This window comes from Podarcis gaigeae, assembly GCF_964106915.1.
Source record: "Podarcis gaigeae genome assembly, chromosome: 15".
Lineage (NCBI taxonomy): Eukaryota > Metazoa > Chordata > Lepidosauria > Squamata > Lacertidae > Podarcis > Podarcis gaigeae.
In genome coordinates this window covers 292,382-536,174 of record NC_139692.1, presented here as the reverse complement: position 1 = coordinate 536,174, position 243,793 = coordinate 292,382, and the positions used below count along the sequence as shown (strand labels likewise).

The 243,793-nt window shown below is 47.0% G+C and overlaps 2 protein-coding genes and 3 long non-coding RNA genes across 11 annotated transcripts; 3 read left to right on the top strand and 2 right to left on the bottom strand.

Annotated features, from left to right (window-relative positions):
• The first annotated feature begins 779 nt into the window (after positions 1–779).
• Positions 780–75,349, top strand: LOC310832075 (disintegrin and metalloproteinase domain-containing protein 2-like). 3 transcript variants are annotated; one of them, XM_083713565.1, is made up of 21 exons: positions 780–962; positions 1,533–1,600; positions 2,510–2,571; positions 3,495–3,573; positions 4,509–4,585; positions 5,725–5,902; positions 7,339–7,395; positions 12,280–12,351; positions 13,238–13,404; positions 14,751–14,832; positions 16,106–16,239; positions 33,490–33,670; positions 35,437–35,532; positions 37,069–37,267; positions 38,046–38,151; positions 39,234–39,417; positions 40,968–41,048; positions 69,997–70,108; positions 71,540–71,747; positions 74,268–74,300; positions 75,229–75,349. In XM_083713565.1, the coding sequence occupies exons 1-21, from the start codon at positions 905–907 to the stop codon at positions 75,233–75,235; spliced, it is 2,241 nt and encodes a 746-aa protein (XP_083569691.1). In that variant the 5' UTR covers positions 780–904; the 3' UTR covers positions 75,236–75,349. The 3 variants fall into 3 exon arrangements, with proteins under 3 accessions (XP_083569691.1, XP_083569692.1, XP_083569693.1); XM_083713567.1 differs by lacking the exon at positions 780–962 and adding an exon at positions 1,247–1,437; XM_083713566.1 differs by lacking the exons at positions 16,106–16,239; positions 33,490–33,670 and having other exon boundaries at positions 826–962.
• Positions 75,350–76,411: 1,062 nt separating this feature from the next.
• LOC310832138 (indoleamine 2,3-dioxygenase 2-like) lies at positions 76,412–145,455 on the top strand. Of its 5 annotated transcripts, none has more exons than XM_083713713.1 (10): positions 76,412–76,846; positions 81,323–81,418; positions 83,369–83,488; positions 84,473–84,591; positions 85,239–85,253; positions 86,814–86,913; positions 118,400–118,517; positions 126,920–126,971; positions 142,890–143,038; positions 144,118–145,455. In XM_083713713.1, the coding sequence occupies exons 2-10, from the start codon at positions 81,353–81,355 to the stop codon at positions 144,468–144,470; spliced, it is 1,092 nt and encodes a 363-aa protein (XP_083569839.1). In that variant the 5' UTR covers positions 76,412–76,846; positions 81,323–81,352; the 3' UTR covers positions 144,471–145,455. The 5 variants fall into 5 exon arrangements, with proteins under 5 accessions (XP_083569839.1, XP_083569836.1, XP_083569837.1 ...); XM_083713710.1 differs by lacking the exon at positions 76,412–76,846 and adding an exon at positions 78,535–79,038 and having other exon boundaries at positions 81,323–81,409; XM_083713711.1 differs by lacking the exon at positions 76,412–76,846 and adding an exon at positions 78,536–79,038 and having other exon boundaries at positions 81,346–81,418.
• On the bottom strand, positions 126,856–142,965 carry LOC310832243. The gene is made up of 3 exons (XR_014558192.1): positions 142,900–142,965; positions 127,888–127,928; positions 126,856–127,129 (listed from the first exon to the last, which is right to left on the bottom strand). It is a non-coding gene; the product is annotated as an uncharacterized lncRNA (long non-coding RNA).
• Positions 145,456–156,606: 11,151 nt separating the features above from the next.
• Positions 156,607–168,072, bottom strand: LOC310832221. The gene is made up of 3 exons (XR_014558165.1): positions 167,604–168,072; positions 157,217–157,731; positions 156,607–156,961 (listed from the first exon to the last, which is right to left on the bottom strand). It is a non-coding gene; the product is annotated as an uncharacterized lncRNA (long non-coding RNA).
• Positions 161,174–167,675, top strand: LOC310832237. Its single transcript, XR_014558186.1, has 3 exons — positions 161,174–162,439; positions 166,306–167,368; positions 167,474–167,675. It is a non-coding gene; the product is annotated as an uncharacterized lncRNA (long non-coding RNA).
• Positions 168,073–243,793: the final 75,721 nt, after the last annotated feature.

The window sequence follows — 243,793 nt, the reverse complement described above, 5'->3', positions numbered from 1 at the left end:
TACAGTGAATGAGGGGCCCCTATGGGCTGGTGGCTGTAATACCGGCGTCTCAGGTGGCTCCTTCTCGAAGCGAGCAAAGAAGAAGTTAAGCTCCTCCGCCAGCAAAGGGTCACCGTCGACAGCACCAAGGTTAGGTTTGTAGTTGGTAATATGCTGAATCCCCTGCCACATCTGTCTTGTGTTGTTACTCCTTAAATTATCCTCAATCCTCTGCCTATAGACCAGTTTTGCCCGTCGAATACCCCTCTTCAAGTTTGCTCTTGCCACACTGTAAAGCTGCACCTCGCCCGACCTAAAAGCCCTGTTCCTTTCCCGCAACAGGCCAAACTCATGGTCAAACTCATGCTGGGTAGCTTCGAGAACACTGTCCAGCCAACTTTGTAACCAGAGGTTCAACTGGCCAGCAGGAAGGGAGGGAGGAGCTGCTTCATTTGAAACCGGGGAAATTTAAGGGACATCCTCAATAAGGGACAGCAGCGGGACAAGGTGCTGGGATAAGGGACTGTCCCTTCAAATAAGGGACACTTGACAGCTATAGCCCAATGTGGGGCTTGAGCCCACGACCCTGAGATTAAGAGCCTCATGCTCTACCAACTGGGAGACTGCACCACGCTCATATATTAGAAATCATGGCTTTTTGAAACTTGTTTACAGATATTTTGATGAATCCAAACGCCGGCTCAGGATGCGCGGTTCTTGCCCAATCCGCAAAAGCACGCGCGCCCCACCCGCCTGCAGCTCTGCCTCTCCCAGCCCCGGCGCCTGGCCAAGGCAGCCCGCAACGTGGCCCCTCGCGCGTCTCCGCCCCGCCCGGCAGCCGTTGGCCCTTCTCCCGGGCCCCGCCTTCGAGTTCCTCGGCGCCCGTTACTGGTCGCCGGCGGCTGCGGGTCGAGCGAGGGGCGCCATGGCGCTGCTTGGCCTGCTGCTGGCGCTGCGCAGCGTGTGCCTGCTTTCTGCGCTGGGTGAGCCTGCTGCGCCCGCGTGGCCCCGCTCCTCCTCTGGCCTTTCTTCCTGGCTCCTCGGAGGGGCCGCCGCCGTTTTTCTCGGTATCCAGGCGCCACCGTGCGCATTGCCCGTCCCGCGGAGCCCGGGAGGGGACGAGAGGGCCGGGAAGCGCTGCGGGGGTGCGGCCGCGCTGCTGCCCCCTCTCCTGCTCTGCTCCCCGGGCCAGGCCTGACCCGGCGGCGGCGGCGGCGGAGCTGCGGCCCCGCACGAGCGCAGCAGCCCAGGAGGAAGCTGCTCCGGGGGCGGCGCCTCTCTGCTGCAGAATGAGGCTGAGGGGCACGAAGGCCGCCTTCCTTGGCCCCTAAACTCCTGCCCTTGAAAAAGTCACAGCTACACTGCAAATGTGTAGTTACATACATACGGACGGACGGACATACATTCAAATCTGCCACCTTAGCTGTCATGGCTCCATGCCATATATGCTGAAAAATTCTTGCAAAATGATTTCCCTGTAGTGCCCACCCAGAGCTTATCTAAGTGCACTGTATTCACGGATAAATGGCTATAGAAGGGTCTCTTCTGTCTAGGGTCTCAGCGAACATTCCTCCAAGTGACTGTTCCTCAGAGGATCCCATCTTACGTCACTGGAAATACGGTATTGTGTTCTACCTGACCTTTCATTCCAGACTGCCCTGTCAAGGCTGTTTACTTTTAGGGTTGCCATATTTCAAAAAGTAAAAACCGGGACATCCTGAAAGTTGTTGACTCCAAAATTGTTGACCATGATTTTTCATTTGACCTGCCTAAGATCCAGGACAAAGCACCACCTTTCGGAAATTCCCCCTGGATGACAATTTCGCCTTTGAAATCTTGGTAATGTCTGGGAAATTCTGGATGTATGGCAGCCCTAAATTAAAAGTTTTTTTTTAAAAAAATGCTAACTTTTAAAACCAACAATGTTAATTTGAGCAGCAGCAGACAAGTTGGTTTGCACGAGGCAGTTAGTGAAGCTATGGCTTACTGAGACTGTGCAAACATGTAGAGTTCCTGGAGAACTTTGCCCCATCCTGGTCCTTTTTACTGCCACATTGTGCAGAACTAAGCCAACTCCCACATCATCCCATAAAGATAAATGCTTCTGTTTGGGGAAGCAGGGGAGGGCAAGAAAAAAGTTCCCCCACTAATGTGAACAAGGTTCCTCTTGCAGGTAGCCTAGAGACAGGAACAGGAGCACTCCTCTTAGGGGGTGGACATATGCTGCAACATTTTGCTGTGGATCCCATTTGTAGCATTGTAAAGGGCTGCATGGGAACCACTGTTCTAATCCCACTTCCAGCTAAAGCCATTATTACTATTATTAATTTAAATTTCTGTACTGAGCTTCATGATTGAAATGACTCTGGCTTGCAGTGGCTGCAAGCCATTTGTTAAAATCTGTTCTTCATCTGTACTACTTTTTACCATCTGTACCATGTGGAGTGTGCACAAATTCTTTGCATAGGCTGGAGTTTAATGTGTAAACAAAATAAAAACTATAGCATGATTAACCCTTTGGCTATTGCAGGAAAGGATGACCTTTGATATTGATATAAATGGAAAGCCATATATCATTCATCTGAAGCAACAGTGAGTAGAATAAATAACTGGGATTTGCCCCCCCCCCATTCTATAAGACATTGCAATCTTGTTTATTAAATCCTGGTAGTGTCTAGAAAGATTTCCTGGAAAGCTTTTCTGAGGAAGAGAGGGGACAAAGCACTCAGCTCTCCTCTGTAAAGAAAACAAGCTTACTTTCAGAAGTAAATCTTAATTGCCTCCTAGGCTGCCAATTTGAATAAAATATGGGGTGCAGGTAAGCCCCGCCCTGAATAATTGATCACATGATACAGCACACACAGACCATTTGAATGACAATGCCTATCAACTTGTCGGACCTTGGCCCCTAGGAGTTGGCTCCTTTGTAGCCTCCTGGGAAAACCTTCTTGCATTTAAAATGTGCCCACAAAGGTACCTCTGCCAGCCAGTGCACGGAATTGCTGAGAAGGTAAAATATTGTAATAGAAGGGGAGAGGCACCCCTTATAAAGGCCAAAGGACCTCATTCCCTAGAGGGCAGCATTTCTGGAGCTGCATGCCAGTGGGGTGGGGGTGGCAGGTCCAGCGACAAATAATGGGTGCACACTTGTGTGGCAGATGTGCCAGCCATGCAAAATTCAAAGGTTTATACACCTGCCCCCGCCCCATCACCTTCATCCAGGCAAGCAAGAGATATGATAACAGTTCCATAACACATTCCAGCCATGCAGAAGCACTTTGGGAGGCTAAGATCCCTTTTCTTAAATGTTGCCAAGAGCCGCCACCCAAAAAGGCCTTGCAGGCTCCATGTGCACATCATGGAACTCCTTGCGCTGATGGTACGCATTAGTTGGATACTGCTCTGAGTCACTGTCACATGTCAGGACATGACAGCAGGCACTATTGTAACTTTCTGGACCATTTCTCCCCTCTTTTCTGTGCCACCTTTGTGTATTTTTTATGCTTTGTTTTTAGATCCTTTTTAACCAATGATTTCAGAGTTTATACGTATAGCCATGGAGGGTCAGCAGTGTCTTTTGTTCCTCCCATTCAGGTAAGATTCTCTCAGGTGTAGGAAACAGGTTTCTCTTTGAGTGGCTATCGTTCGAGCTACATTAGATCTGCCAACCAATTTTTTAAAATAGATTAACTACAGTAGTTTTAACTGATTAGTTGAAATATATATGTTGATAATAATTAAGAAGGCAGGGAATTTTCGAAGCACGCATCAAACAAAAACTGACATCCTTACACCGAGTGTGCCACACATTAGCGTAGCTGGGGGTGGGAAGGATCACGGCAGTTGTTGGTCATTTCAGGTGCTGCAGGGTGGCACCTGAAATTGGCGGCTGGTTGCCCTAAACAAAGCTAAACACCTTTGGCCTGCTCCTGCACTGGTGGGGGGTGTTAGGCCGCTGGTGCCACATGTGCACCTTGTTTCACCACCACCACCAGCAGCAGAGGATTGGCCCATCACACGTATTCATATGCGGGTTCCAGTGCATCCATGGTTAGGCAATATGCAGCGGAGAAGCAATGGATAGCTGCATCTGTGTCTAGTTTGGGGGTACTAACCGCAAATGCCCTGCTTCAACTCTCCTTTTGTCATGACCCCTTCCTTTCTGAGGTTTTGTCTTCTATCCTCAACATGACTGTGGCATTGGGCCCCTGCTGCAGACAGGGAAACTTGCAGCTTATTGCATTACTTTGCTGTGTTATAAAAAGGTCTGAAGGAGATGGGATACTAGAATAGCCTTGTTATACCGAAGACTCGAGGAAAACTCTGCAAGTTCAAGTAAAAACTGAGTTCTAGCCAAGACCCACAGAAGGGAGTGAACTACAAATGGTTCTAGTCACAGTTTTGTTTGTAGAAAACTGAGGTGCTTAAATTCCACAAATATACCAAATGTACCAAATATAGCAGTGTATGTATTTCACTTTTGAGTTGCCCCCTGGTAGTAGGTAAAGTGTTCTGATTACTCTTTCTAGCGCAATTGCTACTATCAAGGCTACATTGAAGGCTATACTGATTCCATTGTGATGCTCAGCACCTGCCTTGGGCTTAGGTGAGACCTATGTGTTATTCTTGAACAGAACCCTTTGTTCCTCAGTCCCAAGTTCAGCTGCCTGCAGAGCACTCCAGGGCTTTGAGCAAGGATAACCCCACTGAAATTTGACATCCTGCTTAATAAGCCAGAGTGGCAAAGTATAACTAGGCATGGATGAATCAGCCTCTTCACAAACACACACATGGTAAAAGTCAAGGTATAAATTGAACTCCCTTTTATAAATGACATTTAACTAACATATATCAACATTTTCTACTCACCAGTTACATGCAGTCTCAAGTATACATTTCCCAAATAGCTCCTCTGAACACACACTGAGGATCTGTTCATTTTATATGGATTGCCATAACATGCACACCTGATACAACAGAATAGTCGGGTGTTCTAGTCAGTAAAGGTAAAGGGAACCCTGACCGTTAAGTCCAGTTGCAAATGACTCGGGGGTTGCGGTGCTCATCTCACTTTACTGGCCGAGGGAGCTGGCGTTTTGTCCGTGGACAGCTTCTGGGTCATGTGGCCAGCATGACTAAGCTGCTTCTGGCGAAACCAGGGCAGCGAACGGAAACACTGTTTACCTTCCTGCCGGAGCGGTAACTATTTATCTACTTGCACTTTTACATGCTTTTGAACTGCTAGGTTGGCAGGAGCTGGGACTGAACAACGGGAGCTCACCCTGTCGCAGGGATTCAAACTGCCAACCTTCTGATTGGCAAGCCCTGGGCTCTGTGGTTTTTGTTTAGTACTCAGGGAAAAGGCTGTCTTTTTCAGTTTTCTTTCAAATGGGATTATTTCCATCCCATGTCAGCTTCTATATTAAGGATGGGCTAACCTCAGACTGTGTACCAGATTTGGCCCACTAGGTCTTACTGTTTGGCCTAAACGCCTTTCCCCATGAACCATGCCTATGTGCTCCACGCTGATGCCACATGTGGTAGGTCATATGTAGAAACACAGTTGGATCGGCTGCTCACACAGCCAGTCCCTGCAGAAAGTAGGATTGAACTCCCTGCCCACCAGCTGAAGCATTGCATTGGACTGAAATGGGAATTTAGCTTTTGGCTACCAAGTCACGGTTTGCACCATCAACATTTTTTTGGGGTGTGGGGCTTCTTTTCCACCTTATCTCCTCCTACCAGTGGGCTGTTGCAGTTTGAGAACAGCAGCTACGGAATTGAGCCAGTTGAATCTGCTTCTGGATTTCAGCATCTTGTTTATCAGATTGAATATGAAGATGCAGAGCGTCCACTTTCTGAACAGAATTATTCCATTAGATGGAGTTCAGGAATAACACCAAGGGTAGAATCAGGAATACCAGTGAGTGCTTTTTTTTCTTTAAAGAAAATTGTGTGTGTAGATCCAAAACAAAATAGTAATAATAATAATAATAATAATAATAATAATATTTTTTTATTTATACCCCGCCCTCCCCAGCCAAGGCCAGGCTCAGAGCGGCTTACAAGCAATAATAAAAACAAGATGAATGATTACAACTTAAAAACAAAAATAAAATACAACATTAAAATAATGGAACAATGTATGTATGTACATGCTCCTTCCCTCCCTCCCGCCCCCCTCCCCTAAGCAGTAGGAGTTCCTGGGAGAAGCCTTTTCAAGGCCAGCTTTCTTTCGATGAGAACTGTGCCCGCCCCAAGACTTCAGTGCTTGTAAATGTTTGTCCATATACATGTGGATGCAGAACAGAGGTGAGCCCACAGTCAACAGAGAAAGCAATATGGGCCTTAAGTAGCACCCTAAAAGCAACTGCAGGTCCCACAAGCCTGTTGCTTGATTTCCAGGAGCAAAACCTTGCCGCCACCCCCGTCAATAGAGCTGTTCCTTTTCTGACCACCTAGAAAGCATATACTCTCTGGCAGAACACTGCTTTTCTTCTTCTCAGCTTTCACACTGACAGTTATGATGTCCTGCTGGCTCTCTGAGCAGCAGCTTCATAGCTTAGTGTCTCCAGCAAGCTGTGTGTGATGCTCACCTCTGCAGCCTAATTCTGTGCATGTTTCATCAGAAGTAGGTACCACTGTTTTGACTGAGATTAGTGTGCACAGGATTGCAACCTTAAAGGGAGACTCCAAAATCAAGAAATAAAAAGGTGAAAATGCTGTCCACATCTAAGGAAGCCAGCAGAGTCCAGTGAAAAACAGCTCCAAAGGGCCTTGCTGAAGCAACAGATGTTGTCTCTGCAGGGAGGTGGAGCCAACTAAAACCTTATGAAAGCTGGCCCAAGTGCAGTTGGCTCTGCCTTGCTGGAGGAGCTGGTTGCCTGGCTGCTTAATGGGCCCTTGGCTTAATTATGTGTCTGGCTCTGGCAGGTTGCATAGAAAGGAATGTGGCCTCGGTTTGAAAAACATTCCCCATCCTTGTCTTAGGCCACATTCACACCATACATTTAAAATACTATGATACCAGTTTAAACAGTAATGCCTTCTCTCAAATAATTCTTTTGAATGAACATGTTGAGAATAGAGAATCAGGCTATTGGCCTTCCTAGCTGAGCCGTGAGAAAGCTGTGCTCCCCCACCAAATGTTGGACTACAGTTCCTACTGGCCCCAGCCAGTATGACTAATGCCTGGGAACCCACCCCACATTTCTCCAGGCTTTGATGCAACCCCAATCTGCCAGATACTTCACCTACATTTTGAATTCTGATGCAGCAGCATTTAGAGTTCTACCTGTGAATTTTTCATGATGTTAGTATGAGTGCAGTAATGGTATGTTCTTTCTTGAATTACAATAGGTTAACTTCAGCACCACGAGATATGTGGAAATGCACATAGTTGTGGCCAAGGGATTGGTAGGTTTATTTGAAGAACTCCCTGTTGCCCCCTCCCACTACGTGCATCACTTCAAGCTTTCATTACAAGGTTTTCAGAAGTATGTTCTTCATATACAAACATAAGAAGAGAAGATTCATTGGGTCCAGCATCCTGTTCCCATGGTCGCCAACGAGATGCCCATGGGAAGCCTTCAAGCAGGATTTTAGTGTGACAAAACGTTCTTCCTAATGTTTAGGTGGAATCTTCTTTCTTGTAGTTTGGATCCATTGCTCCGTGTCTGCTTCTCTGGAGCAGCAGAAAACAACCCTCCTCTATGTGACATCCTTTTATATATTTGAACATGGCTATCATATCACCCCTTAACCTCCTCTTCTCCAGGCTAAACATGCCCAGCTCCCTTAGCCGTTCCTCATAAGGCATTGTTTCCAGGCCTTTGACCATTTTGGTTGCCCTCCTCTGGACACATTCCAGTTTGTCAGTGTCCTTCTTGAACTGTGGTGCCCAGAACTGGACACAGTACTCCAGGTGAGGTCTGACCAGAGCAGAATACAGTGGCACTATTACTTCCCTTGATCTAGATGCTATACTCCTATTGATGCAGCGCAGAATTGCATTGGCTTTTTTAGCTGCCGCGTCACACTGTTGGCTCATGTCAAGTTTGTGGTCAACCAAGACTCCTAGATCCTTTTCACATGTACTGCTCTCAAGCCAGGTGTCACCCATCTTGTATTTGTGCCTCTCCTTTTTTTGCCCATGTGCAATACTTTACATTTCTCCCTGTTAAAATTAATCTTGTTTGTTTTGGCCCAGTTCTCTAATCTGTCAAGGTCGTTTTGAAGTGTGATCCTGTCCTCTGGGGTGTTAGCCACCCCTCCCAGTTTGGTGTCATCTGCAAATTTGATCAGGATGCCCTTGAGTCCAACATCCAAGTCGTTGATAAAGATGTTGAATAAGACCGGGCCCAGGATGCAGAGGAACCATTGATGAGCACCCTTTGGGTTCGGTCAGTCAGCCAGTTACAAATCCACTGAGTGGTAGCATAGTCAAGACCACATTTTACCAGCTTCTTTACAAGAATATCATGGGGCACCTTGTCAAATGCCTTGCTGAAATCAAGGTAGGCTACATCCACTGCGTTCCCTTCATCTTGAGTTCTAGGATAATGAGAGTAGGAGGAAACGCTCTCTGCCCACTTTCTCCACACATTAATAATAATAATAATAATAATAATAATAATAATAATTACTACTACTACTACTATTTATACCCTGCCCATCCGGCTGGATTTCCAAAATGACTCCCAGGCTGCTCACCTGGTCTTTTAGAAGCACAGTCACCCCATTCAGGACCAGGGAGTCCTCCACACCTGCCTGCCCCCTGTCCTCCAAGAACAGTACAGTGGTACCTCGGGTTACATACACTTCGGGCTACAGACTCCACTAACCCAGAAATAGTGCTTCAGGTTAAGAACTTTGCTTCAGAATGAGAACAGAAATTGTGCTCTGGCAGTTCGGCAGCAGCAGGAGGCCCCATTAGCTAAAGTGGTGCTTCAGGTTAAGAACAGTTTCAGGTTAAGAACAGACCTGAGGAACGAATTAAGTACTTAACCCGAGGTACCACTGTACTTCTGTGTTGTCAGGATTCAACCTCAATCTGTTAGCCGCCATCCATCCTCCAACCGCCTCTAGGCACTCACACAGAACCTTAACCACCTTCACCGGTTCTGATTTAAAGGAGAGGTAGAGCTGGGTATCATCCGCATACTGATGAACACCCAGCCCAAACCCCCTGATGATCTCTCACAACAGCTTCATATAGATATTAAAAAGCATGGGGGAGAACCCTGAGGCACCCCACAACTGAGAGCCCAGGAGTCTGAATACTCATCCCCCAATACCACTTTCTGAACACAGCCCAGGAGGAAGGAGTGGAACCACTGTATAACAGTGCCCCCAGCTCCCAGCCCCTCAAGACGGTCCAGAAGGATGTTATGGTTGATGTTTTCAAAGGTTGCTGAGAGATCTAGCAGAACTAGGAAGCAGCTTTCACCTTTGTCCCTAGCCCACCGGAGATCATCAACCAGTGTGACCAAGCCAGTTTCAGTCCCATGATGAGGCCTGAATCTCGACTGGAAGGGATCCAAATGGTCCACATCCCCCAACCATGCCTGGAGTTATTGAGCAACCACCTTGCTTAATCACCTTGCCCAAGAATGGAAGATTTGATACTGGGCAATAGTTGGCCATATTGGCCAGGTCTAAAGATGTTTTTTTAAGAAGCGGTTTAATGACTGCCTCTTTCAGTGGATCTGGGAAGGCTCCCTTACAGAAAAGCATTCACCACCCCACGGAACCCATCGCCCAGCCTTTCCTGGCTTGCTTTTGTAAGCCAGGAAGGGCAGGGATCAAGGAGACAGGTGGTCGGTTTCAGTTGTCCAAGCAGCCTGTTCACATCCACGGCGGTAACAGATTGGAATTGATCTCATGCAACTTGACTAGACAGGACTCTTAACAATCTCCCGTCCCGGCCCTGCTCCCAAGGTAGAGTCTACCTCTTTCTGAATCTGAGCGACTATCTGCAAAAAAAAACTTTGCAAAATCATTGCAGGAGATCTTGGGGCCCTTCCCGGGCCTCAGTGGTGAAAGTGGTTCCATTAGATTATGAACCACCTGAAGGAGTCGCCTCCTGCTGTTTTCTGCAGATGCAATAGAGGCGGTGAAGAAGGTCCTTTTCGCCGTCACTATCACCACTTGGTAGGCTCGACATTGAGCTCTAACCTGTTTGTTTGCGGTTTTTTTTTTGAAAATAACTTATTAACAGGCCAATCAAATCACATTAATTCCAAATCACATCAATTCCAAATTACATAGCCAAATTTTAAAATTTTTGTTGGGGGTACCCATATTTCAAGCTTCGAACGGGATCCAAATATCTCTCTTGCTGCTGCTTTGATGACATAAAAGGTAAAGGTAAAGGTACCCCTGCCCATACGGGCCAGTCTTGACAGACTCTGGGGTTGTGCGCCCATCTCACTTAAGAGGCCAGGGGCCAGCGCTGTCCGGAGACTCTTCCGGGTCACGTGGCCAGAGTGACATCGCTGCTCTGGCGAGCCAGAGCCGCACACGGAAACGCCGTTTACCTTCCCGCTGGTAAGCGGTCCCTATTTATCTACTTGCACCCGGAGGTGCTTTCGAACTGCTAGGTTGGCAGGCGCTGGGACCGAGCAGCGGGAGCGCACCCCGCCGCAGGGATTCGAACCACCGACCTTTCGATCGGCAAGTCCTAGGCACTGAGGCTTTAACCCACAGCGCCACCTGCGTCCCTCCCTTTGATGACATAGTTCTGACCAAATAATAGTCCCAGTTCTATTCAATCTTCTCTTTGTTGTTTTCCTCATCTTCTTGTTGTTATCATATATTCCTTTCTTTGTGATCTCTGATAGTTTCTACAAGCGGGTTGAAAACAAACGTTATCCTGTGTGGCTTTTACGTTCGTCCAAGAGCCATATCAAAATAAACAGACATCATTTCAACACTCCGTACAAAACAATTCCCACAGTCTGTTCTGTTTTCCACAGACCTGCCGCTCTCATAAATTTTTTTCAGGGGGCCCTGCCATGCCGAACTCACATTCCAATATAGTTACGAGCCATAGTCCTCCTCCCCCTCCTTCTATGGACAGATCTGCCATAACAGCCTCTATTTCTAACTGCGTCACAGAGAACCTTCTTTCTTTTCTCAATGTTCCACAAGCCATATCTTTGATTAGTAATTAATTTCCACACAGTTCTTAATCCTCCTGCTTGTAATCAGTAATTTGCAACTATTCTTTCTTAGGAGGGAGCCCCCCCCTTTTCAGTCTCACTCCGACATACCGATCCTTTGATGAGACTTCTTCTTGATTTATTATTGAATCCAGCCCGTCGCTCCACATCACAGAGATCCCTTTAATTAGCAGTCTTTACTCCCGATCTTCACTTGAAATATGTGCATTTGCTTCTTATCCAATTATATATTTCAAGCTGTTGCAAACCAGTGCGCGATCAGAGACAGCGTCCAGGAGAGCCGACCCACCCTAGGGCTTTGTGCCTAGTGCCCTCACCCCGTTCTTTCGAATCCGGGGGTGAATTATGGACACAGCAGGCAAGGCAGTGCCCCCCATTCCCTTGGGGGGCCAGGGAGGCTGCATACTCCCATATCAGCCTCTTAATTACCTCGTGTGGGTCAGAGAGATGTTATTGTCGGCCATCTTCCAATTCGCCCCCTGGTGGCCCCCCGAGCTCTAACCTGTTTCCGGTCAGATTCAGAATGAGTTTTCTGCCACCAGCGTTCTAGCCATCTCAGCGATTGTTTCATCCCCCTCAGCTCCGGGGAAAACCAAGGGGCTATCCGGGTTCTGTGCAATCAGAGAGGGCACTTCGAAGCCAGACAATCAATAGCCCTGGTTAACTCCGCATTCCAGTGGGCCACCAGGAAATCAGTTGAGAGACCATCAACATGGGATAAAACATCCCCTGCCACTCTCTGGAAACCATTTGGATCCCACCTCCCTGCAGAGGGGAAGAAGTCCATAATCTTACTCACCTTTGTTGTCATAGAAAGGGCCTCAAAGGTCATGTAATCCAACCCCCTGTAATGCAGGAACCACAGCTAAAGAATCCAACCTCTGTTTAAAAACTTCCCAGAAAAGGAGATTCTTCCACCTCCCAAGCTAGTCTGTCCCAGTGTCAAACAGCTCTTGCTTGCTCTGTGTTAGATGTGGCACCAGCAGCCATCCTGAGCCTGACAGCCACAGCACATTGAAATGTGTATCCTGGCCCAGAAAATGTGGTGGCTTCTGGCTTAGAGCATCTTCAGTGAACCTGATGCAATGGCTAATGAGAGAATCTTTTTCTTTCCCAGTATGACTATATGGGTTCAGATGAAGATGTTGTGATGAAGAAAATCACTCAGCTCATCAGCTTTATCAACACGGTAAGTCAATGGCAACAAACAGCCTAAGTCAAAGTTGTGCTGGGCACAACAGCCCAGATCTATTTAAATATATTTATAAATAGTCCAGAATCTGGTAGAACAGTTGCTGCTACATCTAGAATGGTTTGGTCTTTTAAGGGAAAATAAGAAGGGAAGAAGGTTACTCAAAATTAAGATAATGAAATGTGGAGCCTTGGTTTTGTAGGTCTAAAAACAATGAATGCTGTAAAGGAAAAATAGTATTATCTAACATGGCAGATTGAATATTATGTTAAGCAGAAGGTTATTCTATTTGTTTACTATCTTTTGCTTTAAAGAAATGTCATGCAAATCCTGAAATACTGTTCAAAGGTAGAGGGGTGTGTGCCAGTATATATTTATACTTTAATCAATCTTATTTTTGTAATGTTGTTTGGAATGGATATTTTAAAAAAATATTACAAAATAAAATAAAACTGAGAAAAGTCAGTTTTAAAAAATGTCACCCCTCATATGAATGAATGAATGAACCCATCCCAGATTCATGATATCTCCTGGCTCTGTCCCCAAAAGCTTGTCCAAGCCGCACAGCCCCCTCAACAAAAAAACACTATGTTCTGTATAACATTGTGTGGATGTTACTCAAAAAAGCAGCATATACGGTAAATAATTCCATAGGAAATTAGGGTTTAGGGAAGTTTAGGGAAGCTTTTAATGTTTAACAGACTATTGTATTTTAATATTTTGTTGGAAGCCGCCCAGAGTGGCTGGGGAAACCCAGCCAGATCGGCATATAGATGATGATGATGATGATGATGATGAATAATTCCTCCAGCTGGGGACTGAAGTCTGAACATGTAAAGCCTGTGGCCTCTATTGAACTTACCCATATTGCTCCTATTTTCAGATGTTTTACAAACTCAACATGAAGATTATACTGTCCTCTATGGAGTTTTGGAAAGACAGGGATAAAATCTCCACCACAGGGACAGCCAATGAGTTACTGGAAAAGTTTGTGGACTGGAAACTGGTCCACCTTGCTCTACGACCCCACGATGTGGCATTCTTGTTTGTGTAAGGAGTGTGTTCCCCCCGTTATTAAAGAATGCCTGTATTAAAGCCTTTGGTGTTGCCTGAGTGGACAACATGGCCAAAGTGCTGGGCAGGCAGGAGAGAGGGAGAGGGCTGTGAAGAGCAGTCCAAACAGTTGGGGGCTCCATGCATGTGAGGGAGGGACATGGTTGGTAGCAAAGAGGCATGTGAGGGAAGCAAGTATCCAAGGACTTCTGGGAAGCAGTCTTATATGGACTTGCACTGGTCCATGTAGATCAGTGTTGTCTATATTGATGGGCAGCGTCTCTCCAGGACATGAGGCAAAGAAGGGGGTTCTTTCCCATCACCTGCTTGCTACCTGGAGATGCTTCCAGTGATTGAACTTTGGTGCTCTGCCACTGACCTGTGGTCCTTGAGCTCTGGATGCAGGTAAGAAGCTAAGTCCACTGAGCCCAGTATTGTACACCCCTGGTTGCCAGTGCCTCTCTGGGAATCTCCGAAGAAGGATCCTGAGTGGTACATGTAAATGGATATGTTGAGGGCTGAACCTGGGACCTGCTGTGGGCAAAGCACATAGTAGTTTTAAATGTATAAGCCACCCAAGCTTTCTTCATCTCAGCAATCTCAGGCTACATTCACACAATTAAAGCATCACTTTAAACAGTCATGGCTTCCACCAAAGAATTATGGGAACTGTAGTTGGTTAAGTGTGCTGAGAGTTATTTGGAGAACCATATGGAGAACAGAGTCAATCTCGTGTCACAGGGAACCCTAGGACATGTAGCTCTGTGAGGGGATTAGGCATCTCCTAATAACTCTCAGCACCCTTAACAAACTACAGCTCCCAGGATTATTTGGTGGAAGCACTGACTGTTTAAAGTGGTACCTTTAAATGCATGATGTGAAAGTGGCCTGTTAGAAGGTGGCAAACCCCCATTGTTGCTGCTGCTGTTAAACATTTGAGAGGCAGAATCCTTGCTGATCTACTCTAGAGCCCGATGCTTACAGATCTGTCAGGAAATCCTGTTCTATCTTTTGTCAATCCCTCTGATAATGAGGTCCACACAGTGAGCAGGCTGGCAGAGAAGAGACAGGTCACTCCTTCCCTCCTCTGCTATATAGAATCAGAATTGTAGAGCTGAAAGGATCCCTGAAGATCATCTAGTTCAACCTCCTGCAATGCAGAAATGCGCAGCTGTCCCATGTGGGTTTTTGGGTGGTGTTGAAGAGGCATCCCAGGAAAGCACACAGATGCCTGCCCCTGCTCCCCCCAAAAGAGCTGTTATGTAAGGAAGTGTTCCTTTTTTATGCTTTTTGCTAAGGTGCTAATTGCAACAAAAGCATAATTCCTTTCTTCCTCACCCCAGCTACAGGAACAGGGGGGATTCTGTGGGGTCAACATTTGCAAGAAAGATGTGCCACAGACCTTCTTCTGCAGCAATTGCCATGGTAAGACTGCATGTACTGTGCTCATTCACTTGATGAACTGTTCTTGATTTCTTAAAAGTTGTGATGTCTGAAAACTTTGGGCCAAACTAGACCTGAGGTTAAACACATGTCTACAGCTGAAGTGGATGTTTCTGCTCTGTAAATAATTGCTGGGTACTCTGAGCACCCTTGAGACCATGGGGTGGGGGTGGGGAGTAGAAATGTCCTCTCATTCCTTGACTGTTAAGCTTACTCAGAAGTCTTTGGTGAAGTACCGGGACTTTGTTGAAAGCTTTTTGAAAGTCCAAGTACACTGCGTCAACTGGATCACTTTTATCTGTATGTTTGTTGACGCTCTCCAAGAACTCGCAATAGGTCTGTAAGAAAGGACTTGCTTAAGCCTTGCTGCTGTGCTTCAGTAAAGTTTGTTGGTTTTTTAATATTTAACAAAACTTTTCACCAGTTTTCCCAGGACAGGCATTAAGATAACTGGCCTGTAATTTCTAGGATCCCCCCTGGATCCCTTTTAAAAATGGGTGTTACATTGGATACTTTCCAGTCCTCAGGTACACAGACTGATCTGAGGGATAAGTTATGCGTGTGGTTGTTTTTTTAGAAGAGCGGCAATTTCACTTTTGAGTTCTTTGAGAACACCTTCCAGAACTGGTGATTTGTTGGTTTTTATTTGTCTATTACTCCTAGAAGTGTTGCTTTAGTGCAGCAAATCCAGTTTATAAAAGAAGCAGACCAGCAGTTAGGAAAGTGAGGGTCAGATACATTGAATAGCATGGGAAGAACAAATTATTAACATCTCACCAAAGCTCAGGCCAAATACTTAATAATACACCTGAGATAGGTCCATGGGTTTTACCTGTGAAGGGGATATCTTTGTGCATGTGAATGCTATCACGCCTCTCCCTAGGTCCCACCCCCCATCTTCCTACAAGGTCAATTGTTAGGCCACACACAGTTCTGGTCCTCAGAGTTTTTTCTTCTTGCTTTTGCCATTTTTTGTGTTCTTCCTGTCCCTGACGTCTCAGCTTGCAAGCAAACTGAAGGCTCCTGGGAGAGGTTGACAAGAAGGTTTTGAGTAGCGATTTTGCCCAAAGCACCAAGCAGAGTTCTAAACCCAGGCTCCTTGGGGCAAAGGCCTGTACTCTTGTACCCTTTAAAGCCCCCTTGCACAATAAAGATGTAGTAGCAGTAGTAGTAGTAGTAGTAGTAGTAGTAGTAGTAATAGTAATGGTAGTAATTCATAGCTATCGACCATTAATGTTCATGTGCTCTTACTTAGTATGAAAATGGGATCACGCTGGAGACCTTCTCTGTGATCGTGGCACAGCTGCTGGGATTCAGCCTAGGACTGTTCTTCGACAACTCAAGACAATGCCACTGCCCAGGCACTTGCTTAATGAGTACCGATGCTGTGTAAGAGCCTTTGTTGCTTCGTTCATCATTAGCATGGTGCTAAGCTGAAACCTGGTTATTTTATCAGTATCAGCCTTCCCCAACCTGGTGCCCTCCCAATGTTTTGGACTACAGCTCCCACTAGTCCCAGGATAGGACAGCCATGCTGGTCTTGGCTGGTGGGAGTTGTGGTCCAAAACCTCTGGAGGGCTCAAGATTGGGGAAGGTCCATATAGCTGTCTGTTAGATAAACTATCTAATCTATCCTAGCCACTTCCCAGCCTTCTAAGAGGCAATAGAGACTGAAACCATCTCCCGATGGTACACCATTACTGCCTTCAGAAGTGAACAGCTGCCATTCTCCCCTAGGGTGGGGTGGAAAGGTTGAGAGGGCGAAGGGCAGCACCATAGAAGGGTCCTGAAGCAGGCAAGCTCTCCCCACACTTCTGCCACCTGTTTTAATGGCAGGCATTCTGCTAGAGAGCCCCGGGTCCTGCCGACCCCCCTCTCCCCTCAAAAAGGTGCCAAGCAATTAGTAGCAGCTCATCAGGAGTGCTCACTAGTTTCCTGACTGGTGGGTTGCTGCTGCTTACTGGTCAGAGTGGGGTGAGGTGGTCATCGTTGTGCAACCACATACCCTTTCCCCCTCAGTGGCCTTGTTCTGTACCTTACGTGTTTTTACAGGTCTGGAATGTGCCCTTGATTTCTGAGGTGCCTCTTGTTTGCCCAGAGAGAGGGAAAAGAGGCATAGGCATAGAAACCTGCCCTGCCATACCAAGACATAATTCTCATTTTTGCTCCACCAAGTCCTGGCCTCCACTGGCCTATGGCCCCTGGGAAGGTTGTCCAGAAGGGTATGTGGTCCTTGGGCTCAAAAATATTCCCTACCTCAGGTTAACTGAGACAAATAAACTTAAAGCAGTGTTTCAGGGTGAAGGGCCTTAGCCAAACTTTCTCCCTGTCCCGCCGGTTTCCCACACATAAGGATGTGGGGTGGGGGGGGGGTATTTCTCCTTCTCCTTCTCCTTCTCCTCCTTCTTCTTCTTTTCAAAGTTTCAAAAAGAAAAAAAAACAATTTTTTACACACACACAGTCCATATCAGTACCTTTATGGGGTTCCCTGAACCTCTCTCCACCCCTCCCTTGGCTTCCAAAATGTAGCTTCCTTTTTTAACTGCATCTAATTGCATTTATCCAAATTATTTTACTTTATTTTAAATTACAAATGCTATGTCAATCCTACTAACATTTTTAGATTTTTACAGTGTTCTTTAATATATTCTATAAAGTTATGCCATTCTCTATTAAATTTGTTATCTTCTTGGTGCCTGAGCTTCCTGGTCAGTCTTGCCATCTCTGCATAGTCCATCATCTTAATTATCCATTCTTCTTTCGATGGGGCTCTTTCTTCTTTCCGTCTCTGGGCAAATAGTATTCTTGCCGCTGCTGTCGCATACATAAACAGTACTTTCTTATCCTTCGGTAATTCTCCTATTATACCTAGTAAAAAGGCCTCTGGTTTTTTAACAAAAGTTATTTTAAACATTTTTTTCAGTTCATTATAAATCATTTCCCAGAAGGCTTTAGCTATTTTACAGGTCCACTACATATGATGAAATGTACTCTCTTTAACTTTACGCTTCCAACATATGTTCTTATACATTTTTGCTAGTCTTGTAGGAGTCAAACAGACCATTTTCATATAATTCTCTTTTAACGTACAGCAGGCTGTAAATTTTAAATCCTCATTCCATAACTTCTCCCATGAAGCAAATTGTTTATTACAGGGATGTCCAACAGGTCAATCTTTAAGTTTTGGTATTGAAAAGTTATTCTCAACTTGTAAAATTGTAAACTTGTAATCCAGTCAAGCTTGGTGCTTATTGTAATCCCAATTTGGTCTTTGCTGACTAGAAACAAAAAAGAATAATAGCAAGAATAATCCAAATATCATTATAGTCCACATATCATTATAATCCAAATGAGCAACAAAGATAATCAAAGAGAAATGCTGCACCCTGGTCTCCACCAATTGATTAAAGTTCCACTTTTAAAACTCCAGCTATTCCAGGCACTCTGCCCCCCTTGGGGTACCCCCATGTTTGGCTGAGTGTTCTCCTGCTTGGCTTCGGCTCCAATTGTGGAATTCCAAGGTGATTTTTTTACTTTCAAAAACTCAAACTATCCTTAATATAGCTGTGCACTTCCCCTTCTCAAAAGTTCAATAATTCAAGTTCAGTTAAATTAATCAAGTTCCAGCAGAAGGGAGATCTTTAAAATATCTCTAAGTTACAGTTTGAAAGGGTTAAAATTCCTCCCGGAGGCTCTTCTCATTCACAAATTTCCGCTGCAGAGACTGACCTTCAGAGAACAGAAGCTGACTTCCTTTTTAGTTTTTGTTTTCACCCAAATTGTTAATTGCATCCCAGATCTTCTTTTATAATTTCTTGTTGTAATGTTACCTTGTTTGGAAGATCTGTTTATCTTTGGTGGTGGCTTGAGACTTTGGCTGCCAAGCGCGATTGTCAGGACTGCCGCTAGGTCCCAGCTCACAGAGGACCAACGCCCAGTGGATATTATATACAAAAGTCTTTATTGAAGTTTAGTTTCCATTTCCAAGCTCTGGGCGCGCAGGCCCACGTCTTAACGCTAGACCGGCTAAGTCCCCTCTGACTCACTGCTCCACCCACACCAGTTTAAGATTCTAGCCCGGCTCCACCTCTTGCGCTGCTCTTTCCTGCGTTGGGTCCTTCTGCCCTCTGGGGTTCCCTCCTTCCTGGACTCCTCTGACGCGGAGCCTCCTGAGTCTTGCCCCTCCCTCCGGCGGGCTTTAGGACCTGGCTCCCTTCCCGGGCTCCCCGCTGTGCCGCGCTCCTGTACATTTGAACTTGGCGCGCGCGCCCAGCCGGTGACTTTCCTTCTGACCGTTTCCCCGCTTCCTGATGTGGGTGTTGCCAAACCTGACTCCTCTCCTCCCTCTGGTGGTGAGGACACTGGTCCCGACTCCTGGGACTCCCCCTCCCCACTGCGCTCTGGTGGAGACGCTGGCCCTGATCTCCAGCTGCTGTTCAGGGACTCCCCGCTGGCCCCTCCCTCTTGAGGTTTCTCCCTTGGAATCTCCCTTGCTCTGGCCACCGGCGCTCCCTTCTGTGAGTCCTCCGATTCGCTAGAGAGGCTTGTGGAATAACTCTGGCCACTGTCACTGCCTGCGCCCCCCTCGTACTCCTCCTCCTCACTCTCCATTTGCTCCCCCTCCTGTGTCTCTCCTTCTGAACCCCTGACATCCATCCCCCCCTCGAAGCCCCCCCTTCCCCCCTCCCCCTCTTCCGGTGCGGGTTCCGGGTGCTCCATTGTTGTAGGGGTGAGTCCAGGATACAGCTCGTCCCCTGAGGCTTGCAACCATCGAGATAAGTCCGGGAAGTCCCCCATGGGCTCGTCGACGACGACCTCCTCCGCTTCCATCTCCTGCGCGGTGTGCTCGAAATCTGCGCTCGACCCCAAATCACCCAAGAGCCCTCCTCCCCCTGTTGTTTGATGGGGGTCCACCTCCCAGGGCCCCTTCGGCATGTCTCTGCGCCAGCCCACTTCGGGTTGGTCCTCCCACCAATAAGATCCCCCCGTGCCAAAACCTGAAAGTGATCCCTCCGGAGAGCTGCCTCCCGGAGCCGAGTCCTCAGCTGACGAGAAACCCCGGAAAGTGCTGGCCGAGAGTGTGGGTGTGAACAAACAATCCTCGAAAAAGCCCGCCGGCATAGGCTTGTGCGGGAAAAGTGTGTGGAATTCTTCCTTGAGCAACTGCTCTTCCACTGCGTAATCCGGCACCCACCTGTTGGCGCTGGCCGGGGTGTCCTCCGTGGCGAGAAGATATTCAATCCCGTCCTCCCCCCACCTTGAGTCTAAAATCTCAGTGGCTTCATTAAGTGGCTCCCCTTTCGGCGACCCCCCTTTCTTGGGCGCTTCTCTGAGCGGGTCTGGCGCCTTCCCCGGTGCTTGAAACCTGTGGGGCTCTCTGTAGGGCGTGAGCACTGATCTATGAAAGACCGGGTGCATTCTGGAACCCTCCGGGAGTGTCAACCGGAAGGCCACTGGGTTGATCTGCGCCTCTACTTGGTAAGGCCCTAGCTGCTTGTGCCCTAGTTTCTTCTTGGCTAACGATCTGGCTGGAACTGCTTGTGCTGCCAACCAGACCCAGTCTCCCACCTGGATGTCCTCCCCAACCCTCCTGTGTCGATCTGCCTGCACTTTGTAAGCCTGTTTTGCCAACTCTAACTGCCTCCTGAGCTGCTCGTGGATCTCCTGCAACTCCGCTGCCACTTCCTCTGCTCCCTGTGGCTCCCCCTCCCGCACTGTGTCCAGACCCGGGAAGGTTCTGGGATGCCTCCCGTAGTTGGCAAAAAATGGGGTCACCCCCGTGGACCCGTGCTTCGTGTTGTTGTAGGCAAACTCGGCCAACGGTAGATAGTCCACCCAGGTCGATGGCTGCTGGTTCGCGTAGCATCTCAGGTACTGCTGCATGATGACGTTGACCCTTTCCGCCTGCCCGTTAGTTTGCGGGTGTCTCGCCGACGCCAGGCTGACCTTGACGTTCAGGAATCCCATCAGCTTTTGCCAGAAGTTGGAGATGAACTGGCGCCCCCGGTCGGACAAAATAGACCGTGGTAGGCCGTGCACCTTGAACACGTGGTCTATGAACATCTTAGCGGTCTGCTCGGCCGTGGCCACCTTAGCGCACGGAATGAAGTGGGCCATCTTGGTGAACAGGTCCACTACCACGAGCACTGCCGTCTTGCCCCTTGAGCTGGGTAGATCTGTGACAAAGTCCAGGGCTACCCTCTCCCACGGTACGAACGGTGTCTGTAGCGGTTCCAACAGGCCCGCCGGCGGCTGGTGCACAGGCTTAGCCCTTTGGCAGGTGTCGCACCTATTGACATAGTCCGCGACATCCCCCCGCATCTTAGGCCACCAAAAGTCTCTGGCTACTAAGTCCACCGTCTTCTCCTTGCCGAAGTGCCCCGCGCTGGGCGCGTCGTGCAGCTGTTGCAGGACCTTCGCGCGGAGGCTGTCTCCTGGTACGTAGAGGACTCCCTTGCGTAGGAGCAGGCCGTCTCGCACTTGGAATTCGTCGCCCCTCGCCTTGCCACTGCACACCTCCTCCATCTTGGCTCGGGCGAACGAGTCCGTTTGCAGCGCGCGGCGCACCGCGTCCAGGTCCACCGTGGCTGACGCGCATGCCCACGCCTGTGGTGTGAAAATGTGCTTGGCCGCCGCCGGTGCCTCCGCCTCCAGATACTGCGGTTTTCTGGACAGCGCGTCCGCCAAGACGTTGCTGTTTCCTGGGATGTACTCAATTCTGAAGTCGAAATCTGCAAAGAACTCCGCCCAGCGGATGTGTCGCTGGTTCAGGAACCTCGCCGTGCGCCAGTACTCCAAGTTCTTATGGTCTGTGCGGACCTGCACCGTGTGCTTGGCTCCGACGAGGAAGTGCCGCCACGCCTTGAAGGCTGCATGTATGGCCAGCAACTCCCTGTCCCAAATGGTGTAGTTCTGCTCCGCTTTGCTGAGTTTTCTGGAGTAGAAAGCGCACGGCCTCCAGTCCCCCTGGTGGTCTTGCTGCAACAGAACGGCTCCCACGGCCCTGTCTGAGGCGTCCGTCTCCACTCTCATGGGCCTGCTGGGATTTACGTGCAGTAGGTTCTCTTCGGAAGCGAAGAGCTGCTTGAGCTTCTGAAAGGACTGCTCTGCCTGCTCCGTCCAGATGAACCTCTTCTTCTTGGAACTGAGGGTGTCGGTGATGGCCGCTGTCTGCATGGCGAAACCCTTGATGAACTTGCGATAAAAGTTGGCAAAACCGACAAACCTCTGTACTTCCTTCCTATTGCGTGGGCTCTTCCAATCCAGTACTGCACGTACCTTGGCACCGTCCATAGCCAGTCCCTTGTCGGACAGTTTGTAGCCCAAGAAATCCACCTCCGTCTTGTCGAACTGGCACTTCTCCAGCTTGGCGTACAGCCTGTGCTCCCGCAGCCTCTGCAGAACTTCCCTAACATCTCTCTCGTGAGCCTCCGGCGATTCCGAGAAGATTAGGATGTCATCCAGGAAGCAGACGCACTTCTTGTAGAGGAGACCCGCCAAGACATGATGCATGAAGGCTTGAAAGCAGTGGGAACCATTTTTTAATCCAAAAGGCATAACTCTGTATTCATAAGTGCCCAGCGGCGTAAACATGGTTGTTTTCCACTCGTCGCCTTCCCGTACGCGAATGAGATTGTACGCTCCGCGCAGATCCAACTTGGTAAAGATGCGACCCTTCCTCACTGTCGCCAGCAGGTCATCGATCTTGGGCATAGGGAATGCTGAGGGCTTGGTCTTGAGGTTCAAGAAGCGGAAATCAACGACCAGCCTCTTTTGGGGCGTGTCCCGCTTCTTTACAAAGAACACGGGACTGCCTCCTGCCGCCTTGGACTCCCGGATGAATCCCCGCTTTAGGTTGTGATCTATGAACTCCCTGAGCTCTTGCAATTCATCCTCAGACATGGAGTACAGTTTCCCCGTCGGGAGCGTCGCCCCGGGCAGGAGGTCGATCTTGCAGTCGTAAGGTCTGTGGGGTGGCAGCTTATCCGCCTCTTTCTCGCAGAAGACCTCCAAAAACTCCTTGTATTTGTTAGGCACCGCGTGCAACATGCCCAAGTTCAACTGTGGTCCATCCTCGTGCCCCTCATCTTCCAAGTCCGCCAGGATGCAGTGTTCTGCGCAGTAAGAGGAGCCGAAGGTCAGTTGCCGCTGGTACCAAGCTAATGCCGGGCTGTGCCTATCCAGCCAACTCATTCCCAACACTATGGGCGTGTCTGACAGGCGGGTGACGTTGAAGCTGATGACCTCACGGTGGTTTCCAATGCGCATCACCATTGGCGGCGTCTGCTGTAGCACTTGCCCTCCCAGTAGCTCCCTGCCGTCCACTGTGACGACTTTCAGAGGTACCGCCGCTGGCAGAAGGGCTATGCCATGTTGCTGGAGGAACTGCATGTCTATAAAATCTGCATTGCTCCCCGAGTCGACGGTGATGGGAATTTCCACAAGTAGCCCATTGGGGAGCTGAAGGGATGCGGTGAGCTGCACTACTGGTTTGGGTGGGAGGGGGTCGGTGGGCTGTAAGATCCCTGGGGATTGCTTCACTGACTTGTCTGGCTGGTCCCCAGAGACGCCATCTCCAGCCAGACAGTGGAGTTTTCCTGCTGCGACTCCCTCTGCTGAATTGCGTCTGTTACTGTCGCTGCGGCTGCAGTATGCTTGTGAAACCGCTGGGGACACTCTTTTGCCATATGCTGAGCACTGTCGCAGATGTAGCACTTCCTGGTTCCTCTAGGAGGCTTCATCTTGACTGCTCCCGGAGTTAGGGCTCCGACTGTGGAGTGAGCCTTAGCACCACCTATCTCCATCGGCTCCTCTCCCCCTCCCAGCGGAGGCATGGATCGAGCGCGCGCCGCCTCCTTGGGGAAGGGAGGCAGTCCTCTCGCTGGCGTGCGTCCCAAATGCCCTTCCTCCCTGCCCCAAGGGCGTCCTTCCAACCGAACCCCAATGGAGAGTGCCCGTTCCACCACTTCCTTGGTGGTTTGGGGTCTTCCCCCCCTTGCGATCTCATCTTTCACAGCTCCGCTCAACCCCTCCCAGAACAGGTCTCTGACGACAGGCCATTCTTTCTCCCAGGCTAGTACATTCACCAATCCGAAAAAACGTGAATGATATTGCCTCACAGTGGCTTTACCTTGTCTTAGTCCGTGAATCTCCCTCCTAGCGATATCCACATCAATCTCAGATAAAAAACACGCATCCATCACTTTAATGAAGGCAGCCGCATTTTGGAGGGCTGGATCCTTGTCTCTCCATAGATTGCGCAGCCACGATTTTGCCTCCCCCCGCAAATGCGAAATAATAAATCCCACTTTCTCTCCCTCATTTTTAAAGTCTTTGTCAAGCAGCTGCAATGCATAAATCACATCTGCTCTGAAGTTAGGATACTCCTGCAGGTCCCCATTGAAGTGAGATACCAGGCTCCCTCCTCTGTTTCCCAGCCCAATCCCTTCTGGTCTGGTGGCTGGTAGCCTCTGTGTACTTAGCACTTCTAACCTGGTTCGCAGATCCTGGCAGGCAGCAGCTGCTTCCTGTTCTTTCTTTCTGGAAGCCGCAATTTCTGCAGTCAACTGCGTCACTGCGTTTTGCAAACTCGCTATCCTCTCTTCGGTAGTCATTTCCCTGTTTTTCGTGAGCTCGCGAAGCACCAATCTTCACCCCTCGCTGCTTTCCCGCACTCCACGAGGTTGCAAAATTGGTGAAAATGGCGAGAGGGGACTTACTGTCAGGACTGCCGCTAGGTCCCAGCTCACAGAGGACCAACGCCCAGTGGATATTATATACAAAAGTCTTTATTGAAGTTTAGTTTCCATTTCCAAGCTCTGGGCGCGCAGGCCCACGTCTTAACGCTAGACCGGCTAAGTCCCCTCTGACTCACTGCTCCACCCACACCAGTTTAAGATTCTAGCCCGGCTCCACCTCTTGCGCTGCTCTTTCCTGCGTTGGGTCCTTCTGCCCTCTGGGGTTCCCTCCTTCCTGGACTCCTCTGACGCGGAGCCTCCTGAGTCTTGCCCCTCCCTCCGGCGGGCTTTAGGACCTGGCTCCCTTCCCGGGCTCCCCGCTGTGCCGCGCTCCTGTACATTTGAACTTGGCGCGCGCGCCCAGCCGGTGACTTTCCTTCTGACCGTTTCCCCGCTTCCTGATGTGGGTGTTGCCAAACCTGACTCCTCTCCTCCCTCTGGTGGTGAGGACACTGGTCCCGACTCCTGGGACTCCCCCTCCCCACTGCGCTCTGGTGGAGACGCTGGCCCTGATCTCCAGCTGCTGTTCAGAGACTCCCCGCTGGCCCCTCCCTCTTGAGGTTTCTCCCTTGGAATCTCCCTTGCTCTGGCCACCGGCGCTCCCTTCTGTGAGTCCTCCGATTCGCTAGAGAGGCTTGTGGAATAACTCTGGCCACTGTCACTGCCTGCGCCCCCCTCGTACTCCTCCTCCTCACTCTCCATTTGCTCCCCCTCCTGTGTCTCTCCTTCTGAACCCCTGACAGCGATGTTTCCTTGAGCGGACTCAAGCCGTGCCCCCCCCCGCCGCCCGCCCGCTCGCTGCCGGAGACAGCTGCAGGTTGTAGGGAGGTTGTTACCTCACTCCGCGGATCCCCTCAAAGTCCCACTCTTCTGTGGGATTTTTTTTGGGGGGTGTTGAGTCCAAAACACTCTCCCCCACAGCCCAGAGCAGCCCCGAACCAGTTGCCTTTATGAGGACAACTCATATGGCGCTGCCATTCTGAGTGGAAAACAGACCAGAAGCTGTTTTTGGCCAGTATACCATTACAGATTTTACTTCCTCATCTTTTGTTTCCCATTCCAGCAACAAATTATACATTTTTGACAGAACTTTTTCATTATTTTCCAACAATTTTTTCTGCAATCTCAAAAATTCTTTAACAAAATCCATTCCTTTATTCAACCTAAAAATGTCATTTAATTGATGGTATTGGAGTCAATCAGTTAACAGATGTCTTATGTCTTCAAACTTTTTTTTACTTTCAACTGATTTTCCTCCTCAGTTAACAACTCTCTAAATGTTGCCTATTATTTTTCCTTTTTTTTTAACTGACAACACTTCTAATGGCGACAGCCACCATGGGGTTTTGTTCTCTAATAAATTATTATATTTTCCCCAAACTACATAAATTGATTTTCTAATAATATGGTTTAGAAATCTCCTGTGAACTTTAGCTTTTCCATACCAAAGATATGCATGCCACCCAAATCTATTATCATGACCTTTCAGATCTAAGATATCTGGATTCCTCAATGTCATCTATTCTCATAGCCAACAAAGGTGGAACACCTCACAATATAATTTTAAATCCAGTAGGGCGAATCCACCTCTTTCTTTAGCATCTGTTAATAATTTATAATTTATACTTAATCCTAAGTTTCTTCCCCTGCCAAATAAATTTGGATATATTGCCATTGTTTGAAGAGTCTGTTCCATTGATTTTCGGTATAGATTGAAATAGAAATAACATTCTTGGCAATATTCTTCCCCATGATGATAATTTCTTTCTTCCCCATATTTCCATATTTCTTTTTATGTCATTCCAAACTTTTATATAGTTATCTTTAAAAATGTTTATATTCTTTGTTGTCAACCACACCCCTAAATATTTCACCTTAATATCCATCCCCAACTCTGTTAGCTTTCTCAGTTCGTTTTCTTCTGTTCCGTCATATTTTTTACCAGAAATTTAGTTTTATTTTTATTAAATTTGAAACCTGTGACTTAGCCAAATTGGTTAATCTTATCCAATACCCCTGGTATATTTCCCAAGGGGTTTTCTACCATTACCAGGTCATCCGCAAACGCCTTAAGTTTGTATGATCTGTGTCTCACTGTAATACCTTTAATATTTTTGTCTGCTTTTATGTTCCTCACCAATGTCTCCAGTACCCGAATAAACAACAATGGGGACAGGGAACAACTCTGCCTTGTTCCTTTCATATTTCTGTTACATATTTCTGTTACTACATTATTTACTATTAACTTTGCCTGTTGGTCTGAATAAATTGCTTCTATTTAGCTTCTAAGAAAGGATTGCCCAAAATTCATCATTTAAAAAAAATAATTTTAAACATCCACAAAATCTTATCTGTCAGGGTGATTGGTGGGTGCTAGCAGAGATAACAGCCTGGAACTGGAGGCCCCTCAACTGTCCTCAGGTCCAGTAATGGACCACTTTGACCGGATATCCCCAGCTGATGTGGACAGACTCCTCCGATCTGGAAAGCCCACCACCTGTCCTCTTGACCCGTGCCCGTCTTGGCTGATTAGAGCATGCCCAGACGAGGTGCAGGCCCCCCTAGGGGATATAATCAATTTGTCCCTTGGCACCAGGACATTCCCAGGGAAACTGAAGGAGGCAGTGGTGCGCCCGCTCTTAAAGAAAACATCATTAGATCCCTTAAATCTATGAAATTACCGCCCAGTTTCAAATCTTCCATTCCTGAGTAAGGTGATTGAAAGAGCGGTTGCTGAACAGCTTGGTGGGTTTCTGGATGAAACATCGGCTCTGGATCCATTCCAGTCCGGCTTCCGCGCTGGTCATGGGACCAAGATGGCGCTGGTTGCCTTAACAGATGATCTCTGCAGGCAGCTGGATCGTGGCGGGTCGGGGCTGCTGATTCTTCTAGACCTGTCAGCAGCCTTCGACATGGTCGATCACGAACTCCTGGACCACTGCCTTGCCGACGTGGGGATCCAGGGCACAGTCCTTCAATGGCTGCGCTTGTTTCTCTCTGGTCGGGGACAGAGGATGGCGCTTGGGGGGTAACTGTCATCGTGTCACTCCTTGGTGTGTGGAGTGCCTCAGGGTGCGATACTCTCCCCAATGTTTTTCAACAACTTTATGCGCCCCCTCGCCCAGCTTGGGCTGGGTTGCCATCAGTATGCTGATGACACCCAACTCTATCTGTTGATGGATGGCCATCCTGACTCGGCCCCAGACACACTGATCAGATGTTTGGAAGCTGTGGCTGGATGGTTACGTAGAATCATAGAATCATAGAGTTGGAAGAGACCACAAGGGCCATCGAGTCCAACCCCCTGCCAAGCAGGAAACACCATCAGAGCAGTCCTGACATATGGTTGTCAAGCCTCTGCTTAAAGACCTCCAAAGAAGGAGACTCAACCATACTCCTTGGCAGCAAATTCCACTGTCGAACAGCTCTTACTGTCAGGAAGTTCTTCCTAATGTTTAGATGGAATCTTCTTTCTTGTAGTTTGGATCCATTGCTCCGTGTCCGCTTCTCTGGAGCAGCAGAAAACAACCTTTCTCCCTCCTCTATGTGACATCCTTTTATATATTTGAACATGGCTATCATATCACCCCTTAACCTCCTCTTCTCCAGGCTAAACATGCCCAGCTCCCTTAGCCGTTCCTCATAAGGCATCGTTTCCAGGCCTTTGCCCATTTTGGTTGCCCTCCTCTGGACACGTTCCAGTTTGTCAGTGTCCTTCTTGAACTGTGGTGCCCAGAACTGGACACAGTACTCCAGGTGAGGTCTGACCAGAGCAGAATACAGTGACACTATTACTTCCCCCTGTTAAAATTCATCTTGTTTGTTTTGGCCCAGTTCTCTAATCTGTCAAGGTCATTTTGAAATGTGAGCCTGTCCTCTGGGGTGTTAGCCACCCCTCCCAGTTTGGTGTCATCTGCAAATTTGATCAGGATGCCCTTGAGTCCATCATCCAAGTCGTTGATAAAGATGTTGAATAAGACCGGGCCCAAGACAGAACCCTGTGGCACCCCACTAGTCACTCTTCTCAAGGATGCAGAGGAACCATTGATGAGCACCCTTTGGGTTCGGTCAGTCAGCCAGTTACAAATCCACTGAGTGGTAGCATAGTCAAGACCGCATTTTACCAGCTTCTTTACAAGAATATTATGGGGCACCTTGTCAGATGCCTTGCTGAAATCAAGGTAGGCTACATCCACTGCGTTCCCTTCATCTACCAGGCTTGTAATTCTGTCAAAAAACGAGATCAGGTTCGTCTGAAATGACTTATTTTTCAGAAATCCATGCTGACTATTGGTGATCACAGCAGTCCTTTCTAGGTGCTCACAGACTGTTTGCTTAATGATCTGCTCCAGAATCTTCCCTGGTAATGATGTCAGACTGACTGGGCGGTAATTATTTGGGTCCTCTCTTTTCCCCTTTTTCAAAATAGGGACAACATTTGCCCTCCTCCAGTCTGCCGGGACTTTGCCTGTTCTCCAGGAATTCTCAAAGATGACTGCCAGTGGTTCTGAGATCACATCTGCCAGTTCTTTTAATACTCTTTGGATGCAGTTCATCTGGCCCTGGAGACTTGAATACATCTAAGCTAGCCAAGTATTCTTGTACTATCTCCTTAGTTATTCTGGGCTGTGTTTCCTCTGTTGAATCATTTGCTCCAAATTCTTCAGGTCGGGCATTGTTTTCTTTATCGGAGAAACAAAAAAAAAATCCTTCCAGTAGCACCTTAAAGACCAACTAAGTCAGTTCTTGGTATGAGCTTTCGTGTGCATGCACACTTCTTCAGATACACTGTTTATCGGAGAAGACTGAGGCAAAAAAGGCATTGAGGAGTTCAGCCCTTTCTGTGTCCCCTGTTTGCATTTCACCATCTTCTCCTCTGAGTGACCCCACTGTTTCTTTGTTCTTCCTTTTGCTACGAACATACCCATAAAGCCTTTTTTGTTGCTTTTAACCTCTCTAGCAAGCCTGAGTTCATTCTGTGCTTTAGCTTTTCTGACTTTGTGTCTACACGTGCTGGCTATTTGTTTGAATTCCTCTTTGGTGGTTTCCCCCCCCTTTCCATTTTTTGTACACATCCTTTTTTAATCTTAACTCAGTTAAAAGTTCTTTAGATAGCCACCCTGGCTTCTTTAGGCACCTTCCATGTTTCTGTCTCATTGGTATTGCCAATCTTCACAGAACTCTAGCCCAATGGTTGCCATCAATTTGATTTGAATTAATTTTATAATGAAATGATTTTAGAATGTTGTACTATTTTATTGTTGTTAGCCGCCCCGAGCCCTGCTTCAGCTGGGGAGGGCGGGATATAAATAAAATTTATTATTATTATTATTTATTTGTTCTTTAACAGAAGGTCATTTACTGTCTGAATCGAGTCGATATGGCCTGCAGATTAATTGGGTTTTAAGAAATTTGTATACTCGCTGCCTAATGGATGTTTGAATCTCCAAACACCTGTCAATTAAAATTCTCAACCTTGGTTAGTTAGAAGAAAGTAACAGGTAGTTCCTTAGAATTAATTTTCTTTTTTATTCTGTCCATATATGGTGAGACCACCCCATTCAAATTTCCCAGCAAAATCATTTTTTGGTCCATAAACTCATTTTCTCTTCTATAAAATTCTAATTTTCTCTCATTTGGTGCATAGATTCCCACAATCACCATTTTTCCTCCTTGGGACATCACCTGAACAACTATCACTCTTCCCTGAACAACTATCACTCTTATTCGCCACATCTCTTGCATACATATTATATCCAATTTTTTTTATTTAACATATATTCTGTGTTTTTTTTTCTTTTTATCATTTAGTCCGTTTCCATTCCACATTAAAATTTTCAGCTCCATCTTCCTTTAATTTTTTAATTTATAAAAAAATTAAATACAAATTAAATCTTCTTGTACATTATTTTCATCTTTATTTCCTCCACTACAGCCTCCAACCACTCCTTCAATTCTTCCCCTGGTTGAGGTCTCTTCCCTCCTCATTCTTTTTGATATCTTCTCCAAAACTTATCTGCTTCTGCCGGGTCTCTGCATCTGTACTTTTTCCCTTTATATTTTAAGACGTATCCTCAAGACTTGTGTTTTTTTTGTTTAAGTCCTGTACTGATTTTTCCAAAACTGTTGTTTTTGTTGACAGTTCTTTTATCTGTACAGATATGTCCTCCATATTTCCATCCATTTTAGTCTTAAGAGCCTTAGTTTGTTTCCTAATGTCCTTCTTCAGATCTAAAATTAAACCTGCAATTTCAGTCTTACAACCTGTATCCTGAGCAGATCCTCTTCTTCCTTGAGTTAATAATAATAATAATAATAATAATAATAATAATAATAATTTATTTATACCCCGCCCTCTCTGGCCAGAGTCAGCCTCAGGGCAGCTAACACCAGTAAAATTACAATAAAAACATAATAGGGAAAATACAATTTAAAATAGAGGTTAAAAATACAATTTAAAATGCAGCCTCATTTTAATAATAACCCATAGATCAAAACCATAAGGGGAGGGAAACATAAGTGTCAGACTGAGTCCAAACCAAAGGCCAGGCGGATCAGCTCTGTCTTGCAGGCCCTGCAGAAAGATGTCAAGTCCCGTAGGGCCCTAGTCTTTTGTGACAGAGCATTCCACTGAGTCGGGGCCAGTACTGAAAAGGCCCTGGCCCTAGTTGAGACCAATCTAACCACCTTGCGACTTGGGACCTCCAAAATGTTGTCATTTGTGGACCTTAAGGTCCTCCGCAGGGCATACCAGGAGAGGCGGTCCCGTAGGTACGTAGGTCCTAGGCCGCATAGGCCTTTAAAGGTCAAAACCAGCGCCTTAAACCTGACCCTGTACTCCACCAGGAGCCAGTGCAGTTGGTAAAGCACTGGATGAATGTGATCCCATGGCAAGGACCCCTTAAGGAGCCTCGCCGCGGCATTCTGCACCCGCTGGAGTTTCTGGGTCAGCTTCAAGGGCAGCCCTGCATAGAGCGAGTTACAATAATCAAGCCTGGAGGTTACCGTCGCATGGATCACTGTGGCCAGATCAGGGCAAGAAAGGTAAGGGACCAACTGCTTAATACGGCGAAGATGAAAAAATGCCACCTTTGCTGTGGCTGCAACCTGCGCCTCCATGGAAAGGGAGGTGTCGAAGGTTACACCCAAGCTCTTGACAGAAGGCGCTGGCACTGATTGAGCCCCTGCAAGAGATGGGAGTTGGCCCCTCAACCCCATGCCGTCCCGACCCAGGCAGAGGAGCTCTGTCTTTGAAGGATTTAATTTCAACCGGTTCCCACGCAGCCATCCAGCCACAGCTTCCAAGCATCTGGTCAGTGTGTCCGGGGCCGAGTCAGGGCGGCCGTCCATCAACAGATAAAGCTGGGTGTCATCAGCATATTGATGACAACCCAGCCCAAAGCTCTGGACAATCTGGGCAAAGGGGGCACATAAAGATATTGAAAAGCATCGGGGAAAGGATTGCGCCCTGCGGGACTCCACACACCAAGGAGTGCCGCGGCAACAACTCCCTCCCTAGAGCCACCCTCTGTCCCCAACCTGAGATAAAGGAGCACAGTCATTGTCTGACTGTGCCCTGAATCCCCACGTCGGCAAGGTGGTGGTCCAAAAGTTCATGATCGACAATGTTGAAGGCTGCTGACAGGTCTAAAGGAATCAGCAGTTCTGACCCACCTCAATCCAGCTGCCTGTGGAGATCATCTCTTAGGGCGACCCAAGCCGTTTTGGTCTCATAACCAGGGCGAAAGCTGGACTGAAATGGATCCAGAGTTGGTGTAGTTGTTGAGCTTCCTGCTCCAGACAGTGGTTTATTTGCTGCCATATTTTTTTATTCTTATTTCCTTTATTATTATTGTCCTGTGTCATTTCTTCCAACCTCAATACTTCACCTCCTATCTCCCCTCCCTATGTCTAATGGATGAGGTAGCTAGGTATAGAGGAGGTATTCCAAAAATAGAATCAGGTCTGTGTAATAGCTCCTTCTAACTACTAGGTGGCTTCCCTATTCTTTCTCTTCTTCCCCTTCCCCCTCATCTGCTCTTTTTAACTTCTCAGTCTGCCTGCAGTAGATAAGGAAGCCTGTTCTCAAAACAATTTTGTTTTCCTGACCAAAGTCCTGGATGTTAATTGTAATCCACAAGGGGGGTAGATTCAGTTGAACAATACTGGTAAATATAAGGAAAATGTAAAAACGGCAAAAGCAATCCAATCTATCAAACAGGAAATATACAAAATATTATCTTCAGTTCTTCTACGCCTAATCCAATTTTCACCCCAATCGCTGGGAAATGGGGGAAGTGGAGTTACCTCCACCAAACAGGGCAATGTATTACCAGAAACAAAGCAAAAAGAAAAATAGTATTTCAACTCCCAGTTGAGTCTAATCCACTTTTTGCTGATTTTCCTTACACACAGTTCTACAGGAAAAAGGAAACTGTTTTACACTGACACATAGAGACTATAGCTTCGCCCATGGTTTCAACCTTATATCCATTGTTTTAAAAGTCACTTTCTGCTGGGTATTCTAATAAAAGACACTGTTCATTTCGCTGCACAAACTTTTTAATAGATAAGGCACCCTTGAGGCAAGGTGAGGCAACTGCCTCAGGTGGCAGGATCCCCAGGAGCAACTGGTTGTGATGTAGATATTTATTCACACTTATTCCTGATGCAAATCTTCACTCTCACTTTCTTCCCTGGCGGGGAGCGGAGCACCAGTTTGTGGTTCACCTCAGGTGCCAAAATGTATTGGACCAGCTCAAGGGGTTCCTCATTGGGCAAATCAGCCTGGAGGTAGAAAATGCATAAATCTGGGTGTCTTTGTCTTCCCCACAACATCATACCACCTTTGGCATGATTTTCTGTGCTATGGAAGCTTTTCTCTACTGCCTATTGCCCACAGGCAGGCCAGCGGCATCAAGTCCTTCAGCAGCTGCAGTATAAAAGATTTCCGGAATTTTCTGGAGTCTGGAGCATCGCAGTGCCTCTTGAACAAGCCACGCATGGATCTCATGTACAGAGCCCCCTACTGTGGAAACAAAGTGGTGGAAGACGGGGAGCAGTGTGACTGTGGCACAGCAAAGGTTTGTTAGAAAAAGAAGCCAGAAAGAAGAGCAAATAAAGGAGAGCGAGCTAACGGTGACTTAAATAAGCCACATCTGTGCCTTCTCAGTGGTGTTCCCCTGTTTGCGGAATGCACTCTTAGTGAGGGCCTCAATCTCCCTCGTTATTAACTTTTAGGAGAAATTTTAAAACATTCCTCCTGTTCACCCAGACATTTGATCGCTGAAATATCTGTCCTTAGCAGCCTAGAAGTCATTAGTTTTGAGAATTGCTTGTTGCTTTTAAGAGTTTTAAAGGTTTTTTAAAAAAGTTCTAATAGTATTGTTTTAGCATTGACATGTTTGCCATGCTGGAATCCTTTGGTGGAAGGTTGAGAAAACAAATGTAATAAATAAATGAAACATGAAAAATAAATGTTTTAAATACAGTTAACTTGTCACTCAGTTTATTTATACCCTGCCTTTCTTTCATCATGAAAACCAAGACAGTTCCTAGGCTGTTTCCCATCCAGACCCACATGGGCATAGCCCCCCCCCCCCCGCAACTACACCCATGCAGACACAGTTCCCCTTCAGTGGGAGAAGGAAAAAAATAACTGGTCCCACACTGACACATTGACAGCCACGACATAGGATGCTGTGCAGTTTAGCACTTAATTGCAATGCAACACAGTCGATAGATAAACCCAACCCAGGGAGAACATAGCTCAGATGCTAAGAAAGGGCAGCAAAAGACCATGTACACTTTTAGGTCACAAGGGGAATGCTGGTGAGAGAGGCAATTTGCACAAAACAACTTGGCCTTCCTAACTTCCACACTTTTCCAGCTGCCTGAAAAGGTCTCTGCCTTAGGTGTTCAGTTTGTATTACTTTAAAACCTATGTATGACTGTTTTTTGTACTGTTCAAAAAACTATTTTAGCTGTTTTTATATGTCTGTTACCACCTCAAGACATGTATGTAAAAGGTGATTTCTGAATGATAATAATAAAGTCTATCTGAACTTTGCCTTGGAACTCCAAACATTCTGGTGGGGCTCAAGCTACCTCCTCTGTCCCTTTCCTGGGATTGGAAGCCTCTGGAAGCTGCTGCTGCCTACTAGTGTTTGTGGAACCCATTGGCAAAAGGAATGTTCCCTTCCTGGATGGATCTTGAAATCTCACCCCAGGGAAGGCTGTGTGTGTGGTTTGCACAGTCCCCCGTGTCCAGGAAGTATTGTGTGCTGTGTGTCTTTCTCTTCTTCCTCCCTTTTCAGATGTTATGCAAGCCAGAAGGAAGGCCTGGGGACTGTCAGTGTTATTTATATTTATTTTGGCGTTTTTTGTACCACTTAATCAGATTGCCAGATACAGTGGATAAAACAGAAAGCTTACTTAAAATGCCTGCTGATAATTGCTGAAAATTTTGGGGTTGCCAGGGACAGGTCTTTCAGCCATCAAATGCCCAAATTGAAACAGGAGTATTTTAAAAAAATTCCTAAAAGCTGATGATGAAGGAGATTGACACCCCATTAGGGAGGACGTTACACAAATGGGGAGCCGCCACCAATAAGGCCCTGTCACAGGTCACCACCAGCTGGGATGCTTCCTTTGTGTGAGTTGAGTTTGCATAGTGGGGTGAGGTAGAGTAATGGAGTTGATCACCTGGCCCTTCCAAGTACTGGAGTTGATCACCTGGCCCTTCCAAGTACTGGAGTTGATCACCTGGCCCTTCCAACATTTCTCTCAAAGTGGACTGCAATGTGTCTATAGGTTCCTGACTCCTGCTATCCCATTTTCCCCCTTCCAGGAATGTGAAAGCAATCCATGCTGTGAGCCAAATTGTCTGTTGAAAAGAGGGAAAGCCTGTGCCCATGGTGATTGTTGCTGGTCGAGGTATTGCAGGGTAAGCTAGCCTCAAGCCTCATGCCCTCTTAGAGATGCCAGAGAATTCTGACAGAATCATCCATGTTCACTTGTTTGTCCCGTGTCCAGAATGGAAATCAGTCCAATGTTCACTGTTACTGTTGCTTTTGATTCACAAAACTGTTTACACCTCCTCCCCACTGTTTGTGTTTTGTTTCTTTTGCATTGGAATGAAAGACAGCAAAGTTTATGTAATTATTGGCCCATTTAGCTCAATCTTGTCTTCAGTGACCGGCAGGCACTCTCCAGGGTTTCAGACAGGGGACAGCCTCAGCCCTACCTGGAGATACTGAGGATTGAACCTGAGACCTTTTGTGTTCAAGCTATTCCCCAAAGCAGGATTGTAGGATGGTGAGGGATGCAGAGCAAATTTTGAATATGGAGGCAAGTTCAAGAAATCTGAAGGAAACCAATGAGATATATAAAGCCCACAAGCAGCCTCCAGAGGGCCTTTGCTGAGGAATAGGATCCATGGTTAAGATGCAGAATATATGGAGACAGTGGATAGAGAGTTTCTCTTTCATAATGCTAGAACGTGGAATCACCCAGGTGGATTGTTTCTTTGATGGAGTTGTAATACAGCGAGATGGTCATACTATTGATGTATGGAAGGGATCAGATTTCTTGTTTTATGTAATTTCAGTCTATTCAGTGGGTATTGTTATTCATACAAATCTGTGTTATGTATTTTAAGGGTGTGAACAAAACATGTTTGAAAGAACAGTAGGCTTAAACAGTCCATCATTAGGGAGCAGGCTGGACTCCCTTCTCCTTGGTCACATGAATGTGAAGCTGGGATGTGACACTATTTCATTAGCCAAATATAAAGGTAAAGGACCCCTGACAATTAAGTCCAGTCACGAACGACTCTGGGGATGCAGCGCTCATCTCGCTTTACTGGCTGAGGGAGCCGGTGTTTGTCCACAGACAGTTTTTCTGGGTCATGTGGCCAGCATGACTAAGCTGCTTCTGGTGCAATGGAACACCAAAACCAGATCAGCACACGGAAACACCATTTACTTTCCTGCCGGAGCGGTACCTATTTATCTACTTGCACTGCATGCTTTTGAACTGCTTGCTGCTATTTCTAGGGATTGTTTTGTGGATTTTACAAAATTGCATGCTTTTGTTTTAATGTGTTCCTTTACCTGTGCTTATGCTCTTGAGAACTGTTCTAAGTTGCAAGGAAACGTTTTGTGTGCTTTCACTGAGCAGCTGACAATTACTATTGTCTATTACATGTCTATTGCATAAATACTATTGCAATTACAATTATTAGCAGAAACAACAAAAACAACCCTGTTTCCCACCCCTGCACCACTTCACAGAGTGCTGGAAACAATGCTGATGTGATGGCAGGATCCCCCCCCCCCCCAGTCTTGGCCACACATTATCAAGGAGAAGGTAGCATCCACATACTTGAGATCTAAGTATGTGCCAAATTGCCTGCAAAAATGAATGTCTCAGAGGCCTGAAATGCAACTCAGAGCTTTCCTTTCTCTTTTCTTCCTGCCAGTTGAAAGCAAAAGGCACATTATGCAGAGGCACTAAAGATGAATACTGTGATCTGAAGGAGTACTGCAATGGTACCTCTGCTGAGTGCACAGAGAATTTTTATGTCCAGGATGGACAGAATTGTGAGGGGGAGACAGGGATTTGCATGGAAGGAACATGCCAAAGTGCAGATTTGTGGTGCCGCAAAGTATTTGGAAAAGGTAACTAAAAGCAGTTCTTTCTCTCATCTCTCCTTTCTGAACAGCCCTTCTCTCTTTCCTTCTCTGTCCTTCATTCCCCACACCTCACCCAGTATTCAGACTAGAAGATTTTGATTTTTAATCTGGCAGATTTCAAGAGATGCAGCAGTCTCCTTGAAGTGGCTGTGTACATTACTCATGCATCCCTTTTCAGGGACTGGCAGGGGTAGCAAAGAGTGTTCTGAGGTGTCTGACAGGCCATTACAGAGCATTATGTCCCCAATCTGCAGCCTCAGGAAAGAGAGCAATGGGATTGTGGGGCCTCTCTGTCTGCTTATCTGAAAGACCCAACAGGTTTGGTTCCTCCCCACTGAATCATTCCATTCTAGCTACCGTATTTTTCCATCTATAAGACGGCGCCATGTATAAGACGCCCCCATGTATATTTTTGGGGACTCAGATTTAAGAAAATGGGGGGAGATGGCCCAGAGTATAAGATGCCCCCTAATTTTTGACATTTTTTAAAAGGGGAAAAACCTAGTCTTATACACGGAAAAATACGGTAATCATTAGAAGAATGTCGTAAGTTCCAAGAACTAGTACCTGAGCTTTCTTCCCCTCCACTTCCCTCACAATCCCTTTTGTCTTTTAGTTTGTAAGCCTGAGAGCAGGAACCATCTTATCAATGATATTTCTGTGCCATTCTGGAAACCTTTCGTTGTTGCTGCTGCCACTGCTGCTAAAGAATAGGATGGAAATGCTTCATATCAATAAATAATAACTCTGATCTATATTGCAGATTCAAAAAGTGGATCATCTCAGTGTTATGAGGAAATCAACAGTCAAAAGGACAGGATGGGACATTGTGGTTCCTCTGCCAAAGGATATGAGAACTGCCAGTGGCAGTACGTTCTGAACAAAAATTGAAATTGTGTGATGAGAAGGTCACACCACTAAGAGCATTTATGGAATACTGCCCAAAGCAGCGGTGTTTGTGCAGCAGGAAGTTTTGCAGGGTGGATATACAGGGTACAACTTATTCTGTCACACACCTGCACCTGATGTGTGCTAAAACTCATTTGAATCAGCATCACTTGACAGCATGATACAGAGGTCATAGTCCAGGCAAATGAGATGTGGTAAAACTACTAGAAATATGGCTCCCTCTTTCATGCAAAAGTCACAAATTTGGTTAAACTACTGTTATAACTGTTATATAGTGCCTGAGTTCTGTTCGACATAACTGGCAATCTGGTGTGTTCCAGTCCAGGACCAAAATAGCCTTCTCCTCAGCAGTTTTATGAGGAGCAAATTAGAACAGGTGCGAAAAAACTTTGGCCTTCCAGGTGCTGCTGCAGTACAATGCAGCAGCACTGGCCATTAACCATGTAGGCTGGAGCTGATTGGTGCTGTAGTTCATATTTCCAGGTCAATTCTAATAGAATCGTAGGGTCATGGAATTGTGGAGTTGGAAGCGTCCCAAGGTTAATCTAGTCCAGCCTCCTGCAATGCAAGAATCTCAGCTAAAGCATCTGTACAGATGGCCATCCAACCTCTGCTTAAAAACCTCCAAGTTCACAACCTCCCAAAGGAACTCCCAAAGTTCCACTGTGAGTTCTCACTGTAAGAAGGTTTTCCCTGGTGTTTTGTTGGAATCTCCTCTCTTGTAACTTGAATCTTATCCTCCAGAGCAGGAGAAAACAAGCTTGTTCCCTCTTCCATGTGACAGCCCTTGAGATGTTTGAAGATGGCTATCATATCTCCTCTCAGTCTCCTCTGTTCCAGGCTAAACATACACAGCTCCTTCAGCCATTCCTAATAAGGCTTGTTTTGAGCTATGCTCATGCAATTCCCTTTTTCAGGAATTCTGGCAATGAACCAACACTTTACCTGTAGGTTCTCCAATAGCTGTGTTATGGGAGATTCATTATTCTAGGCATCTGATATCACCTGTGAGTCCTCCCACACACCCATGCTTCTTTTGCAGGGACCTCAAGTGTGGCAAGCTGGTGTGTGAATATCCAGGTAAAAAGCCTTATGCTATCGAAAATGCAGCGATAATTTATGCAAAGGTGCAGAATCGCTTGTGTGTCACTTTGGACTACATGAAAGGGCCGGGAGTGAAGGACCCATTCTTGGTTCGTGATGGCTCCATCTGTGGGGATAATAAGGTAAGCGTCTGAAGCATGGATTCTGAAGCAGTCCCAACAGGTTTGATTTCTGGTCGGGATAGTGCAGTTCTGTTGGTGTGGACAAATTGCCAGGAATGTTGGGGTCTCTATCCTGCAAAAGTGAACTGGAGCAAACAACTGCTCTGGGATGTGGTGCAGCAAGGCAATGGGATGTGCATTTGCAAGGGTCTGGTATATTCAGTGGCGTGCTGTCTCTCCATGTTGCCGCTGGCTAGATCTGTCCATGAATTTGTTCAGTCCCTTTTAAAGTCATCAAAGCTACACACACACACACACATTTTCAAGTTTTCTATTTACACAACATACTTTTTTATCATGCATTGTACAGACTTCCCAACCTGTCACTATATGATATACCCCTGTACCCCTCATGAGGTTACAATTCCCAATTTTCTGGAAAGAGAGATTGACTGTTACATTGTTCTGGGAATTATAGCTCTGGAGTGGGAGGAGTAGGGATCTCTTAACTCTCAGCACCCTTAACAAAACTACAGCTCCCAGAATTCTTTGGGGAAGCCATAATTGTTTAAAGTGGTAGGTTCACGAACAACTCAGAACCCGAATGCTGCAAAGCCGGAAGTAGATGTTCCGGTTTGTAAACTTTGCCCCGGAAGCCGAACGTGCTCCCGAGCTTCCGTTTTTCCTGTTGCGCAGCAAATCTGAGTCCCCTGCATAGTAATTAAGCCTTTCCCTTCCCACTTCTGCCCTTGCACGGCTCGTTTGCATCCCCCCATTTTAATTTAAGCCATTCCCCTCCCACTTCTCCCCTTGCGCTGCTCATCTGAGTCCCCGCCCCCCCCGTCGTAATTAAAGCCTTCTGTTTCTGATTGCAGTGTTCTGAGGTAATACTTGATGCTTTTGTTTTTGCTATTTTTTGCGTTTTTGTTTGCATAACTTTTTCATGTTAGTGACTGTGGCTTGTTTTTCGTTTTATGACTACCATCAGTGCAGGTAAGGAAAAAATAATTATTTTAATTTTTATCATCTACAATACTGTCTTATTTATAGTACAGAACATTGATTATTGCTTTCATTTTATGGATCAGTGGTCTTGTTAGATAGTAAAATTCATGTTAAATTGCTGTTTTAGAGGTTGCTTTTCATAGTCTGGAACGGATTAATCCATTTTCCATTACTTTCTATGGGAAAGCATGCCTTGGTTTAAGAACGCTTTGGTTTAAGAACGGACTTCCAGAATGGATTAAGTTTGTAAAGCGAGGTACCGCTGTATTGATATGCATTTATGCTGTTCTGTTCTGAGTCACTTTGGGCACATTTATGTAGGAAAGCAGCATACAAATAGAAATAATAAATGCATATTACCTGTTAAAATGGAAATGATAGGGGTATATGGAAAAGGTGTACAATCCCCCTCTTTCCCTCTGCATGCAATCTGTCTCCCCTCCAGTCTCCTCTGTCAGTTACTTAGGTATGTATGTGTGTCCAGCCTCAAAGGGCCAAGGTCTCTCATGGCTATTATTCCATCTGGCTGCGTCTTTGCCTGAAGTGGTCCCAATTTTATTTTTTAGGTTTGCATGACCCAGAAATGTGTGGATAGGTCTGTATTAAAAACAACTTGTGATCCAGTGAAAAAGTGCAACAGGAAAGGAGTGAGTAAAAGCAACATTATTTTCCTAATAGTATCAGAAGTGTGGCATATTGCTTTGCAAATATGTTTAGCAGTCATCCCCTCTCCAGGGCTACGTGGGAAAAGCAGTTTTTCAAGGAGCAGCTTAGGAGGAGCTCCTTTTATTCAATTTATGCATCTCTTTACTCAGCCAGAATGAGACAAGTTACAGGGATAGCAACATACAAAATAATATAAAGATAGAATAAGAATCCTGATACCAATGCTGGTGTGCAGATACCTATAACATTTTTTTTTATTTATAATAATTTTTATTAAGGTTTTCCAAATTAAAACAAATTAAAACAAATTAAATCCAATTTATAAACTTTTTGCCAATAACCAGGACTTCCCCTCCCTACCCCCTCTTGTGTTCCAAATCTTCCAAATAAGCAATTAAATTCAACAAGTTCTTATCCCCAAATTACACTCATCATCAATAACCCAATTTATCCAAATTCCCATCCCCTAAGATCGATCTATTCCCTTCCACGAGTTCCCCCCTTTCAAGCATGGTACAGATGGAAATAATATAAATATGAATAGTGATTTTACAACCTTTGGATTCCAACTTTCCCTCCCCTCTTTCCCCTTTGCGTTTCACCTATCCCTCTACTTCTAATATCTTCCTGGAGTTCCCACATTACACTATGACCCTCAGGTTCTTTGCCAGTCTTTAATTACGAATGTCCAATCATAGAAGGAGTCTATCAAACGAGGGGCCCATTTCTTCTATCCAGGTTTTTATATCCAGGAGTAAAAACTCCAATTTTGTATCCATAAGCTTGTCAAACCTGGATATCCCAAATGTTCCCTCTCCCAGTTCTGTCCAGTTCTTGTTGTTTCCTTGTTCTTGTCAATCATTCTCCTCCTTTTTATTTCTCTGTTCTCCTACAGGAATGTTCTTTTTCCAAAAGTTTCTAGTGTCTCTGCAGGGGCTTGTTATTCAGAAGCAAAGCATTGCATCATGTTCCTTTCATTTTCCAACAAATAGTTCCATTGTTTCCTGTAGTGTAAAGACCTCTGTAGACAAAATAAAGTTCCATTCCTGCAGTTTCCCATGAGATTAAAAGTTCCATTCAACTGTTCAAGTTTCCTGTCAAAAACGCATGCAATATCCCTCAGCTCCTCTAGGTGGATTACAGTAGCAAAGTTCCCTTCCAGAATCACATCCACCAGTCCAAATAGCTTGTTAGCCCATATTTGAAACAGTTTATGTTCAATTTATAACAAATGTAACCGGCAAAGTCCTCATAACAAAGTCTCTATTTTAATCTTCCTTTTTGACAGCTCTTTGACAGCTGTCAAAACCTCCATTGCTCTTCTCCAGGCAGTTTCACGAATCGCTCCAGGGATTCCGGGGGGGGGGTTGCTTTTTTGAAACAATTCCACTTTTCTACTCCAGCTCAATCTTATAATTTTCCCTCGCGAAGTTGCTAATTCGGCGAGATAAGGTTACACTCGATCTTAGTTGTCCAGTCCTTTGTTTTGGCTCTTCTACAATTTAGGGGTGGGCTGACTTCCTTTTTTCCGCCTCCCCCGTTCGCTCCAAATTTTAAAAATTTATCCCTTTTTTTTTTTAGTCCATATTCCAATTACTCACGGGTTCTTCTTTAGATCCAAATTTTCAATAGAAGAAGTCAGCGCTCTCCGCCGAATGGCATGCGGCTGCGCTCGGCAGGGATAGCAGAGAACTCAAAGCACCACGCTTCTCCCCGGCACCCGATCCGTAGCCTTTAAAAAGGCTCCTTCACGAGTCGGGAGGGCGCTGACGGTGCCAGCCGAGTCTCCATGTCCACGGCCTCCTCTGGCCGTGGTTTTTAAGGGTCCCCGCATCGCCGGTGCGGTAGGACCCAGCCCCTGCCAAGCCGACTCCCTCCGGAGCTCGGAGGGAGTCCGCCATTCGGCGATTGCGCCGACCCGGAAGTCCCCTATAACATTTTTTTTAAAAAAGATTGATCTAGTATTTTCCCATCACACCTGCTGACCTTTGGCTTTCAAAATCCTGACATCTGGGTAGAATCAGTGGTGTAACCTAGGACAGGTCAAGGGGTGGAGCCGGGAGTCTAATGACCTCTAGTACGGTATTCTTGAACCTTGTTTCCCTAGGTTGCTATGTATTCAGTGGTCTGTGTTTGCCTTAGCTTGAGTGTGAGCTCCTGTGTTCTAATTCGATACATGATGTCCAATTACAGATATTTCAGGATTTGGGCCGCTGCCATTGCCCCTTGAATTCTGAGTCGCGATTCACAGCTTGGAAGTTTAGACAGCAAATCACGTTGGGAGTGGGAGTGGCCAAGGTTTCCAGAAATGTATATAAGCACTTACTTTGCTTCTGTTTCCCAGTTATGTAGTTCAATAAAGGTTCTTGCTGTTATCACTGTGTTTTGCCTCGTGGCAACCCACCTACACTTCACTGGCGATGGAGGTGGGATGCTAGGCTAGGTATACAGCCCTGGCTAGCTTCCACGAGCTGAAATCACTGCTGGGGAACCTTCGCCTCAGCTGAGCTGAAATCACTGACTGCAGCCACAAGGCAGATCACACAGAGCGAATATCATTGCCACCCATGGCCGCATTGAGGAATTTGACACCACGGTTACAGGGAAATGGGACTCCTATGCCACCTGGCTTGAGTTCTTCCTCATAGCCAGTAAGGTGACTGTCCCCGAAGTGAAGCGGGCTATGCTGTTCAGTGTGTGGGCCTGCTACATTTGAGATTGCCCAGGCTCTGGTGGCCCCAGCCAAGCTAAACAAGACAATGTTTGATGCAATAATGCTGAGGCTGAGGATGCACTTTGCCTGCCGGTATGCCTTCTACAAATGAGACCAGGCCTCAGGTGAATCTATTGTGGCCTTTGTTGCAGCTTTGCAGCAGGCCGCCTGCCACTGCAACATCAGTGACCTGGAGACAATGTTCTGTGACCGTATTGTGTCTGAAGCTACAGCGCCGTCTTCCAGGTTGCCTTAGATGAGGCCCTGACAGCAGAGACAGCTGACAAAACAACGAGAGAGACTCGCCAAGCGCACAGCCCACCCATGGCACGGAAGGCTGAGGCTGTGCATTCTGAGGAGATTGTGGACAGTGAGGAAGACGAGGAGGTCCTGAGACTGCTCCTTGACTCATCCAAGCGTTTTGGCCAACAGGGGTGCCTTGCACCAGTTGTGGGGGCCTACATGAACGCCAATCATGCTGTTTCCACGACGCCCAGTGTCGGCCATATTGCACACACCTGCCAAATGAAGGAGCAGCACATACCTCCAGCACACACCCGACAACCAATGTTAGGGATTGGGGAGGGTCGTCGTGGGATTTCACGTGTGGAAGAATGCCACACCATCACAAACTGTGCCTGCACAATGAGGCCAGCTACCATGTCTATTCAGAGTGTGCAGCAGCCTGACTTCTCAAGTCTCCAGGGGGTCCCATGCAAAATGGAGGTTGACTTTGGGTCAGTGCTCTCAATTATTTCTGCAGAGACGTACCGTTGCATCTGCCAGAAGGGGGAAAAACTGCAACCGTTTGAGGTGTGTGCCTGTTTGGGGCATCAGCACATTCGCAGTCAAGTTCAATCATTTTAGCAGACCCCTGCAGCTGGTGGTTGTTGATGGCCACCTCACCAGCCTCCTTAGCCTCAACTGGTTCGATGCACTGGGCATCCATGTCACTAGGGTGCAGCACACCAGCCAGTTCAGCTACGAGGCCATCTGTGATAGGTTCGCAGCTGTGTTTCATGGGGTGTTGGGGTGCAACAAGGGCCCACCAGTTGCACTGAGTCTCAACCTGGCTGTTGTACCGATTCACATGAAGGCTCGGTGGGTGCCATTTGCCCTGAGTTTCTTTCGTTTTGGCTGTTCAGCTGGAGAAGATGTCCGCTCGATCTCTGGGTTGATTTATGATGTTTTTCTACTAATTAAAGACTTCTTTAGATTAGCAAGAAGCCTGCATACAGTCTTTGATTTATCACTGACACAAGGCACCTTTCTGCTGCTGCAATACTCTGCTGAGAGCCAGGAAGAGAGCTTGATGCTCAGATCGGGACAGGGAAGTGTGCCGGGCTCCATTACATTCCTTACAGACCAGCATTCACCTGGTGACCTAAAAGTGAAACTAAAGAAGTGCCATGGACAGATCACTTCCTGGTGCAACTGGACTTCTCCGCGACCCTTCCCCTCTGCAGGGAGGTGGGACCGATTGGGATGGTCTGCCCCGCCACTTAATGGATCCAAATGGTTTCCAGAGAGTGGTAGGGGATGTTTTATCCCATGTTGATGGTCTTTCAGCTGATGGCCCATTGGAATGTGGAGTTAACAAGGGCTATTGACTGTTTGGCTCCGAAGCACCCTCTCCGATTGCATGGAGCCCGGACAGCCCTTTGGTTTTCCACGGATCTGAGGGCAATGAAACAATCGCTGAGATGGCTAGAGCACCAGTGGCGGATAACTCATTCTGAATCTGACCGGACACGGGTTGGCGCTCAATGTCAAGCCTACAAGTGGTGATAGTGACGGCGAAGAAGACCTTCTTCACTGCCTCTATTGCATCTGCAGAAAACAGCAGCAGGAGACTCTTTCAGGTGGTTAACAATTTAGCGGAACCACCTGCTCCATCGGGGCCCAGTACAGGCCACATGATCTCTTGCAATGGCTTTGCAAAGTTTTTTGCTCAGATTCAGGAAGAGGTAGACTCTACTGTGGGAGCAGGACTGGGGCGGGAGAGTGCTAGAGTCCTGTCTAGTCAAGTTGCGTGGGGTCAGTTCCAATCTGTTACCTCTGAGGATGTGGACAGGCTGCTTAGACGACTGAAACCAACCACCTATCTCCTTGATCCTTGCCCATCCTGGCTTATAAAAGCTAGCCGGGAAGGGCTGGGCGATGGGCTCTGCGGGGTAGTGAATGCTTCTCTCTGTGAGGGAGCCTTCCCAGACCCGCTGAAAGAGGCGGTTATCAAACTGCTTCTTAAAAAAACATCTTTAGATGCAGCCAATATGGCCAACTATTGCCCAGTCTCTAATCTTGTGTCCTGGATCTGAAGCCCGGATACATGGTGCGAGGCAGCGGTGCGGCAGGTGGCGGTGCTGCGGTGCTGTGTGGCAGTCAGCTCAGCAGGATCCCACCTTCGTCGCCAGTGAAATATACTCAGAGTCGCAAAGTGATTTCATGCTCTTTATTCAGCTCATAGTGGTGAGGAGGAATGGAAGTCCCCTCAAAGTATCTGCTTTATATACATTATTTACACAATGGGCTGCATGTGATTGGCTAATTCCGGTCTTCTCCTGTAGGCCAATCAGGTTGTGGATTGACTTCTATCTGGAGCTGGATTGGGTGGCTCCTGCCGACCAATCATACTGCTGCATTGTTCTAGGACCAATCAGACCACTGCATTCTGAATCCTATTGTTCCAGGACCAATCAGACTGCTGCATTTTGGATCCTATTGTTCTAGGACCAATCAGACTGCTGCAGTTTGGATCCTATTCAACTCAGTACATAACACCCCTCCCCTCTAAGTTCCAGTTCTGCCCGGGAGGTCGCATTCATAGTCCTCGAGGTACGCTGGCGGCCTACGTGTGCGTTGCGGCCTGGGGTGTTCCCTGCTCCGGGGTTCAGGTTCTGGCTCGTGTTCCAAGGATGCTGGCTGTGATGGAGCCGTTTGGTCTGGTGCAACCAGCTCACTCAATCGTGGTTCTCGTTCCGGTGTCCTTTCGGCCTTGCGTGTCCTTTCTGTATTTACTGATTCTGCCTCTCCTGCTGGCCCCTCTTGTTCTATGGGCCTCATTGCCCCACTGTTCCCTTGGGACTCCTCTGACCTGTCCTCCTCCTGGTTTTCTCCCGGGAATCGTCGCCATATCTGGTCGCAGTGGCGGCGCCAGCATTGCCCCCCATCCGTTAGCACCTCGTACGACACAGGGCCAGTGACCCTGGTGACTGTGGCGGGTACCCATGCAGGGCCTGCCCCAAAATTCTTTGCGTACACTGGGTCCTGGCCCATGAAGGTCCGGGGGTTCCTGCCTTCCCCCACCACTACCTCATCCTGAGCTCTATCGGGGTGAAGGCGGTCCAATCTGATTGCAAGGCGCCGACCCATTAGTAGTTCAGCGGGGCTCCGGCCAGTCGTTGGGCTGGGGGTGCTGTGCTAGAAGGAATGTGGCAAGGCTATACTCCCAATCCCCTTGCGTCATGCGGCGGAGGGTGTCCTTGGTGGTCCACACCATGCGTTCTGCTTGGCCATTGGTGGCAGAGTGGAATGGCGCCGAATGGATGTGGCGGATGGCGTTCTGCGCTGTGAAGGTTTGGGATTCTCCTGACGTAAATGCAGTCCCATTGTCTGAGACGAGAGTGTCAGGGAGCACGTGGGTTGCAAACAGCCTGCGTAGTACCCGGATGGCTGTGGACGTGGAAGTGGATGGTACCAGTGCGACTTCCAGCCATTTGCTGTAGGAGTCCACCACTATGAAGAATGTTTTCCCCTGAAAGGGGCCAGCGAAGTCCACATGCAGGCGTGACCATGGTGCTCGGGCAGACTCCCAGGACTGGACTGGGGCCCTTGGGGGATCTGGGTGGGATTCTTGGCAGGCCTGGCAGTGTTTGACCCAGGCCTCTAACTCCGTCGATCCCCGGCCACCACACATAACTCCTGGCCAGGGCCTTCATTCTTACTACCCCTGGGTGTGTCTCATGTAGGGCTGTGAGGACCCTTTTGCGGAGGGGCTGGGGAACAACGACCCTGCTTCCCCATAAAAGGCACCCCTTGTGGGCCGACAGTTCATGTTTGCGGGTTGTGTAGCCGGCGAATTCTGGCCCGGGGCTGCTGCTGGGCCATCCCCTCCACACCCAGTCCAGGACCCGGGAGATGACCCTATCTTTCTTGGAATTGTGTGCAACCTCTTGTGCCTGAATAGGGCGGTCGGGAAACAGCTCCAGGCTCATAACCTCTTGTGCAGGTGCTGGGTCAGGGCCTGTTTCCGGTAGTGGTAGCCTGCCGAGGGCGTGTGAATCAGTGCATACTGATTCCCAGGGCGGTGAATCAGTGCATACTGGTAGCTGGCAAGGAAAATTGACCACCTGAGGACGTGAGGAGACAGAACTTGGGGGGTCTGCTTTTCGGGGGCAAACAAGCCAAGCAACGGCTTGTGGTCAGTCACCACGGTAAAGGGCCGCCCGTACAAGAAACCATGGAATTTTTTTACTCCCTTCACGATTGCCAGACCCTCCTTGTCGATTTGCGAGTAGTTCCGCTCGGTTGCGTTGACTGTCTGGGAAAAGTATGCCACCGGTACCTCTCTTCCATCCAGGAATTGGTGTCCCAGGACAGCGCCGATGCCATAGGGCGAGGCATTGCATGCTAGCACCACCGGCAGCCTCTTGTCGAAGTGTGCCAAGACCGAGTTTGAGACAAGCAAGTTCTTGACTGCCTGGAATGCGGCCTCCTGGCGCTGGCCCCACACCCAAGGGGCCCACTTGTCCAGGAGTCTGTGTAGGGGCTCCGCTACCGCCACCTTGTGGGGAAGGAAGGAATGGTAAAAGTTCAATAGTCCCAAGAAGGCCTGAAGTTCAGTCTTGCTCTTGGGTGCTGGGGCATCACAAATGGCCCATACCTTGTCCCCAGTCGGGCGGACCCCTTCTGCGTCCATCATAAATCCCAGAAAGTCTACCTGAGGCACTCCTAGTAGACATTTTTCCCGCTTCACCTTGAGACCCGCTGTCTGGAAACAGTGCAGAACGGTGCGGAGGCGGTCCTCAAACTCCTCTGGTGTGGGCCCGGCAATCAACACATCATCGAAGAAGGGGGTGACGCCAGGAATCCCTTTAAGGAGCGAGTCCATTAGATTCTGGAATATGCCTGGTGCCACGCTGACACCGAATTGCAGCCACTTTACCCTGAACGCTCCTCTGTGCGTCACAATTGTCTGTGCCTCTGCTGTGGCCTCATCTACTGGCAGCTGTTGATATGCTTGAGCCAAGTCCAGCTTGCCAAATTTTTTTGACCCAGCCAGGGTGGCAAGGAATGGCTGACCACTGGCACTGGGTATGCGTTGGCCGTGAGGGCCTTGTTTATGGTACATTTGTAGTCAGTGCAGATGCGGACTGAACCATTAGGCTTGACGGGTGTGATGATAGGGGTTTCCCAGGGGGCATTAGGCACGGGCTCCAGCACTCCTTGCTCCACAAGCTGGTCAAATTCATCGTCTATGCGGGGTTTAAGGGCGAACGGGACCCGGCGGGCCTTGAGCCTGACAGGTCATACTGCGGGGTCAAGCTGTAGAGCAATGGGGCCCCCCATATACTGTCCCAATTTCCCATCAAAAACCCCTGGGAATTCCTTGCATATGGCGTCCACGTCCACTTGTAAACTAGTGTGGTTCACCCCGGTGACGGCTAGCCCCAGTGGTCCAAACCATGCCAATCCCAGCAAGTCCAGTTGCTGCATCCGCCCTCAATATTGCACCCTGAAGGTCCCCACCCCCACTGTGGGGACCTTACGTTTCTGGAAGTCCCGGAGGGTGAATGCGGCCGGCCTGAGTTTGGGAAACCCAGTAGGACACAGTTTCCTTAAGGTCCTTGCCGAGATTATGGATAGAGTTGAACCCGTGTCAAGCTCCATGCGGCACGGGGCCCCCTCTATCTGTACCTCTACCTAATTTTTTTCTACGTTGGGGTGGGGCAACTGGTATCCCTTGAAGTCTGTGAGCTCCGTTGAGTTGCCGGGCGATGTGTCCCGATTTTCTGCACTGCCTGCACTCTGTGTTGTGGAAATGGCAGGTCCTTCTCTCGTGACTTTCCCCGCAGCTTGCACAGTTCCCTCCTTCTCGTCGAGGCAGCTGTGGTGTGCTGCTTGAGTGCGCTGCTGTACTCGGTGCACCTCCTCCCTGTCAGATCCTGAGTCGTCGGTGAGGTCTTCGTGGTGAACCCTCGGTTGGGATGGCAAGCTCGGCCGTGCCTCTTGCGTTGACCTCTCGGCAGCTTCCGTTGCCAGGGCCTTCTCCAGAGCGACCTGGAACGTTAGGTCCTTCTTAGCGAAGAGGCGTCGTTGCAGCTTCTTATCCTTCAGGCCACCGACGAGGCGGTCACGAAGCATGTTCTCCAACTCTGAGAAGTTGCAGAACCGGGCGGCTTGGCGGAGAGAGGTCACAAACCCAGTTATGGTTTCCCCAGGGGCTTGCCACTTTGCGTAGAAGGCATTTCAACGAGCCACCACTGAGGGCTGCGGCGAAAAGTCCCCTCAAAGTATCTACTTTATATACATTATTTACACAATGGGCTGCACGTGATTGGCTAATTCCGGTCTTCTCCTGTAGGCCAATCAGGTTGTGGATTGACTTCTATCTGGAGCTGGATTGGGTGGCTCCTGCCGACCAATCATACTGCTGCATTGTTCTAGGACCAATCAGACTGCTGCATTTTGGATCCTATTGTTCTAGGACCAATCAGACTGCTGCAGTTTGGATCCTATTCAACTCAGTACATAACGCTTCCATTCTTGGGCAAGGTGAATGGCAAAGGTTCTTGCTGTTATCACTGTGTCTTGCCTTGTCAGAACCCACCTACATTTCACAGGTATTGCTGGACTGCAACTCCCTTAATACCCAGCTCTACCTCTCTTTTAAATCAGAACCAGCGAAGGCGGTGAAGGTCCTGTGCGAGTGTCTAGAAGCGGTTGGAGGATGGATGGCGGCTAACAGATTGAGGCTGAATCCTGACAAGACAGAAGTACTGTTTTGGGGGGACAGGAGGCGGGCAGGTGTGGAGGATTCCCTGGTCCTGAATGGGGTAACTGTGCCCCTGAAGGACCAGGTGCGCAGCCTGGGAGTCATTTTGGACTCACAGCTGTCCATGGAGGCACAGGTCAAATCTGTATCCAGGGCAGCTGTTTACCAGCTCCATCTGGTACGTAGGCTGAGACCCTATCTGCCTGCAGACTGTCTCGCTAGAGTGGTACATGCTCTGGTTATCTCCTGCTTGGACTACTGCAATGCGCTCTACGTGGGGCTACCTTTGAAGGTGACCTGGAAACTACAACTAATCCAGAATGCGGCAGCTAGACTGGTGACTGGGAGCGGCCGCCGAGACCATATAACACCGGTCTTGAAAGACCTACATTGACTCCCAGTATGTTTCCAAGCACAATTCAAAGTGTTGGTGCTGACCTTTAAAGCCCTAAACGGCCTCGGTCCAGTATATCTGAAGGAGAGTCTCCTCCCCCATCGTTCTGCCCGGACACTGAGGTCCAGCTCCGAGGGCCTTCTGGCGGCTCCCTCACTGCGAGAGGCCAAGTTACAGGGAACCAGGCAGAGGGCCTTCTCGGTAGTGGTGCCCGCCCTGTGGAACGCCCTCTCATCAGATGTCAAAGCGATAAACATCTACCTGACATTCAGAAGACATCTGAAGGCAGCCCTGTTTAGGGAAGTTTTTAATATGTGACATTTTAGTGTATCTTTCATTTTTGTTGGAAGCCGCCCAGAGTGGCTGGGGAAACCCAGCCAGATGGGTGGGGTACAAATAATAAATTATTATTATTATTATTATTATTATTATTATTATTATTATTACCCAGACAGATTAGACAATGAAAAACACTGTTCTAGCAGAAGCAAACTTAATTTGTTTATAGTCCCATGGGTGGTGTTGGCAGTTTAACTGGGCCGAACCTTTGCTTGTATCCAGTGTGCAGTGAAGATGTTGCTCAGTGAAGGAAGTGATTGTGGGAAATCAGTTCCCCATGGCTGCTACAACAAGGTGTTGTGTTGCTCTGCCTTCATACAGCTTGTATAACTAATTGTCGGGGCCAGAATTTAACTGTTGGTCAGGGCTTGCCTCACTCCGTGTGTGGCACTTTGCAAGCAAAGCCCCAACAACCAGCTGATTGTTGCCAAGAGAGCACCTGTCAGATTTGACCTGCTTGAAGTTGGGGGGATAAGGATCAGGCCCACTGGCTGGACCTAGTTCCCCATCCCTGATTGAACAGAGACAGCAACTGCAGACGAAGCACAGAAAAGCATCCTGGCATTTCCAGAACAATCCTGTAATGGCAGAAATATATGGAGTGAGTGGAGTAGTCAGGATGAAAGTTGGGCTTCATCAAACATTCTTTGGAAGCACTCATCTCAAATGCATTTACCCTTTGTTGGAAAAAAGTAACTGTCTGTCTTCCTGAGAGGTCACGGATAGTGGCTTGCCTGGTGTTAGGATAGTGAGCCACAGTTTTGGGAGGGCTCCTGTCACAGCTGCAATGGAGGTATAAAAGCAGGTCTTGTTGAATTGCCATCTGCTAGTCAAGTTGGTGGAGCCCTGCTTGAGGGAGGGGGCATATAACAACCAGATCTGAGAGATTACTATGTGTGAGATGGGAAAAGAACTGAAGATGGCAGCCTTCCCCATGCTAGTGTCTTCAAGATGTTGGATGATGAAGACTACTGGGGGATGGGTAGTCATGGCAGATCGATTGCCTCTCATCAGTGGCTGGCTGATGAGAGATAACTGCATGGCATATACAGCCAGATATATTTCCCTTTTTTCAATATTTTTTGGTCAAACATAGGAAGTTGTTTATTGACAAGGTAGACCATTGAACTGCCTACATAATGGCTCTCTAGTGTTTCAAGCAGAAGTCTAGCCTAGCTGTTAGATGCCAGAGCATTGAACAAAGCTTGCATTTTCCCATTGTGCTACAGTCCCTTCCTAAAGTGAAATTATGGTTGCAAAAGCCCTCAGAATGGCAGGTTGTATAAACCCTGGCAAAAAAGATAGTCAATTAAAGGAATTGCTCATGGATCATAAGTACCAAGTTGTTATGTGCTTATATATCATATATCTTCTGCAAACCTTCATAATGGCAAAACAGATTCAAAATATTGTTTTAGTCAAGTATGGCTTTAAAGTATGTCACTATTTGAACTGATGGGGATAACTCTGAGTGGATGCTAGTCCCCAATACTCATTCAAACTTATCCAAGTTGCATCCTAAATTCTTTGGGTCTTGCTAACACTTGAAAACACTTGAGGTATCTCAAGAAATATCAGAATCTCTCAAATATGAATTAATTCCACATATTAATAATTTTAACATATTTAAAATTGTCCAGGGCATTTTTTGGGGTGGGTGGACTCACTTTGGACAAGGAGCAGAATCAATGGATTAACCACTTGTGCTTTGCATAAAGCTTTTTCCCTCAGAGAGATAGATAAGATTCTTGAAGGATTTTCTTCCCAGGCTTGGGAGGTTAAAAGATGGGGGAAATAAAAACTGTTCTTGCTGGGTTGAATTTCTGTAATAAAGATGAATATATTGCCTGGAATTATGTTCCTGTTCCAAACTTTTAAAAATCTTTTACCTCTTGTTTTACCTTTTATCTCTTGTTCCAAACAATACTTGTTATAGTTAATAACAATGGAAAAACAATGGAAAAAATATATCCAGGTTTTTATGGCAAAGGAAAAAACCATGGGTTATAAGATGTAAAGGAAAGGGGAGGATTAAGTGTACCAAATCTCAAATTGTTTCATTTAATGTGGATGAAGGAGTGGTTGACATCAATGAGATTACAAAATCAAAGGAACAATTAATAATGAAAGGTTACAATCTTCATTCGTTCCCTTATATGCCATCAGTAGAGAGGTTTAAGATGGGTTTTAAAAAATGGTATAGAGAAAGAAAAGACAGACTTTGAAACTGACCTGTGTGCTGATGATGAACATGTTATTGCAAAAATGTATAAACTATTGTTGAAATTTGAAACTGAAGAGGAATAGGTTTAAAAAATGCATGACAGAAGAGAAACTAGTTTCAGTGGGGGTTAAAATTGATGAAAATGTTAAAATCACAACAGAGCTATCAACCCAGGTGAATAATTTGATACAAGGAGAAAAATTGCTTCGCTGAACTCATAGAATTATAGAATCATAGAGTTGGGAGAGACCACAAGGGCCATCGAGTCCAACCCCCTGCCAAGCAGGAAACACCATCAGAGCACTCCTGACATATGGTTGTCAAGCCTCTGCTTAAAGACCTCCAAAGAAGGAGACTCCACCACACTCCTTGGCAGCAAATTCCACTGTCGAACAGCTCTTACTGTCAGGAAGTTCTTCCTAATGTTTAGGTGGAATCTTCTTTCTTGTAGTTTGGATCCATTGCTCCGTGTCCGCTTCTCTGGAGCAGCAGAAAACAACCTTTCTCCCTCCTCTATGTGACATCCTTTTATATATTTGAACATGGCTATCATATCACCCCTTAACTGTCGCGTATTCCACGCGGCGCTTTCAGCGAAACACTAAGAGTTCCAGGTTTTTCCAGTGCAGTCTTTTTTTAATGTGAGCTATATACAGGCGTTTACAAAAGAAACAGTCCATACAGAGTACTTACAAACTCTCCACCACAGCACCACCACACTACAGCACAACCACACCCCCACTGTTAAACAGGCTTTCCTTTTAAAACAGGTGATAGCCAATCACATTAATCACACTCCTGCTGAGTCACTCTGACCCAGCAGAGTATTGCTTCATCCTGTTGAAGCCTGCAGACTTATCCAGTATCCTGCGAATCCCAACACTCCTCCTTAAGTCAAAGGCTTGAGACCTAATAATTCTCTTAAGTCTCGAAATTTAGGAGCATCCAAACATTTTGTATACAAATCTGCCACATTACCTTTTGTGTTACAGTGCTGTACCTTTAACACATTTCTTTCCAAAGCATTTTTAACATTTCCGTATCTTATAGCAATATGTTTACTCTTGCTTTTAAAGTTCTGTTGGTTGGCAAGCTGTTGTGCAGCCATGTTGTCACTTAGCACAGTGATTGGCATTTCAGAAGGTATTCCAAGCTCTTTTGTTAGGCAAGCAAACCATTCTATTTGTGATACACATTCGCTTATGGCTGAATACTCTGCTTCACAAGTACTTGTGGCAACAAATGTTTGTTTCTGGGATTTCCACTGAACCAGGGCGTTTCCAATATAGATGGCATAGCCAGTGGTAGACTTTCCATTTTCTCTGTCCCCCCAGCTGGCATTAGCGTATGCATACACTTGCTGATCATATCCTGTATCCAGCACCAGTTTGTAATCTTTTGTGCCTTTCAGATACCTTAGGATTCTTTTAAGTGCTACCCAATCTCTCTGAGCCCGGTCTGCACTTCTTTGGCTTAACATGTGCACTGCCAATGTTATGTCGGGTCTTGTCCAACAACTTAAATATAACAGAGAACCCAACAGAGAATGAAATGCTGTTGCATTTTCACATTTTTGCCCTTCTGGTTCATTTTTGTACTGGGTAGTTATGGGAGTGTCAACCTCATTTGCCCTCCATTCCATATGTCTTCAGTAACTTTTTTCCTTCTGACTCAGAGAGTAGACACCCTCTTCATTTCTCTGAACCTCTACTCCTAAGTAATTCTGAATGTCTCCCAAATACTTTAGTTTGTATTTGTTACCTAGGCTGTTTATAAACCAAGACACTTGCTTTTGCGCAGTTGTTATTAGACAGATATCATCAACGTACAAAAGTAAATAACAAACACTTCCTTGCACCATTGCTGAATATAAACAGGAATCAGCCAGGCTTTGTTTGAATCCCATCTTTTTCAAAGTTGTGTCTATGCATTCATGCCATAGACGTGCACTTTGGTGTAAACCGTATAGTGCCCTTTGCAGTTTTAACACCATGCTGTCTTTTCCAGCTCATAACCTGGTATTTGCTGTAAATACACCTCGGCGTCAATAGGAGCATTTAAATATGCTGAGGCAACATCAGAATGATTAACTTTTAACCCCCTCAGACTTGACATTGCTAGAACTGATTTTACTGTTTCAGCCTTTGCTGTTGGGGCAAACACTTCATCATAATGTATCATTTTTCTTTGTGTAAAGCCCCTTACAACCAACCTGGCTTTCCTCTGACAACTACCATCAGCCAGCTTTTTCACTTTAAAAACCCACTTACAGCTTATGGGCTTTTTACCTTCAGGCAATTCTGTAGGGACAAACACATTGTTGTTTAGCAGAGAGTTATACTCTCCTGCATTGCCTTTAACCACGCTCAGTTACACAAACCTGTTTTATGGTGGCTGGGAACCAATAACGGTCTGGAGGTTGACCTTTATTACTTCTTGTAGACCTCCTTGGTTCATTAATCTCACCCCCTGGGCTACCATCAGGACTGCCTTCAGGACTTCAGGACTACTGTCAGAGCTGCCTCTAGGTCCCAGCTCACAGAAGACCAACGCCAGGTTGATGTAATGTACAAAAGTCTTTATTGAAGTTTAGTTTCCATTTCAACGCCAGAGCGTGCAGCCCTACGTCTTAGACCTTAGATTGGCGAAGTCCCGTCTGAATCACCTCCCCTTCCGCACCAGTTTAAGATCCTAGCCCTGCTCCACCTTCTGCGCTGTTCTCTCCTCCTGCCCACTGGGATATTGCCCTTTCTGGACTCCTCCGACGCTGAGTCGCTTAGCTCCTCCCCCTGCCTCCGGCGGGCTTTAGGACCCGGTTCCCAATCCTCATTCTCTGCTGTCCCGCGCTCCTGTACATTTGAACTTGTTTCTCGCGCCAACCCAGTGACCTTTCTCCTAACCGTTACACTGCTTCTATCACTGCTTCCCTCTTCCGTGACACTGGCCAGATCTGACCTCCCCTCCGTTGCCTGACTCTCCGATGGAGGCGTGGTCAGCTCTGCCTCGTCTCCTCTCCCTGGTGGGGAAAGCACTGGCCCCGATACCTGGGACTCTTCCCCCCCACTCTGCTCTGGTGGGGAAGCTGGTCCTGATTTCCAACTACTGCTCTGGGAGTCCCTGCTGCCCCCTTGCTACTGGGGCGTTCCCCTTGGGAACCCCCTGCCCCTGGCCACTGGCGCCCCCTTTTGTGAATCTTCCGATTCGCTGGAGAGGCTCATGGAATCCCTCGGACCACTGTCCCCTCCTACGCTCCCCTCGGATTCCTCCCCCTCGCTCTCCATCTCCCCTCTTCCCTGTGCCTCTGCTCCTGAGCCCCTGACATCCATTCCCCCTCGAAGCCCCCCTTCCCCCTCCCCTTCTTCTGGTGTGGGTTCTGGGTGCTCCAGTGTTGTGGGGGTGAGTGCAGGATACAGTTCTTCCCCCGTGGCGTGCAGCCAGCCGGATAAGTCCGGGAAGTCCTCCATGGTCTCGTCGACGGCGATCTCCTCTGCTTCCATCTCTTGGGAGGTGTGTTCGAAACCTGGATCTACCCCCAACTCGCCCATGATCCCCTCTCCCCCTGTCGCCTGGGATGACACTGCGTGCAATGGTCCTCTCAGCAGTTCTCTGCACCAGCCCACCTCAGGTTGATCTTCCCACCAATAAGATCCGCCTGTGCCAAACCCTGAGAGTGATCCCTCTGGGGAGCTAGTCACCGGCGCCGTCTCCTCAGCTGAAGAGAAACCCTGGAAAGTGCTGGCTGAGAGTGTGGGTGTGAAAAGATATTCGTCGAAATAATCTGCCGGCATGGGCCTGTGTGGGAAAAGTGTGTGGAACTCGTCTTTGAGGTAGTGCTCCTCTACCGCATAGTACGGTACCCAGCTGTTGGCGCTGGCCGGGGTGTCCTCCCTGGCGAGTAGATATTCAATCCTTTCCTCCCCCCATCTCGAGTCCAAAATCGCTGTGGCCTCTTTGAGTGGCTCCACCCTCGGTGACCCCCTCTTTGTGGGTGCGCCCCTGAGCGGGCTAGGAGCTGTCCCTGATGCCTGGAACCTGTGAGGTGCCTTGTAGGGCGTGAGCACTGATCTATGAAAGACCGGGTGCATTCTGGATCCCTCCGGGAGTGTCAACCTGAAAGCCACGGGGTTGATCTGTGCCTCGACTTGGTAAGGCCCTAGCTGCTTGTGTCCGAGCTTCTTCTTCGCTAACGATCTGGCCGGGACTGCCTGGGCTGCCAACCAGACCCAGTCCCCCACCCGGATGTCCTCCCCAACTCTCCTGTGTCGGTCTGCCTGCATTTTGTAAGCGTGTTTAGCTAGCTCCAACTGCCTTCGGAGCTGTTCGTGGACCTCCTGCAACTCCGCTGCCAAGTCCTCAGCTCCCTGCGGTTCCCCCTCCCCCACTTTCTCTAAACCCGGGAAGGTTCTGGGATGCCGCCCATTGTTGGCGAAAAACGGTGTCACCCGTGTGGACACGTGTTTCGTGTTGTTGTAGGCAAACTCGGCCAGCGGTAGATAGTCTACCCAGGTTGAGGGCTGCTGGTTCGCATAGCATCTCAGGTACTGCTGCATGATGGCGTTGACCCTCTCCGCTTGTCCGTTGGTCTGCGGGTGTCTCGCCGACGATAGATTGACCTTGACGTTCAGGATGCCCATCAGCTTCTGCCAGAAACTCGAAATGAACTGGCGCCCCCGGTCGGACAGGATAGACCGTGGTAGGCCGTGCACCTTGAACACGTGGTCTATGAACAGTTTGGCTGTTTGTTCCGCTGTGGCCACCTTCGCGCAAGGAATGAAGTGGGCCATCTTGGTGAACAGGTCTACTACCACGAGTACCGCTGTCTTGCCTCGCGAGCTGGGCAGATCTGTGACAAAGTCCAGGGCCACTTTCTCCCACGGCTCGAGGGGCGTCTGTAGCGGTTCCAGCAATCCCGCCGGCGGCCTGTGTACTGGCTTGGCCCTTTGACATGTGTCGCACCTCGTGACGTAATCCGCTACTTCCCCCCTCATCTTGGGCCACCAAAAGTCTCTGGCTACTAATTCCACCGTCTTCTCTTTGCCGAATGCCCAGCGCTGGGCGCGTCGTGTAACTGCTGCAGTACCTTCGCGCGGAGGTCGTCTCCCGGCACGTAGAGGGCCCCTTTGCGGATGAGCAGTCCGTCGCGTATCTGAAACTCGTCGTCCTTCGCCGTGCCGCTTCGCACCTCCTCCATCTTGGATCGTGCGAGTCCGTCTGCAGCGCACGACGTACTGCGTCCAAGTCCACCGTGGCTGAGGCGCATGCCCACGCCTTCGGTGCGAAAATGTGCTTGGCTGCCGCCGGCGCCTCTGCCTCGAGATACTGCGGCTTCCTGGATAGCGCATCCGCCATGACGTTGCTGTCCCCTGGGATGTATTCTATCCTGAAGTCGAAATCTGCAAAGAACTCCGCCCAGCGGATGTGTCTCTGGTTCAGGAACCGCGCCGTGCGCCAGTACTCCAGGTTCTTATGATCAGTGCGAACTTGCACTGTGTGTTTGGCTCCGATGAGGAAGTGCCGCCACGCCTTGAATGCTGCATGAATGGCCAGCAACTCTCTGTCCCAGATGGTGTAGTTCTGCTCCGACTTGCTGAGTTTCCTGGAGTAGAAAGCGCACGGCCTCCAGTCCCCTTGCGGATCTTGCTGCAACAGGACTGCCCCCACGGCTCTGTCTGAGGCATCCGTCTCAACCCTCATGGGTTTGCTGGGGTTCACATGTAGCAGTTGTTCTTCGGACGCGAAGAGACGCTTGAGTTTCTGAAAGGACTGCTCCGCCTGCTCCGTCCAGATGAATTTCTTCTTCTTGGAGCTGAGGGTGTCCGTGATGGCCGCCGTTTGCATAGCGAAACCCTTGATGAACTTGCGATAAAAGTTGGCAAAGCCGACAAACTTCTGGACCTCCTTCCGATTGCGCGGGCTTTTCCAGTCCAGCAACGAGCGGACCTTGGCGCTGTCCATGGCGAATCCCTTGTCGGACAGCTTGTAGCCCAGGAAATCTACCTCTGTCATGTCGAACTGGCACTTCTCCAGTTTGGCATAAAGTCTGTGCTCTCGTAGTCTCTGCAGGACTTCCTTGACATCTCTCTCGTGGGCCTCCTGCAACTCCGAGAAGATCAGGATGTCGTCCAGGAAGCAGACGCACTTCTTGTAGAGGAGCCCCGCTAACACGTGATGCATGAAGGCTTGGAAGCAGTGGGAGCCATTTTGTAAGCCAAACGGCATAACTCTGTATTCATAGGTGCTCAAAGGCGTAAACATGGCTGTCTTCCACTCGTCGCCTTCCCTCATATGTATAAGGTTGTATGCCCCTCGCAGATCCAACTTGGTGAAGACGCGACCCTTCCTCACCGTCGCGAGCAAGCCGTCGATTTTGGGCATCGGGAACGCCGTGGGCTTGGTTTTCGAATTTAAAATTCTGAAATCAGCTACCAGCCTCTTTTGGGGCGTGTCCTTTTTCTTCACGAAGAACACAGGACTGCCCCCCACTGCTTTGGACTCCCGGATGAATCCTCGCTTCAAGTTGTGATCTATGAACTCCCTGAGCTCTTGCAGTTCGTCTTCAGACATGGAATACAGTTTTCCAGTCGGCAGCGTCGCCCCCGGCAGGAGGTCAATCTTGCAATTGTATGGTCTGTGGGGTGGTAGTTTGTCCGCCTCCTTCTCGCAGAAGACCTCCAAAAACTCTCTGTACTTGTCGGGTACCGCTTGCAGCATGCCCAAGTGCAACTGCGGTCCATCTTCTGGCCCCTCATCTTCCTGGGTAGGCAGTATGCAGTTCGCTGCGCAGTAGGAGGAGCCGAAGGTCAATTGGCGCTGGTACCATGCTAATGCCGGACTGTGCCTGTCCAGCCAACTCATGCCCAACACTATGGGGGTGTCCGACAGTTGGGTGACGTTGAAGCTGATGACTTCGCGGTGATTTCCAATTTGCATCACCATTGGCGGTGTTTGCTGTACCACTTGTCCTCCCAGCAGCTCTCTGCCATCGACTGTCACTACTTTCAGGGGCATCGTGGCAGGCAGGAGCGCTATGCTATGTTGCGTGATGAAATCCACTCCTATAAAGTCTGCAATGCTACCAGAGTCAATGGTAATAGGGACTTCCTTGGTGAGCCCATTGGGAAGCTGGAGCGCTGCGGTGAGCTGCACCACTGGTTTGGGTGGGAGGGGGTCTGTGGGCTGTAAGATCCCTGGGGACTGCTTCACTGACTCGTCTGGCTGGGCCCCAGTGCCTCTGATTCCAGCCAGACTCCGTCGTTTCCCTGCTGTGGTTCACTCTGCTGAATTACTTCTGTAACTGTCGCTGAGGCTGCAGTGTGCTTGTGCATCCTCTGGGGACACTCTTTCGCCATGTGCTGAGCACTGTCGCAGATGTAACACTTCCTGTTCCCTCTAGGAGGCTTCGGTTTGACTGCTCCCGGCGTTAGGGCTCTGGCTGCTGACTGAGCCTTGGCACCACCTAACTCCATCGGCTCCTCTCCCCCTCCCAGTGGAGGCGTGGATTGAGTGCGCGCTGTGTCCCTGGGAAAGAAAGGAGGTGCTCTTGCTGGTGTGCGTCCCCAACGCCCTTCGTCTTTGCTCCAGGAACGTTCTTCCAGACGCATCCCAATCATCAGCACCCTCTGGACAACTTCTTGAGTGTTCTGGGGTCTCTCCCCCCTTGCAATTTCGTCTTTCACAGCCCCGTTCAACCCCTCCCAGAACAGGTCTCTGACGGCAGCTGAATCTTTTTCCCATTTCAGCGCGTTGACCAATGCAAAAAAGCGGGAGTGATATTGCCTTACTGTGGCCCTGCCTTGTTTCAATCCATGTATCTCTTTCCTGGCGACATCTACATCTATCGCTGATAAAAAACAAGCATCCATCGCCTTAAGGAAAGCTTTTGCATTTTGGAGGGCTGGGTCTTTATCTCGCCACAGATTGCGCAGCCATGCTTTAGCGTCTCCGTGGAGATGCGTTAGTATGAAGCCTACTTTCTCCTGCTCATCTCTAAAGTCCTTCTCCAGCAACTCTAGGGCGAAAACCACGTCTGCTCTGAAGTTAGGATACTGCTGCAGATTCCCATCGAAATGCGACACAAGGCTGCCTCCTCTCTTTCCCAGCCCAATCCCCTCTGGTCTGGTTCCCGGCGCCCCCTGTTTAGTCAACATTTCCAACCTGATTCGCAGATCCTTGCAGGCAGCAGCTAATTCGTCTTCTCTCTTCCTGGATGCTAGTATTTCCGCGTTAAGTTGTGCCACTGCGTTTTGCAGGGCTGTTATTTGTTGTTCGGTATTCATCTTGTCCTGCCTTCGTGAGCTCGCGAAGCACCAATCTTCGCCCCTCGCGGCGTCCACTCACGTTGCGAGGTTCTTTAGAGACGGGACTTACTGTCAGAGCTGCCTCTAGGTCCCAGCTCACAGAAGACCGCCAGGTTGATGTAATGTACAAAAGTCTTTATTGAAGTTTAATTTCCATTTCAACGCCAGAGCGTGCAGCCCTACGTCTTAGACCTTAGATCGGCGAAGTCCCGTCTGAATCACCTCCCCTTCCGACCAGTTTAAGATCCTAGCCCTGCTCCACCTTCTGCGCTGTTCTCTACTCCTCTGGGTCCTCCTGCCCACCGGGACATTGCCCTTTCTGGACTCCTCCGACGCTGAGTCGCTTAGCTCCTCCTCCCTGCCTCCGGCGGGCTTTAGGACCCGGTTCCCAATCCTCATTCTCTGCTGTCCCGCGCTCCTGTACATTTGAACTTGTTTCTCGCGCCAACCCAGTGACCTTTCTCCTAACCGTTACACTACTTCTATCACTGCTTCCCTCTTCCGTGACACTGGCCGGATCTGACCTCCCCTCCGTTGCCTGACTCTCCGATGGAGGCATGGTCAGCTCTGCCTCGTCTCCTCTCCCTGGTGGGGAAAGCACTGGCCCCGATACCTGGGACTCTTCCCCCCCACTCTGCTCTGGTGGGGAAGCTGGTCCTGATTTCCAACTACTGCTCTGGGAGTCCCTGCTGCCCCCTTGCTCCTGGGGCATTCCCCTTGGGAACCCCCTGCCCCTGGCCACTGGCGCCCCCTTTTGTGAATCTTCCGATTCGCTGGAGAGGCTCATGGAATCCCTCGGACCACTGTCCCCTCCTACGCTCCCCTCGGATTCCTCCCCCTCGCTCTCCATCTCCCCTCTTCCCTGTGCCTCTGCTCCTGAGCCCCTAACAACTACCTTCATTTACTCTGTAGATCTACCTCCTCCTGTCCCTGTTGCACTTTCTTCTCTCCCCTGCTTTATGCTAGCAGCTGGAGAAAAATGCTCAATCTTTACCTCCTCCCTTTCAGTTTCTCTGGGAGAGCTGCCAGTTCTCAGCTTTGTTTCAACTGCCTTATCAGGTATGCTCGGCAGTAAAACTTTTTCTGGCAGCAGATTTGCATGTATCTTGGGCCAATTTCTTTGCTCATTAAAGCTGGCTGATCGACTATAACTCAAAAGATTTTTATCATCTTCAAACCTATAGGCTTTCGTACCACTTTCATGCCCAAGAAATAGCAACTGATGTGCCCTTTTCCCACCTTTTCTTCGGTTCTTTACAGGTATGTCAACCCACGCCTTTGTCCCAAAGATTCTCAAATGTTGCAAACTGGGACTTTTGTTATAGAGAATTTTATAGGGTACGTCATCTAGTACCCTTGACCACAAGCGATTCCCAATATAATTCGCGGTCTTAATACTCTCAGCCCAGTACTTAATTGGGAGATTTGCATCTGCTAACAATGCTTTCATTTGTGTCTGCAAGACACCTCCCCTACGCTCTGCTACTCCGTTCTCCTGAGGCGTCGCCACATTGGTAAGCCTATGTTTAATCCCTTGGGAATGCAACCAGTTTCTTAGGGAGCTTGCCATAAACTCTCCTCCCCTGTCTGTCTGAATAGAGCACACCTTTTCGCCAAGTTGCCTTTCTACCCTTCTTACCCAGAACTTCAAAGTTTGGGCAACGTCAGACTTTTGCTTTAATGGATAGACCCAGCCAAATCTAGAATAGTCATCCACTAGGATCAAACAGTACTTGTTGTGGGAGACACTAGGTGGAAAAGGACCAGTTACATCAGCATGAATCAACTCCAGTGGTTTTTTGGTTTCTCTCTGGCTTGCTCTTGCTACTGGGCAAGCCCTGCTTTTAACCTCCTTGCAGATATTACAGTCTAAGTAATTATCACAACTTTTTATGTTTTTCATCCCCCCACACAACTCCAATGTTTTGTTCAGCACCTTATAGCTTGCATGAGCCAGACGCCTGTGCAGGAGATGAATACACATATCATGGGTTGGGACATTTTGCACATTCGCAACCTTAGACTCACACTGCAGTACATACATATTAGTTCTAAGGTTAGCATTTGCCAACACTGCCCCATTTTGCTTTATCTGGCACTGATCTCCCACAAGGTTTACTTCAAAGCCTGCTTTTGCCAAGTCAGGAATGCTCAAGAGATTGTTTTGCAAAATAGGCACACACAACACATTCCTGAATGTGTCCCAGTTGTGGGAACACAACCTCCCCCTCACAAACCACATTAGCTTTCTGACCCGTAGCAAGATTTACATGTTTTTTGTTGAAGCCCTAGCATTAGTTAGCAATCCTTTTCTTTTACAAAAGGTTTCAGAAGCTCCACTGTCCAGAACCCACAGCTCTTCCTTTTCTTGACCATCTGCAGACACCCAAGCGGTAGACTCTCTCTGCTGCCTCCTGTGCTTCTGCTGTTTTTGTTGTTTTCTCGGGCAGTCCCGCAGCAGATGTCCACTGGACTTGCAGCAAAAACACCTTTTTACTTTGTTGACCACCGGCTGGTCTGCAGCAGCTCCTCCTGGCTGTTTCTCTGGCTCCCGACACCTCTGCTCTTCCCGGCTGTTGTTCACTCTGGGATGCTCCAACAGCTGGGCTGAGGTCATCTTTCACTCTGCACGCCTGTCCTCCTCTGCATACAACCGTCCGGTAACATATTCCACAGTCAGCTTATCAGTCTCTACCTTATCAGCTACGTAGACTAGCTGGCTGTCGTCCACTCCAAGGATGATCGTGGCCAAAGCTTTCTCATCCTTTTCATCCTCCTCAGGGGGCTGCGGTGGCTCTTCCACCACCTTCCACAGGCCCTCACGCTTGAGGAAGTGTTGCATGCGGACCGACCAGGTGCTGTAGTCCGTGGCCGTCAGCTTCTCCAGCAACACACCAGTTCTGGACTGCTCAATCCCTGCAGCTCACCTCCAGCACCCACGGCTAGATAACTGCCACCTGTACTCTTGCACAGCGGAAGCGTGCTGGGCCCATAACCCTGTCGCGTATTCCACGCGGCGCTTTCAGCGAAACACTAAGAGTTCCAGGTTTTTCCAGTGCAGTCTTTTTTTAATGTGAGCTATATACAGGCATTTACAAAAGAAACAGTCCATACAGAGTACTTACAAATGAATACTCACCACCACACTACAGCACAACCACCACCACCACTGTTAAACAGGCTTTCCTTTTAAAACAGGTGATAGCCAATCACACTAATCACACTCCTGCTGAGTCACTCTGACCCAGCAGAGTATTGCATCATCTTGTTGAAGCCTGCAGACTTATCCAGTATCCTGCGAATCCCAACATTAACCTCCTCTTCTCCAGGCTAAACATGCCCAGCTCCCTTAGCCGTTCCTCATAAGGCATCGTTTCCAGGCCTTTGACCATTTTGGTTGCCCTCCTCTGGACACGTTCCAGTTTGTCAGTGTCCTTCTTGAACTGTGGTGCCCAGAACTGGACACAGTACTCCAGGTGAGGTCTGACCAGAGCAGAATACAGTGGCACTATTACTTCCCTTGATCTAGATGCTATACTCCAATTGATGCAGCCCAGAATTGCATTGGCTTTTTTAGCTGCCGCGTCACACTGTTGGCTCATGTCAAGTTTGTGCTCAACCAAGACTCCTAGATCCTTTTCACATGCACTGCTCTCAAGCCAGGTGTCACCCATCTTGTATTTGTGCCTCTCCTTTTTTTTGCCCATGTGCAATACTTTACATTTCTCCCTGTTAAAATTCATCTTGTTTGTTTTGGCCCAGTTCTCTAATCTGTCAAGGTCGTTTTGAAGTGTGATCCTGTCCTCTGGGGTGTTAGCCACCCCTCCCAGTTTGGTGTAATCTGCAAATTTGATCAGGATGCCCTTGAGTCCATCATCCAAGTCGTTGATAAAGATGTTGAATAAGACTGGGCCCAAGACAGAACCCTGTGGCACCCCACTAGTCACTCTTCTCCAGGATGAAGAGGAACCATTGATGAGCACCCTTTGGGTTCGGTCAGTCAGCCAGTTACAAATCCACTGAGTGGTAGCATAGTCAACTCGACAATAACCGTTCTAGGGGTGCAGCAAGTAATCCAAAGATCCAAAATAGGGAAGACACCAGGCCCTGATCGGCTTCTGCCAACTTATTATAAAAAACTAGAGGAATCATTATTCTTACCTGTGAAAGATACAATGAACGATTTTACAAAACTGAAAGTTACCAAATTCATGGAATAAAAGTTTCATCACCCTGATTCATAAACAAGGAACAGATCCCTCAATTATTGCAAACTATAGACCCATCACCTTGTTAAATAATGAGTATAAGACCTTTACTGACATCATAGCAAACAGACTAAAAGCAGTCCTAAATGACTTAATTCATAAAGATCAAACTGGATTTCTTCTAGGACGTCATATGCAATCCAACCTTATATATGTAATTAATGTTTTAGAATACCTAGATTGTAAAATTGATAAACTGCAGCTTTAAATGTTGGTTGATGCTGAAAAGGCTTTTGACCACATTTCCTGGAAGTTTATGAAAAACTTAATACAAGAAATTGGACTTGGTGAAAATCTCTGTAAAGGAATAAATGCCATCTAATTGGAACAATCGGCTAAATTAATCTTCTTTGGAGAAGTAGCAGGCTTCAAAGTGAATACCATTAAAACAAAATCCTGGTGGAAAATGTATCAAATTTGGAAAAGGAGGAGTTAGAAAAAACATTGGGCCTAAAGATATGCAATAAAGTAAAATAGTTAAGTATTTGGAGTACCTCTAAAAATATAAATTTGTTTCAGGATAACTATAGGAAAATTTGGCTCGAGATTAAAAGAAATCTTGAGATATGGAGCAGGTTGAAATTGTCATTCCTAGGCAGGATCTCCATTATACAGATGAATGTGCTCCCAAAATTAATATTTCTATTTCAAATGATCCCTATACTGGGTGGAGCGGGCTGCCTCAAAAATTGGCAAAAAGAAATTTCCAAATTTTTATGGTTAGGGAAAAGACCTAGAATTAAACATTTATTTTTAATTGACATAAAAGACAGAGGAGGATTCTCTCTACCGGACCTGAAATTGTACTATGAAGCGGCCTGCCTCATCTGGTTAAAGGAATGGTGTTCGCTGCAGTACCCAGACCTCTTAGATTTGGAGGGTTATGATAACCGATGGGGATGGCACACATACTTAGCGGATGGGAAAGCAAAAGTTCATAGAAATTTTTCAAACGATATTATTAGAAAATCCTTAGTGACGGTTTGGGAGAAGTATGAAAACCTGCTCGAACCCAAGGTTCCCTGGTGGATCTCGCCAATAGAGGCGAGGGTGGTCAAGAGAAAAAATACCCAGGGACCCTGACCAATATATAAAGTACACCTAAAGGAGGATAATAACCAACTGAAATTAAAAAGCTTCGGGGAAATAAGAGAGTGCCTTTTTGATTGGTTTCAATATCACCAATTATTTGAGACATTCAAAATTGACAAACAAAAGGGTTTTTCCACTGAGACCTCTAGATTTGAATTGGATTTGGTGAACTCCAGAATTAAAACACTTTCTAAAGTATATTGATGCCTCCTTGACTGGGAAGTCGAGGAGGAGGAGGTTACAGCAGCTATGATTAAGTGGTCGCAGGATTTTGGGTACTCAATAACAATGAAGCAGTGGGAAAACCTGTGGAAAACAAACTGGAATTTTACAGCCTGTTACACTCTGAGAGACAATTTTCTTAAAATGCAGCATCAGTGGTATTTAACCCCCTGGAAATTGTCCAAGATGTTCAAAAATGCCTCAAATAACTGCTGGAGGTGAAAAGAAAAGCCAGGTAAAGAACTCAAGGTATTTTGGGAGGACATCCACATAGAATTGGAAAAAAATGTTAAAGATATCTTTCAATAGGAAACCAGAAGCTTTGCTTTTGGGGATCACAGATTCAGATATTCCTAAAAAGGCCAAAGAGATCTTCTTATATGCTACGGTAGCACAAGAGTTCTCATTGCGGCAAATTGGAAAAGTGATAAAGTCCCGTCAATATTATAATGGTCACAAATTGGCTGAATACTCGAAATTAGATATCATGTCAGAAAAAATAAAAAATAAACCAAAACAGGTATTTATCTCAAAATGGGAAGTTTTTAAAATATATTAGTCTAGTTAGTTAAAATATATTAGTCTAGTTAGTCTAAGGTCATTTGCTGCATTTGAATAATTTCAGTAGTAGTATTAAGAATGTGGTAAAACCTATGAAGGGACGCAGGTGGCGCTGTGGGTTAAAGCCTCAGCGCCTAGGACTTGCCGATCGAAAGGTCTGTGGTTCTAATCCCTGCGGCGGGGTGCGCTCCCGCTGCTCAGTCCCAGCGCCTGCCAACCTAGCAGTTCGAAAGCACCTCCGGGTGCAAGTAGATAAATAGGGACCGCTTACCAGCGGGAAGGTAAACGGCGTTTCCGTGTGCGGCTCTGGCTCGCCAGATGCAGCTTTGTCACGCTGGCCACGTGACCCGGAAGTGTCTCCGGACAGCGCTGGCCCCTGGCCTCTTAAGTGAGATGGGCGCACAACCCCAGAGTCTGTCAAGACTGGCCCGTACGGGCAGGGGTACCTTTACCTTTACCTTTAAAACCTATGAATGGATCAAAGGATATTAAATTTGAACAAATAATACAGAATCTGTAATAAGGAATAGACGGGAAGTATGGTCAATAGAAAAAGACCACTTTTATTTTATGTTTTGAAGGTTATTAGTTGATGTATTAATTCTCTTCTTTTTGCTTTGGCGGTGATGGAAATTTATTTCTTTTTCTGTATGTTGTGTTAATGTGAATGGTATGTGAATGGTATCAATAAAATTAATTTTAAAAATGCATGATTTAATGGGGAAGAAATTTTTGTTAGAATATACAGATGGAACAATGGGAACATATGTGGACTAAGGGTTTAAAATTTACATTGTGTTACGATCGTAAAGAGAATTTCCATAAAATGATGTATCATTGATATTTAACTACTAAGAAACTATTCCGAATGTATAAAGATGTTTTAAATGTTTGCTGGAAATGCCAAGAACATGAAGGGACTTTTTTTTCATGCTGTGTGGACATGTAAAAAGGCTAAAAAATATTGCATACAAATACATCCATTGATACAGCAGATTTTAAAGGTTAATATTCAGCTGAAGTCAGAATTCTTTTTTTAAGGTTAAATAGTTGCACAACTGGAAAAGGATTATGGAAGATTACTCCAATGGGATTATTGGAGATTGCTATATGCACAAAGATGGAAAGATGCAGAATGACTTGGTTCAGATGGGAAAGTTAACATGTAATTAGCGAAAACATTGGAAATTTCTTATGTAAATACTAGTTTACACAAGACAGAAAATAGAATAGTTTGATCTCAATGAGTAAATACTATATATAGCAGCAGGACAGAGAGCTGGAAGTCCTTTTATCTTTTAAAATTTTTCCTTAATCTTTTATTTCTCTTTCTCTTTCTTTAGGTTTTACTTTTCTTTTTGTTTTCTCCTTTGTTCTTTTTTTAGATTAAGTATCTGTTTATTTTAGCATATTATAAAAAGATACTTTGTAATGGGTTTGTATTTTTCTATATCTTTGAATAAGCAGGGGCAAAACTAGGCTTTATTTCATCCGGGTCAAAGACCCAGTTTGGCTCAAATCACCCACACACATTTGTGTACACACACAGTCTCAATAGTGCCCCACTGGAGGCTTCACACAAAGCAAAAAAACCCCTGGCTGGCGCTCCCCCCCCCCCGCTATGGCTCTGGAATAAGTATCTTTTTGTTTTGTTTTGATTTGTTTTGTTTTGATTCCAACTCCATTGAGCTCCATTCTGCATGGCCATGTTGACTTCAGCTGTTGGAAGCAGTAATCCAAAACATTGAAAGGGTTATCTTGGGAAGTCTGGACTCTGGTAAATAAATTATTGTGGCTTCCTTCCTCCCCTTCCCATGCAATCCAGGTATGCAACAATAAAGGAAATTGCCACTGCAATATGGGATGGGCCCCCCCTGACTGCACGATGGAAGATAGAGGCGGCTTGGGTGGAAGCATTGACAGCACATTTCGAAGTGGTGAGTTGGTTTCTTGGTTTGTTTTTAAAAATAACTTTATTAATTTTAGTTCATATTTGTCCATAAGCAGAATGAGTTTTAAACAATATATCATGTGGAGGATTGTTTGGCACGTAAAGGTAAAGGTAAAGGGACCCCTGACCATTAGGTCCAGTGATGACCGACTCGGGTTGCGGCGCTCATCTCGCTTTATTGGCCGAGGGAGCCGGCGTACAGTTTCCAGGTCATGTGGCCAGCATGACTAAGCCACTTCTGGCAAACCAAAGCAGCACATGGAAACGCCGTTTACCTTCCCGCCAGAGCGGTACTTATTTATCTACTTGCACTTGGACGTGCTTTCGACCTGCTAGGTGGGCAGGAGCAGGGACCGAGCAACAGGAGCTCACCCTGTCGCGGGGATTCAAACCGCCGACCTTCTGATCGGCAAGTCCTAGGCTCTGTGGTTTAACCCACAACAATCATGAGGGGTGTCTGTTGATGACTCAGTAAGGCCATCCCAAGCTCTCCAACACCCAACTGCTGATTGTCTTGGCTGATCATGAAATGATTTTCCCTGTCTGTTGCAGGAGTGGAAAACTGGATCTGGCCAGTTCTTCATCTTCTCCACCTCCTGGGCCAACTCTGACAGGTGGGCTTAACCACCCACCAGTCATTCACCTGATGTCATAATGGTATCAGTTGACATCAGTCCAAGTGCAAAGGAGGTTGATGAATCTGGTGATCAGGTGATCAGTGGTTTCAGCATCCTCTTTGGAAGACATGGTTTCAGTACCATACCATCAAAGAGGCTCCTTTTCATCATTATCATCATCATCATCACCATCATCATTTTATTTGTATGCTGCATTTCCACAGTTAAAACAATGCTCAAGGCGGCTTACTATATGAAAGATTTACATAGTTACAAATATAGCAAAGTAGTTATAAAAATAAATAAAACACATTAAAAGCTTCATAATCAAACTGAACAATTTCCACATAAAAATAAAGATACAAAAAGTTAATATCAGTTAATATCAGTAACAACAGCAAAACTTCCCCCAAAACACCCCAGTCCTTGCTGGGCAGCAGCCGCAGCAGCAGTCCTTATGAGGCCAGTCAGGGCCAGGTGGAGAGAGGCAGGAAAGGGGCCATCAACAATCATCTTCTGCAGAAAAAGTGCTTCTGTCAGCCCCCTTGGCTGCTTTAGTGCAGCCAATCCCAGCTGACTGTCAGGGCTTCACATTTTTCTTTCTTAAGATGGATGCTGTCTACGCCTGGTGAGTTCTTAATTTTAAGTTTGTTGGTCTGTCCAAAACTTAACATCAGTTGAACGCAGTTCTTTGGCCCCTGCCCCTGCAACTTTTGCAGGAAAGACAGATCCAAGTCTCTGACTCCTACTCTGGCAGGAGTGTATAACATTCTTATTTTTATTTTTATTTTCCTTGCTAGCTGCAACTGTAGACGAAACTCTCAACGTTGGTACAGCTACAAGAAACTGGCTCCTGATTAGCTTTTTCCTTTTCCTGCCTGTCCTGATTGGCTCGGTCATCTTGATCATAAAATTGAGGGACTTTTTCTCAAATGTGAAAGGGGAGGAGGAAGAGGAGGAAGATGCAGAAGAGGAAGAAGAGGAAGGAAAAGGTTATGATATGAAAAGGTAACTTGGCTCTGTTTGCCTAATGATCAAATTGGTGCGTCTGGTGCAAATGTGCTTCCCAACTTTTCCCGACCCCACACAGTTGTTCCTTTCTCTTTTTTATATACATAATAATTTTTATTGGTTTTACAATTTAGTTTTTCATTCACACAAAAAGAAAAATACAATCCAAAAACATAGACTTCTCCAAATTCTCTGACTTCTATCCTCCCTTTCGTGGGGTCCACTAATAATGATTTTCCCTGCATATTATCACTGCATATTATCTTACCTATTTTCTCCTCTAAATATAGTTTCTCAGTCTGCTGCCAGGGCAATAAACAGCTGTCCTCCTTGCAACTGCACAGTAGACCAGCTCACAGCATGTTGCCTCTCACCATCCCAACCAGTGGTGGAGTGAATGCTTTGTGCATGGGCACCCCTGAGGGGGGTGGGGGCGGAACGAGGGAGACCCCTGTGGCTTGGCTCACAATGCAGTGCAGGGGGTGCACTTGCACACCACAGTCCAGGAGCATGAGCAGCAGTGTTGCCGCCCACTCTCCTCTCTCTGCTGGAGCTTCCAAGCCGCCAGGTGCCTCACATGCCTCAGCCTCTCTCTGCCCCTAGGTCTGGCTTGACCCCTTGACTTGTTGGGCCATTGTGTGAGGAAGCTGTCTCTGCAACTCCTCCATTTGCTGTCGCATGGGTGTAGCCGGGGGGGGGGGGCAGCTGCCCCTCCAAATCAATAAAAATCAATAAAAAGACATAGCAAACTGAGGTTCTGCACCCTGTAACAAAAGACCTGCCCTCCCAACAAAAATCTTGGCTTCACCCATGCGCTGGAGCCAGACTCTGATGAGGGAGCCTGTTGTGGGGGCACCTAGTCACACTGTCTCAGACAAATGCATCCTGGGCCATGTCCTCCCCCCCTCCCCCCACACTATGCAACTGATTCCCCCTCCAGAGATAGCTTGCATGGTACCTCCCTGATGCTGCTACCCCTGGAACCGCCCTGGACTCTTTTGGGAAGAGGGGAAGGAATAAATAAAATAAACCAGTTGTGATTCAGGTATCAGACTGGGCTGAGTGATGCTTCTGAGATTCCCTAGGAGCACATTTCATACCATTGAACCCTGGTACATCCTTCCTTACTCTTCTGCCCACCTATTGGCAGGAGGGGACCAGTACTTTAGACATGACACTCCCCACCCCGACAGATTCAGTGTGGTGAGGTGAATGCATCCAGTCTGGTGCTTTAGTTTATCTCAAGACTCACAGGGAGAGAACTCACACTTTAGTCTATGATTAGGGGAAGAAGACAAGCCTTCCCTAACAAGCAATTTTCCTAAAGTTCAAACTCCCCCTCCCACACGCACACACACATGGGGGAACAAACATGCAATCCCACCATTACCTAAAGCAGGGGCGAGGGGCCATTTTGAAGCCAAGGGCCAGTTTCCAAGGGTCTAATGCTAGTGGAGGGCATAGCCAGAGGCAGAAAGTAGGTCGAACAACAGCTGTGACTCTTATCTTTGTACATCAGGTCACACATTCCTGACACACACAAAATCAGAGGTTTAAATGCAAGCACATGCATTCTTTCCATCCAGGGAAGCAAGATGTATTTTCACAGTTCAATGGGGGGAGGGGGAGGATCAAGCCAGACAAAAGCACTCAAGCAGAACCAATGAAGAGTGTGGCCCAAGGAGAGTCCTGAAGGCCAGATGGAGTGGTCCACAGCGCCACATCCAGCCCCTGGGCCTGAGGTTCTCCACCCCTGATGTAAAACCTGAAGTGGTACAAGTTACAGGTAGGTAGCCATGTTGGTCTGCTGTAGTCAAAACAAAATAAAAAAAATCCTTCTAGTATCACCTTAGAGACCAACTAAGTTTGTTATTGGTATGAGCTTTCGTGTGCATGCACACTTCTTCAGATACCAATAACAAACTTAGTTGGTCTCTAAGGTGCTACGGGACCCGGGTGGCGCTGTGGGTAAAACCTCAGTGCCTAGGACTTGCCGATCGTAAGGTCGGCGGTTCGAATCCCCGCGGCGGGGTGAGCTCCCGTCTTTCAGTCCCAGCTCCTGCCCACCTAGCAGTTCGAAAGCACACTTAAGTGCAAGTAGATAAATAGGTACCGCTTTATAGCGGGAAGGTAAACGGTGTTTCCGTGTGCTGCACTGGTGCAGGCTTGCCAGAGCAGATTCGTCACGCTGGCCACGTGACCCGGAAGTGTCTCCGGACAGCGCTGGCCCCCGGCCTCTTAAGCGAGATGGGTGCACAACCCTAGAGTCGGACACGACTGGCCCGTACAAACAGGGGTACCTTTACCTTTACCTTAAGGTGCTACTGGAAGGAATTTTTTTATTCTGAAGTGGTACAGCTTTGCCGTTAAATTCTGCCAAATGCATACACTTGGCTTCCTGATGACAACCCACAGTGACCTGGCTGCAGAACTGGGTAGTAAAGCTTTGGGATATGTCTTCATGTACCCTAAAATATTATTTTTGAACAGTGTGTTTTCCTCCCCTTTTCAATTTAGATCTCAACAAGCTCATCAGCCACAGACTGCAAGGTAGATTTCTTATACATAACCCTATATGTGTATTCTAATTTCTTGTTGTCTCTGTCTTAAAGGGGTTCTAGGGTGGAGCTTGTACTTTATAGCATTGAACACCACCCCAATCTCTGAGCAGTGCAAGATTCCAGGGATTCCAGGCCTTTATCCAGGGTTCAGTTTCCTCAGAATGAGGGACAGCACAGACTGTGGTGTTCTCAATGATATATGCTTTATATAAAACCATGGAGGAGATCACAGCATTAACACCCCAAGAGGGTCTTAGGAGGGTCTCTAGTATTGTAGAGTTAAAAGGGACCCAACCCCCTGCAATGCAGGAATCTCATCTAAAGCATCCGTACAGATGGCCATCCAACCTTTGCTTAAAAACCTCCAAGGAAGGAGAGTCCACAACCTCCTGAGGTTCTACAGTCGAACAGCTGTTGCTATCAGAAAGTTCTTCCTGATGTTCAGTAGTAATCTGCTTTCTTGTAACTTGAATCTATTGCACCTCCTGCCATCCTGCCCAAGATGGATTCCAGTCTTCCTTCTTCCCAGAACACCCTGCTAAAAACTCTCTTTTCCTGTCTCCTCACACCTGTTCCCTGGCAATCTTCCAAATCCTTTTCTCTGGTGGCAAGGTGGAGAGAAGGTGGGAAGGTTTCTTGTCTTGTCAATGGCTCTCAATGACCTTGAATTGTTTCTTAATGGACCTAGCTTGGCATAGGCTAGCTCAGGAATTCCTCTGCAGCTTGTATTTCTCAACATCCCAAATAATCAAAATCCTACCATTCATTAATTTCTAGGGTTTAGGCCCTTCCCCCAAAATCTATAACATAGTAATAGCAGCAGTAGTAACAAGAAGCAGGTACAGCAACTGAAGCAGTATATTTGATGTATATTCCTGGTAATTCTCTGCTCTGTTTTTTTATGCTCTGCACCACAGTGTATAGGTAAGGACAGCAGAAGCCCTGGCTTGCCAAAAGGTTACAGAAGTTCCTGTTCTTCTCTCCATGAAGTACAATGCATGAAAATATTTTAATTAGAATCTTTCTTTCTGCTGTGAATGTGACTGCTGCTTGCTTCTGTTTGTTTCTACGATAAAGTGTATTTGTTCTTAAAAAATTAGTTTGAAGTATGTGTTTGGGTGGAAGGCAGGGAGATCAACAACTGGGGGAGTCAGTGGCGTAGCATGGGAGGCAGAAGGGCGGGGGCCCAGGTGCAAAATTCTGAGAGGGGTGCAACCAGGTGACAGGCCATGTGGCTGAGCTCCTGCTGCCTTCCAGAGCCGCAGGGAGGCAACCCCCTCCCACTGGGGCTTCGGGGATGGGGCAGCCCATGCATGGGAGGGAAGAAGGTGCCAGAAGCGACTGCCAGCGGTGGAGCACAAGCCGCTCGCCCGGTCGCTGACTCAGCACCCACCTGCCAACGCTCCAAGCCAGATGCTCTCCTCTCTTCCCCAGGTTATGCCCTGCTGCCATGCGATGGCCATGCTCCACAGCAACAGTGGTTATGGGCCATGGCTAGTGGGCAATGTCAGGGTGTGCAAGAGCAGCCCTGAGCTCTCCCAGTGCAGGTGCCTGCCAGCTTGCCCCCCACCCCATTTTTCTACCTCCACCTACACTCTGCCTGTCCCGGCCGAGATGGAGGGAGTTGGGGCAGTGCAGCTGCTGCCCACTGAGGAGGGAGTGTGTCATGTGTGGAGAGTCCACTTCCCTCTTCAGTGACTTCACAGATAAGAATTAATGAGCAATTTGTATTTTATAGTCCTTTTTATTCAGGCATCAAGTTGCAAGCAAAAAGCCACCTCCCTCCACAAGGAGGGATTGTAGAGTTGTCTACTCTAATTCTTCCCCTTTCCATCTTCCGCAACATCCTAGGTGCCAACAGGAAGTCCCCCCTCCTCTCTGCATCCTTTGTGCTCTAATACATTCGGATCTCCTAGTTTGTGGGGAGGGAGGGTCCCCCACACTCTCTAATGACGTCTCTGCTATCTATTCCTTCCCTTCTGCTTCTCTTGTCTAATCTCCTGTCTAATCTGCTTTGTGTATGTGTCTCTTTCTGCTTCTGAGCCACTAGAAATGGGAGGGGGAATCTTCCCCCCTTTCTGAGAGAAGCTGCTCTGCCTCAGAATGCATTTTCCAATCCTTTGCTTCACACCATTCCCTGAGAGATGAAGAGGAAGGGGCCACCGCTCTCCAGGCCCCACGCTCTCCGCTGCCGCTGCCACATGTGGTGACGCCAGCCTACACAGTGGCCAAAGCTGTCCAACCGAGGCAGTGAGAGGACAGGAGGCAGCACCAAACTGAGAAGAAGTGCAGGCACCGCCACCAGCAGCAGCAGTGCTGACAGCCATGTGCCTCCTGGGCTCCCTCCACAGGCTCCTCACGCACCCTCAGCCCAGCTGCTCAGTCCACCAGATGGGCGCAACACCTGCACCGTCTTTGGGCACCATCAATGCATGCTATGCCACTGGGCGGAGCCAGAGGCAATGACAAGCAGAGCCATCCTTTGACTAGCTACAAGTGAAAAGGCTGGCAGCTACTGGGGTAAGCCAGGCCGAGGTTGGTGGGGCAGTTCCCTATTCACCCTTACAGACCAGTCTCCACTCTGGATGCATGGAGTGAGGGTGGTTGGGCTCAGCTTAGGGGGGGAAGGATACATTTTCTGGGAGCGACTGGACCTGGTCTTTGATCAGCCTGAGAATGGTGCTTCTTCTGGTAGAGGTGGGCCAGAAAGTTTTATAAGACCAGGGGAGTGGTGGTTATTACTAGGAGGACTGGGGATGGGGCTTTTGCTGCTGGTCTCTGCAGCAGCACCTTCTTTCCAAGGCCATGCATGGGCAGAGTGAGATGGGAGCAGCACATGGACTCAGTGGTGCACTGAATGAGGGACTTTGAATCCTAGCAAGACCGAGGTGCTGTGACTGAGTGGGTTGGTCACAAACTCTGGATAATGGGTGATTTTTTTTGCTTTGGATGGAGTTGCACACTCCCTGAAAGTGCAGGTTCGTAGTCTGGGACTGCTCCTGGCTCCATCTTCGTTACTTCGTTGCAGATGACCTCAGTGCCCAAGAGTGCCTTTTACCAGCTTCAGCTGGTGAATTAGCTACAGCTGTTTCTGGACTGAGATAGCCTGCCCTAGAAGTTGCAAGTGGCGCAAATTTTCACTCACTGGGGCAGGATTTCACCAACACATTACTCTGCTGTTGAAAAAATTACACTGGCTGACAAGTAGCTACAGGGCTAAGTTCAAGATGATGATTTTGGTGTATAAAGCCCTATATAACTTGTCTGACCCCTTATATTCGCAACCACTTGCTGTGCTCGGCAGATGATGGCCTGCAGATTCCATCTTATCAAGAGGTCCATTCTACATGGTGTAGGAATTGCACCTTTAATGTCGACACACCTACTTTTTGGAATATCTCTCATGGAATATTAGGTGCCATCTCTTCCAACAAGTCTTTTTACTGCAATATCTTTCCCAGTTTGCATCTATACTGGAATAGTTTTAAATACTATTTTTGAATGTTTTATTGCTTTATCACTTGTTTGCTGCCCTGGGCTCTTAAAAAAATTAAGTACAAGCATCCATAATTGAATTGTACAATAAAAACAAACCCGTTGAACAACATTGAAGTAATTAAAGCAGGAGGCTCTGGCCAAGAGACCAAGATAATATCTGTGTAAGCAGATGCATCCACAAAAGACAGTGAAATGCCCATACAGAGGGGGCTTCTCACATTACAGCCTTCTGGAATACTGGTGCCACGGGGGGGGGGGGGGGCGCTTCCATATAACCAGAAGCCAATAATCATTAGGCCATGGCAAGACCAACCCAGTTCTACTTGTTGATCTTACTACCCTTACCAGGCCAGTCTTTCAGGTGATCTGTTCTAGAATTCTTTAAAGCTTTGTATGTAAGTAACAAGACATTAAAAATTGCTCAGTGGCTAAGAGGCAGTCAGTGCAGATCCATTAGCATGGGTGTGAAAAGTGCCCTGTAAGCAGCACCACTAACCAGCTGGCCCATAGCATTCTGCACCATCAGCAGGCTTTGGATCAGCTGCAAGGGAGACCCTGCAAGGGAGACTACGCACATTGCAATAGTCTAAACATGAAGTTGCCTCTGGTGATACAAGCACCAGCAACTGAGGCTAGTATAAATTGAAAGATCTTCATGCAATTTATCTATTTTTTTTAAAAAAAAACACCCTAGCCAGTAAGCTACATCCCATCTTATTACAGTGGGTGCCTAAGCTAATTGTTGGTATTCTAAGTTTTGAACTGGATACCAGTCCATACAGTAGATGCTAAGCTGCTGCATTACTCCGTGCCATTTTCCTTACCAACTAAACTAACTTCCCTGTATGGTGATCCTATAACAGGCCACTGGCGGCCAGCCCTCCCCCCACCCTGTATCTAGATCTACTTAGCAGCAACCTTCAATGTTGTTTACTAGGCTTTACTGACCATTGGTCACTGAGGATGCTCCACCCAGTCCAAAGGTTCGATACCTAGAGTCACAAAGGAAAGGTTTTGCCTGCACAACACATACCGATTTGAATCCGTAGCCGATTTGAATCTAGCACCCAGTGCGGCAAAGGCCCTTCATTTCCAGATCAGCTCCTGACTCTGGCTGAACACTGTTAATGATGGAGGTGAACACTGAGTGCACGAAAGAGCAGCTGCCATTCATTTTGAGGAGATTCCATATTTCTGAAGATTATGGCTTCCTCCTTCCAAATCCACTGGTAGGAACATGGTGGCTGCATGAGATGCTTGGAGCAGGAGGGGGTTGCGGTGTGTGTGTAGCAGGTAGGGAGAGGAGATGATCAGAGACCTACAGGGGATTGACATGCATTTTACCAAATTCAATCACTAATGTCTCCTCACAGGATTGTGAGAAAAGGCAGACTGGGAGGTTGGCTGGAGTAAATGACCAAGGTTTTTAAGGGAGAAAGCAACACTTCAGGAGGAGCCTAAGCATGCTGACATTCTCAGTTGGAATTAACAGTGGAAACAAAATGCAGCAGAGAATGTAAATGTGTGGTTACCCTGTTCCCCTAACCCCAGATTTTATTTTTCATTTATTTATAAAAAATATGGATTTATATAGTTGGTAGAGCACGAAACTCTTAATCTCAGGGTCGTGGGTTCAAGACCCACATTAGGCAAATGATTCCAGCACTGCCGGGGTTTGGCCAACTCAATTATACATAAAACCAATACAATAAAAACAATATAAAAAGTTAAGAGCAGAAACCAAAGTACTATTGTTGAAATATATATTCTTCATAAGCGAGGTGGAATAGAAAAGTTTTCAGCAGGCATTATTATTATTATTTTATTTATTTATATCACAGGACTGTTTACAGTATAAAACACATAAATACATAACATAGGGCTTATCACACTTACCTTTCCTCCCCTCCTTCCAGGCACTTGTCCATACTTAAAAGCTCTGTTTGTGAGCATGGGTTTGCTTTTTTCCTCCCTGAAGCTTTCCACATGAAAACCCTCTCTATAGTGTTCAGTTGAAGCAAACATAAATTAAAGTGTGCCATTTGCTCTGATTGAGCTTTAAAGAGTGAGTTTTTGTGGGAAAAGCTCTGCAAATGTGTATTCTTTCCACATTTGTTCAACAATCAATTCTTCATGGAGAATTGTAGCTTTGGTAAAGGAAAAGGGGCTCCAAACTATTCTCAGCACCCTTAACCAACTACAACTCTCAGAATTCTTTGGGAGACCCACACCTGTTTAAAGTGGTGTCAGAATGATTTAAATGTATGGTGTGAATGTGGCCAAAGTACACAATGGAGTGCTTGCATATGTCTGGTGGCTGGTGATCTTTGCCTTAGAGGGTTAAAAAGCAGGTGTGCTGAGTAGTGTGGGCTGAGGGGTCTTCAGCTCCCCCCAAAAATTCAAGGAAGCCCAAATCCTGTGGCCACGTTTCTCCTCCTCTCCACCTGATGTTACACAGGCTGAAAGAGGCTGAGCGCAGAGCACAGCTCCTTGCTGCTCAGGGAGAAGGAGCCCAACTCTGCTCTCCCCCTTCCCTACAAACGCTGGCATCATGGCAGCAGGAGTGGGACGCCAGCCCAGCTCAGCGTGCCAGTGTTCACATGCTAGGCAGGGGCAGGACGCATCACGGGATGCACACACCCCCAATGTGGGGGGAAGTCGGCATCCCGTCACAAAGTATGCAGGTAGGGTAGGTATGTATGGTATTTTACTTCACAGTGAATGGTCCTCTGTTGGCTGGTCCCAGTCTGGTTTAAAGATTGAAAAGCCATAAGAAGGGAGTCAAAGGGCCTTGAAGTTCCCCATCAAGAGTGAGTACCTGGACAGCAGACTGAGCAGGTACACAAGTGACCTGGTCACTAGAATCATAGAATCATAGAGTTGGAAGAGACCACAAGGGCCATCGAGTCCAACCCCCTGCCAAGCAGGAAACACCATCAGAGCACTCCTGACATATGGTTGTCAAGCCTCTGCTTAAAGACCTCCAAAGAAGGAGACTCCACCACACTCCTTGGCAGCAAATCCCACTGTCGAACAGCTCTTACTGTCAGGAAGTTCTTCCTAATGTTTAGGTGGAATCTTCTTTCTTGTAGTTTGGATCCATTGCTCCGTGTCCGCTTCTCTGGAGCAGCAGAAAACAACCTTTCTCCCTCCTCTATGTAGGGGGAGATGAAATGTATTTCTATTTCTATTTTAGCAAAAACAAAAAAAATTCCTTCCAGTAGCACCTTAAAGACCAACTAAGTTAGTTCTTGGTATGAGCTTTTGTGTGCATGCACACTTCTTCAGATACAGTTATTTCTAAATGTGTATCTACATACAGTTATTTCTAAATGTGTATCTACATACATAATTTAGCATATGCAAATTTTGTGTGAGTCTACCTCCTGTTTTTTTAGCAATGCATAAGTTCTTGACCTATGCACAGCTCTGTTTTCATCTTTCTGGCCTATATCAAAATCCACAATGAACTAGTTTTCCTGATTGATGATAATTGGTTCTTCTTCTTATCAGAAAGATCTTCCTCCTTTCTATAGCCCTTGGATGGAGATCGCTCACAGCCTGCCTCACCTTATTGAGAACCATCAACTTCGCTCACAGGTGAACAAGGTATTGCATTTCCCATCCCATAGAGGGTTGTGAGGATAAAATAGTGAGGAGGGGAACCCCATGCCACCTTGAGTTCCTTGGTGGAAGTAGTAGGGATATAAATGAAATGCTAGAGGAACATGCCAGCTAATCAAACTCTGGTTAGCTTCACTCTTCCTTCTACGTTTTAGGTCAAAGTGTCACTTTTCATTATTAGCCTCAAAGCAATGCATAGACATTTGTGTGCTAATCCTTGTTGTTGTTGTTTTAAAAAATAAGTATAGATGCAGGTGTGCTTCTTAAAGGTAAAGGTACCCCTGCCCGTATGGGCCAGTCTTGACAGACTCTGGGGTTGTGCGCCCATCTCACTTAAGAGGCCAGGGGCCAGCGCTGTCCGAAGACACTTCCGGGTCACGTGGCCAGCGTGACATCGGTGCTCTGGCGAGCCAGAGCCGCACACGGAAACGCCGTTTACCTTCCCACTGGTAAGCGGTCCCTATTTATCTACTTGCACCCGGAGGTCCTTTCGAACTGCTAGGTTGGCAGGCGCTGGGACCGAGCAGCGGGAGCGCACCCCGCCGCAGGGATTCGAACCACCGACCTTTCAATCGGCAAGTCCTAGGTGCTGAGGCTTTAACCCACAGCGCCACCTGCGTCCCGGTGTGCTTCTTAGTCTGATGCAAATTAAAAGAACCAATTGCTGCCATATCTGCAATGCAGGGTGAAATCCTCTAGAGGTCACTAGTGCTGTAGCAGAGAAACAACCTGCAGACCATGCTCTTAGGCAGGCTTCCTCAAACTCAGCCTTCCAGATGTTTTGAGACTACAACTTCCATCATCCCTGACCACTGGTCCTGCTAGCTAGGGATCATGGGAGTTGTATGCCAAAAACATCTGGAGGGCTGAGTTTGAGGAAGCCTGCTCTTAGGAATGGGGTGTTAAAATATCATGATACAGGTATTTAAGGCTGCTGCATCAGGTGGTCAGCTGAAAATGAGAACAGATCTCCTGCATTCTTCATAGTGGTATAGAAGGGGACATTTCAGCCAGAGGCAAAGCTACCTGCGCGGGTACCCGGAGTGACGTGTGTCCCAGTGGGCATGGTGTGCACCCCAGGGGATGCCACCGATCGGGGGTGGGCATTTTGTCATCCCCCCTTTGGAATGGTACCCAGGGTGGCCTGCCCCCCCGCCAGAACACCCCTGATTTCAGCAGGTCTAGCTGCTCTTGCACAAGCTGCACCTGCTGAAACGACCTTTTCTACACAATTATTAGGGATGTGGGACTTGCCTAGGACTTGCTGATCAGAAGGTCAGCAGTTCGAATCCCTGCGACGGGGTGAGCTCCCGTTGCTCGGTCCCTGCTCCTGCCAACCTAGCAGTTGAAAAGTATGTCAAAGTGAAAGTAGATAAATAGGTACTGCTCCGGTGGGAAGGTAAATGGCGTTTCCGTGTGCTGCTCTGGTTTGCCAGAAGTGGCTTAGTCATGCTGGCCACATGACCCGAAAGCTGTATACCAGCTCTCTCACACAATTATTAAAGGTGCAGGAATCTAGTCCTCTTTCCCCCACCAAGTCAATCTACTTTTAAGCAACCTTCTACATGGTTGATAGAATTTAATGTCTGGTTCTAATATGTCCATATATTGCTTCATCTCTTTCAACTTTGTTATTCATTCTTAGATGAATGTGTGGTTTTACTCTATTGAAAATTGTGCAAGAGGACTGACGAGCAGGTTCTGTCAGTAGTTGGGGATCTGTGGTGTTCAGTAGTTGGGGACTAAGTTAGGACTACAGTAATTTACACATGCAAAACACCGCTCAGTGTTGCAGACATCAAGTGATGAATGTGTACATGAATTCTGAGCTAATGGCTTATGGCACTTACGATGGAAAGAAGCAGCAGTTTCACCAACTACATAACAATATGTTTTTAAAAAAAAGCTTTCTGTAACCTGTAACTGTCTTAACAGATGCCTCTGCTAAGCAGCCAGTATCTCAAAGGACACAGAGAACTGTATCTAGCCCACTTGGTCCTTAGCTACATCACAATGGGCTACGTTTGGCAGGATGGTGAAAAAGGGACTGCAAAGGTACTGTCCATGCCCATTTAGGGATGTTGAAGAATTTGATCTTCCATACATCCCAAACTCATCTGTGGATTGGAAGTTAGGACTAATTCACATCATGCATTTAAAAGGCTATGATGTCACTTTAAACAGTTATGGTTTTCGCCAAAGAATTATGGGAGCTGTAGTTTGTTAAGGGTGGAGAAAATTGTTCAGAGACCCCTGTTCCCTTTCCAATTCCCAAGGTGGTTTAATAATGAATCCCTCTTCATAGTGAACTCTGTGACTCCAGGACCTGGGGAAGAGCTCAAAGGAGCACGGTGTCCTCACCAACACTCTCTTTTACCTGGAAGTGGTCAGGTGGGCAATGCAAACTGGGAAATTTTTGAGGCTCCACCTGATCTTCTCTGATATTTTGTACAAAGTGAAAAATAGGGTTGATGTTAGATGTTAGAGAGTTGGGTCTTGGAGTCCAGGCAAATGCCCAGGTTTGTCTCCACAAGGAGCTGGCACTGTCCTTTTCCCAGCTGTTCCTGGGTTCAAGGTTCTAGATGCCCTGAAATATGACATCATTCATATATTAGAGTGGATTTGCGAAGAGCTTTTATTCTCCCACTTCTTCCAACAAGCCTTGATGGGGAGCAACTGTGTAGCTCAGTTTATAGAGTCTGAAAGATGCTACAGTACTGCATGGGTGAGCCTAAGCTGCACAAGCAACCTAGTCACTTGGAGGCAGTAGTAATAATGAAACAATGAATAATTCAACAGCTGTACCCCAGAGTCTGTTGCCACATCATACTGTGATGAGGGTGCAACACTTGGAGCAGGTATGTCTGGCTGCATGTTACAGGATTGCTCCAATAACATTGCAAAGCACATTTAGCCAGAAACACTGCAAAAGCTTCGAGGGGCAGCACAACAGTGCAGCATTCTCATGATAACATGTTTAACTAAACAGCTACATCTTTGGGGGAGCATGAATTGGCTTTCTGTCATTTTGATTTCCAGGTCTTGCCACAAAACCTTGCCATCCCCTTCGTGGAGATTTCTCGGGTGTTAGGATTACCTCCAATCCTGGTTCATGCAGATTTTGTTTTAGTAAACTGGAAGAAAAGGAATCCTTGTGGGTAAGTATAAGAGGACACCTGGGCCTTAATGGATAGAAAGTTGGTGCCGTCAGTCTGAGCTACACTCCTTAGGTCAACTGACACACACAACTAATACGGCTTCATCAGATGAAGGGTGACCAGATGGACAGAGGACGCAGGCTGGCTCCTGCACCTTCGATAGATGCATTGAAGAAATTTGTGCATGTTTAGCATAACGACACTGTTGGATGTTCCAACTACTTTTTTAAAAAACAGAAAAATAGTATGATTTTAATTTTTTTTCACATTGTCAAGTACACATTACAACATCACAGATTCCTATACCACTATATTGTTTTTGTCTTCAAGTTTGAAAAGTGTCCAGAATGAGGGACACAGAACAATATATTATGTTATTAAGTTATTGTATTTGTACCATTGTGCCATTTAAAACATGGATCTGAGACATCTATTTGATAGCATTGTTAATCAAATAAAAATTGCCTGTAACAAATATCACATTTGTTTTTGTGCCACTGCTGCAAGCAAGACAGGGCATTTGGGGAGATTTTGGTTTTCGGGGGGGGGGGGGGAGTGCTATTATTTGGACTGGACTTTGCTCAGCAACTGACTTGGATCTTTCCTTTCCATGTGTGTTTGCTGTTGATAACCCAATCTGTCAAAAGGCCTCTAGAAATTGAGTAAGTATTCGGGAAATGATGTTTGCCTTTCTCGTTCAAAGTCTGCTGAGGTCACTCTTCAGACTGCTTGAAGTTAAACAGCTGCAACAGTAGTTTATATCTGAATGCTTCTGAGAAATATTCTTTCTGCATTTGTGTCTGTATAGATTTATTACATTTTAATCCCAAGGTGCTCAGGCTGAGTTATTTTCCATTCATATCCCTAAAACAACCTTGTGAGTTTTGTGATCTGAATCCAGTTCTCTTTGGTTCCAACCCAATGTTTTTTAACATTACAGTACACTGGTCGAAAACAGTTTGTTTGGCTGTTTTATGGGCACTATGCTCTGCTTAATTTAGTAAGCCAAATTTAATTTTCTAGGTAAGTAAAACCTGTCACCAGACTACAGCTCAGATATAATTTTGTGGTGCAGTATTGTTTCTCCACCAGCATTCTGGTGTTAGCCTTGGGTGGAGGGTTTATTTTTAGTAGAAGGTAGATAGAAATCTACAACATTACATAGCTGCGATGTTCCCTTTTGCCACCTCATCCTCTCATTGCTTACACTGACCTCTGCAGTAAAAAATATCTAGTCCCAGGGTGGGGAACTCACAACCCACAGGCCAAACTTGGTCCAACAGGCCCCCTTTTTGGCCCATGGGGCTGTTCCCCCAAAACCGTGTCCCCTGCCCCTCAGCTGACATCATATATCATGGATAGGCAAACTAAGGCCCGGGGGCTGGATCTGGTCCAGTTGCCTTCTGGATCTGGCCCGTGGACGGTCCGGGAATCACCGTGTGGATCGGTGTGGATCTGATCGTTCGGGCTGCGCCAGCGCATGCATTCAGTGGCGCCTCCTCCCACCCTCCTCCTGGCTTCTCCCTGCCCTGCCTAGAGCTGAGAGGAAGGGGGGTGGGCTTTGTTGGTGCCAGCAGCAGCAGCATTAGCGCTTGAGCAGCCACCATTGTAAGCAGGCTCAATTCGGGCTTTGTTGCTGTCAGCTCCTCTCCGGAGCCCTTTCGCGCGCCACTCATCGCCCCACCACTGCCAGCCCCTGTCACTCGCAAAACGCAGGTAAGCAGCCACGAGGGCTCATCTGGTGCTGTGGAGAAGGGAGGGGAGAGTCAGTGGGGGGGGGGGTTGCTTACCTCAGTAGAACGTGTCCTATAGCTCTTGCATAGAATGCTGTGTCCTTTTATTTAAAATTCATCTCTGGGTTATTTGTGGGAATTTGTTCTTTTTTTTCTATTTTTCAAAATATAGTCCAGCCCCCCAAAAGTTATGAGGGACCTTGCTGAAAAAGTTTGCTGACCCCTGTCATTTATGATGTCAGGTGTGGGGCAGTTAAGAGTTGAGGTTGTCAAAAACAGGAATGAATTGCCCATGTGTCAGCTGGTTCGTGGAGAGTTCAGTCTTGCTCCGAGGGATGACCCACCAGTCAATCAACTGATGTGACGTGGGGTGTCTTGGACAGACATTTCTCTCTACCTTTGACTTTCATAACAGTCTCCCATGCCCTAGCACTTAATATCTAAAATTGTACTGTATTTTCTAGGCTTTCAATTCTGCCTTCCCCACAGGAATCTGGAACCCATCATTTGCTTGCCTGGTGGAGCAAGCCTCAGGGGCTTCATTCTCGTCACTTTTCTGGTTGAGAAAGCTGCCGCACCTGGGATCAAGGTAAGGTCTGTCCCAAATTATTTGGCATCTTTTTCTTGGGGTGCCTTATGAGCAGAGATGAAAAAGAAATCTGATTAAGTTAGCATTTGAAGACAAATCTACCAAATACACACTTTTTGAAATAATATGCAAACCAAAACATAGGTGTTCTTTGTGCACACTTCTTCGAATTTTGTAATGCACTTCTCCAGTCAAACAATGTTTATAAAAATGCATTATATTATTGCTTGCAAAAAAGTGTGCATTAGTAAAAACTACAAGCCAAAGTATGTTTCTTAGGAGATACTAGCACCAGAATGCTGAAGAATTTTCATGAGCTTTTTTTTAAAAAAACAAGAAATCTTCATTGCGATACAAAGACAAAACTGTTGCAAAATCTTTCCTGGGGCTTTTATGGTATCCCATGCAGCGATATTCCTTCTTAATTGCAGAAGTCTTGGGAGTGTCAGTCACCTGCCTGTCCTCAAACTTGCCTCTTTTTTAAAAATGCAGTGGTTAATAACTTAATTAACCTCGGGTTAATAGATCCGTTCTAAACCTGAAAACGTTCTTAACCTGAGGTACCACTTAAGCTAATGGGGCCTCCTGCTGCCGCTGCACCGTCGCGTGATTTCTGTTCTCATCCTGAAGCAAAGTTCTTAACCTGAGGTACTATTTCTGGGTTAGCGGAGGCTGTAACCTGAAGCGTCTGTAACCCAAGGTACCACTGTATATTTTTATTAAAAATTTCTTGGTTTACACATGTGCAATGTCTGGTTTTTTTAAGTTACGTTTTCTACAGATCAGTTTCATTTGCTGAGACATTAGTGTTATGTTAGGAAGAAAAGGGGGAGGGGGAATGGTGAGTGGGTTGGAGTTGGGTGGCAATGCTTCTATTCTACTTAGTGTATGTGTGGGGTTTTGTGTCAGCGTCACTTGTGTGGGTTCTCTTTACTATTTGCTTGTATTCCTTTGGTGGTGAGAGAGTTGGCCTACAGTGTGGTTGGTTGTAGTGAAATTTGTTTTTGTGTGTGAGGTGTGTGTGTGTTTTTGGATCAGGTTAGCCAGTTTGTTGGTTAGTTTTTCTAGTAAGCCTGTTTCTCATACTATTTGATACCATTGGTCTATGCAGTGTCTGGCTATGATGCTTCTGGCTGCTGAGAGTAGGTGTGTTATAAGCTCTATATAATGCAAGTGGTCATTATGATCTTGTAGGGCCAGTTTGGGGGTGAGTTCTAATACAACAACAACAAATCCGTTTATTGTGAGGACCATGCCTGTGCACAAAAATCAACACTACAATAGTTAAAAATATTAAAATTCATTACATACTATGCCAACAAAACCTTCTTCCCACAAAATAGAAAAGGAGGGAAAACGAGCAACGAGTTAAACAGACGATGAAGGGGTCTTTACATTGTCGTCCATAAATCTTTCCCTGGCTTTCATGGCCTTCATCACAAAAACCGCTACCACATGGGTAATGCGTGGGTTTGCATCAACTAACAAAAATTTTACTCTATCTTCAGGACTGGTTATAGAGTTGGGTATAATTTGCAGCAATGCATCTCTAAAGCCCGAGTAAATGGGGCAATAGAGGAAGTAATGTATAAGATCCTCTTTAATTTTCATGAGGCAAGGACATAAACGATGTTCTACTGGGGTTTTTGTGTATCTACCGGTCAGATAAGCAGTTGGCAATGTTTGAAACCGTGCCATAGTGAAAGCTCTCCGAAGGGTGGGATCAGTGATCTCCACCAAGTAGTTGGCACAGATTTTGACTGCTTTTACTCGGGGGAGCCAGTAGGAAAACCCAGAGTTTTTTATCTTAGTGGAGTCCAACAAGGCGTCTTTTTCAAAGATCCATTCCCGAACTTTATCAGGGCTCCACAATTTAAGAGTATTAAACTCAGGTAGGTTGTATCTGGATAGAATGTCTAGTAGGTTTTTATGCCAAGTGGTATTATTTTGTAATGATACAAAGGCTTGTTTAGCCAATAAGGTGTTCGGGGCATCTATGAGGTTGGTGAAAAAACGCAGGAATCTTAAGTGGGCCCTGGCAGACACAGAAGGTAATCCTACTTCCACTCTTAGGAGAGCTGCCGGAGTACTCTGAGGGAGGCCTAGAATTCTTCTGAGATAAAAAATTTGGAAGATTTCAAGCCGTTCTAACAGCTTCTTATTCCATCCCCAGAGTTCTACTCCATATAACATCTGGGGAATCACTTTTCCAACAAAAGTTTTTAGTGCCGGGGTCACCAGTTGCCCTCCCCTCGAATAAAAAAAACTGAGCAGAGCACCAATTGTCCTGCGTGCTAGAAGGGCTACAGTCTTGAAGTGGGCAAGCCAGCTAGATGTAGCTTGGAAAGTGATACCAAGATATTTAAAGAGAAGACATTGTTCAATTTTGTGTTCATCTAAAGACCATCTAAATGTGTGGCGAGCTCTAGTAAATACCACAATTTTTGTTTTGTCATAATTTATCTTTAGAGAGTTTTGGGAACAATAAGCTGCGAGCCCCTCCAGCATGCTGTGTAGGCCCCTTCGAGTGAGTGCCATGACCGCCATGTCATCAGCATATAGCAGTATTTGCCTTCCAGGGCAGGAGCTGATGACTTATACTTTGCCATATGTTGAACAATGTCGTTTATATAGAAATTAAAGAGGAACGGCGCTAACAAACAGCCCTGTTTAACCCCTTTCCCCAGTGGCAGTGGGTCAGTATAGTTGCCTGACATCCCAGTTCTGATTTTAGCTGTGGTGTCTGAATGTAACTCTCTAAGTATTTTGAGAAGTCGTCTATCAATATCTGTGTCATATAGTTTTTGCCATAATTTGTCCCTACAGATTGAGTCAAAAGTGGATGTGAGATCTACAAAAGCCACAAAAAGTTTGCTCTTATGTGTCTTTGTATACTTATCTAACATTGTCTGTAGTACCAAACAATGGCCTATTGTACTATGGCCCTTTCTAAACCCTGCCTGTTCCGGATTAAGCAAGTTAGAGTGGTCAGCCCAGTCAACCAATTTATTTAGCAGGTGGCGAGTATAAAGTTTATACACAATGTCCAGGAGACTTATGGGGCGATAGTTTGAGGGGTCTTGGGGGTCTCCCTTCTTATAGATGGGGGCTACCAGGCTCAGTTTCCAGTTTTCTGGGATTTTGCATGTATCATTTATTACCGTAAAAAGTCGGGCCAAAAAAGCAGCCCACCACTGGGCATTTAGTTTATTTAAAAAAAAAAAAAAAAAAAATTATTCATTTTCACAAATATAACAAAATAAAAACATAACATAACATACAATGACATAACATAACATACTAAGACATAACATACAATAACATACATAACACGACTTCCCCAAGCCTTCCCTTCACTGCACCCTTATTTTTTTTTTTAAGACAGCATTTCTAGCAATCCTTCATTCCAATTCACACTGGGCATTTAGTTTAAGCACCTCAGGAGGAATCATATCTTCACCGGGAGCTTTGCCATTCTTGAGTGTTTTAATTAGCTGTAGACATTCTGATTCGGTAACAGGATCCCAGCCCATTAATAGGTCATTTTTAAGAGGAGGAAACTGGCTCGGTTGGAGCTGTATATAGCCGGGAAAAATGTGGCAGTCAATCTCTTTTCCGGTGGTTTGGGGCTCCTGAGTTAAGCTCCTCCTCCTTCTGCCCTGCTTGGTGGTTCCAGGTTTGAGGTCGCTTGTTCCTAGGTAGGTGTGATGGCTTTAACTGAGGGGCCAATAGGTTGATTTGGCCCAGAGGCTCTTCGATTACACCATTACAAATATCATGATGATCAGCTGATGTATCATGATGTTCAGCTGGTTTTTGCAGAGCGAGGGCTTTGCCGACCCGTATAGGCTGTACAGGTAGCAGGTCAACAGCTGAATCTTGTGTCGGTACTGCTAGCAGGTCAAAATTTGACAAATGCTGTGGATCCTGATTGCGTATTGGGCTTAAAATAATGGAAGCCTCCAATTCCGGCATCGAGGCATAGGAGGACGAGAGCATTTCAAACTGGTCTTGCTTGGGTAGTCCAATACCAGGCTTGTTGCACGTAGAGACCAGGGTACCAAGCGGGGGGTGTAGAAAATCAATTAAATCTTTTGCGGGCAGGCTTGCCACTCCCTGAGGGGTAATGTGTCCCGGCTCCATTCCCCCTACTGTTTGTTCTTTATGGTGCACAGGCCCGGCATCAGCACAGACAGCACCTATCCTGGTGCATAGCAGTGTGCGGGTCAGATTGGTGAATACCCTTGTGAAATAGATGTGCCATTTTCTTGTACGGTTTCTTAGTCCTAGAATCTTTGCAACGCAGTGGGCAGATCTAAAGTTAATAACCATACGTCTCATATAAGGTCCAGAAGGCAGCCATGAGATGTCCACGATATCTACGGGGCGTAGTGTCTGCCCCAGCAGTTGGGACAGGGAATTTGCGACCGAATGTTTATCCGCCCATTTGTTGTGATTCAAGGGGTGGTTTCCCACCAGTACTGCAAGTTTGCTGTTCTGGAGTTGCAGACTTGAGTTTTGTACCTGGTTGGGCAGGCATCTCACTTGTTTTTGTGCAAGGTTAGCCTGCACAGTTGGGCAGGGGTGAGCAGGGTTTGCAATATTGTTAAGCTGAGGAAGTGAGGGGGGGCAACTGAACAAGCCAAAGACTTTTTCAAGCTTCTTTTCAATCCCATCGAGCCTTTTATATAGGTTGGTGATGGTATGTGTTATCAACTCAGTCTGGCAGATTAGCAGTTCCAGTGCCTCTCGGTCCTTGTTTAACTGGGCTGGTGGCTGGGATAATTCGGGTGAAGTTTTTTGCAGGGACTCAAGAGTCTGTTCCATCTGTTCCTTCATACACAGGCTCGAGGCTAGTTGTGGGCCGTCCGCAATGCCGGCAGGCTCCTCGTGAGTAGTACTGGGAGCAAGGGCCTCATAACTGTTTGCTGTAGGGAAGTTTCTGCAGATCTCATTTAGGTCATTGTCAAGCAGGAAATCCCTGATATTTGTCTGTTTTTTGGCCGTGCTCGTAGCTTCATTGGAATGCTGCCTGCAGCGTTTCTTCCCTCTCATGTCAGCAAGAAAAATAGGGAGAGGATTTCTCAAAATTGCAGGGTCAGGGCAGGTTGTGCTGTTAATGAGCCCTACTCCCTTTAACAGTCTTTATCTACCGCGTTTATCTTTATCTGCCGCGATTTCTTGCAGATTTATGGGAGAAGTAGAAATAGTCTGAACCATAAACCATAAAACTTCTAAAATAAACGCCTTAAGGCATCTTAGGGCCCTTAGAACCCGCCAAAGCAAATAGTAAAAACAAAGCTTTACCGAGCAAAGGACAAGGCTGCCGTTCACGTCGCCATCTTCCTTCAGTAGTCGTTCTAATACCTGTTTAGCTATTTTGCATATCTCTTGCAGGACTGCTGTCCAGAAAGGTTGGATTTTAGGGCATTCCCACCACATGTGGAGGTATGTGCCTGTGGAGGTGCAGCCTCTCCAGCATTTTGGTGAGGTTCCTGGGCTTATTAGCATTAGTTTACGTGGTGTTAGGTACCACCTGCAAGTAAAATTCAGAGTGAGTTCTTTTCTTTTCACTGATACGGATTTAAAAGGAGGTTTAGACCACATTCTGGTCCATTAGGTGAGGTTAATCTCATAGTCTATGTTGTTAGTGTTGTTTTTTGTAAATAATTTTTATTCATTTTCCAATAAAGAGGGGGGAAATTCTTATTAATAACAAATCAGGCCAAATATTACCACATTCAAAAACAATAAACAATACAGTCAATTATAGAGTCCAAATTAATTACTTTCAATTGGACTTCCCATGTCCATCCTTTATCTTTCCGCTATCTTCTTTGTTACTTCACAATTTTCCAATCTTAATGTTGACAATCTCCACTCTCGATCAGTCGGTCACTGGTATAACTCACTATCTTGTTTTATTTAACCATTCCCTATTTCTATAATCACGCAGGGGGCTTTTCCCACATTGTTCTCAGTATTAATATTTTGAAGCACAGTCCTCCTTCGATTACACCTCCTTTTTCTGCTCAAAGGTAAAGGTAAAGGTACCCCTGCCCGTATGGGCCAGTCTTGACAGACTCTAGGGTTGTGCGCTCATCTCACTCTAGAGGCCGGGAGCCAGCGCTGTCCGCAGACACTTCCGGGTCACGTGGCCAGCGTGACGACGCTGCTCCGGCGAACCGGCACCAGAGCAGCACATGGAAATGCCGTTTACCTTCCCACTATAAAGCAGTACCTATTTGTCTACTTGCACTTAAGGGTGCTTTCGAAGTGCTAGGTGGGCAGGAGCTGGGACCGAACGACGGAAGCTCACCCCGCCGCGGAGATTCGAACCGCCAGCCATGCGATCGGCAAGTCCTAGGCGTTCTGCTTAGTGTTGTTTTAATAGGCTCTGGGCTTCCATCCGAGGTTGAAGTTAATTTGCAACTTTGCACTGTCTTTGATCTTTCCAAACCAGCCAATATTTCAAATGTACTGTAGGACTGACTTTGCAATCCGTAAGTTAGTCAAAGATTGTTTCAGTTTCCCCATAAAAACCCATGCCAGCTTTCTAGGACCCTCAGACAGCTGGCAGGCATCCAGAGTTTTCCATCACTCTCTTTTCAAACTGTATGATAATATTCCATGCAAGCAAATGCATCCTCTGTAAAGTATACTCCTTTTGTAATTCCAATAAAAAAAATCTCCAATCTCCTCCCGTTAAAGGAGACTTTTTCTGATCATGTCCTTTTTCTTTCTACATCAGAGCTTCCCGTCGCCATCTTCCCTTCTCAGCCTGAGCTAATCTGATCATATCTGATCTTACTCTGCCAATTTTGATCAGGGCTCTCCACAAAAGACTGTGATGATGCCAATACGTCCAGTTATTTTACGGCTCCTGTGTTTGCTTTGGATAATTAATTCTTTCTTGGTGAGGTTCGCCAAATCATGAAATAGCAGATATAACGAATACAAAAACATGACAGCCTCTCACCTCTTTCACCAAGATAACAAGATAGGAGTCTTTTTGAAGTCCGAAACTTGGCCTCCAGCGACTGTGTAGTTTAGCAGATTTTTCTTTTAACTCTTTCCATTTAGAACACACCTGTTTTTTTGCCAAATCTTTTTAATTTTTAGGAAACAGGGACTCCTGGCTGATGAGACTGACTTTGGACATCACCCAGCCTCCCTGCCTCTGCATCTTGTTGCGGAGTGCAGGTAACGGATGGTCTCCAGGTGACACTCCCCCCCCCCCCTGCCCTCATTCAACCCTGAATTACTGGCACAACTGGCTGTCCGATCTCTTGGGAGGCCGCTATATCTCATCGCCAGAAGCTGGAGTCCTCCCATTTTTTTTATTACTTTTTTTTAAAAAAAATTATTTTATTACCGTATTTTTCCCTCTATGACACGCAGATTTTTTCTCCTAAAAAGTAAGGGGAAATGTCTGTGCGTGTTACTGAGCGAATGTGTGGTCCCTGGAGCTGACTGGTGCGAGTGAAGGCAATATCAGGCAAATATCAAATCATCCGGAGAAAGGAAGCCTTGAAAAGAGGAAGCTGCTGCTTTCCTGCATTCTGCCTCAGGGTCTTACTGCCCACCCTTTTCTGTTTCATTACTGTGTTTGCTCAATCCGAACAAAGAGCAGAGAAAACCCCTCCCCTCCAGGCAAGCAGAGGGGAAAGCAGAGCGTCCTTCCTTCTAATTCCTAGGGACTCGCAGGCAACATGCAGGTGGGGGGGGGGAGAGAGAGAGAGAGAGAGAGAGCGCTGGCTGGCTTGGGTGGGTGGGTGGGTGGGTGGGTGGGAACCTTTGCCTTCCTTTCTTCCCTCTGGTAAAATCCCTCTCCTGCATTCTTAGCCAGCTGCTTCTCCTCACACCCCTCTCGTGCTCCTTGTCCCTTCTATGTTTTTCCTTCCCTCCCCACTTAAAACGTGGTTACAAAGCACGGATCCACATGGATCCTCAGGATCTTTACATTGGGCCACCCCAAATTCACCATCAGATCACATAGCAATGATCTGATGCAAAAACAGGGCTGCAATGGTGCAAAAACATGGTTACAAAGCACGGATCCACATGGATCCTCAGGATCTTTGCATTGGGTCACCCCAAATTCACCATCAGATCACATAGCATGCCCATGGCTACAGCCTGCACCAAAAAAATCATGCACCCACTGTTGCCTGGGGCTGCAATGGTGCAAAAACGTGATTACAAAGCACAGATCCACATGGATTCTCAGGATTTTGGCATTGGGCTACCCCAAACTCACAGTCAAATCACATGTCTGTGGCCACAGCATGAAGCACAAAAATGATACATCCACTGTTTCATTCAGAATTTTCCCCCCTTGTTTTCCTCCTCTAAAACTATGTGCGTGTCGTGGTCAGGTGCGTGTTATCGAGCGAAAAATACAGTAGTTGAATATAAGAACAACATATAATCAAATACAAGCAATCAAATACAGTTTTCCCCTAATCTCCCCGCAAAACAGCCCCAATTACTTCCAGATAATTCCAATAGTAATATAGTCAAATAAAAAAATATTTCTCTAGTTGCTGGTTTAAAAAATATCATTCCACATGCTCCCATGTGTCTTAGGTGGTTTAAATGCATGTTCTTTCTTTGATGCATATGTAATAAAGGAGGACCACATTATGTAAAAGTTATGTAGTTTCTCACATTGTTTTCTTTCACATACCCTTTCTGTTAAGTTTTCCATCAAAATTAATTCCCAGACATAAGCATACCAAACTTAGAATCATAGAATCATAGAATTGGAAGAGACCACAAGGCCATCAAGTCCAAACCCCTGCCAAGCAGGAAACACCATCAGAGCACTCCTGACATATGGTTGTCAAGCCTCTGCTTAAAGACCTCCAAAGAAGGAGACTCCACCACACTCCTTGGCAGCAAATTCCACTGTCGAACAGCTCTTACTGTCAGGAAGTTCTTCCTAATGTTTAGGTGGAATCTTCTTTCTTGTAGTTTGGATCCATTGGTCCGTGTCCGCTTCTCTGGAGCAGCAGAAAACAACCTTTCTCCCTCCTCTATGTGACATCCTTTTATATATTTGAACATGGCTATCATATCACCCCTTAACCTCCTCTTCTCCAGGCTAAACATGCCCAGCTCCCTTAGTCGTTCCTCATAAGGCATCGTTTCCAGGCCTTTGACCATTTTGGTTGCCCTCCTCTGGACACGTTCCAGTTTGTCAGTGTCCTTCTTGAACTGTGGTACCCAGAACTGGACACAGTACTCCAGGTGAGGTCTGACCAGAGCAGAATACAGTGGCACTATTACTTCCCTTGATCTAGATGCAATACTCCTATTGATGCAGCCCAGAATTGCATTGGCTTTTTTAGCTGCCGCGTCACACTGTTGGCTCATGTCAAGTTTGTGGTCAACCAAGACTCCTAGATCCTTTTCACATGTACTGCTCTCAAGCCAGGTGTCACCCATCTTGTATTTGTGCCTCTCCTTTTTTTTTGCCCAAGTGCAATACTTTACATTTCTCCCTGTTAAAATTCATCTTGTTTGTTTTGGCCCAGTTCTCTAATCTGTCAAGGTCGTTTTGAAGTGTGATCCTGTCCTCTGGGTGTTAGCCACCCCTCCCAGTTTGGTGTCATCTGCAAATTTGATCAGGATACCCTTGAGTCCATCATCCAAGTCATTGATAAAGATGTTGAATAAGACTGGGCCCAAGACAGAACCCTGTGGCACCCCACTAGTCACTCTTCTCCAGGATGAAGAGGAACCATTGATGAGCACCCTTTGGGTTCGGTCAGTCAGCCAGTTACAAATCCACTGAGTGGTAGCATAGTCAAGACCGCATTTTACCAGCTTCTTTACAAGAATATCATGGGGCACCTTGTCAAATGCCTTGCTGAAATCAAGGTAGGCTACATCCACTGCGTTCCCTTCATCTACCAGGCTTGTAATTCTGTCAAAAAACGAGATCAGGTTAGTCTGACATGACTTATTTTTCAGAAATCCATGCTGACTATTGGTGATCACAGCAGTCCTTTCTAGGTGCTCACAGACTGTTTGCTTAATGATCTGCTCCAGAATCTTCCCTGGTATTGATGTCAGACTGACTGGGCGGTAATTATTTGGGTCCTCTCTTTCCCCCTTTTTGAAAATAGGGACAACATATGCCCTCCTCCAGTCTGCCGGGACTTTGCCTGTTCTCCAGGAATTCTCAAAGATGACTGCCAGTGGTTCTGAGATCACATCTGCCAGTTCTTTTAATACTCTTGGATGCAGTTCATCTGGCCCTGGAGACTTGAATACATCTAGACTAGCCAAGTATTCTTGTACTATCTCCTTAGTTATTCTGGGCTGTGTTTCCTCTGCTGAATCATTTGCTCCAAATTCTTCAGGTCGGGCATTGTTTTCTTTATCGGAGAAGACTGAGGCAAAGAAGGCATTGAGGAGTTCAGCCCTTTCTGTGTCCCCTGTTTGCATTTCCCCATCTTCTCCTCTGAGTGACCCCACGGTTTCTTTGTTCTTCCTTTTGCTACGAACATACCCATAAAGCCTTTTTTGTTGCTTTTAACCTCTCTAGCAAGCCTGAGTTCATTCTGTGCTTTAGCTTTTCTGACTTTGTGTCTACACGTGCTGGCTATTTGTTTGAATTCCTCTTTGGTGGTTTCCCCCCTTTTTCATTTTTTTGTACACATCCTTTTTTAATCTTAACTCAGTTAAAAGTTCTTTAGATAGCCACCCTGGCTTCTTTAGGTACCTTCCATGTTTCCGTCTCATTGGTATTGCCTGAAATTGTGCTTTTACTATCTCCCTCTTAACAAACTCCCAGCCATCATGAACTCCCTTTCCTTTTAGTATTACTGTCCATGGGATCTCACCCAGCAGTTCCCTAAGTTTTATGAAGTCTTCTTTCTTAAAGTCAAGAAATTGAGTCCTAGTATGCTTGGCTGCTCCTTTCCGCTGTATAGTAAACTTCAGAAGAGCATGATCACTCGCGCCTAATGATCCTTCCACTTCTACCCCACTAACCAGGTCATCAACATTGGTTAGGACCAGATCTAAAATGGCTGTTCCTCTTGTTGCTTCTCCCACTTTCTGGACAATGAAGTTGTCTGCAAGGCCAGTGAGGAATCTGTTTGACCTTATGCTCTTGGCTGAGTTTGACATCCAACAAATATCCGGGTAATTGAAGTCCCCCATTACTACTATCTCCTTTTGCATGCTTGGCCATCTGTTCCAGGAAGGCATCATCTATGTCCTCCGTTTGGCTTGGGGATCTATAGTAAACTCCCACAATGAGGTCACTGTTATTCTTCTCTCCCTTAATTTTGACCCAAATGTTCTCACTTTGGGTTTGAGGTTCTAAATCTTGGATCTCTTCACAGGTATACACATCCCTGAAATATAACGCCACTCCTCCTCCTTTCTTGTCTGGTCTGTTTCTCTGAAATAGATTGTATCCCTCCATTATTACATTCCAATCGTGGGACTTATCTCACCAGGTTTCAGTGATGCCTATTATGTCATATTTAGTTTGCTGTACCAAGAGCTCAAGCTCATCTTGTTTATTTCCCATGCTTTGCGCATTAGTGTACAGACATTGAAGTCCATTAATCATTCCCCCGTGTCTCTTATTTAAGGATTTTTTCCTCCCACCACTAGGTCTGCGTGCTGTTTGCTCCATTTGGTCTATGACATTTGGATGATCATCTTCATCAGTTGATAGACTCCTACCTTCAGGAGCACTGTCTCCCTCCCCCACATTAGTCAGTTTAAAGCCCTCCTGATGAGGTTTCTGTGATTTTTTGCAAAAACATTCCTCCCAACCGTTGTGAGGTGCAGTCCATCGCTTGCCAGAAGTCCATCTTCAAGAAACTGCAGTCCGTGATCTAAGAATCCAAACCGTTCCTCTTTACACCATTTGCGAAGCCAGTTGTTCACTTCCACTATTTTTCCCTCTCTCCCTGGGCCACGTCGTTCAACTGGGAGGACAGATGAGATGACAATTTGTGCATTTAATTGCTTCAATTTCCTGCCCAGAGCCTCGTAGTCTCTTTTGATCTTCTGGAGGCTATTGCTTGCAGTGTCATTGGTTCCCACATGAACCAAGAGGAAGGGGTATTTGTCAGTGGGTTTTATGATTCCTTGCAGTCGTTCAGTTACATCTTGGATCTTAGCCCCAGGGAGACAGACACTTCCCGAGACATCTTGTCAGGCCCACAGATCACTGCTTCTGTTCCCCTCAGTAGGGAATCCCCTATCACCACTACACGCCTCCTCTTAGGTCTGGTCGGGGTTCTTCCGTGAGCTGTCCGTTCCAAGGTCGCCTGCACATTCCCTGAGGACTGACTTTGCTGCTCGTCTTCATATACCTAAACTTCATATAGGTTCACGTTTAATGACCTCCAGTGTCTAGCAACAGCAAGATGTGCTGCAGTTATAAGATGCACAATTAAGTCTTTGTCTCTAAGATTTTGTGCTTCATCTGCAAATATAGAAAGCAATGCTATTCTGTGATCTAAATTGATCGATTGAGATGTAATTTGTTCCATTTCCTGAAATATTTTTAACCAGAAATTTTTAATCAGTGGGCATTTCCACCTCATGTGTATAAATGTTCCTTCATTACCACAATTTCTCCAATATTGCGGAGAAATATTTTTGTCTATTTTGCTTAGCAATGTGGGATGCAGGTACCACCTGTGGGTTAGCTTTAGGGGGCAGAAATAGCTCGAAAGGTTTTTTTTGCCACATTCTCTTCCACAAACCATCATCAATCCCTTCTCCCAAATCTCTTTCCCATTCCCAAAAACCATAGAGGGTTTTGAGGTTGTACAATCGCTTTATAGATTAAAGCAATTAGACCTTTACCTCTGGGGTCTGCGGTATATAAAATATTTTCAAATGCAGTTAGTGACATCGTCCCTTGTTTGCGGATTTCTGTGTTACTTATGAAGTAGATGACTTGATGGATTACCATCCAATTGTGGGAAAGGTTTTGAACCATTTCTTGTACAGTGGTACCTCGGGTTAAGTATTTAATTCATTCCGGAGGTCCGTTCTTAACCTGAAACTGTTCTTAACCTGAAGCACCACTTTAGCTAATGGGGCCTCCGCTGCTGCCATGCCACCAGAGCACGATTTCTGTTCTCATCCTGAAGCAAAGTTCTTAACCTGGAGCACTATTTCTGAGTTAGTGGAGTCTGTAACCTGAAGCGAATGTAACCCGAGGTACCACTGTAGTATTAATCCAGACAAAGGGATGTTTTCTTTGTAAAAGTCTTTAAGCCAAAACAGGCCCACATTTCCCCATTTTTCAAAGGGGAATGTTCTGTCTCTATTACCAGAAAGATGCAATGTAGATGGGCCTGCTGCATAGTATCACATGGGATTAGGTACTGCCATGCCACCTCCTTTGGCTGGTTGATATAACGCTTTATAACCATGGCTTGTTATTCTGGTGTATACATTTTAGAAGCATGTTTTGCCAATTTTGTATTTTTTTGTCTTCTATGGCTATTGGTAAGACTCTAAAGAGATAGGCACAGCAGCACCATCAGTTTTATAGTGGTGATTTGGCCCAACCATGACAGCGAACCCTTGCTCCAGGTTTTCAATTTTTGTCTAATCTCTCGGATCATTGGACCAAAATTAAGCTTTTCCAAATTTAGAAGGTTCCTAGGGATAATAACTCCTAAATATTTAAAATATTTCTGACAAAGTTTTGTTCCAGTGGAGCGCTGAAGTTGGCATATGAATGCATAGCAGGTCTAATTTGCTATAGTTAACACAAAAACCAGAGACCTTTCTGTAAGCACCAAGAATTTTCATTACTGCCGGGAGACTTGTTCCAGGGCAAGACAGCATCAAGGCTACGTCATCTGCAAACATGTTCACCAGATGACTCTGCCCATTAATTTGTATTCCAGACACCTCAGGGTCTCCCCTAAGTGCTAGAGCCAGGGCAAAAACGCAGGGGCGACAATGGGCAGCCCTGCTTCACGCCCCGGCCCATCGATATAGGCTCCAAGTGTATACCATTTATCAAAATATTTGTGGTGCAATCCTGATATAAGGTAGTCAGCAGTGCAATGAATGGGGATCCCATGCCAAAACCTCGCAAGGTTTCAAAAAGAAAATTCAAAAAGATTCAAAAAGAAATTCAAAAAGAAAATTCCATTGCATCCAATGTAAGAATGGCTGTCGGTGCCAGTTGGTTTGATCCCCAGTATATTGCACTGAGGATCCTCCTAATTGGGGTAGTTATTGACCTTTGCCTAATAAAACCTGTCTGATCCAAATGTATATAATTTGTTACAATTGTTGCTAACCTGTGTGTAATAATACCTGTAAGTAATTTTAAATCAACATTTATTAATGAGATAGACCTATAGGACTCAACTGACTCCAAGTCTTTATCTGGTTTTGGTAGCACTACAATGTGTGTGTTTTTCCAAGTTCCAGGTATCAGGCCATGATTTCTGTGAACAATTTCAGCAAGAATGGAGCAACAAGTTCAGAAAAGGTTTTATAAAAGTAGCCAGTAAAGCCATCTGGTCCAGGTGCCTTAAATGGTTTTGTCTTTTTTATGTTGTTGTTGTTTAGTCGTTTAGTCGTGTCCGACTCTTCGTGACCCCATGGACCAGAGAACGCCAGGCACCTCTGTCCTCCACTGCCTCCCGCAGTTTGGTCAAACTCATGCTGGTAACCTCGAAAACACTATCCGACCATCTCGTCCTCTGCCGTCCCCTTCTCCTTGTGCCCTCCATCTTTCCCAACATCAGGGTCATCTCCAGGGAGTCTTCTCTTCTCACGAGGTGGCCAAAGTACTGGAGCCTCAGCTTCACAATCTGTCCTTCCAGTGAGCACTCAGGGTTGATTTCCTTCAGTATGGAGAGGTTTGATCTTCTTGCAGTCCATGGGACTCTCAAGAGTCTCCTCCATCGCCATAATTCAAAAGCATCAATTCTTCGGCGACCAGCCTTCTTTATGGTCCAGCTCTCACTTCCATACATCACTACTGGAAAAACCATAGCTTTAACTATATGAACCTTTGTTGGCAAGGTGATGTCTCTACTTCTCAAGATGCTGTCTAGGCCTGTCGTTGCCTTTCACCCAAGAAGCAGGCGTCTTTTAATTTCGTGGCTGCTGTCACCATCTGCAGTGATCATTGAGCCCAAGAAAGTAAAATCTCTCACTACCTCCATTTCTTCTCCTTCTATTTGCCAGGAGGTGATGGGACCAGTGGCCATGATCTTCGTTTTTTTGATGTTGAGCTTCAGACCATATTATGCACTCTCCTCTTTCACCCTCATTAAAAGGTTCTTTAATTCCTCCTCACTTTCTGCCATCAAGGTTGTGTCATCTGCATATCTGAGGTTGTTGATATTTCTTCCGGCAATCTTAATTCCGGCTAGGGATTCATCCAGCCCAGCCTTTCGCATGATGAATTCTGCATATAAGTTAAATAAGTAGGGAGACAAAATACAGCCTTGTCGTACTCCTTTCCCAATTTTGAACCAATCAGTTGTTCCATATCCAGTTCTAACTGTAGCTTCTTGTCCCACATAGAGATTTCTCAGGAGACAGATGAGGTGATCAGGCACTCCCATTTCTTTAAGAACTTGCCATAGTTTGCCGTGGTCGACACAGTCAAAGGCTTTTGCATAGTCAATGAAGCAGAAGTAGATGTCTTTCTGGAACTCTCTAGCTTTCTCCATAATCCAGCGCATGTTTGCAATTTGGTCTCTGGTTCCTCTGCCTCTTCTAAATCCAGCTTGCACTTCTGGGAGTTCTCAGTCCACATACTGCTTGAGCCTTCCTTGTAGAATTTTAAGCATAACCTTGCTAGCGTGTGAAATGAGTGAAATTGTGCGGTAGTTGGAGCATTCTTTGGCACTGCCCTTCTTTGGGATTGGGATGTAGACTGATCTTCTCCAATCTTCTGGCCACTGCTGAGTTTTCCAAACTTGCTGGCATATTGAGTGTAGCACCTTAACAGCATCATCTTTTAAAATTTTAAATAGTTCAGCTGGAATACCATCACTTCCACTGGCCTTGTTATTAGCAGTGCTTTCTAAGGCCCATTTGACTTCACTTTCCAGGATGTCTGGCAACCACACTACCTGGGGTGTATGAGCCATCCATATCTTTCTGGTATAATTCCTCTGTGTATTCTTGCCACCTCTTCTTGATGTCTTCTGCTTCTGTTAGGTCCTTTCCACTTTTGTCCTTTATTATGGAAATCTTTGTACGAAATGTTCCTTTCATATCTCCAATTTTCTTGAACAGATCTCTGGTTCTTCCCATTCTATTGCTTTCCTCTATTTCTTTGCATTGCTCGTTTAAGAAGGTCTTCTTGTCTCTCCTTGCTATTCTTTGGAAATCTGCATTCAATTTCCTGTATCTTTCACCATCTCCCTCGCATTTTGCTTGCCTTCTCTCCCCCGCTATTTGTAAGGCCTCATTGGACTTTGCTTTCTTGCATTTCCTTTTCATTGGGATGGTTTTCGTTGCTGCCTCCTGTATAATGTTACGAGCCTCCATCCATAGTTCTTCAGGCACTCTGTCCACCAAATCTAAATCCTTAAACCTGTTCCTCACTTCCACTGTGTATTCATAAGGGATTTGACTTAGATTGTATCTTACCGGCCCAGGGGTTTTTCCTACTTTCTTCAGTTTAAGCTTGAATTTTGCTATAAGAAGCTGATGATCTGAGCCACAGTCAGCTCCAGGTCTTGTTTTTGCTGACTGTATAGAGCTTCTCCATCTTTGGCTGCAGAGAATATAATCAATCTGATTTCGATGCTGCCCATCTGGTGATGTTCATGTGTAGAGTCATCTCTTGTGTTGTTGGAAAAACGTGTTTGTGATGACCAGCTCTATTACAGAACTCTATTAGCCTTTGCCCTGCTTCATTTTGATCTCCAAGGCCAAACTTGCCAGTTGTTCCTTTTGTTGACTATGAGGGCCACTCCATTTCTTTTACGGGTTTCTTGCCCACAGTAGTAGATATGATGGTCATCCGAACTGAATTCACCCATTCCCGTCCATTTTAGTTCACTGATGCCCAGGATGTCAATATTTATTCTTGCCATCTCATTTTTGACCACCTCCAACTTACCCAGGTTCATGGTTCTTACATTCCAAGTTCCTATGCAATATTTTTCTTTACAGCATTGGACTTTCCTTTCGCTTCCAGGCATATCCGCAACTGAGCGTCCTTTCGGCTTTGGCCCAGCCACTTCATCAGCTCTGGATCTACTTGTACTTGCCCTCCACTCTTCCCCAGTAGCATGTTGGACGCCTTCCGACCTGAGGGGCTCATCTTCCAGCGTCATAACTTTTATATGCCTGTTGTCTTTGTCCATGGAGTTTTCTGGGCAGGGATACAGGCTTGCCGGTTCCTCCTCCAGGTGGATCATGTTTGGTCAAAACTCTCCACTATGACCTGTTCATCTTGGGTGCCCTGCTCGGCATAGTTCATAGCTTCTCTGAGTTCTTCAAGCCCCTTTGCCACGGCAAGGCAGTGATCCATGAAGGGGAAGGCTAGTCTTTTTTATACTAGCTAATATTTCCTCAAGGGAGAAGGGTTGATTTAAGTAAGTTGCATGCACAACTCGCAAGACGAAATTAATCCGTTCCGCGAGTCTCTTCATCTTGCAGTTTTTTCGTCTTGCGAAGCACGGCTATTAGTGACTTAGCGGCTATTAGCGGCTTAGTGGCTTAGCGGCTATTAACGGCTTAGCGGCTTTAAGAAAAAGGAAACAAACTCGCAAGAACTCGCAAGACGTTTTGTCTTGCGAAGCAAGCCCATAGGGAGATTTGTCTTGCGGATCGACTCAAGAAATGGAAAACTCTTTCATCTTGCTCGTTTTTCCTCTTGCGAGGTACCACTGCACTTCTGTTAATTTTGGAATGTTAACTGTGGCCAGAAATTCCTGAATGGTGTTTAGCAATGGTGTTTCAGAAGTGTATAAGTTCTTACAGAAGGCATGAAAGGCTTGGTTAATTTTAAGCTTATTTCACCTTTGCTTGTTTTTATTGAGAGGATTGTTCTGTTTAATTTACATTTCTTTAGTTGATTTGCCAAGATTATTGATTTTTTATTATGAAATTCATTGTATTGTTGATTTAAATATTGAAGGGATGTTATTATTTTTGGTATTTCTAAGATGTCTAATTCTTTGCTTTTAATTTGCGATACACTGTTACCACGTTATTTTATTTTATTTTATGTTTTATTTATTTTTCTTATTGGAGATGAATAGTTGATTTCCTTTTTTTGATTCTACTCTTCTCACTGATTAATGTTCCTCTAATTACTGCTTTGAAGGTATCCCAAATTAAAGCAGGGTTATATAATCCTGTAATGGGACGTGGGTGGCGCTGTGGGTTAAACCACAGAGCCTAGGACTTGCCGATCATAGAATCATAGAATCATAGAGTTGGAAGAGACCACAAGGGCCATCGAGTCCAACCCCCTGCCAAGCAGGAAATACCATCAGAGCACTCCTGACATATGGTTGTCAAGCCTCTGCTTAAAGACCTCCAAAGAAGAAGACTCCACCACACTCCTTGGCAGCAAATTCCACTGTCGATCAGATGGTCGGCGGTTTGAATCCCTGCGACGGGGTGAGCTCCCGTTGCTCGGTCCCTTCTCCTGCCAACCTAGCAGTTCGAAAGCACGTCAAAGTGCAAGTAGATAAATAGGTACTGCTCTGGCGGGAAGGTAAACGGCGTTTCCGTGAGCTGCTCTAGTTCGCCAGAAGCGGCTTAGTCATGCTCGCCACATGACCCGGAAGCTGTACGCCGCCTCCCAATAAAGCGAGATGAGCGCCGCAAACCCAGAGTCGGTCACGACTGGACCTAATGGTCAGGGGTCTCTTTACCTTTATATAATCATGTATCATTGAACTTAAAAAATTCTGGTATCTCTTTTTGCAACCGTTCGAGAACCAGTTGATCTTGCAGTAGCCGTGGGTCAAGTCTCTGTACTGGGTTCCTTGGGTATCCTCCTTCTCTCAGCAGTTCAGCAATAACCATAGCATGGTCAGAGACTTCTCCTACTTTGATATCTGAGGAGTGGATCCAGTGGATCTATCCCTCTGATATCAATAAATAATCAATTCTAGAGTTTGTATGGCAATCAGAGTTTGCCTTTCGCCAGATATACAGAGGGGGTTTTGTTGATGGGGAGCCCCTATTGACCTTTTCCCCCCCTGACCTGAACAATTTCTGTCAAAATAATCATTTAGAACTAAATTAAAATCTCCCCCCAGGATTGTTTGACATTTTAAAAACTTTTCCAGCTCCGTCAATGTTTTCCCCCAAAAATTCTTCCTGTTGGTTGTTTGGTGCATAAAGATTATGCAATAGTCAGCCATTGGTCTTGCACAGCCCCTGATAAACAAGTAACATCCATCAGGATCACTAAGGGTTGGTTCAGGTTTAAATTCTGATTTATCCGCAACCCATGTTGCTACCCCACGAGCCTTAGATGTTCCCTGAGAAGCAAACCACTGTCCCCTAGAGGAAGGGAGGGGAGGCGTACTCATTGTACCCCCCTCCTCCTCTGGTGAGTCTCTAGGACCAGAATCAAGTCCAGTCTCCCTTTCTTTCCAAACCCCGTCTCCTTTTTATGGGTGACCCGAGTCCATTAACATTCCATATCATTATTTTAAAATTATCCATACTTGCTCCAGGATGATTTATTATAGGAGTGAGTGGAAAACATTATATCTAAAAGGCAATTGTTGGCAACTTGCAATAGTTTAACAGCTGGACGGTGAACAAACCCCAAACTTCCCCTCCCGCCCCCTCTTCCCCATCCCACCTACAACAAGAAAACTCCCTCCTACTGTTGGAACCATTGTGGTATCCACAGAGTAGGAAATTCTATTCTTTCAGTGTTAACAATAGGGGATGACCCTATCCCAGGAACATTCTATGGTAGTAAAATTGCAAAGCAAGTCATAGAAAGCAAGACAAAACAATCTCACACAGAGCAGAAGCCATCTTGTGGGATTCTCTGTCCATTTTTCTTCTGCATTGGATTTTTCCTTCCTTTAATTTTCTTCACTGTCTTCCCCCCTTGTTATTGCCATTCAAAAGGGTCTTTTTCTGTCTCTTCATCGGCGCTTTCCTCCACTCCTTCTGTTGTCATGTCTTCAATCTGTACATTGAGCTGTTTCAATAATTTTTTAGCTTCTACATGCTACCTTGGTTATTCCATTATAAGTGATGATCAGCCTAAAGGGGAATCCCCATTTGTATTTTATCCCTGCATTGCAAAGCGATGTGGTGTATGCTTTGAATGCACGACGTCGCTGCAAGGTCCCAGGAGAAAGGTATTGGAAGATAGCTATAACAGAGTCCTCATGTTCTATTTTTTCCAGTTTTCTGAAACGTTGCATTAAATCATTAAATCAAGAATGTGTTAAAGCGAACAATCACATCTCGGGGGGGGGGGGTCCCCGTTTTTAGTTTTAGGTCTCAGGGCTCTGTGTATGCGTTCTATATTTTCTGCAATGATTTTGCAGTCAGGAAATAATTATTGAATCCATGTGAGGAAGGCCGCTTTTAGATCTGAATCTCCAAAATTTTCAGGTAGGCCCCTGGCCCTCAAATTAAGTCTCCTTTCCCAATCTTGACAGTCTTCCAAGGTCTTCTGAGGTCTATTTCTGTGTGTTTCAGAGTCCTAATATATGTTTTATTTTTCAAGCTTAATTCCATTGCTGTGTTAGCTGTAGTTTTAACATCATTCACAGTCTCAGTTAATTTAGCAATGTCTTCCCTCAGTGGGAGGAGTGCTTTTGCCCAGTCTTGGGCTAATTCCTACCTGATTAGAGCTACTAGGCCTTGTGCATTTTCAAGGCCTATCAGTTTCCCTGCTTCTGCTTTTTCCTTTTTGGAAGCTTTGGCAGCCATTTTGGGGCCTGCTAGTGCTTGGCCAGTGCCTGTGGGATATTCTTTCAAAGGTAGTGAAATCCACTAGCTCGTCCATGGCATGCGCAACTTCTATCTGTGGCTTAGGGGCCCTGCGACTGGCATCAAGCTCCTCTCTTTCATAATTCTCTGTGGCGGTGGCCTCCTTCAAGGCTGAAGCAAGGGTAACCTCTTCTTTAGCCACGATGCGTCTTCTGGCTTTCTTGCTGCTCAGACCACCGATAAAACGATCCAGGAGAGTCTCTTCCAGATCTTGGAAGTCGCAGTGCTGAGCGAGCTTCCACAGTTCAGCTAGAAATGCAGATACAGACTCCCCAGCACGCTGCTGCCTCTTATGAAACTCCATCCGCCGGTCCATCTTGGTCTCAGTAGGCGCCAAAGGGCTTGTTAGGCAGGCAAGAATATCTTTGAGAGATGTCTCACTTAGCTTCGCTGGAGCAAGCAATGCCTTGGCCAGTGTGAAGATCTCAGGCCCACAGTAGCTCAGGAATGTGGCCCTTCTTTTGCTGGCATCGGTGATCCCTTGAGCCACCGCGAAGAACTCGAAGCGTTCGACGTAGTCTTCCCATGTGTGGGGCTCTGATAGCTGGAAGGGCTCCAATACCCTTGGACTCTCCATTGTCCTGTGGGCAGGGTCGTCTTCTCAGCTGGCCAGTGAGTCTTGTTTTAGCTTCAATCCGGACTCTGAGGCAGGGCTGCGTTAACCGCTCCTCAGCATTCCGGATCCCACCTTCGTCGCCAGTTGTTGTGACGTGGGGTTTGTGATTTCAGCTCTCTTGACATAATATGCTGGAGACAGTTCTCTAGTAACACTTCTTTATTAAAGCAAACAAGACTGAGACTTGAGGAGGGGAGAGCTACTGTCAGGGGTTCAGAAGGAGAGACACAGGAGGGGGAGCAAATGGAGAGTGAGGAGGAGGAGTACGAGGGGGGCGCAGGCAGTGACAGTGGCCAGAGTTATTCCACAAGCCTCTCTAGCGAATCGGAGGACTCACAGAAGGGAGCGCCGGTGGCCAGAGCGAGGGGGGTTCCAGGGGGGAAGCCCCAGGAGGAAGGGGCCAGCGGGGAGTCCCTGAGCAGCAGTTGGAAATCAGGACCAGCTTCTCCACCAGAGCGCAGTGGGGAGGGGGAGTCCCAGGAGTCGGGACCAGTGTCCTCACCACCAGAGGGAGGAGAGGAGTCAGGTTTGGCAACGCCCACATCAGGAAGCGGGGAAACGGTCAGAAGGAAAGTCACCGGCTGGGCGCACGCGCCAAGTTCAAATGTACAGGAGCGCAGCACAGCGGGGAGCCCGGGAAGGGAGCCAGGTCCTAAAGCCCGCCGGAGGGAGGGGCAAGACTCAGGAGGCTCAGCGTCAGAGGAGTCCAGGAAGGAGGAAACCCCAGAGGGCAGAAGGACCCAGTGAAGGAAAGAACAGCGTAGGAGGTGGAGCCGGGCTAGAATCTTAAACTGGTGTGGGTGGAGCAGTGAGTCAGAGGGGACTTAGCCGGTCTAGCGTCAAGACGTGGGTCTGCGCGCCCAGAGCTTTGAAATGGAAACTAAACTTCAATAAAGACTTTTGTACATTATATCCACCGGGCGTTGGTCCTGTGTGAGCTGGGATCTAGAGGCAGACCTGACAGCTACATTTATAGGGACAGGGAACAAGCTAGAAAGGATACATTTTGGAGGGAACAATATCAGGCAATCACAGTCCTGCCTTTTGGAGGAAACCAATAAGACAGAGGATCCAAATACAGCAGCTTAAATGAACCAATAGTAGCTGTACCCTCTGGAACCAAAAGGCAGTTACTTTACCCTAATGCAATACAGACAATAATAATACAGATATAAAATCCTTTGACTCAATACACAACACCTAGTTTGTCTTGTATTTCTTGTGTTGATATGTTTTTTTAAAAATATTTGTAGAAGTCTGTTAATTTGTAGAAGTCTGTTAAGCCTTTGATTTGCCAAGGTTTTGTGCTGTGTGGTGGAATGAGTGGTGTGCCAAGGGAATTAGTGGGGATGGGGTTGGGGACAGTTTACCTACTTCTTCTTTCCATGCTTTAAGCATGGTCTGTGTGAACCTGTTTAGTGATGTGGGAATTTTCTTTATTTTCTTTATTTTAAGCACGGATCCTCATGGATCCTCTCACTTTTTGCATTGGGCCAACCCAAACTCACCGTCAAATCACACATCATAGCTGACATAGCCCCTGGGGGCACAGCTTGCACCACAAAAAGCTCAGATCTACAGCTTCCTGGCCATAACGTGGCCCAGAAACGTGGTTCCGAAGTATGGATCCTCATGATTTTTGCACTAGATCAGCCCAAAGCCACCATCAGATCAAACATCATGGCCAAGGGAACAGCATGCAACACAAAAGTCAGGGATCCATGGCTTCCTGGCGATACCATGGCCCAAAAATGTGGTTTTGAAGCACAAATCCTCATGGGTCCTCACACTTTTTGCATTGCGCCAACCCAAACTCACCGTCAAATCACACATCATGGCCAGGGGCACAGTCTGCACCACAAAAAACTTGGATCCACAGTTATCTGGCAATGCCATGGCCCAAAAACGTGGTTCCGAAGCACGGATCCTCATCGATCCTCACGCTTTTCACATTGGACAACCCCAAACTCACTGCCAAATCACACATCATGCCCAGGGGCTCAGCCTGCACCACAAAAAAATCGGATCCACGGCTTCCTGGTTGTACCGTGGTAGAAAAATGTGGTTTTGAAGCATGGATCCTCATGGATACTCACACGTTTTGCATTGGGCCACCCCAAACTCATCGTAAAATCACACATCATAGCCAGGAGCACAGCCTGAACCACAGAAAACACGGATCCACAGCTTCCTGGCCACTCCATGGCCCATAAACGTGGTTTTGAAGCACTAATCCTCATGGATCCTCATGATTTTTGCACTAGATCAGCCCAAAGTCACCATCAGATCAAACATCATGGCCAAGGGAACAACATGCAACACAAAAATCACGGATCCGTGGCTTCCTGGCGATACCATGGCCCAAAAATGTGGTTTTGAAGCACAAATCCTCATGGGTCCTCACACTTTTTGCATTGGGCCAACCCAAACTCACCATCAAATCACACATCATGGCCAGGGGCACAGCCTGCACCACAAAAAACTTGGATCCCTGGCTTCCTGGTTCTACCGTGGTAGAAAAACGTGGTTTTGAAGCACGAATCCTCATGGATCCTCACACTTTTTGCATTGGACCACCCCAAACTCACCCTTTATTCAAATATCTTGTACATAACCACAGATCTGACCACAAACATCATGGATCTACTGCTTCGTGGCCCTGGCCAGATGCTACCCTTCATATATTGGCCATTTTTTAGGTGGGTGTGCTCGGATGGAGGAAACGAAGTCGGCTGAATCTCTATCCATTAAAGATGGGAGTCCAATGGCTGGGCCAGAATAATTTCGGTTTGGTTTGCCATCTCCCAGCTTTTCATGGGGCGCAAAAGTCACCTGTAAGTACCGGTGTGATCCTGGAGTGGGCTTGCACATTCCTATGACCCTTTGTGAATGAAGCCGTCGGGAATCTCGTACTCCCAGCAGGGTCACCCAAGCCGGTAAGGTCAAAGAAAATTAATTCTACTTCCCTACTGGAGCCTGATTGGTCTTTTCCTGCAAGCCAATCAGTTCTTGCATTCTAGGATCCTACTTGCCTATTGTTCTAGGATCCAAGCTTAATACATAATAGGGAAGGAGCTAGACAAAGAATGATCCAAGAAGTCCTCAACAGCAGAACAGGTGGATGATAACAAGCAGTGTGTTAAAACGGCTGTGAAGGCGGATGAAGGCTGCAGCAGATAGGATCCACCGGTTCGTCATGACTACTCATGCCATCAGAACAGAGCCCTACTGCGAAGATTGTGCAGCGTGCACTGATCTACACACATAAAACAAATTCACACATAGGTGCCTTCCAAAAACCCAACCCAACCCACCCCCATGGCGATCAGCAAATGTCTACGTGGGGCAGGAATATGAAATCTGGAAGCCCCTAGTCATGAACACATGGGCAGTGGATACAGATTCAGTCGTTCTGACTCAAGGAACAAGGCAGTTGAGCAGCTCAGCAGCTGTATCCATGACTGAGCAGCCCTTTTTAGGATCCACTCTGCTCACCCTGAAAAGGGCAAGGGGCTCGAAACGGTGCCCTAAACATGGTCTGCCTCCCTTTTTCCCTGACTGGATTGCCCAGTAGGGTCACCACCCAGGGGGTCGTAAAAGACAATTGAACTTTGGAACATGGAATATATGGACTTTGTCAGATAACACAGACAGCGAACGTCCTAAACGCAGAACTGCCATCATTGCAAGAGAGCTGCGACATTTTAACTTCGATATTGCAGCGCTTCAAGACTCTCAAAGAGCAGGCGAGGGACAACTGAAGGAAGAAAAAGGAGGCTACACATTCTTCTGGAAAGGTCTATCTGAACAAGAACATTGAATACATGGGTAGGCTTCGCTATGAAAAACGACCTTGTGAAGCTCCTGTCAGAAATCCCTACTGGCATTAATGAGTGGCTCTCAACCCTTCGAATAAAGCTCACAAAAAACCAACAGACTACTATTATAAGCACTTATGCACCAACACTGGATGCCGATGAAGACATTAAAGAAAATGTTTACTCTCAGCTGGATACAATCCTATCAGAGACACCTAAGGAAGATAAAATTATCCTCCTGGGTGATTTTAATGCAAGAGTTGGGTGAGATTTCGATCTGTGGCCTGGGACTATTGGGAAAGAAGGAGTTGGCAACAGCAACCAGAATGGAATCTTACTTTTGACGATATGTGCAGCGCACAACCTTGTTATTACCAAAACACTCTTTTGACAGAAAAATAAATTTAAAACTTCATGGAGGCATCCTCGGTCAAACCACTGGCACCTCTTAGACTATGTTATTGTCCATGCTAAAGATCAACGTGATGCCGACGACTGCTGGACAGATCACCAACTATACACGCCATGATGGCTATCAAGATTATACCTCAACGCAGGCTTCAGGGAAGAAAACCAAGGCGCAAAATGAACAATCAAGCCCTTCAATTTCCCATTAAGTGAGATTGCTTCCAAACGACTCTTAAGGACCATCTGCTTTCAGAATTCTTGATAACATCAAGGAACATTGGACCAAGCTAAAAACATCCATTATTGCAGTCTGTGAACAAACTATTGGATACCAAACCAAGAAACACCAGGACTGGTTTGATGAGAATGACAGTGAGATTAAATGCATGATTGGCAAGAAAAGGAAGGTATTTCAGATCTGGCAAAGAGAAAGAAACTGTGCCACTAAGGAAAAAAAACCTATGCCAATGCTAAGAACCAGAGAACTAAAAAACACCTGGTGGATAAAAAAAAGCTCAAGAGATCCAGCACTTAGCCGGCACTCATGATGCACAGAGTTTCTTTAAAGCCACAAAGACCATCTATGGACCAATAAATCATGGCATCTGCGCCCTAAGCTCAGCAGATGGTACCACACTTGTAAAAGATAAAGAAGCTGTTGCACTGTGCTGGAAAGGACACTACCAACATCTCCTTAATCACAACTCCCCCATAGCTGCTGAGGTCCTCTCACAAATCCCACAAAAACAAATTAGAGATGAGCTTGCTGTATCTCCAAATCTGGGAGAGTTGTGTACAGCTATTAACCAAGTGAAAAACAACAAAGCCAGTGGACCTGATGAGATACCTGCTGAAATCTTCAAAGTGGGTGGAATTTAACTTACACAACAACTTCACAAGCTCATCAAAAAAATCTGGGAGAGAGAAGCAATCCCAACAGACTTCAGGGATGCTAAAATTATCAATCTCTTTTTAAAAAGGTGACAGAACTGATTGCGGAAACTATCAAAGCATCTCTCTATTAGCTGTGGCCGGCAAAATTCTTGCAAGGATCTTAGCAAACCGTCTCTTAGCATTATCCGAGGTGACCCTTCCTGAATCCCAAAATGGTTTTCAGCCTTCTAGGGGGACAGTGGACATGATTTTCACAGCTCAACAACAAAACCAACAAGCAAAACCAACCTTGGTGCTCACACCATGCCGCCAGTTCTAGAGGTGCATCCAGCACCTCAGGGGCTCCCCTTGCTTGCTTATGAGAAGAACTGGCTCTGCATTCCATACAAAATGTTGTTGTGCCTGCTGTTTGCTGCAGAGACTGAAGATTCCTTCGCCCAGGTTTTGGCCCTGCTCAAGAACCAGTTAAGCACTTCTATGCCCCATTCATTTAAACTGCTGAATAAACTTGGCCCTTCCATGAATCCCATTGAAATCTATAACATTATTTGGTTGTGTCTCAGCATATTTATGGGAAATAAAGAGTTTGGAAGAAGAGTTTGGACTTGATATTCTGCCTTTCATTCCCCTTAAGGAGTCTCAAAGCAGCTAACAATCTCCTTCCTTCCCCACAACAGACACCCTGTGAGGAGCTGCATGTGGAGGAGCGGGGAAGCGAACCCAGCTCACCAGATTATAAGTCCACCGCTCTTAATCACTACACCACACTGGCTCAAAGACTAATAGCTGTACATAACTTTTAGCTTAAAAAATAGCAACAATATCTATCTAATGGAACAGTGCAGTGTAATAGCTCCTTACAGATGGCCAGCCAGCCTCCACTTAAAAACCTCCAAAGAAGGAGACTCCACTACTCTCCGAGGTGGCATATTCCACTGTCTAACAGTTCCCTTCCATGATGATGAAAACGATATGTTTGGATTTTGCTGTATTATAGCAACCTGTGGAATATGATAGTTCGCAGTTTCAAAATCTATTTGGCCACAGTGGATTGACCGTCTGGACACACAGAAACCTCTGGAAGATATTTTGAATCAATGCCTATGCAAAAGCAGTGGTACCAGTCCTTGCAGTTTCCTTCACAGTAAACCATGGTTAGGTCACCCACTGGGCCTCCCGCACCCTTCCTTCAAGAAACATAGTGACCAGCAGCCTTCAAACAAAGCAATAGGTTAGTGTATCCTTCTCGGCATGATCTAGACACAGTAATGTGACTCTCTTTCAAGATTTGTCTCTTCTTGGGAGGAACAGCATCAATTTCCACTTGAAAATATTTGTAATCCAGGGTCTAATGGCAGCCTTATCCATGTGTATGAACTGTAATTGGGCAGCAGAAGCAATCAGATGAGCAATGGTACATGTGAAAGGACCGTAGTCACTGGAATTACCTTGCCTGGGTATATCAGTTGGTGCAAAAAATGACCAGTCCGCAAAACTATAGGGATATTTTGAATCCATCTCATACAGACATGCTAAGAAGGATGTTATTGCATCAATCACAGTGGTTCAATCCATGTTTGGAATCTAGGTAGAGCATGGTCTTCCTTTTAAAAATGATTACTATCGGACTTCTCTGACATTTACTGGAATAATCAAAACATCTTTCTTTAGCACTCCAAATCTCAAACAGTTCTTCAGGGCTTGCACTGGCTATCTTTGACATATCTGCATGAATTGGCAAGTAAGTGGGAAAATTGTTCCATCGTGACCTAGCTCTTTGGCCATGATCACCCTGGAGGCAAGAAAGGCATCTATTAGGCGGTCATTTATCCAGTTTGATCCTTTCAGTGTGTTTATGTCATAGTCATACACACAGATGTTGGCAACTGAACCCACAAGTCCCATGGTTTGTAGACTGAGTGTGGGGAAGGTACAGTTGTGCCATGGGGGAACTGATGTACAAATAAGTGATTTGTCCAAACACTTCTCACTTTGTGTTGAGAATATGGGGCTGCTATCAAAAGAATCAATATTGGTCACTGTCAAATCCTCTTTCCCACTTTTTGGAGTGGAGGTCATCTGACATCAATACCAGGGAAGATTCTGGAGCAGATCATTAAGCAAATAGTCTGTGAGCATCTAGAAAGGAATGCTGTGATCACCAATAGTCAGCAAGGATTTCTGAAAAATAAGTCATGTCAGACGAACCTGATCTCGTTTTTTGACAGAATTACAAGCCTGGTAGATGAAGGGAACGCAGTGGATGTAGCCTACCTTGATTTCAGCAAGGCATTTGACAAGGTGCCCCATGATATACTTGTAAAGAAGCTGGTAAAATGTGGTCTTGACTATGCTACCACTCAGTGGATTTGTAACTGGCTGACTGACCGAACCCAAAGGGTGCTCATCAATGGTTCCTCTTCATCCTGGAGAAGAGTGACTAGTGGGGTGCCACAGGGTTCTGTCTTGGGCCCAGTCTTATTCAACATCTTTATCAACGACTTGGATGATGGACTCAAGGGCATCCTGATCAAATTTGCAGATGACACCAAACTGGGAGGGGTGGCTAACACCCAGAGGACAGGATCACACTTCAAAACGACCTTGACAGATTAGAGAACTGGGCCAAAACAAACAAGATGAATTTTAACAGGGAGAAATGTAAAGTATTGCACTTGGGCAAAAAAAAGGAGAGGCACAAATACGAGATGGGTGACACCCGGCTTGAGAGCAGTACATGTGAAAAGGATCTAGGAGTCTTGGTTGACCACAAACTTGACATGAGCCAACAGTGTGATGCGGCAGCTAAAAAAGCCAATGCAATTCTGGGCTGCATCAATAGGAGTATAGCATCTAGATCAAGGGAAGTAATAGTGCCACTGTATTCTGCTCTGGTCAGACCTCATATGGAGTACTGTGTCCAGTTCTGGGCACCACAGTTCAGGAAGGACACTGACAAACTGGAACGTGTCCAGAGGAGGGCAATCAAAATGGTCAAAGGCCTGGAAACGATGCCTTATGAGGAACGGCTAAGGGAGCTGGGCATGTTTAGCCTGGAGAAGAGGAGGTTAAGGGGTGATATGATAGCCATATTGAAATATATAAAAGGATGTCACATAGAGGAGGGAGAAAGGTTGTTTTTTGCTGCTCCAGAGAAGCGGACACGGAGCAATGGATCCAAAGTACAAGAAAGAAGATTCCACCTAAACATTAGGAAGAACTTCCTGACAGTAAGAGCTGTTTGACAGTGGAATTTGCTGCCAAGGAGTGTGGTGGAGTCTCCTTCTTTGGAGGTCTTTAAGCAGGTGGCGCTGTGGGTAAAAGCCTCAGCGCCTAGGGCTTGCCGATCGAAAGGTCGGCGGTTCGAATCCCTGCGGCGGGGTGCGCTCCCGTTGTTCGGTCCCAGCGCCTGCCAACCTAGCAGTTCGAAAGCACCCCTGGGTGCAAGTAGATAAATAGGGACCGCTTACTAGCGGGAAGGTAAATGGCGTTTCCGTGTGCGGCTCTGGCTCTGGCTCTGGCCAGAGCAGCGATGTCACGCTGGCCACGTGACCTGGAAGTGTCTCCGGACCCCCAGAGTCTGGCAAGACTGGCCCGTACGGGCAGGGGTACCTTTACCTTTACCTTTTGACAACCATATGTCAGGAGTGCTCTGATGGTGTTTCCTGCTTGGCAGGGGGTTGGACTCGATGGCCCTTGTGGTCTCTTCCAACTCTATGATTCTATAATTCTATGATTCTATGAGGTTGAGGGCTTTCCAGGTGTCTCATAGTCTGTTGGTGATCTTAAGGAGTCCAACCCCTCAGCAGCCTGCACTGAATCAGATGCTGGAGCTACTGTTATCTTTTCCTGCAGTCTGGGGAACTTTCTTCCCGATCTACTCTTCTTTTATTTCGCTTCAACTGTGTGAGCTGCAACTGGCAAGGATTCCCTGGTTCTGGTGGTATGCTGATAGATTTTGTGGCAGCTATAATATGGTAACAAGTCCTGGATGATGGGCGCGCACTCAATGTCCTGTACGGACGCCGCGCGTGCGGCAGGAATTGCTGAAACAATTAATAGAAGTGGAATACAAAAAGGGAGGTGTGAGGAGGTCGTTGAAACAAGTGAATGTAAGATATGATATTGAAATGGTATGATGTGTGTTTTAAATTGTTTTTGTTTAGTTTAGTTTATTGTGTTAATATCGTGTTGTGTATTGTTTATACATTGTATTGTATTGTTTTTTGTTTTTTTGTTTTTTTCTTTCCGTTTTTTTGTAATGTTTAAAAGTAATAAATATTATTTTTTTAAAAAAAAACCACAGAATTAGAATTCCCAGAATGGTTTTACACTGTTATGAACTAAGCTTGGGTTGTCTAATGACTCTCAGCACTCTTAAGAAGTCAGAGCTCTCAGAAATCTTTGGGAGAAGCCATGACTTTTGGCGTCATAGAGCTTTAAATGTATGAGTGTGAATGTGGCCTTACTGCAGGGCAATGCAGAATCAAACTGCAAATAAGCTTTTGTTTTTGGAATGAAGCTAGTTTCTCAAGAAACGCTTTTCAGGGGCAAAACAATGTGCAATGGATCTCAGTTGTGTGTGGATTGCATAGAAAGCACAAGTGCTCAGTTCACTTTGATTCTAGAATGAAAAGTCTGTATCCAACCCCTCTCTGCCTTCTACATTGTATGTGTGTGGGGGGAAGGGGGCTCATTTAATTTCACTGCACACAGGTGGTGTAGTGACAATAAAGGCTTATTATTATTATTATTATTATTATTATTATTATTATTATTATTACAGGCAGTGCCACAGGTGGTTAATGGCATGCTTCAGCCTGACAATAGAATCCTGGAAGAAGCACTGCAGGATGTGGCAAGCAGTCTCAGAGACATGGCCAGGGTGTTGAAGAAAATGCATGGTAAGCTTGATATTTCCCACTTTCATTCACAAACTATTGCTCAGCCATTCATTTTTTTTATTGAATATTTATTAGCATTTTCTATAATAAGACAAAAACAAAAATATACAAAAAATAACAAACATACAAAAATACAAAACTTAAAAACAATTAAAAACACATAAAATTTCAATTGCTTATTTTCTTTTAACTTATTTCTCAGACCTCCTCACACATCCCCTTCTTGTATTCCAATTCAAATTATTAGCTCAGCAAATCCTTTTACTTATTTCTCAACTTTAACTTAATAATTTATTTTAACATATTATTATTTTACTTTTTCTCTTTCATGCATTTCCTTAATTTATTTTTGCCAACCTTATTTAATTTAATTCATTTTAAAAACCAGTTTTACCTCATCCAAACTTAAACATCAATACTTATACATCAATAATCATTCTTAAAACATTTTTTCTAAGATCAACCAAAATTCCCTTCCACGAATTTCCCAATTTTCATACCAATAACAAACAAAATAAAAACAGAATAAATTGTAATTATGTACCCTTTGGATTCCCAAATTCCACCCCCCTTTCCCTGTTTCAGCCCCCAACAAGTGTCCATCAGTCTTGATCTACTATCAGCCTGGAGATCTCACATCCGAGGCTCTTAATTCTCTCTCAGTTCCTCTCTGCCGGTCTTTTTGATAGTCCTTAATATTGAACACCAAGTCTCGGAGAAACTCCGGCCCAACAGGATCCATGTTTCTTCCAGCCAGACCTCCATACTTAAAAGTGGAGCCTATGGGGTATTCCAAATCTTGTTTCTTACTCCTTTCAAGTCCAAAAATCCCCAAAGCTCCAACTTCCACCTTAATCAAATTTGTAATCCTTAGGTCTTCAGATCTCCACATAAGATCTCTCCATTTCTCAATCTCCCATTCAGGCCAGACTTTCCACATCAAGTTTTTATTTTCCTTTGTTGCCATCATATCAGGCCTCAAGCTCTCCTTTGACATCTGCAAAATTACAGCTCCTCCTTCCTTTTCTTCAGAGACAACATATGTCTCCTTCTCCAAATTCTCAAAGCTCTCGAATTTCTCTGTTTGACCAGTTGCATAGGCTTCCTGATTCAAATCCTTATCAAATTCAATGATGTTATTTACTGTTAAGTCCAGAGTTGTAACATTTGTAGCCAAAACATCAATTTGGCCTTGTAACTTTCCCAAGAGAACAAATGCTCTGCCCAACTCAGCCTGGATTTTCCCTCCTCCAGCCATTCTTGTGATGTCCCAAAACCCCCTCTAGATGGATTTTGGTTCCTTGATGTTCTTTTCAGTTCAAATCCAAAAGTCAAGTTAGTTTGTATCAGCTCTTCCTTATTTTCAACAAATTGTAACAAAAATAACCAGCAGAAGCAACAGAAACAAAGTTCTCTTTTTCCGTCTTCACAGCTAGTTTGACAGCTGTCAAGCTCTTCAATATCTCATCAACAGGCTCTCTCGCGGAGCACTCCCGGGTCCGAGGGGGGGGGGTGACACTTCAGCTCCCAAGATTAGTTCTTTATCCTCCAGTAAGATATCTTATAATGCCAAACCGTGAAATTAAAGTCTTTTACCAAAAAGGAAAAAAAGAATTCTCTCGACCTTAGTTAGCAGGTCCTTTGCTTTAAATTATTTACAAAGGGGGGGGGCTGACTTCCTGTTTAAGCCTTCCCCACTCGTGCCTAATTCATAGAAAAAAATTTAAAATTCCAATTTCCGTACTACTCACGGGTTGTTACATTACAGTCCGATTGCTCACAAGAAGAAGTCAGCGCTCTCCGACAATGGCAGTGCGGCTTCACTCCGCAGAAGGAGCAGTCTACTCTCAGCACCGCGCCGCTCACCCCGTCTCTGTTCCGGAGCCTTTAAAAAGGCTCCTTCGCAGCTTGGGGGGGCGCAAATGGTGCCCGCCGAGTCACCACGCTCACAGGCTTCACCGCCTGTGATTTTTGAGGGTCCCCGCATCACCTCAGCGGCAAGACCCGATCCTGCGGAGCCGATTCCCTCCGGAGCTCAGAGGGAATCCGCCATTAGTCGATCACGCTAACCATTCATAGCACAAGGACAGAAAAGGTAGAAGGCTGGAGAAAATAGCATAAAAGTGATATGCACTCTAAAATGGGAGTAGCAAATGCCCTCCAGATGTTGTTGGACACAACTCTCATCATCCCTGAGAGTTGCAATGACTATTGCCCATGTCCAAAGACTCCAAATGAAGAAGAACCACAGGCTGGCTGTCTAAAAGACAACAGTTGTGTGTGTAGACTATGATTGTGCAGAAATATGGAAAAGTCTCATGATGTGATCCTGACAACAGAATTCAACTTCCTGAGAATATTACTGCCCTGTGAAAAAGAAAGTGCAGATTCAGCTACTCAAAGTAGTTCCATTGAAATGAATGAACCTAAGTTAGTAATGGGTTTGCTCTGAGTAGAACTAGCACTGGATAGGATCAGCAAGGGAAACCCAATGCAGCCACTGAGGGTTGCCTGCTTGGCAGTGACCTGTCACATGACTTTCTTGGTGAAACGTTCATTTGTGGAATGCCCTCCATAGTGAGGTGTGTCAGTCTCCCTCATTATTAGTTTTTAGGAGAAATTTTAAAACACTCCTGTTTCAGCATTTGAGAGCTGAACGTCCTGCCCCTGGCACCCCTGAAATTATTAATTTGAGAATAGGAGCATTTTTTCGGCGTTTTTAGAATATTGTTTTCAACTGTTTCAAGAAATCTCACTAGTCTTGTTTTGGTATTGTCAGGGAACTGCCATCGGAGGGACAGGTGGTGGACAGGCTCAAGGAGAATAGGAGAGAATCTGCAGCAGAGGAAGGAACCAGCAGGGGGAGTGCAGGAGTCACAGCGGAGGGGAGGCTCTGGGATACTTCTAGTGAGAATAGCGAAGAGGTAACAAAACCCCCATTAGGAACTCCCACCCTTCGCCGGAAACTGTCACGCAGAGAGTCACGAAGGCGCATGTCCGTCAAACAGCTTTTATGTTGGCGTAAATTCCGTAGACGCCCACTGTCAGATTCTACCAGCGACTGACGGAGTCATGCTTTGGGGGCTCCGTTAGTGCCTCGGTTTGGATGACCAGCCAAACCCCAGAGGGATCAAGCTTTTACGCACAAGCAGCTCACTATCCCATCATAGCAATCTGACAGTCTTTGAAAGCAGCTTGTGCAAGCAGAGGGCATCATGAGCGAACCAGCCGGAACCGGAGGAGCTGGAGCAGGTCCAAGCCTGGAAGAAAGGTACAGGGCGTTGGAGGTCCAGCTGGCGCTGCAAACGGCGAGGCTCGAGGAGAGGAGGGCTCAAGATGCGGATAAAGGGAAAACCACCCCACTTGCCAGACGGGTGCCTGGATTGGTGCAGAAATTTGGGGGGGATCCCAGGAACTATCAAGCCTTTAGGACAGAGATGCAATATGCTCTCAATCTACTGTTTGATGACTTCCCCGATGAGAACTCTAGAGTGGCGTACGTGATTGGCCATCTAGAGGGAGGGGCGAAGGACTGGGTTCGGCCCCTGATGGCAGCCAATAATGAAATCTTAAAGGACACTATGAAGTTTTTTCGCGCCATGGACTTGATGTTTTCCAGCGAGATCGAGCAGGGGGTGGTGCGCAGACAGTTAATGGCGTGTAAACAGGGGAGCCGATCTGTACGTGAGTACTGGACTGAGTTCACCATGCTGATTCATAGACTAGGGTGGGACCTTGCTAGTGAACCTATTCAAATGCTGTTTGAAGAAGGTCTCTCTCCGGCAGTGAAAGATGAACTTTCCCGGGCGCCTAGGGCGGAGTCTATGGATCAGCTGACTAAATCAGCGCTGTCCATAGGAGCACGCCAGGAGGCTAGAGCTATGGAAAAGCGGGAAGGAAAGGGGGAACGTTGGAAGGACTTCCGCATTCCAGAGATTCCGGAGCAGCCTTTCCCGCCAGCAGAGCCGATGGAACTTGGAACAGCGCGCGCGCGCGCAGTTTCAAACACCAGTGAAGGGCGGAAGAAGGAGGGAAAGAGCGGCAAGAGATGCTATCTCTGCCAACAGCCAGGTCACTTTGCCAGAGTCTGTCCGCAAAGGAAGGAATGGCAAGGGATGGCGGGAACTGTTGGGGGGAAGGAGGAAGAAGAAATCACGGAGCAAGTAAAAGCCAACGCCTGGTTGCCAACATCAGGGCACAGCAGCCAGGCCAGGGAGTAGTGAATGTGCCCACGCCGGAACCTCCAAGACCAGCGCTTGTGATAGAGGTGTTGCTGGAACTGGCAAACGGACACCCACTGAAGATAAAAGCGCTATTGGATTCAGGTAGCTCATGTAATTTCATGAGTAAGGAGTTTGCAGCTGAACACCAGATACAGACTATCCCATTAAGTAAGCCTTTGCAGGTTACCACGATTGATGGGAGGGAGCTGTTGGGAGGAGAAGTGAACCAACAAACTGTACCAATGATAATGAGGGTGGCAAGACACACAGAACTGATAGCGTTTAACGTAGCCACCTTGGGAGGAGCTCCTATTATCTTGGGAATGAGCTGGCTGGCACTACACGATCCGCTAGTAGGCTGGCATCAGAGAGTGGTTTCCTTTGGATCAGCACATTGCCTAGAACACTGCAAGGAGGGAGAGGCTCAGGCAGGGGCCAGGGCCACTCTAGCAGGGATGGAAGTGATAGACAAGGGGAGGGTGCCACCACAATACGCTGACTTGATTGACGTATTCAGCGAAAAAGAAGCAGATAAACTGCCCCCGCACAGACCCTTTGACTGTCAAATTAACTTACTCCCAGGAGCACAATTGCCAGTGGGCAAGCTGTATGCAATGTCAGACAGTGAGATGCAGGAGTTAAGGGAGTTCATTGACAAGAACCTCAAGCGAGGTTTCATCAGAGAGTCACGAGCGGTGGGGGGCAGCCCAGTGTTCTTTGTGGACAAAAAAAACACGGGCAGGCCCAGGCTTGTATGTGATTTCAGGGCCCTAAATGCAGTGTCAGAACCAGTGACTTTCCCTATGCCTAGAATTGATGACATTCTAACACGGGTGAGAAAAGGGAAAAATTTTACCAAGCTGGACCTTAGGGGGGCATATAACTTGATACGTGTGAGAAAGGGGGATGAGTGGAAGACCACTATGTTCACCCCCTTGGGGGCTTTTGAGTACCGGGTTATGCCTTTCGGATTACAAGCGGGCTCCGCCTGCTTTCAATCATTCATGAATCACGTCCTGGGGCCACTGCTCTACAAGAACTGCGTAGCGTTCTTAGATGACGTCCTGGTGTACTCAGAGAATGAGGAGCAGCATGTGCGAGATGTAAGAGAGGTACTGAGCAAGCTGCGAGAAAACCGGCTGTGGGTGAAACTGGAGAAGTGTCAGTTTCATACCAGGGAGGTGGAATTCCTGGGGTACCGGTTGTCTGACAAGGGATTGGCCATGGATCCCAGCAAGGTTCAAGCGGTACTGGAATGGAAAACACCAAAGACCAAGAAGGACGTGCAAAGGTTCCTGGGCTTCGGAAACTTCTATAGGAAGTTCATCAAAAACTTTGCCCATTTAACAGCGCCCATCACGGATTGTCTTAGTAGCAAAAAGAAATTTGTTTGGACGGAAGAAGCGCAGCGGGCGTTCGAACGTTTAAAGCAGGCGTTTGCGTCGGAAGAGCAACTTTTGCACGTGGATCTACAACAACCAATGAGAGTGGAGACTGACGCGTCAGACCGAGCGGTGGGGGCCGTTCTTCTCCAGCCGGGAAAAGATACGTCTGAATGGAGACCGTGTGCATTCTTCTCGCGGAAGTTGAACAAATCCGAGAGGAACTACACAGTATACGACCGAGAACTGCTCGCCATTCATGAAGCATTCCGGAAATGGCGGCACTTGCTGATTGGGGCGCAGCACAAGGTTCAAGTCCGAACTGACCACAAAAATCTGGAATACTGGAGAACAGCCCGAGTGCTGAACCAGAGACAAGTGCGATGGGCCCAGGAGTTCTCCAAATTCCACTTTGAGATTCGTTACGTGCCCGGCTCCGAGAACGTGAGGGCGGACGCTCTTTCCAGGAAACCTGAGTACTTAGAGGGGGAGGGAGCGCCTGAGGCAAGGCATGTAATCCCTGAAGACCGCTGGGTGTGTGGGGCGGCATTGGTGGGGCAGAGGGAACTGATAGAGGGTACTGAGAACGATGAATACGCCCAAGAGAAACTCAGAGAGCTCAGGAGGACAGAGGAGAACACAGGGGGGTTTGAAGAAAAGAACGGGGCATTGTATTACAAAGGGGCACTGTACATACCCGATGGGGAACTGAGGGGCAGAGTACTCAAGCAGTTGCATGACAGCCCCACAGCGGGACATTTTGGACAGCACAAAACCATGTGGTTGGTTACCAGGGAGTTTTGGTGGCCCAAGGTGAGGGAGGACGTACGGGAATATGTCAGGGGTTGCGACAGGTGCCAGCGAGCGAAAGGAGAGAGAGTGGCGCCAGCGGGGCTATTACAACCCTTACCCACGCCAGAAAGGCCATGGGAGGCAGTATCCATAGATTTTATGACGGACCTGCCAAAATCCAAAGGCAAAACAGCTGTCATGGTGGTGGTAGATCTATTAACCAAGATGTGTCATTTTATAGCTTGTTCACATGCGGTCACAGCGGAGGAAACCGCCAAGTTGTTTGTAGAACATATTTTTAGGTTGCATGGCGCCCCCTTGAGGGTTTTGAGCGACAGAGGGAAACAATTTACTTCCAGGTTCTGGAGGAAACTTATGAGCTTACTGCACGTAGAACTCAATTTCTCAACTGCCCGGCACCCAGAAACAAATGGGCAAGCGGAAAGGGCAAACGGGATTTTACAACAATACCTGAGGTGTTATGTAAAAGACAGAGAAAATGATTGGGTGGATAAGTTACCTCTAGCAGAATTTGCCTACAACAACGCGGAGAACGTGTCCACAGGGATGAGTCCCTTTCTGGCAAATTATGGGTGTCACCCCCGGGCATTCCCAGGAGAGGGAGGGGAGAGGTGGAGCGTGCCGGCGGCGGAATATTTTTTTGAAGAGATGGAAGCGATCCACCGTCAGCTTCAACTTAACTTAGAGAAAGCCAAGGAAGAATATAAGAAGCAAGCAGACAGAAATAGGAGGGAAGGTGAAACTATAAGGGTGGGAGACCGGGTGTGGTTATCCACCCAAGGACTACCGTTCAAGGGCGGGAGTAAGAAATTGAGACCCAAAAGATTGGGACCCTTTGAGGTCATACAGCAGGTCAACCCAGTAGCATTCAAACTCAGGCTGCCCAGTCACATGAAATTACACCCAGTATTTCACAGGTCATTACTGTCGCCGTACCGAGAGGGACGTGAGTGGGGGGAGCGTGAGAGAGAGGCCACCCAAACGCCCGTGATAGAAGAGAGAGAGCGCGACATGAACGTGGCAGGAATCATTGATTCCAGGTGGAAGGGGAATCAGGTGGAATATCTGGTAGAATGGGAGGGGGAAGTAGAGTCGGAAAACACTTGGGTACCAGCAGAGGTAGTCAATGACGAGGTCTTAATAGAAACATTTCATCAGCGTTTCCCAAGAAAACCGCAACCCGTAGCACGATTTAGAAGGGAACACTTTGGGACCACCAATGAGGAAGGAGAGTTTGAAGGGTTCCCAGAGTCAGGGGTGGGTGAGGAAGCCGACTCCGACGAAGAAGAGGAAGACGGGGAGAGAGACGGTACGCCGTGGCTAGAAGTGTTTGAATCCTCGGATGACGAGGAGAGTTCCTTCAGGGGCTTTCCGCCCTCACCGCCAGTGGGAGAGGAGGCGGGAGGGGGTGAAGGGGGCCCTGGGGGGGAGGTGGATGTCAGGGAACTGCCATCGGAGGGACAGGTGGTGGACAGGCTCAAGGAGAATAGGAGAGAATCTGCAGCAGAGGAAGGAACCAGCAGGGGGAGTGCAGGAGTCACAGCGGAGGGGAGGCTCTGGGATACTTCTAGTGAGAATAGCGAAGAGGTAACAAAACCCCCATTAGGAACTCCCACCCTTCGCCGGAAACTGTCACGCAGAGAGTCACGAAGGCGCATGTCCGTCAAACAGCTTTTATGTTGGCGTAAATTCCGTAGACGCCCACTGTCAGATTCTACCAGCGACTGACGGAGTCATGCTTTGGGGGCTCCGTTAGTGCCTCGGTTTGGATGACCAGCCAAACCCCAGAGGGATCAAGCTTTTACGCACAAGCAGCTCACTATCCCATCATAGGTATTGATGGGTTTTCTGCATGGGCTCCTTTGGAGAAAGGGTGTGATATAAATTTAATAAAATAAATAAATAATCTGACTTTACCAGTTTTGGAAATGTGAAATTTATTTTTGATCCAGTTTTGTTTTTGTTTTTATGCTTCACTTCCTAGATTACGTGGATCCTGCAATATTCTACGGTGTGATACGGATCTTCTTTTCTGGGTAAGTACAGCATGTATACTTTTTGGTCTCCAAACGTTTTCCAAGTAGGAGTAGAGGGACAAGCAGGGGTACACTCTTGAGAAAATCCGCACTCTAGAAACAGCCACACATGCTGCTCTTATTTCTTTATGCATTTGATTCCATTTATGCATCATTTCCTGTAAAATAAGTTGAGGTGAGTCCACAGTGAAAACATCAAGGATAACTTTTTATTTCATTTATGAATTGCTTCCCACAAGGCATCTTGAAATTATTTGAAATGTAATAAAAGCATATGCAAAACAATTGTATGCATTGTATAAAAGCGGCTAAAACATTAAAAACATTAAAACAACAACACATACATAAAATCAATTCTAATCCATTACAGATACTAACTGGGATAAAAAATCTCAATCTAAAAGGCTTGTTTAAAGAGGAATGTCTTTAACAGGCCCCAAAAGACTGGTAAATGCCACTGGATTCTTCCTCTTCCCTGCTAGAAAGGGGAGTGGAAAATTTCATACCAGTGGCCTTAGTGACTCCAAACATCCAAATCACTGAATTTATTTATTTTTAATTTATTTTTATTAATTTTCCATTAAGAACCTCCAATTTATAACAAATCAAATCATAATCCAATTCAAAAATTAAAATTAAATTAAAAAAACAACCAAATTACAATCAAAATAGTTAATTATTAAATTTCACACGGACTTCCCATATTCTGGACCTCTGAAGAACTCATCTCAGATAGTTATATATCTGCCCTCTTGTTGTTTTCATATTTTCCACATTCTGATCTTAAACTCTCAAAGTCCTCAGTCCCTGGCTGATCGATTCTCAATCATGTTAAACAATCATATATCCAGTTTAATTTATGTATGCGTATGTCCTGCCGCCCGCCTGCCTCCCGCCCTCTCTGTCCATGGTTCACCTCAGCGTGCAGACAGCGAGGCTCTGGAATGGCTGCAGGAACTTCCTGCAGCCAATCCGAAGCCACGCCAGTGTCGCCGCCCGCCCAAAAGCCGTCCCAGCGTCACAGAAGTCAGTGTGGCGAGGCGTCTGCAGCACACAGGGACTGACCGAGCATGCGGCAGGGTCCGCAGGCCAGATTTACAAGCCTGGGTGGCCACATCCAGCCCCCAGGCCTTAGTTTGCCAACCCCTACTCTGGACTAACTCAGAAAGCCGGCAGGTGGAGGCTGACAGAAATTATTGGGACAGTGCCCCGTTAGCCCTATGGGATTATGTAGTTTTCTCTGCTGGAGAAAATGACACATCCAATGATAGCTGCAGCTGCCAAGAAGGGGGTTGGCTACGGGTGGAGAAGCAGAGGAAGCTGTTGAGGAAGAACTGTTTCTCAGTGATAGAGCATCTACTTTGGCTGCAGATGGTCCCAGGTTCAATCCCAGGTAGGGCTAAGAAAGACTTCTGTCCGAAACCTTAGAGAGCCACTGTCAGTCAGTGTAGATAAATAATGAGCAAGGTGTGCCAATTTGTGTAAGGATCCTATGCTCTTTTATTCTTACTCTTCCCCAATAGTGCCCAGTATCATCTACATTAACTGGCAGCATCTCTCCAGGGTTCCAGAAAGGAGACATTCCCAACTCTTGCTGGAAATGGAGCCCATGACCTTTTGCACACTCAGCCAGTGCTCTACCATTGGGCCTCAGCCCTCTGCCTTTAAGAGAAACAGAAGTGTCTCCCAGCTACAGTTCCACATTGCTTGGCAAAAATTCTCAGAATGCTGCAAGGTCTTCCAAGCTGTTGAAAATGAGCGGGTTTTTCCGCTTGCATTTTTCTTTCTTGTGTATGTGTATGTGTGTGATCATTTTAATAAAACAGCTGCCTAAAAATTGAGGCTTGCTGATCTCCAGAGTCGCACCTAACATCTGGCAGGGGCAGGTGGCAAAGGATGGCTAATGAGCCTGCATACAACTTGAGTCCTAAGTGAGCCCAATCCTCATTTCTATCTAAAGCACATTTCCTGCAATGTGTCACCAACCAGAGAGGTATGAAAGCTTTGCAATTCACATCTGTTGCAGCCAGAGAATGCTCTGAAACTCTGCTAATCAGGGTTGCAACTAGGGGCTGGCTCCTTTGCAGATATAGTCAATCAATCAATTTCCTTTATTCGACCGATAGTCAGAAATAAAACATTACACAATACAGAATTATAAACTAAAACATCATAGGGGTACATAAATAAGGTAGGGCCACAGTACTAGACCTCTCACAGATAACCCACATCAAGGCATTCAGTTATACGTTTCCGACACTTGAGTGCCAGGAAAAGGAATTTAGCCACTGACAAAGTTGTTTTCCCAGAAGACTTATTTAGCAGATATGCTGTCTGCTTTCCTCTTTGCCGGGAACTTAGCTGGGGTAAGTATGGAGTTATAAGATACTGTCTTAAATCGTTGTAGAAGGGACAGCTCAGTAAAATGTGCTCTGTGGATTCTACCTCACCCAACGCACAATGGCATAATCTCTGGTCATATGGGACTCCTCCATATCTTCCCTTCAGAACTGCCGAGTCAAGAACATTCAGCCTAGCCGCAGTAAATAGTCTGCGGTATTCCACGTAGTGGATAACCGCCAGGTAGCGAGCTGGAGCAGCCCGATACAACTGCTCCCCCAGAAGCAACCCAGGTTTCACACGGGCTATGTCCTCCTGTCTGGCAATATCCCTTAATCTTTGAGCGATCACCGCCTTTGCGTGGCTATACGTCATGGACTCATAAAGGGAGGACAACCCGCACTTCTGCACTTCCTCCACTATCTCCCCTTCCCATGGAGATTTAAAGTTATCCCTCAGAATCAAGGGGGCCAAACCCACCGGTCTGAAACAGAGCTTGAGCCATAGCCATAACTTTGCTTTCAGGGCCACATACCTAAAGGCTTGACAACCGGTTTCCAATCTCATGATCGCACCTGCCACGGAGGGGGGGATCCTGAGTATGGCCCTGAGGAATTGGGTTTGGATAGATTCCAATTTTTCAAAGTCCCTACGTGAGCCCAAGGCAATGCCCACCAGTAGAAGAGGGAGGACTTTCATTTTAAAGAGCCGCAAGGCAACTTTGACAGTTTGTGCCTGTTTCTTAGAGTACAGGGTTCTAATCACCAAGGCTGCTTTGGATGCGTTCGAGGCTATGTATTCTCTGTTTGTTTGTTTTTTTATTAATATTTTAATAAATTTTACAAAAAAGTTTAACATAGCGACAAAAATCAAAAATAATCACAATAAACAACAAACATCAGAATACAAAACAGAAAAAAACAAAAAGAAAACATAAAAAAGAAAATTTAACATAGAAAAAAGACCTCTCTCTCAAGTTAATATCCTTCAAAACCTTATTTTCCTTACTTCCACCCGCCTTCCTTTCTTGTATTCCAGTTTAAAAATTAGTTTAGCAAGATCATTCATTATTCAGTTTTATCCTTATCCCTCCCTTCATATTCTTATTTGTCTTAATCACTAGAACCCCTTCATTTCATTTTCAATGTCCTCAGCATTCAAAAATTTTACAATGTTTTTGTAAGTAGACTTTAAACTTCTTCCAATCCTCTTCCACCTGCTCTTCTCCTTGACCTCGAATTCTGCCAGTCATTTCTGCCATTTCCATATAATCCATTACTTGCATCTGCCATTCTTCCAAGGTGGGTAGATCTTGTGTCTTCCAGTGCTTTGCAATAAGTATTCTTGCTGCTGCTGTGGCATACATAAAAAAGGTTCTGTCCTTCTTTGGCACTAATTGGCTGACCGTGCCCAGGAGAAAGGCCTCTGGTTTCTTCAGGAAAGTATACTTAAATACCTTTTTCAATTCATTATAGATCATTTCCCAGAACGCCTTAATCCTTGGGCATGTCCACCAAAGGTGAAAGAATGTTCCTTCAGTTTCTTTACATTTCCAACATTTATTATCGGGCAAATGATAGATTTTTGCAAGCTTGACTGGGGTCATGTACCACCTGTAAATCATTTTCATAATATTCTCTCTTAGGGCCGTGAATTTCATACCGGTGGTCCACAACCGTTCCCAGTCAGCAAACATAATGTTATGACCAATATCTTGTGCCCATTTTATCATAGCAGATTTAACCGTTTCATCCTCAGTATTCCATTTCAACAGCAGATTATACATTCTCGACAATATCTTAGCACTGGGTTCTAGCAGTTCTGTTTCCAACTTTGATTTTTCCACCTGGAAGCCATTTTTCCTGTCCAAATTATAGGCCTCTCTTACTTGAAAATAGTGTAGCCAATCCTGCACCTTGTCTTTAAGTTTCTCATAACTCTGCAATTTCAATTTGTCCCCTTCCTGCTCCAAAATTTCCCAATATTTTGGCCAGTTAGATCCCATATTAGATTTTTTCAAAGCCTTTGCTTCCATAGGTGAGAGCCACCTTGGGGTTTTGTTCTCCAAAAAGTCTTTATATTTAACCCAGACATTAAACAGTGCTTTCCTGACAATATGGTTTTTAAATGCCTTATGTGCTTTGTCCTTACCATACCACAAATATGCATGCCATCCGAAAACATTATCATACCCTTCCAAATCTAGGATGTCTGTGTTCTCAAGAAGTAGCCATTCCTTCAGCCAGCAGAAAGCTGCTGCTTCATAATATAGCTTAAAGTCCGGCAGGGCAAACCCCCCTCTATTCTTTGCATCAGTAAGAATCTTATACTTTATTCTGGGCTTTTTGCCCTGCCAGACAAATCTAGAAATATCCTTTTGCCACTTCTTGAAACAGTCCATCTTGTCAATAATTTGCAACGACTGAAACAAAAACAACATTCTTGGCAATGCATTCATTTTGATAACCGCAATTCTGCCCAGTAAGGAAAGCTTCAAATTTGTCCAAATTTCAAGATCTTTTTTCACTTCTGACCAACACTTCTCATAGTTATCCTTAAATAAGTTAACATTCTTAGAAGTCATATTCACCCCTAGGTATTTTACTTTTTTCACCAATGTTAGGTCTGTTTCTTCCTGAAACCTTTCTTTCTCAATCGGCGTTAGATTCTTCTCTAAAACCATAGTTTTTGATTTGTTCAGTTTAAAGCCTGCCACTTGACCAAATTCCTGTATTATTTCCAAAGCTCTTTTGGTACTAGGGATTGGCTCCTGCAATGTCAATACTAGGTCATCTGCAAAAGCTTTAAGTTTATAATGTTTAACTCCGACCTGTATACCCTGAATCTGTTGGTCCCTTCTGATCATGTTCAACAAAACCTCCAGGACTGAGGCTATGTATTCTCTGTGCGCCAAGAAGGACCTATTTGATCTTACAACCTGACCCAGGTATTTGAAGCAACTGACCTGCTCTAAAGGAATACCATTAATTGACCATAAATTAGGTTTCAGTCGAGCAGCAAAGATCATTATTTTGGTCTTGGCATAATTTAGTTGGAGCTCGTGTTGGGTCTCATATTCATGAAGAGCTCGAAGCATCCTCCTTTATCCGATGGGGGAGGTAGCTAATAGGGCGGCATCGTCCGCATACAGTAGGACATTCAAGGCTCGTCCTGCCAGTTTTGGTGGATGGAAATCAGCATTTGCCATATTCACCACTAGCGAATTAATATAGAAATTAAACAGAGCAGGGGCAAGCAAACAGCCCTGTCTTACCCCCCTAGTGGTGGCAACCGGATTGGAGACTAGCCCCTTAATATCTATCCTAATCCTCAGGAGAGTATTTGTATGCAAATTAATAATCAGCAGGAGAAGGCAGCGGTCGATAGATGTCGCTGCCAATTTTGTCCATAGCTGGTTCCTGGGAATTAGATCAAAGGCCTGCTTAAAGTCTATAAAGGCGATGTGGAGGGCTTTTAGGCCACTGCCAGTGTACTTGGTGGCCAAGTGATTTAGGATTAAGATTTGGTCTGTTGTTGATCTTCCAGGGCGGAAACCCGCCTGTTCCTCTGCAAAGATATTGTCGCTTTCCATCCAGGTCGTTAATTTGTTAAGTAGAAATCTTGAATAGATCTTCCCGATAACATTTAGCAGGCTAATTGGTCTAAAATTGGCCGGGTCTGTAATAGGCCCTTTCTTGTGAATTAACACAATCAGTGCAGAGTTCCAGCTTGGAGGAAATTGTGCAGTTTTGTTTATATAAGTAAAAAGAGCTGCTAGGGGTGGACACCACCAATCCTTATTGGCTTTAATAACGTCTATGGAAATAAGATAGTCTCCGGGTGCCTTGCCCACCTCAAATTGGCCTATAAGTGTTTCCACTTCAGAGCAGGTAACAGGATCCCACTCAGGCAAGGGGGCCAATTCTATCCTTCCTCCGCTGGCAGCGTGAGCTGCATATAAATCGGAGAAGAAGCTTTCCCAGGTGTCAGCTGAAATTTGGGGTTCTATCCTTGACAACGGTCTACCCAGGTATTGAGAAATTTGGTGCCAAAAGGAGGAGGGATTTCAATTTTCTGCAGCTTTTAGAAGGTTATTCCAATCATTTCTTTCTGCCGCAAGCTTCTTTTCCTTTAATAGTGCTTTATACCTTCTCTTGAGGTTCATAAGGTGACTGCTAGGTGTGGGGTCATTTGATGCCCTATATGCCAAGAATTCATTATATAGGTTGTTCTTGAAGTGTCTACATTCCTCATCAAACCACTTTTTATGAGAGAAATGGTTACTATTCATTACCGGGGCCTTAGCCAACGAAGGTTTTAGCATATATTGTCATATATTGGCAGTGGCTCAACTGCCTGGATAAGGGAGTCCCTTGTCTCTTGCAGTTGGTCAGACCAAAGGAGTTCATTTATCCGTTGAGCCATATTGTCGGTCCATTTTAAGGCAGTAGGCCTCATCTGAAGCTGGTTATTTGTAATAGGCACACAGGAATAGGTAGCCAATTCTCCATCCAGGGTCAGAGAGAGTTCTAATGGAAAATGGTCACTTTCCAGCCTCGTTACCACCCTAAAGTTGGAAATTTTGGGAATTAGGTCTACTGATGTCCAAATAAAGTCTATGGTAGAGGCTCGGGAGCCTGACCAGAAAGTAAATTCGGCAGGGTAATCAGAACTGAGAGCTCCGTTTAGAAGGTGAAAATTAAGAGCCATCAAAGTTTGTCTACATTTAAAACCTGAGTATGTAGCAACACTGTCTTTAAAATTCCTGGGTAAAAGGTCTGAGGTTAAAATGGGTGGTGGGGGATATTTATTATACTTAGCAAATAATGATTTATCAGAGTGAGACAATCGGCCGTTGAAATCTCCTGCAACAAGAAAGGTGGCTTCAGGATATTTCTCTAGGAGAGTTTCAAGAGTCAGTTGAATTCCCCTCCATCTTTGGTCCACCAGGTTTTTCTTATAGGTTGGGTGCAAATAAACATTAATCACCACGAACACTTCCTCCGCTGTTTGTAGCTTTACACCCAGCATGGATGACGACTGGATGTCGATTTGTTCCACCTGCAGATTTAAGGCCAAAGAAACTAAGGTGGCCAACCCACCTTGTGGTCTACCAGGTGATAGTGAATTCTGTTGTGCATTCAGGTAGAAGCCCTTATACCCTGATAAGGAGAAGCCCTCACAAGCCCAGGTCTCTTGCAGTAAAAGAATACGACTGCCTTTTATGTAGGCGACAAAGGATGGGTCCATCGACTTACGTTTAATGCCAGCTACATTCCAGGATAAGAAAGTAAGTGATCACCTGGTCACCCCTTCGAGTCATGCTGGGCCTTGCGGAACCAGCACGGCAGAATCCACCTGGGAATGCATGCGGCGAGGGGGGGGCAATAGGCTGGAAGAAGGAAGTAATTGTAGCTTGCTTACCAGGCAATTTCCGAGCACCACTTACCGCAGCAGCAGCCATGGATTGAGGCTTAATTATTGGTAGCTGCAGGGATGGATTCTGGTGCACGGGAGTATCACTTCACGACAGGTCCATAGACTCTGCATTTAAGGTATGCTCTAAGATTGAGGGGGGTGGACCTTTTGGGTCTACGGTTGCTGTAGGGAACATGCAGTGTAAGGCAGGTGGAAGGCATCCTTTTCGGTTTGCCTCCAAAAGAGCATTCAGTCTTGCCACAGCTTCCGAGTTTGACCAGAGGGTTGTCGAATCTTCCACTGTATCCTGCCCGGGCTTGACATCCCGAGGCCGTGTACAGCCAGGTTGCAGATCAAAGGTAGTTAAAACGGGTTCCACTTGGGCTTGTGTAGACTGATCTACAATTGGTGAGGAATTTTCTTATTTACATGAACATGATCTTCTGAGTTACGGAGACAGAGTAGCAACTCGTCCAATCTGTCCGTTATCTCTGTTCGCTCCAGTTTTGGCAATTGGGAGAAAGATAGAAGTAACTCATGCTCCGTAGAATTCTCCAGATGTATAGCCTTTGTCAGTGGAGGCAGGGGGGCGTCAATCCAGCTGATTAGATCTGCGACCAGGGGAGTTGGAGTCGTGGCAATTGGCGGACCCTCAGACTTGTCTGCTTTCTTTTTGAACAAGCAGTTTGGTAAGAGGGGGCAGATCTTGGTATTGGTGAAGACTCTTGTAGCAAGGATTCCATAGTTAATTAGAAGGCTTCTTGAGGACATAATAAGTGCAGGGAGCTTTTTGGTTTTAAAGGAGAGCAGCAATCTCTGCCTCTGAGGTCTGCTGCTAATATGGTCAGTATGCTTCAGGTCAATAGAGCTAGGGATTACCCCCAGAAGCTCCGCTAGGTGTTTCCTTATATCACTCTTATAATGCCAGTTTATCACCATGCCTCTAAAGGGGCAAACCGTTAGTCAGATTTTGGTAGCTTGCAGCAGCAGTTTGTGAGGAGGTGCAAAGTGTTGTTCCTTCTTATTTTGCTCACTTTGCTCACTTTTCTGATTGCCAGCAACTTGAGGAATTATACAGGAGGTGTGAGGTAAAACGGGTGCTCTGGGCATTTGTATGGGCTTCATCTCAGGTGGTACATCAGGGGAACTGTCTTTACCTGTTAGAGATACAAGCGAGATAATCTTCTCCAAGGATCCTCTGATGTCTTTTATGTATTTAAAGATATAGTCCACTGTTTTAGCAACTAGGTCTAGAGTAGTCGAGTGTTCAAATAGTATCTCATCAATGCAGCTTTCACGGGCTCTAGCGCAGTCATTCGAGTGGATACCAGTATTATTATTGCTTGAAGGTTTAGGAGGCAGGTTATCAAAAGGTTCTTTCACAATGGTTTCCTCGTCATTCATCTCTGCTAGCAGTGTGAAAGAGTTTGAAACCGGGATATTAAAAATATCCTTTGTACTTTCAGATTCACTAATTTTTGTTTATTTAGCAAGAGGCAGGCATCTCAGTTCCTCTGTGTCGTCTAAATCTCTGGAATCTCTGGTACGTTTCCCAGTTCCTCTTCCACAAGCAGGGCTGTATAATTGCTTAGTCATTTCTCTCTTCATGCAGCCGCCCCAAGTTTCAAGGTCAATGGTTGCCTCCCCGATAGAGAGAGGCGTCCTCCTACTTACTAGTTTAAAACTAAGACTAAAAAACTAAAAACTAAAGTTAAAAGTTAATAGGTTTCTATACTCATTAAAACAATCTTTAAAAGATAAATCAGAGAGCTCACACTCACGCTGACTAAGTGCCGTTCGCCATCTTAAAAACTCCCGCAGATATAGTGGATGTTATTATTAATATTGCTGTTGTTATTTCATTTATGGGAGAAGATGCAACTCTGAAGAAGATTGCACATTTTCTATTTGCATTGAGACAGAATGCTGTGCCTTGTTAGGGAGATCCAGAACGCGAAGTTTATTTTATGCTTTTACTCAGTGAGGTTTTATTCTGGGTTTTGTGCATTCATTTTTTCCGTTCTATTTTATTTTAACATTACATAACTTTGTTAAAAGAGGAACATGCCCCCTCCTTTTAAAGGGGCATGTCGCGATCTGCCAGTGAAAACTGGAAATTTAACTTAGTTTAGGTTGTAGTTGGGGAAACCTTGGCCCTCTGGATGTCTCTGAACTACAACTCTTGTGAGCCCTAGGAAGCATGGCCAATAGGATGATGGGAGTCGTAGTTCAGCAACATTTGGAGGGGCAAAGGTTTGTTTGGATCTCGGGTAACTTCATGTTATACTTTCATAGTGGCAAACTTTTGTTTTGTAATGGTCTGATGACTAGATACATATAAACAAATCTACTATACTACTAATTACTACTATATGGAGGCCTCCCGAAGGAAAGATTCTGCCACGTTTTGGAAAACAATTGCAAAAAGCTGGAGAGACTCCCCAATTGAAATCGAATACTCTATACCCGCTGGAGCATTGGAGGCCTACTTCCTCTCATTATATTCATCAAATCAACTGGTCCCAGCTCTGCTTCCTGCTTCAAGTGAATTTGGCCTTATTCAATCTCTTAAATCAGGGAAAGCCCCGGGTGCTGATAATATCCCACCAGAAATTCTTAAGGCAAATGTTGAATGGTGGGCCCCTGTGCTAGCCACCTTATTCACCAGTATAAATCAAGCGGCTATTATCCCCGAGGACTGGGGTTTAGCCATCATCATTCCAATATTCAAGAACTGAGCCAGCTAACTACAGACCAATCAGTCTATTAAGTATTATTAGTAAACTGTACGCTGTTCATTTATGTGATAAATTAGTGGAGTGGATGGAAAGAGAGCATATTCTATCAGAAGCTCAAGCTGGCTTTAGAGCAAAGCGTTCAACTATAGACCAGGCCCTTATCCTTCAACACCTGGCAGATAAATACTCTAGAAAAGGAGGGTCTTTATATGCAGCTTTTGTCGATTTTAAATCGGCTTTTGATCTAATACCAAGGGATAGACTCTGGGAAAAGCTTGGCGCTACAAACATAGATAAACGCTTATTATGCCTTATTCGTGGTCTATACGAAAACACCAGGGTGAGGGTAAGATGCAATCAGTCAGGCCATCTAACTAAAGAAATTCAAACGCATTATTGGGTTAAACAAGGATGTGTCCTCGCGCCAACGCTATTTAATTTCTACATCAACTCTCTAGCAGTAAATATGGCGAAAGAAAATGCCCACCCTCCCAAACTGGCAGGTTTGCCCATCCCGGTGCTTCTGTATGCGGACGACGCAGTCCTACTCTCCTTTTCCTGCGTTGGCTTGAGGAAGCTTTTGAGATCACTTGCTGACTATTGTCAAGAGGAACAACTATCAATAAATTACAGCAAATCTAAAATTATGGTGTTTTCAAAAAAAAGAAGGAAACACAAATGGAGAATAAACGGTCAACCTATTGACCAGGTAGCAACTTTCAAATACCTGGGAATAACTTTTCAGGAAAGGGTCTCGTGGCACCAACAGATGAAAAACGCCATTGCCAACGCAGGAAGGGCTAATAAAGCCCTTACAAGATTTTTTCACGGGAAAGGGGGTAAATACGTTCCGGCAGCCTCCCAGGTTTTTGCTGCAAAAATACTCCCACAACTCACTTATGGATCCCAGGTTTGCAGTTTTAAAAATTTTGCGCCTATGGAGGCATTTCAAACAAAATTCTATCGGTGTCTATTGGGGATCCCCCCCTGTGTATCTAATATAGCTGTCCGCTTAGAAGTTGGACAACCACCCGTTAACGCGCGGTTGTGGATTCTAAAGATACACTATTGGTTAAAACTTATTTTTTCCCCGGCCGGTTTGGCTCCTTTAACACTCTTAGACACCTTTCATTCTACCTGGAAAGCTTCCCTGTTTGAAAAGATAAGAAGCTTGGGATTCTCCCCGCAGATCTTGATAGCGGCAGGATATGAGAGAGCCAAAAGTCAAGTGCTTCAACGCATTAGGGACATAGAGTTGCAATGTCATATGGGCAAAATGGATAAACATGCCACAATTAGAGACTTTGGGAGAGGGTTTTCACCCGCAAATTATCTGGCTGATTTACAAATACCTAAGTACAGACACTCCTTTACCCTGGCCAGATTCAACGTTCTGCCCTCTGCCCTGCTGCTAGGCAGATATGAGGGCAAACCATATGAGTCACGTGTTTGCCCATGTGGCTCATCGGAAGTGGAAACAAGTCTGCATGTATTGCTGCACTGTAGTTACTACGAGGATCTACGCCTGACCTTTATTGCCCCAGTTCTACAAAAGCTTAAAAATGAACCAGAACTCCAACGTATGAGAGCCTTGGTAGAAGATAAGGTTCCTGAAATTACGATCAATGTTGCCAGATTCTGTGTAGCCGCTATTAGGCGTAGGAAACAAGAGCTTTCTAATGTCAATATGCAGGCGAAGGCAAATACTTAATTTTATTTATGCTGTCTAATTTTAAATTGCTGTTATGGCCTAATCTGTATTGAAATTGTCCTTTGTTTTTTCCGGTGTTATGCTTCGCTGACTAGCTGTACGAGTTAATCTGGTCTGTGACCGTTTAATAAAATTTGATTTGATTACTACTATACTATTTTTACATAAAAAAGAAAATCTACATTTGTCTCTTCCACAAGTCTCCCAATATATTTGGGGAAAGCAACATCTGATTGGTTGAAAAAAATTCTTGATGTAAGAAAGAACCTTTTATTCTTGGTACTCCTTGTGCCTCTGATGGTTTCAGCTACAGATTTATATTTCTGTAAATCTTGCAAGCCATGTGTGCCACACCTCTGGGTCTCTCATTTCTTATGATGGTACTCTTCACTTGTACCAATTGTAAATGTAACATTCCATGCCACCCTTGGTTTGGTTTGGTTTGGTTTAGTTTTTATGTGTTGGTCTCATGGTCTCTATTATTGTGATATGGGTTATATAAACAAAGTGAAATATACTCAGAGTCGAGAGTGGAGTTTAATAAAAAATACTTTCGATAAAAGAATACTATTTTGCTAACAGTACTATTACTACTATGGTTAAAGGGGAGTGGGTGGCGCTGTGGTCTAAACTACTGAGCCTCTTGGGCTTGCCGATCAGAAGGCTCCCAGTTTCTGCCAGTTCAAAAGCACATCAGCACAAGTAGATAAATAGGTGGTGGGAAGGTAAATGGCATTTCTGTGCACTCTGGCACCCATCATGGTGTCCTGTTGCACCAGAGGCAGTTTAGCCATGCTGGCACATGACCCGGAAAGCTGCTATCTGTGGACAAACACGGGCTCCCCCCACCCCAATGCTTTTCTTTATGTGCCCCCTCGCCCAGCTTGCCTGGAATTTTGGTTTGGGTTGCCATCAGTATGCTGATAACAGCCAACTCGACCTGAAGAATTTGGAGCAAATGATTCAGCAGAGGAAACACAGCGCAGAATAACTAAGGAGATAGTACAAGAATACTTGGCTAGTCTAGATGTATTCAAGTCTCCAGGGCCAGATGAACTGCATCCAAGAGTATTAAAAGAACTGGCAGATGTGATCTCAGAACCACTGGCAGTCATCTTTGAGAATTCCTGGAGAACAGGCAAAGTCCCGGCAGACTGGAGGAGGGCAAATGTTGTCCCTATTTTCAAAAAGGGGGAAAGAGGGAGCCAAATAATTACCGCCCAGTCAGTCTGACATCAATACCAGGGAAGATTCTGGAGCAGATCATTAAGCAAACAGTCTGTGAGCACCTAGAAAGGAATGCTGTGATCACCAATAGTCAGCATGGATTTCTGAAAAATAAGTCATGTCAGACTAACCTGATCTCGTTTTTTGACAGAATTACAAGCCTGGTAGATAAAGGGAACACAGTGGATGTAGCCTACCTTGATTTCAGCAAGGCATTTGACAAGGTGCCCCATGATATTCTTGTAAAGAAGCTGGTAAAATGCGGTCTTGACTATGCTACCACTCAGTGGATTTGTAACTGGCTGACTGACCGAACCCAAAGGGTGCTCATCAATGGTTCCTCTTCATCCTGGAGAAGAGTGACTAGTGGGGTGCTACAAGGTTCTGTCTTGGGCCCGGTCTTATTCAACATCTTTATCAACGACTTGGATGTTGGACTCAAGGGCATCCTGATCAAATTTGCAGATGACACCAAACTGGGAGGGGTGGCTAACACCCCAGAGGACAGGATCACACTTCAAAACGACCTTGACAGATTAGAGAACTGGGCCAAAACAAACAAGATGAATTTTAACAGGGAGAAATGTAAAGTATTGCACTTGGGCAAAAAAAAAGGAGAGGCACAAATACAAGATGGGTGACACCTGGCTTGAGAGCAGTACATGTGAAAAGGATCTAGGAGTCTTGGTTGACCACAAACTTGACATGAGCCAACAGTGTGACGCGGCAGCTAAAAAAGCCAATGCAATTCTGGGCTGCATCAATAGGAGTATAGCATCTAGATCAAGGGAAGTAATAGTGCCACTGTATTCTGCTCTGGTCAGACCTCACCAGGAGTACTGTGTCCAGTTCTGGGCACCACAGTTCAAGAAGGACACTGACAAACTGGAACGTGTCCAGAGGAGGGCAACCAAAATGGGCAAAGGCCTGGAAACGATGCCTTATGAGGAACGGCTAAGGGAGCTGGGCATGTTTAGCCTGGAGAAGAGGAGGTTAAGGGGTGATATGATAGCCATGTTCAAATATATAAAAGGCTGTCACATAGAGGAGGGAGAAAGGTTGTTTTCTGCTGCTCCAGAGAAGCGGACACGGAGCAATGGATCCAAACTACAAGAAAGAAGATTCCACCTAAACATTAGGAAGAACTTCCTGACAGTAAGAGCTGTTCGACAGTGGAATTTGCTGCCAAGGAGTGTGGTGGAGTCGCCATCTTTGGAGGTCTTTAAGCAGAGGCTTGACAACCATATGTCAGGAGTGCTCTGATGGTGTTTCCTGCTTGGCAGGGGGTTGGACTCGATGGCCCTTGTGGTCTCTTCCAACTCTATGATTCTATGATTCTGACTCTACCTGTTGATGGACTGCCATCCTGGCTCGGCCCCAGACACACTGATCAGATGTTTGGAAGCTGGTTGAAGTTAAATCCTTTGAAGACAGAAGTCCTTTGGCTGGGTCGGGACGATATGGGATTGGGGGGGCAACTCCCATCCCTTGTGGGGGTGCAATTAGTGCCAGCGCCTTCCATCAAGAGTTTGGGTGTAATCTTTGATGCCTCCCTTTATATGGAGGCGCAGGTTGCAGCTATAACAAAGGCAGCATTTTCCCATCTCCGTCAAGTTAAGTCTCTCTCGCCCTGACCTCACCACTGTGATCCATGTGACTGTCATCTCCAGGCTTGATTATTGTAACTCACTCTACATGGGGCCGCCCTTGAAACTCCAGTGTGTGCAGAATGCCACGTTGAGACTCCTTATGGGGTTCTCGCCCCAGGAGCACATTCATCTGGTGCTATACCAACTGCACTGGCTCCCAGTGGAGTACAGGTTCAGGTTTAAACCTTTAAAGCCCTATATGGCCTAGGACAATTGTACCTATGCTACCGCCTCTTCTGCTAACGGTCTGTTAACACTTTGAAGATCCCGGGCCCCAGGGAAATTACACTGGCCTTGACTTGAGCCAGGGCCTTTTCAGCCATGGCCCCGGCCTAGTAGAATGCACAAGAGACTAGGGCCCTGTGGGATTTGACATCTTTCCACAGGGCCTGCAAGATGGAGCTATTCCGCCAGGCCTTTGGGCAAGATGCATTTTAACTTAGGTACTTTCCTTTGTATAAAACAAGCCTGAAAGAGGTATGATCAGTGGAAACAGTTGGTCCTGGCAAGTATTAACCACTCTCAATTCCAACCTGATTCCACCTGCTCAGATTTTAACTTGTCTGAATTAATTTTAAGGTGTATTTTAATTAATTGATGTCTATTTTTATGCATGTTGTGTTGTTTTTATGATGTTAGCCGCTCTGAGCTTGGCTTTGGCTGGGGAGGGAGGGATACAAATAAAAGTTGTTATTATTATTATTATTATTATTATTATTACTACTACTACTACTACTACTACTATAATTACAATCTAGTATTATTACTACTGCTTATTGGATCTACCATGCAGCTCCTTGAGATGCAATCTCTCACTGCCTTTACTTCCTTTTAGATGGAAGGACAATCCTGCCCTGCCAGAAGGGCTGATCTATGAGGGTATCTCGGACAAGCCTCTGGTGTACTCTGGGGCGAGTGCAGCACAAAGCACCACACTGCACACCTTTGACGAACTTCTTGGAATCCAGCATTGTAGGGAAAGCAGTAAGTCTGTTGCTTTGATGAACTGGAGACATACATGCACGGCACATGGTTTGTGTAGATGGTCTGTGACAGGGCTGTCCCAAGACATTTTGGCAGCTGAAGTGAACCACAAAATGGTGCACCCCTGCCCCAGGGAAGAAGGAATGAGTGAATATCTAGATTGAGAGCAAGAGGAGGGGGATCAAATCAGCCTTACCTGACAGTTGAATAGGGACTCAAACTCCATCATGGGGTGGGAAGGGGCCCACTCTGAATCATGCCTAGCAGATGCAGAACCCAGAAGACCCCAGAGGACAGCCGCTGCCAGTTCCTTCCTAACCCTATTCACTGAGAGGCCACTGTAGACGCGACACAGTAGAGGAGTCGTGGGTGCCCTGGTGTGCACGTGCTACATCACCCCACCATGTGCACGCTCACACTTGGTAACATAGCAAGCACATGCCAGGGGGCATGGAGATGTAGAGCGTTTCCCCCACAGCATTTGCGCAGAACCTGGTGATTGCGTGAGGCCCCAGGCACCTGCAGTTGTGGGGGCAAGCCGGTACTGCTGGATGAAGGGCTGCCCTGGAAGCAATGACTCCAGCCTTCATGATCGGGAACCCTGGTTGCATGGAAACCCACACGTATAGGTGACCAGTCTTCCCTTTTCAATATGCACCTTATAAGCACCCTTCAGATGCTGTAGACAACTCCCATCATCCCTAGCTCACATAGCCAAATGGTTAGGGGAGTTGAAGTTCCAACTTTGGCTACCAATGTAGGAAAGGATCACAGAAAAGAGAGGAGACAAACACACAGTTTATCCACCTGTGGTCTGAAATGGTATAGTTCACCAGGTATGGTTTTATCATCCTGACCTTTATTTATTACTGAGATGGGGGAAATGTTGAGCCTGCAGACATTGTTGGACTCCCAACTCCCATGAGCCTAAGCAGCATGGCCAATGGGCAGAGATGATGGGAGCTGGAGTTCAGCAACACCCCCATTCCTGCTGCATAACAGTACAATATTTATTTATTAACACACACACTGTTGAACTATTAATCCTACTCACTCATCTTCTCTGTGTCCTTTGCTAGCCACATTTTTGCACAGAATGAGGGAGTACATGCCCCCTCATCATCAGGCCTTCATTGAGGAAATCCAGTCCCTTCCCCCACTGAGGAGTCATGTGCTGTCCTCTGGCAAGGAGAAGCTCTGTTCTGCATATAACATGTGTGTGGCAGCCCTTTCTGACTTGAGGACCTACCACATTGCCATGGTCACCAAGTACATCATTTCAGCAGCTCGCAACGCCAAGGCGAAGCCAAGTGAATCCACTTCTCCAAACCCACCATCTTTCCTGGAAGAGAGAGGGACAGGTGGCTCCGGGGTTCTGAGCTTTCTCAAGAGTGTCCGGAACACGACAAAAGAAGCAATTATAACTTTTTAAAAGCTTGCGCTTTTTCTGCGTTGGGGGTTAAGCTAGGATGGCCAATGACATAGCACTACCCAAAAAAACAAACAACCAAAAACCCAAATTGGCACAAAATGTTTCTGTGCTCATTTATATGTATCAGTGGAAAGGTAGAAATAATTACTATAATATAAATGGAAACTGGATACATCTCATCACAGCAGCACCAGATTGACCTAGGAGCTTCCTCAATCTGCTCCCTGGCTGCTGTCAGTTATACAAATATAAACTCTCTCCCTCCCCTGCTCTCACCTTTAGGTGGCAGTGCAAGGATTTCCGCTTGTGCAACAGCACTTCCCCCCATTCCCAGCTCCCATGTGCACCCCTGCCCTCTCCAAATCTGCTCGGGGGGGGGGGGTGTTTGCGTGCTCTAGAATAAATTCAAGGGGAAGTGAGAAGAGGGGGAAGTTTCCATTGTGCAAGCGAAAGTCCTTGCACTGATAGCATGAGTTACTTAGCTCTACACTGGATGCAACTGTTTCTTTTTAAACCAGACATAGACTTGACTTTACCTACTTAAAATAAAGCGCAACTTTTTTGGCCCTGGAAGCACATCAGGAAAACTAAGAAACTATTATGGGTGCTACAGTTTACCACTTTCTCATAAGAGGAGCTGGCAATGCTTAGACCCACCCACCCCGCAAAAAAGCTAGCAAAATTCCTATGCCCCCCACCACATAGCAGTGTCTGCCCTCCCCCTCCAAAATAGATGTCCCCCAAGCAACCAGAAGAAGCCCTTGCTTTATTTTTCAGGGCTCTGAACAAGCTCCATGTGGTGCTAGGGAGCCCATAAGTGCCAGCAAAAAGTGAATTGAGATGTCACTATCCTTCAAAATTCACACTTCTCTAAATTTTGAGATGCAAAATTTTGAGATGCAACTCTCCATACAAAAATGTGTTTCACAAAGTTGTGAAAATACACGAATGTGTATTCTGAAAACAAAGGTGTTTGTGAAAATAACTTACAGAAATGCATTATATTAGGGGAAATTGCTTGCAGAAATTACCTATATTAGGGGAAATGCTCATTTAAATGCTGACTATTTTAAAGTCAACAAATGAATGAAAACTGCACATTCCTTGCATGATAAATCCATCATCCTGAAAGATTGATAGATGAAACCAGAGGCCATTCTTCTCAATTCTTGATTTTAAGTGAATTTAATTGTCCAGTAAAGGATTTCTCCCTACTTTGTTTGACTAATCAAGTCTTCTCATGGAGAGGGCTTTTTGTTTCATATCTGATCTGAACAAGAGGCGAAATGAATTAAAACATTACAGTCTAGATTCCACAGCTAGTATGTGCACGTACCATGTCATGTCATCAATGATAAAGTGGGGCGGGGGCTGACCTGCCCCTCAAATTTTATTCAAGTTGGCAACCCTGGCTACAGCCTTTCCTCCAATACACTTGTTCCCCCCATTAGAGGTGGGTTTGAGACCCTAAAAATAAAATCTGAACAAAATTGATGAAGCAGTGAGAACAGGTGTCCCAAGTAGGCACACCCAGTTTTGGCACAGCATAATCTTATAGTGGGGCTAATCTGAAAGCTCTTTTGCAAATGGAAAGCTATTCTTTTCCAGACATTTAAGAAAGGTATTGATGAATTAATGGTTTAAAAGATACAGAGCTTTAAAAGCATTATTTTTTAAAAAAGTGAACAGCCCATCTTAAGTAAGGGGAAAGAGTAAGGCCAGCAATTGAACCAAACTTTAATTTTCTGGTATTTTTAGCAGTCATTCAAATTACAAAAATAGGATTCTGCAACAACAGCACATGCCACAGCTTTGGAATCCATTGTCGGTTCTTAGAATATAGGAAGCATATCAGAACCATTAGTCCATCTAGATCAAAATTGCCAACACTTACTGGCAGAAGCTTTCCAGGCAAAAATCATTACCAGTCCTACCAAGAGATGCTGGGGATTGAATCTGGGATCTTTTGCTTGCAGAAGTAGTGAGCTGCAACACTTCCCCCTCTTTTACATGTGCATTCAGATCCTCACTATGGTAGGTATCTAAATCCTTCCCCCACTCTTAAAACAAACAACTTATTAATATTGAACAAAACTATTAAACTGGCAGCTTTCTTTCTTTCTATATGCCCCCATTTTGCATGCAAATTTTGCTGCGTTCTTCCCTCCGATGTCACTCCAGCACCTGGTGACCCCAGCACATGCACTTTTCCACCCACCCACACCACTAGCAAATTGTCCTTTATTTGCTCTTCTAAATATGGCAACCCTAACCTAAACTTAAGCTGGCTAGGTTATATAGCAGCCATAAAGATGTCCATACTCCCCCAATTCCTGTTCTTGTTTCAGACCTTACCTGTACTTATCCCCCTTTCCCAACTGTCTCACTGGCATCACTTACTTAACAATTTTATTTTTGGAAGGAGAAGCAGAGTGACATGTCAGACTTTATATTGTCCCAAGACCAATGGAGGTCTCAGGGCCCCAGGGCACCATTAAAGCAAATGGTGCACACAAGCCTTGCCTTTTCTTAAAACTCCCTGTGCACACACCACAAAAATAAAGAATCAATTTTTACAACTAACTCCAAAGAAGCAATTAAATATACGTGATGTTAATAGGAATATCAGCTTCCTAACAATTATAAATCTATTTAACACTGGCTAATCTCCATAATGTACAATCAGGATCACTTAAAACAACGCTTTGCAGATTATTTTTTAATTCTAACTTTTTCTAGCATGGTGTTTGGAATACTGTTAATACAGTATTTTATTTACATTTTTTTATTTCATAGATTAATTTTAGGCCATTTAAGAACAAAAGAACTGCTAAGTGCTAAAAGTTCCCACAATACTCTCCAAAACAGTACCATTTCACAGTACCATATACATAAAAAAGGTAAAGGACCCCTGACAGTTAAGTCCAGTCACAGACGACTCTGGGGTTGTGGAACTTTATAGGCCGAGGGAGCCAGTGTTTGTATGCAGGCAGTTTTTCCGGGTCATGTGGCCAGCATGACTAAGTCACTTCTGGCGAAACCAGAGCAACTCACGGAAACGCCGTTTACCTTCCCGCCGGAGCCGTACCTATTTATCTACTTGCACTTTTTGGCGTGCTTTCGAACTGCTCGGTTGGCAGGAGCTAGGACCGAGCAATGGGAGCTCACCCCGTTGCAGGGATTCGAACCACCAACCTTCTGATCAGCAAGCCCAAGAGGCTCAGTGGCTTAGACCACAGCACCACCCGCGTCCCTACCATGTACATATATATATACAAATTTGCAAAGTTTTTACCTTGCCTCTCGTGAACACTGAACTGAAGGGAAATGAGTCCCACCCAACATGAAGCAAAAATAAAAGTCAGGAACCAACACTGTATTTCAAGTATTAGAAGAAATATAGTGCTACTTTTAAATAACAATTATAATTACAATAATAAAATATTCTAACTAGAATGAATCCCTGTAGCCCATAGGAAGAAATATAACTTCTGCAGTAAATGGAGTTTTATTGTTCTCACTTGAGTGGTCTCCATTTTGCATTTGTGTGGCCTCCATCCAATGAGATTTAAATATTACAGAGCATTGTTTTATCCTCATGCAAATTTATCTTACTTGTTAAAAAGCATAATGGCATCCACTTCCATGAGAAAAGTTATTACCAGATCCATTGCAGTACTTTCCATCAAGCAATAAGATTATTCCCATTCAAACAACAATAATTTTATATAAGTTGGAATCTAGATACAAATGTCTGTAAGTTTCTTATCACAATAAATGCAATAGAAATGTGCTTTAAAAAATGGGTTGATTTGTTTTGGTTAACTGTTCGTATCTGTTGCTTGGTGAATGTGCTTATATGTAAGTAAAGGTAAAGGTACCCCTGCCCGTACGGGCCAGTCTTGACAGACTCTGGGGTTGTGCGCCCATCTCACTTAAGAGGCCAGGGGCCAGCGCTGTCCGGAGACACTTCCGGGTCACGTGGCCAGCGTGACATCGCTGCTCTGGCGAGCCAGAGCCGCACACGGAAACGCCGTTTACCTTCCCGCTGGTAAGCGGTCCCTATTTATCTACTTGCACCCGGAGGTGCTTTCGAACTGCTAGGTTGGCAGGCGCTGGGACCGAGCAGCGGAAGCGCACCCCGCTGCAGGGATTCGAACCGCCGACCTTTCGATCAGCAAGTCCTAGGCGCTGAGGCTTTAACCCACAGCGCCACCTGCGTCCCTCGCTTATATGTAACATTGATGCAAATTCATGATTGTGCAGAAGGGGCTTTGGGTTGCATTCAGGAACATTTCCTTGAGCTTGGTATGGTCAAACATCCACAGATGAAGTTTCATAGATACCCATACATACATACAGGGAACATTGTGTTGACAATGCAATATTGTGAACTGGCCTTTAGAATTTAGAGAAAACACAAAGCTGTTTTCTCTGTGCGTGCAAATATCCATGTCAATTTATAATAAAATCTGTTTTTCTGCAAGTAGTTTCAATATCCCCTCCCTTAGAAGATGTGATTGTTGAGTACAGAAAGAAGGGAAATCTTTCGGCTTCAAACAACATTTGCATATCCTCTAGTATTTGATCCACTGCAAGTAGATAGCTCCTTTTCATGAAGCTGCTCTTAACTGTTCTGTGGAGGCAGATTTTCATATTTCCTAAAACTAGAATAAGCCCCTAAAATAAATAAGAAGAAAATGACCATTGGCCATGATAACTGAGGCTGATCAACTGGAGTGAACCATATTGTTTACCCCCATCCTATGTTGTATTTTGCTATGGTTATTGGGCGTGTGGGGGAAAGGGCTATTCTTATACCTTGAAATACTGTTAACTTTCACAATAGGTTTATACAGCTCTGGGATCTTCCTCTCGATCATTGGTCTGAGGTTCTCTTTCAACTTCTTGTAGTTCTTTTTCAATTCTTGTTGATATTCCCTTTGGTCAGCAGTAAGCAGGCACTTATTTTTCCCCACTGCTTCACCACATCTGTTCCCAAAAAATGAAGAAAACAATTCACACTGATAAATTTCACCACAGTATTGGACCATAAAGTTTTGTTTTTGTCTGGGACCAAGTGTGACTTAGGTGGGGCAAGTGAAGGAAATGCCATCAAAATTTAGAGGGTGGATGTGGAATTCAGCATCTGGGTAACCACAGGTTTCATTTCAACAAAAGGATTCTAGCAAAAGAAGAGCCTTCAAAGTGTGTGCAAAATAACTGATGAAATCTCAGGCACCAGAAAGTGGGTCAGCAACCATGGGGATGGACTCATAGAATCATATAATTGTAGAGTTGGAAGGCACCCCAAGGGTCATGTAGTGCAGTGCAGGATTCGCAACTGAAGCATCCATATAGAATCAATAGTTCAGTGCTGTCAGGGGTTCAGAAGGAGAGACACAGGAGGGGGAGCAAATGGAGAGTGAGGAGGAGGAGTACGAGGGGGGCGCAGGCAGTGACAGTGGCCAGAGTTATTCCACAAGCCTCTCTAGCGAATCGGAGGACTCACAGAAGGGAGCGCCGGTGGCCAGAGCAAGGGAGATTCCAAGGGAGAAACCTCAAGAGGGAGGGGCCAGCGGGGAGTCCCTGAACAGCAGCTGGAGATCAGGGCCAGCGTCTCCACCAGAGCGCAGTGGGGAGGGGGAGTCCCAGGAGTCGGGACCAGTGTCCTCACCACCAGAGGGAGGAGAGGAGTCAGGTTTGGCAACACCCACATCAGGAAGCGGGGAAACGGTCAGAAGGAAAGTCACCGGCTGGGCGCGCGCGCCAAGTTCAAATGTACAGGAGCGCGGCACAGCGGGGAGCCCGGGAAGGGAGCCAGGTCCTAAAGCCCGCCGGAGGGAGGGGCAAGACTCAGGAGGCTCCGCGTCAGAGGAGTCCAGGAAGGAGGGAACCCCAGAGGGCAGAAGGACCCAACGCAGGAAAGAGCAGCGCAAGAGGTGGAGCCGGGCTAGAATCTTAAACTGGTGTGGGTGGAGCAGTGAGTCAGAGGGGACTTAGCCGGTCTAGCGTTAAGACGTGGGCCTGCGCGCCCAGAGCTTGGAAATGGAAACTAAACTTCAATAAAGACTTTTGTATATAATATCCACTGGGCGTTGGTCCTCTGTGAGCTGGGACCTAGCGGCAGTCCTGACAGTAAGTCCCCTCTCCATTTTCACCAATTTTGCAACCTCGTGGAGTGCGGGAAAGCAGCGAGGGGTGAAGATTGGTGCTTCGCGAGCTCACGAAAAACAGGGAAATGACTACCGAAGAGAGGATAGCGAGTTTGCAAAACGCAGTGACGCAGTTGACTGCAGAAATTGCGGCTTCCAGAAAGAAAGAACAGGAAGCAGCTGCTGCCTGCCAGGATCTGCGAACCAGGTTAGAAGTGCTAAGTACACAGAGGCTACCCGCCACCAGACCAGAAGGGATTGGGCTGGGAAACAGAGGAGGGAGCCTGGTATCTCACTTCAATGGGGACCTGCAGGAGTATCCTAACTTCAGAGCAGATGTGATTTATGCATTGCAGCTGCTTGACAAAGACTTTAAAAATGAGGAAGAGAGAGTGGGATTTATTATTTCGCATTTACGGGGGGAGGCAAAATCGTGGCTGCGCAATCTATGGAGAGACAAGGATCCAGCCCTCCAAAATGCGACTGCCTTCATTAAAGTGATGGATGCGTGTTTTTTATCTGAGATTGATGTGGATATCGCTAGGAGGGAGATTCACGGACTAAGACAAGGTAAAGCCACTGTGAGGCAATATCATTCACGTTTTTTCGGATTGGTGAATGTACTAGCCTGGGAGAAAGAATCGCCTGCCGTCAGAGACCTGTTCTGGGAGGGGTTGAGCGGAGCTGTGAAAGACGAGATCGCAAGGGGGGGAAGACCCCAAACCACCAAGGAAGTGGTGGAACGGGCACTCTCCATTGGGGTTCGGTTGGAAGGACGCCCTTGGGGCAGGGAGGAAGGGCATTTGGGACGCACGCCAGCGAGAGGACTGCCTCCCTTCCCCAAGGAGGCGGCGCGCGCTCGATCCATGCCTCCGCTGGGAGGGGGAGAGGAGCCGATGGAGATAGGTGGTGCTAAGGCTCACTCCACAGTCGGAGCCCTAACTCCGGGAGCAGTCAAGATGAAGCCTCCTAGAGGAACCAGGAAGTGCTACATCTGCGACAGTGCTCAGCATATGGCAAAAGAGTGTCCCCAGCGGTTTCACAAGCATACTGCAGCCGCAGCGACAGTAACAGACGCAATTCAGCAGAGGGAGTCGCAGCAGGAAAACTCCACTGTCTGGCTGGAGATGGCGTCTCTGGGGACCAGCCAGACAAGTCAGTGAAGCAATCCCCAAGGATCTTACAGCCCACCGACCCCCTCCCACCCAAACCAGTAGTGCAGCTCACCGCATCCCTTCAGCTCCCCAATGGGCTACTTGTGGAAATTCCCATCACCATCGACTCGGGGAGCAATGCAGATTTTATAGACATGCAGTTCCTCCAGCAACATGGCATAGCCCTTCTGCCAGCGGCGGTACCTCTGAAAGTCGTCACAGTGGACGGCAGGGAGCTACTGGGAGGGCAAGTGCTACAGCAGACGCCGCCAATGGTGATGCGCATTGGAAACCACCGTGAGGTCATCAGCTTCAACGTCACCCGCCTGTCAGACACGCCCATAGTGTTGGGAATGAGTTGGCTGGATAGGCACAGCCCGGCATTAGCTTGGTACCAGCGGCAACTGACCTTCGGCTCCTCTTACTGCGCAGAACACTGCATCCTGGCGGACTTGGAAGATGAGGGGCACGAGGATGGACCACAGCTGAACTTGGGCATGTTGCAAGCGGTGCCTAACAAATACAAGGAGTTTTTGGAGGTCTTCTGCGAGAAAGAGGCGGATAAGCTGCCACCCCACAGACCCTACGACTGCAAGATCGACCTCCTGCCCGGGGCGACGCTCCCGACGGGGAAACTGTACTCCATGTCTGAGGATGAATTGCAAGAGCTCAGGGAGTTCATAGATCACAACCTGAAGCGGGGATTCATCCGGGAGTCCAAGGCGGCAGGAGGCAGTCCCGTGTTCTTTGTAAAGAAGCGGGACACGCCCCAAAAGAGGCTGGTCGTTGATTTCCGCTTCTTGAACCTCAAGACCAAGCCCTCAGCCTTCCCTATGCCCAAGATCGATGACCTGCTGGCAACGGTGAGGAAGGGTCGCATCTTTACCAAGTTGGATCTGCGCGGAGCGTACAATCTCATTCGCGTACGGGAAGGCGACGAGTGGAAAACAACCATGTTTACGCCGCTGGGCACTTATGAATACAGAGTTATGCCTTTTGGATTAAAAAATGGTTCCCACTGCTTTCAAGCCTTCATGCATCATGTCTTGGCGGGTCTCCTCTACAAGAAGTGCGTCTGCTTCCTGGATGACATCCTAATCTTCTCGGAATCGCCGGAGGCTCACGAGAGAGATGTTAGGGAAGTTCTGCAGAGGCTGCGGGAGCACAGGCTGTACGCCAAGCTGGAGAAGTGCCAGTTCGACAAGACGGAGGTCGATTTCTTGGGCTACAAACTGTCCGACAAGGGACTGGCTATGGACGGTGCCAAGGTACGTGCAGTACTGGATTGGAAGAGCCCACGCAATAGGAAGGAAGTACAGAGGTTTGTCGGTTTTGCCAACTTTTATCGCAAGTTCATCAAGGGTTTCGCCATGCAGACAGCGGCCATCACCGACACCCTCAGTTCCAAGAAGAAGAGGTTCATCTGGACGGAGCAGGCAGAGCAGTCCTTTCAGAAGCTCAAGCAGCTCTTCGCTTCCGAAGAGAACCTACTGCACGTAAATCCCAGCAGGCCCATGAGAGTGGAGACGGACGCCTCAGACAGGGCCGTGGGAGCCGTTCTGTTGCAGCAAGACCACCAGGGGGACTGGAAGCCGTGCGCTTTCTACTCCAGAAAACTCAGCAAAGCGGAGCAGAACTACACCATTTGGGACAGGGAGTTGCTGGCCATACATGCAGCCTTCAAGGCGTGGCGGCACTTCCTCGTCGGAGCCAAGCACACGGTGCAGGTCCGCACAGACCATAAGAACTTGGAGTACTGGCGCACGGCGAGGTTCCTGAACCAGCGACACATCCGCTGGGCGGAGTTCTTTGCAGATTTCGACTTCAGAATTGAGTACATCCCAGGAAACAGCAACGTCTTGGCGGACGCGCTGTCCAGAAAACCGCAGTATCTGGAGGCAGAGGCACCGGCGGCGGCCAAGCACATTTTCACACCACAGGCGTGGGCATGCGCGTCAGCCACGGTGGACCTGGACGCGGTGCGCCGCGCGCTGCAAACGGACTCGTTCGCCCGAGCCAAGATGGAGGAGGTGTGCAGTGGCAAGGCGAGGGGCGACGAATTCCAAGTGCGCGACGGCCTGCTCCTACGCAAGGGAGTCCTCTACGTACCAGGAGACAGCCTCCGCGCGAAGGTCCTGCAACAGCTGCACGACGCGCCCAGCGCGGGGCACTTCGGCAAGGAGAAGACGGTGGACTTAGTAGCCAGAGACTTTTGGTGGCCTAAGATGCGGGGGGATGTCGCGGACTATGTCAATAGGTGCGACACCTGCCAAAGGGCTAAGCCTGTGCACCAGCCGCCGGCGGGCCTGTTGGACACCGTTCGTACCGTGGGAGAGGGTGGCCCTGGACTTTGTCACAGATCTACCCAGCTCAAGGGGCAAGACGGCAGTGCTCGTGGTAGTGGACCTGTTCACCAAGATGGCCCACTTCATTCCGTGCGCGAAGGTGGCCACGGCCGAGCAGACCGCTAAGATGTTCATAGACCACGTGTTCAAGGTGCACGGCCTACCACAGTCTATTTTGTCCGACCGGGGGCGCCAGTTCATCTCCAACTTCTGGCAAAAGCTGATGGGATTCCTGAACGTCAAGGTCAGCCTGGCGTCGGCGAGACACCCGCAAACTAACGGGCAGGCGGAAAGGGTCAACGCCATCATGCAGCAGTACCTGAGATGCTACGCGAACCAGCAGCCATCGACCTGGGTGGACTATCTACCGTTGGCCGAGTTTGCCTACAACAACACGAAGCACGGGTCCACGGGGGTGACCCCATTTTTCGCCAACTACGGGAGGCATCCCAGAACCTTCCCGGGTCTGGACACAGTGCGGGAGGGGGAGCCACAGGGAGCAGAGGAAGTGGCAGCGGAGTTGCAGGAGATCCACGAGCAGCTCAGGAGGCAGTTAGAGTTGGCAAAACAGGCTTACAAAGTGCAGGCAGATCGACACAGGAGGGTTGGGGAGGACATCCAGGTGGGAGACTGGGTCTGGTTGGCAGCACAAGCAGTTCCAGCCAGATCGTTAGCCAAGAAGAAACTAGGGCACAAGCAGCTAGGGCCTTACCAAGTAGAGGCGCAGATCAACCCAGTGGCCTTCCGGTTGACACTCCCGGAGGGTTCCAGAATGCACCCGGTCTTTCATAGATCAGTGCTCACGCCCTACAGAGAGCCCCACAGGTTTCAAGCACCGGGGAAGGCGCCAGACCCGCTCAGAGAAGCGCCCAAAAAAGGGGGGTCGCCGAAAGGGGAGCCACTTAATGAAGCCACTGAGATTTTAGACTCAAGGTGGGGGGAGGACGGGATTGAATATCTTCTCGCCACAGAGGACACCCCGGCCAGCGCCAACAGGTGGGTGCCGGATTACGCAGTGGAAGAGCAGTTGCTCAAGGAAGAATTCCACACACTTTTCCCGCACAAGCCTATGCCGGCGGGCTTTTTCGAGGATTGTTTGTTCACACCCACACTCTCGGCCAGCACTTTCCGGGGTTTCTCGTCAGCTGAGGACTCGGCTCCGGGAGGCAGCTCTCCGGAGGGATCACTTTCGGGTTTTGGCACGGGGGGATCTTATTGGTGGGAGGACCAACCCGAAGTGGGCTGGCGCAGAGACATGCCGAAGGGGCCCTGGGAGGTGGACCCCCATCAAGCAACAGGGGGAGGAGGGCTCTTGGGTGATTTGGGGTCGAGCGCAGATTTCGAGCACACCGCGCAGGAGATGGAAGCGGAGGAGGTCGTCGTCGACGAGCCCATGGGGGACTTCCCGGACTTATCTCGATGGTTGCAAGCCTCAGGGGACGAGCTGTATCCTGGACTCACCCCTACAACAATGGAGCACCCGGAACCCGCACCGGAAGAGGGGGAGGGGGGAAGGGGGGGCTTCGAGGGGGGGATGGATGTCAGGGGTTCAGAAGGAGAGACACAGGAGGGGGAGCAAATGGAGAGTGAGGAGGAGGAGTACGAGGGGGGCGCAGGCAGTGACAGTGGCCAGAGTTATTCCACAAGCCTCTCTAGCGAATCGGAGGACTCACAGAAGGGAGCGCCGGTGGCCAGAGCAAGGGAGATTCCAAGGGAGAAACCTCAAGAGGGAGGGGCCAGCGGGGAGTCCCTGAACAGCAGCTGGAGATCAGGGCCAGCGTCTCCACCAGAGCGCAGTGGGGAGGGGGAGTCCCAGGAGTCGGGACCAGTGTCCTCACCACCAGAGGGAGGAGAGGAGTCAGGTTTGGCAACACCCACATCAGGAAGCGGGGAAACGGTCAGAAGGAAAGTCACCGGCTGGGCGCGCGCGCCAAGTTCAAATGTACAGGAGCGCGGCACAGCGGGGAGCCCGGGAAGGGAGCCAGGTCCTAAAGCCCGCCGGAGGGAGGGGCAAGACTCAGGAGGCTCCGCGTCAGAGGAGTCCAGGAAGGAGGGAACCCCAGAGGGCAGAAGGACCCAACGCAGGAAAGAGCAGCGCAAGAGGTGGAGCCGGGCTAGAATCTTAAACTGGTGTGGGTGGAGCTGTGAGTCAGAGGGGACTTAGCCGGTCTAGCGTTAAGACGTGGGCCTGCGCGCCCAGAGCTTGGAAATGGAAACTAAACTTCAATAAAGACTTTTGTATATAATATCCACTGGGCGTTGGTCCTCTGTGAGCTGGGACCTAGCGGCAGTCCTGACAAGTGCATTTCCCCATGACCAACAAAAGCAGAATATGGCTGTCGCCTTATATACACTCCTAGGCAAGTCCTACTAAACTTAAGTTTTACTCCTGAGTAAACATGCACTGCAAATCATGTGCATTCTTAACTTATAGAGAAGTTTTTAAAATGTACAATTTGGATTGGAATAAGTGGGCAGCAGAATAGGACAAAGTATTTATTCATGCTGTGCATAATGAATGCATGGTACTAAAAAGCCACAGGATGTGCTCATGGTCACTGGCTTATAGGGGAATCAGACAAAATCATGGAGGAGTGGTCTGCCCAAAGGAGAAGTGATAGATCCTTGTACAAAGGCAGTATGTCTCTGAATTCTAGTTGGTGGGGAGCAACAATTGGGGAGGGCTGTTGCTGGCTTTCCTGGAGGCATCTGATTGGCTACTGGAGGAAGAAAGGCTCTTGGCTTTTGGTCTGACCCAGCAGGAGGTTTCTTGGTTTCTTATAGCACATAATTTGTAAATCACATTTGCACCCCCAACCCCCCACCCCGGTTTTAGCCTTACAGTGGTGCCTCGCAAGACGAAATTAATTCGTTCTGCGAGTTGTTTCGTCTTGCGATTTTTTCATCTTGCGAAGCACGGATTCCCTGGGTATTAACGGTTTTAAGAAAAAGGAAACAAACTCGCAAGATGTTTTCGTCTTGCGAAGCAAGCCCATAGGGAAAATCGTCTTGCGAAGCAACTCAACAAATGAAAAACCCTTTCGTCTTGCGCGTTTTTTGTCTTATGAGGCATTCGTCTTGCGAGGTACCACTGTATTCACTTATTTGGTCTTCTGTTCTTGCTCAAATACTATGTGGTATCTGGCCACCCTACTACAAAGTAGTACTACAAAATCACACATTACAAAGATCACTAATTTTCTATACTGTGTATAGAGATTTATTTATTTGGAACATTTGTGCCTCGCTGTTCAGCCAACAAGGCCACCGACAACTTAAATGCAATCAAAGCAAGATGGTCCCTACCCACAGGCAAAGGGGGCAGGGAGGGAAGAGGAATATCAAATCTCAGTCACAAATCACTAAACAGTTGTTCCTATGTTGACCAGCTGGCACAGTTCAGGGGCTGGAGGTGCCTGAAGGAGCTGGGCCTCCAGCAAAGCTCTACCACTGATGGCGGCCCCAGATAACAGTTGTGGGGAGAGGAGGCCTGAGGGAGCTATCCTGTCACAGCAGAGCCAGTGGAGGGAGCTCTGCTTCACAGCTCTCACGGAAGTACTGTAGTTTGGATACTACGGGCTCCTCTGCAAAGCTGAAAGCAATTGCTCTGTGAAATAAATAAAAAATTCAGTGTGTAGAAATCCTTTCACTATGTGTCTGTTTTGTATTTAAAGCTTCACAGCCACCAAGTGCTAATCAGCTTGAAGCATGCTACAAATCTTTCATAACATTATTGATATAAGAAAGAAACATCTCATGTGGGAAAAATAGACACAATGTTTCCTTAAGAATTAAAAATTCCAGCACTCTCCATATGCAGCTCTTGCAGTTTATTCGACAGTTTCAGATGGCTTTGTGTTGTTGTAAACAAAATCTGCCCTTATTCCTTTATTGGAGAACCTTGTAGGTTCTCTATCGGTAGGAGAAAATAACAGAGGCCAACCAGAGAATATTGAGAAGCAAAGCAGCTAGTAAGCCTGATCTTTATGAAACTGTTGCAACAGGGTGCTCCACCCATACGCAGGAGAGAGGAGGAGGACCGCGAACAATGTGTGCTTGCCATTTTGAAATTCCCTGCCCTGGAGCTCAAGACCACCCCCACAAACATCATACCTACATCACAGAAAAGGGAAATTTCTACAATAAAAATTTGAATGTTGTTTTTCCTCTCTGCCAGGTTATCTGATAATGCCTTATCTGATTGCCTTTCCTGGTAGTCTGGCCATTCCTTTGAGATGGTGATTACCCAATTCCTGAGACAATGGGAAGCAAAGACAGACCACTGAATACATAACAGTGAAAATACATTATTCCTTTCCACTTGGGATAATCTTGCCATAAATGCCCAAAACTAGCCTGACTAAGGAGTGGTGGAGAGGTATACTTCTGAATATTCAATAATTCTATAACATTTGCAGTATCAGATTGAGGTCTGATGCTTCACATCAACAAGCTGAAAGGATTTACTCCATGACTTTATACTTTCCTTAATGGTAAATATTAAGTAGGGTAGACAAATTGCAACATTGAGCTATTGTAGTTCCCATGCCAATATTGTGTTATTTAGTCGTTTAGCCGTGTCCGACTCTTCGTGACCCCATGGACCAGAGCACGCCAGGCACTCCTGTCTTTCGCCATTTAAAATTCCTTCTTGCTCCCTGTCAGTGGAGGCTTGTTCTTAAGGGGGACTGGGGCACTGCTCCACCAAGCTCAATTGTTTCTCGGCTGTCCTCCAACAGCCTGCTTCTTTCTTACATCCTCTCTAGGGTTGGCATGAGCAGTGAGCTCTTTCCTCCTCAGTCTCAGGGCTGCCTTTGCAGAACTCAACGAGGGGAGAGGGGCATGCCCCACATGTCCAGGGGAGGAGAGGGGCAGGGAAGCTGCTGCTCAGGCTCCTTGAGTGTGCCAGGTCAGACGTGACCCGGAGGCGGAGCTGCTGCTGTGACTGGGAGCGAGGTGCACTGCGGCCACCCACCCTCCTGCTCTCTTCCCTGGGTCAGGCCTAACCTAAGGACAGAGCTGTGGCCAGCAGAAGCACAGCAGCTTAGGTCAGCTCCTTCTCCCACGGAGCCAGGCACCAATGAGGGAGCCTGCTGTGGGGGCAGCTTTTTGTGCCCCCTGCCACAAATTTGTGCCCCCACGGCCCACACATGCTACACTTCTGGGTGGGGACAAAACCAGAGTTACTGTAGTTGGCTTCATCCATGGGTGTAGCCAGGATTTTTGTTAGTGGGGGCAGGCCTTTTGTTAGGGGGTCAGAACCTCAGTTAGCTATGTATTTTTATTTATTTTTATTTATTTTTACTTATTTATTTTTATTTATTTTTATTTATTTGGCCCCCCTTGGCCACATCCATGGCTCCATCTATCATAACATTTTGGAAATGCCCTGACCCACCCACCCCAACACTGATGTTGATTTTCTGAGATATCAGGCACTCAAGTCAAACATAAAGAATCGCTGCTGTTTCTTTTTGTGTAGCCTGTTTAGACTGGAAATTTGCCTCAGTTTTTTATTCTCTAAGGAAGGTTCTGTAAAGTGCAGGATAATGTAGTAGCTCACAGCATTGCAGGATGATCCCAAGAAGCTCAGTTAGTTGGGGACATGGGCATAGCCAGGGGGTGAAGTGGCCACCCCTAAATCAAGTAAATAAATAAAAATACAGAGAGTTTGATATTCCAGATGCAATCACACTTCTTCCTTAGAGCAGCCTCCTATTCATTTATTTCTTGTTGAAAGATAAAGAAGTGTTTTGCAGAAACTAGCAACAACCTTATATATCAAGAAGACACATGTAGTTCATAGTAACTGTCTTTCAGGGCAGTTTGTCTAGGAACAAAAGCAAGTGTTGCTATGAACACTGACTAGTCACTAGAATAATAAGATGAAAGCTGGAGGTGGGGTTCGGGGTGGGGTTAGTCTTTCTTTAAACAAACATGTAAGTATGGATGCCAAGAAGAAGAAGAAGTAAGACAAGCGTTTCTGTGGGGGAGGGAGTTTATTGACTGCTCAGATATAAGACTCACAACATCATTTTATAACCAAAGAAAGTGCCTTTATGTGACCATTAAAACAAATCAACTGGAATTACCATATTTTTCGCTCTATAAGACGCACCAGACCACAAGACGCACCAACTGCATAATCAAAAAGGCCAGTAAGTTACTGTGAGACAAACAGAGGAAGCTGTGTCCTTTTCAAATCTGTCTGTCAACAGTCACACACACCAAGCATAAGCCACCCATAACAGACGTTTTCCTTGATAAATGGGAGAACTGTCTGATAATCAACAACCATATAATTTTATCCAGTAGTATTAGTTTGATCTGACGGAAACTGCACATTTCCCGAGAAGTACTGAAAGAATGCTTCATTTAACTACAAACCCCCAAATCTGGGATCCCATCAAAACTGATGCTTGGCAAAAGTTTTGCAGCAAAACCCTCACATTTTGTAACACCCCATAAACAGAGTAATTGATACATCAAACCGGGGTTCATAATTAATATCCGAAACCCAAATTGTCCGATTCACTCCAAACTGGTGCCAAAGTCTGGCAAAAGTTTTGTAGCATTTTGCCAGACATTGTAGCATTTTTGTAGCATTTTGCCCGACAAACCAAGTAAGTGACAGGGGTCATAAGGTCACCCCAAAACCCAACATCGCCTGATTCACTCCAAATCAAAGCCAAAGTCTGGAAAAATGTTTGCAGTAAAAACTGCATGTTTTGCAGTGCCCCCCAAACGGAGTGGTTCCTAGCACATCAGGAGGAAGAGTCAAGACAACCAAAAGTGGATAAATAGGTTGTATTTATTAAATATAACAACTTGAGGATCGGCAAAACTAGTCAGATTCGACCAATGTAACCAAATCAAATTAAGTCTGGGCAGATGTGCTTGTTCACCTCTACCCACAAACACACAAGTGCTCAAACAGAGCTCTTTGCAGATCCTTAAGAATCATGTCACAACCCAAATCAGAAAGATGCATACCACCAGGTCTATACAACTGTGGGGCACAGAACATAATTCTTACCAATGAGGGATATAAGCACCCACATTTTCAGACACAAACATCATTGTAGAATGATTAGCTTTATGTCTTGCCCATCCACCTTCTTAGGAAGGCTGCCCCCACTCCATAAGCACCTCTACAACATTCCAAACCAAACTATGATAAGCTCAGGAATAAGGAAGCGCAGCTGATGGAGATATTTAGTGATCTCAGCTGAATTTACCTCACCAGATTTTTATCCCCAAGATGGATGACCAGAATATCAGGGTTAGGGTTAGGGCAGGGGATAGGTAGATGTTCAGGGTTAGGGTTAGTGCCTGGGGTTTTTTTCATGCTTTTTAAGCTTCTAATGATATTGCTTCATTTTTATGAGACTGGATAATTCCAAAAAGTAAGCAAACTACCTGAAACGTAGCAAAACTAAGAGAAATGTGAAAACCAAAAGTGAGATACCAGAAACCCAACAAGGAAGGAATTCATGAAAAAGGAAAATCGCCAGACAGAGACTTCAATCAAATCATTACCAAATTCACCAGAATCCCAAAACCAATTGAAAAGAAGCAGAAATGTGAGAAGCAGAGGAAATACCACCAGAAACCCCCAACAAGAGGGGGAAAGTAAATGGCGCAGAAACCCCAAAGCCAGTTAAACCTTAGTTTTGCATGGTGTGGGGGTGATTTCGCTTTTCCCTGAGATGTTTACTGCGTGGGTTTCTTGTGGTTCTATTCAATTGGTTTTCTCATCTTTGGTGGATGTGGTTTGTTTCTGTTGTTTCTGGTTTGTTTTTGGGATTATGTTGAATTTTTTCTGTGGTTTTCGTTTCATAGATTCTTTTATATAAATTACGATTGTGAAATATACTCAGAGTCTTGTATGTATTTCATGCTCTTTATTGCCCCCCCCCAACCTCAGGCTTTTATATACATTATTTACACAATGAGTCCCGTCTGACTAGCTAACTCTGCTTCCCTCTTGGAGCCTGATTGGCCTGCAGGAAAAGACCAATCAGTTGTTGCATTCTAGGATCCAAGGTTAGTACATAACAGATTGGGTGCTGGAATTATGGTGAGTTTGTTTCATTTCTAGGTTTTTTTGGTTTTGCACCTTTGAGAATATTAATTTGTATGAGATCTGATAATCCCAAGAATAAAAGGAAAACCACCAGAAATGAAGCAAAACCACCAGAAATGTCTAATGACCATTCCAACAATGAAGTCAACCACTAAAAACACAAAAACCTACTGAAAAGAAGCAGAAGAACCATGTAAAAGCAACATCAATGGAAACTGACAAAGCTACGGTTGAAAAAAGAGTAATCTGGGACGCAAGCAAGGCGGTTATGAGAGGGTTTCTGATTCAACACAATGCAATAAAGAAGAGAACTCAAAATGAGAAAAAAGATAAAATTTTGGAGAAAATAAAAGAAGGAGAGAGGAAATTAAATGTGAAACCAAAGTTGCAAGAGATTCTGAGAGAAATAAAGTTGTATCAAGTACAATATATGAAAATGATAAATCAGGAAATAGAATAGAAAATCAAGCAGATGAGACAAAAGACATTTGAATCGGCTAATAAATGTGGGAAACTGCTGGCTTGGCAGATGAAAAAAAGACAAAAACTTAATACCATTACAAACTTGGAAGTGGAAGGAAAGAATATACGGAATCCAGTGGAGATTAGAAAGTGCTTCCAGAGATATTTTAAACAACTTTACACACAAGGGCCACAGAAAGAGACCGACATAGATCAGTTTTTAAGAACAAATGGATTACAAAAAATCTCTCAAGAAAATAAGTTAATGCTGAATTATAAAATAACAGAGCAGGAGGTGGAAGGTGCCATCCAAAATATGCAGTTGGGCAAATCTCCAGGACCGGACGGTTTAACCTCAAAATATTATAGATCTTTGAAAGATTGGTTAATTCAACCACTAAAGGAGGTTTGTAATGAAATTTTGGAGGGGGGGAAAGCGCCAGAGTCGTGGAAGGAAGCTTATATTACACTTATACCGAAAACTTAGTCTGAAAAAACACAACTTAAGAACTACCGCCCCATATCCATACTTAATGTGGATTACAAAATTTTTGCAGATATTTTGGCCAAAAGATTGAAAAAGGTACTTGTTGAGGAGATACATAAAGACCAAGCTGGCTTTCTCCTGGGTAGACACTTGTCTGACAACACGAGAAATATAATTAACATTTTAGAGAAGCTGCAAGTGAACATTAACACTAAGGCAGTTTTGATATTTGTTGATGCGGAGAAAGCTTTTGATAATATTTCTTGGAGTTTTATGAAGAAAAATCTTCAGGGGATGGGGGTTGGTCAAGGTTTCGAAAATGGTATAGGTGCAATTTACTCAGAACAAAAGGCCAAATTGATAGTTAACAACGTGGTTACAGAAGAATTTAAGATGGAGAAAGGGACACGACAAGGCTGCCCAATTTCCCCATTGCTTTTTATTTCGGTCCTGGAGGTTTTGCTAAATATGATTAGAAGGGACCATCTGATCAAACAGTACAAACTTAAAGCGTTTGCAGATGACTTAGTATTGACATTACAGGAGCCAGAATCTAGTACTAAAAGAGTATTAGAATTAATTCAGGAATTTGGTCAAGAGGCAGGATTTAAGTTAAACAAGTTAAAGACTAAGGTTCTTGAGAAAAATTTAACACCGATTGAGAAAGAGAGGTTTCAGAAGGAGACAGGTTTAACACTGGTTAAGAAAGTAAAATACCTGGGGGTTAATATGACTGCTAAGAACTTAAATTTATTTAAAGATAACTATGAGAAATGTTGGTCAGAAGTGAAAAGGGATCTTGAAATATGGTCAAATTTGAAGCTTTCCTTGTTTGGTAGAATTGCTGTTATAAAGATGAATGTATTGCCAAGAATGTTATTTTTATTTCAATCATTGCAAATTTTGGACAAAATGGATTGTTTCAGGAAGTGGCAGAGAGATATCTCTAGATTTGTCTGACAGGGCAAGAAGCCAAGAATAAAATTTAAAATATTAACTGACGCAAAGGATAGAGGTGGATTTGCCCTGCCAGACCTTAAACTTTATTATGAATCAGCAGCATTTTGCTGGTTGAAAGACTGGCTGCTTCTTGAGAACACAGACATTTTGGACTTAGAAGGTTTTAACAATATTTTTGGGTGGCATGCATATTTGTGGTATGACAAGGTTAAAGCTCATAAAGCTTTTAAAAATCATATTGTCAGGAAAGCATTGTACAATGTCTGGATCAAATATAAAGATTTGCTGGAAAATAAAACCCCAAGGTGGTTATCGCCAATGGAGGCTAAGGCTGTGAAAAGACTCAATATGGAGTCCAAATGGCCGAAATATTGGGAAATTCTGGAACAAGAAGGAGATACAGTGGTGCCCCGCAAGACGAATGCCTCGCAAGACGAAAAACCCGCTAGACGAAAGGGTTTTCCGTTTTGCAGGCGCTTCGCAAAACGAATTTCTCTATGGGGTTGCTTCGCAAGACGAAAAAAATATTGCATCCCCCCACGGGTTTTTTCGCTTTTTTCGCCCTTTTCTTAAGCCGCTAAGCCACTTATCAGCTGTTCCGCTGATAAGCCGCTTAACAGCTGATCGCTGGAAGCCGCTTGACAGCTGTAGCGCTAATCCGCTAAGCTGTCAATGGGCTTGCTTCGCAAGACGAAAAAACCGCTAGACGAAGAGAATCGCGGAAGGAATTCTTTTCGTCTAGCGAGGCACCACTGTAGACTGAAACTGCAGAGTTTTGAGAAATTAAAGGATAAAGTGTGAGACTGGCTTCATTATTACCAAATAATGGAGGCTTACAAGTTGGACAGGAAAATTGGCTTCCAGGTAGAAAAATCAAAATTGGAAACAGAACTGTTAGAACCCAAAACTAAGAATTTGTCAAAAATGTATAACTTGCTGTTGAAATGGAACACGCAGGATGAAACGGTTAAATCAGCTATGATTAAGTGGGCACAAGATATTGGTCATAACATTATGTTTGTTGACTGGGAACAGTTGTGGACCACCGGTATGAAATTTACGGCATGTAATGCCCTAAGAGAGAATATTATGAAACTGATTTATAGGTGGTACATGACCCCAGTCAATGAAGAATGAAGGTACATTCTTTCACCTTTGTTGGACGTGCCCAAGGATTAAGGCTTTTCGGGGTAATTATCTATAATGAAATAAAAAGGTATTTAAATATACCTTCCTGAAGAAACCAGAGGCCTTACTCCTGGGCATGGTCGGCCAATTGGTGCCAAAGAAGGATAGAACATTCTTTATGTACGTACAACAGCAGCAAGAATACTCATCGCAAAGTATTGGAAGACACAAGATCTACCCACCTTGGAAGAATGGCAGATGAAGGTGATCGACTATATGGGACTGGCAGAAATGACTAGCAGAATCCGAGACCAGGGAAGAGAGACGGCGGAAGAAGATTGGAAGAAATTTAAGGACTATCTTGGGAAATATTGCAAAATTAATGAATGTTAGAATGATGTTGGTTTAGAAAATTAAGGGGTTTTTCAGCTGTAATGATTAAGTAAAAAGAAAAGAAAGGTTGAAAATTAAATGAAAATTAAGGGAGAGGATTTGCTGAATTAACAATTAGAAATTGGAATACAAAAAGCGGAGGTATGAGGTCGGGGAAGTAAGTTATAAGAAAATAAGGGAATGAAACTTTACTTGTTTTTAAATAGTTTTTAGTTTTGTGCTTTGTTTTTTATATTTGTTATTTTTTGTGTTTGTGTTTTGCTTTTATTATTTTTTTATATAATCTTGGAAATCTCAATAAATATCTTTTTTTTAAAAAAAGAAGATAATTAGATGAAAATATGAAGTTCAACATGTTATGATATAAAACTAAGATAAAAACAATGAGGGTAAGGATTTGCTGAATTACCATGTAAACTGGAATACAAAAAAGGGAGGCGCGAGGAGGTCAGGAAAATAAGTAAATGAACCTTAAAATATGAAAAGATTGATTTGTTATTAATTGTGTTTTTCTACTTATCATCTATTTTTATGTATTTTGTATTTTTCATTTGTATTTTTGTATTTTTTCTATTTTTATCTTTTCTCTTTTTTATTCTGTAATTTTTTCCTGTTTATAAAATCTTAATAAATATCTTTAAAAAAAAAGGAAACTGACAAAGAAGCCAACCAATCCCAAACAAAGCAGATTCACCAGAAACCCCCAAAGCATTCAAAAGTATTACCACCAGAATGCAAAAACAAGAAAACTTCTCAAAAGAAGCAATAAAGCAAAAGTCCAAAAAACAAGCTAAACCAATGGAAAAGAAATGAAGCCAGCTGCAAACGAAGCACATTCACTAGAAACCCAAGACTAAGTGAAATCTAGTATGCTATGTTGGTTAATTTCTGTTGCTTGAAGTGCTTTTGGACTCCCATAAATTGCATGCTTGTTGAGTTTCTGGTTTTGCTTTTTAAAAACTGGTTTCCAGTTTCTTATGGCATTGCTTTGTAATTGGTGGCTTTACTGCTTCTTTTTTGTTTTCTGCTGATTTGTTTAATTTGGGGTGGTTTTGCTTGTTTTTTGCATTTAATTGTTTTGCTTCTTTTACTTTGAATGGTTCTGCGGTTTTGGGTGAGATTGTTTCTTGGTTTTCATGTCTCCTGGTTTTGCCTCATTTTGGGAATATTTCTTGGTTTTTGTGCTTCTGGTGGTATTTCTTCAATTTTATGACATAACCAAGCCAAAACACCAGAAACACAGAAACAAATCATAAAGAAGCAGAGCTACCAGAAATCCAAAGCAAATTAATCAGAAATCCAAACAACCTATGAAGATGATGCAATACCAAAAGAAACACAAAAGCCAATTAAAAAACTGCTAAATGAAGCAACACCACAAGAAACAAAGAAAGCCTCATGACCTACAAAATGAAGCAATAACACAAAACACCACAAAAAGAAGCAAAGCGTTTAGGATTAGGTTTGGGTAAAGGTTAGGGTTACATTGAGAGCTGGGTTTGAGTTGGATTAGGATTAGGAGTTAGAGTTGGGGTTAAGTTACAGTAAGAGAAGAACAGCAGCAGGAGCAATATAATTTTATTATTTATACTCCACCCAAGTCACTTGTGGCCGCTTTCAATAAAAGATAAAAACATGAGCGCACTCTAAGTGAATGCTCATGAATGTAGAAACTCTTACTTCCCATAGAATTCCCAAAGAAGACCTGGGAATTGTAGTTACAGATAGGTAGCCGTGTTGGTCTGCCATAGTCAAAAAAAAAAAAATCCTTCCAGTAGCACCTTAAAGACCAACTAAGTCAGTTCTTGGTATGAGCTTTCGTGTGCATGCCAGCTTCTTTGCAGAGGGTTGGATTAGATGACCCTTGGGTTCCCCTTCCATCTCTACTAGGATGCTCCCTGTCTCACTCTCACTCACTCACTCACTCACTCACACACTCCTCTCCTTTTCATGGCAGTTTCACCTTTTTCTGCACTCCTAGCTCGGAAGGGCGGAAGAGGCTGTGCTGCCGCCATGTAGGGCGAGGGCAGGGGGTACCGGAAGGAGGTGGCACCGGAGGAGAGGCAAGAGGACAGGAAGGGGAGGGAAATGGGCGGAAGAGGCTGTGCTGCCGCCATGTTGGGCGAGGGCAGGGGTACCGGAAGGAGGTGCCACCGGAGAAGAGGCATGAGCACAGGAAGGGGAGGGAAACGGGCGGAAGAGGCTGTGCTGCCGCCATGTTGGGCGAGGGCAGGGGTACCGGAAGGAGGTGCCACCGGAGGAGAGGCATGAGCACAGGAAGGGGAGGGAAACGGGCAGAAGAGGCTGTGCTGCCGCCATGTTGGGCGAGGGCAGGGGTACCGGAAGGAGGTGCCACCGGAGGAGAGGCATGAGCACAGGAAGGGGAGAGGAAAGGGCGGAAGAGGCGCTGCGACGTTGCGCCAGCACAGACGTGCCGAGCCGGGCTTGCCCTCTCTCTTTCTCCAGCCCACTCTCTCTCAACCCCGCTCTCCCCAGGGGGCAGCTTCGTCCTCAGCTGCCTTTCTCCCCCAGTGGCCTTCCTCTTGTGCCCCTTGGCGGAGGGATGGTGCGGATGGGCCGCAGAAGTTTATATACAAGAATATACATACCTAGATATAGGTGTCCGTTTGTAAATATATAAAAATAAAATGGATACATGTATATGTGTGTGTGTATATGCAGTGCTTCTTTTCTAAAAAAAATGATTGGGGGTACTCTCATTTTGACTCAAGAAAATCACCATTTTATAGTTCAAACCGGGAAAAATACAGTAAATGGACAAAAGTATTCACAAAATGTTTTAGGAGTATGCATTCCCCTGCGTCCCCCCCAGAAAACAGCACTGTATATGTTCTGCCAAGGGCAGGATTATTTCTGGATCTGGAGCCAATAAGCACGCCAGTGGATGAAGAATAAGCAATGCTTTATTTGCATAAGGTTAACAGATAGCAGCAGGCATACAAAACACAAATTATAGCTGTCAGAGCTGCCTCTAGGTCCCAGCTCACAGAGGACCAACGCTAGGCTGTCGTAATGTACAAAAGTCTGTATTGAAGTTCAGTTTCCATTTCAAAGCCACAGCGTGCAGCGCTACGTCTTAAACCCTAGATCGGCGAAGTCCCGTCTGAGTCTCCTCCCCTCTGACACCAGTTTAAGATCCTAGCCCTGCTCCACCTTTTCCGCTGCTCTCTCCTCCTCTGGGTCCTCCTGCCCGCTGGGGCATTGCCCTTTCTGGACTCTTCCGACGCTGAGTCGCTTAGCTCCTCCCCCTGCCTCCGGCGGGCTTTAGGACCCGGTTCCCAATCCTCATTCTCTGCTGTCCCGCGCTCCTGTACATTTGAACTTGCCTCTCGCGCCTTTGGAGAACGAAGAACCCCTTGGGAAAAGAAGGAACATTCTTCTCTGAAGCCCAGCTGACTTGGACAAGAATCGACCAAATATGGATAACTAGAGGTCTGGCACCCAAGGTCAGGAAAGTGGAAATCTGCCCAAAGACCTGCTCCGACCATAATGCACTGAAAATGGACATGACACTATTACCAACCGGTTCCTTTAGATGGAAGATGAATGACAACTTGTTTAGAGATCAGGAGATAATTAAGAAGGCCCAAAAAGTTTTGAAGGACTACTTTGAGATAAACATGAGCACTACGGTGGAAAAAAGAATCATTTGGGACGCAAGCAAAGCCGTGATGAGGGGGTTCTTGATACAACAGAATGCTGTAAAAAAAAGAACACAAAATGAGAGGAAAGATAAGATTTTGGAGAAAATTAAAGAGTTAAAGAAGAAGTTAAGATCGAATCCGAAGTCACAGCTGATTCTGAGAGAAATTAAACTCCATCAGGCACAATATTCTAAACTGATGAACCAGGAAATAGAATGGAAGATTAAACTAATGAAACAAAAAACTTTTGAATCAGCAAATAAATGTGGGAAACTGCTGGCTTGGCAGTTGAAGAAGAGACAAAAGTTAAATGTAGTCACAAATTTGGAAATTGAAGGAAGAAACATTCAGAACCCCGTGGAGATTAGAAAGTGTTTTCAGAAATATTTCAAAAAATTATATACTCAAGGGCCGCAGAATGAGGCTGAGATTAAACAATTTTTGGAAAAAAATGGACTTAAAAAACTTTCACAAGAAAATAGATCACTCCTGAACAGCAAAATAACACGACAAGAGATTGAACAAGCCATTCAGAACATGAAATTGGGCAAAGCTCCAGGGCCAGACGGCCTGACCTCCAAGTATTATAAGACATTAAAAGATTATTTGATACAACCATTGATGGAGGTCAGTAATGAAATTATGGAGGGAAAGAAGGCGCCGGAATCGTGGAAGGAAGCTTTCATCACATTGATACCAAAATCGGAAATTGAGAAGACACAACTCAAGAACTATCATCCCATCTCCCTTTTAAATGTGGATTACAAAATATTCGCAGATATTTTGGCAAGCAGACTTAAAAGAGTTTTAAATGAAGTAATTCATAAAGATCAGGCAGGCTTTCTCCCAGGTAGACATATGTTTGCCAACACAAGGAACATCATTGACATTTTGGAACTTTTGCAAACAAACAGAAACACAAAAGCAGTGTTAATTTTTATAGATGCGGAGAAGGCCTTTGATAATATCTCTTGGAAATTTATGAAGGGAAATTTAAAAGAAATGGGAGTGGGACGGGGTTTTGAGAATGGGATTGATGCAATATACTCAGAACAGAAGGCAAAATTGATAGTTAACAATGTGGTTACAGAAGAGTTTAAAATTGAAAAAGGTACACGACAAGGCTGCCCGATTTCCCCTCTGTTATTTATTTCGGTTCTGGAGGTGCTCTTGAATAGGATTAGAGGGGACCGGTTGGTGCAAGGGATTCAGGTTGGAGCGAAACAATATAAACTTAAAGCTTTTGCAGATGACCTAGTCTTGACTTTGCAGGAGCCAGAATCTAGTACAAAAAGAGTATTACAACTGATTCAAGACTTTGGTCGGGTGGCGGGATTCAAACTAAATAAACAGAAAACCAAGGTGTTGGGGAAAAACTTGACAGATACAGAGTCAGAACGGTTTCAGAGAGAAACAGAACTAACTGTGGTTAAAAAAGTAAAGTACCTAGGGGTAAACATAACAGCAAAAAATCTGAGTCTATTTAAGGATAATTATGAAAAATGTTGGTCTGAAATTAAGAGAGACTTGGACAGTTGGTCAAAATTGAAGCTTTCTTTGTTAGGCCGAATTGCTGCTATTAAGATGAATGTATTGCCAAAGATGTTGTTTTTGTTTCAAACATTGCAAATTGTGGACAAGACGGAGTGTTTCCGGAAGTGGCAGAGAGATATCTCTAAATTTGTCTGGCAGGGCAAAAAGCCCAGAATTAAGTTTAAGATATTAACTGATGCGAAAGAAAGAGGGGGCTTCGCCCTGCCAGACTTAAAATTGTACTATGAAGCCGCAGCTTTCTGCTGGCTAAAAGACTGGCTACTTCTTGAAGACACTGATGTGTTGGATTTGGAAGGTTTTAACAATGCTTTTGGCTGGCATGCATACTTATGGTATGATAAAGTTAAGATCAATAAGGCCTTTAAGAACCATATTGTCAGGAAAGCAGTATTTAATGTCTGGACAAAATACAAAGACTTATTGGAAAACAAAACTCCGAGGTGGCTGTCCCCTCTGGAAGCCAAGGCCCGAAAAAGACCCAATATGGAGGCCAAATGGCCAAAATATTGGGAAATATTAGAAAAAGACGGTGACAATTGGAAATAGCAGAGTTTGGAGAAAATGAAGGGTAAAGTGCGAGACTGGTTACATTACGCCCAGATTAAAGAAGTTTTTAAAAATGATAAAAAACTAGGGTTCCAGGTGGAGAAATCGAAGTTGGAGACAGAACTGTTAGAACCAAAGACTAAGGTACTATCAAGAATGTATAACTTGCTGTTAAAATGGAACACACAAGACGAAAGGGTTAAATCTGCTATGATAAAGTGGGCACAGGATATTGGGCATAACATTATGTTTGAGGACTGGGAAAGGTTGTGGACCACTGGGCTGAACTTCACTGCATGTAATGCTTTGAAGGAAAATGTAATGAAAATGATATACAGATGGTACATGACCCCAGTTAAACTTGCCAAAATATACCATTCGTCTGATAATAAATGTTGGAAATGTAAAGAAAATGAAGGAACATTCTTTCACCTCTGGTGGACTTGCCCTAAAGTGAAGGCCTTCTGGGAAATGATATATAATGAGTTGAAAAAGGTATTTAAGTATACCTTCACTAAGAAACCAGAGGCCTTCCTCCTGGGTATTGTCGGCCAGAGGGTGTTAAAGAAGGACCGAACATTTTTTATGTACGCAACAACAGCAGCAAGGATACTCATTGCCAAGAATTGGAAGACTCAAGATTTACCCACACTGGAAGAATGGCAGATGCAGCTGATAGACTATATGCAACTGGCAGAGATGACCGGCAGAATCCGAGACCTGGGAGAAGAAAGGATGGAAGAAGATTGGAAGAAATTTAAAACTTATTTACAAAAATATTGTAATTTGATTGAATGTTAAGAAGGATGCTTGATCATAAATAATTGGCCACCACTAAACTAGATTGGAATTAGATGATAAGTGAGATTAAGGAAAAGACAAACCCTTTGGGAGAACTATTAGATTATATTTAAACGAGTGGATATAAGATTGTAAACAAGATGATAATTTGCTTGAAAAAACTTTTTAACAATGTAAGCGGGAGCAGGAGACGTGAGGAAGTCCAAACAAGTTATGAAATTTTGTGTATGATATAAGCAATGTTGTTTGTTATTTATGCTTTTTTCTTATAAAAATCTTAATAAATATTTTTATATATATATAAAAAAAGAACTTGCCTCTCGCGCCAACCCAGTGACCTTTCTCCTAACCGTTACACTACTTCTGTCACTGCTTCCCTCTTCCGGGATACTGGCCGGATCTGACCTCCCCTCCGTTGTCCGACTCTCCGTTGGAGGCGTGGTCAGCCCTGCCTCGTCTTCTCTCCCTGGTGGGGAATGCACTGGCCCCGATACTTGGGACTCTTCCCCCCCACTCTGCTCTGGTGGGGAAGCTGGTCCTGATTTCCAACTACTGCTCTGGGAGTCCCTGCTGCTGCCTTGCTCCTGGGGCGTTCCCCTTGGGAACCCCCTACCCCTGGCCACTGGCGCCCCCTTCTGTGAATCTTCCGATTCGCTGGAGAGGCTCATGGAATCCCTCGGGCCACTGTCCTCTTCTCCTACGCTCCCCTCGGATTCTTCCCCTTCGCTCTCCATTTCCTCTCTTCCCTTTGCCTCTGCTCCTGAGCCCCTGACAATAGCATATCAGGAAGGATCCCCAAAGCAGCATAGCTCTGGATGACCTGATCCTGTCTCCCGGTTGCATCCAACAAAGCAGTGAGGGAAAAAGGAGTAGAAATAAGGCTCTAGTTCTCTTTATAACAGTTCTTTCTTCAAAAATATTTTACATGTGTTGTATATGTGTGTGTACCCATGTATGTGTGAATGAGTTTCTCTGTGTGTGTGTCTTGTGAACTGCCCTATGGGAATGGGAGAATGGGAAGGGACACTGAGGGTCATCCAGCCCAATCTTTTTGGCTGGAATCCAAAACCCACAGATGAGGAGTCTCATGGGATGGAGCCATCCTCCCATATGTATTCCTCCCACCAGTCCCGGACATTGACACTTCCTTCCCTCCCCATCCAGGCCTGTTCTCTGCTCCCCCCAGCAAGCCACACACACCCCGGCACCCGCAAGGATGGCCAGTTTGCCTGCGATGACAGTGTGTGCTGCATCAGCAGAGAGCAAATGTGTGACTTCGAGCCTGACTGCCATGACGGCACAGAGGAGAGCCAGTGTGGTGAGCATCTGCAGGGAATTTGAGGCCTGCCACATGCCTTTGTTAACTTGTGGAACTGGCCGCCACAGGGGACAGGAAAGTGTTTTCTCCTCGTGTATCTTGTCATGCCAGAAATGGGGTGGCCATGTTACACGGAAACCAAATTCCCTGCTGGGTCTGAGCCCACCCAGGGGCAGCACACTGTGCAGCACTAAAACCCAGCACCCTCTGCTTTGAGCATGTCCTGCTTTACAACATCACAGAATGATAGCATTGTAGAGCTGGAGGGCACACCCTGGGTCATCTACCCTGCAGATGGGCGCTGGGAGGCAAGGGCTGATTCCATCAGCCTTTGTCCTTTCCTAGGAGCCAGCCCCACCAGGTGGGCATGGTGGGGTGGCCCCTTGGAACAAGGTCTGCTTGACAACCACACCTGGAGGGTGAGTGGCGCCTTGCGGCAGGTTGGGCTGGATGACCCCCGGGGTTTCCAATCCAGAAGAAGATTCAACTGGAACACATTTCTTCCTTTCCCCAGGGCACTACATGGTTGCCGACACCAGCACTGGCTCTCTGGCAGCAGGTCAAGCAGTGGCACTGTGGATGGGGATATACCCACTTGGGGGCACCCACTGCATCGGCTTCTGGTACTACCTGAGCAGCGGAGACTCCAGTAAAAGCTCAGGGTGGGCTAGATGGCCCACAGAGTTCCCTCTTGCCTCCAAGCTAGAGGACCCCAGTGAAACGATGCCCTGCTTTCCCTCGCCAGGCTCTCTGCATGTTTGCGTGGAGAAAGAGGGTGAGCGGCAGGCTGAGGTGCCAGTGGCAGGTTCGAGGCAGGGCGGGAGGTGGCACTACAGGAATTTCACTGTGGAGGTCAGTGGCAAGTGTTGGGTGAGCATCAGGGTTCGGACAACAGTACCAGGTTCAAGTTTGCAGCATGCCGACACACGCACACACGGCGCAGGTGGCAGGGACTGTGCCATCATACATGGCGCTCGACAACCTCAAGGTGACGTCGGGGAGCTGCCTCGGTGCAAGTAAGTCTTGGGAGTTGTAGAGCCATGGAGGGTGTCCACCCCAAGACCAAAGGGTTCCAGGTGCAAAACGGGGACGGAGAATAGACTGTTCTGGCTTGTCCCCACTGCTCAGGCTTGTGCGATTTTGAATCTGGCACCTGAGGCTGGAGGATGCCCCACGGCGATTGGTGGAGCCGGGATTGGGCTGAGTTGGGTGCCGAAGGTGGGGCTCACACAAGGCACCCCTAAGTGTCCGGGTCAGGAGGGATGACCATTGAGTGCCTCCAGCTCACAACCCTGCATGGTGGGCTGAGGGGATGGGAATGAATCATCCCAATAACAATTTACTCCCAGCTGGGTGTGAACGGAGCTGATTCAGCCCTCTCTTTCTCTCCCGATTAGTATTTTCAATTTTCTAGGGCGCTAGTCTCCGTCCAGGTGGGCGCTGTGCCACCCACCTCACAAGCAAGACTCTTCTGCTACCACTACCAGCTTTCCAGGGAGAAAGTGGCAAGTCAGGGTTTGCTTGGGCCAATGGAACTCCCTGCCAAAGGAAGAGAGCCCACCTGACTCTTCTTTTCATCTCTCAGCCGGCACCGAGTTCTGGTTGGGCCTGGCAAGAGGAGAAGCTTCTGGTCGACAGCGGTGGCGAGTTTCAGGCAAGCCTCAGAAAGTTTGGTGGCTGTGGGACTGCCTGCCACTGGAGTTGCTATAATAAATTTTCCTTATGTTATTCCTGTTAAACTCCTTTTAAAGGTGACAGTGTTTGTCCACTTTTGGGACTGCCTGCCACTGGGTGCCCTATAAAGATACAGTGGTGCCCCGCAAGACAAATGCCTCGCAAGACGGAAAACCCGCAAGACGAAAGGGTTTTCCGTTTGCGAGTTGCTTCGCAAGACGAATTTCCCTATGGGCTTGCTTCGCAAGAAGAGGAAATCTCCGGGGACCTCTTTTAAATGCTGGCGGTGGGGAGCAAAGCCTTTCCCCCCCCCTCCGGCCTTCAGAAGAGGTCCAGGAAGGCTAGCGGGGGCCGAAAGGCTTTGCTCCCCACCGCCAGCATTTTAAAAGCAGTCCGGGATAGCAGGGAAGCGCTGTTTCTCCGCTATCCCGGACGGCTTTTGAAGGCAGGTGGGGGGGAGCAAAGACTTTTGTCCCCCCTGCCTGCCTTCCCGGGGGCTTTTAAATCGCCCCGGAACAGCGGAGAAGTCCTCCGCTGTCCCGGGGCGATTTTAAAATGCTGGCGAGCGGAGGACTTCTCCGCTGTCCCGGGGCGATTTAAAAGCCCCCAGGAAGGCAGGCAGGGGGGACAAAGACTTTCGCCCCCCGCCAGCCTTCAGAAGAGGTCCTTCAAAAGCCGTCCGGGATAGCGGAGAAACACGCTGCGTTTCTCCACTCTCCCGGGAAGGCAGGCAGGGGGGAGCAAAGACTTTCGCCCCCCCGCCGGCCTTCAGAAGAGGTCCTGGGTTTTTTTAAAATGCTGGGAGTGGGAAGAAAAGCCCTTGTCCCCCCCCCCTCGGTGAATCTCCTCAGAGGTTTGAGAAAGGCGACAGATTTGTGAAGATTAACGATGGTAAGACTGTTTTGATTTATGGAAGTGATGTTGGACGGAAAACATCTGGATATGGCTCTTGGATTAAAAAAATATCCACACAGGATTACAAGCTGTTTTAACCCGCTTGTGGAGACTATCAGAGGTCACAAAGAGAAAGGAAAAATATATGAAAATAACAAGAAGAAGTGTGGAAAAACAATAAGAAAGGACTGGATAGTACTGTGAACATCATATAGTCAGATTTGTGGACATTAAAGCAGCAGCAAGAAGATGATTGGATCCCCTTCGGAACGTGAAATATGGGTACCCCCCAAAAAACTTTAAAATTCGGCTTTGTAATTTGGAATTTATGTAATTTGGTTTAATTTGATGTGAAAAAACAACAAGTTTTGTCACTTTGGATTGTGATGGTTCGATGATTCTGGTGAACAACTAAAAAAACACAAATAAGCCCAATAAAAGCTTATTCTCTTTTCTACATATATGGAAGCGAAAAGACTGTGTTTTGTTATTATGGTTTCATTACACTTTGCGATTTCTGGGTCAATGTGCATGTTTGTAATCAGCCCAAATCAAGCATAGGTGTTTTGGTTCCATCTCAATTAAAAAAGGACGAATGAGCTTGCATTGTTCTTTCGTGTTTATTGCCCCACAAATAGCAAAGCAAAGTGTAATAAGCCTAAACAAAGCCAAACAGGTTGTTTTGGGATCCAGCTACATAGAAAGAAGAATCTTGGATTTTGCTTATTTAAAGTCATGTTCTTTGGTGTTAATGCACATTGACGCAGAGATCGCAAAGTGTGTGAAATGAGACCAAAATAACACAACAGCGTCTTTTCGCTTCCATATGCGTAGAAAGACGACGAATAAGCTTTGATTGGGCTTATTTCAATTCGCATGGTGTTTTTTGGGTGTGCACCAGAATCACCCCCAACCAAAGCAAAAAGGTGTTTGGCTTCCATCTACATAAAAAGAAGATGATAAAGCTCTGATTGGGCTTATTTTAAATTGGTGTTTTGCGTGTTTCAGAATGCACATTCACCCAAAAATCGCAGAGTGACATGTTTGTAATCAGCCCAAAACAAGCATAGGTGTTTTGGTTCCATCTCAATAGCAAAAGGACGAAGAGGCTTGGATTGCTCTTTCGGTGTTCATTCACCCACAAATAGCAAAGCGAAGTATAATGAGCCCAAACAAGGCCAAACAGGTAGTTTTGGGTTCCAGCTACATAGAAAGAAGAATCTTGGATTTCGCTTATTTCGTGTTCTTTGGTGTTTGTTGTTGTTTAGTCGTTTAGTCGTGTCCGACTCTTCGTGACCCCATGGACCAGAGCACGCCAGGCACTTCTGTCTTCCACTGCCTCCCGCAGTTTGGTCAGACTCATGTTTGTAGCTTCGAAGACACTATCCAACCATCTCATCCTCTGTCGTTCCCTTCTCCTTGTGCCCTCCATCTTCCCCAACATCAGGGTCTTTTCCAGGGAGTCTTCTCTTCTCATGAGGTGGCCAAAGTATTGGAGCCTCAGCTTCACGATCTGTCCTTCCAGTGAGCACTCAGGGCTGATTTCCCTAAGAATGGATCGGTTTGTTCTTCTTGCAGTCCATGGGACTCTCAAGAGTCTCCTCCAGCACCATAATTCAAAAGCATCAATTCTTCGGCGATCTGCCTTCTTTATGGTCCAGCTCTCACTTCCATACATCACTACTGGGAAAACCATAGCTTTTACTATACGGACCTTTGTTGGCAAGGTGATGTCTCTACTTTTTAAGATGCTGTCTAGGCCTGTCATTGCCTTTCTCCCAAGAAGCAGGCGTCTTTTAATTTCGTGGCTGCTGTCACCATCTGCAGTGATCACGGAGCCCAAGAAAGTAAAATCTCTCACTGCCTCCATTTCTTCTCCTTCTATTTGCCAGGAGGTGATGGGACCAGTGGCCATGATCTTCGTTTTTTGATGTTGAGCTTCAGACCATATTTTGCGCTCTCCTCTTTCACCCTCAATAAAAGGTTCTTTAATTCCTCCTCACTTTCTGCCATCAATGTTGTGTCATCTGCATATCTGAGGTTGTTGATATTTCTTCCGGCAATCTTAATTCCGGCTTCGGATTCATCCAGCCCAGCCTTTCGCATGATGAATTCTGCATATAAGTTAAATAAGCAGGGAGACAATATACAGCCTTGTCGTACTCCTTTCCCAATTTTGAACTAATCAGTTGTTCCATATCCAGTTCTAACTGTAGCTTCTTGTCCCACATAGAGATTTCTCAGGAGACAGATGAGGTGATCAGGCACTCCCATTTCTTTAAGAACTTGCCATAGTTTGTTGTGGTCGACACAGTCAAAGGCTTTTGCATAGTCAATGAAGCAGAAGTAGATGTCTTTCTGGAACTCTCTAGCTTTCTCCATAATCCAGCGCATGTTTGCAATTTGGTCTCTGGTTCCTCTGCCTCTTCTAAATCCAGCTTGCACTTCTGGGAGTTCTCAGTCCACATACTGCTTGAGCCTTCCTTGTAGAATTTTAAGCATAACCTTGCTAGCGTGTGAAATGAGTGAAATTGTGCGGTAGTTGGAGCATTCTTTGGCACTGCCCTTCTTTGGGATTGGGATGTAGACTGATCTTCTCCAATCCTCTGGCCACTGCTGAGTTTTCCAAACTTGCTGGCATATTGAGTGTAGCACCTTAACAGCATCATCTTTTAAAATTTTAAATAGTTCAGCTGGAATACCATCACTTCCACTGGCCTTGTTATTTGCAGTGCTTTCTAAGGCCAGGATGTCTGGCTCAAGGTCAGCAACCACACTACCTGGGGTGTACGAGACATCCATATCTTTCTGGTATAATTCCTCTGTGTATTCTTGCCACCTCTTCTTGATGTCTTCTGCTTCTGTTAGGTCCTTACCACTTTTGTCCTTTATTATGGTAATCTTTGAACGAAATTGTCAGGGGCTCAGGAGCAGAGGCACAGGGAAGAGGGGAGATGGAGAGCGAGTCAGGCAACGGAGGGGAGGTCAGATCCGGCCAGTGTCACGGAAGAGGGAAGCAGTGATAGAAGCACTGGGTTGGCGCGAGAAACAAGTTCAAATGTACAGGAGCGCGGGACAGCAGAGAATGAGGATTGGGAACCGGGTCCTAAAGCCCGCCGGAGGCAGGGGGAGGAGCTAAGCGACTCAGCGTTGGAGGAGTCCAGAAAGGGCAATGTCCCGGTGGGCAGAAGGACCCAGAGGAGGAGAGAACAGCGCAGAAGGTGGAGCAGGGCTAGGATCTTAAACTGGTGCAGAAGGGGAGGTGATTCAGACGGGACTTCGCTGATCTAAGGTCTAAGACGTAGGGCTGCACGCTTTGGCGTTGAAATGGAAACTAAACTTCAATAAAGACTTTTGTACATTACATCAACCTGGCGTTGGTCCTCTGTGAGCTGGGACCTAGAGGCAGCTTTGACAGAAATGTTCCTTTCATATCTCCAATTTTTTTGAACAGATCTCTGGTTCTTCCCAGAGATTCTTCCCTGTTGTTTTCCTCTATTTCTTTGCATTGCTTATTTAAGAAGGCCTTCTTATCTCTCCTTGCTATTTTTTGGAAATCTGCATTCAATTTCCTGTATCTTTCTCTATCTCCCTCGCATTTTGCTTGCCTTCTCTCCCCCGCTATTTGTAAGGCCTTGTTGGACAGCCACTTTGCTTTCTTGCATTTCCTTTTCATTGGGATGGTTTTCGTTGCTGCCTCCTGTATAATGTTGCGAGCCTCCATCCATAGTTCTTCAGGCACTCTGTCCAGCAAATCTAAATCCTTAAACCTGTTCCTCACTTCCACTGTGTATTCATAAGGGATTTGATTTAGATTGTATCTTACCGGCCCAGTGGTTTTTCCTACTTTCTTCAGTTTAAGCTTGAATTTTGCTATAAGAAGCTGATGATCTGAGCCACAGTCAGCTCCAGGTCTTGTTTTTGCTGACTGTATTGAGCTTCTCCATCTTTGGCTGCAGAGAATATAATCAATCTGATTTCGATGCTGCCCATCTGGTGATGTCCACGTGTAGAGTCGTCTCTTGTGTTGTTGGAAAAGTGTGTTTGTGATGACCAGCTTGTTCTCTTGACAGAACTCTATTAGCCTTTGCCCTGCTTCATTTTGCTCTCCAAGGCCAAACTTGCCAGTTGTTCCTTTTATCTCTTGGTTCCCTACTTTAGCATTCCAATCTCCTATAATGAGAAGAACATCCTTCTTTGGTGTCACTTCTATAAGGTGTTGTAAGTCTTCATAGAATTGGTCAATTTCAGTTTCTTCCGCACCAGTAGTTGGTGCATAAACTTGGATTACTGTTATGTTAAAAGGTCTGCCTTGGATTCGTATCGAGATCATTCTATCATTTTTGAGATTGCATCCCAGTACTGCTTTCGCAACTCTTTTGTTGACTATGAGGGCCACTCCATTTCTTTTGCGGGTTTCTTGCCCACAGTAGTAGATATGATGGTCATCCGAACTGAATTCGCCCATTCCCGTCCATTTTAGCTCACTGATGCCCAGGATGTCAATATTTATTCTTGCCATCTCATTTTTTACCACATCCAACTTACCCAGGTTCATGTTTCTTACATTCCAGGTTCCTATGCAATATTTTTCTTTACAGCATTGGACTTTCCTTTCGCTTCCAGGCATATCCGCAACTGAACATCCTTTCAGCTTTGGCCCAGCCGCTTCATCAGCTCTGAATCTACTTATACTTGTCCTCCGCTCTTCCCCAGTAGCATGTTGGACGCCTTCCAACCTGAGGGGCTCATCTTCCAGCGTCATAACTTTATATGCCTGTTGTCTTTGTCCATAGAGTTTTCTTGGCAGGGATACTGGAGTGGCTTGCCGGTTCCTCCTCCAGGTGGATCACGTTTGGTCAAAACTCTCCACTATGACCTGTTCATCTTGGGTGCCCTGCTCGGCATAGTTCATAGCTTCTCTGAGTTCTTCAAGCCCCTTCGCCACGGCAAGGCAGTGATCCATGAAGGGGTCTTTGGTGTTAATGCACTTTGACCCAGAAATCGCAGGGTGTGGAATGAGACCAAGATAACACAACACCGTCATTCCGCTTCCATATGCCTAGAAAGAAGACAAATAAGCTTTGATTGGGCTTATTTCAATTCACATGGTGTTCTTTGGGTGTGCACCAGAATCATCCCCAACCAAAGCAAAAAGGTGTTTTGGGTTCTGTCAGAGCTGCCCCTAGGTCCCCGCTCACAGAGGACCAACGCCAGGCTGTCGTTATGTACAAAAGTCTTTATTGAAGTTCAGTTTCCATTTCCAAGCCGCAGCGCGCAGCTCTACGTCTTAAACCCTAGACCGGCGAAGCTCCGTCTGAATCTCCTCCCCTCTGACACCAGTTTAAGATCCTAGCCCCGCTCCACCTCTTCCTCTCCTCTCTCCTCCTCTGGGTCCTCCTGCCCGCTGGGGCATTCACCATTCTGGACTCTTCTGACGCTGAGTCGCCTGACTCCTCCCCCTGCCTCCTGCGGGCTTTAGGACCTGGTTCCCAATCCTCGTTCTCTGCTGTCCCACGCTCCTGTACATTTGAACTTGGCTCTCGAGCCAACCCCGTGATCCTCCTCCTGACCGTTACACTGCTTCTATCACTGCTTCCTTCCTCCTGGAAGCTGGCTGGACGTGACATCCCCTCCGTTGCCTGACTCTCGGATGGAGGTGTGGTCAACCCTGACTCATCTTCTCTCCCTGGTGGTGAATACGCTGGCCCCGATACCTGGGACTCCTCCCCCCCACTACGGTCTGGTGGGGAAGCTGGTCCTGATCTCCAACTGCTGCTCTGGGAGTCCCCGCTGGCCCCTTGTTTCTGGAGTGTCCCCCTTGGGGCCCCCCTTGCCCTGACCACCGGCGCCCCCTTCTGTGAATCTTCCGATTCGCTGGAGAGGCTCATGGAATCTCTCGGGCTACTGTCATCTTCTCCTACGCTGCCCTCGGATTGCTCCCCCTCGCTCTCCATCTCCTCCCTTCCCTGTGCTCCTGCTCTTGAGTCCCTGACAATCCTGTTTGGGGAGGTTTAGGCTCATTACACATCGCTTTGCTATTTGTGGGTGGAAAGAACATGGAAAGAACAATCCAAACTTTTTCGTCTGCTTTCTATTGACATGGAACCAAAACACCTATGCTTGATTACGGCTGAGATTTTTGGGTGAATGTGCATTCTAACCCCAAAAACACCAATTTGCAAGAAAACCAATCAGAGCTTTATCGTCTTTCTTTTTAAGTGGATGGAACCCAAAACACCTTTTTGCTTTGGTTGGAGGTGATTCTGGTGCACACCCATAAAACACCATACGAATTGAAATAAGCCCTAGCAATGCTTATTCGTCTTCTTTCTACGCATATGGAAGGGAAAAGACGGTTTTGTGTTATTTGGGACTCATTACACACACTTTGCGATTTCTGGGTTAATGAGCATTAACACCACGGAACACGATTTGAAATAAGCAAAATCCAAAATTATTCTTTCTAAGTAGCTGGAACGCAAAACAACCTGTTTGGGGAGGTTTAGGCTCATGACACTTCGCTTTGCTATTTGTGGGTGGAAAGAACATGGAAAGAACAATCCAAACTTTTTCGTCTGCTTTCTATTGACATGGAACCAAAACACCTATTCTTGATTACGGCTGTTAAGAAACATTTCACTCTGAGATTTTTGCATTCTAACCCCAAAAACACCAATTTGCAACAAAACCAATCAGAGCTTTATCGTCTTTCTTTTTAAGTGGACGGAACCCAAAACACCTTTTTGCTTTGGTTGGAGGTGATTCTGGTGCACACCCATAAAACAACATGAGAATTGAAATAAAGCTTTTTCGTCGTCTTTCTACGCATATAGAAGCAAAAAGACGGTTTTATGTTATTTTGGCCTCATTACACACACTTTGCGATTTCTGGGTTAATGTGCATTGACACCTAAGAACACAACTTGAAATAAGCGAAATCCAAGATTCTTCATTCTATGTAGCTGGAACGCAAAACATCCTGTTTGGGGAGGTTTAGGCTCATTACACTTCGCTTTGCTATTTGTGGGGGGAAAGAACATGGAAAGAACAATCCAAACTTTTTCGTCCGCTTTCTATTGACATGGAACCAAAACACCAATGCTTGATTACGGCTCTTAAGAAACATTTCACTCTGAGATTTTTGGGTGAATGTGCATTCTAACCCCAGAAAAACCAATTTGCAACAAAACCAATCAGAGCTTTATCGTCTTTCTTTTTAAGTGGATGGAACCCAAAACACCTTTTTGCTTTGGTTGGAGTTGATTCTGGTGCACACCCATAAAACACCATGCGAATTGAAATAAGCCCTATCAAAGCTTATTCGTCTTCTTTCTATGCATATGGAAGGGAAAAGACGGTTTTGTGTTATTTGGGACTCATTACACATACTTTGCGATTTCTGGGTTAATGAGCATTAACACCACGGAACACGATTTGAAATAAGCTGTCAGAGCTGCCTCTAGGTCCCAGCTCACAGAGGACTAACGCTAGGCTGTCGTAATGTACAAAAGTCTTTATTGAAGATCAGTTTCCATTTCAAAGCCACAGCGTGCAGCCCTACGTCTTAAACCCTAGATCCGCGAAGTCCCGTCTGAGTCTCCTCCCCCCTGACACCAGTTTAAGATCCTAGCCCTGCTCCACCTCTTGCGCTGCTCTCTCCTCCTCTGGGTCCTTCTGCCCACTGGGGCATTGCCCTTTCTGGACTCTTCCGACGCTGAGTCGCTTAGCTCCTCCCCCTGCCTCCGGCGGGCTTTAGGACCCGGTTCCAAATCCTCATTCTCTGCTGTCCCACACTCCTGTACATTTGAACTTGCCTCTCGCGCCAACCCAGTGACCTTTCTCCTAACCGTCACACTACTTGTGTCACTGCTTCCCCCTTCCGGGACGCTGGCCGGATCTGACCTACCCCCCGTTGTCTGACTCTCCGATGTAGGCGTGGTCAACCCTGACTCATCCTCTCTCCCTGGTGGTGAATACGCTGGCCCCGATACCTGGGACTCCTCCCCCCCACTACGGTCTGGTGGGGAAGCTGGTCCTGATCTCCAACTGCTGCTCTGGGAGTCCCCGCTGGCCCCTTGTTTCTGGAGTGTCCCCCTTGGGAACCCCCTACCCCTGGCCACCGGCACCCCCTTCTGTGAATCTTCCGATTTGCTGGAGAGGCTCATGGAATCCCTCGGACCACTGTCATCTCCTACGCTCCCATCGGATTCCTCCCCCTCGCTCTCCATCTCCTCTCTCCCCTGTGCCTCTGCTCCTGAACCCCTGACATAAGCGAAATCCAAAATTCTTCTTTCTATGTAGCTGGAACGCAAATGTCAGGGTTTCAGAAGGAGAGACACAGGAGGGGGAGCAAATGGAGAGTGAGGAGGAGGAGTACGAGGGGGGCGCAGGCAGTGACAGTGGCCAGAGTTATTCCACAAGCCTCTCTAGCGAATCGGAGGACTCACAGAAGGGAGCGCCGGTGGCCAGAGCGAAGGGGGGTCCAGGGGGGAAGCCCCAGGAGGAAGGGGCCAGTGGGGAGTCCCTGAGCAGCAGCTGGAGATCAGGACCAGCGTCTCCACCAGAGCGCAGTGGGGAGGGGGAGTCCCAGGAGTCGGGACCAGTGTCCTCACCACCAGAGGGAGGAGAGGAGTCAGGTTTGGCAACACCCACATCAGGAAGCGGGGAAACGGTCAGAAGGAAAGTCACCGGCTGGGCGCGCGCGCCAAGTTCAAATGTACAGGAGCGCGGCACAGCAGGGAGCCCGGGAAGGGAGCCAGGTCCTAAAGCCCGCCGGAGGGAGGGGCAAGACTCAGGAGGCTCAGCGTCAGAGGAGTCCAGGAAGGAGGGAACCCCAGAGGGCAGAAGGACCCAGCGCAGGAAAGAGCAGCGCAAGAGGTGGAGCCGGGCTAGAATCTTAAACTGGTGTGGGTGGAGCAGTGAGTCAGAGGGGACTTAGCCGGTCTAGCGTCAAGACGTGGGCCTGCGCGCCCAGAGCTTGGAAATGGAAACTATACTTTAATAAAGATTTTTGTATATAACATCCACTGGGCGTTGGTCCTCTGTGAGCTGGGACCTAGCGGCAGTCCTGACAGTAAGTCCCCTCTCACCATTTTCCACCAATTTTAAAACCTCGTGGAGTGTGGGAAAGCAGCGAGGGGTGAAGATTGGTGCTTCGCGAGCTCACGAAAACCAGGGAAATGACTACCGAAGAGAAGATCGCGAGTCTGCAAAATGCAGTGACACAGCTGAACGCAGAAATTTTGGCGTCCAGAAAGAAGGAACAGGAAGCAGCTGCCTGCCAGGATCTGCGAACCAGGTTAGAAGTGCTAACTACACAGAGGCTACCGGCCACCAGACCAGAAGGGATTGGGCTGGGGAACAGAGCAGGGAGCCTTGTGTCTCACTTCAATGGGGACCTGCAGGAGTATCCTAACTTCAGAGCAGATGTACTATATGCACTGCAGCTGCTTGACAAGGACTTTAAAAATGAGGAAGAAAGAGTGGGATTTATTTTTTCGCATTTACGGGGAGAGGCGAAAACGTGGCTGCGCAATCTCTGGAGAGATAAGGATCCAGCCCTCCGAGATGCGGGTGCCTTCCTTAAAGTAATGGATGCGTGTTTCTTGTCTGAGATTGATGTGGATATCGCTAGGAAACAGATTCACGGACTAAGACAAGGTAGAGCCACTGTAAGGCAATATCATTCACGTTTTTTCGCATTGGTGAACGCATTGGGGTGGGAGAGAGAATCGCCTGCCATCAGGGATCTGTTCTGGGAGGGGCTGAACGGAGCTGTGAAAGACGAAATTGCAAGGGGGGAGAGACCCCAAACCACCAAGGACATTGTGGAGAGGGCACTCACCATTGGGGTTAGGCTGGAAGGACGCTCTTGGGACAAAGAGGAAGTGCATTGGGGCCGCACGCCAACGAAAGCACCACCCCCCTTTCCCAAGGAAGCGGCACGCGCTCGATCCATGCCTCCGCTGGGAGGAGGAGAGGAGCCGATGGAGATAGGTGGTGCTAAGGCTCAGTCCACAGCCGGAGCCCTAACGCCGGAAGCAGTCAAAATGAAGCCTCCTAGAGGGACCAGGAAGTGCTACATCTGCGACAGTGCTCAGCACATGGCGAAAGAGTGTCCCCAGCGGTTTCACAAGCACACTGCAGCCGCAGCGACAGTAACAGAAGCAGTTCAGCAGAGTGCATCACAGCAGGAAAACTCCACTGTCTGGCTGGAAATGGAATCACTGGGGGCCAGCCAGACAAGTCAGTGAAGCAATCCCCAGTAATGTTACAGCCCACAGACCCTCTCCCACCCAAACCAGTAGTGCAGCTCACCGCATCCCTTCAACTTCCCAATGGGTTCACTGTGGAAATCCCCATTACGATTGACTCTGGGAGCAATGCAGATTTTATAGGCATGGACTTCATCCAGCAACATGGCATAGCCCTTCTGCCAGCGACGGTACCTCTGAACGTCGTCACGGTGGACGGCAGGGAGCTACTGGGAGGGCAAGTGCTGCAGCAGACGTCGCCAATGGTGATGCGCATTGGTAATCACCGCGAAGTCATCAGCTTCAACGTCACCCGCCTGTCAGACACGCCCATTGTGTTGGGCATGAGTTGGCTGGATAGGCACAGCCCGGCATTAGCTTGGTACCAGCGGCAACTGACCTTCGGCTCCTCCTACTGCGCAGAACACTGCATCCTGGCGGACTTGGACGATGAGGGGCACGAGGATGGACCACAGCTGAACTTGGGCATGTTGCAAGCGGTGCCTAACAAATACAAGGAGTTTTTGGAGGTCTTCTGCGAGAAAGAAGCGGATAAGCTGCCTCCCCACAGACCCTACGACTGCAAGATCGACCCCCTGCCGGGGGCGACGCTCCCAACGGGGAAGCTGTATTCCATGTCTGAGGATGAATTGCAGGAGCTCAGGGAGTTCATAGATCACAACTTGAAGCGGGGATTCATCCGAGAGTCCAAGGCGGTGGGGGGCAGCCCTGTATTCTTTGTAAAGAAGAGGGACACGCCCCAAAAGAGGCTTGTAGTTGATTACCGCGTCTTAAATGCGAAAACCAAGCCCTCAGCCTTCCCCATGCCCAAGATCGATGACCTGCTGGCGACGGTGCGGAAGGGGCGCATCTTTAGCAAGTTGGATCTACGCGGAGCGTACAATCTCATACGCGTGAGGGAGGGTGACGAGTGGAAGACGGCCATGTTTACGCCGCTGGGCACCTATGAATATAGAGTTATGCCTTTTGGATTACAAAATGGCTCCCACTGTTTTCAAGCATTCATGCATCATGTCTTGGCGGGTCTTCTCTACAAGAAGTGCGTCTGCTTCCTGGACGACATCCTCATCTTCTCGGAGTCGCCGGAGGCTCACGAGAGAGATGTCAGGGAAGTACTGCAGCGGCTGCGGGAGCACCGGCTTTACGCCAAGCTGGAGAAGTGCCAGTTCGACAAGACGGAGGTGGACTTCCTGGGCTACAAACTGTCCGACAAGGGACTCGCCATGGACAGTACCAAGGGACGGGCAGTGCTGGACTGGAAGAGCCCACGCAATCGAAAGGAAGTCCATAGGTTTGTCGGCTTTGCCAACTTTTATCGCAAGTTCATCAAAGGTTTCGCCATGCAGACAGCGGCCATCACTGACACCCTCAGTTCCAAGAAGAAGAAGTTCATCTGGACGGAGCAGGCAGAGCAGTCCTTTTGGAAGCTCAAGCACCTCTTCGCGTCCGAGGAACACCTGCTACACGTGAACCCCAGCAGGCCCATGAGAGTGGAGACGGACGCGTCAGACAGGGCCGTGGGGGCCGTCCTGTTGCAGCAAGACCACCAGGGGGACTGGAGGCCGTGCGCTTTCTACTCCAGGAAACTCAGCAAGTCGGAGCATAACTACACCATCTGGGACAGGGAGTTACTGGCCATACATGCAGCCTTCAAGGCGTGGCGGCATTTCCTCGTCGGGGCCAAACACACGGTGCAGGTCCGTACAGACCATAAGAACTTGGAGTACTGGCGCACGGCGAGGTTCCTGAACCAGAGACACATCCGCTGGGCGGAGTTCTTTGCAGATTTCTACTTCAGAATAGAATACATCCCTGGAACCAACAACATCATGGCAGACGCGCTGTCCAGGAAACCGCAGTATCTCGAAGAAGAGGCGCCGGCGGCGGCCAAGCATATTTTCGCACCGAAGGCGTGGGCATGCGCGTCAGCCACGGTGGACCTGGACGCGGTGCGTCGCGCGCTGCAGACGGATGCCTTCGCGCGAGCCAAGATGGAGGAGGTGTGTAGCGGCACGGCGAGGGACGACGACTTCCAAATACGCGACGGCCTGCTCATCCGCAAAGGAGCCCTCTACGTGCCGGGAGACAACCTCCGCGCGAGGGTCCTGCAACAGCTGCACGACGCGCCCAGCGCGGGACACTTCGGCAAGGAGAAGACGGTGGACCTAGTAGCCAGAGACTTTTGGTGGCCCAAGATGAGGGGGGATGTCGCGGTATACATCAAGAGGTGCGACACCTGCCAAAGGGCCAAACCAGTACACCAGCCGCCGGCGGGCCTGTTGGAACCGCTACAGACACCGTTCGAACCGTGGGAGAGGGTGGCCCTGGACTTTGTCACGGATCTGCCCAGCTCGAGAGGCAAGACGGCAGTACTCGTGGTAGTAGACTTGTTCACCAAGATGGCCCACTTCATTCCTTGTGCGAAGGTGGCCACAGCCGAGCAGACCGCCAAGCTGTTTATAGACCACGTGTTCAAGGTGCACGGCCTACCACGGTCCATCCTGTCCGACAGGGGGCGCCAGTTCATATCCAACTTCTGGCAAAAGCTGATGGGTTTCCTGAACGTCAAGGTCAGCCTGGCGTCGGCGCGACACCCGCAGACTAACGGACAGGCGGAGAGAGTCAACGCCATCATGCAGCAGTACCTGAGATGCTACGCGAACCAGCAGCCCTCGACCTGGGTGGACTACCTACCGCTAGCCGAGTTTGCCTACAACAACACGAAACACGTGTCCACGGGGGTGACACCGTTTTTCGCCAACAATGGGCGGCATCCCAGAACCTTCCCGGGTTTGGAGAAAGTGAGGGTGGGGGAGCCACAGGGAGCAGAGGAAGTGGCAGCGGAGTTGCAGGAGATCCACGAGCAGCTCAGGAGGCAGTTAGAGTTGGCAAAACAGGCTTACAAAGTGCAGGCAGATCGACACAGGAGGGTTGGGGAGGACATCCAGGTGGGAGACTGGGTCTGGTTGGCAGCACAAGCAGTTCCAGCCAGATCGTTAGCCAAGAAGAAACTAGGGCACAAGCAGCTAGGGCCTTACCAAGTAGAGGCGCAGATCAACCCAGTGGCCTTCCGGTTGACACTCCCGGAGGGTTCCAGAATGCACCCGGTCTTTCATAGATCAGTGCTCACGCCCTACAGAGAGCCCCACAGGTTTCAAGCACCGGGGAAGGCGCCAGACCCGCTCAGAGAAGCGCCCAAAAAAGGGGGGTCGCCGAAAGGGGAGCCACTTAATGAAGCCACTGAGATTTTAGACTCAAGGTGGGGGGAGGACGGGATTGAATATCTTCTCGCCATGGAGGACACCCCGGCCAGCGCCAACAGGTGGGTGCCGGATTACGCAGTGGAAGAGCAGTTGCTCAAGGAAGAATTCCACGCACTTTTCCCGCACAAGCCTATGTCGGCGGGCTTTTTCGAGGATTGTTTGTTCACACCCACACTCTCGGCCAGCACTTTCCGGGGTTTCTCGTCAGCTGAGGACTCGGCTCCGGGAGGCAGCTCTCCGGAGGGATCACTTTCAGGTTTTGGCACGGGGGGATCTTATTGGTGGGAGGACCAACCCGAAGTGGGCTGGCGCAGAGACATGCCGAAGGGGCCCTGGGAGGTGGACCCCCATCAAACAACAGGGGGAGGAGGGCTCTTGGGTGATTTGGGGTCGAGCGCAGATTTCGAGCACACCGCGCAGGAGATGGAAGCGGAGGAGGTCGTCGTCGACGAGCCCATGGGGGACTTCCCGGACTTATCTCGATGGTTGCAAGCCTCAGGGGACGAGCTGTATCCTGGACTCACCCCTACAACAATGGAGCACCCGGAACCCGCACCGGAAGAGGGGGAGGGGGGAAGGGGGGGCTTCGAGGGGGGGATGGATGTCAGGGGTTCAGAAGGAGAGACACAGGAGGGGGAGCAAATGGAGAGTGAGGAGGAGGAGTACGAGGGGGGCGCAGGCAGTGACAGTGGCCAGAGTTATTCCACAAGCCTCTCTAGCGAATCGGAGGACTCACAGAAGGGAGCGCCGGTGGCCAGAGCAAGGGAGATTCCAAGGGAGAAACCTCAAGAGGGAGGGGCCAGTGGGGAGTCCCTGAACAGCGGCTGGAGATCAGGGCCAGCGTCTCCACCAGAGCGCAGTGGGGAGGGGGAGTCCCAGGAGTCGGGACCAGTGTCCTCACCACCAGAGGGAGGAGAGGAGTCAGGTTTGGCAACACCCACATCAGGAGGCGGGGAAACGGTCAGAAGGAAAGTCACCGGCTGGGCGCGCGCGCCAAGTTCAAATGTACAGGAGCCAGGTCCTAAAGCCCGCCGGAGGGAGGGGCAAGACTCAGGAGGCTCCGCGTCAGAGGAGTCCAGGAAGGAGGGAACCCCAGAGGGCAGAAGGACCCAACGCAGGAAAGAGCAGCGCAAGAGGTGGAGCCGGGCTAGAATCTTAAACTGGTGTGGGTGGAGCAGTGAGTCAGAGGGGACTTAGCCGGTCTAGCGTTAAGACGTGGGCCTGCGCGCCCAGAGCTTGGAAATGGAAACTAAACTTCAATAAAGACTTTTGTATATAATATCCACTGGGCGTTGGTCCTCTGTGAGCTGGGACCTAGCGGCAGTCCTGACAAGAGCTTTATCTTCTTTCTTTTTAAGTGGATGGAACACAAAACACCTTTTTGTTTGGTTGGAGGTGATTCTGGTGCACACCCATAAAACACCATGCGAATTGAAATAAGTCCGATCAAAGCTTATTCGTCTTCTTTCTACGCATATGGAAGTGAAAAGACGTTTTTGTGTTATTTGGGACTCATTACACATACTTTGCGATTTCTGGGTTTTATGTGCATTAACACCTAAGAACACGACTTGAAATAAGCGAAATACAAGATTCTTCATTCTATGTAGCTTGAACACAAAACAACCTGTTTGGGGAGGTTTAGGCTCATGACACTTCGCTTTGATATTTGTGCGTGGAAAGAACATGGAAAGAACAATCCAAACTTTTTCGTCTGCTTTCTATTGACATGGAACCAAAACACCTATGCTTGATTAGGACTGTTAAGAAACATTTCACTCAGATTTTTGAGTGAATGTGCATTCTAACCCCCAAAACACCAATTTGCAACAAAACCCATCAGAGCTTTATCGTCTTTCTTTTTAAGTGGAAGGAACCCAAAAGACCTTTTTGCTTTGGTTGGAGGTGATTCTGGTGCACACCCATAAAACACCATGCGAATTGAAATAAGCCCTATCAAAGCTTATTCGGCTTCTTTCTAAGCATATCGAAGGGAAAAGACGGTTTTGTGTTATTCGGGAATCATTACACATACTTTGCGATTTCTGGGTTAATGACCATTAACACCACGGAACACGATTTGAAATAAGCGAAATCCAAAATTCTTCTTTCTATGTAGCTTGAACGCAAAACAACCTGTTTGGGGAGGTTTAGGCTCATTACACTTTGCTTTGCTATTTGTGCGTGGAAAGAACATCGAAAAAACAATCCAAACATTTTCGTCCGCTTTCTATTGAGATGGAACCAAAACACCTATGCTTGATTACGGCTGTTAAGAAACATTTAATTCTAAGATTTTTGGGTGAATGTGCATTCTAACCCCAAAAACAGAATTTTGCAACAAAAACAATCAGAGCTTTATCTTCTTTCTTTTTAAGTGGATGGAACACAAAACACCTTTTTGCTTTGGTTGGAGGTGATTCTGGTGCACACCCATGAAACACCATGCGAATTGAAATAAGTCCGATCAAAGCTTATTCGTCTTCTTTCTACGCATATGGAAGTGAAAAGACGGTTTTGTGTTATTTGGGACTCATTACACATACTTTGCGATTTCTGGGTTAATGAGCATTAACACCACGGAACACGATTTGAAATAAGCGAAATCCAAAATTCTTCTTTCTATGTAGCTTGAACGCAAAACAACCTGTTTGGGGAGGTTTAGGCTCATTACACTTTGCTTTGCTATTTGTGGGTGGAAAGAACATGGAAAAAACAATCCAAACATTTTCGTCCGCTTTCTATTGAGATGGAACCAAAACACCTATGCTTGATTACGGCTGTTAAGAAACATTTAATTCTAAGATTTTTGGGTGAATGTGCATTCTCACCCCAAAAACACCAATTTGCAAGAAAACCAATCAGAGCTTTATCGTCTTTCTTTTTAAGTGGATGGAACCCAAAACACCTTTTTGCTTTGGTTGGAGGTGATTCCGGTGCACACCCATAAAACACCATGCGAATTGAAATAAGCCCTATCAAAGCTTATTCGTCTTCTTTCTACGCATATCGAAGGGAAAAGACGGTTTTGTGTTATTTGGGGCTCATTACACATACTTTGCGATTTCTGGGTTAATGTGCATTAACACCTAAGAACACTACGAAATAAGAGAAATCCAAGATTCTTCATTCTATGTAGCTTGAACGCAAAACAACCTGTTTGGGGAGGTTTAGGCTCATGACACTTCGCTTTGCTATTTGTGGGTGGAAAGAACATGGAAAGAACAATCCAAACTTTTTCGTCTGCTTTCTATTGACATGGAACCAAAACACCTATGCTTGATTAGGGCTGTTAAGAAACATTTCACTCAGATTTTTGAGTGAATGTGCATTCTAACCCCCAAAACACCAATTTGCAACAAAACCCATCAGAGCTTTATCGTCTTTCTTTTTAAGTGGATGGAACCCAAAACACCTTTTTGCTTTGGTTGGAGGTGATTCCGGTGCACACCCATAAAACACCATGCGAATTGAAATAAGCCCTATCAATGCTTATTCGTCTTCTTTCTATGCATATGGAAGGGAAAAGACGGTTTTGTGTTATTTGGGACTCATTACACATACTTTGCGATTTCTGGTGTTAAAGTGCATTAACACCTAAGAACACGACTTGAAATAAGCGAAATATAAGATTCTTCATTCTATGTAGCTTGAACACAAAACAACCTGTTTGGGGAGGTTTAGGCTCATGACACTTCGCTTTGATATTTGTGCGTGGAAAGAACATGGAAAGAACAATCCAAACTTTTTCGTCTGCTTTCTATTGACATGGAACCAAAACACCTATGCTTGATTAGGACTGTTAAGAAACATTTCACTCAGATTTTTGAGTGAATGTGCATTCTAACCCCCAAAACACCAATTTGCAACAAAACCCATCAGAGCTTTATCGTCTTTCTTTTTAAGTGGAAGGAACCCAAAAGACCTTTTTGCTTTGGTTGGAGGTGATTCTGGTGCACACCCATAAAACACCATGCGAATTGAAATAAGCCCTATCAAAGCTTATTCGGCTTCTTTCTAAGCATATCGAAGGGAAAAGACGGTTTTGTGTTATTCGGGAATCATTACACATACTTTGCGATTTCTGGGTTAATGACCATTAACACCACGGAACACGATTTGAAATAAGCGAAATCCAAAATTCTTCTTTCTATGTAGCTTGAACGCAAAACAACCTGTTTGGGGAGGTTTAGGCTCATTACACTTTGCTTTGCTATTTGTGCGTGGAAAGAACATCGAAAAAACAATCCAAACATTTTCGTCCGCTTTCTATTGAGATGGAACCAAAACACCTATGCTTGATTACGGCTGTTAAGAAACATTTAATTCTAAGATTTTTGGGTGAATGTGCATTCTAACCCCAAAAACAGTATTTTGCAACAAAAACAATCAGAGCTTTATCTTCTTTCTTTTTAAGTGGATGGAACACAAAACACCTTTTTGCTTTGGTTGGAGGTGATTCTGGTGCACACCCATGAAACACCATGCGAATTGAAATAAGCCCTATCAAAGCTTATTCGGCTTCTTTCTAAGCATATCGAAGGGAAAAGACGGTTTTGTGTTATTCGGGAATCATTACACATACTTTGCGATTTCTGGGTTAATGAGCATTAACACCACGGAACACGATTTGAAATAAGCGAAATCCAAAATTCTTCTTTCTATGTAGCTTGAACGCAAAACAACCTGTTTGGGGAGGTTTAGGCTCATTACACTTTGCTTTGCTATTTGTGCGTGGAAAGAACATCGAAAAAACATTCCAAACATTTTCGTCCGCTTTCTATTGAGATGGAACCAAAACACCTATGCTTGATTACGGCTGTTAAGAAACATTTAATTCTAAGATTTTTGGGTGAATGTGCATTCTAACCCCAAAAACAGTATTTTGCAACAAAAACAATCAGAGCTTTATCTTCTTTCTTTTTAAGTGGATGGAACACAAAACACCTTTTTGCTTTGGTTGGAGGTGATTCTGGTGCACACCCATGAAACACCATGCGAATTGAAATAAGCCCTATCAAAGCTTATTCGGCTTCTTTCTAAGCATATCGAAGGGAAAAGACGGTTTTGTGTTATTCGGGAATCATTACACATACTTTGCGATTTCTGGGTTAATGAGCATTAACACCACGGAACACGATTTGAAATAAGCGAAATCCAAAATTCTTCTTTCTATGTAGCTTGAACGCAAAACAACCTGTTTGGGGAGGTTTAGGCTCATTACACTTTGCTTTGCTATTTGTGCGTGGAAAGAACATCGAAAAAACAATCCAAACATTTTCGTCCGCTTTCTATTGAGATGGAACCAAAACACCTATGCTTGATTACGGCTGTTAAGAAACATTTAATTCTAAGATTTTTGGGTGAATGTGCATTCTAACCCCAAAAACAGAATTTTGCAACAAAAACAATCAGAGCTTTATCTTCTTTCTTTTTAAGTGGATGGAACACAAAACACCTTTTTGCTTTGGTTGGAGGTGATTCTGGTGCACACCCATGAAACACCATGAGAATTGAAATAAGTCCGATCAAAGCTTATTCGTCTTCTTTCTACGCATATGGAAGTGAAAAGACGGTTTTGTGTTATTTGGGACTCATTACACATACTTTGCGATTTCTGGGTTAATGTGCATTAACACCTAAGAACACAACTTGAAATAAGCGAAATACAAGATTCTTCATTCTATGTAGCTTGAACACAAAACAACCTGTTTGGGGAGGTTCAGGCTCATTACACTTCGCTTTGCTATTTGTGGGTGGAAAGAACATGGAAAGAACAATCCAAACTTTTTCGTCTGCTTTCTATTGACATGGAACCAAAACACCTATGCTTGATTACGGCTGTTAAGAAACATTTAATTCTAAGATTTTTGGGTGAATGTGCATTCTCACCCCAAAAACACCAATTTGCAAGAAAACCAATCAGAGCTTTATCGTCTTTCTTTTTAAGTGGATGGAACCCAAAACACCTTTTTGCTTTGGTTGGAGGTGATTCCGGTGCACACCCATAAAACACCATGCGAATTGAAATAAGCCCTATCAAAGCTTATTCGTCTTCTTTCTACGCATATCGAAGGGAAAAGACGGTTTTGTGTTATTTGGGGCTCATTACACATACTTTGCGATTTCTGGGTTAATGTGCATTAACACCTAAGAACACTACGAAATAAGAGAAATCCAAGATTCTTCATTCTATGTAGCTTGAACGCAAAACAACCTGTTTGAGGAGGTTTAGGCTCATGACACTTCGCTTTGCTATTTGTGGGTGGAAAGAACATGGAAAGAACAATCCAAACTTTTTCGTCTGCTTTCTATTGACATGGAACCAAAACACCTATGCTTGATTAGGGCTGTTAAGAAACATTTCACTCAGATTTTTGAGTGAATGTGCATTCTAACCCCCAAAACACCAATTTGCAACAAAACCCATCAGAGCTTTATCGTCTTTCTTTTTAAGTGGATGGAACCCAAAACACCTTTTTGCTTTGGTTGGAGGTGATTCCGGTGCACACCCATAAAACACCATGCGAATTGAAATAAGCCCTATCAATGCTTATTCGTCTTCTTTCTATGCATATGGAAGGGAAAAGACGGTTTTGTGTTATTTGGGACTCATTACACATACTTTGCGATTTCTGGTGTTAAAGTGCATTAACACCTAAGAACACGACTTGAAATAAGCGAAATATAAGATTCTTCATTCTATGTAGCTTGAACACAAAACAACCTGTTTGGGGAGGTTTAGGCTCATGACACTTCGCTTTGATATTTGTGCGTGGAAAGAACATGGAAAGAACAATCCAAACTTTTTCGTCTGCTTTCTATTGACATGGAACCAAAACACCTATGCTTGATTAGGACTGTTAAGAAACATTTCACTCAGATTTTTGAGTGAATGTGCATTCTAACCCCCAAAACACCAATTTGCAACAAAACCCATCAGAGCTTTATCGTCTTTCTTTTTAAGTGGAAGGAACCCAAAAGACCTTTTTGCTTTGGTTGGAGGTGATTCTGGTGCACACCCATAAAACACCATGCGAATTGAAATAAGCCCTATCAAAGCTTATTCGGCTTCTTTCTAAGCATATCGAAGGGGAAAGACGGTTTTGTGTTATTCGGGAATCATTACACATACTTTGCGATTTCTGGGTTAATGACCATTAACACCACGGAACACGATTTGAAATAAGCGAAATCCAAAATTCTTCTTTCTATGTAGCTTGAACGCAAAACAACCTGTTTGGGGAGGTTTAGGCTCATTACACTTTGCTTTGCTATTTGTGCGTGGAAAGAACATCGAAAAAACAATCCAAACATTTTCGTCCGCTTTCTATTGAGATGGAACCAAAACACCTATGCTTGATTACGGCTGTTAAGAAACATTTAATTCTAAGATTTTTGGGTGAATGTGCATTCTAACCCCAAAAACAGTATTTTGCAACAAAAACAATCAGAGCTTTATCTTCTTTCTTTTTAAGTGGATGGAACACAAAACACCTTTTTGCTTTGGTTGGAGGTGATTCTGGTGCACACCCATGAAACACCATGCGAATTGAAATAAGCCCTATCAAAGCTTATTCGGCTTCTTTCTAAGCATATCGAAGGGAAAAGACGGTTTTGTGTTATTCGGGAATCATTACACATACTTTGCGATTTCTGGGTTAATGAGCATTAACACCACGGAACACGATTTGAAATAAGCGAAATCCAAAATTCTTCTTTCTATGTAGCTTGAACGCAAAACAACCTGTTTGGGGAGGTTTAGGCTCATTACACTTTGCTTTGCTATTTGTGCGTGGAAAGAACATCGAAAAAACAATCCAAACATTTTCGTCCGCTTTCTATTGAGATGGAACCAAAACACCTATGCTTGATTACGGCTGTTAAGAAACATTTAATTCTAAGATTTTTGGGTGAATGTGCATTCTAACCCCAAAAACAGTATTTTGCAACAAAAACAATCAGAGCTTTATCTTCTTTCTTTTTAAGTGGATGGAACACAAAACACCTTTTTGCTTTGGTTGGAGGTGATTCTGGTGCACACCCATGAAACACCATGCGAATTGAAATAAGTCCGATCAAAGCTTATTCGTCTTCTTTCTACGCATATGGAAGTGAAAAGACGGTTTTGTGTTATTTGGGACTCATTACACATACTTTGCGATTTCTGGGTTAATGTGCATTAACACCTAAGAACACGACTTGAAATAAGCGAAATACAAGATTCTTCTTTCTATGTAGCTTGAACACAAAACAACCTGTTTGGGGAGGTTCAGGCTCATTACACTTCGCTTTGCTATTTGTGGGTGGAAAGAACATGGAAAGAACAATCCAAACTTTTTCGTCTGCTTTCTATTGACATGGAACCAAAACACCTATGCTTGATTACGGCTGTTAAGAAACATTTAATTCTAAGATTTTTGGGTGAATGTGCATTCTCACCCCAAAAACACCAATTTGCAAGAAAACCAATCAGAGCTTTATCGTCTTTCTTTTTAAGTGCATGGAACCCAAAACACCTTTTTGCTTTGGTTGGAGGTGATTCCGGTGCACACCCATAAAACACCATGCGAATTGAAATAAGCCCTATCAAAGCTTATTCGTCTTCTTTCTACGCATATCGAAGGGAAAAGACGGTTTTGTGTTATTTGGGGCTCATTACACATACTTTGCGATTTCTGGGTTAATGTGCATTAACACCTAAGAACACTACGAAATAAGAGAAATCCAAGATTCTTCATTCTATGTAGCTTGAACGCAAAACAACCTGTGTGAGGAGGTTTAGGCTCATGACACTTCGCTTTGCTATTTGTGGGTGGAAAGAACATGGAAAGAACAATCCAAACTTTTTCGTCTGCTTTCTATTGACATGGAACCAAAACACCTATGCTTGATTAGGGCTGTTAAGAAACATTTCACTCAGATTTTTGAGTGAATGTGCATTCTAACCCCCAAAACACCAATTTGCAACAAAACCCATCAGAGCTTTATCGTCTTTCTTTTTAAGTGGATGGAACCCAAAACACCTTTTTGCTTTGGTTGGAGGTGATTCCGGTGCACACCCATAAAACACCATGCGAATTGAAATAAGCCCTATCAATGCTTATTCGTCTTCTTTCTATGCATATGGAAGGGAAAAGACGGTTTTGTGTTATTTGGGACTCATTACACATACTTTGCGATTTCTGGTGTTAAAGTGCATTAACACCTAAGAACACGACTTGAAATAAGCGAAATATAAGATTCTTCATTCTATGTAGCTTGAACACAAAACAACCTGTTTGGGGAGGTTTAGGCTCATGACACTTCGCTTTGATATTTGTGCGTGGAAAGAACATGGAAAGAACAATCCAAACTTTTTCGTCTGCTTTCTATTGACATGGAACCAAAACACCTATGCTTGATTAGGACTGTTAAGAAACATTTCACTCAGATTTTTGAGTGAATGTGCATTCTAACCCCCAAAACACCAATTTGCAACAAAACCCATCAGAGCTTTATCGTCTTTCTTTTTAAGTGGAAGGAACCCAAAAGACCTTTTTGCTTTGGTTGGAGGTGATTCTGGTGCACACCCATAAAACACCATGCGAATTGAAATAAGCCCTATCAAAGCTTATTCGGCTTCTTTCTAAGCATATCGAAGGGAAAAGACGGATTTGTGTTATTCGGGAATCATTACACATACTTTGCGATTTCTGGGTTAAGGAGCATTAACACCACGGAACACGATTTGAAATAAGCGAAATCCAAAATTCTTCTTTCTATGTAGCTTGAACGCAAAACAACCTGTTTGGGGAGGTTTAGGCTCATTACACTTTGCTTTGCTATTTGTGCGTGGAAAGAACATCGAAAAAACAATCCAAACATTTTCGTCCGCTTTCTATTGAGATGGAACCAAAACACCTATGCTTGATTACGGCTGTTAAGAAACATTTAATTCTAAGATTTTTGGGTGAATGTGCATTCTAACCCCAAAAACAGAATTTTGCAACAAAAACAATCAGAGCTTTATCTTCTTTCTTTTTAAGTGGATGGAACACAAAACACCTTTTTGCTTTGGTTGGAGGTGATTCTGGTGCACACCCATGAAACACCATGCGAATTGAAATAAGTCCGATCAAAGCTTATTCGTCTTCTTTCTACGCATATGGAAGTGAAAAGACGGTTTTGTGTTATTTGGGACTCATTACACATACTTTGCGATTTCTGGGTTAATGTGCATGAACACCTAAGAACACGACTTGAAATAAGCGAAATACAAGATTCTTCATTCTATGTAGCTTGAACACAAAACAACCTGTTTGGGGAGGTTCAGGCTCATTACACTTCGCTTTGCTATTTGTGGGTGGAAAGAACATGGAAAGAACAATCCAAACTTTTTCGTCTCCTTTTATTGACATGGAACCAAAACACCTATGCTTGATTAAGGCTGTTAAGAAACATTTCACTCTGAGAATTTTGGGTGAATGTGCATTCTAACTCCAAAAATACAAATTTGCAACAAAACCAATCAGAGTTTTATCGTCTTTCTTTTAAAGTGGATGGAACCCAAAACACCTTTTTGCTTTGGTTGGAGGTGATTCTGGTGCACACCCATAAAACACCATGCGAATTGAAATAAGCCCTATCAAAGCTTATTCGGCTTCTTTCTACGCATATGGAAGGGAAAAGACGGTTTTGTGTTATTTGGGACTCATTACACATACTTTGCGATTTCTGGGTTAATGAGCATTAACACCACGGAACACGATTTGAAATAAGCGAAATCCAAAATTCTTCTTTCTATGTAGCTTGAACGCAAAACAACCTGTTTGGGGAGGTTTAGGCTCATTACACTTTGCTTTGCTATTTGTGGGTGGAAAGAACATGGAAAAAACAATCCAAACATTTTCATCCGCTTTCTATTGAGATGGAACCAAAACACCTATGCTTGATTACGGCTGTTAAGAAACATTTAATTCTAAGATTTTTGGGTGAATGTGCATTCTCACCCCAAAAACACCAATTTGCAAGAAAACCACAGCCGGTGACTTTCCTTCTGACCGTTTCCCCGCTTCCTGATGTGGGTGTTGCCAAACCTGACTCCTCTCCTCCCTCTGGTGGTGAGGACACTGGTCCCGACTCCTGGGACTCCCCCTCCCCACTGCGCTCTGGTGGAGACGCTGGCCCTGATCTCCAGCCGCTGTTCAGGGACTCCCCGCTGGCCCCTCCCTCTTGAGGTTTTTCCCTTGGAATCTCCCTTGCTCTGGCCACCGGCGCTCCCTTCTGTGAGTCCTCCGATTCGCTAGAGAGGCTTGTGGAATAACTCTGGCCACTGTCACTGCCTGCGCCCCCCTCGTACTCCTCCTCCTCACTCTCCATTTGCTCCCCCTCCTGTGTCTCTCCTTCTGAACCCCTGACATCCATCCCCCCCTCGAAGCCCCCCCTTCCCCCCTCCCCCTCTTCCGGTGCGGGTTCCGGGTGCTCCATTGTTGTAGGGGTGAGTCCAGGATACAGCTCGTCCCCTGAGGCTTGCAACCATCGAGATAAGTCCGGGAAGTCCCCCATGGGCTCGTCGACGACGACCTCCTCCGCTTCCATCTCCTGCGCGGTGTGCTCGAAATCTGCGCTCGACCCCAAATCACCCAAGAGCCCTCCTCCCCCTGTTGCTTGATGGGGGTCCACCTCCCAGGGCCCCTTCGGCATGTCTCTGCGCCAGCCCACTTCGGGTTGGTCCTCCCACCAATAAGATCCCCCCGTGCCAAAACCTGAAAGTGATCCCTCCGGAGAGCTGCCTCCCGGAGCCGAGTCCTCAGCTGACGAGAAACCCCGGAAAGTGCTGGCCGAGAGTGTGGGTGTGAACAAACAATCCTCGAAAAAGCCCGCCGGCATAGGCTTGTGCGGGAAAAGTGTGTGGAATTCTTCCTTGAGCAACTGCTCTTCCACTGCGTAATCCGGCACCCACCTGTTGGCGCTGGCCGGGGTGTCCTCTGTGGCGAGAAGATATTCAATCCCGTCCTCCCCCCACCTTGAGTCTAAAATCTCAGTGGCTTCATTAAGTGGCTCCCCTTTCGGCGACCCCCCTTTTTTGGGCGCTTCTCTGAGCGGGACTGGCGCCTTCTCCGGTGCTTGAAACCTGTGGGGCTCTCTGTAGGGCGTGAGCACTGATCTATGAAAGACCGGGTGCATTCTGGAACCCTCCGGGAGTGTCAACCGGAAGGCCACTGGGTTGATCTGCGCCTCTACTTGGTAAGGCCCTAGCTGCTTGTGCCCTAGTTTCTTCTTGGCTAACGATCTGGCTGGACTTGCTTGTGCTGCCAACCAGACCCAGTCTCCCACCTGGATGTCCTCCCCAACCCTCCTGTGTCGATCTGCCTGCACTTTGTAAGCCTGTTTTGCCAACTCTAACTGCCTCCTGAGCTGCTCGTGGATCTCCTGCAACTCCGCTGCCACGTCCTCTGCTCCCTGTGGCTCCCCCTCCCGCACTGTGTCCAGACCCGGGAAGGTTCTGGGATGCCTCCCATAGTTGGCGAAAAATGGTGTCACCCCCGTGGACCCGTGCTTCGTGTTGTTGTAGGCAAACTCGGCCAACGGTAGATAGTCCACCCAGGTCGATGGCTGCTGGTTCGCGTAGCATCTCAGGTACTGCTGCATGATGGCGTTGACCCTTTCCGCCTGCCCGTTAGTTTGCGGGTGTCTCGCCGACGCCAGGCTGACCTTGACGTTCAGGAATCCCATCAGCTTTTGCCAGAAGTTGGAGATGAACTGGCGCCCCTGGTCGGACAAAATAGACCGTGGTAGGCCGTGCACCTTGAACACGTGGTCTATGAACATCTCGGCCGTGGCCACCTTCGCGCACGGAATGAAGTGGGCCATCTTGGTGAACAGGTCCACTACCACGAGCACTGCCGTCTTGCCCCTTGAGCTGGGTAGATCTGTGACAAAGTCCAGGGCCACCCTCTCCCACGGTACGAACGGTGTCCAACAGGCCCGCCGGCGGCTGGTGCACAGGCTTAGCCCTTTGGCAGGTGTCGCACCTATTGACATAGTCCGCGACATCCCCCCGCATCTTAGGCCACCAAAAGTCTCTGGCTACTAAGTCCACCGTCTTCTCCTTGCCGAAGTGCCCCGCGCTGGGCGCGTCGTGCAGCTGTTGCAGGACCTTCGCACGGAGGCTGTCTCCTGGTACGTAGAGGACTCCCTTGCGTAGGAGCAGGCCGTCGCGCACTTGGAATTCGTCGCCCCTCGCCTTGCCACTGCACACCTCCTCCATCTTGGCTCGGGCGAACGAGTCCGTTTGCAGCGCGCGGCGCACCGCGTCCAGGTCCACCGTGGCTGACGCGCATGCCCACGCCTGTGGTGTGAAAATGTGCTTGGCCGCCGCCGGTGCCTCTGCCTCCAGATACTGCGGTTTTCTGGATAGCGCGTCCGCCAAGACGTTGCTGTTTCCTGGGATGTACTCAATTCTGAAGTCGAAATCTGCAAAGAACTCCGCCCAGCGGATGTGTCGCTGGTTCAGGAACCTCGCCGTGCGCCAGTACTCCAAGTTCTTATGGTCTGTGCGGACCTGCACCGTGTGCTTGGCTCCGACGAGGAAGTGCCGCCACGCCTTGAAGGCTGCATGTATGGCCAGCAACTCCCTGTCCCAAATGGTGTAGTTCTGCTCCGCTTTGCTGAGTTTTCTGGAGTAGAAAGCGCACGGCCTCCAGTCCCCCTGGTGGTCTTGCTGCAACAGAACGGCTCCCACGGCCCTGTCTGAGGCGTCCGTCTCCACTCTCATGGGCCTGCTGGGATTTACGTGCAGTAGGTTCTCTTCGGAAGCGAAGAGCTGCTTGAGCTTCTGAAAGGACTGCTCTGTCTGCTCCGTCCAGATGAACCTCTTCTTCTTGGAACTGAGGGTGTCGGTGATGGCCGCTGTCTGCATGGCGAAACCCTTGATGAACTTGCGATAAAAGTTGGCAAAACCGACAAACCTCTGTACTTCCTTCCTATTGCGTGGGCTCTTCCAGTCCAGTACTGCACGTACCTTGGCACCGTCCATAGCCAGTCCCTTGTCGGACAGTTTGTAGCCCAAGAAATCCACCTCCGTCTTGTCGAACTGGCACTTCTCCAGCTTGGCGTACAGCCTGTGCTCCCGCAGCCTCTGCAGAACTTCCCTAACATCTCTCTCGTGAGCCTCCGGCGATTCCGAGAAGATTAGGATGTCATCCAGGAAGCAGACGCACTTCTTGTAGAGGAGACCCGCCAAGACATGATGCATGAAGGCTTGAAAGCAGTGGGAACCATTTTTTAATCCAAAAGGCATAACTCTGTATTCATAAGTGCCCAGCGGCGTAAACATGGTTGTTTTCCACTCGTCGCCTTCCCGTACGCGAATGAGATTGTACGCTCCGCGCAGATCCAACTTGGTAAAGATGCGACCCTTCCTCACCGTCGCCAGCAGGTCATCGATCTTGGGCATAGGGAAGGCTGAGGGCTTGGTCTTGAGGTTCAAGAAGCGGAAATCAACGACCAGCCTCTTTTGGGGCGTGTCCCGCTTCTTTACAAAGAACACGGGACTGCCTCCTGCCGCCTTGGACTCCCGGATGAATCCCCGCTTCAGGTTGTGATCTATGAACTCCCTGAGCTCTTGCAATTCATCCTCAGACATGGAGTACAGTTTCCCCGTCGGGAGCGTCGCCCCGGGCAGGAGGTCGATCTTGCAGTCGTAGGGTCTGTGGGGTGGCAGCTTATCCGCCTCTTTCTCGCAGAAGACCTCCAAAAACTCCTTGTATTTGTTAGGCACCGCTTGCAACATGCCCAAGTTCAGCTGCGGTCCATCCTCGTGCCCCTCATCTTCCAAGTCCGCCAGGATGCAGTGTTCTGCGCAGTAAGAGGAGCCGAAGGTCAGTTGCCGCTGGTACCAAGCTAATGCCGGGCTGTGCCTATCCAGCCAACTCATTCCCAACACTATGGGCGTGTCTGACAGGCGGGTGACGTTGAAGCTGATGACCTCACGGTGGTTTCCAATGCGCATCACCATTGGCGGCGTCTGCTGTAGCACTTGCCCTCCCAGTAGCTCCCTGCCGTCCACTGTGACGACTTTCAGAGGTACCGCCGCTGGCAGAAGGGCTATGCCATGTTGCTGGAGGAACTGCATGTCTATAAAATCTGCATTGCTCCCCGAGTCGATGGTGATGGGAATTTCCACAAGTAGCCCATTGGGGAGCTGAAGGGATGCGGTGAGCTGCACTACTGGTTTGGGTGGGAGGGGGTCGGTGGGCTGTAAGATCCCTGGGGATTGCTTCACTGACTTGTCTGGCTGGTCCCCAGAGACGCCATCTCCAGCCAGACAGTGGAGTTTTCCTGCTGTGACTCCCTCTGCTGAATTGCGTCTGTTACTGTCGCTGCGGCTGCAGTATGCTTGTGAAACCGCTGGGGACACTCTTTTGCCATATGCTGAGCACTGTCGCAGATGTAGCACTTCCTGGTTCCTCTAGGAGGCTTCATCTTGACTGCTCCCGGAGTTAGGGCTCCGACTGTGGAGTGAGCCTTAGCACCACCTATCTCCATCGGCTCCTCTCCCCCTCCCAGCGGAGGCATGGATCGAGCGCGCGCCGCCTCCTTGGGGAAGGGAGGCAGTCCTCTCGCTGGCGTGCGTCCCAAATGCCCTTCCTCCCTGCCCCAAGGGCGTCCTTCCAACCGAACCCCAATGGAGAGTGCCCGTTCCACCACTTCCTTGGTGGTTTGGGGTCTTCCCCCCCTTGCGATCTCGTCTTTCACAGCTCCGCTCAACCCCTCCCAGAACAGGTCTCTGACGGCAGGCGATTCTTTCTCCCAGGCTAGTACATTCACCAATCCGAAAAAACGTGAATGATATTGCCTCACAGTGGCTTTACCTTGTCTTAGTCCGTGAATCTCCCTCCTAGCGATATCCACATCAATCTCAGATAAAAAACACGCATCCATCACTTTAATGAAGGCAGCCGCATTTTGGAGGGCTGGATCCTTGTCTCTCCATAGATTGCGCAGCCACGATTTTGCCTCCCCCCGTAAATGCGAAATAATAAATCCCACTCTCTCTTCCTCATTTTTAAAGTCTTTGTCAAGTAGCTGCAATGCATAAATTACATCTGCTCTGAAGTTAGGATACTCCTGCAGGTCCCCATTGAAGTGAGATACCAGGCTCCCTCCTCTGTTTCCCAGCCCAATCCCTTCTGGTCTGGTGGCGGGTAGCCTCTGTGTACTTAGCACTTCTAACCTGGTTCGCAGATCCTGGCAGGCAGCAGCTGCTTCCTGTTCTTTCTTTCTGGAAGCCGCAATTTCTGCAGTCAACTGCGTCACTGCGTTTTGCAAACTCGCTATCCTCTCTTCGGTAGTCATTTCCCTGTTTTTCGTGAGCTCGCGAAGCACCAATCTTCACCCCTCGCTGCTTTCCCGCACTCCACGAGGTTGCAAAATTGGTGAAAATGGAGAGGGGACTTACTGTCAGGACTGCCGCTAGGTCCCAGCTCACAGAGGACCAACGCCCAGTGGATATTATATACAAAAGTCTTTATTGAAGTTTAGTTTCCATTTCCAAGCTCTGGGCGCGCAGGCCCACGTCTTAACGCTAGACCGGCTAAGTCCCCTCTGACTCACTGCTCCACCCACACCAGTTTAAGATTCTAGCCCGGCTCCACCTCTTGCGCTGCTCTTTCCTGCGTTGGGTCCTTCTGCCCTCTGGGGTTCCCTCCTTCCTGGACTCCTCTGACGCGGAGCCTCCTGAGTCTTGCCCCTCCCTCCGGCGGGCTTTAGGACCTGGCTCCCTTCCCGGGCTCCCCGCTGTGCCGCGCTCCTGTACATTTGAACTTGGCGCGTGCGCCCAGCCGGTGACTTTCCTTCTGACCGTTTCCCCGCTTCCTGATGTGGGTGTTGCCAAACCTGACTCCTCTCCTCCCTCTGGTGGTGAGGGCACTGGTCCCGACTCCTGGGACTCCCCCTCCCCACTGCGCTCTGGTGGAGACGCTGGCCCTGATCTCCAGCTGCTGTTCAGGGACTCCCCGCTGGCCCCTCCCTCTTGAGGTTTCTCCCTTGGAATCTCCCTTGCTCTGGCCACCGGCGCTCCCTTCTGTGAGTCCTCCGATTCGCTAGAGAGGCTTGTGGAATAACTCTGGCCACTGTCACTGCCTGCGCCCCCCTCGTACTCCTCCTCCTCACTCTCCATTTGCTCCCCCTCCTGTGTCTCTCCTTCTGAACCCCTGACAGCGTAGCATCTCAGGTACTGCTGCATGATGGCGTTGACCCTTTCCGCCTGCCCGTTAGTTTGCGGGTGTCTCGCCGACGCCAGGCTGACCTTGACGTTCAGGAATCCCATCAGCTTTTGCCAGAAGTTGGAGATGAACTGGCGCCCCCGGTCGGACAAAATAGACCGTGGTAGGCCGTGCACCTTGAACACGTGGTCTATGAACATCTTAGCGGTCTGCTCGGCCGTGGCCACCTTCGCGCACGGAATGAAGTGGGCCATCTTGGTGAACAGGTCCACTACCACGAGCACTGCCGTCTTGCCCCTTGAGCTGGGTAGATCTGTGACAAAGTCCAGGGCCACCCTCTCCCACGGTACGAACGGTGTCTGTAGCGGTTCCAACAGGCCCGCCGGCGGCTGGTGCACAGGCTTAGCCCTTTGGCAGGTGTCGCACCTATTGACATAGTCCGCGACATCCCCCCGCATCTTAGGCCACCAAAAGTCTCTGGCTACTAAGTCCACCGTCTTCTCCTTGCCGAAGTGCCCCGCGCTGGGCGCGTCGTGCAGCTGTTGCAGGACCTTCGCGCGGAGGCTGTCTCCTGGTACGTAGAGGACTCCCTTGCGTAGGAGCAGGCCGTCTCGCACTTGGAATTCGTCGCCCCTCGCCTTGCCACTGCACACCTCCTCCATCTTGGCTCGGGCGAACGAGTCCGTTTGCAGCGCGCGGCGCACCGCGTCCAGGTCCACCGTGGCTGACGCGCATGCCCACGCCTGTGGTGTGAAAATGTGCTTGGCCGCCGCCGGTGCCTCTGCCTCCAGATACTGCGGTTTTCTGGACAGCGCGTCCGCCAAGACGTTGCTGTTTCCTGGGATGTACTCAATTCTGAAGTCGAAATCTGCAAAGAACTCCGCCCAGCGGATGTGTCGCTGGTTCAGGAACCTCGCCGTGCGCCAGTACTCCAAGTTCTTATGGTCTGTGCGGACCTGCACCGTGTGCTTGGCTCCGACGAGGAAGTGCCGCCACGCCTTGAAGGCTGCATGTATGGCCAGCAACTCCCTGTCCCAAATGGTGTAGTTCTGCTCCGCTTTGCTGAGTTTTCTGGAGTAGAAAGCGCACGGCTTCCAGTCCCCCTGGTGGTCTTGCTGCAACAGAACGGCTCCCATGGCCCTGTCTGAGGCGTCCGTCTCCACTCTCATGGGCCTGCTGGGATTTACGTGCAGTAGGTTCTCTTCGGAAGCGAAGAGCTGCTTGAGCTTCTGAAAGGACTGCTCTGCCTGCTCCGTCCAGATGAACCTCTTCTTCTTGGAACTGAGGGTGTCGGTGATGGCCGCTGTCTGCATGGCGAAACCCTTGATGAACTTGCGATAAAAGTTGGCAAAACCGACAAACCTCTGTACTTCCTTCCTATTGCGTGGGCTCTTCCAATCCAGTACTGCACGTACCTTGGCACCGTCCATAGCCAGTCCCTTGTCGGACAGTTTGTAGCCCAAGAAATCCACCTCCGTCTTGTCGAACTGGCACTTCTCCAGCTTGGCGTACAGCCTGTGCTCCCGCAGCCTCTGCAGAACTTCCCTAACATCTCTCTCGTGAGCCTCCGGCGATTCCGAGAAGATTAGGATGTCATCCAGGAAGCAGACGCACTTCTTGTAGAGGAGACCCGCCAAGACATGATGCATGAAGGCTTGAAAGCAGTGGGAACCATTTTTTAATCCAAAAGGCATAACTCTGTATTCATAAGTGCCCAGCGGCGTAAACATGGTTGTTTTCCACTCGTCGCCTTCCCGTACGCGAATGAGATTGTACGCTCCGCGCAGATCCAACTTGGTAAAGATGCGACCCTTCCTCACCGTCGCCAGCAGGTCATCGATCTTGGGCATAGGGAAGGCTGAGGGCTTGGTCTTGAGGTTCAAGAAGCGGAAATCAACGACCAGCCTCTTTTGGGGCGTGTCCCGCTTCTTTACAAAGAACACGGGACTGCCTCCTGCCGCCTTGGACTCCCGGATGAATCCCCGCTTCAGGTTGTGATCTATGAACTCCCTGAGCTCTTGCAATTCATCCTCAGACATGGAGTACAGTTTCCCCGTCGGGAGCGTCGCCCCGGGCAGGAGGTCGATCTTGCAGTCGTAGGGTCTGTGGGGTGGCAGCTTATCCGCCTCTTTCTCGCAGAAGACCTCCAAAAACTCCTTGTATTTGTTAGGCACCGCTTGCAACATGCCCAAGTTCAGCTGTGGTCCATCCTCGTGCCCCTCATCTTCCAAGTCCGCCAGGATGCAGTGTTCTGCGCAGTAAGAGGAGCCGAAGGTCAGTTGCCGCTGGTACCAAGCTAATGCCGGGCTGTGCCTATCCAGCCAACTCATTCCCAACACTATGGGCGTGTCTGACAGGCGGGTGACGTTGAAGCTGATGACCTCACGGTGGTTTCCAATGCGCATCACCATTGGCGGCGTCTGCTGTAGCACTTGCCCTCCCAGTAGCTCCCTGCCGTCCACTGTGACGACTTTCAGAGGTACCGCCGCTGGCAGAAGGGCTATGCCATGTTGCTGGAGGAACTGCATGTCTATAAAATCTGCATTGCTCCCCGAGTCGATGGTGATGGGAATTTCCACAAGTAGCCCATTGGGGAGCTGAAGGGATGCGGTGAGCCGCACTACTGGTTTGGGTGGGAGGGGGTCGGTGGGCTGTAAGATCCCTGGGGATTGCTTCACTGACTTGTCTGGCTGGTCCCCAGAGACGCCATCTCCAGCCAGACAGTGGAGTTTTCCTGCTGCGACTCCCTCTGCTGAATTGCGTCTGTTACTGTCGCTGCGGCTGCAGTATGCTTGTGAAACCGCTGGGGACACTCTTTTGCCATATGCTGAGCACTGTCGCAGATGTAGCACTTCCTGGTTCCTCTAGGAGGCTTCATCTTGACTGCTCCCGGAGTTAGGGCTCCGACTGTGGAGTGAGCCTTAGCACCACCTATCTCCATCGGCTCCTCTCCCCCTCCCAGCGGAGGCATGGATCGAGCGTGCGCCGCCTCCTTGGGGAAGGGAGGCAGTCCTCTCGCTGGCGTGCGTCCCAAATGCCCTTCCTCCCTGCCCCAAGGGCGTCCTTCCAACCGAACCCCAATGGAGAGTGCCCGTTCCACCACTTCCTTAGTGGTTTGGGGTCTTCCCCCCCTTGCGATCTCGTCTTTCACAGCTCCGCTCAACCCCTCCCAGAACAGGTCTCTGACGGCAGGCGATTCTTTCTCCCAGGCTAGTACATTCACCAATCCGAAAAAACGTGAATGATATTGCCTCACAGTGGCTTTACCTTGTCTTAGTCCGTGAATCTCCCTCCTAGCGATATCCACATCAATCTCAGATAAAAAACACGCATCCATCACTTTAATGAAGGCAGCCGCATTTTGGAGGGCTGGATCCTTGTCTCTCCATAGATTGCGCAGCCACGATTTTGCCTCCCCCCGTAAATGCGAAATAATAAATCCCACTCTCTCTTCCTCATTTTTAAAGTCTTTGTCAAGTAGCTGCAATGCATAAATTACATCTGCTCTGAAGTTAGGATACTCCTGCAGGTCCCCATTGAAGTGAGATACCAGGCTCCCTCCTCTGTTTCCCAGCCCAATCCCTTCTGGTCTGGTGGCGGGTAGCCTCTGTGTACTTAGCACTTCTAACCTGGTTCGCAGATCCTGGCAGGCAGCAGCTGCTTCCTGTTCTTTCTTTCTGGAAGCCGCAATTTCTGCAGTCAACTGCGTCACTGCGTTTTGCAAACTCGCTATCCTCTCTTCGGTAGTCATTTCCCTGTTTTTCGTGAGCTCGCGAAGCACCAATCTTCACCCCTCGCTGCTTTCCCGCACTCCACGAGGTTGCAAAATTGGTGAAAATGGTGTGAGGGGACTTACTGTCAGGACTGCCGCTAGGTCCCAGCTCACAGAGGACCAACGCCCAGTGGATATTATATACAAAAGTCTTTATTGAAGTTTAGTTTCCATTTCCAAGCTCTGGGCGCGCAGGCCCACGTCTTAACGCTAGACCGGCTAAGTCCCCTCTGACTCACTGCTCCACCCACACCAGTTTAACATTCTAGCCCGGCTCCACCTCTTGCACTGCTCTTTCCTGCGTTGGGTCCTTCTGCCCTCTGGGGTGCCCTCCTTCCTGGACTCCTCTGACGCGGAGCCTCCTGAGTCTTGCCCCTCCCTCCGGCGGGCTTTAGGACCTGGCTCCCTTCCCGGGCTCCCCGCTGTGCCGCGCTCCTGTACATTTGAACTTGGCGCGCGCGCCCAGATGGTGACTTTCCTTCTGACCGTTTCCCCGCTTCCTGATGTGGGTGTTGCCAAACCTGACTCCTCTCCTCCCTCTGGTGGTGAGGACACTGGTCCCGACTCCTGGGACTCCCCCTCCCCACTGCGCTCTGGTGGAGACGCTGGCCCTGATCTCCAGCTGCTGTTCAGGGACTCCCCGCTGGCCCCTCCCTCTTGAGGTTTCTCCCTTGGAATCTCCCTTGCTCTAGCCACCGGCGCTCCCTTCTGTGAGTCCTCCGATTCGCTAGAGAGGCTTGTGGAATAACTCTGGCCACTGTCACTGCCTGCGCCCCCCTCGTACTCCTCCTCCTCACTCTCCATTTGCTCCCCCTCCTGTGTCTCTCCTTCTGAACCCCTGACAATGTGCATTAACACCTAAGAACACTACGAAATAAGAGAAATCCAAGATTCTTCATTCTATGTAGCTTGAACGCAAAACAACCTGTTTGGGGAGGTTTAGGCTCATGACACTTCGCTTTGCTATTTGTGGGTGGAAAGAACATGGAAAGAACAATCCAAACTTTTTCGTCTCCTTTCTATTGACATGGAACCAAAACACCTATGCTTGATTAGGGCTGTTAAGAAACATTTCACTCAGAATTTTGGGTGAATGTGCATTCTTACCCCAAAAACACCATTTTGCAACAAAACCAATCAGAGCTTTATCTTCTTTCTTTTTAAGTGGATGGAACACAAAACACCTTTTTGTTTGGTTGGAGGTGATTCTGGTGCACACCCATAAAACACCATGCGAATTGAAATAAGTCCGATCAAAGCTTATTCGTCTTCTTTCTACGCATATGGAAGTGAAAAGACGGTTTTGTGTTATTTGGGACTCATTACACATACTTTGCGATTTCTGGGTTTTATGTGCATTAACACCTAAGAACACGACTTGAAATAAGCGAAATACAAGATTCTTCATTCTATGTAGCTTGAACACAAAACAACCTGTTTGGGGAGGTTTAGGCTCATGACACTTCGCTTTGCTATTTGTGGGTGGAAAGAACATGGAAAGAACAATCCAAACTTTTTCGTCCGCTTTCTATTGAGCTGGAACCAAAACACCTATGCTTGATTACGGCTGTTAAGAAACATTTAATTCTCAGATTTTTGGGTGAATGTGCATTCTATCCCCAAAAACACCAATTTGCAAGAAAACCAATCAGAGCTTTATCGTCTTTCTTTTTAAGTGGATGAACCCAAAACACCTTTTTGCTTTGGTTGGAGGTGATTCCGGTGCACACCCATAAAACACCATGCGAATTGAAATAAGCCCTATTGTCAGGACTGCCGCTAGGTCCCAGCTCACAGAGGACCAACGCCCAGTGGATATTATATACAAAAGTCTTTATTGAAGTTTAGTTTCCATTTCCAAGCTCTGGGCGCGCAGGCCCACGTCTTAACGCTAGACCGGCTAAGTCCCCTCTGACTCACTGCTCCACCCACACCAGTTTAAGATTCTAGCCCGGCTCCACCTCTTGCGCTGCTCTTTCCTGCGTTGGGTCCTTCTGCCCTCTGGGGTTCCCTCCTTCCTGGACTCCTCTGACGCGGAGCCTCCTGAGTCTTGCCCCTCCCTCCGGCGGGCTTTAGGACCTGGCTCCCTTCCCGGGCTCCCCGCTGTGCCGCGCTCCTGTACATTTGAACTTGGCGCGCGCGCCCAGCCGGTGACTTTCCTTCTGACCGTTTCCCCGCTTCCTGATGTGGGTGTTGCCAAACCTGACTCCTCTCCTCCCTCTGGTGGTGAGGACACTGGTCCCGACTCCTGGGACTCCCCCTCCCCACTGTGCTCTGGTGGAGACGCTGGCCCTGATCTCCAGCTGCTGTTCAGGGACTCCCCGCTGGCCCCTCCCTCTTGAGGTTTCTCCCTTGGAATCTCCCTTGCTCTGGCCACCGGCGCTCCCTTCTGTGAGTCCTCCGATTCGCTAGAGAGGCTTGTGGAATAACTCTGGCCACTGTCACTGCCTGCGCCCCCCTCGTACTCCTCCTCCTCACTCTCCATTTGCTCCCCCTCCTGTGTCTCTCCTTCTGAACCCCTGACATCCATCCCCCCCTCGAAGCCCCCCTTCCCCCCTCCCCCTCTTCCGGTGCGGGTTCCGGGTGCTCCATTGTTGTAGGGGTGAGTCCAGGATACAGCTCGTCCCCTGAGGCTTGCAACCATCGAGATAAGTCCGGGAAGTCCCCCATGGGCTCATCGACGACGACCTCCTCCGCTTCCATCTCCTGCGCGGTGTGCTCGAAATCTGCGCTCGACCCCAAATCACCCAAGAGCCCTCCTCCCCCTGTTGCTTGATGGGGGTCCACCTCCCAGGGCCCCTTCGGCATGTCTCTGCGCCAGCCCACTTCGGGTTGGTCCTCCCACCAATAAGATCCCCCCGTGCCAAAACCTGAAAGTGATCCCTCCGGAGAGCTGCCTCCCGGAGCCGAGTCCTCAGCTGACGAGAAACCCCGGAAAGTGCTGGCCGAGAGTGTGGGTGTGAACAAACAATCCTCGAAAAAGCCCGCCGGCATAGGCTTGTGCGGGAAAAGTGTGTGGAATTCTTCCTTGAGCAACTGCTCTTCCACTGCGTAATCCGGCACCCACCTGTTGGCGCTGGCCGGGGTGTCCTCCGTGGCGAGAAGATATTCAATCCCGTCCTCCCCCCACCTTGAGTCTAAAATCTCAGTGGCTTCATTAAGTGGCTCCCCTTTCGGCGACCCCCCTTTTTTGGGCGCTTCTCTGAGCGGGTCTGGCGCCTTCCGCTTGAAACCTGTGGGGCTCTCTGTAGGGCGTGAGCACTGATCTATGAAAGACCGGGTGCATTCTGGAACCCTCCGGGAGTGTCAACCGGAAGGCCACTGGGTTGATCTGCGCCTCTACTTGGTAAGGCCCTAGCTGCTTGTGCCCTAGTTTCTTCTTGGCTAACGATCTGGCTGGAACTGCTTGTGCTGCCAACCAGACCCAGTCTCCCACCTGGATGTCCTCCCCAACCCTCCTGTGTCGATCTGCCTGCACTTTGTATGCCTGTTTTGCCAACTCTAACTGCCTCCTGAGCTGCTCGTGGATCTCCTGCAACTCCGCTGCCACTTCCTCTGCTCCCTGTGGCTCCCCCTCCCGCACTGTGTCCAGACCCGGGAAGGTTCTGGGATGCCTCCCGTAGTTGGCAAAAAATGGGGTCACCCCCGTGGACCCGTGCTTCGTGTTGTTGTAGGCAAACTTGGCCAACGGTAGATAGTCCACCCAGGTCGATGGCTGCTGGTTCGCGTAGCATCTCAGGTACTGCTGCATGATGGCGTTGACCCTTTCCGCCTGCCCGTTAGTTTGCGGGTGTCTCGCCGACGCCAGGCTGACCTTGACGTTCAGGAATCCCATCAGCTTTTGCCAGAAGTTGGAGATGAACTGGCGCCCCCGGTCGGACAAAATAGACCGTGGTAGGCCGTGCACCTTGAACACGTGGTCTATGAACATCTTAGCTGTCTGCTCGGCCGTGGCCACCTTCGCGCACGGAATGAAGTGGGCCATCTTGGTGAACAGGTCCACTACCACGAGCACTGCCGTCTTGCCCCTTGAGCTGGGTAGATCTGTGACAAAGTCCAGGGCCACCCTCTCCCACGGTACGAACGGTGTCTGTAGCGGTTCCAACAGGCCCGCCGGCGGCTGGTGCACAGGCTTAGCCCTTTGGCAGGTGTCGCACCTATTGACATAGTCCGCGACATCCCCCCGCATCTTAGGCCACCAAAAGTCTCTGGCTACTAAGTCCACCGTCTTCTCCTTGCCGAAGTGCCCCGCGCTGGGCGCGTCGTGCAGCTGTTGCAGGACCTTCGCGCGGAGGCTGTCTCCTGGTACGTAGAGGACTCCCTTGCGTAGGAGCAGGCCGTCTCGCACTTGGAATTCGTCGCCCCTCGCCTTGCCACTGCACACCTCCTCCATCTTGGCTCGGGCGAACGAGTCCGTTTGCAGCGCGCGGCGCACCGCGTCCAGGTCCACCGTGGCTGACGCGCATGCCCACGCCTGTGGTGTGAAAATGTGCTTGGCCGCCGCCGGTGCCTCTGCCTCCAGATACTGCGGTTTTCTGGACAGCGCGTCCGCCAAGACGTTGCTGTTTCCTGGGATGTACTCAATTCTGAAGTCGAAATCTGCAAAGAACTCCGCCCAGCGGATGTGTCGCTGGTTCAGGAACCTCGCCATGCGCCAGTACTCCAAGTTCTTATGGTCTGTGCGGACCTGCACCGTGTGCTTGGCTCCGACGAGGAAGTGCCGCCACGCCTTGAAGGCTGCATGTATGGCCAGCAACTCCCTGTCCCAAATGGTGTAGTTCTGCTCCGCTTTGCTGAGTTTTCTGGAGTAGAAAGCGCACGGCCTCCAGTCCCCCTGGTGGTCTTGCTGCAACAGAACGGCTCCCACGGCCCTGTCTGAGGCATCCGTCTCCACTCTCATGGGCCTGCTGGGATTTACGTGCAGTAGGTTCTCTTCGGAAGCGAAGAGCTGCTTGAGCTTCTGAAAGGACTGCTCTGCCTGCTCCGTCCAGATGAACCTCTTCTTCTTGGAACTGAGGGTGTCGGTGATGGCCGCTGTCTGCATGGCGAAACCCTTGATGAACTTGCGATAAAAGTTGGCAAAACCGACAAACCTCTGTACTTCCTTCCTATTGCGTGGGCTCTTCGAATCCAGTACTGCACGTACCTTGGCACCGTCCATAGCCAGTCCCTTGTCGGACAGTTTGTAGCCCAAGAAATCCACCTCCGTCTTGTCGAACTGGCACTTCTCCAGCTTGGCGTACAGCCTGTGCTCCCGCAGCCTCTGCAGAACTTCCCTAACATCTCTCTCGTGAGCCTCCGGCGATTCCGAGAAGATTAGGATGTCATCCAGGAAGCAGACGCACTTCTTGTAGAGGAGACCCGCCAAGACATGATGCATGAAGGCTTGAAAGCAGTGGGAACCATTTTTTAATCCAAAAGGCATAACTCTGTATTCATAAGTGCCCAGCGGCGTAAACATGGTTGTTTTCCACTCGTCGCCTTCCCGTACGCGAATGAGATTGTACGCTCCGCGCAGATCCAACTTGGTAAAGATGCGACCCTTCCTCACCGTCGCCAGCAGGTCATCGATCTTGGGCATAGGGAAGGCTGAGGGCTTGGTCTTGAGGTTCAAGAAGCGGAAATCAACGACCAGCCTCTTTTGGGGCGTGTCCCGCTTCTTTACAAAGAACACGGGACTGCCTCCTGCCGCCTTGGACTCCCGGATGAATCCCCGCTTCAGGTTGTGATCTATGAACTCCCTGAGCTCTTGCAATTCATCCTCAGACATGGAGTACAGTTTCCCCGTCGGGAGCGTCGCCCCGGGCAGGAGGTCAATCTTGCAGTCGTAGGGTCTGTGGGGTGGCAGCTTATCCGCCTCTTTCTCGCAGAAGACCTCCAAAAACTCCTTGTATTTGTTAGGCACCGCTTGCAACATGCCCAAGTTCAGCTGCGGTCCATCCTCGTGCCCCTCATCTTCCAAGTCCGCCAGGATGCAGTGTTCTGCGCAGTAAGAGGAGCCGAAGGTCAGTTGCCGCTGGTACCAAGCTAATGCCGGGCTGTGCCTATCCAGCCAACTCATTCCCAACACTATGGGCGTGTCTGACAGGCGGGTGACGTTGAAGCTGATGACCTCACGGTGGTTTCCAATGCGCATCACCATTGGCGGCGTCTGCTGTAGCACTTGCCCTCCCAGTAGCTCCCTGCCGTCCACTGTGACGACTTTCAGAGGTACCGCCGCTGGCAGAAGGGCTATGCCATGTTGCTGGAGGAACTGCATGTCTATAAAATCTGCATTGCTCCCCGAGTCGACGGTGATGGGAATTTCCACAAGTAGCCCATTGGGGAGCTGAAGGGATGCGGTGAGCTGCACTACTGGTTTGGGTGGGAGGGGGTCGGTGGGCTGTAAGATCCCTGGGGATTGCTTCACTGACTTGTCTGGCTGGTCCCCAGAGACGCCATCTCCAGCCAGACAGTGGAGTTTTCCTGCTGCGACTCCCTCTGCTGAATTGCGTCTGTTACTGTCGCTGCGGCTGCAGTATGCTTGTGAAACCGCTGGGGACACTCTTTTGCCATATGCTGAGCACTGTCGCAGATGTAGCACTTCCTGGTTCCTCTAGGAGGCTTCATCTTGACTGCTCCCGGAGTTAGGGCTCCGACTGTGGAGTGAGCCTTAGCACCACCTATCTCCATCGGCTCCTCTCCCCCTCCCAGCGGAGGCATGGATCGAGCGCGCGCCGCCTCCTTGGGGAAGGGAGGCAGTCCTCTCGCTGGCGTGCGTCCCAAATGCCCTTCCTCCCTGCCCCAAGGGCGTCCTTCCAACCGAACCCCAATGGAGAGTGCCCGTTCCACCACTTCCTTGGTGGTTTGGGGTCTTCCCCCCCTTGCGATCTCGTCTTTCACAGCTCCGCTCAACCCCTCCCAGAACAGGTCTCTGACGGCAGGCGATTCTTTCTCCCAGGCTAGTACATTCACCAATCCGAAAAAACGTGAATGATATTGCCTCACAGTGGCTTTACCTTGTCTTAGTCCGTGAATCTCCCTCCTAGCGATATCCACATCAATCTCAGATAAAAAACACGCATCCATCACTTTAATGAAGGCAGCCGCATTTTGGAGGGCTGGATCCTTGTCTCTCCATAGATTGCGCAGCCACGATTTTGCCTCCCCCCGCAAATGCGAAATAATAAATCCCACTTTCTCTCCCTCATTTTTAAAGTCTTTGTCAAGCAGCTGCAATGCATAAATCACATCTGCTCTGAAGTTAGGATACTCCTGCAGGTCCCCATTGAAGTGAGATACCAGGCTCCCTCCTCTGTTTCCCAGCCCAATCCCTTCTGGTCTGGTGGCTGGTAGCCTCTGTGTACTTAGCACTTCTAACCTGGTTCGCAGATCCTGGCAGGCAGCAGCTGCTTCCTGTTCTTTCTTTCTGGAAGCCGCAATTTCTGCAGTCAACTGCGTCACTGCGTTTTGCAAACTCGCTCTCCTCTCTTCGGTAGTCATTTCCCTGTTTTTCGTGAGCTCGCGAAGCACCAATCTTCACCCCTCGCTGCTTTCCCGCACTCCACGAGGTTGCAAAATTGGTGAAAATGGAGAGGGGACTTACTGTCAGGACTGCCGCTAGGTCCCAGCTCACAGAGGATCAACGCCCAGTGGATATTATATACAAAAGTCTTTATTGAAGTTTAGTTTCCATTTCCAAGCTCTGGGCGCGCAGGCCCACGTCTTAACGCTAGACCGGCTAAGTCCCCTCTGACTCACTGCTCCACCCACACCAGTTTAAGATTCTAGCCCGGCTCCACCTCTTGCGCTGCTCTTTCCTGCGTTGGGTCCTTCTGCCCTCTGGGGTTCCCTCCTTCCTGGACTCCTCTGACGCGGAGCCTCCTGAGTCTTGCCCCTCCCTCCGGCGGGCTTTAGGACCTGGCTCCCTTCCCGGGCTCCCCGCTGTGCCGCGCTCCTGTACATTTGAACTTGGCGCGCGCGCCCAGCCGGTGACTTTCCTTCTGACCGTTTCCCCGCTTCCTGATGTGGGTGTTGCCAAACCTGACTCCTCTCCTCCCTCTGGTGGTGAGGACACTGGTCCCGACTCCTGGGACTCCCCCTCCCCACTGCGCTCTGGTGGAGACGCTGGCCCTGATCTCCAGCTGCTGTTCAGAGACTCCCCGCTGGCCCCTCCCTCTTGAGGTTTCTCCCTTGGAATCTCCCTTGCTCTGGCCACCGGCGCTCCCTTCTGTGAGTCCTCCGATTCGCTAGAGAGGCTTGTGGAATAACTCTGGCCACTGTCACTGCCTGCGCCCCCCTCGTACTCCTCCTCCTCACTCTCCATTTGCTCCCCCTCCTGTGTCTCTCCTTCTGAACCCCTGACACCCACACTCTCGGCCAGCACTTTCCGGGGTTTCTCGTCAGCTGAGGACTCGGCTCCGGGAGGCAGCTCTCCGGAGGGATCACTTTCAGGTTTTGGCACGGGGGGATCTTATTGGTGGGAGGACCAACCCGAAGTGGGCTGGCGCAGAGACATGCCGAAGGGGCCCTGGGAGGTGGACCCCCATCAAGCAACAGGGGGAGGAGGGCTCTTGGGTGATTTGGGGTCGAGCGCAGATTTCGAGCACACCGCGCAGGAGATGGAAGCGGAGGAGGTCGTCGTCGACGAGCCCATGGGGGACTTTCCGGACTTATCTCGATGGTTGCAAGCCTCAGGGGACGAGCTGTATCCTGGACTCACCCCTACAACAATGGAGCACCCGGAACCCGCACCAGAAGAGGGGGAGGGGGGAAGGGGGGGCTTCGAGGGGGGGATGGATGTCAGGGGTTCAGAAGGAGAGACACAGGAGGGGGAGCAAATGGAGAGTGAGGAGGAGGAGTACGAGGGGGGCGCAGGCAGTGACAGTGGCCAGAGTTATTCCACAAGCCTCTCTAGCGAATCGGAGGATTCACAGAAGGGAGCGCCGGTGGCCAGAGCAAGGGAGATTCCAAGGGAGAAACCTCAAGAGGGAGGGGCCAGCGGGGAGTCCCTGAACAGCAGCTGGAGATCAGGGCCAGCGTCTCCACCAGAGCGCAGTGGGGAGGGGGAGTCCCAGGAGTCGGGACCAGTGTCCTCACCACCAGAGGGAGGAGAGGAGTCAGGTTTGGCAACACCCACATCAGGAAGCGGGGAAACGGTCAGAAGGAAAGTCACCGGCTGGGCGCGCGCGCCAAGTTCAAATGTACAGGAGCGCGGCACAGCGGGGAGCCCGGGAAGGGAGCCAGGTCCTAAAGCCCGCCGGAGGGAGGGGCAAGACTCAGGAGGCTCCGCGTCAGAGGAGTCCAGGAAGGAGGGAACCCCAGAGGGCAGAAGGACCCAACGCAGGAAAGAGCAGCGCAAGAGGTGGAGCCGGGCTAGAATCTTAAACTGGTGTGGGTGGAGCAGTGAGTCAGAGGGGACTTAGCCGGTCTAGCGTTAAGACGTGGGCCTGCGCGCCCAGAGCTTGGAAATGGAAACTAAACTTCAATAAAGACTTTTGTATATAATATCCAATGGGCGTTGGTCCTCTGTGAGCTGGGACCTAGCGGCAGTCCTGACAACGGTTTTGTGTTATTTGGGACTCATTACACATACTTTGCGATTTCTGGGTTAATGTGCAAGAACACGACTTGAAATAAGCGAAATACAAGATTCTTCATTCTATGTAGCTTGAACACAAAACAACCTGTTTGGGGAGGTTTAGGCTCATGACACTTCGCTTTGCTATTTGTGCGTGGAAAGAACATGGAAAGAACAATCCAAACTTTTTCGTCTGCTTTCTATTGACATGGAACCAAAACACCTATGCTTGATTAGGACTGTTAAGAAACATTTCACTCAGATTTTTGAGTGAATGTGCATTCTAACCCCCAAAACACCAATTTGCAACAAAACCAATCAGAGCTTTATCGTCTTTCTTTTTAAGTGGATGGAACCCAAAACACCTTTTTGCTTTGGTTGGAGTTGATTCCGGTGCACACCCATAAAACACCATGCGAATTGAAATAAGCCCTATCAATGCTTATTCGTCTTCTTTTTACGCATATGGAAGGGAAAAGACGGTTTTGTGTTATTTGGGACTCATTACACATACTTTGCGATTTCTGGGTTAATGTGCATTAACACCTAAGAACACGACTTGAAATAAGCGAAATACAAGATTCTTCATTCTATGTAGCTTGAACACAAAACAACCTGTTTGGGGAGGTTTAGGCTCATGACACTTCGTTTTGCTATTTGTGGGTGGAAAGAACATGGAAAGAACAATCCAAACATTTTCGTCTGCTTTCTATTGACATGGAACCAAAACACCTATGCTTGATTAGGACTGTTAAGAAACATTTCACTCAGATTTTTGAGTGAATGTGCATTCTAACCCCCAAAACACCAATTTGCAACAAAACCCATCAGAGCTTTATCGTCTTTCTTTTTAAGTGGAAGGAACCCAAAAGACCTTTTTGCTTTGGTTGGAGGTGATTCTGGTGCACACCCATAAAACACCATGCGAATTGAAATAAGCCCTATCAAAGCTTATTCGGCTTCTTTCTAAGCATATCGAAGGGAAAAGACGGATTTGTGTTATTCGGGAATCATTACACATACTTTGCGATTTCTGGGTTAATGAGCATTAACACCACGGAACACGATTTGAAATAAGCGAAATCCAAAATTCTTCTTTCTATGTAGCTTGAACGCAAAACAACCTGTTTGGGGAGGTTTAGGCTCATTACACTTTGCTTTGCTATTTGTGCGTGGAAAGAACATCGAAAAAACAATCCAAACATTTTCGTCCGCTTTCTATTGAGATGGAACCAAAACACCTATGCTTGATTAGGGCTGTTAAGAAACATTTAATTCTAAGATTTTTGGGTGAATGTGCATTCTAACCTCAAAAACAGTATTTTGCAACAAAAACAATCAGAGCTTTATCTTCTTTCTTTTTAAGTGGAAGGAACACAAAACACCTTTTTGCTTTGGTTGGAGGTGATTCTGGTGCACACCCATGAAACACCATGCGAATTGAAATAAGTCCGATCAAAGCTTATTCGTCTTCTTTCTACGCATATGGAAGTGAAAAGACGGTTTTGTGTTATTTGGGACTCATTACACATACTTTGCGATTTCTGGGTTAATGTGCATTAACACCTAAGAACACGACTTGAAATAAGCGAAATACAAGATTCTTCATTCTATGTAGCTTGAACACAAAACAACCTGTTTGGGGAGGTTTAGGCTCATGACACTTCGCTTTGCTATTTGTGCGTGGAAAGAACATGGAAAGAACAATCCAAACTTTTTCGTCTGCTTTCTATTGACATGGAACCAAAACACCTATGCTTGATTAAGGCTGTTAAGAAACATTTCACTCTGAGAATTTTGGGTGAATGTGCATTCTAACTCCAAAAATACAAATTTGCAACAAAACCAATCAGAGTTTTATCGTCTTTCTTTTAAAGTGGATGGAACCCAAAACACCTTTTTGCTTTGGTTGGAGGTGATTCTGGTGCACACCCATAAAACACCATGCGAATTGAAATAAGCCCTATCAAAGCTTATTCGTCTTCTTTCTACGCATATCGAAGGGAAAAGACGGTTTTGTGTTATTTGGGACTCATTACACATACTTTGCGATTTCTGGGTTAATGAGCATTAACACCACGGAACACGATTTGAAATAAGCGAAATCCAAAATTCTTCTTTCTATGTAGCTTGAACGCAAAACAACATGTTTGGGGAGGATTAGGTTCATTACACTTTGCTTTGCTATTTGTGGGTGGAAAGAACATGGAAAGAACAATCCAAACATTTTCGTCCGCTTTCTATTGAGCTGGAACCAAAACACCTATGCTTGATTAAGGCTGTTAAGAAACATTTCACTCTGAGAATTTTGGGTGAATGTGCATTCTATCCCCAAAAACACCAATTTGCAAGAAAACCAATCAGAGCTTTATCGTCTTTCTTTTTAAGTGGATGGAACCCAAAACACCTTTTTGCTTTGGTTGGAGGTGATTCCGGTGCACACCCATAAAACACCATGCGAATTGAAATAAGCTCTATCAAAGCTTATTCGTCTTCTTTCTAGGCATATCGAAGGGAAAAGACGGTTTTGTGTTATTTGGGGCTCATTACACATACTTTGCGATTTCTGGGTTAATGAGCATTAACACCTAAGAACACGACTTGAAATAAGCGAAATCCAAAATTCTTCTTTCTATGTAGCTTGAACGCAAAACAACCTGTTTGGGGAGGTTTAGGCTCATGACACTTCGCTTTGCTATTGGTGGGTGGAAAGAACATGGAAAGAACAATCCAAACTTTTTTGTCTGCTTTCTATTGACAAGGAACCAAAACACCTATGCTTGATTACGGCTGTTAAGAAACATTTAATTCTCAGATTTTTGGGTGAATGTGCATTCTAACCCCAAAAACACCAATCTGCAAGAAAACCAATCAGAGCCTTATCGTCTTTCTTTTTTAGTGGATGGAACCCAAAACACCTTTTTGCTTTGGTTGGAGGTGATTCCGGTGCACACCCATAAAACACCATGCGAATTGAAATAAGCCCTATCAATGCTTATTCGTCTTCTTTCTATGCATATGGAAGGGAAAAGACGGTTTTGTGTTATTTGGGACTCATTACACATACTTTGCGATTTCTGGGTTAATGTGCATTAACACCTAAGAACACTACGAAATAAGAGAAATCCAAGATTCTTCATTCTATGTAGCTTGAACGCAAAACAACCTGTTTGGGGAGGTTTAGGCTCATGACACTTCGCTTTGCTATTTGTGGGTGGAAAGAACATGGAAAGAACAATCCAAACTTTTTCGTCTGCTTTCTATTGACATGGAACCAAAACACCTATGCTTGATTAGGACTGTTAAGAAACATTTCACTCAGATTTTTGAGTGAATGTTCATTCTAACCCCCAAAACACCAATTTGCAACAAAACCAATCAGAGCTTTATCGCCTTTCTTTTTAAGTGGATGGAACCCAAAACACCTTTTTGCTTTGGTTGGAGTTGATTCCGGTGCACACCCATAAAACACCATGCGAATTGAAATAAGCCCTATCAATGCTTATTCGTCTTCTTTTTACGCATATGGAAGGGAAAAGACGGTTTTGTGTTATTTGGGACTCATTACACATACTTTGCGATTTCTGGGTTAATGTGCATTAACACCTAAGAACACTACGAAATAAGAGAAATCCAAGATTCTTCATTCTATGTAGCTTGAACGCAAAACAACCTGTTTGGGGAGGTTTAGGCTCATGACACTTCGCTTTGCTATTTGTGGGTGGAAAGAACATGGAAAGAACAATCCAAACTTTTTCGTCTGCTTTCTATTGACATGGAACCAAAACACCTATGCTTGATTAGGGCTGTTAAGAAACATTTCACTCAGAATTTTGGGTGAATGTGCATTCTTACCCCAAAAACACCATTTTGCAACAAAACCAATCAGAGCTTTATCTTCTTTCTTTTTAAGTGGATGGAACACAAAACACCTTTTTGTTTGGTTGGAGGTGATTCCGGTGCACACCCATAAAACACCATGCGAATTGAAATAAGCCCTATCAAAGCTTATTCGTCTTCTTTCTACGCATATGGAAGCGAAAAGACGGTTTTGTGTTATTTGGGACTCATTACACATACTTTGCGATTTCTGGGTTAATGAGCATTAACACCACGGAACACGATTTGAAATAAGCGAAATCCAAAATTCTTCTTTCTATGTAGCTTGAACGCAAAACAACCTGTTTGGGGAGGTTTAGGCTCATTACACTTTGCTTTGCTATTTGTGGGTGGAAAGAACATGGAAAAAACAATCCAAACATTTTCGTCCGCTTTCTATTGAGATGGAACCAAAACACCTATGCTTGATTACGGCTGTTAAGAAACATTTAATTCTAAGATTTTTGGGTGAATGTGCATTCTATCCCCAAAAACACCAATTTGCAAGAAAACCAATCAGAGCCTTATCGTCTTTCTTTTTTAGTGGATGGAACCCAAAACACCTTTTTGCTTTGGTTGGAGGTGATTCCGGTGCACACCCATAAAACACCATGCGAATTGAAATAAGCCCTATCAAAGCTTATTCGTCTTCTTTCTAGGGATATCGAAGGGAAAAGACGGTTTTGTGTTATTTGGGGCTCATTACACATACTTTGCGATTTCTGGGTTCATGAGCATTAACACCTAAGAACACGACTTGAAATAAGCGAAATCCAATTCTTTCTATGTAGCTTGAACGCAAAACAACCTGTTTGGGGAGGTTTAGGCTCATGACACTTCGCTTTGCTATTTGTGGGTGGAAAGAACATGGAAAGAACAATCCAAACTTTTTCGTCTGCTTTCTATTGACATGGAACCAAAACACCTATGCTTGATTACGGCTGTTAAGAAACATTTAATTCTCAGATTTTTGGGTGAATGTGCATTCTAACCCCAAAAACACCAATCTGCAAGAAAACCAATCAGAGCCTTATCGTCTTTCTTTTTTAGTGGATGGAACCCAAAACACCTTTTTGCTTTGGTTGGAGGTGATTCCGGTGCACACCCATAAAACACCATGCGAATTGAAATAAGCCCTATCAATGCTTATTCGTCTTCTTTCTATGCATATGGAAGGGAAAAGACGGTTTTGTGTTATTTGGGACTCATTACACATACTTTGCGATTTCTGGGTTAATGTGCAAGAACACGACTTGAAATAAGCGAAATACAAGATTCTTCATTCTATGTAGCTTGAACACAAAACAACCTGTTTGGGGAGGTTTAGGCTCATGACACTTCGCTTTGCTATTTGTGCGTGGAAAGAACATGGAAAGAACAATCCAAACTTTTTCGTCTGCTTTCTATTGACATGGAACCAAAACACCTATGCTTGATTAGGACTGTTAAGAAACATTTCACTCAGATTTTTGAGTGAATGTGCATTCTAACCCCAAAAACACGATTTTGCAACAAAACCAATCAGAGCTTTATCTTCTTTCTTTTTAAGTGGATGGAACACAAAACACCTTTTTGTTTGGTTGGAGGTGATTCCGGTGCACACCCATAAAACACCATGCGAATTGAAATAAGCCCTATCAAAGCTTATTCGTCTTCTTTCTACGCATATCGAAGGGAAAAGACGGTTTTGTGTTATTTGGGACTCATTACACATACTTTGCGATTTCTGGGTTTTATGTGCATTAACACCTAAGAACACGACTTGAAATAAGCGAAATACAAGATTCTTCATTCTATGTAGCTTGAACACAAAACAACCTGTTTGGGGAGGTTTAGGCTCATGACACTTCGCTTTGATATTTGTGCGTGGAAAGAACATGGAAAGAACAATCCAAACATTTTCGTCTGCTTTCTATTGAGATGGAACCAAAACACCTATGCTTGATTAGGACTGTTAAGAAACATTTCACTCAGATTTTTGAGTGAATGTGCATTCTAACCCCCAAAACACCAATTTGCAACAAAACCCATCAGAGCTTTATCGTCTTTCTTTTTAAGTGGAAGGAACCCAAAAGACCTTTTTGCTTTGGTTGGAGGTGATTCTGGTGCACACCCATAAAACACCATGCGAATTGAAATAAGCCCTATCAAAGCTTATTCGGCTTCTTTCTAAGCATATCGAAGGGAAAAGACGGATTTGTGTTATTCGGGAATCATTACACATACTTTGCGATTTCTGGTTTAATGAGCATTAACACCACGGAACACGATTTGAAATAAGCGAAATCCAAAATTCTTCTTTCTATGTAGCTTGAACGCAAAACAACCTGTTTGGGGAGGTTTAGGCTCATTACACTTTGCTTTGCTATTTGTGCGTGGAAAGAACATCGAAAAAACAATCCAAACATTTTCGTCCGCTTTCTATTGAGATGGAACCAAAACACCTATGCTTGATTAGGGCTGTTAAGAAACATTTAATTCTAAGATTTTTGGGTGAATGTGCATTCTAACCCCAAAAACAGTATTTTGCAACAAAAACAATCCGAGCTTTATCTTCTTTCTTTTTAAGTGGATGGAACACAAAACACCTTTTTGCTTTGGTTGGAGGTGATTCTGGTGCACACCCATGAAACACCATGCGAATTGAAATAAGTCCGATCAAAGCTTATTCGTCTTCTTTCTACGCATATGGAAGTGAAAAGACGGTTTTGTGTTATTTGGGACTCATTACACATACTTTGCGATTTCTGGGTTAATGTGCATTAACACCTAAGAACACGACTTGAAATAAGCGAAATACAAGATTCTTCATTCTATGTAGCTTGAACACAAAACAACCTGTTTGGGGAGGTTTAGGCTCATGACACTTCGCTTTGCTATTTGTGGGTGGAAAGAACATGGAAAGAACAATCCAAACTTTTTCGTCTGCTTTCTATTGACATGGAACCAAAACACCTATGCTTGATTAAGGCTGTTAAGAAACATTTCACTCTGAGAATTTTGGGTGAATGTGCATTCTAACTCCAAAAATACAAATTTGCAACAAAACCAATCAGAGTTTTATCGTCTTTCTTTTAAAGTGGATGGAACCCAAAACACCTTTTTGCTTTGGTTGGAGGTGATTCTGGTGCACACCCATAAAACACCATGCGAATTGAAATAAGCCCTATCAAAGCTTATTCGTCTTCTTTCTACGCATATCGAAGGGAAAAGACGGTTTTGCGTTATTTGGGACTCATTACACATACTTTGCGATTTCTGGGTTAATGAGCATTAACACCACGGAACACGATTTGAAATAAGCGAAATCCAAAATTCTTCTTTCTATGTAGCTTGAACGCAAAACAACATGTTTGGGGAGGATTAGGTTCATTACACTTTGCTTTGCTATTTGTGGGTGGAAAGAACATGGAAAAAACAATCCAAACATTTTCGTCCGCTTTCTATTGAGCTGGAACCAAAACACCTATGCTTGATTACGGCTGTTAAGAAACATTTAATTCTAAGATTTTTGGGTGAATGTGCATTCTATCCCCAAAAACACCAATTTGCAAGAAAACCAATCAGAGCTTTATCGTCTTTCTTTTTAAGTGGATGGAACCCAAAACACCTTTTTGCTTTGGTTGGAGGTGATTCCGGTGCACACCCATAAAACACCATGCGAATTGAAATAAGCCCTATCAAAGCTTATTCGTCTTCTTTCTAGGCATATCGAAGGGAAAAGACGGTTTTGTGTTATTTGGGGCTCATTACACATACTTTGCGATTTCTGGGTTAATGAGCATTAACACCTAAGAACACGACTTGAAATAAGCGAAATCCAAAATTCTTCTTTCTATGTAGCTTAAACGCAAAACAACCTGTTTGGGGAGGTTTAGGCTCATGACACTTCGCTTTGCTATTGGTGGGTGGAAAGAACATGGAAAGAACAATCCAAACTTCTTTCTATGCATATGGAAGGGGAAAAACGGTTTTGTGTTATTTGGGACTCATTACACATACTTTGCGATTTCTGGGTTAATGTGCAAGAACACGACTTGAAATAAGCGAAATACAAGATTCTTCATTCTATGTAGCTTGAACACAAAACAACCTGTTTGGGGAGGTTTAGGCTCATGACACTTCGCTTTGCTATTTGTGCGTGGAAAGAACATGGAAAGAACAATCCAAACTTTTTCGTCTGCTTTCTATTGACATGGAACCAAAACACCTATGCTTGATTAGGACTGTTAAGAAACATTTCACTCAGATTTTTGAGTGAATGTGCATTCTAACCCCCAAAACACCAATTTGCAACAAAACCAATGAGAGCTTTATCGTCTTTCTTTTTAAGTGGATGGAACCCAAAACACCTTTTTGCTTTGGTTGGAGTTGATTCCGGTGCACACCCATAAAACACCATGCCAATTGAAATAAGCCCTATCAATGCTTATTCGTCTTCTTTTTACGCATATGGAAGGGAAAAGACGGTTTTGTGTTATTTGGGACTCATTACACATACTTTGCGATTTCTGGGTTAATGTGCATTAACACCTAAGAACACTACGAAATAAGAGAAATCCAAGATTATTCATTCTATGTAGCTTGAACGCAAAACAACCTGTTTGGGGAGGTTTAGGCTCATGACACTTCGCTTTGCTATTTGTGGGTGGAAAGAACATGGAAAGAACAATCCAAACTTTTTCGTCTGCTTTCTATTGACATGGAACCAAAACACCTATGCTTGATTAGGGCTGTTAAGAAACATTTCACTCAGAATTTTGGGTGAATGTGCATTCTTGCCCCAAAAACACCATTTTGCAACAAAACCAATCAGAGCTTTATCTTCTTTCTTTTTAAGTGGATGGAACACAAAACACCTTTTTGTTTGGTTGGAGGTGATTCCGGTGCACACCCATAAAACACCATGCGAATTGAAATAAGCCCTATCAAAGCTTATTCGTCTTCTTTCTACGCATATGGAAGCGAAAAGACGGTTTTGTGTTATTTGGGACTCATTACACATACTTTGCGATTTCTGGGTTAATGTGCATTAACACCTAAGAACACGACTTGAAATAAGTGAAATACAAGATTCTTCATTCTATGTAGCTTGAACACAAAACAACCTGTTTGGGGAGGTTTAGGCTCATGACACTTCGCTTTGCTATTTGTGGGTGGAAAGAACATGGAAAGAACAATCCAAACTTTTTCGTCTGCTTTCTATTGACATGGAACCAAAACACCTATGCTTGATTAAGGCTGTTAAGAAACATTTCACTCTGAGAATTTTGGGTGAATGTGCATTCTAACTCCAAAAATACAAATTTGCAACAAAACCAATCAGAGTTTTATCGTCTTTCTTTTAAAGTGGATGGAACCCAAAACACCTTTTTGCTTTGGTTGGAGGTGATTCTGGTGCACACCCATAAAACACCATGCGAATTGAAATAAGCCCTATCAAAGCTTATTCGTCTTCTTTCTACGCATATCGAAGGGAAAAGACGGTTTTGTGTTATTTGGGACTCATTACACATACTTTGCGATTTCTGGGTTAATGAGCATTAACACCACGTGTCAGGACTGCCGCTAGGTCCCAGCTCACAGAGGACCAACGCCCAGTGGATATTATATACAAAAGTCTTTATTGAAGTTTAGTTTCCATTTCCAAGCTCTGGGCGCGCAGGCCCACGTCTTAACGCTAGACCGGCTAAGTCCCCTCTGACTCACTGCTCCACCCACACCAGTTTAAGATTCTAGCCCGGCTCCACCTCTTGCGCTGCTCTTTTCTGCGTTGGGTCCTTCTGCCCTCTGGGGTTCCCTCTTTCCTGGACTCCTCTGACGCGGAGCCTCCTGAGTCTTGCCCCTCCCTCCGGCGGGCTTTAGGACCTGGCTCCCTTCCCGGGCTCCCCGCTGTGCCGCGCTCCTGTACATTTGAACTTGGCGCGCGCGCCCAGCCGGTGACTTTCCTTCTGACCGTTTCCCCGCTTCCTGATGTGGGTGTTGCCAAACCTGACTCCTCTCCTCCCTCTGGTGGTGAGGACACTGGTCCTGACTCCTGGGACTCCCCCTCCCCACTGCGCTCTGGTGGAGACGCTGGCCCTGATCTCCAGCTGCTGTTCAGAGACTCCCCGCTGGCCCCTCCCTCTTGAGGTTTCTCCCTTGGAATCTCCCTTGCTCTGGCCACCGGCGCTCCCTTCTGTGAGTCCTCCGATTCGCTAGAGAGGCTTGTGGAATAACTCTGGCCACTGTCACTGCCTGCGCCCCCCTCGTACTCCTCCTCCTCACTCTCCATTTGCTCCCCCTCCTGTGTCTCTCCTTCTGAACCCCTGACATCCATCCCCCCCTCGAAGCCCCCCCTTCCCCCCTCCCCCTCTTCCGGTGCGGGTTCCGGGTGCTCCATTGTTGTAGGGGTGAGTCCAGGATACAGCTCGTCCCCTGAGGCTTGCAACCATCGAGATAAGTCCGGGAAGTCCCCCATGGGCTCGTCGACGACGACCTCCTCCGCTTCCATCTCCTGCGCGGTGTGCTCGAAATCTGCGCTCGACCCCAAATCACCCAAGAGCCCTCCTCCCCCTGTTGTGTGATGGGGATCCACCTCCCAGGGCCCCTTCGGCATGTCTCTGCGCCAGCCCACTTCGGGTTGGTCCTCCCACCAATAAGATCCCCCCGTGCCAAAACCTGAAAGTGATCCCTCCGGAGAGCTGCCTCCCGGAGCCGAGTCCTCAGCTGACGAGAAACCCCGGAAAGTGCTGGCCGAGAGTGTGGGTGTGAACAAACAATCCTCGAAAAAGCCCGCCGGCATAGGCTTGTGCGGGAAAAGTGTGTGGAATTCTTCCTTGAGCAACTGCTCTTCCACTGCGTAATCCGGCACCCACCTGTTGGCGCTGGCCGGGGTGTCCTCCGTGGCGAGAAGATATTCAATCCCGTCCTCCCCCCACCTTGAGTCTAAAATCTCAGTGGCTTCATTAAGTGGCTCCCCTTTCGGCGACCCCCCTTTCTTGGGCGCTTCTCTGAGCGGGTCTGGCGCCTTCCCCGGTGCTTGAAACCTGTGGGGCCCTCTGTAGGGCGTGAGCACTGATCTATGAAAGACCGGGTGCATTCTGGAACCCTCCGGGAGTGTCAACCGGAAGGCCACTGGGTTGATCTGCGCCTCTACTTGGTAAGGCCCTAGCTGCTTGTGCCCTAGTTTCTTCTTGGCTAACGATCTGGCTGGAACTGCTTGTGCTGCCAACCAGACCCAGTCTCCCACCTGGATGTCCTCCCCAACCCTCCTGTGTCGATCTGCCTGCACTTTGTAAGCCTGTTTTGCCAACTCTAACTGCCTCCTGAGCTGCTCGTGGATCTCCTGCAACTCCGCTGCCACGTCCTCTGCTCCCTGTGGCTCCCCCTCCCGCACTGTGTCCAGACCCGGGAAGGTTCTGGGATGCCTCCCGTAGTTGGCGAAAAATGGGGTCACCCCCGTGGACCCGTGCTTCGTGTTGTTGTAGGCAAACTCGGCCAACGGTAGATAGTCCACCCAGGTCGATGGCTGCTGGTTCGCGTAGCATCTCAGGTACTGCTGCATGATGGCGTTGACCCTTTCCGCCTGCCCGTTAGTTTGCGGGTGTCTCGCCGACGCCAGGCTGACCTTGACGTTCAGGAATCCCATCAGCTTTTGCCAGAAGTTGGAGATGAACTGGCGCCCCCGGTCGGACAAAATAGACCGTGGTAGGCCGTGCACCTTGAACACGTGGTCTATGAACATCTTAGCGGTCTGCTCGGCCGTGGCCACCTTCGCGCACGGAATGAAGTGGGCCATCTTGGTGAACAGGTCCACTACCACGAGCACTGCCGTCTTGCCCCTTGAGCTGGGTAGATCTGTGACAAAGTCCAGGGCTACCCTCTCCCACGGTACGAACGGTGTCTGTAGCGGTTCCAACAGGCCCGCCGGCGGCTGGTGCACAGGCTTAGCCCTTTGGCAGGTGTCGCACCTATTGACATAGTCCGCGACATCCCCCCGCATCTTAGGCCACCAAAAGTCTCTGGCTACTAAGTCCACCGTCTTCTCCTTGCCGAAGTGCCCCGCGCTGGGCGCGTCGTGCAGCTGTTGCAGGACCTTCGCGCGGAGGCTGTCTCCTGGTACGTAGAGGACTCCCTTGCGTAGGAGCAGGCCGTCTCGCACTTGGAATTCGTCGCCCCTCGCCTTGCCACTGCACACCTCCTCCATCTTGGCTCGGGCGAACGAGTCTGTTCGCAGCGCGCGGCGCACCGCGTCCAGGTCCACCGTGGCTGACGCGCATGCCCACGCCTGTGGTGTGAAAATGTGCTTGGCCGCCGCCGGTGCCTCTGCCTCCAGATACTGCGGTTTTCTGGACAGCGCGTCCGCCAAGACGTTGCTGTTTCCTGGGATGTACTCAATTCTGAAGTCGAAATCTGCAAAGAACTCCGCCCAGCGGATGTGTCGCTGGTTCAGGAACCTCGCCGTGCGCCAGTACTCCAAGTTCTTATGGTCTGTGCGGACCTGCACCGTGTGCTTGGCTCCGACGAGGAAGTGCCGCCACGCCTTGAAGGCTGCATGTATGGCCAGCAACTCCCTGTCCCAAATGGTGTAGTTCTGCTCCGCTTTGCTGAGTTTTCTGGAGTAGAAAGCGCACGGCCTCCAGTCCCCCTGGTGGTCTTGCTGCAACAGAACGGCTCCCACGGCCCTGTCTGAGGCGTCCGTCTCCACTCTCATGGGCCTGCTGGGATTTACGTGCAGTAGGTTCTCTTCGGAAGCGAAGAGCTGCTTGAGCTTCTGAAAGGACTGCTCTGCCTGCTCCGTCCAGATGAACCTCTTCTTCTTGGAACTGAGGGTGTCGGTGATGGCCGCTGTCTGCATGGCGAAACCCTTGATGAACTTGCGATAAAAGTTGGCAAAACCGACAAACCTCTGTACTTCCTTCCTATTGCGTGGGCTCTTCCAATCCAGTACTGCACGTACCTTGGCACCGTCCATAGCCAGTCCCTTGTCGGACAGTTTGTAGCCCAAGAAATCCACCTCCGTCTTGTCGAACTGGCACTTCTCCAGCTTGGCGTACAGCCTGTGCTCCCGCAGCCTCTTCAGAACTTCCCTAACATCTCTCTCGTGAGCCTCCGGCGATTCCGAGAAGATTAGGATGTCATCCAGGAAGCAGACGCACTTCTTGTAGAGGAGACCCGCCAAGACATGATGCATGAAGGCTTGAAAGCAGTGGGAACCATTTTTTAATCCAAAAGGCATAACTCTGTATTCATAAGTGCCCAGCGGCGTAAACATGGTTGTTTTCCACTCGTCGCCTTCCCGTACGCGAATGAGATTGTACGCTCCGCGCAGATCCAACTTGGTAAAGATGCGACCCTTCCTCACCGTCGCCAGCAGGTCATCGATCTTGGGCATAGGGAATGCTGAGGGCTTGGTCTTGAGGTTCAAGAAGCGGAAATCAACGACCAGCCTCTTTTGGGGCGTGTCCCGCTTCTTTACAAAGAACACGGGACTGCCTCCTGCCGCCTTGGACTCCCGGATGAATCCCCGCTTCAGGTTGTGATCTATGAACTCCCTGAGCTCTTGCAATTCATCCTCAGACATGGAGTACAGTTTCCCCGTCGGGAGCGTCGCCCCGGGCAGGAGGTCGATCTTGCAGTCGTAGGGTCTGTGGGGTGGCAGCTTATCCGCCTCTTTCTCGCAGAAGACCTCCAAAAACTCCTTGTATTTGTTAGGCACCGCTTGCAACATGCCCAAGTTCAGCTGTGGTCCATCCTCGTGCCCCTCATCTTCCAAGTCCGCCAGGATGCAGTTTTCTGCGCAGTAAGAGGAGCCGAAGGTCAGTTGCCGCTGGTACCAAGCTAATGCCGGGCTGTGCCTATCCAGCCAACTCATTCCCAACACTATGGGCGTGTCTGACAGGCGGGTGACGTTGAAGCTGATGACCTCACGGTGGTTTCCAATGCGCATCACCATTGGCGGCGTCTGCTGTAGCACTTGCCCTCCCAGTAGCTCCCTGCCATCCACTGTGACGACTTTCAGAGGTACCGCCGCTGGCAGAAGGGCTATGCCATGTTGCTGGAGGAACTGCATGTCTATAAAATCTGCATTGCTCCCCGAGTCGACGGTGATGGGAATTTCCACAAGTAGCCCATTGGGGAGCTGAAGGGACGCGGTGAGCTGCACTACTGGTTTGGGTGGGAGGGGGTCGGTGGGCTGTAAGATCCCTGGGGATTGCTTCACTGACTTGTCTGGCTGGTCCCCAGAGACGCCATCTCCAGCCAGACAGTGGAGTTTTCCTGCTGCGACTCCCTCTGCTGAATTGCGTCTGTTACTGTCGCTGCGGCTGCAGTATGCTTGTGAAACCGCTGGGGACACTCTTTTGCCATATGCTGAGCACTGTCGCAGATGTAGCACTTCCTGGTTCCTCTAGGAGGCTTCATCTTGACTGCTCCCGGAGTTAGGGCTCCGACTGTGGAGTGAGCCTTAGCACCACCTATCTCCATCGGCTCCTCTCCCCCTCCCAGCGGAGGCATGGATCGAGCGCGCGCCGCCTCCTTGGGGAAGGGAGGCAGTCCTCTCGCTGGCGTGCGTCCCAAATGCCCTTCCTCCCTGTCCCAAGGGCGTCCTTCCAACCGAACCCCAATGGAGAGTGCCCGTTCCACCACTTCCTTGGTGGTTTGGGGTCTTCCCCCCCTTGCGATCTCATCTTTCACAGCTCCGCTCAACCCCTCCCAGAACAGGTCTCTGACGGCAGGCGATTCTTTCTCCCAGGCTAGTACATTCACCAATCCGAAAAAACGTGCATGATATTGCCTCACAGTGGCTTTACCTTGTCTTAGTCCGTGAATCTCCCTCCTAGCGATATCCACATCAATCTCAGATAAAAAACACGCATCCATCACTTTAATGAAGGCAGCCGCATTTTGGAGGGCTGGATCCTTGTCTCTCCATAGATTGCGCAGCCACGATTTTGCCTCCCCCCGCAAATGCGAAATAATAAATCCCACTTTCTCTCCCTCATTTTTAAAGTCTTTGTCAAGCAGCTGCAATGTATAAATCACATCTGCTCTGAAGTTAGGATACTCCTGCAGGTCCCCATTGAAGTGAGATACCAGGCTCCCTCCTCTGTTTCCCAGCCCAATCCCTTCTGGTCTGGTGGCTGGTAGCCTCTGTGTACTTAGCACTTCTAACCTGGTTCGCAGATCCTGGCAGGCAGCAGCTGCTTCCTGTTCTTTCTTTCTGGAAGCCGCAATTTCTGCAGTCAACTGCGTCACTGCGTTTTGCAAACTCGCTATCCTCTCTTCGGTAGTCATTTCCCTGTTTTTCGTGAGCTCGCGAAGCACCAATCTTCACCCCTCGCTGCTTTCCCGCACTCCACGAGGTTGCAAAATTGGTGAAAATGGTGAGGGGACTTACTGTCAGGACTGCCGCTAGGTCCCAGCTCACAGAGGACCAACGCCCAGTGGATATTATATACAAAAGTCTTTATTGAAGTTTAGTTTCCATTTCCAAGCTCTGGGCGCGCAGGCCCACGTCTTAACGCTAGACCGGCTAAGTCCCCTCTGACTCACTGCTCCACCCACACCAGTTTAAGATTCTAGCCCGGCTCCACCTCTTGCGCTGCTCTTTCCTGCGTTGGGTCCTTCTGCCCTCTGGGGTTCCCTCCTTCCTGGACTCCTCTGACGCGGAGCCTCCTGAGTCTTGCCCCTCCCTCCGGCGGGCTTTAGGACCTGGCTCCCTTCCCGGGCTCCCCGCTGTGCCGCGCTCCTGTACATTTGAACTTGGCGCGCGCGCCCAGCCGGTGACTTTCCTTCTGACCGTTTCCCCGCTTCCTGATGTGGGTGTTGCCAAACCTGACTCCTCTCCTCCCTCTGGTGGTGAGGACACTGGTCCCGACTCCTGGGACTCCCCCTCCCCACTGCGCTCTGGTGGAGACGCTGGCCCTGATCTCCAGCTGCTGTTCAGAGACTCCCCGCTGGCCCCTCCCTCTTGAGGTTTCTCCCTTGGAATCTCCCTTGCTCTGGCCACCAGCGCTCCCTTCTGTGAGTCCTCCGATTCGCTAGAGAGGCTTGTGGAATAACTCTGGCCACTGTCACTGCCTGCGCCCCCCTCGTACTCCTCCACCTCACTCTCCATTTGCTCCCCCTCCTGTGTCTCTCCTTCTGAACCCCTGACAAAGGGAAAAGACGGATTTGTGTTATTCGGGAATCATTACACATACTTTGCGATTTCTGGGTTAATGAGCATTAACACCACGGAACACGATTTGAAATAAGCGAAATCCAAAATTCTTCTTTCTATGTAGCTTGAACGCAAAACAACCTGTTTGGGGAGGTTTAGGCTCATTACACTTTGCTTTGCTATTTGTGGGTGGAAAGAACATGGAAAAAACAATCCAAACATTTTCGTCCGCTTTCTATTGAGATGGAACCAAAACACCTATGCTTGATTACGGCTGTTAAGAAACATTTAATTATAAGATTTTTGGGTGAATGTGCATTCTATCCCCAAAAACACCAATTTGCAAGAAAACCAATCAGAGCCTTATCGTCTTTCTTTTTTAGTGGATGGAACCCAAAACACCTTTTTGCTTTGGTTGGAGGTGATTCCGGTGCACACCCATAAAACACCATGCGAATTGAAATAAGCCCTATCAAAGCTTATTCGTCTTCTTTCTAGGGATATCGAAGGGAAAAGACGGTTTTGTGTTATTTGGGGCTCATTACACATACTTTGCGATTTCTGGGTTCATGAGCATTAACACCTAAGAACACGACTTGAAATAAGCGAAATCCAATTCTTTCTATGTAGCTTGAACGCAAAACAACCTGTTTGGGGAGGTTTAGGCTCATGACACTTCGCTTTGCTATTTGTGGGTGGAAAGAACATGGAAAGAACAATCCAAACTTTTTCGTCTGCTTTCTATTGACATGGAACCAAAACACCTATGCTTGATTAAGGCTGTTAAGAAACATTTCACTCTGAGAATTTTGGGTGAATGTGCATTCTAACTCCAAAAATACAAATTTGCAACAAAACCAATCAGAGTTTTATCGTCTTTCTTTTAAAGTGGATGGAACCCAAAACACCTTTTTGCTTTGGTTGGAGGTGATTCTGGTGCACACCCATAAAACACCATGCGAATTGAAATAAGCCTTATCAAAGCTTATTCGTCTTCTTTCTACGCATATCGAAGGGAAAAGACGGTTTTGTGTTATTTGGGACTCATTACACATACTTTGCGATTTCTGGGTTAATGAGCATTAACACCACGGAACACGATTTGAAATAAGCGAAATCCAAAATTCTTCTTTCTATGTAGCTTGAACGCAAAACAACATGTTTGGGGAGGTTTAGGCTCATTACACTTTGCTTTGCTATTTGTGGGTGGAAAGAACATGGAAAAAACAATCCAAACATTTTCGTCCGCTTTCTATTGAGATGGAACCAAAACACCTATGCTTGATTACGGCTGTTAAGAAACATTTAATTCTAAGATTTTTGGGTGAATGTGCATTCTATCCCCAAAAACACCAATTTGCAAGAAAACCAATCAGAGCCTTATCGTCTTTCTTTTTTAGTGGATGGAACCCAAAACACCTTTTTGCTTTGGTTGGAGGTGATTCCGGTGCACACCCATAAAACACCATGCGAATTGAAATAAGCCCTATCAAAGCTTATTCGTCTTCTTTCTAGGGATATCGAAGGGAAAAGACGGTTTTGTGTTATTTGGGGCTCATTACACATACTTTGCGATTTCTGGGTTAATGAGCATTAACACCTAAGAACACGACTTGAAATAAGCGAAATCCAATTCTTTCTATGTAGCTTGAACGCAAAACAACCTGTTTGGGGAGGTTTAGGCTCATGACACTTCGCTTTGCTATTTGTGGGTGGAAAGAACATGGAAAGAACAATCCAAACTTTTTCGTCTGCTTTCTATTGACATGGAACCAAAACACCTATGCTTGATTACGGCTGTTAAGAAACATTTAATTCTCAGATTTTTGGGTGAATGCGCATTCTAACCCCAAAAACACCAATCTGCAAGAAAACCAATCAGAGCCTTATCGTCTTTCTTTTTTAGTGGATGGAACCCAAAACACCTTTTTGCTTTGGTTGGAGGTGATTCCGGTGCACACCCATAAAACACCATGCGAATTGAAATAAGCCCTATCAATGCTTATTCGTCTTCTTTCTATGCATATGGAAGGGAAAAGACGGTTTTGTGTTATTTGGGACTCATTACACATACTTTGCGATTTCTGGGTTAATGTGCAAGAACACGACTTGAAATAAGCGAAATACAAGATTCTTCATTCTATGTAGCTTGAACACAAAACAACCTGTTTGGGGAGGTTTAGGCTCATGACACTTCGCTTTGCTATTTGTGCTTGGAAAGAACATGGAAAGAACAATCCAAACTTTTTCGTCTGCTTTCTATTGACATGGAACCAAAACACCTATGCTTGATTAGGACTGTTAAGAAACATTTCACTCAGATTTTTGAGTGAATGTGCATTCTAACCCCCAAAACACCAATTTGCAACAAAACCCATCAGAGCTTTATCGTCTTTCTTTTTAAGTGGAAGAAACCAAAAAGACCTTTTTGCTTTGGTTGGAGGTGATTCTGGTGCACACCCATAAAACACCATGCGAATTGAAATAAGCCCTATCAAAGCTTATTCGGCTTCTTTCTAAGCATATCGAAGGGAAAAGACGGATTTGTGTTATTCGGGAATCATTACACATACTTTGCGATTTCTGGGTTAATGAGCATTAACACCACGGAACACGATTTGAAATAAGCGAAATCCAAAATTCTTCTTTCTATGTAGCTTGAACGCAAAACAACCTGTTTGGGGAGGTTTAGGCTCATTACACTTTGCTTTGCTATTTGTGCGTGGAAAGAACATCGAAAAAACAATCCAAACATTTTCGTCCGCTTTCTATTGAGATGGAACCAAAACACCTATGCTTGATTACGGCTGTTAAGAAACATTTAATTCTAAGATTTTTGGGTGAATGTGCATTCTAACCCCAAAAACACCATTTTGCAACAAAAACAATCAGAGCTTTATCTTCTTTCTTTTTAAGTGGATGGAACACAAAACACCTTTTTGCTTTGGTTGGAGGTGATTCTGGTGCACACCCATAAAACACCATGCGAATTGAAATAAGTCCGATCAAAGCTTATTCGTCTTCTTTGTACGCATATGGAAGTGAAAAGACCGTTTTGTGTTATTTGGGACATTACACATACTTTGCGATTTCTGGGTTAATGTGCATTAACACCTAAGAACACGACTTGAAATAAGCGAAATACAAGATTCTTCATTCTATGTAGCTTGAACGCAAAACAACCTGTTTGGGGAGGTTTAGGCTCATGACACTTCGCTTTGCTATTTGTGGGTGGAAAGAACATGGAAAGAACAATCCAAACTTTTTCGTCTGCTTTCTATTGACATGGAACCAAAACACCTATGCTTGATTAGGACTGTTAAGAAACATTTCACTCAGATTTTTGAGTGAATGTGCATTCTAACCCCAAAAACACGATTTTGCAACAAAACCAATCAGAGCTTTATCTTCTTTCTTTTTAAGTGGATGGAACACAAAACACCTTTTTGTTTGGTTGGAGGTGATTCCGGTGCACACCCATAAAACACCATGCGAATTGAAATAAGCCCTATCAAAGCTTATTCGTCTTCTTTCTACGCATATCGAAGGGAAAAGACGGTTTTGTGTTATTTGGGACTCATTACACATACTTTGCGATTTCTGGGTTTTATGTGCATTAACACCTAAGAACACGACTTGAAATAAGCGAAATACAAGATTCTTCATTCTATGTAGCTTGAACACAAAACAACCTGTTTGGGGAGGTTTAGGCTCATGACACTTCGCTTTGATATTTGTGCGTGGAAAGAACATGGAAAGAACAATCCAAACATTTTCGTCTGCTTTCTATTGACATGGAACCAAAACACCTATGCTTGATTAGGACTGTTAAGAAACATTTCACTCAGATTTTTGAGTGAATGTGCATTCTAACCCCCAAAACACCAATTTGCAACAAAACCCATCAGAGCTTTATCGTCTTTCTTTTTAAGTGGAAGGAACCAAAAAGACCTTTTTGCTTTGGTTGGAGGTGATTCTGGTGCACACCCATAAAACACCATGCGAATTGAAATAAGCCCTATCAAAGCTTATTCGGCTTCTTTCTAAGCATATCGAAGGGAAAAGACGGATTTGTGTTATTCGGGAATCATTACACATACTTTGCGATTTCTGAGTTAATGAGCATTAACACCACGGAACACGATTTGAAATAAGCGAAATCCAAAATTCTTCTTTCTATGTAGCTTGAACGCAAAACAACCTGTTTGGGGAGGTTTAGGCTCATTACACTTTGCTTTGCTATTTGTGCGTGGAAAGAACATCGAAAAAACAATCCAAACATTTTCGTCCGCTTTCTATTGAGATGGAACCAAAACACCTATGCTTGATTACGGCTGTTAAGAAACATTTAATTCTAAGATTTTTGGGTGAATGTGCATTCTAACCCCAAAAACACCATTTTGCAACAAAAACAATCAGAGCTTTATCTTCTTTCTTTTTAAGTGGATGGAACACAAAACACCTTTTTGCTTTGGTTGGAGGTGATTCTGGTGCACACCCATAAAACACCATGCGAATTGAAATAAGTCCGATCAAAGCTTATTCGTCTTCTTTGTACGCATATGTCAGGACTGCCGCTAGGTCCCAGCTCACAGAGGACCAACGCCCAGTGGATATTATATACAAAAGTCTTTATTGAAGTTTAGTTTCCATTTCCAAGCTCTGGGCGCGCAGGCCCACGTCTTAACGCTAGACCGGCTAAGTCCCCTCTGACTCACTGCTCCACCCACACCAGTTTAAGATTCTAGCCTGGCTCCACCTCTTGGGCTGCTCTTTCCGGCGTTGGGTCCTTCTGCCCTCTGGGGTTCCCTCCTTCCTGGACTCCTCTGACGCGGAGCCTCCTGAGTCTTGCCCCTCCCTCCGGCGGGCTTTAGGACCTGGCTCCCTTCCCGGGCTCCCCGCTGTGCCGCGCTCCTGTACATTTGAACTTGGCGCGCGCGCCCAGCCGGTGACTTTCCTTCTGACCGTTTCCCCGCTTCCTGATGTGGGTGTTGCCAAACCTGACTCCTCTCCTCCCTCTGGTGGTGAGGACACTGGTCCCGACTCCTGGGACTCCCCCTCCCCACTGCGCTCTGGTGGAGACGCTGGCCCTGATCTCCAGCTGCTGTTCAGAGACTCCCCGCTGGCCCCTCCCTCTTGAGGTTTCTCCCTTGGAATCTCCCTTGCTCTGGCCACCGGCGCTCCCTTCTGTGAGTCCTCCGATTCGCTAGAGAGGCTTGTGGAATAACTCTGGCCACTGTCACTGCCTGCGCCCCCCTCGTACTCCTCCTCCTCACTCTCCATTTGCTCCCCCTCCTGTGTCTCTCCTTCTGAACCCCTGACATCCATCCCCCCCTCGAAGCCCCCCCTTCCCCCCTCCCCCTCTTCCGGTGCGGGTTCCGGGTGCTCCATTGTTGTAGGGGTGAGTCCAGGATACAGCTCGTCCCCTGAGGCTTGCAACCATCGAGATAAGTCCGGGAAGTCCCCCATGGGCTCGTCGACGACGACCTCCTCCGCTTCCATCTCCTGCGCGGTGTGCTCGAAATCTGCGCTCGACCCCAAATCACCCAAGAGCCCTCCTCCCCCTGTTGTTTGATGGGGGTCCACCTCCCAGGGCCCCTTCGGCATGTCTCTGCGCCAGCCCACCTCGGGTTGGTCCTCCCACCAATAAGATCCCCCCGTGCCAAAACCTGAAAGTGATCCCTCCGGAGAGCTGCCTCCCGGAGCCGAGTCCTCAGCTGACGAGAAACCCCGGAAAGTGCTGGCCGAGAGTGTGGGTGTGAACAAACAATCCTCGAAAAAGCCCGCCGGCATAGGCTTGTGCGGGAAAAGTGTGTGGAATTCTTCCTTGAGCAACTGCTCTTCCACTGCGTAATCCGGCACCCACCTGTTGGCGCTGGCCGGGGTGTCCTCCGTGGCGAGAAGATATTCAATCCCGTCCTCCCCCCACCTTGAGTCTAAAATCTCAGTGGCTTCATTAAGTGGCTCCCCTTTCGGCGACCCCCCTTTTTTGGGCGCTTCTCTGAGCGGGTCTGGCGCCTTCCCCGGTGCTTGAAACCTGTGGGGCTCTCTGTAGGGCGTGAGCACTGATCTATGAAAGACCGGGTGCATTCTGGAACCCTCCGGGAGTGTCAACCGGAAGGCCACTGGGTTGATCTGCGCCTCTACTTGGTAAGGCCCTAGCTGCTTGTGCCCTAGTTTCTTCTTGGCTAACGATCTGGCTGGAACTGCTTGTGCTGCCAACCAGACCCAGTCTCCCACCTGGATGTCCTCCCCAACCCTCCTGTGTCGATCTGCCTGCACTTTGTAAGCCTGTTTTGCCAACTCTAACTGCCTCCTGAGCTGCTCGTGGATCTCCTGCAACTCCGCTGCCACTTCCTCTGCTCCCTGTGGCTCCCCCTCCCGCACTGTGTCCAGACCCGGGAAGGTTCTGGGATGCCTCCCGTAGTTGGCAAAAAATGGGGTCACCCCCGTGGACCCGTGCTTCGTGTTGTTGTAGGCAAACTCGGCCAACGGTAGATAGTCCACCCAGGTCGATGGCTGCTGGTTCGCGTAGCATCTCAGGTACTGCTGCATGATGGCGTTGACCCTTTCCGCCTGCCCGTTAGTTTGCGGGTGTCTCGCCGACGCCAGGCTGACCTTGACGTTCAGGAATCCCATCAGCTTTTGCCAGAAGTTGGAGATGAACTGGCGCCCCCGGTCGGACAAAATAGACCGTGGTAGGCCGTGCACCTTGAACACGTGGTCTATGAACATCTTAGCGGTCTGCTCGGCCGTGGCCACCTTCGCGCACGGAATGAAGTGGGCCATCTTGGTGAACAGGTCCACTACCACGAGCACTGCCGTCTTGCCCCTTGAGCTGGGTAGATCTGTGACAAAGTCCAGGGCTACCCTCTCCCACGGTACGAACGGTGTCTGTAGCGGTTCCAACAGGCCCGCCGGCGGCTGGTGCACAGGCTTAGCCCTTTGGCAGGTGTCGCACCTATTGACATAGTCCGCGACATCCCCCCGCATCTTAGGCCACCAAAAGTCTCTGGCTACTAAGTCCACCGTCTTCTCCTTGCCGAAGTGCCCCGCGCTGGGCGCGTCGTGCAGCTGTTGCAGGACCTTCGCGCGGAGGCTGTCTCCTGGTACGTAGAGGACTCCCTTGCGTAGGAGCAGGCCGTCTCGCACTTGGAATTCGTCGCCCCTCGCCTTGCCACTGCACACCTCCTCCATCTTGGCTCGGGCGAACGAGTCTGTTCGCAGCGCGCGGCGCACCGCGTCCAGGTCCACCGTGGCTGACGCGCATGCCCACGCCTGTGGTGTGAAAATGTGCTTGGCCGCCGCCGGTGCCTCTGCCTCCAGATACTGCGGTTTTCTGGACAGCGCGTCCGCCAAGACGTTGCTGTTTCCTGGGATGTACTCAATTCTGAAGTCGAAATCTGCAAAGAACTCCGCCCAGCGGATGTGTCGCTGGTTCAGGAACCTCGCCGTGCGCCAGTACTCCAAGTTCTTATGGTCTGTGCGGACCTGCACCGTGTGCTTGGCTCCGACGAGGAAGTGCCGCCACGCCTTGAAGGCTGCATGTATGGCCAGCAACTCCCTGTCCCAAATGGTGTAGTTCTGCTCCGCTTT

Coding starts and splice junctions, on each gene's coding strand:
- LOC310832138 (XM_083713709.1), top strand. CDS start 78,937: ATGATGGAGGTGAACACTGAGTGCACGAAAGAGCAGCTGCCATTCATT. Junction 81,419..83,368: donor TTCGCTCACAGGTGAACAAG/GTATTGCATTTC, acceptor CTGTCTTAACAG/ATGCCTCTGCTAAGCAGCCA. Junction 86,914..118,399: donor CTGCCGCACCTGGGATCAAG/GTAAGGTCTGTC, acceptor TTATTATTACAG/GCAGTGCCACAGGTGGTTAA.
- LOC310832075 (XM_083713567.1), top strand. CDS start 1,347: ATGTGTAGTTACATACATACGGACGGACGGACATACATTCAAATCTGC. Junction 1,601..2,509: donor CTTACGTCACTGGAAATACG/GTATTGTGTTCT, acceptor TGGCTATTGCAG/GAAAGGATGACCTTTGATAT. Junction 70,109..71,539: donor TGACAGCACATTTCGAAGTG/GTGAGTTGGTTT, acceptor TTTCCTTGCTAG/CTGCAACTGTAGACGAAACT.